We start from the raw sequence: 250,295 nt of genomic DNA on the forward strand, positions 1-250,295 counted from the left end.
GTGTCCCCTGCATTGGCAGGCGGACTCTCAACCACTGCGCCACCAGGGAAGGCTGGGGATGTGCCCTTTTTCCTTCTAGATCACCCCCTGATACCTAGGACCCCACAATTCCCTGCCAAGCCCACTTTCTAGCCCCTCTTCCCTGGGTAATAGTAATAGATAATAGATTGTGCTGTTGGTGTATACACTCCTGGCCCAAGATGTGACCGAGAGGCAGCTGTTTGTCAGAAAGCTGGGTGGATGGAGCTTGGCTGTGCAGACTGAATGCTGATACGTATACACAAAGCCCTTTTAAATGTGAGGGGGTGCTGCGAGGGGGAAGAGAAGGCAGGCTGCAGGCTGGGGGCCAGGACTGGGTCACATTCTAGCACAGAACATCAAGGAGTCTTAGAAGTCCAAATTCAAACCTGGCCTTCCCGGTCATTATGAAGGTATGCTTATCATGATAGGAGGCGAGAACAGTCACAATTAGGTTGATTATGCTTTATAAAAATTTAGATATATGGTAAGTGGGTCTTCCTTTGTGCTTTTCCCCAGGCCTGCAAATGTTATGGGCAGGCCTGCCACCTGAGCTCAGGGCTGGGAGAGCATGGCTGTAAAAAGGGTCTCTCCCTCCTAGGAGTAGGGTTCATGCCATGCTCCCCTGCAACCCTCCCTCCTCTCCCCTCCACCTCCTTGGTACTGATGAGGTCTGGGCTACATAATCTAAACTGGTGATGACAAGGCATCACCTTTGATTCCACCCAACCGGCATTCCTGGGCCAGGCACTGTGCTGGGCTCTAGATCATGCTCCGCCCCCCTCCCCAACCCAAGGGACAAGAGATGCCTAAGACGCTGACATCAGGCTTGGGGATCAGAGGGGCTTTACAGCACTCGACATAATGAGGCCCAAAATGACACAGAAGCCAGCACTCACCTCTGCATAGATCTCACAACCCTAATATTGGCTGTCCACACTAGACTGCAACCCCTCAGGACCGAGGCCAAGGGCACAGAGCAGGTGCTTGATAAATATCAGATAGATGACTGAATGCATTTGTACCCTCCCTTTCAAGGAAACAACAGGAGCTGAGTCCCTGACTTCAAGCTACTGGGAGAAAGCAGGTACAGAGGCTTCAGCATCAGCGCTGCAAGGTTTGGACTGTGATGTGTGGGAGTGAATGGAATCTGGGCCGCAACTGGCCCTGAATGGAGAGAGGCATCTCCCAACAGCTCCCAGCAGAAGAGTCAGTGGAAGCTGTTACCACTGGCTCAGACCAGTTTGAGTGTGGTTCTTGGCAAACTGGCCCAGGAAATCTTTAAAGGAAGAGGGGTGGGTTTGTGGAGGGACTGTAGTTTCTATTCCCAAATCTGGGATGTTCCTCTGGGCTCCTGAACCCAACTCCAATGGATGTGTGTGCAGGCTTCCCCACACCAAAAAGCATTTCTCAGGCACTAGCAGTGTGTCTGAGAGCTCAGTTCAATTCTGACATTACCTACCCAGAGATGGCATCAGATTCCACAGGTAAAGGGCTCAGTCCCAAAAGACTGCCTTATACTTCAGATGCCTTTTCTCTTAACTGCAGGGTCCATCAAAAAAGCCAGACTGGGCCTCAAAGGCTTGCTGTCTGGAGTGTAGGAAGATGTGAAGAGTTAAAACTAGATAGTCACACATGAAAAGATGCTTAACATCACTAATTATTAGAGAAATGCACATTAAAACTACAGTAAGGTATCACCTGACACCGGTCACAATGGCCATCACCAAAAAATCTACAAACAATAAATACTGGAGAGGGTGTGGAGAAAAGGAAACCCTCCTACACTGTTGGTGGGAATGTAAATTGGTACAACCATTATGGAGAACAGTATGGAGTTTCCTTAAAAAACTAAAAATGGAACTACCATATGATCCAGCAATCCCACTCCTGGGCATATACCTGGAGAAAACCGTAATTTGAAAAGATGCATCCACCCCAATGTTCATTGCAGCACTATTTACAATAGCCAGGACATGGAAGCAACCTAAATGTCCATCAACAGAGGAATGGATAAATAAGATGTGATACAGGGATTCCCTGGTGGCACAGTGGTTGAGAGACCGCCTGCCGGTGCAGGGGACACGGATTCGTGCCCCGGTCCGGGAGTCTCCCACATGCCGCGGAGCGGCTGGGCCCGTGAGCCATGGCCGCTGAGCCTGCGCGTCCGGAGACCGTGCTCCGCAACGGGAGAGGCCACAACAGTGAGACGCCCGCGTACCTAAAAAAAAAAAAAAGAAAGACTATCCAGGGAAGTGGGACTGAAGCAGTCTTGACCCCGTTAAGAGGTGAGTTTTATGAGACAGTATTCCACGAGCAAACAAACGCTTGTTAGGAGCGTTTAGGTAAGTCAGCCAGGGTGTGGGTGTGGGTTCAATAAGACTAGAGCCAAAGCTCCACCCACGCCGTAGGGTGCTGACTCGCTTACTTAGCGGACGCCAGAACTCAGGTAGCCCCAAGGAGGGACGTTTGAACGCACGCCGTTTCCTCTGCCAGATCCCCCCGCCCATCTCCCGCGGGCAGAGAGCCGTGGCGTAGCTAGCCTATCATCACTGCCGAGGCCGGCGAAGTCGCTTCTTCATTGGCTAGCGTCAGGGTGATACACGTTCTTCGGACCCGAGAAGGAAGAGGGCGCCATGATTGGCTGGCGCTGGGGCGGTGGGCGGTGGAGGAACCTGGCGAGTCTGGGATTCAAGCCGGTGCTGAGCTTTCTCCACCCATGCTTTGAGGCCGTGGGGGGCTGCAGAGGGCTGGGAGTCGACTCAGCGGAAACCTGGATTTGGTTCTAAGAGCCGTGGGATTGAGAAGGGGTGACCGGAAGTGATTTTGGGACTGACCGGAAGCGAGGCCTGGAGGGGAAAGGGAGACTGGTTCCCGGGAGGGAGGGGGGGTTTCCCGCAGAAAGGGGCGGGGGGAAAAGGTGGGAAAGCGGCGTGGGCGCGCAGGGTAGGTAGCGGGTCGCTGCTGCTGGTCTGTTTAGAAAGCAGCGAGTGACCACCACGAGTTCAAGGAGAGAGCCCAAAGAGTGGGAGTGCGAGGAGTCCAGGGTTGCCTTTGGGCAGTCGGGAAGAGTGAAGCCAAAGGACCCTCGCGCGGCTCCGGAGAGCTGGGCGGGGGTGGAGGTGAGGGTGGGGGTGGGGGTAGGGATTTTTGGAAGTCAGGGCAGCCAAGAGCGAGGAGACAAGGGTGCGGGAGATTAGTTGTGTGGGCAGTGCGGGTGGGGCTTGGGGGCGGCTGGTGAGTACTGCGGGGGAGTTCTTGGTTTGGAGTTTTCTACAGTCTTGCAGTCTTGCCCCCGTTGGGTAGAATCACACTCCTCGCCTTTGTACGAGAAACGGTGTCTCCTGAGGCAAGGAAGGAGCCAGGATGGCCTGGGCTCTGAAGCTGCCTCTGGCCGATGAGGTGATTGAATCCGGGCTGGTGCAGGACTTTGATGCTAGTCTTTCCGGGATCGGCCAGGAACTGGGTGCTGGTGCCTATAGCATGAGGTGAGTGAGATTTTCCCAGACCCTGCACCTTCTGAATAACAAAGGCAGGATAGAGAATAAGGGGGGAAAAGAGAGAGAGGTGTATAGAGTTAGAGAAGCTCTCAGTGGTTAGAGAAAACGAACTTGTTTCTTTTGTTGTTTTGAGTAGTGAGTATTGCGGTAGAAAGGGAAAAAGAGATAACAGGCAGTGTCAAGAATAGCCCTTGATTAGCAACCAGATGAATGTTGAGAGGCTTTTGTGCCAGTGTGGGTGACTTGGAGACTGTTGGTGTGTGTGCGCGTGTGGATAGGTTGCACTGGACTTGTGTGAAGAAGAGGCCACGTTGAACATGTGAGAGGTGTTCAGGGAGTTGGGGCTTAATGATGAATGTTGGTTGACTGCTTATTGGGAGGAAATGTGAAACCTTTAATGAAGACGTCCACACATCTGTATCTTAACCTGCTTTGAGGCTTTACTCAATTCTAGGGTTTCTGACTTTTGAAACATAAGCTGTGAAATGAAAAAGTGTCAAAAAGAGCTCTTAGATGCTTCTAGACCTTCATGTATCAAGCCAAATGTTGATAAGAAATAAAAATCTCCTTTGAAAGCAACATAACCTCCCATGTAATATATTTTCATGTGTTACCTACTTCATTCCCCCAGTATAGTTTGTTTCATTTACAAGGTGTGTAAGAGCCATGTCTGGAAATGTTGAAACATCTGCTTCTTAATGTTTGATGGAATATAATTGGGTTTCCAGATACACTGTAAGGCTTAATCTAAATGAGTCAAAGAGACTTTAGAATTTAGCACTTTAATTAGGTTTATGAATTTATAGTGGGAGGATGCCTTTTATGGGGAAAATGGACAAATTTTGCATTCTGTTAGTAAGCTCCTTTGAGTTATAAAAGTGAACTTCCTTTCTTTAACTCTGCTAAGCCAAAGTGGAATTTCCTCACTGAAGTAAAATTATGAATTAGAACTTAATACTTCATCTTCAGGAATCTTTGCTTACAGTTAAAATAATAAAGGCTATCCTTGAATGCATATTTTAGTGATTTTCAGGGAAATTTGAGTTCTATCATGCAGTGCTCTTAGCCTTGAGAAATTTAACTCTAATTTTGTCTGTCCTTGTTTACATAAGTCTTACCATAAAAACAGAGATTAACTTGGTCTGAAAGTAAATGTCTTGACCCTGAACTTGCACGTCAGTATGTGACATAATAGTTGACAATTTATGCTGTTGTTCGTGTAAAGATTACTGCTGCAAAAAGTTTAGTTTTGTCTAGGTTATCAGAGTTAAGAATGGAGATAATTAAATGTAACAGTACTTGCTATAAAAATAGTCTGACATCAACAAACATTTGGGTATCAACTATGTGCTCTCTCTGCCATGCAACTTTACATTTATGAGTGCCTTCCTATTCATATCCTGAGTGGTCCTCACAAGTATTAGTAGAATGGCTTGCATATTTACACATTTGGAATTTTTTTCCAAGATCAAATCAACAAGAGTTTTCAAACATCACTTTACGTTTTCTCAACAGCGCAATGTGCAAAAATTTTTTTTCTTTGCTCTCTTTCACCTTGCTCTTTTTCATGCACTTTACTGCTGTCATGATTCTCTTGTCTCTTACACACATTTAATTATTTGCATTAATTTGTGTTAATTAGATATTAAGTTAGTTCTCAAACTTTAGTGTTTATGAGAGTCATCTGGAAACTTATAAAAAATAGTTTACAGCGTCCCATCTTTGGTGATTGTCTGGGGCACAGACCAGAAATATAATTTCTTTTTAAAATAAATTATTTTTGGCTGCATTGGCTCTTCGTTGCTGCACGTGGGCTTTTCTCTAGTTGTGGCGAGCGGGGGCTACTCTTCGCTGCGGTGTGCAGGCTTCTCATTGAGGTGGCTTCTCTTGTTGTGGAGCGTGGGCTGTAGGTGCACGGACTTCAGGAGTTGTGGTTCGCGGGCTCAGTAGTTGTGGCTTGAGGGCTCTAGAATGCAGGCTCAGTAGTTGTGGTGCACGGGTTTAGTTGTTCCGCGGCAAGTAGGATCTTCCCGGACCAGGGCTCAAACCCACGTCCCTTGCATTGGCAGGCGGATTCCCAGCCACTGCGCCACAAGGGAACCCCTGATATTTTAAAAACAAGTTCTTAGATGATTTTGATGCACATAGTCCAGGGACCACATTTTGAGAAACACTGATTGGAGGAGTTTTTATACTCAAAGACAATGATTCTTTGCTCTCCCTGTTTCTTTTTTTAGCTAAACCTGTGATTACTTTTCCTAAACCTTTTTTAGGGAAAATTTTCTCTTTTGGACAGCAATTTGTTTTGTAAAATATTTTCCCTAATGTATTTGTTTTACCTTGATTTGCTTCTACTGCATCTTATAATGGTTTTGCTTCACATCTGTTGGTTTATATTTTATAAAAATTCATCTTAGCTGGATTCCTGTTTTTGATTCTTGATCTGCCATTGCATTCAGTGATTGTATTCTTTTCATAAGTGGTCCTTTAATAGTCTCCTTACTTTTATCCTTACGTTTTAATACATGGCACAAACTTTATATTTAAAATAAAGCAAATTCCATGAAAATATGCTGAGTGAAAGAAGCCAGTCGCGAAAGACTACATATGATTCTGTTTCTTAGAAGTGTACAAAATAGGCAAATCTATAGAGACAGAAAGTAGATTAGTGGTTGACTGTAGGAGAGGAGGGAATGGGGAGTGACTGCTAATAGGTACCGGGGTTTTTTTTGTGGGGGGGGGGGCTGATAAAAATTTTTTAAATTTAAAGATTGCATAACTCTGACTACAGTAAAGACAATTAAATTGTACACTATAAATGGGTGAATTGTATGGTATATGAATTGTATCTCAATAAAGCTATTATTGAAAGAGTAAACATTAAAATTTTCTTAAAACTTTTTTCTTTCATTTTTTTAAGGTTGAGGCGGAATTCATATTACAAAAAGTTAACCATTTTAAAGCGAACAATTCAGTGGCATTTAGTATGTTCACAGTGTTGCACAACCACCACCTCTGTCTAGTTCCAAAACATTTTCATCACCCCAGAAGAAAGCCGTATACCTGTTAAACAATTGCTCCCCATTTCTCCCTCCCTCCTCTCCTTGGTGCCCAGTAACATGCGTTCTGTCTCTATGCGTTTACCTATTCTGGATTTCACATAAATGGAATCATATAATGTGTGACTTTTTGTGTCTGGCTTCTTTCACTGAGCCTAATGTTTCCAGGGTTCATCCGTGTTGTAGCATGTATCAATACTTCAGTAATTTGTTCCTCTTTGTGGCTGAATAATATGCCATCGTATGTATATATCACAATTTGTTTAACCATTCATCCACTGATGGACGACTATTACAAATAATGCTAACATAGCACTATGTTTATAAAGAAAATGTTTATAAACATTTGTGTTCAAGTTTCTGTGTAGACATTTTTTAATCTAAGTATAATTGACACATAGCATTGTATTAGTTTCAGGTGTGCAACATAATGATTCCACGTTTGTATATGTTGCGAAATGATCACCACAATAAGTCTAGTTAACATTCATTACCATACATAGTTATAAAATTTTTTTTTCTTACGATGTGAACTTTTAAGGTTTAGTCTCTTAGCAGCTTTAAAATATGCAATACAATATTGTTTTTGTTTGTTTGTTTTGTTTGTTTGTTTTTGCGATATGCGGGCCTCTCACTGCTGTGGCCTCTCCCGCTGCGGAGCACAGGCTCCGGATGCGCAGGCTCAGCGGCCATGGCTCACGGGCCCAGCCGCTCCGTGGCATGTGGGATCCTCCCGGACCGGGGCACGAACCCGTGTCCCCTGCATCGGCAGGCGGACTCTCAACCACTGTGCCACCAGGGAAGCCCAATATTGTTAACTATATTCACCATGCTGTACTAGACGTATGTTTTCATTTCTTTTGGGTATATACCTAGGATTGGAATTTTTGAGCCATATGATAATGCTACACTTAACTTTTTAAATTTTATGTAACTTAAAGAGGTTTTTTTTTGTTTGTTTGTTTGTTTTTAAAGAGCAGTTTTCGGATCATAGCAATATTGAAAGGAAGGTATAGAAATTTCCTATATACCCCCAGCCTCTACACATGCATAGCCTCCCCTATTATCAACATCTTCCACCAGAGTGGTACACACTCTGTACCTACATTGGCACAGCATAATCACCCAAAATCCGTAGTTTATCTTAGGGTTCACTCTTGGTATTGAATGTTCTGTAGCTTTGGACAAATATATGATGACATGTATCCATCAATGCAGTATCATCCAAAGTATTTTCACTGCCCTAAGAATCCTCTGTGCTCTGCTGATTCATTCACCCACCACTACCCCAACCCCTTGCTACCATTGATCTTTTTATTGTCTCCATAGTTTTGCCTGTCTGGAATGTCATATAACTGAAATCATACAGTATGTAGCCCTTTTCATATCTGCTTCTTTCACTTAGTAATATGCATTTGACGTTCCTTCATGTCTTTTTCATGGCTTGATAGCTCATTTCTTCTTTTTTTTTTTAGCACTGAATAATATATCATTGTCTGTATGTATCAGTTTATTTATCCATTCACCACTGAAGGACATCTTTTTTTCTTTTAATAAATTTCTTTCTTTATTTTTGGCTGCATCAGGTCTTTGTTGCTGTGTGTGGGATTCCTCTAGTTGCGGCGAGTGGGGGCTACTCTTCGTTGCAGTGTGCGGGCTTCTCATTGCAGTGGCTTCTCTTGTTGCGGAGCATGGGCTCTAGGAGCATGGGCTTCAGTAGTTGTGGAGCACGGGCTTAGTTGCTCCGTGGCATGTGGCATCTTCCCGGACCAGGGCTTGAAGCCATGTCCCCTGCATTGGCAGGTGGATTCTTAACCACTGTACCACCAGGGAAACCCTGAAGGACATCTTGGTTGCTTCCAAGTTTTGGCATTATAAATAAAGCTGTTATAAACATCTCTGTGCAGATTTTTGTGTGCAGATACTTTTCATCTTCTTTGGGTAAATACCAAGAAATGGCATTGCTGGATCATATGGTATGAGTATGTTTAGTTTTGTAGAAAACTGCCAAACTGTCCTCCAAAGTGGCTGTACCATTTTGCATTCCTACCAGCAATGAGTGAGAGTTCCTATGTTACTCCACATCTTCTCAGGATGTGGTGGTGTCACTGTTCTGGATTTTGGCCATTGTAAAAGGTGTGTAGTGTATGCTTAACTTTTTCAAGAACTGCCAAGCAGTTTTGCACAGCAGCTGAGCCATGTTACATTCTCACCAGCAATGTACAAGGGTTCATACTTCTCTACATCCTTACCAACATTTGTTGTTTTCTGTTTTTTATTAAAGTCATCCTAGTGAGTGTGAAGTAGTATCTGTTATTATTTGTTCTACATTTCCTTGATGACCATGATGTTGACATCTTTTCATCTGCTTGTTGGCCATTTGTATATCTTCTTTGGAGAAGTGTCTCTTCAAGTCCTTTGCCCGGTTTTAAATTGGGTTGTTGTCCTTTTGTTGTTGAGCTGTAAGGGTTTTTTATATATTCTGGTTACTAGATCATTATCAGATATATGGTTTGTAGATACTTTCTCCCATTCTGCAGGTTGTCTTTTCACATTCTTGATAATGTCCTTTGTTTGATTCACAAAAGTTTAATTTTGATGAAGTCCAATTTATCTATTCTTTTTGTTGCTTGTGCTTTTGATGTCAAATTCAAGAATCTGTTGCCAAATTCAAGTCATGGTGATTGACCCTGTGGTTTCTTCTAAGAGTTTATAGTGTAAGCTCTTATGTTTAGGTCATTGATCCATTTTGAGTTAATTTTTGTATCTAAAATGAGGTAGAGTTCCAACATCATTTGTATGTGGATATCCAGTTGTCCCAGCCGTATGTTCGTTTCTCATTGAATGTTCTTTGTAGCCTCATTGAAAATCAATTGGCCATACATGTAAAGATTTATTTGTGGACTCTGTTCTGTTCCATTGGTTGATATGTCTATTTTGCCAGTACCACACTGTTTTGATTACCATAGCTTTGTAATAAGCTCTGAAATTGGGAAATGTGATTCCTCTTATTTTGTTTTTCTTTTCCAACATTGTTTTTTGCTATTTAGGGCCTCTTGTAGTTCCATACAAATTTGAGGGTAAGCTTTTCTGTTTCTGCAAAACATATCATTGGAATTTTGATAGGGATTTCATTGAATCTGTAAATAGCTTTGGGAGTATTGCCATCTTAACAATATCGAGTTTATCAATCCATGAACGTGGGATGTCTTTCCATTTATTTAGGTCATCTTTAATTTCTTTAAGCAGTGTTTTGTAGTTTTTAATGTACAAGTCTTTCACATCCTTGGTTAAATTTATTCCTACATATTTTATTCTTTTGGATGTTACTGGGACTGCTTTTTTCACTTAGCATAGTGTCTTCAAGGTTTTGCTCAGTGTTTGTTTCATAAAATGGTGTTAAATTTTGTCCAGTGCCTTTTCTATTGAGATGATTGTGTGGGGTATTGCATTGAGTGATTTCCTTATCTGAACTACCCTTACATTCCTGGGATAAATCCCACTTGGTCATAGTTTAGAGTCATTTTAATGTGCTGTTGGATTCAGTTTGCCAGTATTTTGTTGAGGATTTTGTTTCTTTATTCATAAGGGATATTGGTCTGTAGTGTTCTTTTCTTGTATCTTTTTCTGGCTTTGGTATTAGGATAATGTGGCTTCATAGAATCTTAGGAAGTGTTCCTCCTCTTACCTCTTTCTCTTTTTTTGGAAGAGCTTGAGTAAGAATGGTGTTAAGCCTTTATTTACTTATTATTTTTTTTAAAGTTTATTTATTTATTTATTTGGCTGTGTTGGGTGTTTTGTTGCTGTGTGTGGGCTTTCTGTAGTTGTGGCGAGCGGGGGCTACTCTTTGTTGTGCGCAGCCTTCTCATTGCGGTGGCTTCTCTTGTTGTGGAGCACGGGCTCTAGGCACGCAGGCCTCAGTAGTTGTGGCATGCAGGCTCACTAGTTGTGGCTCGCAGGGTCTAGAGTGCAGGCTCAGTAGTTGTGGTGCATGAGCTTCATTGCTCTGTAGCATGTGGGATCTTCCTGGACCAGGGCTTGAACCTGTGTCCCTTGCAATGACAGACAGATTCTTAACTACTGTGCCACCAGGGAAGTCCGTTGTTAATTCTTTAAATGTTTGGTAGAATTTACCAATGAAGTCATCTGGTCCTAGACTTTTCTTTGTTGAGAGGTTTTTTATTATTGATTCCATTGCTTGTTAACAGGTCTATTGAGATTTTTAAATTTCTTCTTGAGTCAGTTTTGGTACTTTGTGTGTTTCTAGAAATCTGTTTTATCTAGATTATCTAATTTGTGTGTATATAATTATTGTGTTTTCTTATAATCCTTTAATCTCTACAAGGTTGGTAGTAATATCCCACTTTCATTTCTGATTTTATTTATGTGTGTCTTCTCTCTTTTTTTCATTGGACAGTGTAGCTAAAAGTTTTTCAATTTTGTTTATCTTTTTAAGGAACTGACTTTTGGTTTTGATCCTCTGCTATTTAAAAAACAATATTTATTTACTTATTTGGCTGTGTTAGGTCTTAGTTGTGGCACATGGGATCCTCGTTGAGGCATGCGGCATCTTTTGTTGTGGTGTGTGGGTTCCAGAGCACACAGGCTCAGTAGTTGCAGCGCGTGGGCTCTCTGGTTGTGGTGTGCAGGCTCTAGAGTGTGCAGGCTCAGTAGTTGTGACACATGGGCTTAGTTGCCCTGCAGCATGTGGGATCTTAGTGCCCCAACCAGGGATCAAACCCGTGTTCCCTGCATTGGAAGGTGGATTCTCAACCACTGGACCACCAGGGAAGTCCCCTCTACTATCTTTTAAATTCTCTATTTTTTCCTGCTTATCTTTGTTACTTCCTTCTTTCTGCTAGTTTTGGATTTAGTTTGCTCTTTTTCTAGTCCCTTAAGATGTAAAGTTAGTTTATTTGATTTGAGTCTTTCTTCCTTTTTTATGTGGGCATTTACAGCTATAAAATTCCCCTTAAGTACTGCTTTCACTGTGTCCCATAAGTTTTAGTATGTTGTGATTTCATTTTCATTTGTCTCAAAGTATTTTTAAATTTCCCTAGTGATTTCTTCTTTCATCCATTAGTTGTTTAAGAGTGATCTTAAAAAAAAAAAAAAACTGAGCTAATTTCCATGTATTTGCAAAATTTCCAGCTTTCCTTATTTTACTGATTTCTAGCTTTCTTCCATTATGTTCAGAGAAGATAGTTTGTATGATTTTGATCTTTTTAAACTTACTGAAAAGTGGTTTATGGCCTAACGTGGTCTCTCCTGGAGAATGTTTTATGTGTCCTTGAGAAGATAATATATTCTGCTATTGTTGGGTGGAGTGTTCTGTATATGTCTGTTAGGCCTGATTGGTTTATAGTGTTGTTCAAATCTTTTGTTACCTTATTGATATTCTGTCCAGATGTCCCACTCATTATTTAAAGTAGGGTATTGAAGTCCTCAATGATAGAAATGTCTATTTATCTCTTCAATTCTATCAGTGTTTTAGATTCTTATTTTGGGGGGCTCTGTTGTTTGGGTGTGTACATGTTTATAGTTATTCTGTCTTCTTGATAAATTGGCCTTTTAAATCAATATAAAATGTCTTTTTTGTGTGTCTCTCTTTTTTTTTCTTTGTGTGTCTTGTAACAATTTATGACTTAAGTTCTATTTTGTCTGATACTTGTATAGTCACTCCAGCTCTCTTTTGTTTACTATTTGCATGGAATATTTTCATTTTTTTTTCATTTTCACCCTATTGTGTGTTGTATCTAAAGTGAGTCTTTATAAGCAGCATGTGGTTGGCCTTTTTTTCTTACATCTTTTCTGCCAATCTGTGTCTTTAATTGGTCAGTTAATCCATTTGTACTTAAAGTGATTAGTGATAATGAAGGACTTATTTCTGCCATTGATAGTTTTCTATATGTCATATCTTTTTTTGTTTCTCAATTCCTCCAATATGGCCTTCTTTTGTGTTCGATTTTTTTCTATTGTACCATTTTGTTTCCCTCTTCATTTTCTTTTTTGTATATTTTTAAAGTTACTTTCTTAGTGATTACTCTGGGAATTACAGTTAATATCTTGAGTTTATAGCAATCTAATTTGAAATGATGTCAACTTAGCTTCATGAGCATACATTAAACTACATTTATTGTGGTGATCATTTTGCAGTATATATGAATATCAAATCATTATGTTGTATACCTGAAACTAATATAATGTTGTATATCAGTTATATCTCAATTAGTAAAAAAGAGCATACATTAATTCCATTTCCCCCTTTATGTTGTTATTGTCACAAATTACATCTTTATGCATCATGTACCTGTTACTGTAGATTTATAATTATTATTTTATGCATTTGTCTTTTAAATCATATAAGAAACAAATAGAGGAGTTACATACCGAAAATACGGTATACTATCTTGTGTATTTATCTATATAAACTTTGTAATGATCTTTTTAAAAATATGAAATCATTAAATTTAATTTTATTTTATATTGGGGTACGGTTGACTTACAGTGTTGTGTTTCAGGTGTACAGCAAAGTAGTTCAGTTATACATATACATATATCCATTCTTTTTCAGATTCTTTTCCCATAGAAGTTATTACAGAATATCGAATAGAGTTCTCTGTGCTATACAGTAGGTCCTTGCTGATTATCTGTTTTATATATAGTAGTATATATATGTTAATCTGAAACTCCTAATTTATCCCTCCCCCCACCTTTCCCCTTTGGTCACCATAAGTTTGTTTTTGAAGTCTGGGAGTCTGTTTCTGTTTTGTAAATAAGTTCATTTGTGTCATCTTTCTAGATATCATATGATATTTGTCTTTCTCTGTCTGACTTACTTTGCTTAGTATGGTAATCTCTAGGTCCATTCATGTTGCTGCAGATGGCATTATTTCATTCTTTATTATGGCTGAGTAATATTCCATTGTGTATATGTACCACATCTTCTTTAACTATTCCTCTGTTGCTTCCATGTTCTGGCTATTGTAAATAGTGCTGCAGTGAACATTAGGGTGCATGTGTCTTTTTGAATTATGGTTTCCTCTGGATATATGCCCAGGAGTGGGATTGCTGGATCACATGATAGTTCTATTTTTAGTTTGTTCAGGAACCTCCATAGTATTCTCCATAGTGATTGTACCAATTTACATTCCCACCAACAGTGTAGGAGGGTTCCCTTTTCTCCACACCCTCTCTAGCATTTATTGTTTGTATACTTTTGATGATATAATGATCTTTATTTTTTTGTATGACTTTGAGTTACCACTTAGTATTCTTTCATTTTAGCCTTTCCCTTTCGTTTCCCTTTAGTATTTCTTATAGGGCAGGTGAACTGGTGATGAATTCCCTTAGCTTTTGTTGAGGAATGTCTTGATTTCTCTTTTATTTTAGAATTCTTTTTTTTTTTTAAACATTTCCCACGTATGGCTATTTATTTATTGGGTCTTTATTGCTGCATTGGGTCTTTGTTGCTGTGTGCGGGCTTTCTCTAGTTGCAGCGAGCGGGGGCTACTCTTCTTTGTAGTGCACGGGCTTCTCATTGTGGGCTGACTTCTCTTGTTGCGGAGCACGGGCTCTAGATGCACGGGCTTTAGGCACATGGGCTTCAGGTGCATGGGCTTCAGGCACACGGGCTTCAGTAGTTGTGGCATGTGGGCTCAGTAGTTGTGGCTCGCAGTTTGTAGAGTGCAGGCTCAGCAGCTGTGGTGCACAGGCTTAGTTGGTCTGCAGCATGTGGGATCTTCCCAGACCAGGGCTCAAACCTGTGTCCCCTGCACAGGTGGATTGGCAAGTGGATTCTTAACCACTGCACCACCAGGTAAGTCCTATTTTAGAATTTTCGGTTGATAGTTTTTACCTTCAGCACTTTAAATGTATCATCCCCGGCCTTCTGGCCTCTATGGTTTCTGATGAGATATTGGCTGTTAATCTCATTGAGGGTCCCTCATATATGATGAGTTACTTCCTTTCTGTTGGTTTGAATATTCTCTTTGTTTTTCACCAGTTTGAATATAATGCACTCGGTGTGGAATTCTTTAGATTTATCCTGTTGAAGTTTGTTGAGCTTCTTGGATGTGTAGATTCATGTCTTTCATCTATTTGGACTGTTTTTGATGATTTTTTTCTTTAAATTTTTTTTTTCCTCTTTTCTTCCTGGGACTCCCAGAATATGTGTGTTCATACATATGATGGTGTACCATAGGCCCTTTACACTCTGTTCATTTTTCTTTTTCTTTGTTTCTTTTTTGGTCATGCCACATGGCATACAAGATCCTAGTTCCCCAACCAGGGATTGAACCTGCACCCGCTGCCTTGGGAGCATGGAGTCTTAACCACTGGACTGCCAGGGAAGGCCCTCTTCATTCTTTTTTTAAAAATTTATTTAATTTTATTTAATTTTAATTATTTAAAAAATATTTATATATTTATTTATTTTGGCTGCACTGGGTCTTAGTTGTGGCATGTGGGATCTTTTAGTTGCAACATGCAGACTTCTTAGCTGCAGCATGCAGACTCTTAGTTGCTGTGCGTGGGCTTCTTAGTTGCAGCATGCGGACTTCTTAGTTGTGGCATGGGAACTCTTAGTTGCAGCATGCATGCGGGATCTAGTTCCCCAACCAGGGATCAAACCTGGGTCCCCTGCATTGGGAGCGTGGAGTCTTACCCACTGGGCCACCAGGGAAGTCCCTTCATTTTTCTTTGTGCTCCTCAGCCTGAGTAATTTCTTTCTTTCTTTTTTTTTTTTAAACAGAGTCTCAAAGAGATATTTATACACCCATGTTCATGACAGCACTATTCGCAATAGCCAAATATCAGAAGTTACCCAAGGCTCCATGGACAGATGAATGGATAAACAAAATGTGATATATACACACTACTATATATAAAATAGATAACTAATAAGGACCTATGGTATAGCACAGGGAACTCTGCTCAATACTCTATAATTCAGTCTGAGTAATTTCAATTTTCCTGTCTTCAAGTTCACTAACTCTTTCTTTTGCCTGGTTGAATCTGATATTGAACCCCTCTAATGAATTTTTAATTCCAGCTATTGTACTTTTTTGTACAGAATTTCTGTTTGGTTCCTTTTTATACTTCCTGTCTTTCTGTTGCTATTTTGTACTTATTCATACATTGTTCTCCTGGTTTCCTTTAGTTATTTGTCCATGGTTTCCTTCAGCTCTTTGAACATATTAAAGACAGTTAACTTAAATCTTTGTCTAGTAAGTCTAGTATCTGGGCTTGCTAGAGGATGGTTTCAGTCAATTTCTTTTTACCTGTGAATAGGCTGTATTTTCCTTTGTCTTTGTATGCTTCGTAATTTTTCTTAATTGAAGTATAGTTAAGTCCCTGTGTTACGCAGTAAATCCTTGTTGCTTATCTATTTTATTTATAGTAGTTTGTATCTGTTAATTGCATACTCCTAATTTATCCCTCCTTACTCCCTTTACCTTTTGCAAACTGTGAGTTTGTTTTCTATGTCTGAGTCTGTTTCTGTTTTGCCTATAGATTCATTTGTATTATTTTTTTAGATTCCACGTATAAGTGATATCATATAATATTTGTCTTTCTCTGTCTGATTTACTTCACTTAGTATAATTTTCTCCAGGTCCATTCATGTAGCTGCAAATGGCAATATTTAATTCTTTTTTATGACTGAGTAGTATTCCATTGTGTGTGTGTGTGTGTGTGTGTGTGTGTGTGTGTGTGTGTATCTACATATATCACATCTTCTTAAACCAATCATTTGTTGATGAGTACTTGGGTCCTTTCCATGTCTTGACTATTGTAAATAGTGCTGCATGTATCTTTTCGAATAATAGTTTTTGTCTTTTCTGGATATATGCCCAGGAGCAGGATTGCTGGATCTTATGGTAGCTCTATTTTTAGTTTTTTGAGGAAGCTCCATAATTTTTTCCACAGTGGCTGCACCATTTACATTCCCACCAACAGTGTAGGAGGGTTCCTTTTTCTCCATACCCTCTCCAGCATTTATTGTTTGTAGACTTTTTGATGATAGCCATTTTTACTGGTGTGAGGTGATACCTCATTGTGGTTTTGATTTTCATATCTCTAATAATTGGCAACATTGAGTATTTTTTCATGTGCTTGTATGCTTTGTAATTTTTTGTTGAGAACTGGACATTTTGAGTATTGTAATGTGGTAACTCTGGAAATCAGATTCTACTCCCTTCTTAGAGATTACTGTCATTACTGGATGAAAGCTGCAGTTGTCTCTAAGTTTAGTGACTCTTCCAAACTAGTTTTGCAAAGACTATATTCCTTGCTGTATATGGTCACTAAAGTCGCTTCTGTTATCTCCACCCCATCAGTGACTTGAAAGAGATTTCCTTAAATGCCTGGATCCAATAAGAAAAGACAAGGAAAAAAGAGAGTGTTCTCTTTTTTTGAATCTCTTCATCTCACTTTGTTAGGGAAGCCACTTCAGCCATGGGGGTTGAAACAATGGTGAGCCTCTTTGCCAGCTCCTCAGCAGTCAAAAGCAGTGATCAAGACACATAACCTTGGGAGTTCCCTGGTGGCCTAGTGGTTAGGATTCTGGGCTTTCACTGCTGTAGCCTGGGTTCAGTTCCTGGTTGGGGAACTGAGATCCTTCAAGCTGTGTAGTGTGGCCAAAAAAAAAAAGAAGGAAAGAAAGAAAGACACATAACCTTTATTTTTGGAGGACAAGATCCCTATTGCCCACCCTAGCACCAGCAAGCTGCAACAGGATCTTGGGCTGTTGTTCCCACTGCTGCCTCCCATGGGACTGGGAGCTGGAGGATGATAGGTGCTATGCCAAATGCTGAAATTAAATAAAATTTACCAGCCTCTTTCTTCATCAGGCACTCCCTTGGATGCTGAAAGTGTTGGACTGGATTCCAGAGTTTCAAAGTAATTAAGCATTTCTTGCCAGCTCAATAGTTCTTTTGGTGAAAGGACCAATTCCTAGAGCTTCCTACTCTGCTATCTTCCATGACCTCTGTCCTTAATCTACAATAGCTTTTTAAATGGTCCAACCTTGCTTTTAACTCTGCACGCACCCCCCCCCCACCCAGTCTATTGTCTACACTGAAACCTTTGTGTGTGGATATTTTGTTCATTTAAATAAAAAATAATTTCAGACTTGTGGAAGATTTGCAAAAATAATCTGAAGAATTTCTGCATACCCTTCATCCGGATTCCTTAAATGTTAACTTTTACTAAGTTTGCTTTAGCTTTCTGCCTATCTCTTTTCAGACACCTAGAATTATTCTTTTTCTGAACTATTAAAGAGTAAGTTGCAGATATGATGCCCCTTAACACCTAAATACTTCAATGTGCCTTTTTTTGAAACAAGAAATTCTCTTAATGCAACCACAGTACGATGATCAAAATCAGGAACTCGACACTGACACAATACCATTATCGAGCTATGGAACTTATCCACATTTCGCTAGTCATTCATGTCAGTCATCTGACATGTCTTTCTTGTCCTTTAATCTAGAATAGTTCCTGAGTCTTTCTTTGTATTTTCATGGCATTGACAGTTCGATGAATACAGGGCAGTTATTTTGTAGAATATCTCTCACTTTGGGTTTGTTGTTTTCTCATGATTAAATTCAGTTGATGCACTTTGGGTAGTAATACCTAAGAAGTGATACTGAATTCTTCTCTGTGTATCATATTAGGATGCACATGCTATTGATTGGTTCCATTACTGGCAATGTTAACTTTGGCCATTTAGTGAAAGTGGCATATGCCAGTTTTCTCCCTTGTAAGTTTGTCTTTTGTAATTGATAAGTATCTTGTGGGGAGATACTTCAAGACTATGTAAATATCCTATTACTTTTCAAACTTTTACCTATCAGTTTTAGTGTTTATTGATGATTCTTGCCCTAATCAGTTATCATTATGATGGTTGCTAACAGATGATTTTCTAATTATATCCTTCCTTCTAAATTGGTTAGTTGGCTTTATACTGTATGAAAGAGCTTTTCCAAATACGTGCATCCCTATCTTCATAGCAGCCCTATTTACAATAGCCAAGACTTGGAAACAACCTAAATGTCCATCAACAAAGGAATGGATAAAGAAGATGTCGTATACATATACAATGGAATATTACTCAGCAATAAAAAAAGAATGAAATAATGCCATTTGCAGCAACATGGATGGACCTAGAGATTATCATACTAAGCAAAGTAAGTCAGAAAGAGAAAGACAAATATCACAAATAAGTGATATCACTTATATGTAGAATCTAAAATACAACATAAGTGAACATATCTACGAAACTGAAATAGACTCACAGACATAGAGAACAGACTTGTGGTTGCCAAGGGGGAGAGGGAGGTGGGGGAGGGAAGTATTGGGAGTTTGGGGTTAGCAGATGCAAACTATTATATATAGGATGGGGGAACTGTATTCAATATCCTGTGATAAACCATAATGGAAAAGAGTATGACAAAAAATTTTATATATATATGTGTGTGTGTATATATATATATAACTGAATCACTTTTTTAAAAAAAGAGCTTTTCCTTCTTATTTATTTTTATCAGTGTAGCCTCATAGATTCTTACTTTATTCAATAGATTGCAGTCTTTTACTATCACTGTATATTTTGATCAATTGTTCCAGATTTGGCCAGAGGAACCCCTTCAGGCTGGCTCCACACAGCAGCCTGTAAAAATTAAAGTCTTCTTAATGCCTTTTGTCCTAACATAACTATCAATAGCACCCTCCTTCACTCACCAGTGTCCCTGTTTGAGTGATAAATTATATGATTATCTTACTTAAAATGTAAACCAGATCATGTTACTTTTCTCTTGGAAACGCTCCAGTGATTTTGCATCTCACTTTGAATAAAAGCTTCAGTTCTGGCATTGCTCCACATGTGGTGGTGCCTCTGTGACCATCTTGTCCATGTCTACCCTTCTCCTTGCTGCTGACCCCAGCCACATCTAGCCTTCTTTTGGTTCCTCAAATGCTATGCACACTCCCACCTCAGGGCCTTTGTATTTGCTGTAACTCTTCCTGAGATAGTCTTCTACATTCCTCACTTCCTTTAGGTTTCTGCCTAAATGTCACTTTATCAGAGAGGCCTTCTCTAACTACCTTCACATAAAATAGCAAGCATGTCCTTCCGCTCACACCAGCACTCTGCCTTCTCTGTTCTTTTATCTTTTCTGCAATATTTGATGTGTTATTCATTTGTTTGCCTCTTTCCCCAACTAGAATAAATGTTCCTTGAAGGCAGAGACTTTGTTCTGTTCTCTGCTATATCCCTAGTACCTTAGAAGAGTGTCTAGTAAATAGTTTGTGCTGATTTGTTGAGTGAATGAACTGAACTCACTCTCACTCTGTTTTGTTTCAAAGGCAAGTACAATAGTATAGCATTTTCTGAGGCAGCTGTTTCTCTCCATTCACACTGATTTTTGTTCTTTTTTGGTGTTTCTTTTTTGCTGTGCTACTTTTTCAGTACTGTTTACTTTCCTTTTTTGCCCCTTCAGCTGTCACCTATCCATCTTCCAAAGCTTCATCTTTTTGTCCTGAGTTAATCAGTCGTTACTAACTGTTCCTTTTCTTTCCCTTTCATTCAGAGTCTCTTATGATGGACAGATGAAATTCCTCCCTTTGTCACAAAATTTATCCACTACTTTTAAAAAAAATGGCACTGCTGTAAAAATATAAAGAAGTGAATAAGAATGTTTAACTCCAAATTCAGGATACTGTTGCCTCTGAGAGTTGAAGGGGGCTATAACTGAGGAAGTATACAGAGGGCTTTAACTGTTAATGCTCTATTTCTTAAGCTGAGTGGAGTATACACAGGTATTTGTTATACTTTTTTTTTTTAAACCTTTTTATATGTCTGAAATACTGCATAATAAATTTAAGTAAAAAAGTTTCTACTGCATGATCTATTGCTGGCTAGCTTTCCTCATCTTTAAAATCATCCTATCCCATTTGTTGTTTTGTTACTAAAGGTCTATAAATGTTTCTTTTTATATATATATATAAATTTATTTTATTTATTTATTTTTGGCCGTGTTGGGTCTTCGTTGCTGCGCATGGGCCTTCTCTAGTTGCGGGAGTGGGAGCTACTCTTCGTTGCAGTGTGCGGGTTTCTCATTGCGGTGGCTTCTCTTGTTGTGGAGCAGAGGCTCTAGGAGTGAGGGCTTCAGTAGTTGTGGCACACAGGCGCAGTAGTTGTGGTGCACGGGCTTAGTTGGTCCGCGGCATGTGGGATCTTCCCGGACCAGGGCTTGAACCCGTGTCCCCTGCACTGGCAGGCGGATTCTCAACCACTGTGCCACCAGGGAAGCCCCTATAAATATTTCTTTGCTTTCTTAGTTTTCTTGCCCTCTTATAATTCTTATGGAAGATGACCTACAATCCAATAATGTTGCCATTCCTTACTTATTCTACTTTATTACCTTCTTTTTCTTTTTTCCACCTCCTCCTATCCTGCCCTCATTCTTTATCTGCCTTGTTGGCAGTAGTTTCCAGTTGTAGCTGGTAGTTGACTCTCACTATGCATCATCAGGCTAGAATCTGGGAGAAAAATTCATTTGGGACTTTGGATACACGAATCAGCGTTCTCATTTTTATTTCACCACTAGTTCATGTTTGGTATGCACAGCAATTCCTGGTTGATTCAGTTAGTCACTAAGCAAATTTTTATTCACCCATTTAACAAATATCTGAGTGCCTTCTATGTGCTAGATTTTGTACAGCTTGATTCTGTAGCTTTGAGTCTTTATCATATGCTCCCTTATGCAGGTGCTGTGTCTAGTGCTATGGTGATTAAAAGACAAATCAAGCAGGTTCTTGTTCTCTATTTGCTTACAATTTGGTAGAGAAGATAAGCCTTGAATATAAATATGTATGATGCAGGCTAGAAATTGGTATGCCAGAAACACTTATAAAATGCTATAGGAGTTCAGAACATAGAAATACTACTTCTACCTTCTGAAGGTGGTATCTCAAGAGTAAGATTTGGTCATGCAAAGTTAGAGAATCTATTCCAGGCAGAGGGATTGTAGGAATAATGGAATTGCTGGATTATGAAGTTTGTGCCTCTTCATAAAAAATAATACTAAATTGTTTTTCCTGGTATACTTTAAGTGTTTTGGTTGTTCCGTATCCTAGCCAATACTTTATTTAGTCAGAATTTTAATTTTTGTCAATCTAGTGGGTGTGGATTTTATTGTGGTTTTAATTTCTATTCTCCTGATTTCCTGTGAGTCTGATCACCTTTTCATATGTTATGTTATTTATGTTGTCTCCTGAGAAGTAAATATTCAAGTTTTTATTTGTGGGGAGCAGAGGGGTTGGTCTTTTGTATATTAATTTATAGGAATTTAAAATATATTTTGGATCCTCATCTTTTATCATTTATGTGTATAGCTGGTATCTTCTGGTTTATGGCTTATCATTTCATTTTATGTGTCACTGGTTCCAAAGTTATTAATTTAGTGTATTATAATTTATCAGTCTTCTCTTTTATGGTATATGACATTAATGTCTAAGAAATTCTTGCCTACTCTAAGGCCATAGAATTATTCCTTTTTTTTTTTGTGGTACGCGGGCCTCTCACTGTTGTGGCCTGTCCCGTTGTGGAGCACAAGCTCCGGACGCACAGGCTCAGCGGCCATGGCTCATGGGCCCAGCCGCTTCGCGGCATGTGGGATCTTCCCGGACCGGGGCACGAACCTGCGTCCCCTGCATCGGCAGGCGGACTCTCAACCACTGCGCCACCAGGGAAGCCCCCAGAATTATTCTTTTATATTGTCTTCTAAAAGTTTTACAGTTTTGCTTTTCACACTTAAATCTTTAATCCACTTAGTTTTTTTGTTTTTGTTTTTGTTTTGAGTGCACCATGCAGCTTGTGGGATCTTATTTCCCCAACCAGGGATTGAGTCCGGGTCATGGCAGTGAAAGAGCCAAGTCCTAACCACTGGACCTCTAGGGAACTCCCAGAATTGTTTTTTTTTTTTGGCTGTGTTGGGACTTTGTTGCTGCGCGGGGGCTTTTCTCTAGTTGCGGAAAGCGGGGGCTACTCTTCATTGCGGTGCGCGGGCCTCTTATTGAGTGGCTTCTCTTGTTGCAGAGCACGGGCTCTAGGTGCAGGCTTCAGTAGCTGTGGCTTGTGGGCTCTAGAGCCCGGGCTCAGTAGTTGTGGCGCACGGGCTTAGTTGCTCCGTGGCATGTGGAATCTTCCCAGACCAGGGCTCAAACCCGTGTCCCCTGCATTGGCAGGCGGACTCTTAACCACTGCACCACCAGGGAAGCCCCCAGAATTGTTTTTTTTACTTGAATTTTGTATTGGGTATTGTTAAGGATCCAGTTTCATGTTTCCCCATATAGATATCCAGTTTTTCCAACATTGTTAATTAAAAAGTCAGTCCTTTTTTCACTGACCAGTGATAATCAGCTCTGTCATAAATCAAATTTTTGTATATGTGGGGTCAGTTTATGGGTTCTGTATTCGTGAAATAGTTTAATTTGTCTATCTGAGTCAATACCATTCTGTCTTAATTACTAAAAACTTCGAAATAATATTTGATATCTGACAGGGTAAATTTCTTATGTTTTTTCTTCTTAAGGAGTATCTTGGCTATTCTTGGTTTTGTTAATTGATAAAATTTTAGAATCAACTTGTCAAGTTGAATCTGTTGGGATATTGAGTGGGATAGAATCTGCAGATCAGTTTGGGAAAAATTGACATCTTTATAATATTCAGTCTTTCAGTCCTTGAACATGATATAACTCTCTATTTAAGACTTACCTGAATATTTCATAAATTTGTCCCTACTTTCATTACTCATTCAGATTCTCATTATTTCTTACCCAGACTGTTGCCTTAGCTTTAAACTGATCTCCCCCTATCTTTTGTCTCCTTTTTCCAAGAGGCAACCTAGCATAGTGAGATCTGGAGCTAGATTTAGGAGTATGAATTCTGGTTCTATCGGGATTAGACAAGTTCCTTAACCTCTGCTGCTTTAATTTAAAATAGAAATAATAATAATAGTACCCACCTCATGAGGTTCTTATGAAAATTAAATGAGTTAATATACGTATTATAAAACAATTAGGACAGTGTTAGGCAAAGAGTAAATGCTCAGTAAATGCTAGCTGTTATTATTGCTGTGATTTAAATTCTAGTAGTCTAACTCCAGTGCCTACACTCTTAATTCCTATACTTTACTGAAAGGAAGATGAGTTCAAGATACATTTTTCAGATATAAATTCATAGGACTTGTTAATGGGCATGAGATAAGGGAAAAGTATCAATCTAGGATTCCTTCAAGGGTTCTAGTTTGAGCATTCTGATGAATCGTTTGGCATCCAGTACAAGGGTGGGAGGACTAGGGGGAGGGGAGTTAGGCTGAGCAGGTTTGGAGGAAGATTGAGAGTTCTCTTTTGGACCTGGCCCATTTGATATCCTTGAGAGACATCAAAGAGGCAATGTTAGATAGGTATTTAAATATGGAATTTGGAGTTCAAAATAGAAGTCTGGACCTAGTAGATATGTTTGGGAGTCATCAGAATAAGGTATTATTTAAGTGTATGGGAATTAATGAGATCATCTGGGAGTGTAGAAAGAGAAGAGCCAAAATCAACTCCTGAGGTTTTATGGAGGAAGAGGGGTTGCCACAAGGGAGTTGAGGAGGCATTGCTGGCGAGGTAGGAAGAAAATTAGGAGAGGATATTCAGGAGGCCAGAGAGGAGAATAGCCAGTGTAGGAGTTACAGCTATGGTTTTTGGTTTTGTTTTTTAATATTTATTTAGGCTGCACCGGGTCTTAGTTGGGCACGCGGGATCTTCGTCGTGGCATGCGGGATCTTTAGTTGTGGCATGCGGACTTCTTAGTTGCGGCATGCGACCAGGGATCGAATCTGGGCCCCCTGCTTTGGGAGCTCGGAATCTTACCCACTGGACCACCGGGGAAGTCCCAGTTATAGCTCTGTTGAATGCTGCTGAGAGTCGAAGTAAGATGAGCCCAGAGAAGTGACTTTTAGTTTGGCTACATGGAAGTCATTGGTGACCAAGACAAGCCTTTCCATGGGGAGTGAAAGCCTGTCATGGTTTGAGGAATGAATCAGAGATGAGGAAATGGACACTCAATACATATAGATAATTTTAGTTATGAAAGATACAAAGTGTAGTAGTAGTTGAAGGGAGATGTGAGAAGAGTTTTTTTTGTTAAAGATGGGAGATACTCAAACGTGAATATATGCTAATGGGTATAATCCAATAAAGGGAGATTGATGGTACATGCATGGAGACAAACAAGGGAATAAAGTTCTTGGGAATTGAGAATGCATGGATTGTAAGTCTGTGGGTAAGGATTAGCCTTTCCTAGGAGGAGGAATTTTGCGTTCATTGTATCAGGAGCAAAAGAAAAGATGCTTTCAAGGCTTGTAGGTTTGGTAGTGAAAGATGCTTAGAAATATCGTATGAAAGATTTAATTAGTAAAATTGTATGTGGGGAGGCAGTTGTAAGTAACATGCAAATACTCAGAAGCTCTTCACAGGGGTGGTAGACAGCCAAGTGCTCACTAGAGATTTGATAATAAATGATAGCAGCATTTTCTGGACTATTCATCCACAAGTATAACCCAGTCATTGCTGAGTAACCTAATTATGATGACCTGGATTTTCTAATGGGATTATTACTATTCCTATTATTACTGTTGTTGTAATTATTTAAACAGTATTTATTGAGTGCCTACTACGGCCAGGCTTTGTTAATACTAGGATGACAAGACAGATGAGGTCCTTGCACTCTTTGGAGTTTGCATTCTTATGGAGGGAGGAGTAGTAAATAGATAGGTAGGTAGATAGATAGATAGACGGATATATAGACAAGGAAATTTCAGAAAAAAGTACCCTGATGAAAATGCGTACAATCTGCTTTAGGTAGAGTGACCAGGAATGTCTCTGTGTAGACCTGACAGTATAGCAGAGACCTGAAGGATGAAAATGAACCAGGCAGGCAGAATTCTGGAAGTTCAGCTTCTGGACAGAGGAATCAACCATTGCAAAAGCTTTGAGCCCTTTTTGTGAAATCAGTTAATTGACACTATCGTTCTGTTAGTGTGAATTGCACAGATAGCCATGTGCGGAGTATTAGCGTGCCTCACCTTTAGAAGTATCTTCGGAGCGTTGCACAGGAGCTCTTGATCACATTTTTTCCTCAGGAATGTTTTGAACAGGTGCTGCTTTACTTTATGCCAGGCATTGAGTGATAATAAAGAAGGATAAAACTTGGATAAAATTTGTTTACTGTTTCCTCTCTGCCTAAAACAGTGCCAGGCCCATAAGTGCACACAAAATATTGAGTGAATGGATAAATAAACTTGGATTTATATTTGCTATTTACTAGCCGTTTAACCATGGGCAAATTATTTAACATCTCAAATTACTAGATCCTCAGTTTCTTCAACTGGCAAATAAGGAGGGGAGACAGTTGCTCCTACCCCACAGTGTTATAGTGTGGATTAAGTGCTAGTTTACATGTAAAAAATCAATGGTAGTAGTTGAGTGGGAGTGGAGGGGAGCAAGGGAAGAGAGCTACAGTTTGTCAGCTGAAACTTTTAAAGAGGGAAAAGAGAGGTGGGGAGTATAATGAGAGATGAGACTGAACAAGTAACCTGGGTCGTTTGGAAGGGCCTTGAGTGCTGTGTTGAGCTAGTGCTTTATCACGATTTCATTGGGAAGCCACTGAAGCATTGTAAACAGAGTAGGGACATTTTAGATTTACATTTTTAAAGGTTACTCTGGCTGTAGATTGGAGGATAATGATAAAAAGCTAGTTATCATTCCTGAGAAGGGTTGAAGCTTAGTGAACTGGGTGTCTTTTGCTCTGCATATCCTTAGAAATGCAAATCAATTCTCTATCATCTGTTTATTCATCTATCTACCTACCTACCTATCTGCCTTCTGTCTACAAGAGGAGGGGAGCAAATAACAGATCTGCTTTGACTGCATCATCTCCAGGGAATATGTTGGCCATTTTAGAAGAAAGGACCTTCCTCAAAGATGTGGTCTGAAGGAGGAGAAATTTTCATAAGCCCTGCCACTGTGAGCATAAAGGGGAGAGGGATAGCTAAAGTCTTTTTACCATTTCATGGGACTGGTATTCTGATACTTTTAGGATTTCCCCAAAAGTCATTAGTGGTTAAAGCGTTAACAAACAGAAAAATGTCTGTGTTTGTCTTTCACTGCAGGGAGGAATGGGGGACTAGGGAGATTGTCCAGCTTTGAAGCTAGCTAGCTGGGCTTGGTAGCGGGGATGGAATGAGCGAGGCAGAAGAACCTCAAAGGTGGTGAGTGATTCTTGCTAGTGAAGAGGGAGGGAAGCTTAACTGCAAAACAAAGACAAAAACACAAACAAAAACAAAAGAACTGGTAGACATTTTGGACCTGAAAAGAAGCTTTGAAGTTCGGCAATATAGGGGCTAAGCGTGGTTTCCCTTAGTCACAGGAAAACAAGAACAAAAAACTATTGTTGTTTTCCCAGGTAGGTCATAATATGATGCTGGATATCAGATCTTTGAATACTGAAATGGGAGCTCTATTTTTTTTATCTCAAAACTGCCAGATTCCCTGGAATATAGAACCCATGGTTGTCATCCATCACCTAAATGGGAAGAGTCGGTGATTTCAGAAATTTAATGAAAGAGCCTGGTACTAATGATGCCACAGGTGATGTTTTCAATTAGCAGTGTTTTAATGAGATTTGTAGGCTGTAGGAGCTAATCCTGTAATGTTGGAAAAAAACAGAAAGCAGGCCTATATCTGGCAAATCTCCTGAGGTCGGGCTTTGCTGATTCAGGTTGCTTTGACTAAACTTTTAATATCTCACAAGCTCTCTGGAAGTAAATTTGTATCTGATATTGGTCAGATACTTTTCAGCTTCCAAAGTAAGTAAGGCTTCTTCACAGATTTGAAATGAGAAGTTTTTAGTGACTTTCTAAGTTAAAGGAAAATAAAAAACATTGCTTATAGAAGGAAATAAGTGGTAATTGGCAAATAATTCAGCATGGTAGAAATGAGGGAGATTCAAGAACTTGGAGGGGGACTCCACACTCCCAATGCAGGGGGCCCGGGTTCGATCCCTGGTCAGGGGACTAGATCCCACATTCTGCAACTACAGATCCCGCGTGCTGCAACTAAAAAGATCCCGTGTGCCGCAACCAAGACCCAGTGCAGCCAAATAAATAAATATTTAAAACGACAACAACAACAACAAAGACTTGGAGGGAAAAAAGAAATTAGCTTCATTTTTGGGTAAACTTTGAGATGTACATAATAAATGACAACAATTCAAATTTCTGGTCTCCTAACTGCTGAAGAATGGTTTATACCTAGAAGCATTTCTTAAAGTGTTTAAAGAACATTAAGCCCAGTATTGAGATCTGGGAAAAAGTGCCAGAAACAGTATTCATAAAGAAAGACTGTCAGATGACCAATATCTCTTTAAAGGACATCATCAGCATAAAATCCAGATGTGTTGTTTTATCTACTGCTTCCTTGTGTTTGGAGGTCATACCGAACAGTCCCTTTTCCAGGTTTGAAGTTGAAGTTTGAAGTTCCAGGGGAGTAGAGTTAAGCTACTCAGGGTAGAGTTGTATAAAGCACCTACCATAAACGTAGTAGGCCCTGTTGAGTTACGTAATCTTTACTATTTTTAAATAATTCATTTATGCTTCCTCAAGTATGAGTAATACTGTAAGGACAATGAACTGGAATGTAGGAAAACACTAGGTGTTTGTAGAATAATTTAATAAGATTTGTTGCTGTGCAGAGATAGAAATTTAGATGACAGTGATGCTCTGTGCTCTGTAAGGGGATCTTATCTATAACTTTTTTTTTTTGCGGTACGCGGGCCTCTCACTGTTGTGGCCTCTCCCGTTGCAGAGCACAGGCTCCGGACGCGCAGGCTCAGCGGCCATGGCTCATGGGCCCAGCCGCATCGCGGCATGTGGGATCTTCCCGGACCGGGGCACGAACCCGTGTCGCCTGCATTGGCAGGCAGACTCTCAACCACTGCGCCACCAGGGAAGCCCTATAACTTTTTTATTTAAATTAATTAATTAATTTATGTTTGGCTACATTGGGCTTTGTTGCTGTGCATGGGCTTCTCTCTAGTTGTGGTGAGTGGGGGCTACTCTTTGTTGCGGTGCGTGGGCTTTTCATTGCGGTGGCTTCTCTTGTGGAGCACGGGCTCTAGATGCATGGTCTTCAGTAGTTGTGTCATGCAGGCTCAGTAATTGTGGCTCACGGGCTCTAGAACGCAGACTCATAGTCGTGGTGCACGGGCTTAGTTGCTCCACGGCATGTGGCATCTTCCCGGAGCAGGGCTCGAACCTGTGTCCCCTGCATTGGCAGGCGGATTCTTAACCACTGTGCCACCAGGAAAGCCCCTCAGACTTCACTTTTGATGAAACCTGGTATCAGCATTTTTGGCAGCCATGTTACATTGCTTGTCTCACAGATAATTTTTTTTTTTTAAGTCCTGGTCTTTCTCACATATATTGGGCCATTTTGTTGTTGCTGTTGTTAGTACCAAGTGCATGACTTTATATTTATCCTTATTACATTTTATCCTGTTAGATTTAGCCTCCTATTCCAGCCAATTAGAATTACTTTAAAAGTTGATCCTATCATATATGAAATTGCTTTCCCTTCCCAGATTCCTGTCATTTGCATATTTGATCATCGTCCTCTTTAGTGTCCTCATCGAAGTCATTTATTTCTAAAACATGTTGCAGGGGACAGGTTTCTCTGGGGTCCTGTGGCGTATCACTAAACCTTCTTCTAGACTTACCTGCACTCTAGGTGCAGTTGTGTAGTTATCTTAAAGCCACTTAACTTATAGAATTCATATTTTTCACCTTCAACAAGGATATCAAGAGAGACTGGTTTATGCATTGCTGAAATCCAGATATATTTATGCTTATAGCATTCCCTGGTCAAACCATATTCAAAAAGGAAAATGAGATAGTTTGGTTATGGCTTCCAGTGATTCTTGGTGCCCTGCCTAAATAACTCATAAACTATTCTTTGAATAACCTTTTCTGCAGTCTTGCCTTGGACTTCATATCAGATCGCTCTGGTATAAGGTAGGAAGAATATACTCTTTTTTCATTTTGAAAATTGCTACTACAGACATAAAAAGCTAATATGATATTTGGCATTATCAGAATCATGAGATTTGTCTGAGTTTACACACAGAGTGTCACCAATGGATCTCATCTGCACATTCTTTGATTCTCCTGGTATATAATTTCATCCAGGTATATAATTTCATTCCAGGTACTTTTTGATAGTCTTATGTATCATGATCTATTAATCCCATATTTGGTGGTCTTTTTCTACTCTCAAGATGGTTTTTCTTTACAGAAAAGATAGAAGAAAAAAAAGGAATTGAGATGTTCTTCTGTCTCTGCTTTATATTAATTAGTAATATGCCATTTACATCAAAGAGTGTACCTGTGCCTTCTCTGATTTGCAAGCCTCAGCACATTCTGGGCTTCAGCTCCAGCTTGCTTCTTATATATATTGTTGCCACTTTCTAAAAAATGGTTTCTTTCCTTTTATATATTTAGTTTTCTTGTGCATGTCCTTCTAAGTCTGAGTTGATTGGTGACCTTTCCATCCAGTCTCTTGAGATACCTCCCTTCTTTTCTCCCTCTATCTCAGATAATGTGGGATTGGCAGATTTCATTTTTGAGAACTTTTTCCCATCTCAGACCTTGAGCTTGAGTCCTGTCTTCTTCACTGTTTGAAGCCTGCTCTCACTGTGTTCCTTCTTCTTCCAGCCTACCTGGTTTGGTTGCTTTCTTTTGAGGCTCTCACCACTTCCTCTTTTCCGATCAGTTTCTCTTTCTGAACCTAAGTTGATTGGTCAAACTTAGGTTCAGAATTATAATTCTACTTATTCTGCCATCTGGGTGATAGAACAATTAGCAAGGCAAATTTTTTACTATATATGCTGCTTCCTAGTTGAATGAGATTTTTCACCAGATGTTCAGGTAGCAAAAATCTTTTACCACTTTGTGACAGAGGGCTCCTACCAAGAAAGTCAGTTTAATTTCACCATTACTCGGTAGTTAGGGCATCTCACTGGCTTCATGTTAAAACTTGCAGGGCTATCTTTCCTGGCCAGGTGTCCTCCCTGATCTGCCCTTCCATCCTTCCCACAAATCCAAGGAAATCAGTCTACTGTCCTCTCCTCTTTAAAAGTGTTATTACCAATTATTTACTGGATGTTTTTTTCTTTTGAAGCTGACCCCAGTGTAGGGTGTAGTCTTTTCAGTTCTTGCCTTTTCATTCTGTAACTAACATAGGGATATTGACATGTTTTATTTCATGTTTTATTTTCATAGTGGTGGAGTCTAAATAAGTGTTATAAATAGGGAAGTTAGAAGTTCATGGCATTTTTTTAAAAAATAAATTTATTTATTTATTTTTGGCTGAATTGGGTCTTTGTTGCTGCGCGTGGGCTTTCTCTAGTTGCAGTGAGCAGGGGCTACTCTTCATTGTGGGGCTACTTCTCATTGCTGTGGCTTTGCTGTAGAGCACGGGCTCTAGGTGTGCAGGCTTCAGTAGCTGTGGCTTGCAGGCTCTAGAGCACAGGCTCATGGCACACGGGTTTAGTTACTCTGCGGCACGTGGGATCTTCCCAGACCAGGTCTCGAACCCGTGTCCCCGGCATTGGCAGACGGATTCTTAACCACTGCGCCATCAGGGAAGCCCAGAAGTTCATGGCATCTTATTGTCCCAAGTTAGTTTCTAATTTCCTTAGGTGCTGTGGACATCTGTCTGTTTGCCTCTTACTCAAGGTAAAGTTCATCAAACCTCACCCTCTCTTTACTCCAGGCTCTCTAGAAGAGGGTTTCAAGAAATGGTAAGCCTGAGGGAGAAGGTTAAACCATAGCTGTGCATTAGTAGAGACCATTAAGAGGCTGTCTTATGTCACAGGGTAACTTATACCTCAGAGGACCCTGAAGCAGCTCTTCATGGAATCCCAGTTACATACAGGAAAGATCATACCTGATACTGTTTCTGTTCCTCAGTTACTTCCACTCAAATGCTTTCTGCTAGGCCTCTACTCTCAGGTGTGGATTTCTGCTTAGCAGTGCACATTTTTAACATATACTTATCTTTAACAGGTAAGATTTCTATATCCTTATATTTGATCAGAGATACTGTGAGATGTTGAAAATTCGAAAATGATCAAAATGTATTAGGGCTGGACTTCCCTGGTGGTGCAGTGGTTGGGAATCCGCCTGCCAATGCAGGGGGCACGGTTTTGAGCCCTGGTCCGGGAAGATCCCACATGCCGTGGAGCAGCTAAGCCCGTGTGCCACAACTACTGAACCTGCGCTCTAGAGCCTGCGAGCCACAACTACTGAGCCCGTGTGCCTAGAGCCCATGCTCCGCAACGAGAAGCCACTGCAATGAGAAGTCCACGCATGCAACAAAGAGCAGCCCCCGCTCACTGCAACTAGAGAAAGCCTGTGTGCAGCAATGAAGACCCAATGCAGCCAAAAATAAATAAATAAAGTTATTTTTAAAAAATGTATTAGGGCTGAATATTCTGGAGAAACAAATAAAAATATAAATCATGTCAACATGTGTTTACTAAACACACAAAAGAGAAGTTACTCCCTTTAAATAGCTCATGTTTCATTGGAATGAATAAGTATATGAGGCAATCAAAGAATATAATAAAATGCTGAATTATACATGGGTAGCAACTACTTAGAGTCCACTAGAGTTGGTTTTCCAAATCTGTACTCAATTTATGTCTGAGAAGGAGCAGCCTTCTGTATTTCTAAAATTGTTTCTTGCTGAATTTGTTTGTTATAGTTTTGGTGTAAACAGGGGCCTAGAGCTGGGTTTGCCAGTGACCTTTAGCCCCCACCTCTGGGAATGTGGAACTGAGTGGTATTCTTGCTCCTGCAGCAGAGTGAAAGCAACACAGTGTGGTGGGAACATGAGTAATTCAAATATATTTGAGCATTTTAGATTTTAAAATCTCTCATGAGATAACACAGTTTTGTGTATTTCGGTTGGCTGTGCTGTTTTGAGGTAATTTTAGGGGTAGCTTTTAGAATCAATTTTAGAATTCCAGCCTCAAGTGACAGTCCTTTGCTTAGTCGTGAGGGGTTAGGTGTAATGCCATATTATATTGAGAAGACTAGGAACTGTTGTTATATATTAACTTTACTAGGCACTGATACTTGAGAAGAAAAAAACCCCCTACACTCATAATGTTTCAGCTGTTGCTATGTTGCAAAATCCAGTTTGCCTTGATTCCTGGTAATAGCCACTAATCTTTCAAGGAATTATCAGCTATGATGCATTTGAGGATGATAAGGCAACAAAGTCTCCTAAAGACTAATCTCATGTTTCTTAATTTTGTAGTGTTTTGCTTTATTTTCTATACTGTTTGCTGTGGGAACAGTGGTAGCTTCCTGATTTTGAGAAGAGGAAGAACTGGGACAGTACTTTTTTAGAAACCCCAGTGCTTCTGCAGTTTTGTATAATCTCAAGGGAACAATAGTATGTTTTGCCTGACAAATTAATATGGACAGAAAGAATTCCCCACCTTCTCCACTCTTAACCCCACCCCTGTAAGCAAAACACACACACCTTCAGGCCTAAGGAAGAGGAAAAGCACCCTTTGTTTTTCTTGCCTTTGAAATACTTTTTAGCAACAAGAAACCTGTGTTTCATAAACACTGGTTTATATCTCTGCTGACTGGATTCAACTCATAACATGTCTTTGCTATTTAGACATCAGCAGAAAGAGAAATTTCTTTTTTTCTAGCCCTCCCTTTTTTTTTTTTTTAACATTCATGCCATTAAATTTTTATTGTACCTATGTGTATTCTTAGGTCAATAATGAGAACATTTGCTGCTTGTTTTATATTCCAGTAAGAATTTATAATCTTATATATATGATTCATATGATTGCAGTCACTTTTCTATTAATTGTTGTTTTTGCCTGAATGTAATAACCTTATAATCTAATGTTTGGGGATAATGTAGACTGCTGAGGGATATAGGTGCATATAAGGAATGCCTTTCCATCTCTAGATAGTAAAATTGATTTTGATCTCTTTGTTTTACAGTATAAGCATAATATTTAAATTACAGGTAAAGGTTTGAGTGTATTTCATTTTGAATGTGGGGAATGTTGACAGGAATCACTGGATCCCTGACCTCTAACCCTTTAGAATCTCAGTTGGTTTTTTTATGTTATGTATCTGTTGCCTTTCTTTTATACCTGGAAGTACTCTGTGGCCTATACATATTTTTTCTATTTAAAAAAAAAACTTCATTGTAGAAAATTTCAAACATATATAAACAAAACAGTGTAATGAACCCTCTTGTACCTATCCCCCAGCTTTAAAAATTACAACGTTACTACTCTTTTATCATTTATACCATTTCCCATCCTCCAGTCAATAATTTATTTTTTTCTTTTAGGTAAAATTTATATGGATTGAAATGCACAAATTTCAGCTGTACAGTTACGACCGTGTAACCCACACACATCTAAACATAATATAGAACACTTTTCTCTCCCCAGGAAGTTCCCTGTATACCTTCCAAGTCAGTCCCTGCCCTGCTAGCAAGCCACTGTTCTCTTTAATTTTGCCTGTTTTAGAACATCACATAAATGGGATCATGCATGATATATTCTTTTTTTCTGGCTGCTTTTCTTCAGTATCATGTCTGTGAGCTTCATCCATTTTGTTGCATTCCTTGTTTTGCTGAGTAGTATTCCATTGTATGAGTATACCATAGTTTGTAATCCATTTTCTTAATTATGAACATTTGGACTCTTTCCAGTTTTTGCTTTTATGCTATGGACATTCATGTATAAGTCTGTGGTTGGTCTTATATTTTCATTTCTCTTGGATAAATACATATGAGTAGAATTGCTGGATCAACGGACGGATGCGTGTTTACTCTTGTAAGAGACTGCCTAACCTTTTTCTAAAGTGGTTGTATCATTTTACATTCCTACTGGCAAAGTATGAGAGTCCTAGTTAGTCTACAGCCTTGCCAATATTTGGGTTGTCATTCTTTTTCATTTTAACTGTTCTAGTGAGTATATGTACATATTTTTTAAATTAAAATACATTTTATTTTGAGAATTTCATGGCATGTCTTGAGATAATTTGAAATACTCTTTAATTTGGTACAGCTCTTAAGATCCTTTTAAAGTTTGATCTGGACTGAATGCTGATCACAACAGTTGGTCTCCAAGGCCCAGAATATTCTTTCTCACTAACCATGGCTAGGACTTCTGAGGGGAAAAAAAATTTTTTTTTTAACATCTTTATTGCAGTATAATTGCTTTACAATGGTGTGTTAGTTTCTGCTGTATAACAAAGTGAATCAGTTATACATATACATATATCCCCATATCTCCTCCCTCTTGCCTCTCCCTCCCACCCTCCCTATCCCACCCCTCTAGGTGGTCACAAAGCACCGAGCTGATCTCCCTGTGCTATGCAGCTGCTTCCCACTAGCTATCTATTTTACATTTGGTAGTATATATAAGTCCATGCCACTCTCTCACTTCGTTCCAGCTTACCCTTCCTCCTCCCCGTGTCCTCAAGTCCATTCTCTACATCTGCGTCTTTATTCCTGTCCTGCCCCTAGGTTCTTCATAACCTTTTTTTTTTTTAGATTCCATATATATGTGTTAGCATACGGTATTTGTTTTTCTCTTTCTGAATTACCTAACTCTGTATGATAGACTCTAGGTCCATCCACCTCACTACAAATCTCAATTTTGTTTCTTTTTATGGCTGAGTAATATTCCATTGTATATATATGCCACATCTTATTTATCCATTCATCTGTCGATGGACACTTAGGTTGCTTCCATGTCCTGGCCACTGTAAATAGAGCTGCAGTGAACATTGTGGTACATGACTCTTTTTGAATTATGGTTTTCTCAGGGTATATGCCCAGCAGTGGGACTGCTGGGTCATATGGTAGTTCTATTTTTAGTTTTTAAAGGAACCTCCATACTGTTCTCCATAGTGGCTGTATCAGTTTACCTTCCCACCAACAGTGCAAGAGGGTTCCCTTTTCTTCACACCCTCTCCAGCATTTACTGTTTGTAGATTTTTTGATGATGGCCATTCTGACTGGTGTGAGGTGATACCTTATTGTAGTTTTGATTTGCATTTCTCTAATGATTAGTGATGTTGAGCATTCTTTCATGTGTTTAGTGGCTATCTGTATATCTTCTTTGGAGAAATGTCTGTTCAGGTCTTCTGCTCATTTTTGGATTGGGTTGTTTGGTTTTTTGATATTGAGCTGCATGAGCTGCTTGTAAATTTGGGAGATTAATCCTTTGTCAGTTGCTTCATTTGCAAATATCTTCTCCCATTCTGAGGGTTGTCTTTTCGTCTTGTTTATGGTTTCCTTTGCTGTGCAAAAGCTTTTAAGTTTCATTAGGTCCCATTTGTTGTTTTTGTTTTTATTTCCATTTCTCTAGAAGGTGGGTCAAAAAGGATCTTGCTGTGATTTCTGTCATAGAGTGTTCTGCCTATGTTTTCCTCTAAGAGTTTGATAGTGTCTGGCCTTACGTTTAGGCCTTTAATCCATTTTGAGTTTATTTTTGTGTATGGTGTTAGGGAGTGTTCTAATTTCATTCTTTTACATGTAGGTGTCCAGTTTTCCCAGCACCACTTATTGAAGAGGCTGTTTTTTCTCCATTGTATATTCTTGCCTCCTTTATCAAAAATAAGGTGACCAGGGCTTCTCTGGTGGCGCAGTGGTTGATAGTCCGTCTGCCGATGCAGGTGACACGGGTTCGTGCCCCAGTCCGGGAAGATCCCAGATGCTGTGGAGCGGCTGGGTCCGTGAGCCATGGCCGCTGAGCCTGCGCATCCAGAGCCTGTGCTCCACAACGGGAGAGGCCACAGCAGTGAGAGGCCCACGTACTGCAAAAAAAAATAATAATAATAAGGTGACCATATGTGTGTGGGTTTATCTCTGGGCTTTCTATCCTGTTCCACTGATCTATATTTCTGTTTTTGTGCCAGTACCATACTGTCTTGATTACTGTAGCTTTGTAGTGTAGTCTGAAGTCAGGGAGCCTGATTTCTCCAGCTCCATTTTTCTTTCGCAAGATTGCTTTGGCTATTCGGGGTCTTTTGTGTTTCCGTACAAATTGTGAAATTTTTTGTTCTAGTTCTGTGAAAAATGCCATTGGTAGTTTGATAGGGATTGCATTGAATCTGTAGATTGCTTTGGGTAGTATAGTCATTTTCACAATGTTGATTCTTCCAGTCCAAGAACATGGTATATCTCTCCCTGAGGGGAAATTATTTCTAATCTTTTCCATCCATTTTAGCCCCTATTGTTTCTGAAATATTTTCTCATATATTTACTCTTTGCAGCGAATGTGGTTCCCATTTTATAGATGAAGGAATGAAGACTCAAGAGAGCTTGCCCAAGATTTGCCCAAAGGTTCTAGAGACTGAAAGCTAGGATTTCAAACTTGGTCCAGTACTCTTTAGCACATAAAAATGAGCAACATATTAGAACTCATTGGATGTGTCTCTTTGGTTTGCAAGTTTAGATAAACTGTGAAGTATAAGAAGCTTTTTCTTGGAGGAGATAGCTGGTAGGGATATATCAATATTAGTTGTATTCCACAGAATGTAAACTGACCTTGAAATATATACTGGTCATTGATTTGTGCTTTTCATGTGGTTTCTTGGAATTTTGGTTATTGTTTTAATCCTTAGAGTAGATGAGCTGATGTGGTTATAAAGATTCTGCAGTTGGTACCTTTCTGGGAACAAATACATTACTGAGTGTCCTAAATTGACATTTGGGAACTCTGCATACAATTTTCAGAGCCCTTTTAGGAGTCCCTGTCTATGATTCCTAGAAACACTCTCTTTGGACACTTAAGTGGTTTTAATAGTGAATGTCTGTCATTGCCCACATTGTTGTGGTCAGAGGGATATTACAGCAGGTAATCTGAACTGAATGGTTAGGAAGAAACTTCTCCAAGGTGTGTCATGTTTATGGTTTTCCAAAGCGAATTGCAGTTAAATGGTTTCATTAATAAATCGGCTCTTACACCATTGTCAGATGTTAAAGTAAGTCATTTGTTTGTTTTATTTCAGTGATGTCCTAGCATTGCCCATTTTTAAGCAAGAAGAGTCAAGTTTGCCTCCAGATAATGAGAATAAAATCCTCCCTTTTCAATACGTGCTTTGTGCTGCCACCTCTCCAGCAGTGAAACTCCATGATGAAACCCTGACATATCTCAATCAAGGTTAGATATGGTGTTATTCATTAGTATTATTGCAGACCTGCTGGATTCATGATATTTAATTAGGTACACTTATATGTAAAAAGTACATCTTTCTAGTGTGACCTGTTAAAGTCAAAGCCTCAGTGTCGTATTTGATATATATTACTGGTTTCTTTTGTCTACCTGTCCATTTTTAGTTCCAGTCTCCCTCTTTCTAATCCATGTTCCCTGGACATCCCCAGTGGTCACTGTCTGAGAAGTATTACTGTATCCAGCTCTATTATTTACCAGTTGTGTGGCCTTGGACAAGTTGATTAAATTCTGTGTTTCAATTTCCTCATATGTGAAACTGGAATTGATAATACCTTAGAGAATTGTATCAATTAAATGACATAATTTATGAAAACACTTAGCACTGTGCCTAGCATACAGTAAAGGATTATGGTTGTTACTAATACTAATAATGTTATATACTCTTGTATATTCAACCAACTGAATTTCATTCTTTCTGAATCTTGGGAAGTTAATTTATGATGAATATAATATGTAGTTACTTTTTGTTCTAGGCCAGTCTTATGAAATCCGAATGCTAGACAATAGGAAACTTGGAGAACTTCCAGAAATTAATGGCAAGTTGGTGAAGGTAAAAGAAAACAAGTAAATCATTCCTCTCCATAATATCCTTTTACTGACCCTTTTTGGATTAATATTTTTTCTTTCATAAAGGGCTTGGTGGTGTCTCTTACCTGCTACAGTTTGCTAGCAGAGTGGTAAACTGTTGTGTTACTTCTTTGGGGTCAGAGTGAGCCCACCTATTCACATGGATTTTTCAGAGCTGCAGAAACGAAAGCTTAGCACTCCATGTCAGGAGAGTCTCATGGCTCATTGAAGTTCTTTTTGGGTGGAATAAATTAACCTCTTCGAGATCTTTAGAGAAGTTCCAGTGTCTCTTTGGATACGTGGTCTAGTAGCAAAGAAACCAGAAGCTACTGTTGATGAATAGCAGTTTTCTTAATCTGGACTGACAGTAATGAATTCACAGTATAATTGAGACAGAGGAGTTTGGTCAGCTGCTGTAGAAGATGATGAGAGGGATATTAATAGGCACTTCCACAAAAGGAAGGTTGATGGAAACAGCCCCTACCTACCCTCAGTGTTTACAGGTTGTATGGTGGGTTAGCAAGCAGGGGACTTGGTGAGATTTTCACATGTATCTGAAGAGCTGAGCCAGATGTCACACGGTAACAGTAGAGGCATGTAGAAATGCTTCCAGTGGAGTCCTTTATGCCTAGTTACCAATCAGGGCTGATGTTTAAGCCAAGTTTTAAATATGGTACTAGTTAACTATAATATAGATTATATTTGAGCAATTATAAAGTTTGCCTTGAAATACAGTATGGTATGGGTTTTAGAGTAAAACAGGTCTCAAGAAAAATAATTTTAAGTTGTGTCTGGAAACCAACTGGGGGTGACTCCTGCTAGTTTTCCTTTGTCAGCACTGATTTTTAAGGGATCCTGTTAACATTTGATTTTGTTGCTTCCTTTTAGAGTATATTCCGTGTCGTGTTCCATGACAGACGGCTACAATACACTGAACATCAGCAGCTGGAGGGCTGGAGGTGGAACCGACCTGGAGATAGAATTCTTGACATAGGTAAGTTAAGAGAATCTGTTGCCCAGGAAATGCCTATAACTATGGTCTGAGAATTGGTTTTCTTTCCTTGATGTTTACTTTGATTCAAAATGCTTCAGGGGCTCAATTAACGTGAACCTAGAAGTGGTTATTGATTAAGCATAAGAAATTACTGATATAATGATTCCAAAACTGAAGTTGAAAGTGTAGACACTTCAGTTCTGTAACAGTTGCATCCATAACTTGAGGGTGAGTTTTTGTTTTTTAAATTTAGTTGTGGTAAAATATACATAACATAAAATTTACCATTTTAACCATTTTTTTTTTTTGCGGTACGCGGGCCTCTCACTGTTGTGGCCTCTCCCCTTGCGGAGCACAGGCTCCGGACGCGCAGGCTCAGCGGCCATGGCTCACGGGCCCAGCCGCTCCGCGGCATGGGGGATCTTCCCGGACCGGGGCACGAACCTGTGTCCCCTGCATCGGCAGGCAGACTCTCAACCACTGCGCCACCAGGGAAGCCCCCTTAACCATTTTTAAGTGTACATTTCAGTTGCATTAAGTACATTCACATTGTTGTGCAACCGTCACTACCATCCATCTCTAGAACTTTTTTCATCTTGCAAAACTGAAACTCTGTACTCATGAAACAATAACTTCCCATTCCCTCCGCTCCCCAGTCCCTGGTAACCACCATTCTACTTTTTGTCTGTATCAATGTGACTACTGTAGGTGCCTCAGATAAGTGAAATCATTCAGTGTTTGTCTTTTTTGTGATTGGGTTATTTCAGTTACCATAATCCTCAAGATTCATACATATAGTAGCATGTGCCACAACTTCCTTCTTTTTGGGAACCCTTGTGCACTGTTGTGGGAATGTAAGTTGGTACGGTCACTATGGAAAACAGTATGGAGGTTTCTCAAAAAACTAAAAATAGAACTACCATATGACCCAGCAATTCCACTCCTGGGTATATATCCAAAAGAAACAAAAACAATTCAAAAAGATACATGCAGGGGCTTCCCTGGTGGCGCAGTGGTTGAAAGTCCGCCTGCTAATGCAGGGGATACGGGTTCGTGCCCCAGTCCAGGAAGATCCCACATGCCGCGGAGTGGCTGGGCCTGTGAGCCATGGCCGCTGAGCCTGTGCGTCCGGAGCCTGTGCTCCGCAATGGAAGAGGCCACAATAGTGAGAGGCCCGCGTACCGCAACAAAAAAGATACATGCACCCCAGTGTTCATAGCAGCATTATTTACAGTTGCCAAGATATGGAAGCAACCTAAGTGTCCATCAACAGATAAATGTATAAAAAAGATGTGAGATATATATACACACATACACACACACTTACATACATATATATATTTATACACACATATACACACAATGGAATATTAGCCATAAAAAAAACGAAATTTTACCATTTGCAGCGACATGGATGTCATTATGCTAAGTGAAATAAGTCAGATAGGGAAAGACAAATGCTGTATGATATCACTTATATGTGGAATCTAAAAAATACAACAAACTAGTGAATGAAACAAAAAAGAGTTTTTTTTTTCTTAAATCCTAAAGGGAAGGATCTTTACAAACACACATGCAGCCTCTCTTTGTGAATGTACTTTTAATTCTGGCATCTGTGTCTTTGATCTCTTATTGGTTGTCATCTCCTATTGGTAAGCATAGTTGTTAAACAAATCTAAGTACTACTATTTTTATCTGAGAAAACACTGGTTCTCCTACAGATATCTTGATATATATTTGATAAACTGGCTTTAGGATAAATCCAACGTAGCTAATGCTGTGGAGTGGAACCCACTTAATGCTTTCTTGTTTGAATCATTGATACTAAAACAGTAGAAAACTTATAGCATAGTTATGATAATAAATATCAGCCTGGCCTTATCCCCCAGTTTGAATATTAATAGAAGTCAGGGAATGATATTTAAATATATGCCATATGGACTGGAAAGCAAAGTTCTAAAGCCCATTCATTTTTCTTCCCTCCTGAGAATAAGATGTGTCACTCTGTTATAGGATTCTTTGATGACTTCATAAGTCAGCATCAATTGTTACGTTAAATTTTCCCCACTTAATATTTGTGATAACAACACTTTCTGCCTTTATTCAGACACTCTGCTTTATCCTTCTATGACAATCCTCTTAGTTTACTTCTAGCAGTAATACTAACCTTAAAACTGTAAGTGAAGCAGATTGTAAATTAAATTTTTCATGACACTAGAGCCAGTGTGTAGACTAAATCTATCTTTAAATAGAATTTTGGCACATTAAAAGGAAACTACTTTTAAATTGTCTTATTGTAAAAACTTTTTTAAATGGAAAAAAGATACTCAAAAGGAAAGTATTTAGGTCAATTTTAGGTCAAATCAAACTCTTTTTATTGGCAAAAAAAAGGTTTAAGGTATGATACACAAAAATCTTGGTAATTAGGGACCAATAATATAAGAATCAGTGCTTTCTTATTTAAACCCAGTAGCACTCAGAATTGTTCAATGATAACCATTTGTTTCTCAGATATCCCAATGTCTGTGGGTATAATCGATCCTAGGGCTAATCCAAACCAACTAAATACAGTGGAGTTCCTGTGGGACCCTGCAAAGAGGACATCTGTGTTCATTCAGGTAAGACACTGCAGATAGGGCTCCAGTTTTGAAGAGGATCTCTTACTACCAGTTTGGTTCTTAAAGGATAAAACATGTTGAATTTGAAATCTTTACAGGGTTGAATCTCTCAACAAGTGCAGACTTACTCAACATGTGCCTGAAAGCAATGAGGAGTTTCTGAATTGCTCTTCTAATTTCCCCAATTTATTTATTTGTTTCTCTCAAAAATACTTGCTAGTGGTTGCATAATATTTTATTCTTTGGCTGTACTTACCTAACAATTATTTAGCTTTGAGAATGTTCTAATTTTTCACTATTATCCAAGAAGTTATTTTGAACATCTTTATACTTAGAATTTGATTTGCATATCTGATTATGTCCTTTGGGTAGATTGCTTGAAAAGTCTTATTTGTTAGAGTTTATTTGTATGATAACCAATAGTTTGAGCACTTCTCATCAGGTAGTCACTGTGTTAAGTAAATACTTTTTATACATGATTTTACTTAAGACTTTCAAAAATAATCCTGTGTTGTAAGAATAGTCCTTGAGGCTTAGAGAAAATAACTTACCCAAGCTAGTATTTGGTCAACCAAGATTCCACTATTAAGATTACCAAGATCTTGGACTTTATGCAGTAGCCTAGCAAACCTTTTTCTTCCTATTGCTTGTGAGCTTTCATATTTACTGTGTTCCCAGCATGGATGGTGCCTGTGCTTTCTAAAATCTACCTTAAAGTTCAGGAAAGTTTTACTAACAGAAACCATTTCTCTTTTATGTTAGCTCTGTCTTTTCTGAAACGATTAATGAATGCCTCACAGTAGCTTTTTGTTAACATTAGATCTGTACATTTACTTTGTTTGCATTTGTAAATCGTTTAAGTTTTCCTCATTTCCTCATGAGAGTGTGAATTCTTCATGATCAAAAAGAGAGGAAAAGTTTCTTTGTAGGTGTTTAAAGGTTTTGCTGTTAGTAGTTGCCCCAAAAATGTTGCTGACTGGTTTGGCTAGCTAACAGTACTGAAACCTGGCTGGATGTTGCATTCTTTTCAGGTGCATTGTATTAGCACAGAGTTCACTATGAGGAAACATGGTGGAGAGAAGGGAGTGCCATTTCGAGTACAAATCGATACCTTCAAGGAGAATGAGAACGGGGAATATACTGAGCACTTACACTCAGCCAGCTGCCAGATCAAAGTCTTCAAGGTACTCCTGGGCGCTGTGCTGGCCCTTGGAACTTTCCCTCTCGTCCTTCATTTGCAACATTAGTCACCAAGTGAGAACGTCAGCTTGTCCCATCTTCAAAAACTATGAAAGCTCAGCCTAAATTAGAGTTATTGAAATAATTACTGATATGCCCGGTAAAGAAATTTAAATAGGGATGGTCATGGGAGAAGGGGAACTTGGAAAAGGGATCATATGGATATCATATGGATAGATACCTTCTCATTGCGAAAGATTCATTAATACAGCAGTATTCAGAGCACGACACTGAAGTCCCCCTTTACCACTCTTACCCTGACTCCCCAACCTCTCCCCAGAGGTGACCACTGTCAATAATTTCATATGTATCTTTCTAGTTCCCTTCTGTGCTCTTATATACACAGGTACCTAGATATACACATATTTTCTTTTCTTTGAAACATAAATGGGATTTTATGAGTTGTTTTGAAGCTTGTTTTTTTCAGTTACTATGTGCTTTAGAGATGTTTCCACGTCTGTAGCTATAGATCTCTCATTCTTTTTCAACTCCATCACACATTTAAATATCCTATTTTCAGACTTAGATGTAATGATGGATCTTGTCTTTACCTCATTGTACATACCTTTTTGTTTCACATGTGACTATTTTAAGTTCGTAGAAGTAATATTGTTGAGTCGAAGGGTGAGTATGTGAGTTTGAAACAAAATATTTCTCATTTTAGCCCAAAGGTGCAGACAGAAAACAAAAAACAGATAGGGAGAAAATGGAGAAACGAACGCCTCATGAGAAGGAGAAATATCAACCTTCCTATGAGACAACTATACTCACAGAGGTAAAAGGATTTCTTTTGGTGACAATTTCAATCAGTACTTTTTACTCTTAAAAGAAAAATACAATTTTTTTGCGATATACAGTTGACCCTTGAACAACACAGGTTTGAACTGCATGGGTTCATTTATACATAGATTTTTTTTCCCACTAAATATGTACTACCGTACTACATGGTTTGCAGTTCATTGAATCCAAGGATGCAGATACAAAGGGCTGACTGTCAAGTTATACCCGGATTTTTGACTGTGGAGGGGGAGACGGTGCTCCTAATACCTGCGTTGTTCAAGGGTCAACTGTATACATATATCATTATGTTGTATACCTAAAACTAATATGATGTTCATGTCAATTATATTTCAATTTAAAAAAAAAGAAACATCACTTCCAGTCTGGTCAAAACTTACTTGTCCTCTTAGTTGTGAGGGCCTCTGAGGAATTAAGATTTACTAATCAAGATGTGCTATTCGACAAATGAACTTATCTACAAAACAGAAATAGAGTTACAAATGTAGAAAACAAACTTACGGTTACCAGGGGGTAAGCTGGGGGAAGGATAAATTGGGAGACTGGGATCGACATATACACACTACTGTGTAAAAAACAGATAACTAATAAGGACATACTGTATAGCACAGGGAACTCTACTCAGTATTCTGTAATGGCCTATATGGGAAAAGAATCTTAAAAAGAGTGGATATATGTATATGTATAACCGATTCACTTTGCTGTATACCTGAAACTAATGCAACATTGTAAATCAACTATACTCCAATAAAATTAAAAAAAAAAAAAGATGTGCCATTTGAGTAACAGTAGTACATCTTTGTGGAATTTTGACACAGAAAGAGTCAAATGTACTTTCTCTGTCTAAGTTGTCCTTTGTTTTTAGTGTTCTCCATGGCCCGAGATCACATATGTCAATAATTCCCCATCACCTGGCTTCAACAGTTCCCATAACAGTTTTTCTCTTGGGGAAGGGTAAGTCTGGGAAATTGGCTTGTGTTTGTCCTAAATATGTATTCTTTCGTTATGTCTCCATAAACAAAATCTTTCCAAATCAATAAGACCTTCTACTTGGTCAGTCTTTGATGGACTTATATATTAACTGAGGTTTGGGTTATCTTCAAAAGAGACTGAAAGAGTTTTTATGTAGCCTTTTTCCCCCTCTATTATTTATTTATTTTATTTTATTTCATTTGTTTTGGCCACGCCACAAGGCTTATGGGATTTAGTTTTTCATTGCCCTTACGGCCCTCGGCAGTGAGAGCGCAGAGTCCTAACCTCTGGACCTGCAGGGAATTCCCTTTTCCCCACTATTAGGAAACAGCATTTATGGTCAGTTTTTAGTGATTCAGGGAATGAATTTTCTGTGTTTTTCCCTTCTCCCTCTTACTGCTTCTCTTAAAGTTATTTCACTTCCTGATCAGAGTGGTCGTTGGGAATTGAAACACAGTTGTGCAAACAGTAAAATCTGTTTGGTTACTTATTAAGAATGATCCCAACACCTAATTATTATGAATCTTTGATAATTGGGGGAAGAAGGTGAAGATGAGCTAAAATAATAGATAATAGAAGTATTGGATCCAAGAGTAAGAATGTTTTATGAGATAGCACAGATTCCCTTAAATCTCTAGCTTAAGACTTATGATGATGAAGAATGAGGCGATGAACCCTAGTATGTGTCATGAACTCATCCTTTCATTTTAAATGTTTCTTTAGAAATGGTTCACCAAACCACCAGCCAGAGCCACCCCCTCCAGTCACAGATGTAAGTCTAAAGTTATATAAATGTCAGTTATTATAGTCTAATAGTCTGATGTCTAATAATACTTTGGTGACTGTGTAATTCAGTAGAAATGCCCAACTTTTAGGGAGTATTATTCATTCACTAAGCAAACATTTATTGAATTTTGGCCTGAACCAGATACTGTGCTGTATTTAAGGAACTTTCAGTCTAGTGGGGAAGATAAGGATGGAATTCCATGGATATCTTGCATGGTTAGAGAAAGAAGACTGATGTATAAACAACTTCCAAGCAAACTCAGCCTGTCTGAATGTGGGTGTATTTGGCTGTTGTTACCTAATGATGTAACATTTACCTTTTTAAAGTTGAGTCTATTTAGTTACCAAAAAAAATGCTTTCCCTCTTTCAGAACCTCTTGCCAACAACCACACCTCAGGAGGCTCAGCAGTGGTTGCATCGAAACCGTTTTTCCACATTCACAAGGCTTTTTACAAACTTCTCAGGTTAAATTTGCTTGTCCTTTTGTTTTCCCCAGCATGGGATTTCCTTTACATTCCAGGGCCTCCTGGTATCCCTGTGTTGTTTTGTGTGTAGAGGGGGGAGATCTTAATGCATTTTTCTGATTAAATGAATTTCATTGAACCCTTCAGACTTTCTCACCAGCTGCAACTGTGCTGTGAAATGCTCAAAAAAGAAAGACCTCTTAGTTTAAACTCATTTTAATTTTAAAATATTTATTCTATACAATACTTCAAAATATATTATCCATAAAATATTTTATCAAGGAGCATTGCAGGTAGTCGGAAATTTTCCCCTTGCTATCACTATATTATGTTTTCTTTGCACATTCCACTCTTATTTAGCACCTTCTGTGTACCAGGTATGGTAGGAATACACAAATGGATAAGGCATATTTCCTGATCAGTCACGATCTAGTATCAAAGAAAACCCAAATCAAAATAAAACCCTGAAAAAGGTAAACAAATAGTTGTAATGCAATAGATAAGTGTAAGGCTCTGGAGTTTGGGAACATGTGTGATGTGTGATGCGTGAGGTAAATCTTGAGGGCTGAGGAAGAGTCTGGTGGTCAGACAGTGGAAGGAACATGTGTGATGTGTGATGTGTGAGGTAAATCTTGAGGGCTGAGGAAGAGTCTGGTGGTCAGACAGTGGAAGGATATTTCAGGCAGGAGGAACAACTTGCTCATTAGGCGTGATCAGCATGATGAAAGCATAGGGTTAAATGAATAAGTTAATTGGGTGGGAATTGAGGTGAGAGAGGATGCAGGGGCCAGGTCATGGAGGGCCTTATATGCCATGCAAGAGATTATGACTGTAGCATACTAGTAATGAGGTGTCGTTGTAACACAGTCCATTTTAAATCATTAACAAGGAGAATCTTTGCCGTTATCACCCATTTTCTTATATTTATTCCAGGGGCAGATTTATTGAAGCTAACTAGAGATGATGTGATTCAAATCTGTGGCCCTGCAGATGGAATCAGACTTTTTAATGCATTGAAAGGCCGGTATGTAATTAGTGGTAAAATATCAGTGGGGCTGGATTTCAAATGGATTTGGATTCAGGGACTCTTCGCAATACTTTTTGTACAGCTAAATACATCTTGTCGAAACATTCTTTTTGAATGCCAGCGATGTGCCAAATAAAGATGAAAAATATCTTTTCCTGTACTTGATCCAAGGAGGTCCTCATGATATTCCATTTTTCATTCAGTTAAATATCCGTTGTCCCTGTTATGAGCCATTCGGCTTTGGTGATACATTGATGAGCTTTCTGATGGGGAGAGAGAGAAAGATTATAAACTATAAGTATTTTGAATAGTGATAAGTATTTTGAAGGAAAACAAAACAAACAAACAAAAATAAGGTGGTTTCCTACAGAGTACAGAATATAGTCAGGAAAGACCTCTCTGAGGAGGGGGCATTTAAACTGAGTTATGAGAAGGATGGAAGCTTTGGAGTCATGAGGGAAGAACATTCTATGCAGAAGAAACAGTGGGTGCAAAGGTCCTGAACTCAGTTTTACTAAAGAAGAGATTATTCTTAAGTTTGGGTAGGAATTGCTTAAGTGTCTGCTTACAAATATTACATGTAATACAGAGGAACTTCTAGTCTCTGTTTGGGATTTACAGTTTACAATAGGAAGTAGTAATATTGATGGAAAAAACATACAGGTCAGTGCCATAGAACCAAATCAGTGACTAAATAATGAAACAGATTGTGAAGTATTTGTGTTTGTGTATATTACAAGAGATAATTGAATCAAGTTGGAAACTTTTTTTAAAAAATAAATTTATTTATTAATTTTGGCTGTGTTGGGTCTTCGTTTCTGTGCGAGGGCTTTCTCTAGTTGCGGCGAGCAGGGGCCACTCTTCATCGCGGTGCGCGGGCCTCTCACTGTCACGGCCTTCTCTTGTTGCGGAGCACAGGCTCCAGACGCGCAGGCTCAGCAGTTGTGGCTCACGGGCCTAGTTGCTCCGTGGCATGTGGGATCTTCCCAGACCAGGGCTCGAACCCGTGTTCCCTGCATTGGCAGGCAGATTCTCAACCACTGTGCCACCAGGGAAGCCCAAGTTGGAAACTTTTAAGGAAAGAGGTGAAATTCAAAGGGTTGATGACTGGGAGGAAAAGAATGGATCTTTCATTTTTAAAAGTATTACCTACAGAGGAGCTTCCCTGGTGGTGCAGTGGTTGAGAATCAGCCTGCCAATGCAGGGGACACGGGTTTGAGCCCTGGTCTGGGAAGATCCCACATGCTGCGGAGCAGCTAAGCTCGTGTGCCACAATTACTGAGCCTGTGCTCTAGAGCCCGTGAGCCACAACTACTGAGCCCGCGTGCCGCAACTACTGAAGCCCGCGTGCCTAGAGCCCATGCTCCGCAATGAGAAGCCACCACAATGAGAAACCCGCACACTGCAACGAAGAGTAGCCCATGCTCACCGCAACTGGAGAAAGCCCGCGCGCAGCAGTGAAAACCCAACACAGCCAAAAATAAATAAATTTATTTAAAAAAAAAAGTATTACCTACAGAGCATTTAGAAATAGGAAGGAATAAGATGATCAGAGCAAGAGGTAATTCAATATTGTTGTCTAAGAAGAAAGAACAGAAAGAAGGCTAAAGACGCTTAGGAGAAGATAATGAGGGAAAGAAGATTTTCTAGTTTATCCTGTTGGTACTTTTAAGTATCAATAGAAGGTATGTCTTGAACTGACCCACAAAACAGTGGCTCACACATTTTGAATCTTTCTAACCTTTACATCAAAGGTTACAAACTCAAATGACTACAGAGACCACATGTAAATGAGTGACAGTCAAGTCTGGGGGGTACTGAAGAATGCATGCACCACGCAAGTAGAACAGCTGATTGGGTGTTTTGTAAGAATGGGGGCCTTGGATCACCAGATCTGATTTTTCAAGGAAAACCAGAGGTTTATATGAGGGCTTCTGTTGGAATGAATTCAGTTAAAACGCGCGCATGCACGCGCGCGCGCGCACACACACACACACACACACACATACACACACACACACATACACACACACACACACACACGCCAGTGGGGAGCTAAAATGTAGACACACAAGTTCTTCCTTAAAATGTGCTCACCATGAAAGAGTAACAGCTTTCTTTTTTCCTCCTTAGGATGGTGCGCCCAAGGCTAACCATTTACGTTTGTCAGGAATCCTTGCAGCTGAGGGAGCAGCAGCAACAGCAGCAGCAACAGCAGCAGAAGCATGAGGATGGAGACTCAAATGGTACTTTCTTCGGTAGGTCGTTCTGCACAGGCCAGGACAGATATGAAGAAAAATGAAGAGATGACTTATGAGCATGTGTGATGGGAATTTATCAAACAGCAGATTCAGCATTTGCTAGAAGGAATGGTAATTGCTAATGTTTATTGAGTTCCTAATATATTATGCCAGGCACTATTCTCAGCACGTTTACATGTTTTAATTTTTACAACCGGTGTTTCCTCTTTGCAGTAGATTTTATTGTTCTTGCCAACATTTCGATGAGGAAGATGAGGCTTAGGGATGTTAAGTAACTTGCCCCAGGTCACACACAGCTAGCGAGTGGTTGAGCTGGCATTTCAATTCAGGCAGTCTGCCTCTGAGTCCTTCAGGAAAGTGGGCATTCCTAGTGATCAGATTACATTTAAGACCAGAGACACTCTGTACTGACTGCCTTTGCTTTCTCCTTTTTACAGTTTACCATGCCATCTACCTAGAAGAACTGACAGCTGTTGAACTGACAGAAAAAATCGCTCAGCTTTTCAGCATTTCCCCTTGCCAGATCAGCCAGATCTACAAGCAGGGGCCCACAGGAATCCATGTGCTCATTAGTGACGAGGTAGATTTTCAGCACAGCTGAATCACCAGACGACAGTGATTTGTCTGGGCAGATGACAGGAGCAGGAACCGTTCTACTGGGGCAGAGTGCTCTGTTTTCTAAGACGAGGTTTTCAAATGTTTTTGTTTGCTTACCTCCTACAATGATGTTTTAAAACTGTGTATCCCCTTGCACGTTTTTAGGTTGACTTAAAATTTTTTGTTTTAAGTTTAAATAGTTGCAAAAGATGTCATTTCTGGGCATATTATATGACATTTAAAAATGAAGTGATTACTTCACTACTCTAGCTATATTCCGTGTAACCTAAATACAAGAGTAATTTAATACTGTCATCTGTTTAAAAAAATACATGAATATACTTTTTTAACAGAATTTTTATATCATTTCTCTGCTTCGTTAAACTCATATTTTCATTCACTTCCCCCACAGAATTTCATCTTACCATAACCTACCTTTATGCTTGAATATCTTTTATTAATTATCCTACCATATTTCTTTAAAACAAAAATTTGCTTCAATAAAAGTAAAAAAATCTCTTCTGAATAGAATTATCACCATAATTATACAATGGATTAAAATAACATAAATGTATTATATGTTTTGATAAGTAATTATTAAACATTAAGAAAAAATTTATTAATGCATTAGTGCATCTAGGGAGTTCCCTGGTAGCCTAGTGGTTAGGATTCTCAGCTTTCAGTGCCAGGGCCTGGGGGTTCAATCCCCGGTCAGGGAACTGAGATCCTGCAAGCCGTACGGTGTGGCCAAAAATAAATAAATAAAATAAAATACAATAAAAGTGCGTCTATTAATGAGATGGATGAGATTACTCGATTCCTTACCCTCCCTCCCACAGACAATTAATTCATCGATAGATACATACTGCCTATTGATTGCTAGAATGAAATAGAGTTCAGCATCAATTCCATCCGTTTTTTTTCCCCTAGATATAAGTGCTGTGGAATCTGTTCCATATAAATTGATAGACAGGAATGGATGGAGTTTGCTGTAACAGCATTGCTGGATTTTTTTTTTTTTTAACTTCTGAGTTATGTGCCAAAAATTGCATAGTGATATTATCAAAAATTATTTTGAATCATCTGTCATTTGACAATTTGTGATTAGATCACTTCAATTCTGGTGAAAGGAAAGAATTGAAAATAAGACTTTATTACCCAGTCATTTGAGTTTCCGTTTGCAATTACACTTCTGCATCCTGGGGGCTTTTATACTCCAGGGCAGTGCATCTTCATAGGATTTCAGGAAGGTGAAACTCTTGCCTTTATTTTATAAAATGGGAAAAGGTAGTTTGAGAAGGGAAGTGGGAAAGGAAAACTGAAGAGGTTCTCAGATGGTTTTAGGAAAGAACAGATATGGAAGTTTAATTCCTCCCATATGGGCCTATCTGTATCTGTGTGCCCCTTGGAAAGTCTTGGGTTTAGCCCAAGAAAATGCACACTCGAATTTTAAGAAAGCAGTTTTAGAATGCTTAGCTTTGAAAGCTTTTGAAAACTAAATAGGAGAGAAAACAAAACAAAGGATTATTCTTCACTTATATCTAGTATAATAAACACACAGGCAAAATAAATATAGCAGAGCTTCCCTGGTGGCGCGGTGGTTGGGAGTCCGCCTGCCGATGCAGGGGACGCGGGTTCGTGCCCCGGTCCGGGAGGGTCCCACATGCCGCGGAGCGGCTGGGCCCGTGAGCCATGGCCGCTGGGCCTGCGCGTCCGGAGCCTGTGCTCCGCAACCGGAGAGGCCACAGCAGTGAGAGGCCCGCATACCGCAAAAAAAAAAAAAAAATAAATAAATATAGCAAACCAAGGTTTTAATAATCAGCAAAACTTCTTGCTTTTTTCAGATGATACAGAACTTTCAGGAAGAAGCCTGTTTTATTCTGGACACAATGAAAGGTAATGAAGTAGTAAGGCAAATGCCTTTCTCGAAGGAGTTTGAGGGTTTTTTTTATAGTACTTTGAGGAGAGAGGGAAAGTATTAACTGCCGTATTTGAGGTAAAGAAAGTGACATTATTAGAGATTGTTCCTTTTTATGAATTGGCTTCTTGCCATTATTAGAGTAGACAGTGTAACTGATGACTTCCTGCCATCTTCTTCCACCTTCCATGGACAAAGGATGAAACGGAGGCATGCTGTTCTTATAATGCATGTTTATTACAAGTATTCTGTGATAATTAAGTATACTGCCCTCTGTCCTTCTGTTTTTTCTTTCTCTAAAGAACCTTACCACATATATTTTTCTCCTGCTGTGTTTTAGAGGTAACTAAAGATTATTCTTTTTTCTTTTTTCTTTTTTTTTTTTTTACAGCAGAAACCAATGATAGCTATCATATCATACTGAAGTAGGTGTGGGGCATTCCGTCCTCAGTGGCTGCTGCTGCTTTCGCCTATGGGAACTCCCCTCTCGAAGGGGGTCTTGCAAATGGAGCTCTGAAGGGCTGCAAGAACCTGACCCATCTGACTGTGTCCAGGCCTTGGAGGCAGAATCCCAGGCATCCGTTGGCCCAGGCTCTTAGGGCACCCACAGATTACTGCCCAACATGCATTTCTGCAACGATTTCTTATTTAAAATTTCTGGACCCTATTGTTGTTGAATATCAATAGAAAACTCCACATCATTTAGGGTGTGTGTAGGGCATAATGATGATGAGAATTGTATGATGTTTAATGGAAAGATGTTAAATTTTGTGATATGGAGCCATGTAATTTTTTTTTCTAACATAAAAGCAAACATCTATATTCATAAGACTAGATCCTCAACCTTTTTTGCCCCTGAAAAACCTCATTAAAGAGAAATATGGAGAAAGAAGAAAATTCTTCTTTTGATTCCCCTGTAATTCTATGACTAATAGTAATTTTAGGTAACATTTATTGCACATTTAGTTGTGTGAGGCAGTGTGATAAATTCTTTAAATAGATTACCTTGTTTAAATCCTCTTAATAGCCCTATATGAAGTAGGTAATAATGATCCCTAATTGAAGATGAGGAAATGGAGACAGAGTGGCCGAGGAGCTTGCTGAGTAACAGGCAGCTAGCAGCTAGTGACACTGAAATGCAAACCCAGGCCGTCTGGCTCTTATTAACAGCCATCCGTGACTGCCACCCTTGCAGTCCTCTGTGCTTGCCACCGTTTCCTACTGTGGCTCTTCTGGTGAATTGGATCTAACACTGAGCGAGAACTGAGGAATTAACACCAAAAGGGACAAACCACACCTAAATAATGATGAACAAATCAAGACCTACAAAAAAATGAAAACATAGACACTTTCAAAGCATCATCAGTTACCAGATTCACAGAATTTGAGGTGGTGAAAACTAGGGATTATCTGTAACTCCCCAAATTCACTGTTCTTGAATGACCTTCTCAAACTATTAATGAGTTAGACTAACCTCTGCTTTCTCTTTCCCCTCTCTGCATCTTCTCTTGGTATAGAAAGTTCTTTTACTCATGTAGCGTTCTTTTATATAAGCTTTACAAGAAATTCATTCCCATCCTGTTTGCATTCTTACCATATACTTTAGTTCTTCCTGATTGTGATTGTGTGCTCTTGTGTGTGTGCATGTGTAAGACTATGGGTCTTTTTTCACATGTAAAGTTTTATCCAGAAATCCCTCTACGTGTTATGCTGAGGTGAAAAATGATAATGTTCAAAAGATTCTGTATTGGATTTGAATCTGTGTGTGTGTATTTTTAAAGCATTTGATAAAGTTTAAATGTTTTTATACAGAGATTTTCGTTCATTAAAATCCACCTTCAACATGGTCTGTTTTCTTTTGGTTTGAAAGAAATTGAAAATTTTGAAACCAGAAAATTAAGTCAAATGACTTGTTTAAAATCGACCTGGACAACTTGACATATGAGGCCAAAATACTTTTTTAGTGACTGATTACCAGATGTCCCCATTCTGGGGGGACATTTCTAATTGTATTATGTTCATAGGACTGGTTCTCAGCTCGGGGAAGTCAGCTCTCTCCCCAGCAGGCTGCTGTTTTTTATTTTTATTTATTTATTTATTCCAGTTCTTTCTGAATGTTAGGCTGGGAGGGTTGGACTTTTACGGTCCCTTCTAAATCTGCATCTGTGACTCTTGTTTACTGTAAATGATACACAGAATTCTATTAATATATTTACTATAAATTTACACTTACTAATTTTTACTTGGAGATAGAGGGTTTTTTAAGAGTAGTTTTCAAATTTATATAGAAATGAATTTATGTAAGTTTGTAATCATAGATCCTCAGATTAACTAGAAAATCTCTTGGGCTTTCTTTAGCTTCAAACAAATATTTATAGTGCTAATGCCATATAATTGGTAAGAACTGGTGTAGTGATAGAACACTGTAATTATTCAACTTGCTTTAAAAAATTGCATTTGTTCACTATTGATCCTTGCAGTTAAATGAAAATTTTAAACTAGCTTTTTCATGATGAAAGTAATACACAAAGTGATAAATTCAAATAAAGAAAGGTATAACTTATCTCCTTGTCCCACTCTATAGAGGTAGCCATTGCAAAAAAGTTTCTCTCTTTCACACACACACACACACACACACACACACACACACACACACACACAGATGGGCTCATGTAGTACTAATGATCTGCAGTTTTCTTTTTATGTTTAATATATCCTGAACGTCTTTCTATGTTAGGATTTATAGTTTGACATCATTCTTTTGGGGAAAAAAATGGCCATTCCTTACGGATGCCATTTAGGTTAAGCCCATTTAAACATGTATTCTCCTAAGTTTTTTGCCTGTATCTCTAAGATATATTCCTAAAAGTAAAATTTGCTGGATTTTACCTCTTTAACCATGTGATGGTTGATACTTAAAATAAAGGAGATGGTTTAATGTTTCCATTAGGGTGAGGGTATATGAGAAGGAGAATGGTTAGATTTTAGGCCCTCCTGAGAAGTGGAGTAGCATCCTGTTTAACTTAGTATTGTCTGTACTGTTTCCTTGAAGTATAATAGGTTCCATCTAGAAGAATCTATTGTGTAAAGACTTGATAGTTAAAAGGGAGTCATTGGGAAGTAAAAGGGTCACTGCAGAACTCTTAAGGACTGAATACCAGTCACTACGTAAAATGTGGCTATTAAGTAATAAGATTGTCCAATATTATGCCCCAATAATAAGAATGTTTGCCCAAATATATGATTTATTTAAGACGCCACTTAAAGGGAGGGGAAATGGGGGTGGTCATCTTGTCTGGAAAGAGATTACAGTACGACAGATATAAGACAAGTAAGTAGAGTCTGAAAGACCTGAGGTGGTGAGGTTCTCTTGAGGGGACAGACGTGATTCCTGGAAGTCAGGCACTGTCAGGCACTGGGTACGCTGTGAGGGGCAGGGCATGATCTCACCACTGTGAGTTGGAGGAGCATGGCAAGTGAAGAAGGCTTGACATAATGAGCCTCGCCATTTCTCATTTAGGCCTAATGAAAGAGTGTTCTGAAAACCCTTTGTATCTCCAAGTCTCCTGAGAAAGTCTTTCATATAGGGTTGCTGCAGACATTTGGGCTATCTTCAAACTACCGTGAAGGATTGACTGAAGCTTCAGCATTCAGTTTTGAAAGTAACACAAATTTCAGGTGCAAATATTTGAAAACAAGACCGAGTTTCTCCTCCTTCGCTGAAGCTTTTTTCTCTGGCCAATACCTAACAATTCCAGATAACTTGGAACCAGAGAGCTGCAGTTGAGCCTTTTTATCATTTTTCTGAATCTTTAGTTGTCTTACTTGGCCATGGATGGTTCCCCTATGGGAATTTGATCTGTTATGGCCTCTGCTGCTCTGTTATGAGAACTCCCAAGTCTCAGCAGGAATGGCACAAATGCCCCACCTAGCTGCATCTTTTTATATACTAGTTTGTATAAAGTAATCCTGCTTCATTCTTCTGCTTCTCCTAAAAATGCTCTGTTTTCTTAGTCATGAGCTAAGGCTTTTCCTGCTAGAATATTTATTTTTAGTTTGTGATTAAATTATTGTTTCATTATACAAACTCCAAGACTTAAATAAGGAAGAAAGATGCCCTATGTGATGTGAGGTTAATGCCATCAGCACTTGTTTTCCGTTTTGTTAATACTTTATTTCTCCTCTATGCTTCTTTAATGACTTTGTATTTTGCCTTTGACCTTGAACTTCCATCTATTTCTACTTCCTTCTTTTTTCCGCATCTTTCCTCTTCACTTCCAGATCTCCTCTGTATTGTTCCTTATGAATTCTGGCCTGTTCAACAAATTAATTTGGAAATTGCAACGAAGTCTAGCATTTGCATTCTCAAATTCAGAGATTTAAAAGTTGTATATGAATTAAATTTTTCAGTTGGATTAAAGTCAATTTTATAAAGGAACTTGCTATTTAAAAAACTATTGTATTATTGTATTGTACTATTTTGTATTATATGGGATCTTTTGGGACATGAGTAATAACCAGTTTATCTTGTAAATCTGTGTTTTCATATATTTGCATAAGATGAGATACACATTCCTCATTTTAATCACTACAGATTCCTGTTTTCTTCCTTTTTTTTTGGCTGTGCTGTGTGGCTTGTGGGATCTTAGTTCCCCGACCAGGAATTGAACCCAGCCCCTTGGCAGTGAGAGCACGGAGTCCTAACCACTGGACCGCCAGGGAATCCCCTCTTTCTGAGTTCTAATGTCTAATTTTTCATTTAAGGGTTTAGTTAATATCTTTCCCTAGACATCTTTATAACTTTACTTCAGACTTTCATTCACCTTTTTTAAGCTTATTAAGCTTGACCTCTCTAAACTCACCCTTGCACTCTACCTCCTCAAACCTGTTTGTTATTTTGCTTTTCTAATAGGGTTTTTGTGTGTGTTATGCACATATATAGATAAATTTGTGTGTCTTTTTTTGAAACCTTCCTTGATAAAACACACAGCTTCTTCGATTTTTTGTGCTCTTAAATTGCTGTGGCCCCGTCTTTTTCCCAGATTTGCTCTATTGATCTCTTTCGGTTAGTGTGGAATTAGTCACAAAGAGGTGCCTGTCTCTCTAGATCTGGATTCTAATTAAATGTAAATTAGTAAAGTAACATACAACTTCAGGGCTAAATCTATGAATTCCCTATCAGAAAAACAAATACAATGGCTTAGATTTTAAAAAAAAAATTTTTTTAATATTTATTTATTTTTTGGCTGCATCGGGTCTTAGTTGTGGCAGGTGGGATCTTTCATTGCAGCGTGTGGGCTCTTCCTTGCAGTGCACGGGCTTCTCTCTAGTTGTGGCATGCAGGCTCATTAGTTGTGGCATGCAGGTTTAGCTGCCCCACGGCACGAGGGATCTTAGTTCCCTGACCAGGGATCGAACCCATGTCCCCTGCATTGGCAGGGGGATTCTTAACCACTGGACCACCAGGGAAGTACATGCAATGGCTTAGATTTTACTTAACTCTTTTTCTCTAAGAAGTTCAGCACATAGTATCCTCTGATCTATTCATTTTCAACCTCCCTGGAGAGTGTACTCTTTATCTTTTGTTTGGTAAAGAGTAGTTGATGCAGTACATACTTTGGTGTCAGATAAGCCACTGTTCAAATCCCAGATGTTGCTCTTCCTGGATGTGACCTTGGACAATATAATCTCTTAAACCTTAACTTTCTCATCTTAAAAAGGAGATAATGCTTAATTCATAGGGTTGTTAGGGAGATTACAAAGGATAATGAGTATAAAGCAGTTTTATTTTGTACGTAATATACTTATTCAGTTGCTTAATAAGTTTAGGATACTATTGACTACAAGATCACCTTTACATGTAGACAAGACTGCAAGACAGACGTATAAACACTGCCCAGGACATAAAATCTGACCTTTGGTTTTCATCTTCATCTGTTCTTGATCATCTGTCTTTTCTTCCTACTTGACTTTTTTGTCCCTAAAACACACCCATGCATGAATTATGCACGGTCTGGAACAAAGCAGTCACATTTAGAATTAGATGTCCATTGTTATAATTTACATATTAATAATATTAGCATTTCTTTTCACTTTTCCTTGTATCTTCTGTTCTACTGCACTTAAGCTTAACTTACCTAGTGATTCTATCAAGACAATGAAATATGGTGAATAAGTGACTCTGTGATAAGTAGTTGGGATGTTTGTAAGTCCAGATGATCTTTTTGACTGATCTAGAGATTACTGCCAAATTGGATTCTGCTGTCTCCTCAAAGGATGTGCCTAACTTTGCTTTGGCTGTCTTCTAGTTTGGTGTCATTAACCAACAAAGCTTGGGCATTGAGGCTGATGGTACTCTGACAGATTTCTATGACTGCTCAAATTCTAGATGTGTAGGCATATGAAACACTTTTAGCCTACCCAGCATGGCCTTTAGGCTGCTTTTATTGTTACTCAGCCCGCTGATTCTACAGAGTCTGGGGTCTTCTCTTCCTTTTTGATTTCTGTGTGGCCAGGAAAAACACATTGCACTGTGTTGCAAACATTTTATACTACTAACTATTTAATCTCCACAAAACCCTATGAGATACATACTTTTATCCCCATTTTGCAGATGAGGAAGCCAAGGCACGGGGAAGTAAGGGGCGAACTGGCACCATTGTAATAACTTACCTAGTGATGCTATCAAGACAATGAAATATGGTGAATAAGCGACTCTAGACGTAACAACTTCTGATTTCTGAGTCTTTTTCCCGTTTTGAAAATGGATTGCACAGTTGTGAAGATCAGAAGTCATGTAAGAAATTTCTGGAAGGAAAACAATCCATCAATACATACTGAGATTACTCTGCATTGCTTGTATTTTCTTTATACCTTGGGCAGGCTGCAGCACGTCATGCTGCTTAAGACTTAGATCCCCTGAGCAAGGATAAGGGGGATTAAGTTCCTTAGGCATGGGAGTGTGGGCCTGGCGAAAGGAAAAGGGGAGTTATAGAAGACAATTTGTTTAGTCACCGAAGATCTGTAGCTGAGGGTCTCCGCTTTTCCTCTTCAAAAGGCTGCTGTGGCGTCAACTCGCTTGCTTTCCCAGGATCCGCTGCTGCGGACTCACAGCCTCCTGAGCCTGTTTGCGGGCGAGTTTCGGCTTTGCGCTGGTAACCTCCTCCAACTCCCGGCATGCCGCTGGGCGTGGGGCCGGCACGTAGACTCCATTTCCCAGCCTGCCCCGGGGCTCGGTCCGGACGTGCCGGCGCCTATAAGACCCTGAGCGCTGCGGCCAAAGCCTATTGTTAGCCGGAGCCGGGGCGGTTCTGGGCGGCTGCTGCCGGGGGCGCCCGAGTTGCCGGCGCCGCCCGCCCTCCGCCGCCTGCCGGCCGACCTGCCCACCCACCGTCTCTCCCCGCCCTGCCGCCTTGGGAACTCCCAGACCGTCTCCGCGGCCCCGGGACTCGCTCTCTCCTCCCTCCTTCCCACTCGGGCTAGGGCGGCGACGGCGGCGGCAGCGGGGGCGGCAGAGACCATCACAGGAGGAGGCAGCTGCGGCGGAGCCGGTAATGGGCCTGGGGGTGCGGGGCGGAGGGTGCCGCCTTGTCCTTTCTCGGGATCGGCCTCCCGGCAGCTGTGGAGGAGTGGTCAACCCAGAGCCGCGGGGATGGAGGGGTCAGAAATGAGGGAGCCACGAACGGGAGCGGTCGGCGCGGGGGGCGGGGAGCTAGGGCGCCGCTGGGAAGGGAAGGAGTCGGGAGAGGCGTGGGAGCGAGGGGCACGGAGGACGCGGGCCCGGACTGCGGGGGCAGCTTGAGTGAGACCGACGGGCGGGCTTAGAAGCCGGCAGGAATTCGGATGCGGGTTGAGTTCGGAATGGAGTGGAGATGATGTACGATGGAGGGAAGTGAAGGAAGGGGAGGGGGGAAATAGAGGAAAATGTGGGAGGAGTGGTTGGGAATTTGTGAGTAGCAGGCAGGAAGGGATGGGAAACCGGGTAGGGGCTGCAGACGATTGGAATGAGCGGGAAGGTTAGCAGGAATCAGGAAAGGTGCCCCGGAGCTGAAGGGTTCAGCGGGGGTGTCCGTTAAGGGGAACTGGTGACTTGACATGTCCTTTCAACCCAGGTTCCTGATGTCTCCCATTTTTTCTGGCGTTGTGTGGGAAAACGAAAGCATCACTTTCCCTGGTTGCTAGCTTGATCTTTTTTCACAGGCCCAAACACGCAGCTGACTGCCATCCATTCCTTTTAGTGCCATGGTCTTGATTCATCCTTTTAAAGGGGTTTAGAGTGGCAGTGTGACACACAAACCGTTCTTCAGTATGAAACGTTAGAAGTTATCCCTAAGAGACACAGTGTCCCCTTGTCCTGCAGTTTTCAGTTCAAGGTAAATCCATAGTTGATTCAGATTTTCCTTTTCTTTACTGACTTTCCATTTTGCAAATGTCCAAAGCCAGGAGGATGTTGGTGTGTGCCAGATTTATAAATGACTGGATATCCTTGAGAGTTAATGGCTCCTGCAGCATCATGTTCCATTTCTACCACAAAGATCTCATGTCCTTCATACGATGGGAGGTTAAACATGGAAAGCCAAATTCTAACCTTGTGTCAGTGAAGGGATAAAAACCAGGGAGTGACGGATGGAGGGGGGCTTCCCTGAAATACCTAGTTTAAACAAGATGTTTTCACTTGAGCACTTTGTAAGTTCACGATCCTGGTAATCACACGGACACATGGATCCACGAAATTCATAGTATTTGAGAAGCAACTCACAGTGTTTTGTAAAAGGAGAAACAGGACCTGTCATCTTATTTAGGTTGATCCTGACACTTAGCAGCAAGCCTGCCTTCCTCTAACCCTACAGCTGGTAGCACTGACGATCTTACTAGAGATTTTTGGCCCTTGACCTTTAGCAGGTTGGGTTTCACTTGAGTAGAGAGACCTTCCCCTGTGAGATGTACCTTGTCTTATTTTGGACTCATTTATGAGAGAGGCTTTCATTACCTAAACTTTGTCAATACATTCTGCATCCACAAAATTGGGGGGAGGGGCAGTTCCTTTTCTGCTAGTCTCACGTATTTGGGCTTTTGTTTTTGGGGGTGGTTATAGGAATCCACATAGGCCTGAAAAGGCTTAAGTCTAATACTAAAGTACAGATATGATATAGATCTATATTATTTGGTGCTAGCCTAAAAACTTCTATATACTATGGATCTAAATTATTTCATGTACCTTTGGGAAATGTTCAACTAGTAGAAACACTTGAGAAAAGACAGAAAGACATGTAGCTAGAAAGGGTCAGTTGACCTTTCATTTTACTGGCATAAAAGCTTTTATAGAGGTTTGCATTATTTTCTCCAAAAGCATTTGTTGTTTGAGTTCGTCATTTTGACAGTTAACTGTCAGTTATGACCTGCATTTCCAGTCTCATCGTGTTTATTTCTGTATGGGTTTAAGTGCTTGGAGTATAACTTAGAAGTGTTTTTCTCGAACATAAGCACTGATCCTCTGCCAATGAATAAATAGTTGAGAGAAGTGGGAATGACTGACTTCTAATTGTGGTTTGAAAGGAAGTTGAATTGATGAACTGGAAAGTGGAACCCATTCTTGTTGTTGCTATTTCAGAGAAAGATTTCTTCAGGCCACAGTGGAAGTGGGTGGGAGGTTTCTTGGTGCCCAGTGGACATCTTTATCTAACAAGTCAAGTTCACACCAGAGAGTTGGATGAGGAGAGCTGGGTTGAAATTTAAACTTATATTGGTTGTCAGGACAGAATCGTCGGATTTTTTTTTTTTTTTTTTTTAAGAATGGGTTAATGGCAGAAAAAATGATGCTAACATCCTGGATAGGGTAAAGAGAGCTCAGTCAATATGGACATTATTTACATATATAGCCATTCAGACATTTTAAGGAAAATACTTTTTTTCTAGGTTTCACATCTTTTTTCTACTTTCTTACCTGCCTCTTGTCATTGCCCAGAAACCTTTACTCCAGAAGTGGAAGTGAGGAAGACGTAGAAAAAAGAGAGAAAGAGAATAGAACAAGCAGCCTGCAATCCTGGCTGCAAGAGAGTGCACAAAAAGTGACCTGAAGAGAAGGGATACCCTGAGGGTACCTGGGTTAAGACAGTGGAGAATCCTCATAGTAAAAGATGATCTTGGACCAGACCCAGCCTCCTGCAGGAAATACTCAAAGGCAACCACACTACCAGAAGCAAAGGGACACCTGAACAAAGGACAGGGTGCACATTTGCTTCCAGTTGTCAATCCCCGAGTGCTTCCAGGCTGAGGAAAAAGGCACTTCCTAGTAGCAACACTAACTGGATCTTAGTTAAAACTGAAGCCAGACTTACGTCCTTTCTGAGAAGGATTTTGAGCTCAGTCTGCTTTTTCATGTGGTCGATAAGATTTTTAAGTGGGGAGGAAATATTAAATTCAGTGGTCAACATTCTTTTATTTTTTTTATTCCACCCACATATGTACTCAATAGCAAAGGTCTCCCCTCCCCCAGTAATAGAATGGAATGAGAAATTTGTTAGTTAATAGGTATCTTTAAGCCCAGCTGAAATCTTAACCCATAAAAGTCCTTGGCTGTCTCCATTCTTACCCATGTCCTAGGAATGTGACCTCTGATGGTAAGATCAGTAACCTGAAGAACAAAATTGATACTTTGGTTTCATTTTTAAATTTAATTACAATTCTTATCTAGTGCTTGATTATTTTCTTTCTGGCCAGTTTATTTCAGGAATGTGCTTTTCTGAGACCTATGATGACAGGTTTCTTAGGTGCATCTTGTGACTTGAATGCAGAATTTTGATGAGATTTGGCTAGATAAATTAGGAAGTTCCTAAAGTACTTATTAGGTCTGGTTGACTGTGTAGAGCTGACCCAAGAGCAGGCAAATCGCTTCCAAGAGACAGTCCAGAAAAACAGCTCTGTAGCAGGCATCTCTTGACACCACAGTATATTCTGGGTAGCTGCTCTGCAGTAATGCAGCCCTGGCTTTCTGGGCAGTGTTGTTATTCCTGCTGCATAATTAGCAACTAGTGAGATCATAGTCTGGGGAGATTCTGGCATTACTGAGGCAAAAGCAGGGAGGTTTCAGATCATCACTTGTGGCTCCAGCTTTGACAGCGTTTCTGCTGAGCAGATTCATATCCTTGGGAATTTAAGTCCAAAGATGGAGGAGAAAGATTTGTACCTGGGAAATGGAATATCCCAGATTCCTTGGTTGTGTGGCAGCATGTTGAAAACACTGCCTGCCATGTCAATGTAACCAGAATAAATTGTCACTCCTTCTGCTGTTTGTTGTGCCCTTGCTGGTTTCTTTATTAGAGGGCAAAGATTGTAAAGCTACGTCTTCCTTGCACAGAGGATGATGGTAGGTCAGCTGAGCCCTATTTTATGGAGCAGTAGGCGATTGGGAAAGAGTCTGGGTTTTGAAGCCAGTGCAGATTCTAATCTTCAGTCCATTCTTTAGAACCCAATTTGACCTTTTTAGGAGGCTGGTGAGACACTTTACATTTGTGAAGATCTGGGTAAAGCATTTCCCTGACTGCCAATGTACTTTGAAATTGAAAGCCTAGAGCAGTATTTCCCGAAGTGTGTTCCCAGGATCATTTGCCCCCCACCAAGATGCTCTAGAAACAAAGGGTTCCTTAATCATGGGTGCAAAACGCTGCATTCTATTTCCTCCCACCCTTCACCAGGTTCATTAGCATATTAAAAGCCTCTAAAAGGTCTTCCATAAGCAGTTTTCTAAAGTATTTTGACACAGCGGTTCCATTTCCATGTAAAAGCTATTAATATCTATGGAACTAGTTTATTTAATGGATACGCTTTAGGAAATGCCAGGCTATATTTCCACTAGGAATAATAATTGGATCTAGTCTAGGTTTAGGCACAGCCTAATTCTGCCTTTGATCCCCAGTCCCTCCTGCTGACCCCGTGGAGAGCTCTCCTGGGTGAGCAGAAGAGCAGCTACTGTTACCCCAGGGCTAATGAAGCCTAGAGGCCAGCCGGCTTGGAAGCAAAGGCCTTCACTCCACTGGGAAGGTGCTGCTGCTAGTCATCTCATTATCCTAAGAGTGACTGAGACTGGAGGGCTGGGGAGAGACAAAAGTAGGAGAGTGCTGGCTGGAGAGAGATGACGTTGTTTCTAGAGAGCAGACATCAGTGCTAGCTCGGGTGCTTTCTTCAGTTGGAGAGCCGTGTGTATAGACTTGGGAGGGGTCTGTCTTAGGACAGGAGTGCTGATTCCTCTTTTCCCCTGGGCAGAATCCTAATGCACCTGGCTGACTGGTGGTGAGCAGGGGCTTTGGGGCCAACGTGGTGGGTTCCCCAAGGAAACCCCTTTGAAACCAATGGATGCATTCACGGGCTCGGGTCTCAAGAGGAAGTTTGATGATGTGGATGTGGGTTCATCAGTTTCCAACTCCGATGATGAGATCTCCAGCAGTGACAGCGCTGACAGCTGCGACAGCCTCAATCCTCCCACAACTGCCAGCTTCACACGTGAGTGAGCTGCTCCCTCCCTGCCTACCTCCATGTACCCCAAGCACTGGAGCCCGTTGCAGCTCTTTGAGACACCCTTTGTCCAGCTTGGGGATTTGCCCTTATTCGTAATCTCTCCCACACGTAGCTCAGCCTTGCTCTTTGGAGGACCTCATTGCTCTAATATCATAGACTTATATTAAATGTGAATTATTCTAGCTGATTTTACTTGTGCTGTGCTTTGTGAGTCCCCAGAATGGGTTGGATTAAACTGAAGAAGGAGTTGTCTAGGAGTCTACGCTTCCCCACTAGAGTCCTATAGAGTTCCACAAAATTGTAGCTCTAGCAGGACATAAATGCTTACTGCCTGGACAACTGGGGCATCTCCACACTTCTTAATTCTTATGGTTCAATTAGTTTCTTGGAAAGAACTTCGGATTCTGTAGATCGGGGGTTGTCTGTGGGCTAAATCTGGCTCACTGCCTGTTTTTGTAAATAAAGTTTTATTGGAACACAGCCACACCCAGTGTCTACGATGGCTTTTCATGCTACAGTGGCAGAATTGAGTGGTAGTTGGCAACAGAGACCTCATGGCTTGCAAAGCCTAAAATATTTACTACCTGGACCTTTACAGAAGAAGTTTGCCATCTCCTGCTATAGAGCAGCACTATCCAGGGGGTGTTGCCTGGTCGTCTAGTGGTTAGGATTCGGCATTTTCACTGCTGTGGCCCGGGTTCAGTCCCTGGTCAGGGAACTGAGATCCCGCAAGCCATGTGGTGCGGCCAAAACAACAACAAAACACCATCCAAAAGAATGTTCTGTTATAAAAATGTTCTATATCTGCACTGTCCAGTATGACAGCCATTAGCCACATGTGGCCATTGAGCACTTGAGTTGTGATTAGTGTAACGGAGGAGCTAAATTTTAAGGTTTATTTCACTTTAATTAATTTAAATTGCCCACATGTGGCTAGTAGCTGCTGTATTGGACAGTGAAGCTATGTAGATTGTTACATCCTGAAAAGATTACCTAGAGATTCTCTTCCCAGCTGATGTCTAAAAATAGATTTTGTGATCATCTGTTTGGGTGAAGTCAGTCTGGAGGCAGTGGTATGGACCAGCAGATGGTCAAGGTCCCTTCCCACTGTGCTTTTAAGATTTGAAAATTAGGAAGGTCTCTAGACCTTCTAAAAGTGCTCCTACAGGGAGCACTTTTGGAGAAGAGTTGAGAGCCTAGATGAATGAGAAAGAATGAGGTCCCCAAACAGGCCATCTCTGGGTTAAAAGTTTTCTTTCTGTGCTCCCTTCTCAGCCACATCCATCCTGAAGCGGCAGAAGCAGCTGCGGAGGAAGAATGTGCGCTTTGACCAGGTGACTGTGTACTACTTTGCCCGGCGCCAGGGTTTCACCAGCGTGCCCAGCCAGGGCGGCAGCTCTCTGGGCATGGCCCAGCGCCATAACTCTGTACGCAGCTACACGCTCTGTGAGTTTGCTCAGGAGCAGGAGGTGAACCATCGGGAGATTCTCCGTGAACACCTGAAGGAGGAGAAGCTCCACGCCAAGAAGATGAAGGTGCCTAAGGGGTCTAGGGTCTGGTACTTCCCATGTGCCAAGATAAAGCAGGAAACCGTCTAGGTCAATCATGTGGTATTTTTGTTTTGTTTCGGTTTTGGACTGTTGCCTTTGGTACATAGAGATTCCGTATCTTTCTAGTGAGAAATCTCAGATTTGGATTCAAATGTCAGTCTGAGATGCCATTCTTTTTGTCTCTGGTAGGGAGTCTAGCAGAGATAGCAAAATGGCTTCCCTAGAATTCTCTATTCTCACCCGCTCTGCAAGTGTTTTTAAAGTTTAAGGTGTGAATACCTGAAGGTATTCAAGTCTGCCACCCCTGGACCCTGAGGAAGCAGTGTTTCAGTTTCTCGTCAGATGATTGTCCATTGGCCTGATGCACAGAACAGGTTTGGGGTCTTTTACATCCTCTGAAAGGATCCTGCTGATTCTGTAACTCCCATTGCTAGATGATAGTTTTTCGGGTATAAACAATAGCATTACCAAATAGTTATTTCGATCTGTTTAGTACTGGGCCTGCAGTCTGATGCCGCACCAGCTCTTCAAGTTTAGGAGGAGAACAGGGCTGGAAGACCCATCTCAGATGGCTCTTTATAGCTACACGTTTGCTCTCGGCACTGCTTGGCACTCCACAGCCATAGTTGCCACCAGTCTGCAAAAATTGCCCCCAGAGTTCCTAGTTCCAAATTTGGAGAACACTGCTTCAGGCCTGGCCAAGTTCTTCTGGGCTCAAAGTATGCGGACCCACATTAAAACAGGTGGCTGCATTATTTCCAGGGTTGTGGGTGAAATCCTAATGAGACACACCAGAATGTGGTAGGGTTGGAGAACTGGTGGCAGAGGATGTATGTGAACCAGATCTCGCTGCTCTCTCCCTTTGAGAGCTCTATGTCTGCTGCCCGAAGTCTACGCCTAAAGACTTAACACCTGTTTTTCTAACTAGAAGGACATTCAGGCTTCCCTTTCTTCTGTCTGAGGAATTCCGTCACTGACCCTATCACCTTCCTGCTGCTATAGCAACAGGTGGGCAGATAAACACTCTTGTTACCATTTGTAATGAAGGTTTTCTTCCTATTCCCTAAGAAGAAACATCTCCCCTAAATCTGGTAGAGGGATGACATGTCAAAGCAGACACCCTGTTCTGTGTCCTCCCTTGTAGGAGGTCTAGGGACAAAGCCAGGCAAACTTGAGACTGAGAAACAGGACTGCTACTTATTAAGCAGATTTAGTGAGCAGCACAATGGTGGCATCTAATACATCTTCTGTGTCGAGAGAACACCCTTACTTTGCTCCACTTTACTCTTTTCTTAGAAATTTTTCCTTCCTTAGCACTCTATAGGGGAGGCAGTTGGTCTCAAAAAATATACATTTTGCCTCTCCCATATGCCATCTAATATTTGTTTTCCCTTTGGACTTCCACCCCCTCCAAAAAAAAAGCTGCTGCTGCTTTGCATCAGTATTAGTACCTATCATTTTTCTAATATTTTATTACTTTTTTTGGCCTTTTATCCATATGGAATTCATTATTATGAATAGTATGAATTGGGAATCTAACTTACTTTTTTTTCAAAAGAATATACAGTTGTCCCAATACCGTTTAATGACTAGAAGAGTCTTTTCCTTACTGATTTGAAATGCCACCTCTGTTAGAATATATTAAATTCTCATATCTACATGGGTTTCTTTCTATTGCATGTCTCATCTCTTTCCTTTGAGAGGATAGCAAGGAGGGAGGGTGCTTCGGAGGAGGCCAACCCTGGTGAAACAGGCAGGAGCAATGCTAAAGTCTGTGGAAAGGCCCCTCGTAGTTGGCCTGCCTGGGACAGAAATAATAGTCTAGGGGATCCCCAGAAGCACCACTTTATTTCTCTCATTTCTCTTATCATCTCCCCCCAAACAAACAAACAAACAAAACAGGTGTATGCCTTACTAGCCAGGTCTCTTGCATCACGTCTCTCCCAGGAGTTGTTCCTTTACCAGCACTTTTTTGGCTGGCTGATGAAAAAGCCAAACCTGCCAAAAGCTTGGCTTTTATCCTGCTAGTACCTTCCAGAGCCCTGGGGATTGTGAGGCCTCGTTTTCTTTACCTGAATTCTCTAGTGAGTTTTCAAAACTCATTCAGCCACAGATTGTCTTCAGCCTGTCCTTCCACTAAGATCCCCTTTCCTGGCTCTCTGTCCTTCTTATCCAGAGAACCCAGATTTCTGCCTGCAGAGAGTACACTCGATATCATGTATGCCACCCTGCCTCACACACAGACTTTTTGAAACCAAATAAAAAAGGATTAGGAAGGAGAAAGAGGGAATTCCCTGGTGGTTAGGACTTGGTGCTTTGACTGCCGAGGGCCCAGGTTCAGTCCCTGGTTGGGGAACTAAGATCCCACAAGCCACGCGGCACGGCCAAAAAAAAAGAAAGGAGAAAGAATATATTTCTTCTAGGCGTGGCTTGGAAGTGAGGGCTTTCTTGACAGCCATTAATAACTTCCTCATTTTTTTTCTCCTCCACATAAAATGAAGCTCTTCTGTGTATGCACAGATAATTATTCACACTGTGGGGATTCAGGTTCATTGACAAAGACTGGTAGGTAGTCTTGTGCTATACTTTAATGTACTCTTCTTCCCACAGTGTGGTTTGGGGTCCTTTAGGGTGCAAACTGAAGGGTGTTTTGCAAGGTTGTTTACATCCAAGGAACATACAGCCATTGAAATACCTTCTCTTCTTCCGTGTATGAGAAGGCAGGTTAGCCGAAGCTAAGGGACACAAGCCTGGGAATGGAGGGTATATTTGTGGGAAAAGATCATCTTCTGGGAGGGAAGGTGAGACAGAGGTTTTACGAAGCGTTGATCCAGAAAGGTGATGTCCCTTGTGTTGACGGGCTGGTGTTAGAGCTGCACAGGCTTCCTGTCTTCCTGCTCTAGAACTGTTCTCTTCACCGACTCTATCCTGTACGGTAGCCACCAGCCATACTAGTGGCTGTTTATACGTAATTAAAATTAAATAAAGGTAAAAGTTCAGTTTCTCAGTTGCACTAGCCCCATTTATAGTGCTCGGTAGCCACACGTGCGTCGGGATGGGCGGCACGGATATCTCCGTCACGGCAGAAAGTTCCCTTGGCCCAAGCTGCTCTAGGTGCACCCGGTGGGAAGGCTCCTGCTGATAGTGCTCTGTCTCTTGGCAGCTGACCAAGAATGGGACAGTGGAGTCGGTGGAGGCCGACTGCCTGACATTGGATGATGTTTCAGATGAAGATATTGACGTGGAAAACGTGGAGGTGGATGATTACTTCTTCCTGCAGCCTCTGCCCACCAAACGGCGACGGGCCCTGCTGAGGGCTTCTGGGGTCCACCGCATCGATGCTGAAGAGAAGCAAGAACTTCGAGCCATCCGACTGTCACGGGAAGAGTGTGGTTGTGACTGTCGACTGTATTGTGACCCGGAAGCGTGTGCCTGTAGCCAGGCTGGGATTAAATGCCAGGTCGGTCCACATTTTGCTGTGATAGTATATCCACCCTAGAGTCAGGGGTGTCTAGTGTGGGTGCCAGTGAATGTGGGAGATTCCCATGCACAGGTGAACACTTCAGTTCTACAGCCCTCCTCCACCAACAAAGAAAACAAGTATGACGGGATTCTTAGGCTGTGGAGATAGCAATGATCTTTTTTTTTCTGTGTATCTCACTTCAGAGGTGATAAGCAGCAGTTGCTGGCACATGGAGGAACGGGGGTTAGTGAGTTTAATATTTAATAGCTGTCCTTGAATGTGGACTGATTCCTTGAGGTAAGTGGAAGCAGAGAACTGAGGTAGGCCTTTAGATTTTATCCTACAAACACTTATTCACAGTACCTCTACTCCAATTTTGTAAAAATCAGAATAGTCCTCAGAATCTAATTCAGGATCAGATTTGGGCTTAAATCCATAGTGCCCTAAGAGATAGAAAGCGTCATCCCCCAGAGGGCCTTCTGACAAGGGACAGTTTGGAAGACACATCTCAACTGAAAATGGCAGTACCATCCCAAAGAATGACATTTATCTGGAACCTGTATACTGAGGCTGTGGTGCTGAGTCCTTGTGGTTGGAGTTATCTTAACCTTTTCTTTCTTATTTTCAGGTTGGTATCAGATAGCTATAGCAGGTCCGACCAGATAATGCTTTTCAGACTGAGTCCTGTAATGAATCACTCTGTTACACACAGACCTGAGGACAGTCCTAAGAAATGGATTGTTCCTAAGAACTGGAAGGGAGAGTTCTAGAAGCTGATTTCATAGGAAGACACTGTATTTGTACAGAAGACTTATTTGTCTTCTCACATTTTAAATTTTATTTTTGATACGTATGGGGTGTTTTCATTTGGGGGATTCAAAAGGGAGATAAGGAGGTAGAAAGCATCTCCTTTCCAGATATCCCTGGTGTAGAAGTTAATTATCTTGATAACTACTTCCACACCAAGCTGGCCAACCATCAAGGGAAAATGAAGCAGGTAGTGAAAAGCTGGTCATTATTTTGTTCAAACCTTCAGTATAGCACCTTGGCAAAGGCACCTTTGCCTAGTTTCCCCATTATGTATTGCTTTGGACTAGCGAGATCTTCTACCTCCTTTCCCATCCCTGTCATCAAAGAACACAGTAGGCTTGGGCCCTGGCCTTTTGTTTTCCTAATAAAGTAGGTAGGTTCTGGAGAAGTCTCTGAGGCATACCCATTTCTTTTCTCTGTGAACTGTCAGCTTTCAGAGAGGTATCCCTGGTCTTTTGACTGGAAGGGCCCTTTCACGTGATCTTTGTCTTCTTTTTATTTAGAAGAGGAAACAAAGCCCTAGAGAGAGAAATGACTTTCTTGAGGTCACACTACTAATTAGTGGCTGTGCTAGAATGGAAAGGCAGGTGGTCTGATAACTCCCATCTAGTGCTCTGGTAGCTCACGCTGCAGCTTGTGTTTTGAATTGGTTGTTTCTCTTGTAAGAGGACCTCAAACCCTGACTCCCTGTGTTCGCCAGCTAACGTCTCGTATCTCATCTGGCCTCAACCTCCTTGTCCCCTCCTCAGGTGGATCGCATGTCCTTTCCATGTGGCTGCTCCCGGGACGGCTGTGGGAACATGGCTGGGCGCATTGAATTCAACCCAATCCGGGTCCGGACTCATTACCTCCACACCATCATGAAGCTGGAGCTGGAGAGCAAGCGGCAGGTGAGCCGCCTGCCAGCCCCAGACGAGGAGCCCTCCCCCGCTGCCAGCTGCAGCCTGGCGGCAGCACAGGGCTCAGAGACACAGGACTTCCAGGAGTTCATCGCTGAGAATGAGACGGCGGTGCTGCACCTGCAGAGTGCGGAGGAGCTGGAGCGGCTCCAGGCGGAGGAGGACCCGAGCGGCTCCAGTGCCAGCCTGGACTCCAGCATGGAGAGCCTGGGCGTGTGCATCCTGGAGGAGCCCCTGGCTGTTCCCGAAGAGCTGTGCCCGGGCCTGACAGCCCCCATCCTCATCCAGGCTCAGCTGCCCCCAGGCTCCTCCGTGCTGTGTTTTGCCGAGAACTCAGACCAGCCAACTGCCTCAGCCGTGAACAACCCATCCTACTTGAACAGTGGGCCCCTGGTCTACTACCAGGTGGAGCAGAGGCCAGTCCTGGGGGTGAAAGGAGAGCCTGGTACGGAAGAAGTCCCGCCCTCGTTCCCCAAGGAGAAGGATCTGAGTGTCTTCTCTCTCCCGGTTACCTCACTGGTGGCTTGTGGCCCCACAGACCCGGCTGCCCTCTGTAAGTCAGAGGTGGGGAAAACATCCACTCTAGAAGCTCTAGTGCCCGAAGATCGTAACCCCGAGGAGCCTGAGGATGAAGACTTCCGCCCCTCTTGGTGCCCCTCAAACCTCCCCTTGCGCACGGACAACGAAGAGGGCTGTGTGGTGGAGACCGCACGGCAGAACGAGGACCGGCCCCCTGAAGAGCCTTCCCTGGAGCTCCCTCTGGCAGTGTGACACAGGGATGGAGATTATGCCTCTTACCCATTCTCTATTTATTCCCTTATTTTATCTAACACCATTTCAAAAACAAAACTGTAGAAGCAGCTGCTGCTCCCATGTTATTTTATTGGGGTCTTTGGGGAACGGGTAGGAAAGGATTGTCTGTACAAGTATTTTTTACAGGGCCAACAGAACCAAGGAGACCAGCCTCAGCTCGATCTGGGGATAGAGTCTTGGGGCAGAGGAGGCTGCATACTGAGCTTTCTGGGCCGTTGGAACCGCACTACGATCTCACAGGAGAAGCTGGGTAATTCAAACAGCTGTTCACGTAGGGACCAGAACACAACAATTGGAACAGCATGACAGAGCCCCTTCCCTCTCCTGAGCTCCAGGCGGGGAACAAGCTCATTTTCCTCAGTGGTTACTCTGATATCCCACTTTGGTGTATCATAATAATACAGTTGGAATCAGCTGGTTGAGTCTAGAGAGGAGGGGGTGAAAGGGTCTCTGCTTCTGTACAAAACATCCAGGATCTATATAAATTTAACCTGCGTTCCCTGGGCCCCTATTTGGTAAATAAGTTAATATTTGACATGTTTGGTGTTCTCTGACCTGTTCCCCACACTGGGGATTCCTGGTCTTAACTTGAATTGTTTCTTTCACATGTTCTTAGGTACTAGAGTTAAACTGGTCTTGTTTTTTTTACCCCTCTGTCCTTTTTCCTTTGCAGGGAAAGAGCTAGGTTGGCTGGGGATGTGGCATCGAGAGCCTGAGTCCTCTGTGTACGTCTAACCCCAGCTCCATCGGGCAGCTTTAGTCTGGGGCTCACACGTCCCACGGGAGGCCTATGTAGAGCATTAACCTGTGCCCAAAGGAGGCAGCAGGAACAGGCTGCTGTCTAGAAAGATGACTTTTTGCCATGCTTGCTTTTTCACCCAGGTTGTCCCCCCTACCCCAATTTGAGCTTTAAAGGAATGTAGAATGTGGCAAGTTCACCAACTAGTTTTTGTTTCCTTTTTGTATCTGCCCTCATGGTCCCTCTTGGATATACAGGGTTAGAGTTCTTATACTGTATTCTTATACTGTTCACCCCCAATAACTGCAAATGCTTATTGGATCCCTCCCATCTCGATATATAAAGATTGGAGGCCAAACCAGTTCTTAAATGCTACATACAACTTCCAGGTTCTGAAGAAGTCAGGTTCTGACTGTAACCTTTGAGGTCTAGAGTGGGACTCACATTCAGTTTGTACCTGAATTAGGGGGGATACGGTTCCTGTTCTCTTATGTCCTGCTTACGTTCCTGGATGTCCTCCATTGACCACCACTGAATTCTTTTTACTAGCAAAGTTACCTTTGCCTGTTTTATTTCATTCTCTTTTTTATGGCCTCTGTTTGAAGAGGGAGGCAGTAGGGAGCAAAACACTCTTTAGCATCCTTTACACCATGCTTCATTACTGCTATGGTTTATTAACCAGAAAAAAAAAAAAGTAAAAAACTTTTTTTTTTTTGCTGGAGGAGCTAACTGTTCCTACTTCTCTTGCTCATAAAGCCTTTTCTTGTGGGATCTTAAGGCCCTGGTGTCTGAAAGCAACCTTCACATACATTGCAGCAGCATTTCACCTATCAAACCTAAACTGAGCCTGAAAGACCTTGTATTTAACACAGTTACATCTTTTAACGCATTCTGCCTCTCCTGTTCATTCCTGTTTTTGTTGGGTTTTACATTTGCAGGGGAGTTAATAAGTCATAGGCCCTTATCTCTCCCCATTCTCTAGTCTCGAAATGGAGTTGAGAGTCTGAAGTACCTGAGATCTAGGTGCTATCCCGAACTGAGCTACACTCTGCCACCTTAGACTGGTCCCCTCAGATATAAGACTGAAGTTTAATTGGGAATTTGGAGAAAAATCTTTCTAGAAGTTTGTGTTGGAAGGTGAAGGTGAGCGTTGTACATTCCCTCCTTAGGAAGGCTCCAGCCTAAGCTAGGGAGTGGATTTCACCTGTTCAGTAAGACACACATTTGGGTTCAAACCAAGAATTTGCATCTAACTAGACTCATTGCCAACCTCCAAGATAATTTGATTTTTCTGAAAAACTAGTTTAATATAAGTCCATCCCTTCATTAACTCTGCAATTCTGACTCACCTATCCCAAGCTTTTAAATGCTAAATATTAACGTTTAGCATTAACTGTCTTGTCAAGCAAAGGGCCTCTTCTACAAACCTGATCCATCTCGTTTCTGGTGCTACCTGAGTTGGACAGAATTATAGTTCATGGTTGCTAGAAAGGCTAGGCCTCTGATCACAGAGGCAGAGAGCTGCAGTCCTGCTTAGTCTAGGCCTAGATAAAAAAATTATTACAACGCTTAATTATTTTCCAATTTCCTTTCTCACATACTGTACGCAGGTAGTATTTCAATGTGAATCCAAAGCTTGTCTGGTTCTCTGAAAACAAAATTTTTTTTTTTTTTTTGCCTTTTAGGTCCTTTACATTGTGATAATGCTGTATTTAAAGAGAATATTTAAATGTAATATTAAAGAAATATCCAAAAGAATGGTGTGTTATTCTTTATCTTGGCAGACCACAAGTCAGTTACTTGTTAGAGAAAAGATGCTTCTCTAGCATTGTATATAAAACCAATTAGGTCAGTTAAGGATTAATGTTAACAATAGGAATGTTTTATGGTGGAAAAATAGAACATTCTTTGGAGCATCAAGAGCTTGACTTGCATCATATGCCCTAACATACCTTTTCAGCTGAAGCAGGCCTTGATCTGTGCCCTGCTGGAGCTTTTCCCTCCTCAGTCCCTACTCTTGGGGCCCACTTTGTAATTCCATTACTTTACACACACACACACACATATATATATATATATATGAAATTCTCTATTCCTGGTTACCATCTTAAAATCCAGCAAGAGGATCAACTTCAAATTAGCTCCTTTGTCATTTCCATCCCATCAAAAGGTTCTATTCCAACCAGTTATCTTGCCATTAGTTAGCTTATGTCAGTCAGTCTTGTAAAAGGAGCCTTAGTAAAATGATTAGGGTATGCATAAGTAATTTCCAGCAACTGGTTGCAGGCAGTCTTTACTTGAGCTTAAAAACAGTGCTTCATGCGTTTACAATAAGTTACTACAGGTCACTGATGCACACAGACAAAAGCTGAACCCAACTTACTATCTCAAAGTAGACCTCTCCTGGTCTCTGGGGCTGGGCAGTAATTAGTACCTTACAGGATTGATCCACGGCCCAAAGGCGGCCCCTGTCAGCTGCAGTTGGATCGCTGCAACACAGTGGAAGTAGCAAAGCGTTTAAGATCCACAGGGGCTGTAGCCCAGTCTAGAAGTTAAGAGAGGGAGGGGAAGGCTGTAAACACTTGATTCAAGAAGAGCTTGTATTTTCTTTTATCTTTCCATTAGAATGTTCCCATAAGTTATTTACTTAAAAAAAAAAAAAAAAGTTAAGGTGCTCAAAGGATTTGAAAAAAAGGGAAGTGGTTAGCCCTGTGAGGGAAACAAAAAATAAAAATCCCTATTTTTGGTCATATCAAAGTGCTGACGGAGGCATCAAAGTACATGCATGGATATAAAGGCTCCAGTTTAAGTAGTGCTGTTCCCCTCATCAGCCAGAAACTGTCTTGAACAAAAACAGCTGTAACGGGGCTTCCCTGGTGGCGCAGTGGTTGAGAGTCCACCTGCTGACGCAGGGGACACAGGTTCGTGCCCCGGTCCGGGAAGATCCCACATGCCGCGGAGCAGCTGGACCCGTGAGCCATGGCCGCTGAGCCTGCGCGTCCGGAGCCTGTGCTCCGCAACGGGAGAGGCCACAGCAGTGAGAGTACGGCAAAAACAAAAAAAAAGCTGTAACGAATGTGGCAGTGGGTAAGTCCTAAGCCAAATGAGGATTCCCACCTGGGGCAAAAGCTCACTTCCTGGGACCCGAACTTAAAACACCATAGTAAAAGCCCAGTACAAAGCCTGCAGCCAGCTCCAGCAAATTCTGAGGAAGTTGGGATGACACCTCTTGTGGGCCGCCCCAGCAGGAGGGTTTCTTTCAGTTCCAGCTGCCACACGGGCACCTGCTCCTCTGCCTTGCACACGCCTAACAGGGCACACACTCTTTGCTGACAAGTGCTGTTTGGTCCCACGCTGCTGGACTATGTGACTGCATGCAGGACAATGCCACCTGCTCCTTGTCGGCTCAGCGCCTTGTCCCAATGTAGTTGATGGAAAGCAGGACCACATTGTGTAGCAAGAGGGACAGCTCAGCTTCTGAAAACAACATCAACGTTAATGGTTTGGCCAGGGAAGAGCCTGCCTTCCAGCTACCTTGTTATGTGGGGCTTGACACCAGAGGCAGAAAGCCAAGTACAGGGAGGTGTGACATTAAGAGGCCACTGTTCTCAAAGTTCCCCTGCTTCATTCCAGTCCCTGCATGCACACTTTCTTTCCTTCCACCGAATATCTGTATCTACTTGATTCTCATGTGATGGCAGTAGAAAATTCAGAGATGGTAATGGTACTAAACCCCACTGTCACCCTTCGGAATTTTCCGGTAGAAGCTGGTCCTCCAGGGACATTTCTCAGCCCCAAGGAGATTAGTAGGCCTACCCTGATGTTCAGAGGCTTAGAAGATATCGAGGCCTAGCCAAAGGTTCCAAACAGGAGACCCATAGGTCTAATACCCACTCGCAGATACTTTCTGTTTAGGCAACTGAGTGTTTTCATTCTGAATTTGAACGCCTTGGGGCTGGTGCTTCTCCCAGAGTTACATGGCGAGGTCTGGAGACATTGCTGGTTGTCAGAACTGGGTGAGGGGGTGCTACTGTCATCTAGTGGATAGAGGCCAGGGATGCCTGCTGTATCGTCTTATAATGCACATGACAGCCTCCACAGCAAAGCATCAGTAGTGCCAAGGTTGGGCAACCCTGCTTCACACTCGGGTTCCCATAATCCGTAGTCCTCCCTCTTGTCTTGCACAGTCTACTTCATTACCTGCCTAGCCCCTGTAGGCAAGTGAGTCTGCGCCCTTTCAATTAGACATATATATTAGATAAGGGTCTCACACTACTTAATAATTAACTCCCAAATAAAACCTCAGAATAAAATACAAAAATGACTTGGATCTTAGTGGCATAACCACAGGCATTTGTCTCACCTTTCAGGCTGCAGGAAAGCTGCAGCCATTCTCCCAGCCAAGTTCGACACCTCTCTTCAGCAATATGGGTGGAATTCAGGCCACGAAGATAACAAGCCTAGATCGCTCAGAAGAGAAACAATCCTTAATGATCACAGAGCAAGTATGCCAAGGAAGTATAAACCCACAGAGAATCCCAAATCCCCTTTAAATAAGTTAAAACCTCATCCCCACAAGAAACCTTTCACCATGGCTATATGAACTCTGATGGACAGGATGAGAAGCAAAAAGCCCTATACAATCTAAAACAATAGATGTAAAGTGTAGTGTCCTTGCTTTTTGAAGGGCCAGAAGAAAACATACATAAACCAAAATTATTGTGGGCAACTCCTTCCCACTAGTTAAGTTCACTCAGAAAAAAAGACATAGCAATGAGGTGAGAGAATAAAGAGCCTGGGTTCTGCTGTAACAAGCAAGACAAGGAGCTCCCTGGAAGCTCCCAGCCCCGTGAGCTCAAAAGCCCAAGGACTGCAGGTTGATATTGCAATCAAGCACTTACCGACTTCACCTCCTGCGCAGTCAGCTGACCAATCCCCAGCTTTGCCAAAGCCTTGTCCAGTTGGTGAATCACAGTGGTATGAGTCTTTAAACGGTATCTCAACAAGACAGGAGGCAGATAAGGTGTGAGAAGCATTGCTCGACTCAAGGCTTTCTGTGACACAATATAGGGGGAGAAAGTCAACTCGGTGTTACTGCAAGTAAGACCTGAAGCGAGGTGACGCCATGGAATAGAGAAAGCCTGAGTGCTCACCATCTGCAAAGCATGGAGCTGGTTCATGCCCAGAGGACGGTTAGAGAAACACTCTCTCAGAGCCAGGATATCATGTATTGCTGGGTGGGTACCACGTTGCATCTTGGGAGAGGTAAGAGATGGGCAGATGTTAGGAAGGTCCAGACTAGCCTTCTTACCCAGTTTTAGTGCACGCTGGATCTAACAAGATTCCTGGTTTGCAAGAAGGGTTAATTGGAGGAATACCTTGGTGCACAATTCTGTCATATGCCACCGGAGTCCTGAATCAGAAATGAGAGGGATAACCTTTTCTAAATAACAAAGAATTTCTGGGTGGGACTGCTTCCGGAGAGCATGATAGATATCTAAGAAATCAATTTGTTGCTTTGGGGTCCAGAAATGTTGGATCAGCAGTTGCCTAGGAAACAGGTACCTGAAAAGAAAAGGAATCACAAAGTCACTTGCTGAAACGGGCATCTTTCAAAGTGAGCTAAGAAAGCATTTAGCAGACATGAATGCTTGGAGGAAGAGATGGAAACACTACTTCCCTACCTTACTGTTCTTTCCTGTAAATGAGTGTCAGACCAAGGTTTAAAGATACACTGAAGCCCAATTTCAAGCAACGTTACTGAGGTTATGTAAAAGGAAGCAGTAAGGGAACAGCCTTGTATGCAGCAATCAGATAAATGACTCCTTTTGAATCAAAGCATGTGATGAACATATTTTGGACAAAGCTGCAGACAGAGCTGGACTTTGTATGTGATGTTGACAACCTCAAACTGTTCACAGTCCCTATGTGTATACAAAATGGAATTCCTCTAATTCATTTCTCTATACGGGCGGTGGTTTTAAAACATGGTTACAAATTCCCTGGCACTCCTCTTATTGAGAAGTGAGGTCTGTGCCTCTGGTTTTTAAAATCTGGGTGAGTGCATCAACCAACAGAATAGAGCAGAAGTCTTTGTGACTTCCAAGGCTAGGTTATAAAAGGCCATGCAGGGCTTCCCTGGTGGCGCCAGGGAAGCCCCATGCAGATTCTTATTTGCTGGAACACTCATTCTTGGAGCCCTAAGCTGCCATGTAAGGAGTCCCGCTGCCCTGAAGCCACCACATTACAGAGGCCATATGCAGGCACCCTAGTTGACAGTTCCAGTCTTCCAAAGCCATCCTGGCTAAGGCACCAGACCTAAGAGTGACCTTAGACTGTCCAGACTAGTCCATTCACCAGTTTTAACTATCACTGAGAGACACGGGAGAAAAATCTTTCCACCACCTGAGTCCTGCCCAAATTCCTGCCCCATAAAATCATGAAAATGGTGGTTGTTTTAAGCTATTAAGCTTTGAGGTTGTTTGTTATACAATAGATAACTAGAAAAACATGCAAGGTCATAGTTTAAAACTGTCATCTTCAGATATAAGGTAAAGTAATAAAGATTGGTATTATCAGAATATGAAATGCATTTTTCTCCTGAAGAAAAAAATTTGTCCCAAGTTGCTATGCCTCTAAGAGAGTGGGTTGCTGCCTCTAGGGATGATGGAAAAGATCATTATCTTATTTCACATCACACAGGAGCAGCTAAGAGACAGGGAGAAGCCAGGCCACCTACTCCTACAGCCGTCGCAGTAACCCAGGTGGCTTTTATGAACCTTGGGCTAATGAGAAAATTGGAGCAGAAGTTTGATAACCTCTGCCTAACTTCTGAAATGGAAAGTTCTTAATTTGTAATTTAAAAAAAATCTACATATCTTCAGTATGCCGGAGAGACAGAACTCTGTACTCACATTAGCAAGAAGACCAGGTAGTTGGCAAAGGGTGGAATGGAAAGAATACCTAGGAAAAGACACTTGGCGACGTCTCGACGGAACTAAGCAGAAATAAACACAGATGCAGTTTTAACCCAAGTAAGTTTTTAGGACAATGGACAATCCCTCCACCCCACTGTGCAGTAAACTTCTATTAGAGCCCAGGTAAGGATCAAGGTTATTTCTATCTACCTCTAGTTGGTAAGTTCCTTAAGGACAGGAGCCCTGATCTGTTTACTTTTGTATCCCAAACAATGTCTAGTACAGGGCCTGACAGTATACCAAATCCCTAAGTAAATTCTTCCTGATCTGCAGAATGGTCCTAGATTCTTACTCTCAGCTTCAAAACTACCATCAAGTTATCACCAAATACTACTTTCCTGCTGCCTTTGGATCCTTCCTTGCAGATTTTTATATGTTCAGAAATGAACTGGACTTTACTGTTCACTTTTATTCAGAAAGTGTTCCAGAAACTCTACGGAGCTCTGCTATGGAGGCTCACAACTCTGAATGAACTGATTCTGACAAATGATCTGATCTCATGGCAAGGGGCAACAGCTTAGTCAGTGGTGAAGAAAATAGGAACGAAAAGACTTGAGCTCTGGGTTAACTTTAATTATATCACCGTGAACTTCTGGACATCTGCCCTTGGCGCATACCTGTCTCAAATGCTCCATCTCCCGGTATGAAAGTTGATGAAACTTTATATTGTGCTTCCACATATTTGTCTTTATTCTTCTAGCCTTTTTGGCATCAGCCCATAACATCTGCAATCCTACCTCATTAAAGTAGAGGACAGAGTGTGATGTTATCCCAATCTGATTACCACAGCCTTTTGTTCCATGTTCACCCACAACACACACTTGTCCCTCCCTCCCCAATGCTACTCTAAATCAAAGCTTTAAACTAGGTCACTTGAAACTCTTGTGAAGCTGACCTATATTTCGTTTCTTATCCTTCTCCCCTCTGCCCCCTTCCACCCCCCTGCCCCCTTCCACCCCCCTGCCCCCAGCATATCACCTCTCTTCCTGCCAAGCTGGCGTTCTGTGATCTACCAGGGAATGGTCTCCCTCTTCTGGTTCATTACTCACTCCCTTTTTAAAATAAAAATTCAAAGCTCTTTAACCTCAGGAAGTCTTGCTCAATTAACCCTTTGTATATCTCAACCAGATATTAACTTTTCTCCTTTCTAGAACACTTTTATAATTACTGGAATTCAACATATTTCTAAGATTGCATTTTCACTTCATTCCAAGATAATCCTTACACTGACCTAGAACTTTAGTTCATAAAAATGTTTTCCTATTTATGAATGAAATGGTATAATGTCTAGGTTGGCTTCAAAATAATACAGGAGAAAGCCAATGTATAATTGATATAAGACTGGTGGCCGTGAGTCAATAATTGTTGAAGTGAGGTTGAGAATATGGAAGTTCATTGTATTACTCTACTTCTGTGTTATGTTTGAAGTTTTCTGTAATAAAAGGCTTAAACACAAACAACCAAAATGCTTTCAGACTCTTTTTTTCATTTGATTTTAGTTATAAATTGGGGAGCAGACAAAGCAGTCATTCTTATCTCCACTTTACAGCTTTTGCAAGTACATGAAGCTAGTAATAATTATAATATTCAGAGCTGACAATGTGGGAGTTTACTATAACTGGTGTTATGATAAAAAAAGTAGAGTGGGCTTCCCTGGTGGCGCAGTGGTTGAGAGTCCGCCTGCCGATGCAGGGGACACGGGTTCGTGCCCCAGTCCAGGAAGATCCCACATGCCGCGGAGCGGCTGGACCCGTGAGCCACGGCCGCTGAGCCTGCGCGTCCGGAGCCTGTGCTCCGCAACGGGAGGGGCCACATCAGTGAGAGGCCCGCGTACCGCAAAAAAAAAAAAAAAAAAAAAATTAGAGTATAATAGTTATAGCTAGCTACACTTACTGAGCAGTCACTATGAATCTGGTCCTAAGGACTTTACATGTATGGATTTATTTCATCTTCATAGCCATGCAGACAATAGGCAGGTTCTATTACTACCCTCATTTTACAGATGAGAAAACCAAAGAACAGAGAGGTTAAGTAACAAGTCCAATCACACAGCTAGTGACTAGTTGGGATTTGAACCCAGGCAGTCTGGCTCCAGAGTGGACACGTGACACTCTACCATCTCCTAGTAACTAGCAGAGCTCTGATCTGAACCGAAACATTCACAAACCAAGTACGTGTAGTGCTATTTCCACAACGTGCTACCCAAGAGAGATCTGTGACAAACATTAGACTACATTTTCTTACAAGCCAAGTCAACTGGTAAATCACAGGGCAGGTCTGTGCAGCTATAGATCTCTGCCCTTGTGCACGACAAATAATTTCTACTATAGTCAGATGTGTGGTTAGGAAAAGTGCAAAAATACCTATAATCCTCCTGGGTGTTGTCAGAAGTTGTTTCTCAACATACCTTTCTAGAAACATCAAGAAGGGCTAACTTACAAGAAATAGTTTAATGCTCAAGCATTTATGAAACAGAAGACATACCAGCTTACACCCCCATCGCAGAGCCTGCAAGCGATCTTACTTATTCTAACTCTCTGACACTGCCCAAGAGCTGATTCAATGGATTTTTATTTTAGTTTTGTCTTTACCTTTCATGAAGATTGTATACAGGACATAGAAGCGGGGGAAATGACGACCCAAGAAACGATGGTATTTCCCATTAATCACTTTTGTCTTGGTCACCACATAAGAGATCAAGCTCTTCACATCTGCCTTTGGAGAAAGGTGAAGCTTTGAAGACCTACAAGGAAGATGAAAGAGACTATCTGGGAACCAGCCTGGAAGCCCCTTCACGCCTGGGGTCCATAATGTAAAACATCTGCTTCAGAGAATGTATGCTAAGACCTGAAACTTCTGAAATCCAAAGATCTTGAGATCATGGAGAGATAAGCAGTCAGACTGAGAAAAACAGATAAGGCAGACGAGAGGCCAGGCAAGAATGGATGTCGGGGAAGCGGTGAGTCTGGAGAGAGCGGAAGGCCTGAGGGGCAATCTGAGCAGCAGGCTAAAGCCAGAGAGGTGAGATCCGGATAAGCAGTAGTAAAATCTGAGCCGAAAAAGGGAGGCTCAGGACACGCGGGGAATTCAGACAACATGGGGCACTGAGAATTGAGAGGGTCACGAAGCCAGCTCTCTAGCAGGGATCCCGGTGCGAATTCTGCGCGGCACAATAAAAATCCAGGGGCCGGGGCGTGGAGCCCTGAGAATTAAGACACAGCATGCAAACAAAACTGAGACACTGGAAGAGCCTGAACGTCAAAAATGCTTTTCTCTCTCCAAATCCCTCACCGAGGGGCCCCCCAGGCCATGCCAGAGCGAACAAACTGCAGCCTCCGGGCGACATAAGGTCCAGGGGGCCCCGCCGAACCCCACAAAGCAGCCCGCGCCCAGCACATTCTGGAGACCGCCATCTTCGCAGTGAGGGAGGGGCACACGAGAGTAAGTCGTCTTCAGGTCAAAGTTCCCGTACGTTGCGTTCTTTTGACGACGCATGCGCCTTTCCTGAGAGCTGATTGGTAACCATAGACCGTTCGCCTCGCGCTGCCCGGGCGAGGAGCGTACGCTAAGGCTAAGTTCGGAAGGAGGGCCAGGATTGGACGCCGCCGGCACTTCCTGGTTTAGAGGCGCCGGAAACCGGCTGTCCTGGAGGAAGCGAGAGAGTATCTGCTCTTGGTTGGGTTGTGATCCTGAGAATGTCCTCTCTTTGAGGGCCTCATGACCCCTCGCGATGCTCTAGGGCCTTCGGGCTTCCTAGCGCCGCCGCCCTTGCTCGCTGTCCATTTGCGGACTTCGGGGCCTTGGCGCGGCAGCTGCCAGAGGTCAGTTAGGCAGGGCCTGTGTCTACGGTGCCTCCTGGGGGTTGGGAGGACCCGCGGCGCCCTCTAGTGCCGGTCAAAGTTTTCAGCTAAGGTTGGATGCCTGGAAGCCGCCCCTCTGTGGACCAAGTCCGCTCTTTCCTTTTGTAGGCGTTTTTCAAAGTAGGTCTGTGGGAATAATGTCTTAAGGTAAGTGCCTCCTGAAGACCAAGTTCGGGTCTCAACCTTAATGCCACTTTTCTGAGAGGTTCTCTCCGACCAGAGGGACATATATTTTCTCCCATCACCCTGTGTATTTTTTTTTATAGCACTTACCGCATCATTTATACATTTGTTTCCTTTGACCGGCTCCCTGAATCACACTGAGGGCAAGCACCTTCTTGCCTTGTTCACTGCTGTACCTTATCCCCACCGCTAGGTGTCATGCCTGGCACCTAGTAGTTGCTCAATAAGCTTTTTTTTTTTTTTTTTTTTTTTTGCTTGCGGTACGCGGGCCTCTCACTGTTGTGGCCTCTCCCGTTGCGGAGCACAGGCTCCAGATGCGCAGGCTCAGCGGCCATGGCTCACGGGCCCAGCCGCTCCGCGGCATGTGGGATCTTCCTGGACCGGGGCACGAACCCGTGTCCCCTGCATCGGCAGGCGGAGTCTCAACCACTGCGTCACCAGGGAAGCCCAATAAATATGTTTGACTACATTAATTAATACCTGAAACTGGGAAGGTGTCCCAGAAGTGGTATTGCAGGAAGGGGGAGAGTGGGCTCTTGTCTAACACTCGGAAATTAATTGTCCAAGGAGACACACCGTGCTGACAAAGCAAGAGACTTTATTGGGAAGGAGCACCCCGGTGGAGAGCAGCAGGGTCAGGGAACTCAAGAGAACTGCTCTGCCACGTGGTGGCTCACAGCCTCAGGTTTTATGGTGATGGGGTTAGTTTCCGGGTTGTCTCTGGCCAATTGCTCTGACTCAGGGTCCTTCCCGGTGGTGCAGGCATTGCTCATCCAGCGAGATTCCAGCGAGAAGGATTCTGGGAGGTTGGTAAGACATATGGACTGGCGTCTCCTCTCTTCTTTTGATCTTTCCTGAATTCTAGCTCATTAGTTCCACGTTCGTTACCAGGACCTCCTGTTGTAAGATAACTCATGCACGTGGTTACTATCTTGCCCAGCCAGGGAGGGTGGTTTCAGTCAGTGGTTCCCCTAACAACTCCCCCCTGAGAGACTTCATAGTCAAGATACTGCTTGGGAATTGGGGCGGAGGTCTCTTTCTTCTGTAACTACTTTCTGCTGAGGGTGGGCGTAGTCCTGCCTAGTAGAGTAGAGGTGTCTCGCCACCTGATGTAAATTGATCTAAATTCTGTGCCCGAAATTAGCGTTTACCCTCATAGTAACAAATTTAGCTTGACACTGTTGGACCCTGTTGGAGACGAACCTTGTAAACAGTTGAAACACATGGGCCAAACAGGAGGCCTAACAGGATGGTCATCGCTGGGCCCAGAAAAGGAAGGCAAAATTTGGGGTGAGGGCTACAGGGTTCTTCTCATTGGTTGGAGGTGAGGTAACAGGATGGTGCTCTAGGAATCTTGCACTCAGCCTGAAGTTACCATCCTCCACCTGGGTGGGGTCCCGGTTCTGCAGAAGAACTCAAAGATACAGTTATGCACACTCCTTGAGGAGGAACCAGGTGCCTGCCCAAGGCTGAACCACCATTTGACTGTTTCTCCCCTGTTTTTGCATCCCCTCCCTTTCCTGATTAGCAACTGTTTGAATCTGCGCTTTGGAATTCCAGGAAGGTCAAGGAGGTTGAATGAAGTCTGTATCCTATAAACAAGAAGCAGGGGACACAGAAAGGATTTGTATTCTTGAGCCCCTCAAAGTCCTGTTCAGTTTTAATTCAGGAAACTGGGCGACGATGGCTCTTGCCACTTCCTGCTAAAATGGGACATAGTCCTGCCTCAATTTGGAGAATAGACACTGAATTGGAAATATTTCTGAGTTCTGAGCCACTCTCTCACTTCGTCCCAGCTTACTCTTCTGCCTCCTTGTGTCCTCAAGTCCATTCTCTATGTCTGTGTCTTTATTCCTGTCCTTGGCAGGCGGATTTTAAACTACTGCACCACCAGGGAAGCCCTGGACATGTCACTTTAGTTATGAGCTTATTTCCTCTATAGTAGTACCTATTTTATAAGAGTTCTGTGAAGACCCGAGAAGAAAATGGTTGTGAAAGCTCCCACATCTGTATAATGCTTTATGGGTCACAGAGCTTTATGTTAGCATAGGCTGTTTATGCTTGAACCACTCATGTATTCAGAGGAAAAGTTCTATAAATGGGTGGATTTCTATAAGTATTAGGTATATGGGAGTGGGTGGGATAGAAAGTTGACTAAAACATCATCTCCATCTTCAGACAATTTCTAAGTTCTCTCAACAGCCCTCAATGTATTTCTCAAGAATGTTCAGTTCTAAGACTTCCCTGGTGGTCCAGTGGCTAAGACTCCGCACTTCCAATGCAGGGTGCACGGGTTCAATCCCTCCTTATGGAAGTTCCACATGCCGCTTCTTAAGGCCAAAAAGAAGTTCAGTTCCAAAATTCTAGAACACTCCCAGAAAGAAGGGGCTAAGATCATTCAGACAGTTTTGTGGAGGAAACGAGAAGGAATTTTGCCTGGAAGGATGGAGTAGAAGGAAGACGTTTCATGTGGTAAAACAATATGGCAGGAACACAGAAATTCATTCATTTCTTCCTCAAATATTTATATACTGTTCAGGGCCTCTCCCTCCATGCCTTCTCACCCTACCATACATACACTAAGCCTTGTTGGTTCTGTCTTCTGTTTCTTCAATCATCCAGCTTCCTTCTCTCTTCTGTGCCACTTCCCTAGTCTAAGCGACAAGCCTCTAATCTAGATTACCAGAGTAGGCTCCTTACTGGTTTTCCTTTCATCTATTTTGGCCTCCCTCCAACCAGTTCTCTATGCTGTAGCCAGAGACCGCCTTTGAAGTTGCAAATCTAAGCTTGTTACTCCCTTTTGTAAAACCTTTCAACTTTCCTCTGACTTGGAGGATAAAGTTCAGACTCCTTATCCTGGCCTACAAGGCCTTGAATAATTGATCTCAGCCTACCTTCCCAGCCTCGCCTCACATCTCATGGTATCTCTTTCCCCTTAGCTTTCTTTTTTTTTTTTATTTAATATATTTATTGGAGTGTAATTGCTTTACAATGGTGTGTTAGTTTCTGCTTTATAACAAAGTGAATCCCCCTTAGCTTCCTATGCTAAGAAACATTGGCCTTTCAGTTCTAGAATAGGCCAGGCAACCTTATGCCTCTGGACTTTTGCACATGTCGCTCTGCTTAGAGTTTCTTCCTTCTTCCCTTCCTCTTGGCTTGTCTTTCAGGTTTCAGCTGAAATGGCAACAATAGCTAACATTTATTGAGCAGGTACTGAGTGCCATCATTGTTAAAAGTATTAACTCATTTAATCATCACTATAACTTCATAAGGTAGATACTGTTGTTAGTTCCACTTTATAAATGAGGAAAATGAGGTTAAATAACCTACTTAAGGTTTGAGTCAAGATTTAAACCCAGACTGACTGGGCACGTGAATTACTGCTGCACTGTACATAAACAGCATGGTATAGGAGACTTTTAACCCCACAGACCTAGGTTCCCCAGTTACTCATCTTGTAGCTATCTAAACTTATCCCTTATAGTACTTAAATGATCATAATTAATTAACTGTGGCATTATACATTTAATGACTGTCTTCCCTGTGAGATTCTAAGCTCACTGTATTTCCAGTTCCTAGCACAGTGCCTAGCACACAAGCAGTGCTCATTAAATATTTATTAAATTAATAAATACCTTATATACCTGAATATAAGGTACTGTTTTTCCTCTCAAAATAATTCCTCAGAAAGGAAGTTGCCTTATATTTTGTGTTCTTATAAAGTCTCCTATTATAGTCCACAATGTCTGATTTTTTTTATATATGATATTTTGTTTTGAATCAAGGTATTGCTTGGGAGGATGCAGCCTGAGATAACTTCAGTCAATGCTAGTTCTGCAAGCGTATAGAGGTCACTGGATGGAATCACTTAAAAAAACAAAAGAGGGAATTTCCTAGTGGTCCATTGGTTAGGACTTGGCACTTTCACTGCTGTAGTCTGGGTTAAATCCCTGGTCAGGTAACTAAGATCTCTGCACGCTACAAGCCGAGCCGTGTGGCAAAAAGAAAAAAAGAAAAGGAAAAAAATTTAACACAGATTTAATTAATTATTCTGGGGTTAGGACCTCACAGTTTTTTTTTTTTTTTAATTTAATTTTATTTATTTATTTTTTTAGGACCTCACAGTTTTGAGTGTTAGATATTGTTACTAATAAGCGTTTTAAAAGCAACAGAGGGACTTCCCTGGTGGCGGAGTGGATAAGACTCCGTGCTCCCAATGCAGGGGGCCGGGGTTCAACCGCTGGTCAGGGAGCTAGATCCCACATGCATGCCACAACTAAGAGTGAGCATGCCACAACTAAGGAGCCCGCCTGCCGCAACTAAGGAGCCGTGGAGCCGCGACTAAGACCCGGTGCAACCAAATAAATAAATAAATATTAAAAGCAACAGAAAAAAAGCAACAGAAAGAGGTTATATTTTGGATATCAGGAATATGCAAGCATAGCATGAATTAAAAAGGAAAAAACAACTGTCCTCAAACAATTCAGATGTACGTAGGATGACATGATCTGCAAATTGAGCAAGTTGACAATAAAAGTGACTTGAATGATGATGAAGGCACTGATAATTTGAATTAAATTGTTATGAAATTTGAGTGAAAAAGCATTATATCTAAATATTTTATAAATGATTTAAAATATATGTTGCTAAATAGTATTAGACTTAAATTTTCACTAAATTAGTAACTATTTAAAGTAGACATATGACTATTTCATGTATATCAGGTTGACCAAAAACTATTTTTTTAGTTCTTCTCTTTGGGGAAACAAGGATTGCCTTATATTTGGGCACATATATTAAAATGTGCAGTACATTTTATTAGGTGTTGTTTATTATGTATTAGCAGACACAAAGATGGGCTGATAGGAGCTTGCAGAGAACAAAAAGAAAACTAGCTTGGCTGAAACAAATGGTTATATTTTAGAAATAGTCTGTTTATTCATTAATTCCACAATTATTGAGCATCTCCCCCAGGCCAGTCATTGTTCTTATTGATTGGAATAAATCAGAGGTCAGACAGATAGATTCCAGCCCCAGTATATTTCACACTATAAAATGATTGGGAGAGGGGGTGGGAGGGAGGCTCGAGAGGGAGGGGATATATATATATATATATATATACACACATACATATATATATACACACATACAGCTCTTTCACGTTGTTCTACAGCAAAAACTAACACAACATTGTAAAGCAATTATACTCCAATTAAAAAAAGATACAGTATCAATTGATAAGGAACATATTAAAATAAAATGATTGGGAGATACGTTTGGAATACTAGAGCAAGGGAGGATGCTTGGGCAGACTTATGTGTGAAGATTAGGGATTTGGATTTGATTTGAAAGGTATTAGGGAATCATAATGCATTTTGCCCAAGGGAGTGACAAGATGAAAGGGATGTTTTGTAAAAACTAGCCTGGAGAAGTGTCCTCCAGGTTGTATAAGAGTGGGAAAAGATGGGAGGTTAAGGATACCAGTAAGGTTATTACAAGGGTCTGGAGAAGAGATAGTGAGAAACCATCAGACTGCCCCCAAATGATGACCATCTTTAAGTGGTTCCAGTTTTGTGGTACAATAAGTGGGAACCAATTTGAGCTCCCCAAACCTGTGCGTCATTTAGCTTGTCATCAGCATTTGCTATTAATTCAGCAAACACTGAGGGCCTGCTCTGCAGCCATTCTACTAGGTTCCAGGAAAATAAAGGCAAATACGAGGCAGGCCTTTCCTTCAAAAAACTCAGAGGATTAGTAGAGATGATCGACATTCAAAAATAATTGAGCTCTAATGTGATAGATGCTATAACAGAGAAATGTCAAGGTACAGTGAAAGTTAAAGGAAGGAGTAGTAAATTGCTAAATTCTGGTGGTGGTGGGGTCATCCATGAAGACTTTCTTTTTTGAGGAAGAGGAGGAGAAGCTCATCCCCAGGAGTTGATGAAGGGAAGGGAGAGAAAAGAAGGTCATCTACTTAATTTTGTCTGCATGTATATTTATAGAGCTCATATGTTGAAAACCATATGCAGTGAATAGGGTTAGCCTCTGGCCCATCCCTTTCATTTTAGATGTTAATCTCCATGTCCCAAACTGCTTAACCCCTGCTGCGCAAGGATATCCAATTCAGTGTCGACCTCAGACTTTCCTGTGGGGGGAGGGAAACTGCGAGAGTATCTGGGAGAGGCCTGGGGAGGTGTGTGGCCTTGTACCCACAGCCAGATAGGTCTCAGCCTCTGGCTTCACCATGAAAAGTCAGGTCTGAACTAGATGATGGAGGAGATGACTGGCAGATTGGGAGATTGACTGGCAGACAATAGAGGAAGGGCTTTCTGAGAAGAGGGAACAGCATGTGTGAAGAGCAAAGACTGAAGCTTCAGGGAAAGATAAATCTCTTTTGCTAGTACAGATAATAAACATAGTGATTTGCCACCTCTAGATACTAATTTATTGAGTTTGACAGGCTGATGTGGGGCAGATTATTCTTCTTAAGGCACTGAAAAAAAATCGCGGGATGAAAGAGTTCTTTGTTTGTTTTGTTTGTTTTGGCCACACCTCGCGGCATGCAGGCTCTTAGTTCCCAGACCCAGGGATCTAACCCATGCCCCCTGCAGTGGAAGCACAGAGTCCTAACCAGTGGACCACCAGGGAATTCCCCAAAGGGTTTTAATAACCAATGGTTAATGCAATTTTTATTTTATTGCATCTCAGAGCAAGATTAAAAACTTTATAATTCCATTTATTTTTTATGTGTTAAAAAAATTTTTTAAAGGAAAAGAACAAAGAATATTATTACATTCATCTATGTGTCCACCACCCAAAATGAATAAATAACATCATACCTATTTTCTCCTCCCAAGTTCCATTTCCCTTCCTTCCTTTAGGCATCCCTTTTATACCAGTCCACTTTTAATACTTTAAAAAAATATGTGTACCATATACTACTTGTGGTATATATATATATATATAGGATATAGTATTTTTATATGTTTTAAAAATTCATATAATTGGTTTAGTGTGACATTTTTCTGTTTTGTTTCCCCTCAAACTTCTTTTCAGAATTCATCCATATAGAACAAGTTCATTAATTGTAGCTTCTGTGTGGTGTTCCATCACATGAATACACTCCAATTTGTTTATCTATTTGCTGCTAATAGACACGTACTTTGTTTTCAGTGTTTCATTATTACAAACTCTACATCACAGGGAACATCCTCAAACATGCCTTCTTGTCCTTATTAAGGAGAGTTTCTCTTAGACAGTGTTTTTATTTCTTTTTAAGTGTAACACACAATAAGAAATGCATTTTATATCAAGACCCAGTTCATTTATGAAATAAAAGTTTAACAAAATAATACCTATTTTTGCTAAATGCACTCTATTTCCTATTCTATTTCATTTTTGTAAAATGATGGATGTGACCCAATAAATTTATTTCATGACCTACTAATGGATTGAAAAACACTGCTGTAAGGCAGTAGAGTTTCTGGGTCAAAAGATATGTGCATTTTCAACCTCAGTAAATATGTATTGTCAAGTTGCTCTCCAAAGTGATTGTGTCAGTTACAGGTTATGAGAGTCCTAGTTTCTCCACATCCTCACCAATGCTTAAAATGGTCAGACTTTCAGGTTATTACTAATCCAGTAGAGGTGAAGTGAATCTCATTGTCAGTTTATTTTGCATTTCTCTGATTACTAGAGAGGTAGAGTAGGTTTTTCTATGTATTATCGGTTATTTGGATTTCTTCTTCTGGAAATTGACTATTCCTGCCTTTTGTCCATTTTTTTATAGAGTTGCTTCTCTTCTTCTTCTTCTTTATTATTATTATTGTTGTTGGTTTGTAGGAGTCCTTTACAGATACCCATCTTTTTCTGATATACATGTATGTTGCAGATACCTTCTCCCCATCTCCCTGTCTGTCACTTGTATTTTAACCTTGTTTGAGATGTCTTTTATGTAGGAGATTTTAATATTTGTTATAGTAAATTTTATCAAAATTGTCCATTTTTCATACTTCTGCTTTTTCTTAATTTAAGAAATTAGATCATGAGGATATTCTATTTTTTTTTCAGATAATTTTGAAGGTTTTGTTTTGTTTTGTTTTGTTTTACAACTTGAGGTCTTTCATTCACCTGGAGTTTATTTTTGCCTGTTCCTTTTCTGTCTTCTGAAACTTCTGGGGCTCACCATTTGATTCTTCATCACATTTCTCTCTAGTGAGAAATCTTAGGCACTCTAGGCATCTTACCTCCTCCTTCTGAGTTTTTCTCCTAGAAATAACAGAATGGGAATATAAATGAAGCTCCAGGCTTAGAAAACTAGCTCTTTGAAGGCCTGTAAAGAAGAAGCAAGTGGCAGAGATGCGGTAAAAGGAGTCATTGGGAGGAATCTCTGCAAAAGATGATACACAAGCGGTTCTTCCTACTTTACACAAAGAACCTAAGGCTCCTGAAGAAGAATTATGCCTGTGGGGAGAAAGAAGAGTTTCTGAGAGGGCTGGCCCTGAAAGAAAGGAGGTGTGGACTTGAGGCAGGATCCTTATGTCCTACTTTTTTTTAAAAAATATTTTTATTTATTTATTTGCTTGCGCTGGGTCTTAGTTGCGGCACACAGGATCTTCATTGCGGCATGCGGGATCTTTTAAGTTGCGGCATGTGGGCTCTTAGTTGTAGCATGTGGGATCCAGCTCCCCAACCAGGGATCGAACCCAGGTGCCCCACGTTGGGAGCACAGAGTCTCAACCACTGGACCACCAGGGAAGTCCCCTTATGTCCTACTTTTAAAGTCCTTCCACATCTACTTTCTTATTTTACCTCTCTCCCCTACCTTCAAGCCCTGTGAGCCTTTTTTTTTTGTCTTGCACTAGCAGATTGTGAAACGGAGGCACATAGAGTCACATAGAATTTGTTGGTGAATTTAATGGAGAACCCAGGTCTCCTGATCATCACACTGGAAGGTTTCAGGCAAGCTCAGCTTGAAACCAATTTATGAGAGAAGATTTGTAAGAGAGGAGGCTAGCATTTCCAGAGGAGCAGAATCCCCAAGTACGAGAAGTAGTCTTTGATTTCTAGTGTAATCATTGCAGTCTTATTCATCATCAAAAAGCCTTTATCAGTGCCAGCTTGCAATGAGCAATTAAGGTAGACACTGAACTAAATTTAGAATGTATTGCTCATGAACATGGTCTAAGAATTCATACTCTGAGATTAATATAAGCAGATAACAAAAGACATATCTTTATGACAATAAAGAAGAGGTAGACCAATCTAGCTACTGTGGACAGTAAAGAATTAACGTCAAGCATGTCAGAAGTCACTGCAATTCAAGGAAAAGAGCATCGCTGGGTGAAGAGCAGTGCCTAGTAGGGATAGGTTATAGGGGTTCCAAGTTCAGGGAAACTGTTACCAACCAGTTAGGGAGGGCAGGTCTCTTGCCTTCTGACTTCTTCCACTCCCTTCCACCTGCCACACACATGCCCCACCCCAAGCTTTTCCTCTTCTAGGCAACATAACCCTTGCTGAGGCTGAAGATCAGAGGAATTTTTACTTCGCGTTAGTCTTTGAATGAGGGGACCTTTACCCAGCATCAGTAGGAACCACCCTCAGGAGCTACTTTGCGCTGCCGGGCACGTCCACAGCACTTAGACCAAAAGGACAGAGGTGAGGACACTCCTGGAGAGAGGGTCTCCCCACCCAGCTTTGGCAGGGTCACCCACGATCTCTGCCATCAGCCTTGATGTTTCTTGTGGCACATGGCTCGTTATTCCACCTGCACCATTCACTAAGCTTCTCCTGGGTTCAGATTCTGTGGGAAAAAGGAAGCCCCTGCTTCAAGGTACTCTCAGTCCAGGCACATCTGCATATTCAGCAAGATTCCTAAATGTCTTACCTAGCTGAGTCAATATTAGAAAGACTCCATGGATTTTGGAGTTTAATATCACTCTCATAATATCACTATGAAATGTTCTAATGTAGGAAAATAAAGGATTAATATGTTCACACACACATGCAAATGTGTATGTTGCTAAATGCACACGTATTGCTCAGGGGGAACTCATTGGCCCTGTCTCAGGGTCTTTATACTTGCTTTTCCCTCTGCCTGGAAGTTCTCCTCCAGATAGCTATTCATGAGACTTGCTCTCTCACTTCGGTCAGATTTATCCTTCAAGGTGAGGTCTCCCCTAACCAGCCCCTCTGAAATAGTCCTTACCTCCCACGGCTGGCTCTTGCTGCTCCTTACCTTGCTCTTTAAATTTATTTTTTAAATAGAATTTATCACTGCCTGACATATGCTTACTGACTTGTTCATTATTTGCCCCCCTGTCCCCAGAAAGTAAGTTCCTTGAGCAGGAACTTTGTATGTCTTGATCACTGCTATTTTCCCATGTCCAAACAGTACCTGGCACATAGTAGATCCTCAACGCTGTATGAAATGAATGCAATCAAATGAAATGGAACAAACATATGTGTTCGTGTGTCCTTTTTCTAATGTTGTATGGTGACATTAAATAGAAGAGACCGAGATGTCTTCCTAAACTAACCCTATTCAGCTTTGGAAACTTGGTCATTCTGAATCTCTGACCCCACCTCTTGAGAAGACTCCTCACCAATCTCTTTTTCAGTCCAGGTGACTCACCCTCTAACTCCAAGGGTCAGCTCGTGTCCCAGGCACCCCTGGCCACTATTTTTGGTTTGAGACTCGGCTCGTAACCCAAACTAGGTGTCAGACAGAGCCCTGAGATTTTTGCTGCAACAATAGGGGAAAAGATACTCTGCCTGCTGGTGGGGAGGATTCCATCAAGCCCAGAGCAGATGGTGGCCATCATCCCACCATGCAGGCGGAACCTGTCTGAGAATAAAACCGCCCTGGAACTGAAGTAGAGCCCAGAGTGAGAGGGAGGTAGAAAGAAAGAGACAAGTGGACAGCAGCTTGGTTGATATTATCTGAGTCCCCAGATGAAGCCCTGCCCAAAGCTAGCTATACCATTGGGTTACGTGAGTGATTCAGTTTGCTTTGAACACAATCATTCTGAATTGGGTTTCTATCACTAGTAATCAAAAAACGAAACAAAGGAATTCCCTGCGATCCAGTGGTTAGGACTCGGCACTCTCACTACCAGGCCCGGGTTTGATCCCTAGTCAGGGAACTAATATCCCGCAAGCTGTGAGGAGTGGCCAAAAAAAAAAAAATTATGGGACTTACCTGGTGGCGCAGTGGTTAAGAATCGTCCTGCCAATGCAGGGGACACGGGTTCGATCCCTGGTCTGGGAAGATCCCACATGCTGTGGAGCAATTAAGCTCGAGTGTCACAACTACTGAGCCTGCGCTCTAGAGCCCACGAGCCACAACTACTGAAGCCCGCATGCCTAGAGCCCGTGCTCCGCAACAAGAGAAGCTACCACAATGAGAAGCCCGCACACCACACCAAAGAGTAGCCCCCACTTGCTGCAACTAGAGAAGGCCCGTGCGCAGCAATGAAGACCCAATGCAGCCAAAAAAAAAAAGGAAAGAAAATCATGTCTAATGCACATTTAGCTGTACTACATCAATTTTCACTTGTTTACTAAATGACACATGCAGGTTTTTACTTAAAACTTTTGAACATTTATATAGCTTACAAAATAATCTTGTATATATGTATCACATATATTTTAAAATTTTTATTTATTTATTTTAACATGTTTATTGGAGTATAATTGCTTTACAATGGTGTGTTAGTTTCTGCTGTATAACAAAGTGAGTCAGCTATACGTATACATATATCCCCATATCCCCTCCCTCTTGCGTCTCCCTCCCACCCTCCCTATCCCACCCCTCTAGGTGGTTGTATCACTTAATTTTAATATGAGTATGTGAGGTACGGTATATTCTTTTAGTAGGCTAAACTGAAGCTCAGAGAAATCAAGCAATTTATCCAACAACACACAGCTAATAAATAGCAGAGCAAGAACTCTAAGTAGTTATTTGGCTCTAAGTTCAAAGCCTAGTCTGTGGCTCTTCAGCTGCTTTCTTAAGTATCTGTGGAGTTTCTTCCTGATTTTTTTTTCTTTCTCTTAATAGAAGAGAAACTCTCTTAAAGACAGGACATTGCTCCTTGCCTTGAGTCTTAATCCCTAGGGCAGCTCCCTGGAATGAGCGGGGTTCAGTGTGGAGGGTTGGCTCTCACAGATTGCAAGGGTAGAGTTTGCCAGGTCTGTTCTCTCATCAAGGAGCTTGTAATCAGCTGGCTGAAATAATGCATATGTATTACAGTGGTGTTTTTCCACCTTTTTTAGACTACTACAGTAAGAAATTTTACATCAACCCAGTATACACACACACACATTATTAAAATAAAGATTCACAAAATAATACCTACCTTAGTACTTGTGACAGTCTCTGATACTTCCTATTCCATTTTTTAAAAATTCTGATTGTGATGCACTAAATTGATTTCATAATCCAATCATGTATTGAGACCCAGTTTGAAAAGCACTGTTATAGATCACATATATATATAAAGTCAAATCCAAGCCAAAGTTCAATATTTCAAATGCTTGTTAAGTACTAATGATGTGATAGGTGCAGTAAATGATATAAAATTAATGTACAACTGTCTTTATGAGGCTCACAACTTAGTGGCAGAAATTAGAGAATAAACAAATAATTAGCAAAAGAAAAAATATGAGCCAAAAAAAGCACAAAGATTCAGGAGCAGAAGAGGTCACATCCCATGAGAATCAGGAAAGGCTTTAAGGGGTGGGTCGCATTTGAGTTAGGTCTTGAAAAATGGACAGGATTTCAATACTCGAAGTGTGGGTGGAGGTAACAGTAGGAGCCAAGGCACAGGGTCAGGCAAGCCCAGGTTGTGTTCAGGAAAGGCTTGAGAGAATCAGGAAAGGCTTTAAGGGGTGGGTCGCATTTGAGTTAGGTCTTGAAAAATGGACAGGATTTCAATACTCGAAGTGTGGGTGGAGGTAACAGTAGGAGCCAAGGCACAGGGTCAGGCAAGCCCAGGTTGTGTTCAGGAAAGGCTTGAGAGAATCAGGAAAGGCTTTAAGGGGTGGGTCGCATTTGAGTTAGGTCTTGAAAAATGGACAGGATTTCAATACTCGAAGTGTGGGTGGAGGTAACAGTAGGAGCCAAGGCACAGGGTCAGGCAAGCCCAGGTTGTGTTCAGGATGGAGAGAATATGAAATTCAGCTGTAATGAAGGGTTTACATGGTGGAGAGATGGTGAGGTGGAAAGAAGGCTGGAACCATGGTGTGGGGAAACTTGAATGTCAGACGAAAAATCTATTCTGTATTTAAATTTGATAATGTGGGCATTAACACTCAGTTAATGTGTGCTCTCTTCCCCTTCCTTCTCCTCTTCTCTGTAGGCAATAGGGAGCCTTTGGAAGTTTCTAAGTGGGGAAGAGAAAAGATCAGATTGATCAGGAGGACCTTGAGGTTGTTGAGGTCAGAGGAGTGGAAGCCTAAGCAGGAAGGTGACAGCTGACCTTGTGCAGATACGCTATAGTCATGGCATCGTTTGATGAGAGGGAGGATGAGGAATCCATGAGAACTTTCCATTTTCAAGCCCCAGAAACTGCAAATATAGGCAGATTGTAAGAACAAGATGGTCTGAGTAGAGAGGAGGATAGTTTGGGATACAGCAATGTTGACTTTCCAGCTGGATATCCGGGAAGAGAGACAAAGTGGCAGCTGTAGCTCGGGGAAAGAGGCTACAGAGAGTAGCCCTCAAGACTCATCCTCAGGAAGGTGAAATGGTGCTGGGGCTGTGAAGGGATGCTGCCAGCCTTGGAGTCCTCCCTGAGGATACAGGAGTGAACAGGACAAAGTCCTGGCCCTCAAAGAGGATTAGAGACAAACAGGCAAAGCAATTCCATGGGATAGTGCTACGGGAAAGGGAAGAATACACTATAGGGTGTCACAGAAGACATACCTCACTCAGATATTGGGATCACAGAGGTCTTTCTGGAGGAAGGAACATCTAAAGTGAGACATCAATGGTGAGTAGGAGTTAGCTAGATGAAGGATGGACAGAGCAAGAATGTTGCAGCATAGGCACAATATGTGAAAAGACAGGAAGGGAAAAGAGAACATTGGTGCATTTGGGGAATAAAAAATATGGCGAGCATCCTTATGAGGCTGGTATTGTACCCAGTTCAGATAAAGAAATGGAACACAAAGATTTAATAATTTACCCATGGTTTCTCAGTTGGCTTGACCTGGAATCCAGGTCTATTTTACCCTTAAGAGGCTGTTCTTTTTACTCTAACCTGTCCCATGAATGTCTCTAATGCTGAGTGGGTCCCCAGTATTATTACGTTGAAACTGCAGACAGATTGTTTCGAATTAGAAGACGACAAAGGAGTGAACCTAAGGAATGCCTACATGTAAGGAGTAGGAGGAAGAAAAGTCCCAGTTGAAGGTAGTAGGGAAAGAGCAATTCAAACGACCCAAAGAGCAGAGTGTGATGGAAGCCGAAGAAAGAGTTGTAAGTGGAATGGTAGCACCTTTCAAATATGGAGAAAGTTGAAGAGTTCGTGGGTTCTGACTCTACTTGGCAATGATGATCTCAATTAGCTAACGAGAAAGTAATTTCTAGGGTGGATCACAAAATGGTGGAAAAATGAGTGTTAAGGAAGTAGAGGAGTGCAGATCACTTTTTCAGACACATTAATTTCCGGATACAGAAAGTAGTAGGATGGGAAGCCAACTCCAAGATGGAGGCAGTATGTTTATTAGGAAGTGATCTTGGGATAGACACTAAGGGAAGGGAAGGAAGCAGTCTGCACAGGAGAAGTTGAGCTGTGATACAGGATAAAGGCTTAGCCAACCTTCAGAGCTGTCCCGGTTGGGATGAGAGGGATGAATCTTTACATTCCCACATAGATCAGTCATTTGATGTGGGCTGCCTGAGAAAGGGGCCTGACGTGAGGCCTGAGGCCAGCAGCATCCCCACTCCAAACAGGGGTAATAAGTCCTTCTTTCTCAAAGGGGATCCTTCCTGTGCATTCCAGCATTATCACAGGGAAGAATATTTTCAGGATAGAGGAAGACTCAATTTTGGAAACAGAAACATAAATATAAACAGATATAGCCTAGTTATTTGTCTTCATTGCCTGACAGCCATAACATATTAAAAAATGGGGTAATATATTTATGGAACACCTCCTATGTATCTGGCTTTTGTTAGCACCTGGTGTACAAAGATAAGATAATCGCCCCTATTGAGAAGTTCACATTTTAGTGGGAGAAGAAAGCACACAAATATTAACCCACTAAGGGGCTGTGCTTATCTTATTTGTGTTGTATCTGTACCACCCATCCTCTGCCTGGTGTGTAGTTATTTTCAATAAATATATTCAGAATGAGTTGGGGCTAGAGTAGAGTAAGGAGTGTTTGGGTAGCAGACAGAATGTAGAGCTAATGCTGCCTGGAGGAGTCAGGGAATGCTCCAACACGGGGATATTTTAGTGGAAGCTATAACAATAGCAGTAACTACAACAATAATGAGTTTTCCAGGTAAGGAAGGTATATGGCTGTTAGCGTAACTGACGCCATCTTGACCCTTACAGTTCCTCTTGTCCTTCCCCTGACCCAACCCAGGACTGTACTGTGCCGTGAATCACTTCCCTGTTACCAAGTGGTTTGTAGTTAATAGATATTTTTTTATAATCATTAGGAGCAGGTGGCCCCGATGCTCTGTTGGTCCCCAAACAATGACGACAACCTTCGCTGATGTATTCCCTTGAGACTTGTTACCCATTCATAAATCTTGGCTTAGGAATGCACATCCTGTTTCGAGCACCTACCCCCACACCCTAGGTTAACTGTAAAATTGTCCCAATGGCCCTTTGGTGGTGTGGAGCGCAGTTGCGAATGCCTCTGGATCGTTATTTGCCCAATCCCACCCTGTGAGTAAGTTACCATATAATAAACTGATCCATTGATTATATGGAGCTGCCTGCCTTGCTTTTCTGTCTCGAGGTGCTTTCTCAGTTTGATGGGCACTTTTTGTTGCCTGCGTCCTCCGACAGAAAGGGAGGGTTGGAAGGAGTGAATTTCAGACAGTTGTTTCAGGGAAAACAAAACCATGAAAAAGAATACTTGGAGAATGGATGGGAGGTGACTATGGGAGGAAAAGTCTCCTATTTAAATAAAGAGCACACATGATGCAGATACATATTCACATCTATTTAGAAATCAGTTGGCTATCGTGGTAATGTGGAATGCTCAGTGAATTTACATTAATAGGATTTTATAAAAGAGATCATTTCCGAGCTAGAGATTTGAATGGAAGGGAATTGTTTTAGGTGTGTAAGATGGAGGCATTATGGTATGGTAGTTGGAGTGCTGGCTCTTGCATCTAACCAATTTGTGTTCAAAGCCTGGCTCTGTCACTAACTTGCTGTGTGTCTTTAGGCAAGTTACTTAACCTCCCTTAGACTCAGGCTCCTAATATGCAAAATAAAGATTACAGTTCTTGCCTCACAAATTTATTGCGAGGATTAATTCCTGTTTATAACGTGTTAAATATGGGGTTTGATACATAATAAGAATTCCATTAATGTTGCCAGTTACTATAAGTGAACAGTGGGGATCTAGTAGGAAAGAGTGGAGTGTGTACGTTGGGAGCAATTCCTGAGGCAATAGAGGGGGCTATGGTAGAGTCTCATTGTAAAATGCATTCCTATTTTGGAAGTCCTAAACCAAAATAGGGCCTTTTCCTGCAACAGGTTAGTTCATGGGTGATTTCATATTTCTTTTTTTCTTCTACTTTCCCATGAAGGGGAACAAATTGAGCCCCAATCTAAGGCGTTTTTTTTTGTTTTTATTTTTTGCAATACGTGGGCCTCTCACTGTTGTGGCCTCTCACTGTTGTGGCCTCTCCCGTTGCGGAGCACAGGCTCCGGACGCGCAGGCTCAGTGGCCATGGCTCATGGGCCCCGCCGCTCTGCGGCATGTGGGATCCTCCCGGACCAGGGCACGAACCCGTGTCCCCTGCATCGGCAGGCGGACACTCAACCACTGAGCCACCAGGGAAGCCCTCTAAGGCAGTTTTGCCTTAGGGAACTTGTCTGCTGTAGAACAAGGACAAAGAGATAGGTCAAGTTGTAATGAGATGACTTTTAGTACTTGAATGAAGAGATCTTCATCTTGGGTCGAGGACAGAAGATCCATAGTTCCTTCTACTGACTCTATGGCTGTTCTGTGTAGGCACTAGAGCCTCTTGCTAGAAGATGGATATGAATTGATTGCTGCTTTTCTTTCTTTTCTATTCTAACGTAATTTTTTCTATCACATTTATTGCATATGTTTTTTAAGCAGATTTTCCTTAAAACTACCAGAAAACTTCCTGAAGCCAGCAAGGTCCTCCTTCCAGTATCCTACCCATTCTCCTCACCCCACTCCAATGCCTCTCCTTTCCAGCTTTGCCTCCAGCTGGCGTACTAAACTATATTTGTCTGAGGCAAATTCCACGCCCCCCCCCCTTTTTTTTTCCAGCTCCTCTCTTCCTGGATTGAGAAATCCTGGCTTGCTCTGGATTTTTTTTTTTTTTTTTGTCAGTCTCAGGTGTTTTTTCTTTTTCCCTTTGACATCAGGAACAGAGTCCTGGGTTTGTGTGGCTTTGTTGTCCACCTGTGGATCACTGATTGACCAGGCTGATGCCAGCGGGTCCTTCCGATCCCAAGGGATGGACTGGTTGGCATTTTCACCCATACTCTGAGACTGCCTATAATTGCATTGGTGCTGCACATACCTATGTGGAAAATATCTGGACTGTCAGGCTTGGGGTTAATTGGTTTCAGCTTACGTCTCAGGGGAGCAGAGTCCTAGTGCACATGCAGCCCTGGTTCAAGTGCCCAAACCAGCTTCCCTCCAAGGGGAGTAGCGTCCTGAAGGAAAGCAATTCCTTTTTCTCCACCCGTTTCAACCACTGGCACACACAGGCCTGCCTCTAGCTCCTGTGAAATGAGACAGAGATGAAATCTTAGAATAAAAGTTTTCAAATGCAATTCATTGTTCATCAATACCCAGGAGTGGCAGGTATATATGCTTCCCTTTTCATGAGAGGTCAAAGATGAAATTTATGCTTTGAAGGGTGTGGTTTGCTTCTTGAAATTCCATGCGGTGTCTTTAACAATGTGCTGCCCAGAGCAGCCTAAAGTGCCCTTATCTAACCAAGGGAGGCACATTTGTCTGCATATATAGAGGCAGGAGACAGGAGCCGGCACTGGGAAAAGTTAAACCCAGCCTGCACAATGAAGAAACAGCTTAAGAAGGAGGCAGCTCCACACATAGAGCTAAGTAAGTAGCCAGCAAGTAAGTATGCAACAGCCCAGGGAAGTTGCCCACCTGAGCAGACCTGGAACGAGAGAAGGATGGCTCCAGCCATGTTATTTTCTAGTTGCAGTAAAAGTCCCCAAAGGAAAGGTTCTGGTCTGGAGGGACTTCATCAAGCCTTTCTGAAACTCCCCATATGTGCTGTAGAGAGATTCTCAGAACTAATTTGTGCATTTTCTTTTCTCTCTAGGAGAAATTCTGTATGGAAACTAGCCTGTACCAGATAACTGATGAAGCTCAGCCCAGTTTTTTTGGGTCCTTGAATTTGTTTTTACTTTGTACTTTATTTGGATTTTCCTTTTTGCAGTTTACTCTCCTTTCCTCTTGTCTTGGACTCTTTTACCAACTAATAAAAATTTCTCCTAGCAGTTTTTACAGGAAGAAAGATGTTGGAGGGGTTTATGCTTTTCCTCTCTAGGCCTATGACTTGGTTAGATAAGCTTGGTTACCTTTAATGAAAGCAGTTATGGGGGCGATGGGGGGCGCGGGGAGAGGGGTGTCTAAGAATGTTTCTGTTAGCTCTAAACGACATTGTAGAAAATTAGGGTGGTTAGTCAGACTATTTTCTCCACTCTAAAGCACCACAAGTCTGGTCATCATCTTCAGAGAAAGACTCTGGTATGTGAGATTGAAACTGCGGATGGAGTGGGACTACTTTTGGGTAGATGGAGAATAAAGTTTGGGGGAAGAAGTGAGGCAGCTGCGTAGGAGAGCGGAAAACAATTCATTACCGAAGCTTGGGAATAGGGCAACTGATGCAGCCGAAATGGCTGCACTAGCTTATGTTTCGCGGTTCCTCCCAGGTGTGGGGTGCTGTTGGTGGGGCAGCAGATACTATGATGTGGCTCTGGGGCCGAGAGGAAATGGTCCTGCCAGGTGGCTATACTTTGTAGGATGGAGCTGTATCTCTCACAGAGCCGCGTCTCAGAAGAAATGATCTTGATTTCCAGGACCTAACGTGAGGCCGCGGCGAATTACAGCCGGAAACTTACGTGTCTGCAGGTTGCCAGCGGGGTGGAAGACTCCAACCCACACTGTGGGTTGGACCAGCGCGAGCCCTAGCTCTGCAGGAGACAGCTCCCGCCCGGGCCGCCGTGGCCCCGCCTCCAGCCTGACCTGGGGAGGGCGGAGCCCCGGAATTTGCCGTCGGCCCGCCTTGCTCGCCGGCAGCCGAGGGGAATACGGAGAATCCAGCCAATAGGAAGGTGCAGCTGCGGTCCTGTCGGCCAATCGCGGGGCGTGTAGGGGGTAGGCTGGCGTGGCACTGGTTCCAGGGGTATGGAGCCTCTGGCGCGGGGACAGACTGTCAGGTGGTTGCTGAGCCGGTAAGGTGGGGTGCAGGGCAGGTCAGAGGTCACGCGGACGCCCGGCTTTCCCCGGGTTCCCCGGATGGAGGGCTGCCCTGGGAGCTGGCGCCGGGGCCAGAATGGGGCGTGCGGGGCGCCGAGCGGGGCTGCGAGGGGCGGCACGGGCTTTGAGGGCCTGGGCGCGGGGTCCAGATGGAGCCGCATTATTCGAAGGAAGACCGAGAGGAGGGAGCGGGGGGGGCGGGAAGAAAACGCCAGAGGTTGCAGCGGCCTCACCCCTTTCCCTTCGCGGCCTAAGAGAAATGGCCGAACCCCCGGCCGGACCAGCCGCGGGGCCGGGACCCGTGATCGACGGTGCGCTGACCCCGTTTCACGCCGCGGAAGAGGCCGACGGCCACGGGGCAAGGTCCCCGCGGCCGCCTTCTTATCTGCGGAGACCTGGCGCCCGTCTGCTCCCTGGGCTTCCCTTCGCCCCACTTCAACAAAAGAATTCATTTTACTTCAGCCGACATCCAGGGAGCGCCTTCGTGTGAGGGGCCTGGGCAGGCCGCTGAGTACTTGTGTGTAGATTGGTTTTAGGGCTGTTTGTGCAGCCTCCAGGCTCCAGGCACCTTTGTAGGGGGCATTATTGTGCACGGTATGTGAGTGGGGTGGCAGCTCTCCATTTGTTTGGTTTCATATGTCCCTGCTTTTAAAGCTATGCTAATTTTTTTGATGTTACGCCTTTGGGTTCATTTTCACTTGGTTTCCCCAAATTCCCTTCATATATCAGATTATTTCAAAGAGCATCATTGGGGGAGAAGTTGGGGAACCTGGGCTTGGAATTTCCTGTGTGTCAAGTGATGATACTCTCATATCGTGCACTGCTTTCAAAGGAGCGTTATGAAGTTAAGGGAATGTGACATCTCTTTAAAGTGAAAAGCAAAAGCAAAAATTATATGGAAGGGGAGGCAAGAGGAGACGGGTTTCCAGAGGTCATAATTCTAGTGAATATTGGTGAAACCAGGGGACACTGTGTTTCTACCTTGACTCCAGTGGAATCTGAACCCCGACTAGTTTGCAGCACTTCTTGGCTCTGTAAACCTTTGAGCAAGGTGCTTCTTTGTTCTTTTGTTTCCACATACTTAAAATGGGGGTTGATAATATCAATCTTAAAGAGTTGGTGGTGAGTATTAAATGTGTTAATATTCTTAAAGTGCTTAGAACAATTCCTGGCATTTAAGAGTTTTATTATTACCTACAAGTACCTTCTTCCCCCTAAAAGATTCCACACTAAAAGAATTCTGACCTTATTACTTATCCTTCTTCAAAATCCTGTGAGCCTATTGCCAATGAACCCTTAGGCCTGTTTTCCATCCACGTCATTCATGATCTGAGGCTATAGTATAGTTAACGTGTGACTAGAGGTTTTCTGCTGGGTGTTTATCATTAAATAAGGTTGGAAACTTCCTCTATACAGTACTGGGTCTGTCCATGATAGCTGTGTTGGGTAAATGAAAACTTCTTTGACTGTTTAGTTTTTCATTGGATGATATTTCATTTACAGTCTTGGCCTAGACACAGTTTTTTTTGGACCCAATACCAAAAAGGCCATGATTACAGCATTCTTGGTTTCTCATGTTTCCCGGATGGCTGGGACTTGGGCGGGGAATTTCTGGGCAGCCTGGCAGCACTTCTGGTAGTGAATGGGGAAGCTTCTAATCTTCCCCATTCTAATTCTAATTCTAATCTAATCTTCCTCTACTGTTAGGAAATCAGCGGTGATCCCTTGGAATACTCCACAGAGCTCCTAAGCAGCTTTGGTTCAGTTTTGACTCAGTGAAGTGAAGGTTAGAGGTTAGAGAGTCGTATCTATTGATACAAAGCAGCATCTTTTCTACTTGACCTATAGTGCTAAGAGCTTGGGTGGGCGCTGTGGAATCAAAGACATCTTTATTCCCTGTTTCCTTACTGTGTATATCTGCTGCCATACTTATGCCCTTTCTGTGAGCTTAAAAGTCCCTCTCAGATTCTCTTGGTACTGTCCGGAAGGTTCTAATGGAAGACTTTTTTGTCTTCCAAGAAAGCTGCTGTTTATATAGGTAGCATTACTGGGAACTAATCACAAAATGAGAAACTTTGAGTTTACTAAAAAGAACATCGCTTACTGCACAGTCTTGCTGGCCTAGTTTGACTGAAGTACACATAGTGTGAGTTTAGTTATTTAGCTTTGGAGTAAGATAGTTTAGTACTTGTATAAGGTTGAAAGTTGGATGTTGGCTTGGTGAGAGTGGAGGACAGTGTCTTTGTGAAACCTCTGTGCTTTAATAAGGACAGGGAGTGACACCTTTAAAGAGTTGAGTGTTTGAGGCAGAAAGGGAAGACCTTTTGCCTTAATATTGTTGTCATCTTTATCATGTGAGTCCCTCTGGTTTTAATAAAATATTTTGGAAAAGAAGAGGCAGGGAGTATTTGACTGTACCAAATGTAAGGAGTTAGAAGTCCTAGATCCTTGTTGTCTCACCCATCCGATGCCATTTATTCTTTTGATAATTTAACAGACATGTATTGAACAATTAACATTTATTGGCCCCTGGAGACACAAAGACAAGGCCTCCGGGTATCATCAGGAATATCATGGATATAATAAAACAACAATGTATTATGAACTATAATAACATCAGAATGGAATATAAAACAGTTGGCCAGGGATGATAAAAATATATTTATTGTCTAATTCCTCTTCCACTTTTTAAAAAATTAATTTATTTATGGCTGCGTTGGGTCTTTGTTGCTATGCGCAGGCTTTCTCTAGTTGTGGTGAGCGGGGGCTAGGCTTCGTGTGGTGCGCAGGCTTGTCATTGCGGTGGCTTCTCGTTGTGGAGCATGGGCTCTAGGTGCGCGGGCTTCATTAGTAGTGGCACGTGGGCTCAGTAGTTGTGTCTTGCGGGCTCTAGAGCTCAGGCTCAGTAGTGGTGGCGCATGGGCTTAGGTGCTCCGAGGCATGTGGGATCTTCCCAGACCATGGCTTGAACCTGGGTCTCCTGCATTGGCAGGCAGATTTTTTAACCACTGCGCCACCAGGGAAGTCTTCCACTTTTAATTTAAGGTCAGAGTAACTTACATTTTTTAGTGTAAGGACCAGTTCCCAGTAAAGACTTAAATTAGGAAATTAGGGTTCTCAGGCTTGTCTTTGTGCTTATTGCTAGTAGGTCATCTTGTGTGGGTTATTTTTGTTTGTTTTGGTCCCATTTATCACTAACAATCAAGCGTCTATTAAAATTCCTAGGTAATGAAAGGAGGCTACACGTTAACTATTGAACTTGTAGCAGGTTCCAAAGAGCAGAAGGAGGCATGTATGAGGCTGGAGAATCTTATATGTATTGTCTGTCTTTACAGACAGTTTTTCTTTGCTTTAAGCAAAGAAACATTGAGGAAGATATGTACTTAAAATTGTTAGGGTCAGTCTGCATTGGGGGGACAGTATCTGTCATTGGAATAAATAAGTTGAATGTAATCTAATAATAATCTTTCTTCACATTTGCCAGAGAACAGCTACTTAAGCAAGTATAAGGGCAAAGCACTTTTTTTCTGAGGCAAGAAGTGGGTATAGACTGATTTAATAGACTTTCTTACTTCATTGTAAAGAGGTCTTTGAAATTTTCACAGAGCTCGGAGTTGTGTTCCGGGGTAGATGTGTCACGCCAGGAGGCCAGGTTGGGCCGCGAAAGGGAAATGCAGTGCTGTAAACTTCAGGTTGGGAGGAAATCGGGGGAAGCCTCACACTGTGAGAGTCGGGAGGAACAAAGACCAAGATATAGTTTCTGGAAGTAAGATATTAGTGACCCTGGTGTGTGAGCAGTCAAGGAGATTTGAAGCTGGCTAAGCCTCAGAGCTCTGAGCAGAGAAAGTGAAGAGCTCTATTTAACGGGTATTAATTGGGCCCTTGTAATTCTGAAGTCTCTGGTTGATGGGTGATATTTTTGTCTAAAAGTTCAGTACTTCTTGACAGCCTGGCCACGTTTCTCCCCACCGTTATCATCTTTGACACCCAGGCAGCCGGTTTTATTATCAACTGTACTCTTCCTCCCCTTATCTTACCCCCTCTCTCCTCTTCTTGCTGCTTAAGATTTTCTCTTTCTCTTCTTTCTTTATCATTAGATGTTCTCCATGTCAGGTTTTCCTTTCAACCGTCAAACAGATTTTCAAAAGTCTAACTCAGGTGGAAGTAGCAAACTTGATGCTGAGCTGAAAATTGTAGTTCTCTGGTAGACTAAGGGAGGTGTCTCCAATTTTGAGATTACTACTATGGAATACAAAGTCAGTAACATGAACAGTCTGTCTCAGTGGCCATTGTGCCAGAGAGAGAGAGAGAGAGAGGATCTGATGTGTGTTAAGCACATTGTACAATAGCAACACTGTTTGTACTTTATGAACTGGGTGTGCTTGTGTGACTTTCAGCTTACCGAAATATTACTCACTTAGGTAGAGGGGATTAGAGTTTCCAGGCCTTTTTCTTAAACTAAAGGGTATTAGAGTTTCCAGGCCTTTTTCTTATACTAACACCAGAGGGGCTTTTCGCTTTGTTCTTGTCAGGAAGTAGATGTAATCTGTCTCCAACCTTTTTTTCATTTTGTCATTTTATATCAAATTCATTTTAATGAGAGAAAAATAGGATTATTTTTTATTCAAATTGAAAAAATAATTCCAAACTTCACATCCTCAATTATAATTTAGAAATTCACATGGCTTTTCTAAGCTGTTTCTCTCCCATCATCCCCAGTGGGGGCAAATTGAGTTTTGGAATTAATTAGATGTATATCCTGATGGAAAGACTCGGAAATTGGTGCTTCTTTATTGACCTGGAATGGAAAAACAGAGGAAGTAATAATTTCTCATTTTAAAAAATGGCTAGTAATATTCCTTATTAAAATACGTAGGGTTCAGACAGCAGTTAGATCTGTTTGAACCACTGAATATTTCAGTTTTGTTGACTCCCAGTCATCAGGGGCAGGAGCTCACCTTCATGAAGAACATCTTGCACAGCATAGATGTTAGATGAACAGTCATGATTTAGTAGGAATATCAAGTGCTTTAGCCTTAAAAGTAGACCTTTAGAGAAAAGGGAATTTTAGAAGGATCTGGAAATCTTTACATTTTCTTCAAAACAAATGGAATTGTTTTTTTTATCACAGCTCCTTTTTATTCTCTAATAAACAACTTGGGGATCACTTTTTAAAGCCTGTACATCTGGCAGTTTCCACTTTGTCACCAGCATGGCACTGAACGTTGGCTGAGGAAACATCAACAGGGAGAAGAGATGGCTTTGGCAGCAACTTTAAACATTCCTGTTCACATTTTTTTTTTTTTTTTGCGGTACACGGGCCTCTCACTGTTGCGGCCTCTCCCGTTAAGGAGCACAGGCTCCGGACGCGCAGGCTCAGCGGCCATGGCTCACGGGCCCAGCCGCTCCGTGGCATGTGGGATCTTCCCGGACCGGGGCACGAACCCGTGTCCCCTGCATCGGCAGGCGGACTCTCAACCACTGCACCACCAGGGAAGCCCTTCCTGTTCACATTAATCAATTGATTCCATGCACACTTCTCTAGTTGCCTCTATGAAACTTCTTTTCCTACTTAATGTTGTCTCTGATTTTATTTATACAAGGTGGGGGGAGGAAAAAAGGGGAGAGGAATTAGAGGACTGTTCAAAGACATTTCTCTCCGAAACTTAAAATTAATTTTAGGGAGACCTTTACAACAATGAACGCAGTTCTAAAATCAGTGAAATGGTTTGTGGTGCCTTTGCTCTCTGTAGAAGAATTTTATAAGAAAAAAATTAATTTAAATTCAAACTTCTTTTTAACCATAGGGGGAAAACGTTTAAGTTGAAGTTATATATGTGCTTTAATACTCAGTATTTCATACTTCCTTGGTGGCAATTTTTTTTTTTTTTTTTTTGCCGGCACGCGGGCCTCTCACTGCTGTGGCCTCTCCCGTTGCGGAGCACAGGCTCCGGACGCGCAGGCTCAGTGGCCATGGCTCACGGGCCCAGCCGCTCCGCGGCATGTGGGATCTTCCCGGACCGGGGCACGAACCCGTGTCCCCTGCATCGGCAGGCGGACTCTTAACCACTGCGCCACCGGGGAAGTCCTCTTGGTGGCAATTTTAAAAACTGATTTGGGCTATCCAAATTGTTCTTCTAGAGTTCTTGTAAATGATAAGAGAACACATGGAATTATTATTAATTAAATGTTCGGCATTTATTATAGCTAGTATGTGTTTGGGGTGGTATAATTGTTTATTTTGATATAATTTCAGACTTACAGACGAGTTGCAAGAATAGTATTAGGGAATAAATGCTTTCAGGATAGGGTGATATGATAGTAGTAAGCAGCAGGTGCTTTGGGGGAACATGAAAGAGGGCCGTTTAACCCAAATTAGGGAGTCAGGAAACACTTTCCTGAGGAGAATTTTTCTAATTCTTTGCATTCAGGTGAAACTTCCAAATCACAATTTCAGAGCTTGGTTGTTTGCACACTGAGTCAAAGTATAGTAAGTTAAGCTTGAGGCCATATATGCCTGCTAACCAGACGGCTTCAGATCTCTGATTGTGCATTGTGAAGCTTTATCAGAGAGAACTGGTAAGTCCCTGAAGTGTTCATTGAGAAACTGAACGTCCCTGAGGTGTTCGTTGAGAAACTGAGTAAACCTATGTGACCTTTATGTTTTAAAAAAATAAACAATACAGGTACATGGTAAAAAAAATTTTTTTAAGTGCAAAACCGTATACAGTGTATATTCAGTGAGAGGTCTTCCTTTTCTCCTGACCTCTTTTGTGCTCCCCCACTGCTTCCTCTTAGGGACGGCAATACCAGTTTTTGGCATGTCCTTTGGATATCGTCTGTACATGTATGTGTGTATTCTCTCTCTCTCTCTCTCTTTCTCTCTTTTTTGCTACATAAATGATAGCATGCTGTTCTATAAACTGGGTTTTTAACTTCACAGTATATCTTGGAGATTGTTTCCTATTAATCCATATAGATCTGCCTTATTTATGGCATTCCATCCTATAAATGTACTAGGTTGTTTCAGTCTTTTTACACTACAAACAGTGCTGTGGGAAATATTCTTGCACATACTTCCTGTGGGACTGTTTCTTTAGTATGCATTCTTAGAAATGGAATTGCTGCGTCAAAGGATATGTAGGCTTTTGACATTTAGACAGAAAATGTAATTAGCATTCTTATCTTTTAAATAGTCTTACAACTTTTGAGAAGGAATCAGATAAAATAGTTATTACATTGAACCATGAGTGCCATGTTTTTCCTGCTGTCGATTGCTGTTCGAGAGGAGGAAACTTACTGGCTTTAAGAAAAGGTGACACTTAGTGATTGGGGGTGAGCTAGAATATCAAAGCAGTGTTAATCATAGTTATCAGAGTACTGCTGGATTGATTCTTGTTGCTTGTATCTCCACTTGATCTTTTTCTTTTTTTTTAATTTTCTTTTTATTTATTTATTTTTGGCTGATTTATTGGGTCTTTGTTGCTGCGTGCGGGCTTTCTCTAGTTGCGGCAAGCAGGGGCTACTCTTCGTTGCTGTGTGCGGGCTTCTCATTGTGGTGGCTTCTGTTGCGGAGCATGGGCTCTAGGCGTGCGGGCTTCAGTAGTTGTGGCACTCAAGCTCAGTAGCTGTGGCTTGAGGGCTCAAGAGCGCAGCCTCAGTAGTTGTGGCACACGGGCTTAGCTGCTCCGTAGCATGTGGGATCTTCCCGGACCAGGGCTCGAACCCGTGTCCCCTGCACTGGCAGGTGGATTCTTAACCACTGCTCCACCGGGTCAGCCCGATCTTTTTCTTAGCGTAATTAAATGACTGAAATGACCTGGTGGTATGGTCCTAGAGAGCAAAACTGTCTTACTCTTAACTTACTGCTTCCTTATGGGTGTTAAATTTTCATGGAGACTTAAATACTGTGCAGCACACCAAGCATACTGACCCTCTATTCCCTGCCCTAGTTATATTCTCTAGACACTATAAACAGTGGAGTTTATAGTTTGTTGACTCAATGTTTTGATGAGAAAGTTGGAATCTAGGGAATTCCCTGGCGGCCTAGTGGTTAGGACTCGGTGCTTTCAGTGCCGGGGCCCTGGTTTGATCACTGGTCAGGGAACTAAGATCCCGCAAACCGAGAGGTGCTGCCAAAAAAAAAAAAAAATGTTGGAATCTAGAATCATTTCCTCTCTTGGAATAATATATTTCTGAGACTTCACAGAGAAAACCAGACTTCTTGTATTTTATCGGCTCTATAAGTAATTATGGGAGTAATCACTTAAAATACTAATAGTAATTATTAAAAATTTTATCTTGAGATATTTCTGTTTAAAATTATTTAACACCTTTTCACATTTCAGACTTGGGGAAAAACACACTACTATCTCAATTTGTTTTTTTAAAAAAAGAAATTATTTATTTATTTATTTATGGCTGCGTTGGGTCTTCATTGCTGCACGCGGGCGTTCTCCAGTTGTGGCGAGCGGGGGCTACACTTTGTTGCAGCGCGCAGGCTTCTCATTGCGGTGGCATCTCTTGTTGTGGAGCACGGGCTCTAGGCATGTGGGCTTCAGTAGTTGTGGCATGTGGGCTCAGTAGCTGTGGCTCGCGGGCTCTAGAGTGCGGGCTCATTAGTTGTGGCACATGGGCTTAGTTGCTCTGCGGCACGTGGGATCTTCCCGGACCGGGGCACGAACCGTGTCCCCTGCATTGGCAGGCGGACTCTCAACCACTGTGCCACCAGGGAAGCCCCTTGCTTTTTAAATATAAGTTTTAAAGGCCTGTTTTGGATAGGAATCTTACTCACATGTGTTAAACACTTCTGTGCCTTCTGAAACAGGATATCAGTCATCAGTACAAAAGTAATCTAATTGAATCGGTTCTTCGTGAGTAGGGCTGCAATTAGAAACTTGAGTTATTCTTAATAATAATATAATGTTAGTATTCTTTTAAAAAATAACCACTGTTAATGCTTTTTTGCACTTCTTCCTATTTTAATTAATTAATTAATTTATTGGCTGCAATGTGCAGCTTACAGGATCTCAGTTCCCCAACCAGGGGTTGAACCCGGGCCACAGCAGTGAGAGCCTAGAATCCTAACCACTAGGCCACCAGAGAACTCCCAATAATAATATTCTTTTTTTTGGTGGGGACCGGGGGAGGATGGTGCTCTGTGTGGCTTGTGGGATCTTAGTTCCCTGACCAGGGATCGAACTTGTACCCTTGGCAGTGAAAGCACGGAGTCCTAACCATTGGACCACCAGGGAATTCCCAATAATATATATATATTTTAAAATATTTATTTATTTATTTGGCTATGCCGGGTCTTAGTTGCAGCACGCGGGATCTTCATTGCAGCATGTGGGATCTTTTAGTTGCGGCATGCGAGATCTAGTTCCCTGACCAGGGATCGAACACAGGCCCGCTGCGTTGGGAGCGTGTAGTCTTAACCATTGGACCACCAGGGAAGTCCTCCCAGTAATATTCTTCATAATAATGTTCTCAGAGCTGATTGAAGTATAAGGAAGTTGCCTCATATCAAATAGCCCAAGACTTTCCCTGTAAGAGCCATAGTCCCAGATCTGATTTGTGGTTTCCAGTTTATTGTGTGTTATCCTGGCTTCTTAGAATGATATGTAAAATAAAAGTAAAAAGGCTCTGAGTGGGGCCTAGGAGCCGTGCTGTGATTGGAATCCAAGTGGCACCGCTACTGAGTGGTCGGATGTGTAAATCCCATTTAGGTGAGGTGCTATTGTAACTGGCTGAAAGAGGGGTTGGATTTAGTCAGTAGTTTTGGGATCTGTTGGCGAAACCATCTGGTGGCTCAAACTCTGATAGGAAGGACGTTACTATTGTTCATTATAACAAGATACTTGATATTGGTGACTATAGACATGAAAGATTATGTTTTCCAAATTAGCAAGTGGTGATATGTTTTACATTCCAGAAGATAGATGAAACCTAAAACCCCCTTCAGGTCTTAATTCTGTAATTTTGCAAAATATGTATAGAATATGTCGATAGACTATCAAAGAAAGTAGAGCACTGTTCAAATAGGGGCAATAAAGGTACAATAGTGGGAAAAGATTATTTAATTAGTAAAAGTTAGCTAAGGGGAGGCTTCATCACTTTTTCAGTAGGATAGTTGTTATTGGAATCTAAGGGGGGGCAGTTAACAATTAATACTGCTTACCTTTCCCTTTCTAAATTTGGAATCAACTGAGAAATAGATTCCTTAATCAGTAGATCAAAATTTTACAAAATCAGCCTTATTGGTGGGGTTGACTGGAGAATATGCCATAGATCTGTGGCCCAATGGGCTTACTAATATCCCCCTGCCCCCCAGTTAAACTTAACCCAATAGGATGCTGGACATCTGGGATACCCCCTTACGCCAGCCCCGCCTCAGGCTGCTTATTGCTGAGGGAGAGAAGTGCAGGCATGCTGCCTTGTCCTCCTGGTGCCTCAGCTCTCATTAGTTTCTTCTCCCAGTTGTTGAAGTGTTGGGGAATGAGACCTGAAACCTTACAGCTGAAGTCTCCCTTCAGGGAAATGTGAGGCTGGGAAATAGTGACCCTCTACTTGTACTACCAGTGTGCTGGTGAGGTGCTTCCCCTTTCCCTGTTCCAGAAAATTGAAACATGAGCTTAAATTGTTAGTTAGATCAAAGAGAGTTATAGATCTCTGTCCTTAAAAACTCATCAAAATGCGGGGGGGGGGTCAGTCTTTTAAATATTTGGGTTAATCTGGAGGCAGAGACTGGGTAATTGCCTAGCAGCCTCTCTGTAGATGCTTATTAAAAACTATTTGCCCACTTCCCTGAAATACCTTTTGCTTCAGTTTGGTTTTGAAGTCTTGCCAGCAAAAACATGATTAAGACTTTTACATTTTTTATTAAATATTTCTTAATCATATTCTGAAAACTGTAATTATTTTCAAGGTTATCTAATTCAATAGAACAATTACTCTTTTAACATTGTAAGGGTTCAGTCATACAGAGTAACAGAATGCTGGTTCTGAACTTGTTGGTTTTAGTTTGTTCTTGCTAATTCCTCTCCCTCTCTTTTCTCCTTTCCAGAATCTTATTCTAAGAACTCAGACACTCAGGTATCCACCATGGTGTTGGGTCCTGAGCAGAAGACGCCAGATGGTAATTTACAGCTTTGTGTTATTGTCTAATTTTTATTTGGAATTAGGCTTAAGCCAGTAACAGAAATTTACCATATTGTCCTTCTTGTCTTCCGTTCCAACAAAAATTGTCCCCACCTCCTCTCCCCCAGCCAACAATATCATCATGGAGACCTGCTCCATTCAGAGGTCACCACCTGGTAACTTAGGCTGTAAATGAAAATGGATTTATAACCACAGAGACTTGCCTCATATCTTACTTCCAGTTTTGAGATGAGCCAAGATTAGCTACAAGTTTGGTTTCTATAGCAGTAATGCTTGTAAAGGCAGTATTATTTGCAGACCTGGCATAAAACCTCTAGAGTGCTTTGTCTGCTCATGGCGCTTCAGATATGCATGGAACAGTAAAATACTGAGCCAGCACCTAATAGTGTATTTAATGAGACTTCTTACGTGCTTTGACTAATTCTTCCTGATTCTAAATTTCTCCTTTAGAATTTCCATTCCTTTTCTGTACATTTCCTCCTCAGATCAGGGCCACTTAAGGTGAAGTGGATCAGTTCCCTATAGAAAGAAAGCTTTTGTTTTTCTGATTGGATGTTGCAAAGGTTTCTTGGAAACCTTGAGATTAGAGCTTTGTGGTTAAAAATAGCCATTTGAAGGCTACAGCAAACTGGGCTTTGTATTAGCCCTTTTCTCCCAGACCCTCCCCCTCCCTGCTTTTAAAATTAACTGCAAAGTGTAGGATTTAAGGAAACACTGACGATTAATCTGAGATGAGCCCTCCTATCAGGAGGGTGATACCTCCCTCCCAAGCTCTTCGCTGCAGGCCTTAGTCAGGAGGGTTCCTGTTTGGTGGTTTCCCTGCAGCTTCAGATTTTAGCCTGAAATGTGGCAGGAGTTTGCAATTTACACATTTTTGGAGAAGCCTGATGGAGGTATAATGGCCAAGGATGATTCTTTGAGTAAGTCCTAACCAAATAATGGGGGGCAGGGAGGAGGAGAGAGGGGAGGGTCCCACTAGACTGACCTATTTCCTTCTAAAAGTTAGGATTTTAGGTTACCAGTGGGACTAGTCTGGGGATGTTATTCAATACATTGAGCCCTAGACATCACTGTTTTTAGAAGAAAATGAAATGGTTCTAAAAATTGGCAAATGGGGATAGAAGTGTGAAAGTAGGGGGAAACCATTGTGGGATTCATGCTGAAAACTGATGTAGAGCTGAGTGACGGGCACAGGGGTGAGAGGGAGCTTTTTATCATAAGCGTTTTTGTACTTCTCAAATTTTCAGCCATGTGAACATATTGCCTATTCAAAAATTAATTTATTAAAAATACAAATAAAAATAAAGTACTAGAAATTGAGAGAGTCAGGTTCATCTTGTGCATTTAGGTATTAAAAAGATTTAATATCAGCATTTCTAAGGATGAGCTGTTAGTGTATTTTGTTCACTTTAATTCATTTCTTCTCAAACCTGTTAATTCAGAAGATGCTTCTGGAGACCACGGGGATTCTGCCAGTCTTGGGGCCATCAACCCTGCCTACAGTAACTCCTCTCTTCCACAGTCCCCCGGGGGGCACTCAGAGGACGCTTTCACCACGTACTTTGATGAGAAGATCGCCATTCCTCAGGAGGAGGTTAGTGACAGGTCCTTGGAGGAAAACATTATTATCTAGGGACAACCTATGAGTGGCAAGTCTGCTGGACAACTCCAGACCAACAGCTTCAGGTCTAATTCTGGCACGCAGTCTCTGAAGACTGAATTTTTGTAATCAGGGTAAACAGAAACTGATAAGGAAACTGAGGGCCTTGAAAAACCCGTTGCCAAGTTGGACTAGTGAGCATTTTTTCACCAAGAAAGTATGAATTCCATGTTCCCTTTTTTACAGTGCCTTTTGTCCTATTTGGGTAGTGGTTGTGCACAGAGGTACTGATATTATTGCTTGGGTTTTAGAATGAAAGGCTGTTGGAAAGAGCAGGTAAGAGAAGGCCTCTTACTTGGACAGAGAGGTGGCCAGCTTATTGATGAGAAGTGGATAAGATGGACGTGAAACTTGGGCACACCCAGTATCCAACTTCCTAAATGTTCTTACGAAGCTAATATTGCTGCTTTATATGTGACAAAATAATAGATAAAATAGATCAGCAGTTTGGAGGTGATAATCATTTTGACCTGTTTTCCTCTCTTGTACAGTACTCTTGTTTTAGCTTTCGTAAACTCTGGGCTTTCACGGGACCGGGATTTCTTATGAGCATTGCCTACCTGGATCCAGGAAACATTGAATCTGATTTGCAGTCTGGAGCAGTGGCTGGATTTAAGGTGAACATCGAGTCCTACCCCTTTCCCGTTTAAACACACATAGCACACCACATCCTTTTCCTCTACTCTTTCTGTTGGATATGAACCTCAGCGGCTACATGCTGATACTTGATTGGCTGTGACACTTCAGCGAAAAGTACTTTTCCATCTGTTTTTAAATTTTATTTTATCCACATAGATGGTTTTTTATTTTATTTTACCCACATAGTTTCCTTGAACACAGGAGAAACTGCAGATGGGAGAAACTAAGGCTCAGAAAGGTGCAAGGTGACCTAGCAGGTTCTGTGCAGAACATGATGCAGAACTCAGGTCATTTGATTCCTGACCGGGGCTCTTTCCTGAACGTAGTGTTTCCCATTCACATTGCCAAACAACCAAACAAAAAAATCCCAGTTATCTAATGAGTGTAATGGTGGGATTTTGTTCTTCTCTAGTTGCTCTGGGTTCTTCTGATGGCCACCATCGTGGGGCTCCTGCTCCAGCGCCTTGCAGCTAGACTGGGAGTGGTCACTGGCCTGCATCTTGCTGAAATGTGTCACCGTCAGTATCCCAGGGTGAGCAGTGTTTGTCTGTTACTCATATCATAGGTGACTCTGTGTCTGGCAACCTGTGCTGGCCCCCTTGTATACTGAAATAGTGGAGGATGTAGGGATCCGTGGCCCTGAGGACTGGGAATCCCAAGGGAAATTCTATAGCCCCTCTCGCGGCTGACCCATGTTTCTGTGCTCCTTCAAAATCTAACATGAGATTCACATTTCCCAGAAAGTTTCCTTAGAAAAATTCTGTTTGAGTAAACATTTACCTTGCACTCTGCCTTTTGGTACCTAGCAGTGCCCAGTTCACAAAGGGGCAGGGGTATTCTGTCTAAGCACTTTCATTCATACATCCATAGTACTCCATCGCTTTGCATTATGCATATTTTCTTTTTTGTTTGTCTTTGCCATAAATTTGAAGAAAGTGAGTTTTTTCCTTTTGCTGCAAATTATATTACGCAGGATCTTTGGATTTGTTAATAATGATTTTTCAGTTACCTTGACCCTGGAGTTTACACTGTCCTCTGTAGTTTCCTTCTGGATATTTTGAACCTTTCTTGCTGCTACCTAAGGCAGGAATGGATGGACCCAATGTCTGGAAGACAGCTTTAAACTGGCCTGATCTTTAGATAAGTACTCATCTACCTGTTTGTCCTAAATGTTTAATCTCCTTTCCTGGCTGTGAGAAAGTATCCTTACCTGGTTTTTTTTTTTTTCTTTCTTTTTCTTTTTCTTATATGCTTCTCAAAAAAACAAAACAAAACAAAAAAACCCCTTGATAATTTATAATTTCTTTTAGCTTCTCTTTCTTCATGTATCTTAGCAGTTGTTTTTTGTGACATATTTTTTGGGTAGTAGGTACCTGGAGGTGTTTTTTTTTTTTTTCCCTGGCCTCAGTGAGCCAGCACTACTTAATTGCTTTCTGCTGGATTATTTGACCAGATTAATTCCCAGATTTTGTTATAGGACACCCAATTCCAACCACTTTGCCCCGAGTCCCTTTGCATATTTGTCTTTTTTACTTGCTTGTGCATTACTACATTAAGGATGACTCTAACCTTTTCATGCTTGTTTTGTCTCTTCAGCTATGGTCAGGATAGATATTTTCTTCTGCAGCATTTCTGTTCTCTCCTGAACAATATTTTGACCATCTTAGCATCCTCATTTTCCCCTAAGACTTTTAGGATTGTTTTCAGGCAAAAAATTAAGTGGAAATAATGGATGGAAATTCCATTCTTCTGTCAAGTGGAAAGGAATGAGAAAAAAATTGGAGTCAGCCGCTGCCCTGACCTTGACTCACAGGCTCTGCCACATAGAAGCAGTCTGGTCTTCTCCAGCAAGGGGCCAAGTGGAGCTGAGTTCTGGTACTTTATCTCTAGACCGAAAGCTTTTAAAGGACTCTTTATGGATCAGTGCCAAAATGTGAATTCCAAACTATGGGGGAAAGTTCTTAGAAATGATTAATTAGAACCATATCTTTCTGCTGTTTGGTGTTTAGGTTCCACGAATTATCCTGTGGCTGATGGTGGAGTTGGCTATCGTTGGCTCAGATATGCAAGAAGTTATTGGCGCCGCCATTGCCATCAATCTCCTCTCTGCAGGAAGGTGAGGGGGTTTTTCTCTAGAAAGTAATCAATGTTTTGCTAGACTTCCAAGCAAGTGTAAAAACAAAAACCCAACTCATTTTCAATTTTCAAGATTCAACTCAAGTATCAATACTTTTTCTGTGGAACCTTTCTGGAACCACCTTCTTCTCTCTTGGCAAATGTAGGTTCTGTATCTTCCATGTTCTTATGTTGGGTCATGAGACCCAACACACCCTTTATTATCCAGGGTGTGGCAGTGGGTATTACAATTAATTTGTATGTCAGTTTATCCCACTAGACAAGTGAGCTTGAGAGATAAGACCCATACTTTTCAGCTTTGTATCCTGGTTGTCTGAAATAGTAGACAAAGTTGAATGAATGAGTTTACTTGGTGCTGTGCCTGGCCTCCTGCCACTGTTCCCTTTTCCCTAAGTCCTTGCTCCTCCAAGTGTTGTATAGCTGGAGAGCTGTTGGGAAGAGAGTGTTTCTCAATGTTTCTTTTCTTTCCTTTAATCTCCGTTTCTTATCTCTGACCTAGGGTCCCGCTATGGGGTGGAGTTCTTATCACCATTGCAGATACCTTTGTATTTCTCTTTTTGGACAAATATGGTAAGCAGAGTGGGAAGGGAGGGGTCAGTCAAAGGAGCTGCTTTCCATCACATGGCTGATGGGGGAGTCTGCCTTCTGTGAGCTCACTGCTGCATTTTCTCCCTTAGGCTTGCGGAAGCTAGAAGCATTTTTTGGTTTTCTCATCACTGTTATGGCCCTCACATTTGGATACGAGGCAAGTGTTACAGGCTGTTCATTAGCTTTTTAAAACAATTTTTTTTCCTTTTATTATAAAAGACAGTATTTGTTAACAAAAAGCCAAATTCAGTCCTGAGCAAATTTGGAAGGAATAAAAGGTAGCAAAGACCAGTGTCCAGGAAGGCCTGCAGGGACTCCTAGGTCAAAAATGATTAGAATTTCCAGGACTTTCCAGACTAGACTCCCTGTTTCCAAGTTGGCCATCCCAACAACAGAACAGCCTTGGAGAGGGTTAAGGAAGGGATTGCAGGGTTATTCTTGGCTGTTACCTTAGAGGGATTCTGTTTTTGTTCATCCTGGTTGATAATAACTGCAGCTTGGACTTTCTCTGTAATGCAGCAGTTAATGAACTGTAGGGGATATAGTGCATGTTTCCCGGTTTGTCCCCCAATCCAGATACTCCATTGGGTTAACCCTAACCCTACTGTTATATGCACCTACAGTAATAGCACCTTTCTATATCCAATTGTTATAAACTGATTTCTGCTTATTGACCTAGCTAAACTTTTTTTTTTTTAATTAATTTATTTATGGCTGCGTTGGATCTTCGTTGCTGCACATGGGCTTTCTCTAGTTGCGGCGAGCAGGGGCTACTCTTCATTGCGGTGCGCGGGCTTCTTACTGTGGTGGCTTCTCTTGTTGCAGAGCACGGGCTCTAGGCACATGGGCTTCAGTAGTCGTGGCATGCAGGCTCAGTAGTTGTGGCGCATAGGCTTAGTTGCTCCACGGCAGGTAGGATCTTCCTGGACCAGTGCTCGCACCCGTGTCCCCTGCATTGGCAGGCGGATTCTTAACCACTGTGCCACCAGGGAAGTTCCTGGCTTAGCAAACTTTTAAAAATGCATCTACTCTGAGTAGATGATACAGCTTGGTCTAAGGCTTCCAAGAGAAATGCCAAACCAGGAAAAAGTGTGTATGAGAAGTGTCTCTGAATGAGTCTCAGCAGACGCTAGTGGCAAACATAAGTGATTTTTACATACATAGGTGAACACAGGAGCACGATTAGTGTGGGTAATCAAGAATTGACTCTATTCTTGGGTGTGTCTCACAGGAGTTACTGTGAAGCTAATATCAGTAAGGCCCTTAGTAGCCATTTTATTTCTTTAGAGTATTAATTACATTCTCTACACATCTGTTTTGTTTATCTAAAATATGATGGGAAATATCTGGATACCCCAGTCCTAAATTCTCTGACCTTGTACTGCTTGGTTTTTTTGGATGGTTCTGTATTCCTCATTTCCTATGTAGCTGTTGATGAAGGAGTTTAAGGAGTAAAGGTTGCAGAGTGTTCCCTAGCACTGTGTTACTCCCCTGGTCTCATATTCCAGTAAAGGCTAATAGCTGTTCGGTTGGTATGTAGTATGTTACAGTGAAACCCAGCCAGATCCAGGTCCTCAAAGGCATGTTCCTGCCATCCTGCTCAGGCTGTCGTACCCCACAGATCGAGCAGGCTGTGGGCACCGTGGGTGCTGTTATCATGCCACACAACATGTACCTGCATTCTGCTTTAGTCAAGGTAAGCAAAACCCATATCTCAGTGGCCCGTGTAGTTCATGGGATCTTTTCCTTTGGTTGCAAGGGACACACACTTAGTTTACAACTGTTAGAGCCCTGAAGGAGCAAGATGTTTTTCCACAGTTGGACTCCACACACTTGGACTCTGTTTTAATCACCAAGGTGACCAGAGATAACTGACCCCATAAAGAAGGGACTAAAGTCCTTCTTAAAAGGTCTGAAGGTGCACCGGTCTCTTGTGTTTAAATCTCAAAAGCCTGAGTGGCCTCGTGGAGGTCAGGAGGAAAGAGCCCAACCTGGCTTTTACCAGTCAGTCCAACACCATAGTTTGCTGGGAGATTTCAGAGACCTTTGTAATTAAGGTTATCTGCCCCTTAGGTCTGAAATCAGGTTGTTTTTGTAGGTCAGTGTTTTTTTGTTTTTTGTTTTTTTTTTGCGGTACGCGGGCCTCTCACTGTTGTGGCCTCTCCCGTTGTGGAGCACAGGCTCCGGACTCGCAGGCTCAGCGGCCATGGCTCACGGGCCCAGCCGCTCCGCGGCATGTGGGATCTTCCCGGACCAGGGCACGAACCCGCGTCCCCTGCATCGGCAGGCAGACTCTCAACCACTGTGCCACCAGGGAAGCCCAGATCAGTGGCTCTTGCAGCCACAGTAACTGAGAGCTCAGCAGTCACTCGGTCACTTTTCCGTTTGGGGATGTGTGGTATCATCAAAGGGTCATGGAGTTCTTACTCAGTGAACCAGGATGTAGGCGGAGTCTCACATTTCATGTGGTTAGTTGTTTGCCCTCTAGGTCTTTCAGCTGACTCCAAACTCATGAAATATTACAAGGAAACTTGTTCCAACTAGTCAAAAAAATGACCGTTGCTGTTATCTCTCTAGTCCAGACAGGTAGACCGAGCCAATAAGGAGGAAGTTCGGGAAGCCAATAAGTACTTTTTCATTGAATCCTGCATTGCTCTTTTTGTTTCCTTTATCATCAACGTCTTTGTCGTCTCAGTCTTTGCTGAAGCATTTTTTGAGAAAACCAACGAGCAGGTGGTGAGTAAGCCAGGGCCCTGGGTGGTAGTGAATGTGAGGGTAAAGAGGAGGCTGGATTGGGGTAGGAAAAGGTGACAGTGACTTAGAGCTCAGGGGAAATAGATCTCAAGCCTCAATGCTGCTCCCTAAATCACTGCACTAGTCGTGGGTTACAGTCTGGGGGCTGTGACCAAGCCTAGACCCATCTTCCCAAGCTTTTGACAGGGAAGGGAGCTTGCCTCAGACAAAGATTGCCTCATGCTATTATTAGTGGCTTCACGCCTGTTTGACTCTTTGTCATCCCCTTTTGTTTCCTGCTACCCAACTACTAGCCACTTGCCAGTTCTGCCATTTGGTGGTGACAGGTTGGGCGGAGCCAACAAACAGAAAACAGAAACTGTGGCTACATAGACTGTCTTGTCCTTTCGAATTCTCTGTCATCTTGATTCCTGATTGCCTATCTAGTTTTGATCACTACTTTCTTATCTATAGGACCTCTGACTCCTGGCTCTGCTTTGACTAAGGACTCCCTATTCTGGGTGTCCTATCATATCTGAAGCCCCCTTAAGGGCCCTCGCCTCCTGTCATCATTTAAAATGACCCCGCATTCGTGTATTACCATGCACACTCTAACTCAGTAAATGTTTTTGATGGCATGGGGGTGTAGAAAGATTACGGAGGAAGACCTCAAGTGACACTGCAGCTCGTCTCTGCCCTTATCACAACCTGTGTCCAGTGTCTTGCCTCCAGCATCCATCTCTTGGGTGACCTGTGTATAATCTGTAGGAGAGGGCTTCTTGTCTGGGTGCTGGCCTCAGAAGTAAAAGTTGTTCCTCAACTGCTTTGGTTCCAGGTTGAAGCCTGTAGAAGTATCAGCAGCCCCCATACTCACCTTTTTCCTGACGATAACTCAACACTGGCTGTGGACATCTACAAAGGGGTAAACCTATTCAGATTTCTGATCTTCGCTCCTGAATCAATATCCTTAGCATAGTATCTGGTCTTTTCTGTGGGTTCACTTCAGAGCTCAGCATATCTTCTCCGGAGTGTGTTTTTTTCAGAGGTCCAGATGCTGGACAAGCCTTTTGGGTTACGTGGAAGGGAATAGAGTATCAGCTGAAAAGATGAATTGTATCAGCAATTCCCAAACTTGTGTTCATAGTATATTGTTCTATAGGACGTTAATTGGGGTGACTAAAGAAAGTGTTCCTGGGAATTCCCTGGTGGTCCTGGTGGTCCAGTGGTCAGGACTCCGTGCTCTCACTGCCGAGGGCCTGGCTTCAATCCCTGTTCAGGGAACTAAGATCCCGTAAGCCGCATGGGGCGGCCAAAAGAAGAAAAGAAAGTGTTCCAAGTAAAGTGGTGGTCTTTACTGGGGCCTCTCTGTCCCTTTTATGCTGGTTACATTGTGAACCTCCACGAGTAGAATATATAGGATGTAGCATTTGCAAAATTTATTTGAGCTCTCTCTTCATTCCTGTTACCATCTTGCAGAATAGGGTGTTAAGGAATTTAATTTGGGAAGTGTTGTGGACTTTTTTTTTTTTAATAGTTAAGATATAGGTTGAGGATAAAGGCTTTAGGAGCCTAGAGAAGAGAAGGGACTAGGCTGAGGAGAAATAAAGGTCCCTCCAGCAGAATTTAGGTTGAAAGCCTCTAGAATGAGGTCAGGACCTAAGTCTAGCTTCTGTTACAGTGCCCAGCACAGCACTTGGCATAGGTAGGTGCGTAGCCAGGAAGAGGGAGAAATGTCGCAGAGGAGTGCTGTTTGGAGTGTTGTCTCAGGTGGTCTTTGACACAAACATCTCTTTCTCCCTTGCCTCCCCCAGGGTGTTGTGCTGGGGTGTTACTTCGGGCCTGCTGCACTCTACATCTGGGCAGTGGGGATCCTGGCTGCAGGACAGAGCTCCACCATGACAGGAACCTACTCTGGCCAGTTTGTCATGGAGGTACCTGCTGTTTGGACTGGGATAGACTAGAGGAAGAGGACATTGCCCTTTTGTTACTTCTTAATCCCACGTATCTAAGGTCTTCCTGAACCTCCCCAGACCTTTTCCTGTGTCCTATTCCAGACATTCATCCTGCTTCTGTGTTTCCTTCTAGGGATTCCTGAACCTAAAGTGGTCACGCTTTGCCCGAGTGATTCTGACCCGCTCCATTGCCATCATCCCCACTCTGCTTGTTGCCGTCTTCCAAGATGTAGAGCATCTGACAGGGATGAATGACTTCCTGAATGTTCTTCAGAGCTTACAAGTGAGGAGGGAGCTGGGGAAACTCACATCGCATTGAGTCAGGCAGCATTTTGTATTGCCCTTAGTTACCAAGCCTAGTGCTGCGTGCTGGGGAAAATTCAGAGGAAGAAAGAGGCAGAGTCTTGGTCTATAGCAAATGCATATGAAATCCCTGGCATCTAAAAGGCTTTTAGAAAGGGCTGGGTTTTTAAGCTTGGTTTTTTTTTTGAATGGGAATTATAAACTATAATCACACATAGAACACAAAACTCTTGTTCATTAATCCAAGCAAACGTTAAGTAACGTATAGGACACTGCTAGATTTTGTGGAGATTAAGAAGACAAGGCAGATACAAATTTTGTATCTGACACTGTGTACAAGACACTATGATCATAATTGATGCTAGGTTAATGACACCTCTACAGATTTCCACATAATGCTCCAGCATGTTGGAATGATAGGAATAATTTCTCATGGAATAGATGAGACAGGGTCTATGGTTCCCTTTTGCTAACAGTGCTGCTCTCTGGGGTGATACAAGGACCCCCAGTGGCCCTATCTGATCTTAGGTTTTTCTTTTCCAGCTTCCCTTTGCTCTCATACCCATCCTCACGTTTACGAGCTTGCGGCCGGTAATGAGTGAATTTGCCAATGGACTGTGAGTGTACTTCTTTTAGTTCCCCAAATATATATGGGGGAAGGGTATCTTCATCAAACAGGCCAGTCAGAAAATAAGTCATAGGGGAACTATATGCTTTGAGAGGTGATTGCTAAAGCTGCCCCCTCGGTCTTTGACTTAGAAAATGGAGACTGTGAATGTAACGAAGGAGGGCAAGCACAGTTTTCATTTCTGGGGGAAATTTTTCAGCTTTTAGGGCTTTAACTCTTTAGCTTCAGCCACTTAAGTTTAAAGCCCCTTAATTCCGTGTTAAATGATCTTGATGCGAAGGGCATAAGCTAATACCTTTTATATACATCTTTAAAGGACATGGTTTATTTGAAATGACTTGTTACATCTCTAGGGACTCATGACTTTTTGCATTTTCAGGGACTTTAATAATAGGGATTATTTGATAGTGTTTTTTTTTTTTTGGTACGCGGGCCTCTCACTGTTGTGGCCTCTCCCGTTGCGGAGCACAGGCTCCGGATGCGCAGGCTCAGTGGCCATGGCTCACGGGCCCAGCCGCTCCGCGGCACGTGGGATCCTCCTGGACCGGGGCACGAACCCGTGTCTCCTGCATCGGCAGGTGGACTCTCAACCACTGCACCACCAGGGAAGCCCTGATAGTGTTTTTTTCCCCTCTTTCTCCCTATCATTATGTAACTATCATTATGTAACAGATTAGGCTCATTTAACCTAAGAACCACTTTTCAGTTCATTTTGAAATGCCTCTTAACTCCTGTCCTGTGTACCCCAAAAGACACAGTGTCTTTTTATGTTTGTGGACAGGTTGGGCTATTCCACCAATAATTATGCTGTTTCTTTCTACAGAGGCTGGAGGATCGCAGGCGGTATCTTGGTCCTTATCGTCTGTTCCATCAACATGTACTTTGTCGTGGTTTATGTCCAGGACCTAGGGCATGTGACATTGTATGTGGTGGCTGCTGTGGTCAGCATAGCTTATCTGAGCTTTGTGTTTTACTTGGTAAGTCCATTTGGGAGGGGGCAGGGGCATATAGGTATCAGGGTGGTCGAGGTGTGGCTAGCACTCAGAAATGAAAGGACCTGAAAGAGTCGTTAAACCAGCTGTGATTAAACAATATTTTTAACCATAAAATCTACCTTGGTTCCTAAGAGCTATCATTTTTCTATTTCTGTCACTTCTGTCTGGTTTCCATTCTTAATAATTCCTAACAAGAGAGTGTAGTATGTTTGAAGAACTAAAAGAAGATCAGCAGTGTAGAAAGTAGAGAGTGGTACGAGATGGGATTGGAGAAGGGAGCTGTGGAGTGTGATTTCAAATCTTTGGAGAGCAGCACATGTGGGTTCACAGCCCTGCCCAGCTCTACTACTTAATAGCTATCCAATAAGGACATAATTAAATAGTGATATTCTCTCATTGAGTTATTCTAGAGTTATTTTAAAGTGATGGTTATAAAATATAGCTACATAGAAAAGGAATGCAAAATTGTGTATACCTAGGTAATCAAAAAAATTTTCAAAAGTCCAGAGTAAATTATGTAAAAATCGTAATAGTTGTTGTCTTAGGCTGGTGGGATTATGGATATATTCTTTTCTCTATTTTCCACATCTTCTGTAACATTACTTATATTAATGAAAAGCAGCTATAGCAACAACAAATCCACCTCCCTATTCTATACAGGTTTCTCTGAAAAACACAGGAGTTGAGGATTAGGGACAGCAGACTTCATACCATGTCTGCTACAGAGAATAGCAGGGATGGAGGGTGGAAACCCACTGCTCATCTTTATAACACTTACCTAGTCCCCATGCCAATGTCTGCTACAGGTTATGTACTTGATTGAGAAAATCATTTTAGTGAATATTGAAAAATTATGCCCTGGATGGATATATCCCTTCTTTTTTCCTCCCCAGTAAACCATGGGCACTCTAAGATTATGCTGACCATAATATAGGGACTTATTCCAAGGAAACCCAAGTAACTGAGTATGTCCTTGACAGAAACTGTTTTAAAAATTTGCTATAGAACTTAAGGGAATCCTTCCTTCGTGCAAATTGGTTATGAAGGTGCCGAGTTCTCAGTCAGCCTGAGACTATTGAGATTGTTGAAGACCCATTTTTAAAAATAAATTTATTTATTTGTTTGTTTGTTTATGGCTGCATTGGGTCTTCGTTGCTATGCGCGGGCTTTCTCTAGTTGTGGCGAGCGGTGGCTACTCTCCGTCGTGGTGCGCGGGCTTCTCATTGTGGTGGCTTCTCTTGTTGTGGAGCACGGGCTCTAGGTGTGCAGGCTTCAGTAGCTGTGGTATGAGGGCTCAGTAGTTGTGGCTCCTGGGCTCTAGAGCGCAGACTCAGTAGTTGTGGTGCACGGGCTTAGTTGCTCCACGACATGTGGGATCTTCCCGGACCAGGGATCGAACCCGTGTCCCCTGCATTTGCAGGCAGATTCTCAACCACTGTACCACCAGGGAAGTCCCTGAAGACCCATTTTTAAGGCTTAGGGCTGATTCTAGAGTGAATTACTACTGTTTAGCTCAAAAACGTATACTTATAGAGCAGCTCAGGAGACTATAGCAGTTGTATTAGGCAATCAGTCATTCCCCCTATCGTGAGGAATGGGGTAGGACTGAAGAAAAGTGGTCTTCAGGGAACTCTCCCAGTCAGCTAAAAGAAACAAACCAAACACAAAGCAGTAGGAACAGAGGGAACTCAGTATTGAAAATAGTATGGCAAAAGAGGTTTGTATCTGAGCAGTGCAATGTGGGCAGTCATGGGTAAGAGGCTCTTCAGAGAGGTCGGTGAATGATGACTGTATTTTCTCTTTCAGGGTTGGCAATGTTTGATTGCACTGGGCATGTCCTTCCTGGACTGTGGGCACACGGTAAGCACCTCTAAAGTCCTGCTGACCGAAGGAGCCACCAGTGGCTGTACTAAGTAAACACTGGGTCAGTCTGTCTGTCTTCCGCAGGTAGCCATCAGAGCCAGTGTGTTGCTATGGTTTACTGTGTGAACATAGCCAAAAGTATGTGCTGTTGCACAGACTGCATTTCGGACTCAACTGTTTGTTGGGAAAGGCTTTTGCATATGTGTTTGAAAGAAGCCATTATTTTTCTTCCTGACCTCCTAACCTGGGAACTGGATTAGGTAGGGTCCTTGAAAAGCTGACATCTGCTGCTCTCAAACAACACTAAACTCTTTAACTGCCCAAGGGCCAGCTTGTTTTATCGTTTTGAGAGATTATCATCTATGCATGATTCTTTTTTTTTTTTTTTGCGGTACGCGGGCCTATCACTATTGTAGCCTCTCCCATTGCGGAGCACAGCCTCCGGACGCGCAGGCTCAGCAGCCGTGGCTCACGGGCCTAGCCGCTCCGCGGCATGTGGTATCTTCCCGGACCGGGGCATGAACCCGTGTCCCCTGCATCGGCAGGCGGACTCTCAACCTCTGCGCCGCCAGGGAAGCCCTATGCATGATTCTTAACAAGACTGACTATATGTTAAAAAAACATATTTGGAAAATGCAGTAAATTTTTCATGATACAAATTACAGAATGGGTATGCAAGTTTTGTTTATCAAAAGATAATGGATTTTAAAAGGCTGAGAAATACTTTCCTTATGCATACCCTTTGAATTGTTTTAATTATAAAAAAATAAAATCTCAACTAGAGTGGTTTGATCCATTTGAAATATAAAATTACGAGATATCTACCTCTATCAGGTTCAGGATTCTCTTAACTTATTTTCACTTTAAATTTCTCTGGATGTTAAGAGGGGTGAGAAAGCATAAAGAAGATGGTAAATGGACAGATAGCAAAACTCACCTGTAGGTGGTGGTTACTCATCTCATTTGAAAATCACTTCGATGATTTTCCTCAGAGACTGAAAGCTTATCGAAATTTTCTTGGGAGTCCTAATTTTAATAACTTTCATGTTAGTACCAAGCTTTCCTGACGGTATTTCTTCTTGAGCACTTAGAGTCATGAAACCTTCACCTTCCTCCTTCAGGAGGGTAGTGATAGAAAGAGATGGTAGCGCTTATGCACTGATGTTCTCATGAGACTTTGGGGTGAGGAGAAAAACTTGAAAGAAGAAGAGCCATCTGTTTTATTCCTAAAAGCCACCTTCTACCAGAATCGTCACCTTTTTCTGAAGCATGCCCAAGACGACTTGCAAGGCAATCTCGGGAGCTCTGGATCTAACGGTTGCAAAGCTCGCTTGCTCTCAGCAAGTCCTTAGGTATCACTATGGTTACAAAGTTCTCTCAGCAGGGTTGTGCTGGGCTACCTCTCTTCAGCCATTCCCTCAGAGGGAAAAACTTTGAGACCAGATGGTGGAGCTCTGGAATCAGAGGAGATGGGTCCCTTCAGCATGCAGCTGCTGCTCTTCAGCCACTTCTGACATTTTTACATGTGGAGCCTGAGACTATGTGATTATCTCAAACAAAATCACATTTGTCTGATGGAGATAAATAATCAAGTCTTTTATAGCCACTGACTTGGAGAGAACAGTAATGGGAATGGCATTGAAGGACTTTTCATTTTTGGTGTTTTTCTTCTGGAGTCCTTGTTGATTGATGTTCTCTGTTCACCTGAGCCCCTAAAGGCATTATTGCCGATACTTTGTACACAGTTAAAAGCATAGACTGAATGAACTGTCTTTTATATGGCATTAAGGGTAAACTACTATGTTTCACTGACCTTACCTTTATCTCAGCCCCTCCAGTGATAGAGCACAGGATCATGAGAGACAAATTTCCCTAACTGTCCCTCCTCATATCCCTCCCTCTCCCCTACCATCATTCCCCAAACTGACATAAGACCATACTGAAGATATCGGGGACTGACATCTTAAGCTCTCGTCTGGCAGCTGTAGGTGAGGGCCACATTGACAAAATTCTTCGTAAAGACACTACAGTAACATTTACCTTTGACCCCAGTCTGGGTGAGTCCAGTCAGTCTCAGATTCACAAATATTTAGAAGCCCAGGTAAAAGCTGCTAGTTTTCTTTGAAAAGTTATATATATGACTTGCAATGATGGAAAATTTCTTCCCAGTTAAATGGCATTTTATATCTGTGTGTGTGTAGTAGTATTCAGTGTTAAAAACACTCCCATACTGTATTCCATTTGATCCTTTCAGATAGAAAGTGTACTTTCTAGTCAGCCAGTACTTTGGGTACAATAAACAATGTTTAGGACTGAAGTCTTCCAGTGCCAGCATGTGCAGTAGGTTTGTGTGGAATGTTTAAGGATATACAATTGTATTTTATGTAAACTGGTCCTTGTTCTCCATAAATGTGGCATGAAATAATTGTGCTGCTACAGCATACTGGGAATTAACAGGGATGGGAAAGAGCTGCAGTTTGGCTCCTGTGAGGTCCTGCAAGTGGTTTTAGGAGTGATTGCAGCAAGTTTTTAGTGATCATTCAACAATATGTAAACTTGGTTTGTAATTAAAAAGTTTCTTTTCCTTTTTCCAATTTGGTTTCATGGGTATTTTTTTAACTTTGAAAATACTTTATTAATGGGGCGTCAACCACTTTGAAATACTGAAACATCAACTACCACCTGGAATGACATACTAAACTCACACTGTTAGTGATTTTTCTCTTTAGAAGAGAGAGAGAAATACAGTTGATCTCTGGACAACCCGGGATTGGGGCACTGACCCTCCATGGAATAAAAAATCTGTGTAAAATTTATGGTTGGGCTTTCATGTTTATAGTCGGCCCTTCATGTCCAGTGTTCCTCCGAATCTGCGGTTCCGCGTTCTCAGATTCAACCTGCCTGGGGTCATGTAGTACTGTAGTATTTACCACTGGGGAAAAAATCCATGTATGAGTGGACTCACGCAGTTCAAATTTATGTCGTTCAAGGCTCAACATAGGTTTAGTTCCCAGAAGACTTGATGAATTGCAGACACCAAACACTAATTTCTATTACCCATTTAGTCAGATAGTTTTGCCATTGCTAAAGGTTACATCATTACCATATTTAAAGTTGAAAAAACATTGTCATCTGGCCTTTTTCTGCTCTAAGCTGAACATTTTTCTATCTGTAGTCTTGTTTCACCATTGAGGTCTTTTATATTCTGTATATGCTACCAAAAAAAAAGTATGAGTATTTGAAAAGAGAAACCAAAATTGTTTAGGTTAAAAATGAAAGCATTTTGGCAGACCTGATATAAATGGAAATATTGGCACCGTTTAATAGAAACAAAGACAGAGCCCAGACACAGTAAACTACTAGCCTTGTCACCAAACACATGGCAGGAAAATCTAAGTCAGCACTTAATTTGTTTCAAGGGTGTCACTAGAACTTCATTTTCCCTTTCTCTGTTGCAAGCTTTCCCTGTCTGTCTTACAGGAGCTGAATACTGTAAGTAACACCATAGAAGTTATCTGGCAGTTTTGTTCTCCATGTTGTCCTTCCTCATTTAGCTCTCCCTTCTAACTTTGTTTTTGTTTAAATCTTATTATTTTTTTTTGCCTTGCTGCGTGGCTTACGGGGTCTCAGTTCCACTCGGGCCCATGGCAATGAAAGCCCTGAATCCTAACCACTAGGCCACCAGGGAACTCCTTACTTTGGATTTAATTTCAGAACTAAAATCGGATGCATAACAATTTGAAGATCCTGATCTGAGATATTTCCTTTAGCTCTGCCCTCTGGAGTGCTTTCTGTTCCTTCCTTGGATAGGACCAATGCATCCAAATGTGTCACCTTCTCTTGGCACCTTGGCTTTTGAATGTTAAAAATGACTAACACACTGTTATGTGCTAGCTGGGGTCTTTGCACTCATATGATCTCATGTAATTCTTATAACAAGAGGATCAGCCTCTATATAGATAAGGCAACTGAAGGACCAAAAAGTAAAATAATACATCACTAAAAAGTGGGCAATTGGCATTTGAACTTGAGTAGCTTAATTCCAGAGCCCACATCATCATTACCAGTCATGCTATGTAATATATAGTATACACTTCATGCGCAGTTAAGACACCAAGCTTTGGTGTTTAGCAGCTCCAAGAACAGCAACATATCAAAGATACTTTGCTTGATACTCTGATGAGTGCTAGAATATGGTTTAGATCAAAAGCTGCCAGCTGGTAGGCTAATTTTGTTTGGCCTGTGCTAAATTTTAAAAAGTACCTGAATGCTTTTCCAGGTAGGTGTGGAAAATGGGCAGGGCCCTCTATGATCCTACCCCAGCAATAACTAAGGACTAATAGTTTATTCATTTGCATACCTCTCTGCCCTTGAAAGGTTTAGCCAATTCCTGTGCAATTTACCCCATTTCTTAGTGCCTCCGAGCAATATGACAAACTTCTCCAATGAAGGAGTGCTCTGTGCTAAGTCATCTAAGTGATACAACCTGGAGGTCATGGGACTAAAAATGCAACCCTTGCTTTCTACATAATGAAGAAGCCCACCACCTTAGCTCACTTGAGAAAAGACTGCAGTGAATTGTCAGTGTATCTGACAATCGCTCTTGGTTACTAAAGCTTGAGTCATAAGACCTTAAAGTGAGTAAGCAAGCTGAAGTCTGAAGTCCCGTTGTTCTGCCCTAAGGCCAGTGTGACTCAGTAATTTCCTAGCCCACTAGTTGAGAATAGTTTTATCTTGGGCTCCATTTGGTTTCATCTTCACACAGTCATCACAAGCTTGTGAGGTATACAGGGCAATTTGTAATGTGTTAAAAAATTATTGAAGACTGGAACTTCCCTGGTGGTCCAGTGGTTAAGACTCCGCACTTCCACTGCAGGGGGCGCAGGTTCGATCCCTGGTTGGGGAACTAAGATCCCGCATGCTGTGTGGCACAGCAATTACTGAAGACTAACATGAGATAGCTTATTAACGTACTTGACATTTTCAAATGTAGCGTTTATTCCCATTTTACAAATAAGTAGGATAAGGCTCCAGAAAGATAAATGACTTGCTCAAGGTCATAGGAAGGGGCAGAGTTGGAGCTTGACCCCAACTCCAGTTCCTTTTCCACTATATAATAGAAACATTTTCTTTCTATGAATTCATAGTGTGCATTCGGCATCCTGAGCACTCATGATTTCATTTAATTCTTATAACAAAAGGATCAGCCTTTATGCAGGTGAGGCAACTGATAGGCCAAAAAGAGTTTGTTGTTGACAAGGGGCAACAACATTCCTAACACCCCAAGTAATAACAGTAGCGCTAAAAGGAGACTCAGTGATTGTCCCATGGTGAATTCGGAGGAGAGAAAAAGTAAGATACAACTTCACAGATGCCAACACAAACCATCTGGATTCAGGTCTCCAGGGGTGGGTCTGACAACGTGTTTTAAAAGCAGCTGAAGTGATTCTAATTCAGCCTGATAAACGGTTGGGACCCGTAGCTCATCTCTTCTCTTAGTACATGCCATTTTGTTTTTTTTAATGAAAGGCTTTGCTTTGCTCATGTGCCAAAGGATAATAGGGCCCAGATAATAGGGTCAGGATTTAGATTATTTGCAATTTTATTTCTTTTGTTTTGGCTGTGCTGGGCAGCTTGTGGGATCTTAGTTCCCCGACCAGGGGTTGAACCTGCGCTCTCAGCAGTAAAAGCCTGGAGTCCTAACCATTGGGCAGCCAGAAAATTCCCTGAATTTTATTTCTAACACACTTGGTATTAAAGTACAAAAGCTCGCAGTGCGTTTGCTCTTAATATCCTGATCAGAAACAATCATCCTGAGGCAGAGTGTGTCGCGAGGATAGTCAAAGTGCAAATTTTCCTGAGGGCATTCGGTACCATCTCAATCTTTAACTATTTCGGCTCCTAGCAATTATTTTATATACAATAAACCATTCATGTATCTGTAAGCCATTTCTTTTCTGAAATGAAAGTCTATATAGAACTGAAAAAAGACCTACATTGACATGCTGATTATAGGTACTTAAATGCCAAATTCAATATTTAAATACTTGCAAATCAGTCTAACCCTTTTCCATCTTTTTGTCCTCAGTACCTACGTCTGGGATTGACAGTTCAGCCTGAACTCTACCTTCTGAACACCGTGGATGCTGACTCACTTGTGTCTAGATGACTGACAGCCTGAGAGACTCTATAAGACCCACTTTCTCTTAGTCCTTTTGTGCCAAGTGTCCTGTTAACGTATCTCTGTTAGTTCAGTGGTGAGTTTTGTTCAACCATTTTGAGCAGAAGGCAAAGATTTCCTTATGGGACGGGTGTTAAAAGCTGACAGCTTTAAGTGTAGGTCAGAGACCCGGAGAGTCCTGCAACTGCCAGAGTTAAATTTTTAGCCCGTGATGGTCACACACCCCTATGGGCTTGTGTCTCGACTTCTGGAATTTAAAATATATATATGTGTGTATGTTTAGGTAAACCTGAACATATCAGTTTGGGTAGAGTTTTAAGGTTATATAAAAATGATAGATCTTTTGTATTTTTTTAACAAATGTTGCTCAGATAAATCAGGTATTTATTTTGTCTGGATCGCAAGTGACAAAGGAAAAGGAGCATTGTTCTTTTTCAGAGTGAACTGGTCAAGCTGACTTACTTTTAAAGTGATACTTGACTATAGCCAGTTAAATTTCACTTTGATTTTTATTGACCGAACCTTGGTGACTACTGATTCTAGCACATCATTTCCAAAGAAAACACTTCTTCTATTTGGCATGTTTAATCCTGGTTGTCGGTGTGCTTTGTGATTGTTATTTTCTTTGTTGCTTTTCTTGAGTTTTTTTCAGAGATATGATGGTATTTTCCAAAGAGCTTAACGCCTACGAACAGGAGCCAGAAATCACACTGAAACCAATGATCAGTTTTCCCTGCTGCATTGTAACTCAGCCCATTCTAGCATTTAAGTTGTAGGTATAAAAAGAATTCTAACATTTAACTTTGTAAGTCCCAACAGAAGATAATGGAGGTATTAGTTTTCTTTCTGATGTGTGTATAGTCCCACCATGTCTTTTCTTCCCACTTTTCCCATTAACACTCCAAACACCATTTCTAGGTCCAAAGTCTATTTCCCGGAGTGGCTAATATTTCTAACGCTGACTCTCCTAGGGAATGCTAAGCGTTTTAAGTTATATATACCAAGTATAATAGTATGAGATGAGAACTAGACTGGGACTTGGAAGATTTGTCCACATGTCACAAGCTGCCTGCCTACATGTGGCTTATAGATATTTTTTGATCCCCCTGTTCCTAACCAGGATTTTTTTTTTCCATAAAATTTTTATAATAAAACATTTAGTATTTAAAACTTGAAAGTTTCTACATAACGATCTGATTGAAAAGTCAGAAGATTTTCAACATTGGGCCCACACGTTCCTTCATGGAAGTGCAGTTGGCTTAAACTGAGTGGCAGCTATCCATTTTTTTTACATCTTTATTGGAGTATAATTGCTTTACAATGGTGTGTTAGTTTTTACTGTATAACAAAGTGAATCAGCTATACATATACATATATCCCCATATCTCCTCCCTCTTGCGTCTCCCTCCCACCCTCCCTATCCCACCCCTCTAGGTGGTCACAAAGCACCGAGCTGATCTCCCTGTGCTATGCAGTTGCTTCACACTAGCTGTCTATTTTACACTCGGTAGTATATATAAGTTCATGCCCAGCTATCCATTTTTAATGGAATATACTCCAGGGTGGCATCCATGCCTTCTTTCATTTCCTTCCAGCCCCAAAGGCATTGAGTTTGCAAACCCTGCAGCCTTTGTGTGTTTGAGCATCACTTTTCTCTTTCAGCGTAAAAATTGAATATCCAACCCCTCTGCCTTATTTTATTTTATTTTTTTCTGCCTTATTTTAAAACTTAGCACCTTTCAATAAGACTTAAAAAAATTCAGACATTGCCTATGTTCATTTATAATGATTTGATCCTCTAAGTGGCAGGGATTTTTTTCCAAGATGATACTTTCAAATACCCTCATTTCTACTTCATGGCCCTTGAAACTTCTGATAAGAGCGGCATCCTTGCAACCTAGGTTAGAGACCTTCTGATCTCAAAAATGAAACTGAGTTAACGCCACTTATCAGCTTTTACTTGAAAAAGCGACTTAAAAAATGAGTTTCAGCGTTTTGGTTTCTTTATACAGAGACAGCAATCTAGATGAATCAGTTTGTTGGATTTTCCTCCCTCCATGGGCAATTTCATTTCTCAGTAGTTTCACTACCAGAGAATATTTGGAGAAAGAAAAAAAAAGCAAAAAAGAAAATCCTGTTTTGCAACTCATAAAAAGATAAGGTGGTTGGTTAAACAGAGATTAAGTACTTGAGGAATTTCTGTAGCTTTTCTCCATTCTTTAACTGTATGTTACTAGGAACAGACTAGAGTTTACAAAAATTTATAAGTATACCCCTCAGGTCATATAGCTCCTGTAATCAGAAAATTTGATAATAAAGCAAACTGAATCATGCTAAAACCAGTAGAGAAGATTGATGTCTAAAGGGTGAGTCTTGGGTAAAGTTTTATGCTAAGTCAAGAATATTTAATTATTCTTTAATTTATGATTTACAAATCTGGATTTCTATGTTATGTGCTTATATAGATATTAATATATTCAATCTTTTTTTTTGGCCGTGCTGTGCAGCATGTGGGATCTTAGCTCCCCAACCAGGGATTGAACCCTCACCCCCTGCAGTGGAAGTGTGGAGTCTTAACCTCTGGATCGCCAGGGAAATCCCAATATATTCAATCTTAAGATTAACCTAGATGCATATACTCACTCAGTTCCTGGGGTTTAACACTGTGGAGTCAATTTTTTAAAAGGATGCTCTGACAGTGTATACCCAGAATGTTAGAAAAATGCAATTAAATAATTGTTACTGAGCAGCTGCTGCTACCTACCTGTGTGTTGGCTTAATATAAAAGGCAGTCAGAGCATATCCAGGCACATGCAATAGTTTAATTAGTCAGTGAGGCAGAGGTTACAGCAGATGATGAAAATAGCCTTCTCAGTTTTAAACATTATGATATTAAGCCACCAAACCTTTGCCCCAGAAGTATTGTGCAAATTCAGGTGCTGTATTTTATCTATTTATAAGGTCCTCCTGCAACGGCCTCCCCTCTTTACCCAGGCTAATGTGGGTAAATGGGCATCCTGCATACTTAACTTTTCTCCATACAAGATTTTACATTTTAATTTAAACATAATTTGTGAGCTCTCATGCATAATACTTTTTTTTTTCTTTTTTTTGCGGTACACGGGCCTCTCATTGTTGTGGCCTCTCCCGTTGTGGAGCACAGGCTCTGGACGCGCAGGCTCAGTGGTCATGGCTCACGGGCCCAGCCGCTCCACGGCATGTGGGATCTTCCCAGACTGGGGCACGAACCTATGTTCCATGCATCGGCAGGCGGACTCTCAACCACTGCGCCACCAGGGAAGTCCCATAATACTCTTAATAAATATTTTTCATTGCTTTTTTCAAGCAATAAATATTTTACTTTAGTACTTTCAGAGTAAGATTATGACAAAATTCTGGAATCTCTTGGGTTTTGTGAGAAAAGCCCATTTCTGATTAAACACTTCAGTTAATCTATTTTTACTGCTGAGCATATATTGAGAGAGTGGGATCTTTCTGGTAGCCTGATTAGAAGTATCTTTTCATTGTGTAATCAACATGAAGGATGACATTTCTATTCCAGCCATCTTAAATTTTTCTGACTTTCATGGAACATATTAGAGCCAACTGCTGGAATATTTACCCTAGTAGAATAAAGTAGTTGGATTCTTTCCTTGCCTATTTTTTTAAATTAATTAATTTATTTTTGGTTGCACTGGGTCTTTGTTGCTACACGCGGGCTTTCTCTAGCTGCAGCGAGCGGGGGCTACTCTTCGTTGCAGTGTGCGGGCTTCACATTGTGGTGTTTTCTCTTGTTGCAGAGCACCGGCTCTAGGCGCGTGGGCTTCAGTAGTTGTGGCTCACAGGCTCAGTAGTTGTGGCTTGCAGGCTCTAGAGCAGAGGTTCAGTAGCTGTGGCACACGGGCCTAGTTGCTCCACAGCATGTGGGATCTTCCCGGACTAGGGCTCGAACCCATGTTCCCTGCAATGGCAGGCGGATTCTTAACCACTGCACCACCAGGGAAGTCCCTCCTTGCCTATTTTCTATGGAGGACAGTGTTGACTGAAACGTGTACTTGTTGGTGGCACTAGAAGAGCCTCATGATAGGTACAGATGGCAACTTTTAAAATAATTACCCTGTGCCAGTAGAGAAAAGTGTATATAATACACAGAACAGTGGGTAATGTCTAGAATGCGGATATATTTTCAGATCTTCCTGTGTCTTTCCCTTCCCAAACACTAGACTTCACCTTCCTGTCAGAGTATTCCTCCACTACAGGCATCAAGGAAGGGGAAATCAGCACCACAGATAATATTACAGTGTATTCTTGATTTTATCTTAGTGGGTATTTTTTTGTTTTGTTTTGTTTTCTTTCCCAGGCCTGGAGTCCGGGAATAAATCTGAGCGATGGCAGTTATGACTTCCACAAGGTCTAGCTTAGTTTTTAGAACCCTAGGGCAATTGCAGAGGAGTTTGATGCCACAGGTATACTTAACATTTAATATCTTCCTTGTTTCTTGTGTTTTCTACAGTGTCATACCAGATTAGCAGTAGCACTTCTGGACTAAATCCTTTTTTCCCTCAATACTGCCATCTGAGGGAAAAGGGATTTTTTTTAGCAATTTACCTTCGTACTCCTAGAAATACTTTCAACAAGTATAAAACTGAATACACAAATATTTAAATGTTAAGACCTTTACGTTTGTGGTAAAATAGTCGTTTTTATGTAAGAGTGAGGTGCACAGTGGTGAACCAGATTTAAATAACAACATGGCCATTCTCCTCTGATGTAATTTTTGCCCATTCTAGAAAGGAGTTTATGAAAGCCTTAATTACCTTGCCCTGTTTGTGGAGAATTAAGCTGTGAATAGAGCATCACATTTAATAGGGATAGAGAAAATTTTTCTGTAGCCACTATATAACTCCTAATTTTCAGATTGATTTGGCGTAATATAGATTATTTTCTGCCACTAACTAGAAAATAAAAATTTTAAAAGTCAGAAAATCATGGCCTAGCCTTTGAAAGACATCAAGAAGGATATTTTTGAGCTGACTCTGTTTGTTGATTTGGAAATCAACTTCTTAAACAGCTGAAGTCTATGAGAATTCTGGCTGAAACTTCTGCAGTATAATTTGCTACATATTAAAAATTCTTCATAATAAATAGGTTTCAGAAGGCTTCTTGTTTTTCTTGTCTGAAGCTTCATTTTTTGGACACATTGAAGGATCGAGGTCTAATATAATCCTTATACATAGAATAGAGAACACCTAGAAACCAAAAGATGTATATCAATAGTGTATCCATGGGAAAAAACACTGAATTTCTTCACTTGTATTTTTTCTAAAACCAACCTACAATTAAAAAACAAACAAACGCCCTCTATCTTATTAATTTTTGGCTTGGATCATATGAGTGACTCCAGGAAAAAAAACCAAAAAACAAATCTAAGAGCCCTTTGGGATCAGTATAAATCTGAATTTATGACATTACAATGACACCCTAAAGTTTGAATTTTAAAATATTGGTGAGAAAGGAAAGTGGGAAGATTTGGCTAGATCTTGAGATAAAAACAATAGGCACTTCAACTTAGAAAACATCTATTCAGTGTCTGCTAGTACTCAGTATTCTGAAGAAAAGCAAGGTGAATGGATCGAATCCCTGCTTCTAGGGACTTACAGTCCAGTGGATGAATTAGCTATGTTTAGGCAGATGAGGTAAATGTACATCTTCCCCAAGGATGAGGTCCTAGGGCCATGCAGAAAGGGGGAGGTGGCCAGGGAAAATATCCTGAGGAAGAGAGGAGCTGCTTCAGTGAATTCCAGGGATATCAGCAAATGTTCATATCCAAAGCAAGTTAGGGGGCTTCCCTGGTGGCACAGAATCTGCCTGCCAATGCCAACGACACGGGTTCGAGCCCTGGTCTGGGAAGATCCTACATCACGGAGCAACTAAGCCCATGCGCCACAACTACTGAGCCTGTGCTCTAGAGCCTGCGCGACACAACTACTGAAACCCGCGTGCCACAACTACTGAAGCCCGCGCACCTAGATCCCATGCTTCGCAATGAGAAGCCACTGCAATGAGAAGCCCATGTGCCACAACAAAGAGCAGCCCCCACTCGCCGCAACTAGAGAAAGCCTGCACGCAACAACAAAGACCCAAGGCAGCCAAAAATAAATAAATAAATTTATAAAAACCAAACAAACAAATAAAGCAAGTTAGGGAGTCACAGATTTAAACTACAAGTCACCACTCTCCCCATCCATATCAATTGTCATGGCATCAGCTGTCTAGTAGATTGTCTGAACTAAACCTTTACTTCATTTTCCTTCAGCTTTATTTCTGACACCGCCTGTTAATACCTACAAAAAGCACACAGAGCCTAAAGGGTAAGTTAGTTCTCATCTCAGTTAGATAGCAAATTAGATATCTGCACAAATAATTATTAACCTCTTGCCTACCTCTTAAATGTTGGTGTTCCCTGGAGTTCTGATCCCAACCCTTTTCTCACCTCATTCACACCTGTTGCTTCACTGGTAAGCAAGTTAGATCTCTCTTCTGAATGTGAGACCCATGTTAGATTATATTATATGTGACATTTCCATATCCCATAGTTATGGCCTCCAAAACTCTAAAATTGTATATAAGTAAATATGTTGAGCATGTTCTTCAAAATGCACATTTATTTATAAACCATATAAATGTACTACGATCAGTCTGTATACTGGTAAAGCTTTTTTTGTTTCTGGGTTTTTTAGGCTACGCGGTGCAGCATGCATGCGGGATCTTAGTTCCTCGACCAGGGATTGAACCCGTGCCCCCTGCATTGGGAGTATGGAGTCTTAACCACTGGACTGCCAGGGAAGTCCCGCTTTTTTGTTTTTAAGATAAAAATATTTTCTTCCCATGTCCCCATGGACCTCCTTATACATCAACTAGGGTATGAGTACTGTAATTTAGAGACATCTTCCATAGGCATCTTAGTCAGTATAATATAAAATTAAGAGTTCAGGCTCTGGAATAGATTGCCCATGTTACTGTGAACAGGTAACCTTTCCTCTCTAAGCCTAAGTTTCCTTATCTGTAAAACAGATTATGACAGTACCTACCTCATTGAGTATTGTCCTTTAATAAAGACTTTGTCTGGTCATGAGCCCCTTGAGTCATACCTGAATTTATGCCAATTAGGTGACTCATGGTGGACTCCTAGGTAGCTTCAGGATGTGGCTAGTCATGCCAGAAGACCAGCCATGTGATTAGACTTTCAGGGAGGGGAGTAGGACTGGAGATTGAGTTCAGTCATGTGGCCAGTGATTCAGTCAATCATGCCTACATAATGAAGCCCCAGTAAAAACTCTGGACACTGAAGCTCAGTGGAGTTTCTTGGTTGGTAAACACACGGATGTGCTGGGAGGGTGACATGCACCAATTCCACAAGGCGATATATATATATATTTTTTCACAGGGCGAGATTTTGAGTTTGGGACCCTCCCAGACCTTACCCTATGTGTCTATTTGGTCCTGATTTGTATACTTTATAATGAAACTGTAATTGTGAGTATGGTGCTTCCCTAAGTTCTTCTAGTGAAATATCAAACCTGAGGAAGTCTTGGGAAACCTTGAATTTGTAGCCAGTTGGTCAGAAGTGCAGGTGGTCTGGGAAACCCCAATGGCAGTGTCTGAAAGAAGGGCGGTGCTTTCGGGAACCATGTCCTTAAACCTGGGGCATCTGATGTGAGCTCCACGTGGTTGACATCAGTATTGAGTTGTCCTGCAATACACCAGGTGGTGTCCAAGTAGGTATTAAGATTAAATGAGATAATGATATATAAAGCAGAGTGACTTATACATCATAAGCACTCATTGTATGTTGTTATTGTTTTATCCAATATGTGCTCATCCTCTCACCAAACCTGTTCTTTCTTCTTCATTCTTTTTTTTTTTTTTTTTGTGGTATGTGGGCCTCTCACTGTTGCGGCCTCTCCCGTTGTGGAGCACAGGCTCCGGATGCGCAGGCTCAGCGGCCATGGCTCACGGGCCCAGCTGCTCCGCGGCATGTGAGATCCTCCCGGACCAGGGCATGAGCCCGTGTCCCCTGCATTGGCAGGCGGACTCTCAGCCACTGCGCCACCAGGGAAGCCCCTTCTTCATTCTTTTTATGTGTGAAAGGCAAACCTTTCATCTGGTTGCCCAGACCAGAAACCTAGGAGTCATCCTTGATTCTTCCTTCCTTACTTTTCCCAATCACTTAGTTGCTGAGTCCTCAGTATTTCTAGAATCCATCTCCTCTCTGTTGCTATTGCCACTGCCTTAATTCATATCCAATTCATCATCTAATTGGCTTCTGCCTTTTTTCTCCCCTCTTTTGCAAATCGTCTCTAATCATTTTCCTTTTCCTCTTAACACTTTCTTCATGGTGATATAAATATGCATGGAAAATAGTTCATAAAACTTAAATGACCAGATTAACAGATAGTTGTAGAATGAACACCTGTAATTATGGGTCAAGAAGTAGAATATTACAGGCATCCTGGAAGCCTCCAGGTTTCCCTTTCTGATCATATTCCCCTCCCTTTTTCATAGGTAACCACTGTTCTGAATTTTATGATAAGAGGTTTCCTTGCCTTTATAGTGTGACAGTCTGTTTAGTATCCCTAAAACAAACAGTTTCATATTGCCTGTTTCTGATCTTTCTGTACAGCAGGCATCTTTTTTTTTTTTGGCTGAGTGGCATGTGGGACCTTAGTTCCCCAACCAGGGATCGAACCCACACCCCCTGGATTGGAGGCGTGGAGTCTTAACCACTGGACCGTCAGGGAAGTCTTCCAGCAGGCATCTTTTAGATGCTGTTCTGACTGTTACTCCCCTGTTTAAACCCTTCACTGGCTCACTTCATCTTTTTACTCCTCAACTAGCAACCATATACATCTATTGGGGGATTTGTTTTATATCTGTTTAACTAAGCTGTTACTGTGTTTTCCAGAATTCCCTTCCCTGCATAGTTCCAGGTTAGCTTGGCCATGAGAGACATTTTACTTGAGATTTGAAGGTGAAAGTTGAAGCAGGAGCTGCCAAATTCTTTTTGCACTTGGAAGGCTTGGTGCAGAGCACCAGGTGCTGTTACAGCTTGCGTATGTTGTTGTTTATCTGCTGGCTCACCTCGCTGTTGATGGGCAGCAGTCAGGCCCACAAATCCTTCAGCTCCTTCTGGATCTCCTCCATTAGCTTTTCTGGCTCCTGGGCCAGGTGTGGATTAGCTCCATGATAGAGCGTGCCAGCTTTTCCTAAAGGTCATGCCATGATCAAGGTTGGAGTCAGCAAGACTCGGACTCAAGTTTCCATTTGTCTTTGTGGGTTCCAGCTCACCCTTGCAGATTCTAGTTTAGTTTTCTTTCCCAGTTGCTGCCTTGTTACCTTCAGGTGCCAGCATTAGAAATATAACCAACAACCTAACATGGACTGTTTAGCCAGCTCCCCAAATTGCTTAAGGTCATATCTCTATAATAAATCCCTTTTTATATATCACTACTAGTAGTTTTCCTTCTCTGATTGAACCTGACGGATCCAGAATTTGGTATTGGAAGCTTCCAGAGGAACATAACTCTGAGCATTGGTTCTCTGAATTGGTTCTGGGTTATCTGGAGTTGGTTCTCTGATCTGATTATATTTAAAGGTATTAATGGGCTTTTTTTTTTTTCCCCTCCAGTGGCAAAGAGTATGCTAGCAGTCCATGGCATGTGGTAGCAAAACATTAAAAAAATTATCACCTTGCAGATACCCTTAATCAGGTGCCTATAGAAAGCAAGGCTTTGGGGGATCAAGTATTTATTGTCATAGAACATTTAGTGGAAATAAGGAGTATAATAAGGTTAGTAACTTTTAAGTGTGCTGGAGAACTTGGGAAAACTATATGATGGGCTCATGGCTTTAAATTCCTAGCTCAAGGTCTTGTGAGGGACCTGAAAGCTTTATGACTTTCTAAAAAGAAACTCTTAACTCCTGTAGCCTTGAGACTGGTATTTTCGAAAAATGTACACAGGGGCTAATCCTGTGAGTGACTAATCACAACACAAATTAAATTCCCAAACTCATAACACCTCTTAAGTTAAAGTTTAGGGCATTGGGGACTTCCCTGGTGGTCCAGTGGTTAAGACTCCACACTCCTAAAGCAGGGGGCAGGGGTTCGATCCCTTGTCAGGGAACTAGAGCCTGCATGCCGCAACTAAAAAAGACCCTGGATGTCGCAATGAAGATCCCTCGTGCTACAACTAAGACCTGGCGCAGCCAAATATATAAATAAATAAATATTAAAAAAGAAAAAAAGTTTAGAGCACTGCTTTGGCAGGCGTGGGACTCTGAAAATTGGAATGGGGACATATAAGCAGATTTCAGTGAAACTGGGTCCTTGAGCCCCTATGTCTTACTGAGACTCTTTTGCCAGTAGAAACAGTCCTTCCCTCTGTCTGAGAATGGCTGAAACTTGGACCAAAAAGTAGTCTCCACTAAATGAAGTTGAAATACCAGAACTTCCTTAGTATACTTCCATGGTACAGCAGTGATTCTTCTTTACTGGGGCAATTTTGTTCCCCAGGGAAATCTGGCAATGTCTGGAGACGTGTTTGGCTTTCACAGCGCGGGTGGGTACCATTGGCACCTAGTGGGTAGAAGCCAGGGCTGCTGCTGAACATTCTGTAATGCACAGGACAGTCCTCCGCAACAAAGAATAATCCAGTCCAAAATGTCAGTAGTGCTGAGATTGAGAAACTTTGCCATAAAGGAAGGTATCCAAAGGCTTAGGGAGATTGGAATGTTAGACTGGATTTATCCTGCTCACTCACCCCCTAAATATATCTCCTTCCTTCTGCAGAGCTGTGAGAAGTACATTTGTGAAGGCAGCCCTGCCCTCCTTGAAGAGGTCTATGGTAATGATTTCCTATAAGCCAGAAATGACAGTAGGAATTTCTGGGCTCCCTGAGTTCAGTAGGGATGATGGGATTGTGGGGTGGCAGGGGTCAAGCGGCAGCTTTTAATTGACAAAGACAAGGAAAGCATGATTACTGTAATGGGCAGCAAAGCCTAAGCAGTAATCAATGTAGTCTAAGCCACAAAGATCTTTGGCATTTTGGCTAATTGATCATGTTGTACCTAGAGTTGAAAGCGGTGAGCAGCATGTGAGAAGAAAAGCTCTAGGTCTGGTGAACAGAAATTTGACTTGAATCATCACAATAGAGAGCCATGGCCCCTCAACCAATTCCCAAATTTGAGTCAATTCGTAGACCCAAAGTCCCTGGAATTAACAAGAGGTCAGATCTCCTTAAGGAAAGACGCTGTTTCACAGCCAAAAATGCAAATACTATAAATCCTCCTTCTAGTCTTCCCCAAAGGCACCTATGACTATTCAGCAAGAGGAAGGGGAAATAATCACATTTGTGGGACATTGTTAAATATTGATTTTGAATTGATACTAATGCCTGGAGAATTAGTGTGTTCTACCAGTCGAACTAGGAGTTTATGGTCAGGTCAGTGGAGTTTTGCTGTGGGTCTATTTTACAGTTGGTCTGGTGGGTCCCTGAACCTACCTTATGTTATTTCCCCAGTTATGGAATGTGTAATTGGAGTAGACATACTCAGCAGCTATCAGAATCCTCACATTGGTTCCCTGACCTGGGGAGTAAGGGCTATTATGGTAGGGAAAGCCAAGTGTAAGCCATTGCTGGTTTTTTAAAAAATTAATTAACTTATTTTTGGCTGCGTTGGGTTTTCATTGCTGTGTGCAGGCTTTTCTCTAGTTGCAGTGAGTGGGCTTCTCATTGTGGTGGCTTCTCTTGTTGCCGAGCACAGGCTCTAGGCACGTGGGCTTCAGTAGTTGTGGCACGTGGGCTCAGTAGTTGTGGTATGTGGGCTCAGTAGGTTCGGCACACGGGCTCAGTAGTTGTGGCACATGGGCTCAGTTGCTCTGCAGCATGTGAGATCTTCCCGGACCAGGGCTCAAACCCGTGTCCCCTGCATTGGCAGGCGACTCTTAACACTGTGCCATCAGGGAAGTGCAGTGTAAGCCATTTTAAATGCTTCTATTACCAAAGCAATACTGCATTCCCAGAGGGATTGTAGAGACTAGTGTCATCATCAAGGACGTTAAAGATGCCAGGGTGGTGATTCCTACCATATCTCCATTCATTTTGCCTCTTTGGCCAGAAGACAGATGGATCTTGGAGAATGATAATGGATTTCTATAAACTTTGCTACAGCAAATCAACACAATTTTTGCTATTTGTTTTGCAGCTATTAATCTGATTGATTGCTTTTTTCTGTATACCTTTTAGTAAAGACCATCAGAAGCAGATTGCTTTCATCTGGCAGGGCCAGCAGTATACTTTCAGTGTTCAGTCTCATGGCTCTGTGAACTCTCCAGCCCTATGCCACAATCTAGTCTGCAGGACCTTGATCATCTCGCTATTCCACAAGACATCACATTAGTCCATTACATTGATTTGATCTATCAAGGGTAAATTGTTACTATACTGGTAGGGTAAGGAGGAGTGTGTCTGGAATGTATACCTTCTGGGGCCTTCCTTAGTAGTCCCATGTCATGTGATTAAAGAAGGTGGAAAATTATACCCAGTACAGGAAGGATCATTAATGACCCAGATCATTTCAGAATGTTTGGGTCCACAACCCAGTCAAATAACCATGAATAGCCAAGGTGCTTTCGGAAGGCAAAGGATGGATGAAATGGCCAGTGGAAAAACATAATATGAGCCATGATCATCCGACCAGCTGCAGAAACAAAGACTGTGATAGTTATGAATATTTCTTCCTTTTTTTTTTTTTTTTTGGCGGTATGCGGGCCTCTCACTGTTGTGGCCTCTCCCGTTGCGGAGCAACAGGCTCCAGACGTGCAGGCTCAGCGGCCATGGCTCACGGGCCCAGCCGCTCCGCGGCATGTGGGATCTTCCCGGACCGGGGCACGAACCCGTGTCCCCTGCATCGGCAGGCGGACTCTCAACCACTGCGCCACCAGGGAAGCCCCGTTATTTTGATATGAATACACGTGTATACAGTCACCAATTTCTTTTTCTATTTGCCATTTCCATTTACCTACCATCTAATATAAGAAGTGTTAATAGTAGTTAACTTTATATCTCAGGATTTAAGTCACAGGATATCAAAAGGGAATATGACTCAGCTCAAAGATGAATCAGCATCACCCAAAGATGGACAAAGGGATTTTGTATCCTCTTTTAGGAGAGAGTTAGCATGTTTTTGGTTATACAAGGGATGGTTGATTTTGCCATTGTCTTTATTTGAAGGTAAGTGTATTAAAAGAGGTGTATATGGATGCCAGGTTGACAAGGGATAGACAGTGACAGATTTGTAATGTATCAACTTAGCTAAACTATAACTAGATTTTCCAGAATTCCTTTCCTTTCATTCCCTGAAAAATTGCACGAGACATTTCGCGTGAGATTTAGAAGGTAGAAGTAAAGGAGCCAGCAAATTCTTTTGACCTGGGAAGGCACTGTTGCAGCATAGTTTTGCTTATCTGCTGGCCCACCTGGCTGGCATGGGGCAGCAGTCAGGAGAGCAGCTACCATGGCTCCTGCTGAATTTCCTCTTTCACCTTCTCTGACTCCTTGGCCAGGTCCATGTTTAGCTCCAGGATGAGGGGCATCGGCTTTTTCTATGTCACTCCATCATCACATTTGGAGGTTTAGAGATGGTGAGAAATCCATAAGGATTCCAGACCATCCTGTGTGTTTCAGCTCATCCTTGCAGGTTCCAGATTTTTCTTGCTTCTCTCACTTTTCATCTGCCTTTTCTAACTGCTTGCTCTGCCCACTTCAGGTCCCAGATCCTGATACATAAGAAAGAGCCTCACAATTACATAAGTCCAAATACCTAAAATAAATCTCTTACTATATGTTACTACTCCTAGTTCTGCAGTCTCATCAAACACTGATTGATTCACCTACCATACCAAACTGTGTCGAGTTCCACTAACATGCCATGCTTCTGTGCCTTTGTTTTCTTCCCTCTGCCTAGAATCCTGACCTCCTTCTCTGCTTGTTAATTCCTCTACATTCTTGGCTCATCACATGGTTTGCATCCTTAGAGAAGCCTCCCTGGACTCTCAGCCCTAGTTAAACGCCTCTCCTTTGTGCTTCCATAGCAACCTGTGTTAATCTTATTGTAGTACCTCTGACTTTATATTGTCTTCTCCTGCTCTTGATCTCTCTCCCTAAGGAGATTAAACTAGTTGAGGGTAGAGAGTTAGTTTCACTGCTGTATCTCTAGACCAGCACAGTGCCTTGCACATAGCTCATGCTCATAAGTGTTTTCTGAATGATGAAAATGAGGCCTGTTACTTCATAGTAAAGTTTCTTGTTGTATGTTGTTCAAGACTCATATCACAGTTCATAGTAAAAAGATAATTACCATATAACTCCCTACAGGCAAGCCCCACACCCATCATCCCATAATCCTAGACCTACTCAGGCTGATTCTACTTTGCACAGCATGAAGGGGAGCTAAGAACATTGTGACTTGTTCTCATTAATGTAGACAAAAATTTTAGGTAATTTAGGTCCCAAAGTAGACTCCTTGTTAGAACTAAATGATTTAGCTGTTGATATAACCTGAATCAACCAGATAATTTTATACCCACTCTTTGGATTTGACTGTGTAAATATTGCTTAATTTATAGACTAATAAAAAATTACCTATTGCTCAGGCTTGGAATAGCTGAGTTATACAGGGTATAAACTATTCACTGCTCCTTTCACTATAGAGGATAACAGAAACTATAACCTAGTTCTCCACTGGGTTTTTCTTTTTTTAGATTGAAGTATAATTCACATACAATTTGAATTTATGTTGTACAACATAATGATTCTATATTTGTATGTATTGTGAAATGGTCACAATAAGCCTAGTTAACATCTATTACCATATATACAGAATTTTTTTCTTGTGATGAGAACTTTTAAGATCTACCCTCGTAGCAACTTTCAAATATGCAATACAGTATTATTGACTATAGTCACCATGCTGTACATTACATCCCCATGACTCGTTTATTTTATAACTAGAAGTCTGTACCTTTTGCCTACTGAGTTTTTTTTTTTTCAGTACTTAAAATACCAAGAGATTAAGCCTATAACTGGGCAGCAACCTCAACCAAGTGAAGATCACTGTCTTTCTTATCCTTCCTCCTCCATTACATCATCTTGACCCAATATTCATGAATGAATATGAATGAATAAATAAAAATACTAATATGAATGGATGAATAAATCAAAATACTCTCAAAGACAGCTGAACACAAGATACAAATCAAGCAGGTTACCTAGAGTCACAGCTCTTACAACAAATCCTTGGGCAGCAACTCTCATGTGAATAAGATGATGGACATTTTCTGATCTCTTCTGTATTTTAACTTGTAAAGACCATAGGACCCCACAGTCATAAAGCCTGCTATCCCTGTGAATTAAAAAAGTAGGGATTATATAAATAGCAGGCTAAAATTCCCAAGAGCTTAGAGAATTGAATAAAAGACTGTGCAAGGGATCAGTACCTGGAAGATAAGCAGGCAAGATACCAAAGGATACTTCACTCATGGATTCAATATTTGCAGTTTTGACTCTTCCCGGAAAAACCTGAATTGTATACTATAGTAACTTGCCTAGTAATTTCTAATTTTCCTGAAGCATGGCATAGGCTGCAAGCCTTTTATTTGGGGCAAGTCACTTAACTAGTGAGTGAACCAACCAAAATCTCAGCATTCACAGCTTTTGGGTGTTTGGCTTTATTCCTCTCTACTTGTTATTAAATAAGGAGTAAATCTAGTAAAGTGAAAGAAACTTTACTCTTCTGTGAAAATGAGATATTAAATTTTAATGAGAGGTAAAAAGGTCTGAATAGTTGCATGAGAAGTATGTGACTCTGGGAAGAACTGTGATTCTAGAAAATTCCAGAAGCCCATACAAATATTTCTGTATTCACTACATATGTCAAGGGGTGAATATACTGCTGGGACAACCAAGATTCTGTGTAATTCACTCTAAAACAGAAAACTGAATAGGAATCAACTGAATAGGGAAAATTCTAGAAAGCAATTTGAAACACTGTGAGAACTTAACCCATGACAAATCAAGATAACCAAATAACAGATAAGGGAAAAACTATTGGAACTAATTTGGGTTTGTATCTTACACCAGACCCTACAAAAAAGGTCTGGATGGGTTAGAATTAAATATGAAAATAAAAATATCAACAAAATCTAGAAGAAAATAGAACAGCATATTTATAACATCTAAAAGGGGGTAAGGTAGATTTAAAAAAACTGACAAGGACAAAAATGCTATATTTTGACATAAGAGTAAAGGAAACTTTTGCATAATAAAAGTGTGGCTCTATTCTGGGAGATCTCTCTTCTCTCCTATTGATTTATGCATCTATCCCTTCATCAATACCACACTGTTGATTACTCTATATATTAAGCCTTAGTATCTGGTAGGAGTGATTCCTTCCACTTAATACTTTTTTTAAAAATTACTATTAAAGGTATCCATCCTTGAGATCAACTGCCTTTTTTTAAAAAAAATTTATTAAATTTGTTTATTTTTGGCTGCATTGGGTCTCCGTTGCTGTGTGCGGACTTTCTGTAGTTGTGGTGAGTGGGGACTACTCTTCGTTGTGGTGTGCAGGCTTCTCATTGCAGTGGCTTCTCTTGTTGTGGAGCATGGGCTCTAGGCGCCTGGGCTTCAGTAGTCGTAGCACGCCATCTCAGTAGTTGTGGCTCGCGGGCTCCAGAGCACAGTCTCAGTAGTTGTGGTGCACGGACTTAGTTGCTCCACGGCATGTGGGATCTTCCCGGACCAGGGCTCGAACCTGTGTCCCCTGCATCGGCAGGCGGATTCTTAACTACTGCACCACCAGGGAAGCCCTACTTGATACTTTTTCTTAAAAGAGGTAGTCTTAGCCATTCTAGAACTTTTGCCTTTATATAAATTTTAGAATAAGCTTGTTTCTGTCTACAAACAAACATTGCTGGGATTTTGATAGGAATTACAGTAAACCGATAGATGAGTTTGGGGAGAACTGACATCTTTATTGAGTCTTACAATCCACGAACACAATAGTCTCTACATTTATTTAGTTCTTCTTTGATTTCTTTCATTAGCATTTTGTATTTTTTCAGCATACAGATTCTGTACATGTTTTGTTAAGCTTATACCTAATCATTTCATTTCTTCAGAGCGATTGTAAATGGTCTTATGTCTTTAATTTCAGTTTCCATATGTTTGTTGTTAGTATATAGAAATGCAGTTGATGTTTATGGACGATAGCAAGTTTTGATTAACTATTGGCACATGTTTGTCTCTGTGGGTGGGTGAGGATATATTTATTCTCTCAGAGTATACTTAATAAGTGGAAATAAGAATCAGAGTAAATAATCACATTTATATGTATATTTTGTAGGCTGATTAGTAATAAGTGAAATTGAAATAAAAATGACAAACATAAAAACAGCAAAAAACAAATAACAGTTAAAACAACAATGGCAGGTACATTGAGAAACAGGTACAATGCTGAAAGCTCTGTAAGTTTAGCCAAATCTTTCTGGAAAGAACTCTGGAGACATATAATAAGTGACATTAAACTGAACATGCTTCCTGCCCTGGGAATTCTACTTTGGGGACATACTCCAAGGAAGTAAGCAAAAGAAAAGTCAAGAAGTTGACACAAAGATGTTTGTGGCTACATTATGTATGAGGAAAAACTAAACCCAAATGGCCCAAACAGAGGGAAAACTACCATAGCTATAAAAAAATTACAAGTATAGGAAGTACTAATATACAGAAATGTACTATGAAATGTTACGTGAAAGAAGCAAAAACAAATAATCTATCAACACAGAGTTTAAATACATATAATGTACACACAGACCTTAGCAGTATTCATAAGATTTTAAATAATATGAATAAATTATAATGACAGAAGTTAAGACAACAAATTAAAATGTTCTGTAAATTATTGACAGGATACTCTGTCCTGCAGCAGAAAATACTTAGGAGATATTCTTAATAAAACAATAGCTAACAAACTATTCAATAATACATATACAAATTTGATCAGATATTTTTCTAGCAAAAACTTGGCTCTCTTCCCTTATCAAATCAATACTCTGTTCTAACTGAAATTTGTTTTGTTTCTTTTAGAGATTAAAGTCAGCACCTTTACTGTTTTCCATACGATGTCTCTGTAGTTTGAATATAACTGAATTTAGCTGGAAACACTTTTCTCTTTCTACTTTAATCATGCTAAATGTCTCTGGAAAAACAATTTAATTTCCAACAGGCACAGTGATTAATCTCTGTTCATTACAGTGATCTGCTCAAGTGGCACTGAGTCCTTGAATTGTTTTGTTAGTTAAAAATGCTAAAGAAGAGGAATAAATCACTACAAAATTATTTGCCTCCATTTCTTGTGCCATTACAAGCCTTAATCAAATTAAGTGGAACTTTCAAACACAGAATATTACTATAAAGTAAAATTTTGATTCTTTTTGATATGTGAATAATGACACATAAAGTTGCTAGGTTTGTAGTGGTATTTAATGGAAACATATGACTTACACCTCTTTAGAGGCTTTTGTGGAATTAATCACAAAGTTACGTACGTCTGATTTGTATATATATTTTTAAAACAATTTTATTGAAGTATATTTGTTTTACAATGTTGTGTTAATTTCTGCTGTACAGCAAAGTGATTCAGTTATAATATATATATATTCTTTTTCATACTGTTTTCCATGATGGTTTACAACAGGATATTGAGTATAGTTCCCTGTATGTACATCTGATTTAAATAAGTTATTTTAATAGTTTCCAGACAAAGAAAGCACAAGGAAAGAGGCATGGCTGAAGTATTAAATAATAATGCCTAGGGCAGCTAAAGCATCCGAAAGAGAAAGAAGAGAAAGCTTAGATTTTAAAACATAATATTGGTGCTTAGATTTTGTGGGGGTTTTTTTAAGTCCACATACATATAGTATTTGTTTAAAATGTAAACATATCAAATATATGTTGGGAAAGGATAAAGAGGCTAAGACTCCAGGTATAATTAGAATAATACTTCTTTAACCTGGAGTTTACTTAACCATCAACCTCAGCATCTGGAACACATCAGGAAGCCAGCAACAAGCCACAGAGCATGCACACCACAAAGTTCATGCTCTCAAGTGTACAGGTAGGCCCAGGCTTTCATTCGGAGCTTCTTTACTCTGAATTGACTCATGGTTCTTTTAAGCGTGGGTATCTAGCTTCTGACACCACAGAACATTAGAAGCAGAAGTTTCTGATGGTACCCAACAGTAATGGAAGAAACAGAAAAGTCTATAAGCATCGACACAAGAACTTAAAGTTTGGAGTTGAGGGCTTCCCTGGTGGCGCAGTGGTTGAGAGTCCGCCTGCCGATGCAGGGGACACGGCTTTGTGCCCCGGTCCGGGAAGATCCCACATGCCGCGGAGCAGCTGAGCCCGTGAGCCGTGGCCGCTGAGCCTGCGCGTCCGGAGCCTGTGCTCCGCAACGGGAGTAGGCCACAACAGTGAGAGGCCTGCGTACCACACACACACACACAAAAAGTAAAGTTTGGAGTTGATTAGAGAACAAAGAGACATGTAAATCTTCCTCAACTCATGACAGGGTTACACCTTGAAAAACCCATCATAAGTTGAAAATACTGTAAGTCAAAAATTCATTTAATACACCTCACCTATTGAACATTATAGCTTAGCCTAGCCTACTTTAAATGTGCTTGGAATACTTACATTAGCCTGTAGTTAGGCAAAATCATCTAACACAAAGCCTATTTTATAATACAGTGCTGAATATCTCATGTAATTTATTGAATATTGTACTGAAAGTGAAAAACAGGATGGTTGGGTACAGAGTGGTTGTTAAGTGTATTAGTTGTTTACCTTCATGATGGCGAGGCTGACTGGGAGCTGCCACTGCCCAGCATCATAAGAGAGTATCATACTACATATTGCTAGGCCAGGAAAAGATCAAAGTTCAAAGTATGGTTTCTATTGAATGCGAATTGCTTTGTCATCATCTTAAAGTCAAAAAGTCGTAAGTTGAGGACCGTCTATATACATCTCAATAGTCTCTAATAGGCTCTGTGTAATAAACTGATACTGCAGCTGCTGATTCTGAGTCATTACAGAAAAGTTACAGTCCATTCAATCAATCCTATTTAGATTGGCTGGGAACTAGTAATTTTCGATAGACTGCTAATCAAAATGGATTAAACAGAATAAAAAAATTGATGCTTCATAATAGTAAGAGTTAATATTTACTGAGGATTTGCCATACACTAGAAACTGTGTTGAAAGTGTAACTCATTCATGCATAGAAAGGGTTAACTCCAAATATCTGAAAACATTTAATTATATAAACTATTTCAATACTCAAAGATACTGGGTAAGGCATTATTGTTTTATTAGAAACAGCTTCACAGTATCCAGTCAAGGCTTGTACTTACCTACAGGGACAAAGGGGGAATCTCTAGATTTCCTGATCAGTCGGGATAACAGGCCTTCGTCCTCATCTGCTGACCGCTGGTTATCTGAAGACATTTTTCTCTCTAGTAACAGTAGGGGATAATCAAAAAGAATCTGTTTCCGTCTCCCAATATACTCTTATGTGTTCTTCTGTCTTCATCTGCTTGACATGCTTGTCTTCTCAACTGAAATAAACAGTTATCTTTCCTTCACCCTTTGCATTGTGGAGTTCTTTCATTTTATTTAGGGGTGGAGGAAAGAAGAATATACGAAGAGGTAAATGATGATCAGATTCCATGAACACAGAGTAAAAACACAGATCATAAGTGTGTTATTCAGTCCCCTTTCACTGCTTGGCATTTGAAATCATTGGGAACCTCAGAACTTCCACAAACGGTAAGAACACAGAGTTTCTTTCACAAAATATAGTTTTAAAGAATGATGGCAGTGCCAACATAGGCAAAAATACCTCCAGATTTACAGGTGATGGGAGAATGATCACTCCAGTGCTGCAGAATGTGTAGGGCATTATAAAGCACCTACCATGTACCAGATGCTATGCTAGACAATGGAAATAATCTTCCTTGTCTGCACAGGATGAATGAGGAAACTAGCAAGAGCAACTATAATCACAATCAACATGGTCTGGCAGTACCTCAGTCTGTTATCCGTGCAACCCTCTATTTTCAACCCTCAAAATTCAAATATGGAGGCTTCATTCTACAAATCAGCTTTCATCAGAAAATGTAAGCCGGTAAGTGGAAGAAGCACAATACCTTTGGCGTACTCCACCACCTGCAGCCTGTTTCCTGGTGTTCGTTCAGCTGGAAGCCACAGATCAGAACAGGCTTTGTTAGGCCAGGACACGTTTACGTGCAATTTCCAGCTAATTGATAATGGGAAAGCCCAGAATCCTCCCCTCACCAAGGGGGCGTGGCCGGCTGGTATTGGCCATAGCCCAGGCTGGAAACTCACTGGTAGCGGCACCTGGACCACAAACAAGAGGCTTTCCAAGATAATATTCAAGGAAACATTAGGCTTTTGAAGAAGATGCCTTTCCTTCTCCCTTCACAAGGACGCTCCCAACATCCCTCTGTGGCTTTGAATCCCGCTACCCAACTCCTGGGCCCGAAATTGAAGGGAAAGTTGGTGCAGGGTTACAACACTGGGTTTGTAGGTGGGAGTGGGGGTTAGCCTTATGAGGCCAAGATTCTTGTGGTTTTTTAGTGCGCTTGCCAGAGGGGCGCCCACTGTGGCCGGGATCCGGGACTGAGACGCCGCGAGCCTGCACCAGCTCGCCTGATGGCCAGACCGTCGCACCTGGCGGCTCCACGGGAGCCTAGAGCTGCACGCGCGCCCTGCCGGGAAGGACGTGACGTCACTGCGTCCCCGGCCAATCCGAGGGCAGGGCGGGCCGGCACGGGAAGACGCCGAGCGAGCTGCTGCCCTGCGCCTGCGCGCGGAGATTGAGGCAAATCTGGCTTTCCCGGCGGGTGGTGGTGGACGACCTCTTCGCGGCTGTTGTGAAGGTGCACCCTTGAGCCCCTTGAGCCCTCGAAGAAGTTCGGACTCACCGCCTCCGTCTGACTGCAGCCACAGAGACCTCAGGATGAGGGCAGAGGACCAGGTAGCGTTCACGCTTTTTCCTTGTAACTTTTAATTATTAAATAATTTTAGATTTACAGAAAAGTTCCCAGAATAGTACCCCCAAAATGTGTATCTGACACTTAGATACCCCTTTGTTAACATTGCGCCACATTTGCTTTATCATTTCTCTCTAGATGCGATTTCTTCCTTCCTTCCTTCCTTTATATGAACCACCTGAGAGAAAGCTGCACCGATAGGCCTATACCCCTATGTACGTTGTGTGCATTTGGGGAATTCTCTTACATAACCATAGTACAATGAGCAAAATCAGGAAATTAACATTGCTATAATACTATAAGGTAAAGATTTTATTCATAGTTCACCAGTGGTCCCAATAATCCTTAATAGCAAAAAAGAATTTTTTTTCTGGTCTAGGATCCAATCAAGATTACATATTGCATTTGGTTGTCAAGTCTCTTTACTGTCCTTTAATCTGGAACATTTCCTTAGTCGGTGTATTACTCAAGGTTCTCCAGAGAAACAGAATTGATAGGATATATATATATATATATACACACATACATATATGTATATATGTATACCTGATCGAAGATATGCATGTATACATATGTATGAGGAGATTTATTGCAGGAATTGGTTCACGTGGTAATGGGGACAGAGAAGTCCCAGGATCTGCCACCTGCAAGCTGGCAATGGTCTAAGTCCCTGTCCAAGTCCAAAGGCCCGAGAAGTAGGAGCACTAATGTCTGAGGGCTGGAAAAGGTAAATGTCCCAGCAGCTCAGGCAGAGAGCAAATTCACCCTTATTCTGCCTTTTTGTTTTACTCAGGCCCTCCATGGGTTGGATGGTGCTAACCCGCATCAGTGAGGGTGATCTTTATTAAGCCTATCAATTCAAATGCTAATCATCTGAAAATACCCTCACAAACCCATCCAGAAAAAATGTTTTACCAGCTTTTTCGGCATCCCTTAGCCCAGCTAAGTTGTCGCACAAAATTAACCATCACAGTTGTCTTTTGTCTTTCATGACCTGATACGTTGCCAATGCAGGCCAGTTATTTTGTAGGATGTCTCTAACTTTAAGTTTTATCTGATGCTTTCTCATCATTAGGTTGAGGCTATGCATTTTTGGCAGAATATCACAGAAGTGATGTTGTGTCTTCTTGGCTTGTAATAGCAGGAGGCACATAAAGTCAGCTTGTGTGGTGGTAGTAACTTTTATTCGATATTCTGCTGATAGATGTCTAACAACTGGATCTGCAGGGAAAAAAACCCCTTGTTGGTAATATTTGCCGATTTCCATGGTATAAATACTCCCACCCTGGTCGATTTCAAGCTACTGTCGTATTGTCACTGCACGCAAAATTGGGAAGAGATGTGACTCTTCTGAGTTGGTGTGAAGTTGGCTCTAGCATACCACTGCTTTGATCAGTTGGTTTAAGGTGGTGTCTGCCTGTTTCCCCACTGTAACGTTACTATTTTTTCCCTTTATAATGAATAAATATTTTGTGAGGAGATACTTTTTTTTTTTTTTTTTTTTGTGATACGCGGGCCTCTCACTGCTGTGGCCTCTCCCGCTGCGGAGCACAGGCTCCGGATGCACAGGCCCAGCGGCCATGGCTCACGGGCCCAGCCGCTCCGCGGCATGTGGGATCCTCCCGGACCGGGGCACGAACCCACATCCCCTGCATCGGCAGGCGGACTCCCAACCACTGCGCCACCAGGGAAGCCCGAGATACTTTAATATTATATAAATATGCTGTTATTTATCAGATTTTTACCCATTAATTTCAGCACACAGTGATGATCCTTGCCTGGATCAATTAATATTATGTTTGCCAAATGGTAATTTCCGAAATCCATCATTCCTTTTATATTTTTCAATTGGTATTCTACTATAAGAAATCGCTTTCCCTCCTTCCGTGTTTAATTATTCATTTATTTATATCAGTTTGGACTCATGAATTTCCATTTTATTCAGTAGCTTATAATTCATACCATAATTAATTTATTTTGATGGCCAAATTGTCCTAGATTTGGCTAGTGGGAGCCCCTTCAAGCTGGCTCTCCTATGTCCTATTGACATGACACTGTCATTCTTCAAATGCTTCTTTAAATCCTGGTGTAGCAAGTTGTTCCAGGCTGAATGTGTAATTTTTCTCCCCTAGCCCTGAAATCAGCCATTTCTTCAAGGAGTCCTGATTCATTTTAGTGGAGAATGATACTTAGAAACCAAGTTTTGGGAACTAGAGGTTCTCTTTGTTACTGGAGTGTCATTACTTCTAGGTCCTCTTAGCAGAGTTAGGATTTATATCTCTCTATGTTTTTATTCCTATAAAGCTTTGTCAAAACCATGAATTCATAGTAATATCTTCAGTTTCAGTCCAGTTCCACAGTGTTGATTCCAGTCTTCCCCTTTTCATATTTGTGATTTCTTTTTCTGACTGTGAGAGACCTGACTCCCACTATCCTCAGTATATTCATCTGCTTTATTCTAGACAAAAAAAGTAGTTTCAGAATTCCTAACCCATACCTCTGTGAAAAACAAGCCTATGAAATATTTTTTATAGTTCTTTTTGTCAAAGGAATACAGTCAAAATACTGTCTTCAAAAATCACTTGGATTGAAAACATATGTCTACACAAAAACTTGTTCACAAATGTTCATAGCATCTTTATTCACAATAGCCAACAAGTGGAAACAACCCAAACATCCATCATTTGATGAATGGAGAAATAAAATGTGATATATGCATCAATGGAATATTATTTGGCCATAAAAAGAAATGAAGTACTGATACATGCTACATCATAGATAAACCTCAAAAACATGCTAAATGAAATAAGCCTGTCACAAAAGACCACATATTGTGTGATTCCATTTATGTGAAATGTCCAGAATAGGCAAATCTTTAGAGACAGAAGGTGGTTGCCTAGAGCTGCGAGACAGTGGGGGCGGGGAAATAGGGAGTGACTATTAATGGGTACAAAGTCTTTTTAGGGGGTGATGAAAAGTGCTTTAAAAATAGATTGTGGTCACACAACTCCGAATATACTGAAAACCACTGAATTGTATACTGTAGGTAAATGTTATGATATATGAACTATATCTCAAAACTGTTGTTAAAAAAATAAGTTACTTGGATTAATTTTTTCTTCCTCCATCAATGTGGTTAGCACTCATTTGAAATACATTTCGGCGTTTTTTTATTTTTCCATTTTAGAGGTCCCTCCAGTTTTCATTTTATTTTATGTAAGACATTCTTCTACCTATTTTATATAAAACATAAACATGATTCCAAAAATCAAAACTATACAAAGAGTGGGCTTCCCTCGTGGCGCAGTGGTTGAGAGTCCGCCTGCCTATGCAGGGGACACGGGTTCGTGCCCCGGTGCGGGAAGATCCCACATGCCACGGAGTGGCTGGGCCCGTGAGCCATGGCCGCTGAGCCTGCGTGTCCGGAGCCTGTGCTCCACAACGGGAGAGGCCACAACAGTGAGAGGCCCGCGTACCGCAAAAAAAAAAAAAATAATAAAATAAATATTAAAAAAATTGTGTAAAAAAAGAGAGTAAATCCTGAGAGTTCTCATCATAGGAAAAAGATGTTTTCTATTTCTTTAATTTTGTATCTATGACATATTGGATGTTCACTAAACTTATTGTGGTAGTCATTTCATGATATATGTAAGTCAAATTATTATGCTGTACCCCTTAAATTTATACATTGCTGTATGTCAGTTATATCTCAATAAAACTGGAAGGGAAAAAAAAAAGAGCCCAGGGCTAGCCTTGCAGAGCCTGGGAGGAGACCTCATCCTCACGTCAGTAGAGGGGATCTGTGAGGTTCTTAAATTTCTGATCCCACTCAGTGAGTTTTTTTTCCTTTCCTTTTGAGAAATGAGTTGTGAAGTTGTCTGGTGAGAGGAGCAGTATGGAAATGAGCGTGGTGAAGGTTTGTCCTTTGTGTCAGCTGAGGGTAAACTACAGCATTCCTGAGCAGCACTGAAAGTCTAACTCAGATTTTGTAGTTTCTCCTGAGAGCAGCAACAGAGGAAGCAAATGGCTGGGATCAATTGTTCATTTAACAAAGATTAATTGAGTGCTGCCGACAGAAAGATGAGTTAGGACAAGTGCCCTGTCCTCAGGAAGCTTAGAGTCAAGTTGGGGAGATGGATGAGTAAAGCAGCCTCGCATGAGAACACATTGAGATGGTGGGAGGAAAAGGCATGGGACCCAAAATCAAACTGGAGAGTTAAGAAAGTTCTTTTTGGAGAAAGTGACTTATGGGATGTTTTAGAGAACTGGTAGATTTTAGATGAAGGTAAAATTCATCTACATTCATGAGGTAGGGGTGTTCTGGGCAGAGGGGACAGCTTGTAGAAAGGCACAGAGGCAAACAGCCAGGCGGCTCAATGTGTAGAATCGGGTGGGAGTGGCTTGTAGAGGATGGAGCTATAGGGCTAGTGGGGCCAGATCATGAGAGCCTTGACTTGCATTTATTTATTTAAAATTTTTTTTATTGGAGTATAGTTGATTTACAATGTTGTGTTAGTTTCAGTTGTACAGCAAAGTGAATCAGGTATACATACATACATATATATAATATATATATCCATTCTTTTTCAGATTCTTTTCTCATATAGGTTATTACAGAATATTGAGTAGAGTTACCTGTGATATACAGTAGGTCCTTGTTAGTTATTTTTTTTAAAGATTTATTTTTAAAAATTTATTTATTTATTTTGGCTGTGCCGGGTCTTAGTTGTGGCACATGCGATCTTCGTTGCAACATGCGGGACCTTATAGGTGTAGCATGCAAACTCTTAGTTGCAGCATGCGTGTGGGATCTAGTTCCCTGACCAGGGATCGAACCTGGGCCCCCTGCATTGGGAGCCCAGAGTCTTACCCACTGGACCACCAGGAAAGTCCCAGTTATCTATTTTATATATCGTAGTGTGTATATGTTAATCCCACTCTCCTAATTTATCACTTCCTCTCACATTTCCCCTTTGGTAACCATATGTTTGATTTTGAGATCTGTGAGTCTGTTTCTGTTTTGTAAATAAGTTCATTTGTATCATTTTCTTAAGATTCCACATATAAGTGGTATCATATGTTGTCTTTCTGTATCTGACTTACTTCACTCAGTATGATAATCTCTGTGTCCATCCATGTTGCTGCAAATAGCATTATTTCATTCTTTTTCATGGCTGGCTAATATTCCATTGTATATATGTACCACATCTTCTTTATACATTCATCTGTCGATGGACATTTAGGTTGCTTCCATGTCTTGGCTATTGTAAATAGTGCTGCAGTGAGCATTGGGGTGTATGTGTCTTTTCGAATTATGGTTTTCTCTGGATATATGCCCAGGAGTGGGATTGCTGGATCATATGTTAGCTCTATATTTAGTTTTTTAAGGAACCTCCATACTGTTCTCCATTATGGTTGTACCAATTTACATTTCCACCAACAGTGTAGGAGGGTTCCCTTTTCTCCAAACCCTCTTCAGCATTAACTGTTTGTAGATTTTTTGATGATGGCCATTCTGCCCAGTGTGAGGTGATACCTCATTGTAGTTTTGATTTTCATTTCTCTAATAATTAGTGATGTTGAACAGCTTTTTTAAAAAAAATATTAATTAATTAGGTTGTACCAGGTCTTAGTTGAGGCAGGTGAGCTCCTTAGTTGTGGCTCATGGGCTCCTTACTTGCAGCCTATGGGCTCTTTGGTTGCAGCGGGTGGGCTCGTTAGTTGCGGCTCGCGGACTCCTTAGTTTCGGGGTGTTGAGCATCTTTTCATGTGCTTTTTGGCCATTTGTCTGTCTTCTTTAGAGAAATGTCTACTTAGATCTTCTGCCCATTTTTTGATTGGATTGTTTGTCTTTTTTTTTTGTGTGTGTGTGTGGTACGCAGGCCTCTCACTGTTGTGGCCTCCGCACAGGCTCCAGACGCCCAGGCTCAGCGGCCATGGCTCACGGGCCCAGCCGCTCCGCGGCATGTGGGATCTTCCCGGATCGGGGCACTAACCCGTGTCCCCTGCATCGGCAGGCGGACTCTCAACCACTGCGCCACCAGGGAAGCCCTGTTTGTCTTTTTGATATTGAGCTGCATAAGCTGTTTTTGTATTTTGGTGAGTAATCCCTTGTCAGTCACTTTGTATGCAAATATTTTTTCCCATTCTGTGGGTGGTCTTTTCATTTTCGTTTTGTTTATGGCTTCCTTTGCTGTGCAAAAGCATCTGTTTATTTTTGTTTTTATTTTCATTACTCTAGGAGGTAGATCAAAAAAGATCTGGCTGTGATTTATGTCAGAGAGTGTTCTGCCTATGTTTTCCTCTAAGAGTGTTATAGTATCAGCCTTACATATAGGTCTTTAACCCATTTTGAATTTATTTTTGTGTGTGATGTTAGAGAATGTTCTAATTTCATTCTTTTACATGTAGCTGTCCAGTTTTCCCAGGACCACTTATTGAAGAAATTGTCTTTTCTCCGTTGTATCTTCTTGCCTCCTTTGTCATAGATTAGTTGACCACAGGTGCATGGGTTTATCTGTGAACTTTCTATCCTGCTATTTTGATCTATACTCTGTTTTTGTGCCATTACAGTACCTGTACTCAGAAAGCTATAACATGCTGATGAAAGAAATCAAAGATGACACAAACAGATGGAAAGATATACCACGTTCTTGGATTGGAAGAATCAGTATTGTCAAAATGACTATATTACCCAAGGCAATCTATAGATTCAGTGCAATCCCTATCAAATTACCAATGGCATTTTTCACAGAACTAGAACAAAAAAATTGTAAATTTGTATGGAAACACGAAAGACCCCAAATAGCCAAAGCAATTTTGAGAAGGAAAAACAGAGCTGGGGGAATCAGGCTCCCTGACTTCAGACTACACTACAGAGCCTTGCATTTTAAGCTAAGGATTTTGAACTTTAACCTGAAAGCCATGAGAAGCCATTAAAGGATTTCAGGCAGGAGGTGACTTTTTATTTAGCTTCTAGAGGCATCATGGAGGACAGATTGAAGAGGGTGGGGCTGAGGTCACTTCATTGAAGTAAGGAGTGATGTGTACAGAAGCACTGGAGGGAGAAAGGAAGGGTTGGTGTCTTACTGGTTGTGAGAGGTAAGAGAGAGAGAAAGCTAGGATGATGTCTTGGTTCCCAGCTTGAGTGACAGCGACAAAAAGTGATTTTGCTATTCACTGAGATAAAAAAAAATACAGAATAAGGAGCAGATTGGCGTCAAGGAGAGCCATGGTCAGATATTGGCAGATTTTTATGGCAATAGGAACTGGAGGCATGAATGGAGAGTGGTGATGTATTGGTTTACAATGCAGTCCAGCCTGGTTAGAGAAGGGACTCAATGTTGGTTGGTAGCCCAAGCTAGATGAGACTCATTCGAGGTCTCCAAGTTGAAGAACAGGTGTAGTGGGAGAGGTGAAAGGCTGGAAGGCTGCGTTTCAAGAAGGAGACTTAAGAGTTTAAAATTTTCTACGTGGTGCTTTGGAGGCGATGACAGTATGCTTAGACAGGTGTTTGGCATGTCTGTTTCCCTCTAGAAATGGTGTGTTTATTTGTAGGAGCATTTTTTCCCAGGAGTGGATCTGTATCTTTCATCAGACTCTCAAGGAATCTCTTAGGACCCCATAAAAATTAAGAATTGGGGGGCTTCCCTGGTGGCACAGTGGTTGAGAGTCCGCCTGCCGATGCAGGGGACGCGGGTTTGTGCCCCGGTCGGGGAAGATCCCACGTGCCGCAGAGTGGCTGGGCCCGTGAGCCATGGCCGCTGAGCCTGCGCGTCCGGAGCCTGTGCTCCGCAGCGGGAGAGGCCATGGCAGTGAGAGGCCCGCGTACCACAAAAAAAAAAAAAAAAAAAAAAGAATTGGGATTAGTTAGCACCATCTTAAGCTAATTCTCACGTTTCAGACATACCTGTCACACAGGTGCTGTGTGAGCGGGAGGCAAATATTTCTTTATAAAATTTTACTCAGAAGGGCCCTACACTACATGAAGGGAAGAAAATAAAAGCACAGTGGAAAAATGTAGGCTGACAGGTTAACAGTTTATTAATATTGTCCATTTTCTCCTGTGTTTCCTCCCACTTTTATTAATAATATTTGGGCAGATGAGGTTGTATGCATTGGCAAGCAGTTTGGTATATGGCATCATTTATATTTATAAATAAATGTGTATTTATCTTACTGTTTCAACCTTTGCTTTTTTTTTTTTTTGGCCGTGCTGCATGGCCTGTGGGTGGAATCTTAGTTCCCCGATCAGGGATCAAACCCATGCCCCCTGTAGTGGAAGCGTGGAGTCTTAACCACTGGACTGCCAGGGAAGTCCAGCCTTTGATTTAAAAAAAAAAAAAAAAAAAAAAGTTTTTAGATTTCTTTGTTCCTAAGCTTTGGTGGACAATAAAATAGAAAAAAAGCTCTTCCTCTGGGATCAGAGTTAATAATCTGTTCCTGTAACCTAAGAGGTGACATAGAATTTGAACAGAGTGCTACTTCTTTTATAGTCTTAATACTACCTGCTTAGCTTGACAGGTAAGATGGGAGCCAAGATTAGAGGTACTTAGAAAATCTTGTCTGTATCTGTAACATTCCCTGTAGAAGTTATTTGCAGTAGCTGAAGCAAGTGCATCTCATCTCATCGCAGGTGCCAATGTTTTATTGTCAGGTACAAAAATGAGAGCTTTGCCAAGTTATTTTTTTATGGAAGATTTCTTTTTTTTTTTTTTGCGGTACGCGGGCCTCTCACTGCTGTGGCCTCTCCCATTGCGGAGCACAGGCTCCAGACGCGCAGGCTCAGCCGTCATGGCTCACGGGCCCAGCCGCTCCGCGGCATGTGGGATCTTCCCGGACCAGGGCATGAGCCCGTGTCCCCTGCATCGGCAGGCAGACTCTCAACCACTGCGCCACCAGGGGAGCCCCTGGAAGATTTCTTTTTAAAAATGCTGAATCTTCAGAAAACATTATAGTGTGTAATAATCCGGTCGATTGGAATTCCAGGATGACATTTATAGAAGTACAATATCTTTTCTGATAGGAAAATATACTTTATTCCTCTTGCAAATGCTTAAGGAGGCAGGGCCTTGACCAGAGTGAGGGGCCTTGTGGAGCGGTTTCAGTGCTTTTACTAACCATGTTACATCTCACTTCATCCTCACAAAAATCCTAGGAGATGTGGGTACTATTGTTCTCTTATGTTAAGTGAATAAAATATTAGTAAGATGCAATGATGAGGTTTGGATTCACATATTCTGACTTGAAACCCCATGCTTTTTCCACTGGACCACAAAGCTGGGAAAAGCGTTGAGGTGTCAGTTGACAGATGGCCCTAAATTCAAAGTTGAGCAGTTTAAATTCAGTCTTATGCTGAGTGGGAATTGTCAAATTAAAGTATTCTGGAAATTATGAGCTCATGCTCAGGAAGGGGTGATGAAGGCGTGGAGGCATGGAGACCAGTTTGAAGCATTTTCTGGTATGAGAGATTATGACTTGGGTGAGATATTGATGCGTGCCCAGGAAGCCACTTCTTTGTACCCCAGGAAAGTTGTTTGCTGAGCTCCTATTTTTCCATGGGGTGTATTGGGTGAAAGAGGGCAAAGAAGGTTAAGTCGGTTATAAAAGGAGTGTTTTTCTGCTACTGTATCCAGATGTAGTATCTCCTCCTCACCTTAGAGCTACTTCCCTGTCATACATTTGAATCAGGTGACACCTGGCAAGTTCCGACATAAATGGTTTATCACTTCAGCCATCCCCACTCAGTTTATACATAGGGTCATTCAGGCATTAGTTCTCATGCTAAGATGGTGGCTGTGGAAGTGCAGTAGAAGGGACCAGTTGAGAGGTATGTAGAAGAGGCAGGACCTGACAGTGAATCCACTGGCAAATACTTTCCGAGCACCTGCTGTGTAGTACACACTATATTTGGCATGTAGAAGAAAGGAAGAAGAGATTGGTGGATATTAGTGAGTGCTAAGTGATTTCTCAAAGAAGAAGCTTCTTGAAACAGCCAGAGAATGCTTTCTAGAAACATCACTTTACCTGGTCCTTGGGAAATAATCATAGATATTGAGGAAGTTGGAAAGTGTTGCTTACTTAGGGAAGCAGAGAGTGAATTCTTTTTTGATGTGTTAAATCTGAAGTATCAAAGGCATGGAAAGTGTGAGGTTTAGAAATCTTCTTCATGTAGGTGGTGGTTCACAGCCTAAGAGTATAAGAAACTCTTAAGGGACTGTATACAGACTGAATGAGTCTTAGGGGATCATTCAAGAGAAATGGTGGAGGAAGAAGGAAACAGTTACAGAGACTAGGATTCAGAAGACCTTGAGAAGCAGGGCAGCGCCGTGAGGAGCTCTGGGCTTTGGAGTCAGGTGAGCTACGTGGGAAAACCAGGGTGGCCACTCACTTATGTGGCCTTGGGCAAGTAACGGAACATCCACTGGTCTGGTCTGCTTTCTCCTTTGTCAGATGCAGATAATTATACCTGCCTGGTAAAGTTATGAGTACTATGTAAAATAATTGTGTAAACTTCCTAGTATAAAGATGGCATGTAATAAATGGAAATTTTTATTATTAGCTGTTAGACTCATAGAAAAAAAGGATCATTCCAAGGAGAAAGTTGACATCAGGGTCAGATACATTTTAATGATTGAGAAGGATGCAGCCTGAGTTGCACTATGGGATGTGAGAGATTTTTACCTTTAAGAACGGTGAATTCTGAATGGTGATTTTCCTTGTTCCCATGTAATTCTCTGCAGGTTTCCACATAGTTTCCTTTAGAAACAAATAATGCCTTACTTGATCTGCATATTACTATTTTTTCTTAACTGAACTAGAAATTGGGAACATTGGCCACTCTGTTCATTTCCTGTGTCCTTAGTTAACATAACTTCTGCCCCCAATTCTCTGGTGATTCCATGGTTCAGGGAATTCTGGTTTTTCTTTAATATAGCCTGAATGCTTTTGGTTTTAAATTTTTAGGTATTTAAAGTGAAGCTTATTGAATAGTTTCATTTTTTGCTTTTGTTGACATTAGTCTGCTATGATTCATTACACCCTCAATTGCCTCAACAGATAAATAAGAATTGAATTTCAGTTATGTTAAGCTCTGTGTTTTCTAAAGCAATACCAAAGAGAAAGGCTTACGTTAGGGTCAGGAGTACAAAAGGAACTATTATGTAATGTTTGCCTCACTTTCTATTCAAGTGTGAAATAGGTAGGAATTCAGGAGAAGCAATTGGAATATCAGAACAGTTAGGAACAGAATATAATACATATATATTATATAAATATAATAAAATTGAATTGTTTTGTTTGTTGTCGTTGTTAGCCATTAAAATAAGTGTTGAGCTCACGGACCCAGGGCCTTAACAAAATTAGGAACAAGCTGATGGAATAGTAGCCATCCCCAAATCTGCCCTTCAGGCTCTGGTGCCCAGCCCTGCCTACTTCCTTTCAGTTCCTTGAACATACTGTGTTTCTTCTTTTTATTTGTCTTTGGCACAAGCTGTTCCATGAGGCTGAAATACTCTTTATTCATCCTCCGGAATTCAGTTCACACGTCACTTCCTCAGGGAAGCCTCTGACCCTCCCCCCAGGAGGGTCAGATTCCATTCTCCTGTACCCTGCACTTCTCCCTCTTAGAGAGCACTGATCACAACTGTATGCTCCACCAGGGCAGGGAACAAGTCTAGTTTATTCAGGGCTCTAAGCCAGTCACTAAGAGCAGAGTACACAATAGGCACTCAGTAAATATTTGTCGAATGAAGTTCAGCATTTATTAAGCACCAAGTACCTCACTTCGTCAACTCCTCACAGTAACCCTTTTAGGTATTCTTATCCCCATTAACAGATGAGGAAAGTGACACTAGAAAAGTAACATGCCCCAGGTCACATAGTCAACGAATGGCACAGCCAGAACATGACCCACGTCACTTTGATGCCAAAGCCAGTGTCCTCTTTTTCTTTTATGTCTCTCATTGCGTGCTGTTATCCCACTGAAAAGCCAGTGTTCTAAGCGTGGCACTACGTGATGTTCCACAGAAAAGCCGGCAGAGGGTCTGATCAGAATGTAGCTTTGTACTTGTAATGCCCATTCGTAGTGTGCCTGCGTGCTTTCCCCAGTCGCAGGCTCTGCTTTCATTTGGAGGATATACAACTCTCCGTGTCTCAGTCCACATGGTCTGGGTGAGCTCAGCCCTAGGGATGAAGCCCTGTGCCAATCAGCATGACCCATCCCGTTGAAATATGATGATTGATTCAGGGGTGGGCTTGTGACCTAATATTGTCAATAAGAGCCAATTGAGACTCAATCTAGAACTTTGGTTGGAGTCCTTGCAAAAGTGGACTTGATCTTTCCAACTGGCCATGGGCCCTGGAAGCATGAAGATTGGCATTACTTCAGAGACTCACCACCTGAAACAGAGAGGAGGGCAGATGTGACCCTAGACACTGTCTGGCTCCTGATAACATTATCTGAGCCTTGCTCAAGCTGTGCCTGAGGTTTTCTGCCTGAATACTTTTCGTTAATTTGAGTCAGTGGAGTCCTTTTTGGATTGGAAGTTCTGTCACCTGCAGTCAAGGGAATCTAACCAACACAGGACCTAAAAGACACTGGACGTGTTTTGACTCTTTTCTGTTTCCATTTTGCACAGGCTTAGGTCACTTCCTTAGGCTCTTTGAATGATCATAAATGTGTGTTTTCTGGGCCTGGGGAAGAAAGCAGTGAGAAGGTAGTACGGCAGCGATGCTTGTCAAAACAGGTGTTGTGGCTTTAGGAATCGTGGCCCTAGGACTTGCTCAGTAACTTGTGGAATGTAAGAAATTTCACTTACTTATTTTTCTGCACCTATAAAGAGTGAGGATAATATTTGCTACACTGGGGCTTCCCTGGTGGTCCAGTGGCTAAGACTCCACGCTCCCAATGCGGGGGGCCCAGGCTTGATCCCTGGTCAGGGAACTAGATCCTGCATGCCGCAACTAAGATCCCACGTGCCAAAACTAAGACCCGGCGCAGCCAAATAAATAAATATTAAAAAAAAAATTTTGCTACCCTGTTTAAACGAGAGGGAGTTGATAAGAATGTGTCTAGTACTTTGTACTTTGGTACGACTCACCTTCCAATGTGGCAGTAACACTTCACCATGTCAACCTGTGGCTTTTCATATTTCTCAATCCCTAGACTGACCTAACCAGTAGTGAGGTGGCTAAATAAGGAGGCTCCTACTTTTGGACGACCATAGAGGGAGGATATTCATGTTCCATAGCCCAGGAGGCCATAGATGCATGTCCTAACCTCACTGAAACATTAACTGTTTTCACGCTCAAGAGAGAATAGTAAGCTTTCTTTCTGCTCTATGGATTTCACAAATGCTGTGGAGCAACTAAGCCCATGCGCCACAACTACTGAGCCCTGGCGCGGCAACTACTGACGTCCACGCACCTAGAGCCTATGCTCCGCAACAAGAGAAGCCACCACAATGAGAAGTCTGTGCACTGCAATGAAGAGTAGCCCCTGCTCGCCGCAACTAGAGAAAGCCCACACGCAGCAACGAAGATCCAACGCAGCCAAATAATAAATAAATAAATAAATACATAAATAATATCTGCTAGCTGTATTTAGAGTTACCTGGCTGTAGGAGGAAAAATCTGTGTGTTCAAATAGCTTAATTTTCCACAGTGAAGGAAAGCTCTCCCAGAGACACTAAGAAAAATGAAACCAGGCCAGCAAAGATATAAACCATTAATTTTATTTCCATTCCTAAAATGTAAGTGAATTTATTGATTTGATATTTAAAGTAGTCTCTTTGCAAAATCATCTCAGAAAATATTCTAAATTTATTAAAATGCATGCAAACTATTGCTGAAAATTCTAAGTCCTCTTATTGACCAACTTGTTTTCACAGCACTTGTGATGATTTCCCAAGGTTTCCATGGTTACAGGGAACAAAGAAATCATCTTGAGACCAGAGTGGAAATTTGATCAGACTAATCCGAACAGTATTTATCTACCTCTTTACAGACTCACAGCTTGACTATTTTGAGGCGGCTCTTACAAAGCGTATCTAGTTATTCAAGGTTTGTCTAATTACAGTGGGCCTTTTCTTTGCCTGCAATTTACTACATTCAGCAAAGTATACGTTAGATAATAAGGAAAATGAACCCAAGAACTCTAACTGCTTCATATAGTTTTATGGATATACTGAAGTGTCAAGTACAAACTTCATCTTAAGAATTGAAGACTGGAATGCAGGGAAACAAACTCTGGTGCAATACCAGAATAAAAAACATAACAAAGCTGGGCAGAACTAGGTGTGGCATCCTGGTACATTAATGTTGAAAGCCAGCCCAATGATACTAAGGACAACAAATAGATTCAGATTTCTTTTTTTTTTTTTGCGGTACGCGGGCCTCTCACTGTTGCGGCCTCTCCCGAAGCGGAGCACAGGCTCCGGACGCGCAGGCTCAGTGGCCACGGATCACGGGCCCAGCCGCTCCGCAGCATGTGGGATCTTCCCAGACCGGGGCACGAACCCACGTCCCCTGCATCGGCAGGCGGACTCTCAACCACTGCGCCACCAGGGAGGCCCCGATTCAGATTTCTTTAAAAAAAAAAATCTGTGCTGTTTAGGTTTGGAGTTTTCAACTAGTCAGTATTTCTTTATTTATTTTGTGAATTATTAAGATTTTTTTGGAATTTCCCTGCTGGCGCAGTGGTTAAGAATCCACCTGACAATGCAGGGGACATGGATTCGAGCCCTGGTCCAGGAATATCCCACATGCTGTGGAGCAACTAAGCCTGTGCGCCACAACTACTGAGCCTGTGCTCTAGAGCCTGTGAGCCACAACTACTGAAGCCTGTGTACCTAGAGCTTGTGCTCCGCAACAAGAGAAGGCACCACAATGAGAAGCCCGTGTGCTGCAACTAGAGAAAACCCACGCACAGCAACGAAGACCCAACGCAGCCAAAGATAAAAAAATGAATTAATTTTATAGAAAAAGATCTTTTCACGTCTCCCTCTTCAAAGTCTTCTTTTGAGTGATTAACTGCTAATTAGCATCAACCTCTCAAAGAGAAGGTAAAATTAAAATCTGTTGGGTAATAATTTAAATAAGACAGAAAAAATTTGAAGTTACTGAATAAAGTAAGGTTTGAGGATAATGGTGGACTTCAATTATGAAAGCCCATTGTTTCCTTTAAGGGAGAGTTCAAAGCTGTTTTGTTTTGTTTTTGATTCTTTGGCAGACAATAGAAAATAGCTAAATAGGTTATAACATAAACTTTTAGTGATGAAATTCAAATTTACCTTAAAAAGGGGGTTCCCTTCTCCCAATTAGTTGTGTGTGTGTGTGTGTGTGTGTGTGTGTGTGTGTGTGTGTGTATGGCTGTGTTGCATCTTCATTGCTGTGTGCAGGCCCTCTCTAGCTGTGGTGAGCAGGGGCTCTAGGTACACGGGCCTCAGCAGTTGTATCCATGGCCTCAGTAGTTGTGGCTCGTGGGCTCCAGAGCACAGGCTCAACAGCCGTGGCACATGGGCTTAGTTGCCCCACGGCACGCGGGATCCTCCGGACCAGGGATCGAACCTGTGTTCCCCACATTGACAGGCAGACTCTCAACCACTGCACCATGAGGGAAGTCCCCCAATTAGCATTTTAAGTGTAAAACCCAAACCTTAAATTATTCGAGCCCTTCAGGTTTCAACTTCTATTTCACAGCATATCCGTAGATGTGAGGGCGCAGGAGCTCCCAGGACAGGGGGGCCTGTAAGTGCTGCAGCTTCAGCTTGGAGAAGCGGGCCCACTCCAGGGCCTTCCAGCTCTCTCTGGTCAGGTTGCATCCATCAAACAGAAGGTACCAGACAGGAGTCAGGACCTGTTGCCAGAAGTAATTCCAGGTTGAAGGCTTAGCTGCTACATGCTCCATGAAATAAAAAGCTCCTCCCTGAGAAAGAAAAGAAAAGAAAAAAAAAAAAAACACATCAAGGATTTTAGTTTGGGGGAAAAAATTTATAAGATGATTTTTTAAAAATTAATTAATTTTTTTATGGCTGCACTGGGTCTTTGTTGCTGTGCGCAGGCTTCCTCTAGTTGTGGTGAGCGGGGGCTACTCTTTGTTGTGGTGCAGGGGCTTCTCATTGCGGTGGCTTCCTTTGTTGCGGAGCATGGGCTCTAGGCGCATGGGCTTCAATAGTTGTGGCTCACGGACTTTAGAGCACAGGCTCAGTAGTGGTGGCGCATGGGCTTACTTGCTCTGAGGCATGTGGGATCTTCCCGGACCAGGGCTCAAACTCGTGTCCCCTGCATTGGCAGGCAGATTCTTAACCACTGGACCACCAGGGAAGTCCTATAAGATGATTAAATGTCAGATTTCAGTGGCCCCAAAGGCCAACTTCACGAGAAGACATGGAGAAATTCAAACTTACTACGATACTATTCTGGTTAATAGTGTCATCTTCTGTCAGATTTTATACAGAGTTGCCAATCTATATTTTCTGTTCATAAAGGTAATACATAATAATAGTTAGAATTTGAAGCAGTTACTGCATGCAAGACCCTGTCTGTAAGGCCTATCACATGTTAACTCAATCCTTACAATGCACTTATTTGGTAAGCATTATTATTATCATTCCGATGTTCTACAGATGAGGAAACAGAGTCACATAGAAAATAAACAACTTGCCCAAGGTCATACAGCTTACAAATGTCAGAATCAGGTTTTTACCTTGGGTGGTCTGGCTCCAGAGGCTGGCAATACTGTCTCACCAATATTATTTTAGAAAATTCAGAAAATACAGAAAAGTTTAAAAAGAAAAACAGTCAATCATCTTTCATCACCTCGAGACAACTACTGTTAAGATTTTGTGGAAGATGGTGGAGTAGAAGGACATGCACTCATTCCTTCTCGTGAGAGCACTGGAATCCCAACTAACAGTCATCGACAGGAAGACACTGGAATGCACCAAAAAAGATACCCCACATCCAAAGACAAAGGAGAAGCTGCAGTGAGATGGTAGGAGGGGTGCAATCAGAATAAAAGCAAATCCCATAACCACTGGGTACGGGTGACTCACAAACTGAAGAACACTTATACCACAGAAGTCCACCCACTGGAGTGAAGATTCTGAGCCCCACGTCAGGCTTCCCAGCCTGGGGTGTCCGGCAATGGGAGGAGGAATTTCCAGAGAATCAGACTTTGAAGGCTAGTGGGATTTGATTGCAGAACTTCGACAGGACTGGGGGAAACAGATTCCCTCTTGGAGGGCACACACAAAGTAGTATGCACATCAGGACCCAGGGGGAAGGAGCAGTGACCCCATAGGAGACTGAACCAGACCTACCTGCTAGTGTTGGAGGGTCTCCTGCAGAGGCAGGGGGTGGCTGTGGCTCACCACGGGGACAAGGACACTAGCAGCAGAAGTTCTGGGAAGTACTACTTGGCATGAGCCACCCCCCCCCCCCCACAGTCTGCCATTAGCCCCACCAAAGAGCCTGTAGCCTCCAGTGCTGGGTTGCCTCAGTCCAAACAACCAACAGGGAGGGAACTCAGCCCCACCCATCAGCAGACAAGCGGATTAAAGTTTTACTGAGCTCTGCCCACCAGAGCAACACCCAGCTCTACCCACCACCAGTCCCTCCCATCAGGAAGCTTGCACAAGCCTCTGAGATAGCCTTATCCACCAGAGGGCAGACAGCAGAAGCAAGAAGAACTACAGTCCTGCAGCCTGTGGAACAGAAACCACATTCAAAGAAAGATAGACAAGATGAAAAGGCAGAGGGCTATGTCCCAGATGAAGGAACAAGATAAAACCCCAGAAAAACAACTAAGTGAAGTGGAGATAGGCAACCTTCCAGAAAAAGAATTCAGAATAATGATAGTGAAGATGATCCAGGACCTCGGAAAAAGAATGGAGGCAAAGATCGAGAAGATGCAAGAAATGTTTAACAAAGACCTAGAAGAATTAAAGAACAAAGACCTAGAAGAATTAAAGAACAAACAAACAGAGATGAACAATACAATAACTGAAATGAAAAATACCCTAGAGGAATCAACAGCAGAATAACTGAGGGAGAAGAACTGATAAGTGACATGGAAGACAGAGTGGTGGAATTCACTGCCACAGAACAGATTAAAGAAAAAAGAATGAAAAGAAATGAAGACAGCCTAAGAGACCTCTGGGACAGTATTAAATGCACCAATATTCACATTACAGGGGTCCCAGAAGGCAAAGAGAGAGAGAAAGGACCCAAGAAAATATTTGAAGAGATTATAGTCGAAAACTTCCCTAACATGGAAAAGAAATAGCAACCCAAGTCCAGGAAGTGCAGAGAGTCCCAGGCAGGATAAACCCAAGGAGAAACACGCCAAGACACATAGTAATCAAATTGACAAGAATTAAGGACAAAGAAAAATTATTAAAAGCAACAAGGGAAAAACAACGAATAACATACAAGGGAACTCCCATAAGATTAACGGCTGATTTCTCAAAAACTCTACAAGCCAGAAGGGAGTGGCATGATATACTTAAAGTGATGAAAGGGAAGAACCTATAACCAAGATTACTCTACCCAGCAAGGATCTCATTCGGATTCGACGGAGAAATCAAAAGCTTTACAGACAAGCAAAAGCTAAGAGAATTCAGCACCACCAAACCAGCTCTACAACAAATGCTAGAGGAACTTTTCTACATGGGAAACACAAGAGAAGAAAAGGACCTGCAAAAACAAACCCAAAATAATTAAGAAAATGGTAATAGGAAGATACATATCAATAATTACCTTAAATGTGAATGGATTAAATGCTCCAACCAAAAGACACAGGCTTGCTGAATGGATACAAAAACAAGACCCATATATATGCTGTCTACAAGAGACCCACTTCAGGACACATACAGACTGAAAGTGAGGGGATAGAAAAATATATTCCATGTAAAAGGAAATCAAAAGAAAGCTGGAGTAGCAATACTCATACCAGATAAAATAGACTTTAAGATAAAGACTGTTACATGAGATAAGGAAGGACACTACATAATGATCAAGGGATCAATCCAAGAAGAAGATACAACAATTATAAATATATATGCACCCAACATAGGAGCACCTCAATACGTAAGGCAAATGCTAACAGCTATAAAAGGGGAAATCAACAGGAAAACACAATAATAGTGGGGGCCTTTAACACCTCATTTACACCAATGGACAGATCATCCAGACAGAAAATTAGCAAGGAAGCACAAGCTTTAATTGACAATAGACCAGATAGATTTAATTGATATTTATAGGACATTCCATCCAAAAACAGCAGATTACACTTTATTCTCAAGTGCACACGGAACATTCTCCAGGATAGATCACATCTTGGGTCACAAATCAAGCCTTGGTAAATTTAAGAAAACTGAAATCATATCAAGCGTCTTTTCCAACCACAACACTATGAGATTAGAAATAAATTACAGGGAAAAAACGTAAAAAACACAAACACATGGAGACTAAACAGTACATTACTAAATAACCAACAGATCACTGAAGAAATCAAAGAGGAAACCAAAAAATACCTAGAGAAAAATGACAACGAAAACACGATGATCCCAAACCTATGGGATGCAGCAAAAGCAGTTCTAAGAGGGAAGTTTATAGCAATACAATCCTACCTCAAGAAACAAGAAAAACCTCAAATAGTCTAACTTTACACCTAAAGGAACTAGAGAAAGAAGAACAAACAAAACCCAAAGTTAGTAGAAGGAAACAAATCATAAAGATCAGAGAAGAAATAAATGAAATAGAAACAAAGAAAACAGTAGCAAAGACCAATACAACTAAAAGCTTGTTCTTTGAGAAGATAAACAAAATTGATAAACCTTTAGCCAGACTCATCAAGAAAAAGAAGGAGAGGACTCAAATCAATAAAATTAGAAATGAAAAAGGAGAAGTTACAATGGACACTGCAGAAATACAAAGCATCCTAAGAGACTACTACAAGCAACTCTATGCCAATAAAATGGACAACCTGGAAGAAATGGACAAATTCTTACAAAGGTATAACCCTCCAAGACTGAACCAGGAAGAAATAAAAAGTACGAACAGACCAATCACAAGTAATGAAATTGAAACTGTGATTAAAAATCTTCCAGCAAACAAAAGTCCAGGACTAGATGGCTTCACAGGTGAATTATATCAAATATTTAGAGAAGAGCTAACACCCATCCTTCTCAAACTCTTCCAAAAAGTTGTAGAGGAACACTCCCAGACTCATTCTACGAGGCCACCATCACCCTGATACCAAAACCAGACAAAGATACTACAAAAAGAGAAAATTACAGACCAATATCACTGATGAATATAGATGCAAAAATCCTCAACAAAATACTAGCAAAGAGAATCCAACAACACATTAAAAGGATCATACACCATGATCAAGTGGGATTTATCCCAGGGATGCAAGGATTCTTCAATATATGCAAATCAATAAATGTGACACACCACATTAACAAATTGAAGAATAAAAACCATATGATCATGTAAATAGATGCAGAAAAAGCTTTTGACAAAATTCAACACCGATTATGATAGAGACTCTCCAGAAAGTGGGCATAGAGGGAACCTACCTCAACATAACAGAGGCCATATACCCACAGCAAACATCATTCTCAATGGTGAAAAACTGCAAGCATTTCCTCTAAGATCAGGAAGAAGACAAGGATGTCCACTCTTGCCACTATTATTCAACATAGTGGCAAGGAACTCCTAGCCATGGCAATCAGAGAAGAAGAAATAAAAGGAATACAAATTTGAAAAGAAGTAAAACTGTCACTGTTTGCAGATGACATGATGCTATACATAGAGAATCCTAAAGATGCCACCAGAAAACTACTAGAGCTAATCAGTGCATTTGGAAAAGTTGCAGGATACAAAATTAATGCACAGAAATCTCTTGAATTCCTATACACTAACAACAAAAAAATCAGAAAGACAGATTAAGGAAACAATCCCATTTACCATTGCAACAAAAAGAATAAAATACATAGGAATAAACCTACCTAAGGAGGTAAAAAACCTGCACTCAGAAGACTGTAAGACACTGACGAAAGAAATGAAAGATGACACAAACAGATGGAGAGATATACCATGTTCTTGGCTTGGAAGAATCAATATTTTGAAAATGACTATACTACCCAAAGCAATATACAGATTCAATGCAATGCCTATCAAATTACCAATGGCACTTTTTACAGAGCTAGAACAAAAAATCTTAAAATTTGTATGGAGACACAAAAGACCCTGAATAGCCAAAGCAATCTTGAGGGAAAAAACCGGAGCTGGAGGAATCAGACTCCCTGACTTCAGACTATCCTACAAAGCTGCAGTAATCGAGACAATGTGGTACTGGCACAAAAACAGAAATATAGATCAATGGACCAAATAGAAAGCTCAGAGAGAAACCCACGCACCTATGGTCAACTAATCTATGACAAAGGAGGCAAGAATATACAATGGAGAAAAGACAGTCTCTTCAGTAAGTGGTGCTTGGAATACTGGGCAGCCACATGTAAAAGAATTAAATTAGAACACTCCCTAACACCATACACAAAAATAAACTCAAAATGGATTAAAGCCCTAAATGTAAGACCGGACACTATAAAACTCTTAGAGGAAAACGTAGGAAGAACACTCTTTGACATAAATCACAGCAAGAGCTTTTTTGACCCACCTCCTAGAGTAATGGAAATAAAAACAAAAATAAACAAATGGGACCTAATTAAACTTAAAAGCTTTTGCACAGCAAAGGAAACCATAAACAACATGAAAAGACAACCCTCAGAATGGGAGAAAATATTTGCAAATGAATCAACAAAGGATTAATCTCCAAAATATATAAACAGCACATGCAGCTCAATATTAAAAACACAAACAACCCAATCCAAAAATGGGCAGAAGACCTAAATAGACATTTCTCCAAAGATGACATACAGATGGCCAAGAAGCACATGAAAAGCTGCTCAACATCACTAATTAGTAGAGAAATGCAAATCAAAACTACAATGAGGTATCATCTCACGCTGGTTAGAATGGGCATCATCAGAAAATCTACAAACAAAAAATGCTGGAGAGGGTATGGAGAAAAGGGAACCCTCTTGCACTGTTGGTGGGAATGTAAATTGATACAGCCACTATGGAGAACAGTATGGAGGTTCCTTAAAAAGCTAAAAATAGAATTACCATATGACCCAGCAGTTCCACTACTGGGCATATACCCAGAGAAAACCATAATTCAAAAAGACACATGCACCCCAATGTTCGTTGCAGTACTGTTTACAATAGCCAGGTCATGGAAGCAACCTAAATGCCCATCGACAGACGAATGGATAAAGAAGATGTGGTTCATATATACAATGGAATATTACCCAGCCATAGAAAGGAATGAAATTGGGTCATTTGTGGAGACGTGGATGGAGCTAGAGACTGTCATACAGAGTGAAGTAAGTCAGAAAGAGAAAAAGAAATATTGTATATTACCGCATATATGTGGAATCTAGAAAAGTGATACAGATGAACCTGTTTGCAAGGCAGAAATAGAGACACAGATGTAGAGAACAAACGTATGGACACCAAGGGGGGGAAGTGGGGGTGGGGGCGGTAGGATGAACTGGGAGATTGGGATTGACATATATACACTAGTATGTATACAATAGATAACTAATAAGAACCTGCTGTGTAAAAAAAAAAATAAAAAGCAAAAAAGCAAAAAAAAAATAAAATTTTGTGTATACGTTTATATGAATATTTTTTTCCTAAAACTAGGATTGGAATATACACTCTGTTTTATAATCTGTTTTATTTTATTTATGTATTTGAGTATTATTCTAAAAGATGGTTTAAAAAACCTTTATGCAATATTTCACACCACTGAAGTTACCATCTCTTTTTTTTTTTTTTTGCGGTATGCGGGCCTCTCACTGTTGTGGCCTTTCCCATTGCGGAGCACAGGCTTCGGACGCGCAGGCTCAGCGGCCATGGCTCACGGGCCCAGCCGCTCCGCGGCATGTGGGATCTTCCCGGACCGGGGCAAGAACCTGTGTCCCCTGCATCGGCAGGCGGACTCTCAACCACTGTGCCACCAGGGAAGCCCTACCATCTCTTATTTAACCATTCTCATTTAGGCTATTTCCAATTTTACATTGTTATAAATACTGTTACAGTGAACATCCTTATCCATAAATCTTTGTGACCATCTATAATTATTTACAAATAAATAACTTGCTAAAAAGTGGAATTGCTGAATCAAACATCTGTGCCTTTTTAAAGCTTTTGGTACAGGTTGTCAAATTGCCCTTTGGAAAAGTTGTAGCAGTTTGCATTCATACTAGCAATAGATGTGAATGCCCATTTCCAATAAACTCTCATCAGTACTTTTTCTCCTATATCTTTGTCAATTTGATGTGTAATATGGTATTTTTGATAACATGCATAGCTTTAATATTCGTAATCGTAACATCTTTTACTAAACCTTATTGATTATTTGGATTTCTTGTTTTCTGATTTGTCCGTTAATGTCCATTATCAGTTTTCTTCTTTTTTCTTTTATTTATTTGGTTGTGCTGGGTCTTAGTTGTGGCAGGTGGGCTCCTTAGTTGTGGCTCGCCGGCTCCTTAACTGTGGCATGCTCACTCTTAGTTGCGGCATGCATGTGGGATCTAGTTCCCTGGTCCTAGTTCCCTGACCAGGGATTGAACCTGTGCCCCCTGCGTTGCGAGTCTTAACCACTGTGCCACAGGGCAAGTCCCCACTATCGGTTTTCTAATAGGCCATTGGTTTTTTTCTTACTGATTAGTAAGGGCTTTTAGTATAATTAGACTACATAGACTACAGATGTTTTCCCTTGTTTGTTGTTTGCCTTTTAATTACAATTTTTTAAACTTCCCCTTTTATTTAAAAAAAAGCTTTAAATTCATCTGAGTATTGTTCTTAGGCTCTGCTTTGCAAACTGTGGGCGTCTGAATCCATACCTAGTACTGCCTGGGACTAAATAACCATGTCTTATACTTTTTTTTTTTTTTTAGTTCATTAGTTCATGTCTTTTATTAACCAATATACAATAACCTGTCTTCTGGTTTGTTGAAACGATAGGTCAGACAACATTTGTCACAATAGTGTTTGTCAAAGTGGCTGGCCATAAAAACTCCACACCACATTTATCTGAAGGGCACTCCCGATGAAGGTGACTGCTTTTGGCATTCTGATCCACCTTACAGTATTTCAGGACAGCCAGCTTAACCTTCTTTCTCTCTCTCTCTCTGTCTCTCTTTTTTTTCTTTTGGCCGTGTGGCTTGTGGGATCTTAGTTTCCCAACCTTGGATCGACCCTGGGCCCTCCGCAGTGAGAGTGCAGAGTCCTAACCACTGGACCGCCAGGGAATTCCCAACCCTCTTTCTCTTATGCTTGTTCTTCTTGGGAGTGGTTAAGACCTCTTCCTTTTCTTAGTACCAGCACGAAGTCTCAACAGAAGATGAAGAGTAGACTCCTTTTGAATGTTGTAGTCAGACAAAGTATGTCCATCTTCCAGTTGCTTGCCAGCAAAGGTCAGTCTTCGCTGGTCAGAAGGAATTACTTCCTTATCTTGGATCTTGGCCTTTACATTTTCTATTGTACCCGAGGGTTCGACCTCGAGAGTGGTGGTCTTCCCTGTCCGGATCTTCACAAAAATCTGCATCCTGGTGGCGGCACCACCACAGATGGTGGATCCCAAAAGCCTATGTCTTATACTTTTGTGCCATTGTCACAGGATGTAAATGATAGGATTTATTTTATTAAAATACTGAATCATCTAAAAGTGTTACTAAATTCATGGTTATATTTTGTCATTAGGTATTTTATTTGGTCAGTGGATGCTGTGTGTAAATTACTGTCATATAGGAGTTAGTAACTGCTGCTTTCATCTAGGACGGTCCTATACATATGGGTCAAGTCTGGACACAGTAGAGGCTACACATTATTAAGGAGTCTTCAGAAGTTTTCTACTTATCTACCTCTGGGGTGAAGGGGGAAACGGACCAATGATTACCTCCCAGACCCAGGGTGACTGTCCCACTCCTTAGCCTCTTCTAGCCTCCCTAGTGTTGGCTATCCCAGGCAGGGTTTAGAGATGGAGTTCCTCCAAATCTATGGGTAAGTGTAAGACCTGTGTTCAGGAATGGAAAACTTGAAATTTCCTGATTGAAATATTTTTTTTCCATAGAAGAGGACAGGAGAGAAGAGGTGATCCAGGCCTGGGGAGGTTGCTGATGCCCTCTGGGTTACACAGGTTAAGCTAGAGATGCCTGTTACCCATCCAGGTGACTGTCGAGTAGACAGCTGGGTATGAAGATCTGGGGTTAGAAGAGAGATCTGAGCTTGAAACTTAGATTTGGAAGCCATTTGTGTATGCACGGTAATTGAAAACATTGGGGGTACATGAGATTGCACAGGGGGTGTATATAAGTGAAATGAGAGCTAAAAAAGAAACTCCAGCGTTTAGGGGATGGGCAGAGGAAGAAAAGCCAGCAAAAGTGGTAGAAATGTTGAAGTCAGATAAAAAGCCCCAGTGACAAGCACTGTGGTACAGTGATAAGAATATTTGCATTAAAGTCAGACATAGTGGCTGTGTAACTTGAGGCAAGTTTCTTAACTCTTCTGGGTCTGTTTCCCCAGTCCAACATGAAGGCAATACCTGCTTTAAAGGACTGTTTCCTACATGAGAATGTAGGAAAGCTCCTGGTTCTGTTCAGCAGAGAATGGGTGCTTCGGAGGAGCTAAGGAAGACCACCAAGAATATGATCCCCTATGGGCACTCTCAGGGCTTAAACCAGAGATGACCGTTACTTGCTTTGCAGAGGTGTTGTGAGATTAGTAACACTGTAAGCAAAACCTCTAACCATGCCCAGTCTTAGGACACAAGAACCCAGGATTTGAGTATCAGAATCAGACTTTTTTCAGTTACTACTTTGACGTTGGCCTATCCTTGAGCCAAAGACAGAATTACAGTTGGCCCTCAGTATCCACAAGTTCTGCATCCTTGGATTCAACCAAATGCAGATCAAAAATGTTTGGAAAAAATCCAGAAAGTTCCAAAAAAGCAAAACTTGAATTTGCCACATGCTGGCACCTGTTTACATAGCATTTACATCGTATTAGGTATTATAAGTAATCTAGAGATGATTTAAGGTATACGGGAGGATGTGCATAAGTTATATGCAGGTACTGCACCATTTTATATAAGGGACTTAAGCTTCTGTAGATTTTGGTATCTGTGGAGGGGACAGGGAGGGACCCCGAGGAAATTGAGGGACGACTGTATATTAATTGCCTCTAAACACTATCTTCAAGTCCTTTTCTTCCTGAGGAACTTCCTCTGTTAGAAAATAAAACTGGGGATTACAGAACATCCATTTCCTCTAGTATAGTAAATTCAAATGTTAAGATACCCATACTTGAGACTCCCCTGGTGGCACAGAGGTTAAGAATCCGCCTGACAATGCAGGGGACATGGGTTCGAGTTCTGGTCTGGGAAGATCCCACATGCCGCGGAGCAACTAAGCCCGAGTGCCACAACTACTGAGCCTGTGCTCTAGAGCCTGTGAGCTACAACTGCTGAGCCCGTATGCCACAACTACCAAAGCCCATGCGCCTAGAGTCTGTGCTCCACAACAAGAGGAGCCACCCCAATGAGAAGCCTTCACGCTGCAACTAGAGAAAGCCCGCACACAGCAACAAAGACCCAACGCAGCCAAAAATTAACAATAAATAAATAAATTAATTTTAAAAAGATATCCATACTTTATGTTCACCTATGTTTAGAATAAAACTATTTTAAACTAGTTTTTAAACAAACAATAAAGGTAATATGTGAAAATTACATATAGGTATAAAGAATTTCAAACTATACAGAGAGGTATAATATGAAAAGTAATTCCTTCCCCTCATCCAATTCCCTTCCCAAGAGGTAACCACTGTTAATAGTTTCTTGTGTATCATTCCCATTAACATAAATACTTATATAGGTATATTCTCCCACACACACACAAATGGACTTATACTGTATATAATATTCTATGCTGTCATTGCTTTTTAATTTAACACTGTCTCTTGAGGAGATAGTTTTTTCATATCAACATAGGTAACTCTTCCTTGTTCTTTTAACAGCTGCACAGAAATCCTTTATACGATGTGACAATTTACTTAACAGCCTCCTACCTCCTGTTGCTGGATGTTTAGGTTATTTCCAATTTGTGGTATTACAAATACTGTAATGAATATTTTCGCATATGAATGAGTTTTTGCACATTTGTGCAGTATAGCTATAGGATAAATTCCTGTTGGATGAAGGAGGAAGTGTCCTTGAAAGTTTGATATTATCAAATTGCCCTCCAAAGAGGGCACTTCCTCCAACTGGGGTAATCCAGTCCCCCAGACTCACCCCAACACCATATTGAACTTAAAAATCTCTGACAGTGTAGTAGGTAAAAATAGTATCTTGCTTTAATTTCTTCTTAATTGAAGTATAGTTGATTTATAATATTATATTAGTTTCAGGTGTATAACAGTGATTCAGAATTTTTATAGATTATACTTCATTTAAAGTTATTACAAAATAATGGCTATATTTCCCTGTGCTGTAGAATATATCCTTGTTGCTTATTTATTTTATACATAGTAGTTTGTATCTCTTAATCCCACACCACTACCTTGCCCCTCCCCACTTTCCTCTCCCCTCTGGTAACCACTAGTTTGTTCTCTATATCTGTGAGTCTATTTCTGTTTGTTATATACATTCGTTTGTTATATTTTTAAGATTCCACGTATAAGTGATATCTTGCTTTAATTTGTTCTTTTATTGCAAGACAACATTTATATCATATATTGGCTATTTTTATTTATATTTCTGTTCCTGTGCTTTGCTTACTTTTCTCTTTTTTAAAAAACTGATTTAAGAATTCTATTGATCTTGATTTGTAATGTCTTTTATTTTTTTATTAAAATTTTTTTTTATATTAATTTATTTAGTTTTGGCTGCCCTGGGTCTTTGTAGCTGCACGCAGGCTTTCTCTAGTTGCTGCGAGCGGGGGATACTCTTCGTTGCAGTGCAAGGGATTCTCATTGCAGTGGCTTCTCTTGTTGCAGAGCATGGGCTCTAGGCGCACGGGCTTCCGTAGTTGTGGCACGTGGGCTCAATAGTTGCGGCTTGCGGGCTCTAGAGCGCAGGCTCAGTAGTTGTGGCACACGGGCTTAGTCGCTCCGTGGCATGTGGGATCTTCCCGGACCAGGGATCGAACCCATGTCCTGCTTTGGCAGGCAGATTCTTAACCACTGGACCACCAGGGAAGTCCTGTAATGTCTTTTCATATGAAGTTAACGCATTATCTATCATCCTTGGCAAATACTTTTTACAAACTTTTTTGTACTTTAAGTTTTTTTACACTCCTTTTTTTTCTCTGCAGGAGTTCTAAAATTTTACATATTCATGTATTATCAATCTTTTCCTATATAGCTTCTTTTCCACTCTAAGATTTTTAAAAAAATTCGGCAGTGTCTTCTCTAGTAGTTGTACTTTTTATGTTAGGGTGTTTGATCTACCTGAAATTGATAGGGCTGCCCTTGGTGATAGTGGTTACTACTAACCAGCCCTCACACCCTGTACTCACCGGCCTCAGCACCCTGCACACTTCCTGGAGGATCCGCTCCTGGTTCTTCACGGAGCACAGGACCAGTGTGCAGACCACCACATCCATGGAGTCGTCGGCCACCTGGTGCAGGTCCTCCCCGGCAGCCACCAGGAAGGGCTCAAACTGCAGGTGTCGGTTCTCAGCAATGCTCTTGATCAACAACTTCTCAAAGTTGGGGTTGGGATCAATACAGGTCACCCGGCATCCAGGCGGGTAGAACTTGAAGTTGGGCCCTGTGCCGCAGCCCAGCTCCAGCAGGGAGAGCTTCCCGGAGGGGCCTGCGAACTCCTGTAGATTGCTGAAGAGCTCCTGCTTCTTGCTCGCCATCCGTTCGTTGTACATCACAGTAAACCTTGCCAAGATGTAGGGGAGCGATTTTTTGCATATCCAGTTCCACAGGCCCAGGAAGTCCAGCAGGTACACGGGAAATGCCAGGATGCAGACGGCCAGCCGGAGGATAAAAATGGTCAGCGCCATCACTCAGAAGAGAAGAAAACAGATCAGCAGTTAGAGGCCTGACTCCTTTAATTGCAGGAAGTAGGTTTCTGGCCACATTCCAGAGCCAATCAGCTGCAGAGGAAAGAGCTGGTTGTGCTGGAGAGACGCAGCTGCAGTAAAATCTCGGGCGAGAGGCCCATTTCACCCAGTTAATAGATGTTTGCCAAAAGTTGCCTCATAGCTTACTTTTCATGAGGTAAAATGAGAAGGTTCTCAGCTTTTCCTTAGAAGGAAGGCTGATTACAACCCATTATTACAAATCTATTCCTGCTTGGAGACTACTGCAAGTTTCCTGCTGAAGTTTTAAATGCACAACATACTTACAGCCTATCTGGTTCTCGCGTGACCTCTGCTAAGAAAACAGAATCCGTGGGTGGAGCCTGGTTAACCCACACCAGAAAGCCACTGCCAAAGCCCATTTATTACGTGACCCCTCCTACTTCCCTTCCATTCCGCCCTCATGTTTTTTTAAACAAATTTTTTTTTCTGCTGATTTTATTTATTTTTTGTCTCTTGTGGATGCCTTTTTTTTGGCTGCATTGGGTCTTTGTTGCTGCATGTGGGTTTCTCATTCCAGTGGCTTCTCTTGTTGCAGAGCACGGGCTCTAGGCGCGTGGGCTTCAGTAGTTGTGGCACACGGGTTCAGTAGTTGTTATAGCAGCCTATATTTTGAAAAGCATTTCCCTCACCCCCTTTTTTTCTTCAGTCTCTGTAGGCAGTATTTTCGTTTTCTCCTGGGGTGTTTACATTTCAAAGACATTGACAACTTCAGGGACAGAGAAAGAATGACGTTTTTCTCCTAGGAGTTTTGGGGTGTATTTCTCTATTATCAGAAGTCTAGGGTGACTACTATTTAGATTTTTTCTTTGTATTAGGGGTTGGGCAACATGAGGCACTCTGTTTCAATCACCACAACATCTTCCCCTTTGCTCTCCTCACTTTCCCAGGGATTCTACCTCTTAGCATCCTAATCAGGCTTTCTCACAAGTACTTGGACCTTAATCTGCAGTAGCTTGTGCCCTCCTAGCTTTGCAAAATGGCACATGAAGGTCTCCAACTTATTATTCTGCTCTTGTATCTTGTCTGCCAGCCCCGAAGCTAGCAGAGTAGTGGACAACTGCATGTTCTTCTCTAACTTCAGCTCTTCTTCCAACTGTCTAGCTCAAGCTTCAGCCTCTATTTGGGCATCAGTGGCCACAGAACTGCCCACAGTAGAGGACAGCCCACCGCAGCAGCCATTTGTTTCCCTTCTTTGCCACAGTGTGCTCTGCTCAGTTCCTCAAACAAATGCATCAACCCACCCGGCTTTTTCAGGGCGCCCCTGTACTCACACATTGGTCCACAAGCATCTAACATACAGGCCACCCCTCCTGACATAGAGGTCGATGTCTAACTCAGGATATTATCCTCAAATGCCTCTTGCCCAGGGCTTGTTTCTTCAGTCTCCTGGCTGCCTTATCAGTTGTTAGTTCACAACCTGGCTGCTGTACACACTGAGCAAGGAGAGACTGAAGAAAGAAGCAGACCACTCCAGATTGGTAGCTGGCAGGTTTAATAAGAAGGGGGCTTACTTATGAGGCTTGCCTTAGATGGCCACGAGATGAGTAGATCTCCACGCCCACCACCAGAATCATAAAAGTTTAGATAGAGGCCTTAACTGGGATCTGTCACCTCCACAGTCCAATGGTCTCAACACCTTACTCTCTCAAAGCTGTATCCTTGGAACAGCTCCCATTGTGGGGACAGTGGTAAGAATGGACATTTCAAGGGCAGTTGAGGGAATGAGGAACCTCTGATTGCCTGAGTCCAGCCCATCAGTCAATCACTGATTACGTCCTCTTGATGACCTCCTCCAATATACTTTGTGTCCTTTTTTTTTGACCACACCCCGGGGCATGCAGGATAATAGTTCCCCCACCAGGGATCGAACTTGGCCACCCCCACCCCCCGCCCCCCGCAGTGGAAGCACGGAGTCTTAACCACTGGACAGCCAGGGAAGTCCAGTTTGTGTCCCTTTTTTAGTCAGTTTATCTAGAGGTTTTTCACTTGTATTGATCTTTTCATAAAACTAGCTTTTAAGTTTTGTTAATTTTTCTCTAGTGTTTGTTTTCTATTTCATTATTTCTGGACTTTATTATGTTTTTTTCTACTTACATTGAATTTAATTTGATCATCTTTCACTTCTGAAGTTGAAAGCCTTAATAATTGATATAAGCCCCCCTTGCCTCTTCTAATGTAAGTATTTGAAGCTATAAGTTTTTCTTATAGCACTGTTTTAGGTGGATACACAAAGTCTGATGTACTGTGTTTTCATTTTCATTCAATTTAAAATGTTTTCTAATTTTCCTTGTGATTTTTTTCTTTGACCCCATGGATTATTTAGAAGTTGTTTAAATATTTGGGGCTTTCATAGGTATCTTTGTATATTGATTTCTAATTTAATTTTATTGTCACAGAACATACTATGTGGGCTTCAATCTTTTGAAGTCTATTTAAATTTGTTTTATGGCCCAGAATATATTTTTTCTCAGAAAGTGGTCCCTGTTCATTGAAAAGAATGTGTATTCTGAAGTTGTCAGGTATAATGTTCTATAAATGTCAATTAAGTTAAGGTAGCTGAAAGTGTCATTCAGATCTTCTGTATTCTTATTATTTAGTTGCTCTGTCAATTATAGTGAGAGATGTCTTACATCTACAATTATGATTGTGAATTTGTTTTTCCCTTTAGTTATTTCAGTTTTTGCTTCATGTATTTTGAGACTCCATTATTAGGCACAAATACATTTATAATAGTTGTAGCTGCCTGATACATTTCCTTTTCATCATTATGAAGTGTCCTTCTTTGTTTTTAGTGTTTATTTTTGTCCTGAAGTCTATTTTGTCTGGTATGTATTTAGCCACTCCGTATGCTTTCTAATGTTTCCTCTTTCCAACTTTATTTTTTATTGGAGTATAATTGCTTTACAATGTTGTGTTGGTTTCTGCTGTACAATGAAGTGAATCAGCTATATGTATACATATGTCCCCTCCCTCTTGGACCTCCCTCCCACCCATCTAGGTCATCACAGAGCACCGAGCTGAGCTTCCTGTACTCTATAGCAGGTTCCCACTAGCTATCTGTTTTACACATGGTAGTGTATATGTATCAATCTTAATCTCCCAGTTCGTCCCACCCTCCCCTTCCCCCACTGTATCCACATGTCTGTTCTCTACGTCTGTGTCTCTATTCCTGCCCTGGAAATAGGTTCATCTGTACCATTTTTCTAGATTCCACATATATGCGTTAGTATACGATATTTGTTTTTCTCTTTCTGACTTACTTCACTCTGTATGACAGTCTCTGGGTCCATCCACATCTCTACAAATGACCCAATTTTGTTCCTTTTTATGGCTGAGTAATATTCCATTGTATATATATACCACAGCTTCTTTATCCATTCATCTGTTGATGGACACTTAGGTTGTTTCCATGTGCTGGCTATTGTAAATAGAGCTGCAATGAACATTGGGGTACATGTGTCCTTTTGAATTATGGTTTTCTCAGGGTATATGCCCAGTAGTGGGATTGCTGGGTCATATGGTAGTTCTATTTTAGTTTTTTGAGGAACCTCCATACTGTTCTCCATAGTGGCTTTATCAGTTTACATTCCCACCAACAGTGCAAGAGGGTTCCCTTTTTTCCATGCTCTCTCCAGCGTTTATTGTTTGTAGATTGATTACGGCCATTCTGACCAGTGTGAGGTATTACCTCACTGTAGTTTTGTTTCGCATCTCTAATAATTAGTGACGTTGAGCATCTTTACATGTGCCTCTTGGCCACCTGTCTGTTTTCTTTGGAGAGATGTCTATTTAGGTCTTCCATCCATTTTTTGATTGGGTTGTTTGTTTTTTTGATATTGAGCTGCTTGTATATTTTGGAGATTAATTCTTTGTCCATTGATTTGTTTGCAAATATTTTCTCCCATTCTGAGAGTTGTCTTTTTGTCTTGTTTATAGTTTCCTTTGCTGTGCAAAAGCTTAAGTTTAATTAGGTCCCATTTGTTTATTTTTATTTTCATTACTCTAGGAGATGGGTCAGAAAAGATCTTGCTCTGGTTTATGTCACAGCGTGTTTTTCCTATGTTTTCATCTAAGAGTTTTATACTGTCTGGTCTTACATTTAGGCCTTTAATATATTTTGAGTTTATTTTTGTGTATGGTGTTAGGGAGTGTTCTAATTTAATTCTTTTACATGTAGCCGTCCAGTTTTCCCAGCACCATATATTGAAGAGGCTGTCCTTTCTCCATTTTATATTCTTGCCTCCTTTGTCATAGATTAGGTGACCATAGGTGTGTGGGTTTATCTCAGGGCTTTCTATCCTGTACCATTGATCTATATTTCTGTTTTTGTGCCAGTACCATATTGTCTTGATTACTGTAGCTTTGTAGTATAGTTTGAAGTTGGGGAGCCTCATTCCTCCAGCTTCATGTTTCTTTCTCAAGATTGCTTTGGCTATTCGGGGTCTTTTGTGTTTCCATACAAATTGTAAAATTTTTTCTTCTGATTCTGTGAAGAATGTCAGTGGTAATTTGATAGGGATTGCATTGAATCTGTAGATTGCTTTGGGTAGTTTAGTCATTTTCACAATGTCAATTCTTCCAATCCAAGAATATGGTATATTTCTCCATCTGTTTGTGTCACCTTTGATTTCTTTCATTAGTGTTTTATAGTTTTCTGAGTACAGGTCCTTTGCCTCCTTAGGTAGGTTTATTCCTATGTATTTTATTCTTTTTGTTGCAATAGTAAATGACATTTTTTCTTTAATTTCCCTTTCTGATCTTTCATTGTTATAGGAATGCAAGAGATTTCTGTGCATTAATTTTGTATCCTGAAACTTTACCAAATTAATTGATTAGATCTAGTAGTTTTCTGGTGGCATTTTTAGGATTTTCTGTGTATAGCATCATGTCATCTGCAGACAGTGACAGTTTTACTTCTTTTCCAATTTGGTTTCCTTTTATTTCTTTTTCTTCTCTGATTGCTGTGGCTAGAACTTCCAAAACTGTGTTGAATAATTGAGGCGAGAGTGGACATCCTTGTTTTGTTCCTGGTCTTTGTGGAAATGCTTTTAGTTTTTCACCATTGAGAATGATTCTTGCTGTAGGCTTGTCATCTATGGCCTCTATTATGTTGAGGTAGGTTCCCTCTATGCCCATTTTCTGGAGAGTTTTTATCATAAATGGGTGTTGAATTTTGTCAAAAGCTTTTTCTGCACCTATTGAGATGAACATATGGTTTTTATTCTTTAATTTGGTAAAATCGTGTATCACATTGATTTGCATATATTGAAGAATCCTTGCATTCCTGGGATAAATCCCACTTGATCAGGGCGTATGATCCTTTTAGTGTGGTGTTGATTCTATTTGCTAGTATTTTGTTGAGGATTTTTGTCTATGTTCATCAGTGATATTGGTCTGTAATTTACTTTTTTTGTGGTATCTTTGTCTGGTTTTTGGTATCAGGGTGATGGTGGCCTTGTAGAATGAATTTGGGAGGGTTCCTCCCTCTGCAGTTTTTTGGAAGAGTTTGGGAAGGATAGGGCAATACCAGCCCCCGCCAACTGGTAACCACTAGTTCTCTCTGTGACTCTGCTTCTTTTATGTTAAAAAATAATATAATTTAAAATTTGAGTTTATAAGTAGAATGAGTCCTTTGTTCTAGTAAGTTTTTCAGATGAAAGAAATAGGGTATTTATCTAATACATAATGATCTATATAATGAAAAGGGTCGTATGAATCATGGATGGGATAATAATAACAGTAAAAACAGTAACCAGTTATTGAACACCTTCAATATATCAAGAATTTCATATAATCAACTTATTTAATCATTCACAACAGTGGTGCCAAGGAGGTATTAATAATTGTCCAAACTCTTACAGTGACCAAGTTAACAGAAAGAAATTTGAAACAAAGTCTACCTTAGATTCCAAAGTCTTATCTCTTGTGGTGGAGAGAAATGTTACATAACTGAATTCTGGTTGGCTGAAATAAGTGAACTAAGCTGGGGAAAGAGGTAAGAGGTTACAGACAGTAGCTCCTGCCTGATTACAAAGGCAGACCCAAGCAGTAAGTAGGACGGACATACCTTTGAAGTGAAAAGCAAGGGTTTTTCCTCCAGTGCTGTCGATACATTTTAGAAGAGTTTCTTAATATCAACTAATATCCAGGGCTTATCAAGTGAATCTGAATGATAGGTAGAATAAACAGGAAATGACTAATGTATTATACTGATTGCTATGAAAGCATCACCAACTAATTCCTTATAAGACCTTGTTGGTGGATAAACTAGGGTCTCCTTCAAGAAAGAACAGTCAGTATCCCCTCAGTGTTGCTCATAAGTCTATAAAAATCAGTTTTCTAGGGCTTCCCTGGTGGCGCAGTGGTTGAGGGTCCGCCTGCCGATGCAGGGGACACAGGTTCGTGCCCCGTCCGGGAAGATCCCACATGCCGCGGAGCGGCTGGGCCCGTGAGCCATGGCCGCTGAGCCTGCGTGTCCGGAGCCAGTGCTCCGCAACGGGAGAGGCCACAGCAGTGAAAGGCCCGCGTACCGCAAAAAAAAAAAAAAAAAAAAAAATCAGTTTTCTACCCCTTGAATGTTAAACCAGTAATGATCCCCAAGGGAATTAATTGATGGAAAACTAATGGTTTCAGTTAAATCCTGAAATTAGGTTAAAGCCAAGCAAAACAAAACAAAACAACAAAAATACATGATCTTAGCTGGTTGAATGTAAAAAAGAAGGATGAGAAAATAATTATTTCTCCCTTACTACATGGGTTCTCCAAAGTTTAAGGGAGATGTGAGTTGATTAATAGTAGATACTAAACCAGTCAATTTTTTCTTTTGTTTTATATAATCCATATTAAAGATTAGTCATCATAAAGTTAATCCCAGGTTGGCATCCCTCCTTTCCCAGCATGCTCTTCTGTCACCTCTGCTCACAGTTAATTCCAGGGCCCAAGAAATACAGACCTTTCGCATGGGCTTCAAGAAAATAATGTTCAGAAAATAGGTTATAACGTTGCAAAAAAAAGTCACAGTATACATTTCTAAATAAAAAGTAAATTATTTGGGGATGTTTGCACCACAATTCTCTCTTGGCACAGGAAAGGAAGTATTAATATTAAATAGTTTTAATTAGAATTTGAAAAACAGGCAAATACTTACTTCTTCAAATAACCTTTGAGAACCAGAAACAAGATGATGATTCAAAAATATATATATCATACAAACAAATGTTTTTGAATAAAATAAAATCTAACTTAAAAATAAGGTTTGATTAATTTAACAAAAGAACATTTTTAAAATTATTAACTCTTTATTTTGATATTTATATACATAAAGTATATATTTAACTGAATATTTTACACAAACTCTAGGAAGGTATTCCAAATGAAAAAGTATGATTATAAAGTACAACAAGATACATCGAGGAAGCATGTGATTCAGTGCCAAATTTATAATCACTTATCTAATATGTCACAATCCTTTTATTCCAGAAAATGTCCACATGAGGACTCTAAAATGGGCAATTACTTGTCAAAAGAATAAATGATTTTCATTATGTAGAACATGGAAAGGGACACGAGGCAAAATAAAGATTCTTCAGAATTTCTTTATGGAGCTGCTAGTAAGACAACAGAACCTAAGGCTACAAGGACCTGTCCAAGCAGAATATTTATATTAAATACGCCTTCATTGCTTCCCTGGTAGAATTGATCTGTCAGCCACTTTTGGTAGAAGGATGGCCCACTATAGACACCAGGAAAATTTTTTCGCCCACAGCCATATCCGTAACTGGTAATTCCCATTACAAAATATCGTTCATGTTCTGGTAAGTAGCACATTAATGGTCCACCACTGTCACCCTATTAAAAAAGTCCCAAAATAGTATTAGTTACTTCCACTAGTCCTTAAACAACAGTAAAGCTGAAATAAATTAATCACATTAATCATACATTTATATATATATTTTCAAAATACCTCCAACTTACAAAGAACCATAGATTTTCAGTTTTACATTCTGACTAAAACAGGAGGTATTCAGTCTGGCCTGGTGTTTAGAGGCACCATATAGCTGGTGGATAAACTTCGCACCTGCATAGTTTTGAACCAGAATACTATAAATTGTTTGAACTTTTTAGTGCAGTTACTCAGGAGAAATGTAATTTAGGAAGTGTGAAAAATACTGCAAATATTGTCTATTAGAATACTTCTGTTAATGCTGTGTGGGAAAGGTAGAACTAAGATATATAAAGGATTCATTTAGGGATGTGTGTGTGTGTCGTTTGCTAACTAGAGGACAGGAGTAAATTGGCATCTTGCAAGAGATGGCATCTTTCTAAGTGTTGACATTGGCTGGTGCAGGATAACAGGAATCAATGGCTAGTCCTCTTAATAGTATTACAAATAACAAATCTCTATCATGGTTTATACAAGACTGTTAATGCACTGAAACACCTTTACTGAGGACTGTTAATCATTCAAAACAGTAAGGACGCTGAGATAACTGTTTCAGTGCCTAAAGTATAAGGACTGTGTTTCTAAGGTGTTTGCAAATTCTCTACATAAGGTAAGCATTGAATAATTATTTTTGAAGGTAAGAATGTTTCACTTAGGAATACAATTCATAAGTGAAAGTATGTAGATTGGATTCTTTCACTCAGCACGATTTTTAAGGAAAAGGACACAGGAAAGATAGACCCTGGATTGCAGAAATCAGAATGAGTAGGAAAAGATCAGAGCATGGGACACTGTTTGGGAGTGATGTGCTGGTAGATTTAGAAGCAGTGAAGAAAAGAGGAATAAAGAAAGATTCAAAAAGCACAAGGGACAAAACAAAAAATAGATAAATTGGACTCCATAAAAAATCAAAGACTTTTGTGCTACAAATGATAACATCAGGAAAGTGAAAAGACAGTCCACAGAATGGGAGGAAATATTTGCTAACCATACATGTGGTAAAGGACTTGTATCTGGAATATGCAAAGAATGTTTGTGACTCCATAATAAAAAGATAAATAACTCAATATAAAAATGGGCAAAGGATCCGAATAGACCTTTCTCCAAAGACGATATACAAAAGACTAATAAGCACATGCAGAGATGCTCAACATCATTAGTCATTAAGTAAATACAAATTAAAAGCACAGTGAGATACCTTGAGATACCCACAAGGATGGCTATAATCGAAACTCTAATTCAAAAAGATATATGCACCCCAATGTTCATAGCAGTACTATTTACAATAGACAAGACATGGAAACAACCCAAGTGTCCCTCAAGAGATGGTTGGTTTAAGAAGATGTGGTATATATATGTACTATGGAATATTACTCAGCCATAAAAAAGAATGAAATATTGCCATTTGCAGCAACATGGATGGACCTAGAGAATATCATACTAAGTGAAGTAACTCGATAGAGAAAGACAAATATATATGTTATCACTTATATGTGGAATCTAAAAAAATAATACAAATAAATCTATATACAAAACAGAAACACGACTCACAGACATAGAAAATATATATAACTGAAAAAATATATATATAACTGAATCAATTTACTGTATACCTGAAACTAATACAATATTGTAAATCAACTATATTTCAATTAAAAAAAGATAGATTGTAAGAAATGCTGTAAAGGATGTGGAGAAATTAGAACTCTCATACATTGTTGAGATGGCCAAAAAGCACATGAAAAGATGCTCAACATCACTAATTACTAGAGAAATGCAAATCAGAACTACAATGAGGTATCACCTCACACTGGTCAGAATGGCCATCGTCAAAAAAATCTACAAACAATACATTCTGGAGAGGGTGTAGAGAAAAAGGAACCCTCCTACACTGTTGGTGGGAATGTAATTGGTACAGCCACTATGCAGAACAGTATGGAGGTTCCTTAAAAAACTAAAAATAGAACTACCCTATGACCCACCAATCCCACTCCTGGGCATATATCCAGAGAAAACCATAATTTGAAAAGATACATGCACCCCAATATTCATTGATGCACTATTTACAATAGCCAGGACATGGAAGCAACCTAAGTGTCCATTGACAGATGAATGGATAAAGAAGATGTGGCACATACATACAACGGAATATTACTCAGCCATAAAAAAGAACAAAATAATGCCATTTGCAGCAACATGGATGGACCTAGAGATTGTCATGCTGAGTGAAGTAAGTCAGACACAGAAAGACAAATGTCATAGGATATCACTTATATGTGGAATCTAAAAAAAAAAGGGCACAAATGAACTTATTTACAAAACAGAAGTAGAGTCACAGATGTAGAAAACAAACTTATGGTTACCAGGGGATAAGGTGGGAAGAGATAAATTGGGAGATTGGGATTGACATATACACACTACTATATATAAAATAGGTAACTGATAAGAACCTGCTGTATAGCACTGTGAACTCTATACTCTGTAATGGCCTATATGGGAAAATAATCTAAAAAAAAAAAAGAGTGGATATATGTATATGTATACTGATTCACTTTGCTGTACACCTGAAACTAACACAGTATTGTAAATCAACTGTACTCCAAAAAAAACAAACAAAAAAAGAACTCTCATACATTGCTGGGTAAAAATGTAAAATGGTGCAGCCACTTGGGAATACAGTTTGGCAGTACTTCAAAATGTTAAACATTGACTCAGCAGTTCTACCCCTAGGTGAAATTTCCAAGAGAAATAAAAACATACCTACACATGGGCTTTCCTGGTGGCGCAGTGGTTGAGAGTCCGCCTGCCGATGCAGGGGACACGGGTTTGTGCCCCAGATGGGGAAGATCCCACATGCCACGGAGCGGCTGGGCCCGTGAGCCATGGCCGCTGAGCCTGCACGTCCGGAGCCTGTGCTCCGCAACAGGAGAGGCCACAACAGTGAGAGGCCCGCGTACCGCAAAAAACAAAAACAAAAACAAAAAAACCTACACATAAAAACATGTACACAAATGTTTATAGCCACGTTATTCATAAAAGCCAAAAAGTAGAAATAGCTCAAATGTCCATCAACGAATGAATGGATGAATAAAATGTGGCATATCCACACCATGGTATATTATTTGGCAATATATCAATGCATGCTGTAATAGAGATGAACCTTGAAAACATTATGCTAAGTAAAAGAAGCCAGTCACAAAAGACCACAAATTGAATGATTCCATTCATATGAGATTTCCGGAATAGGCAAATCTCTAGATATTAGTGGTTGCCTAGGGCTAGGGGTAGGTGAGAGGAGAATGGGGAGTGACTGCTAATGAGTAGAGTTTTTAGGGGCGGGGGGGTGACAAAAGTGATCTAAAAATTAGATTATGGTGATGGTTGCACTATTCTATAAATATACTAAAACCCCACTGGGTTGTACACTTTAAATGGGTGAATTGTATATATGTAAATTGTATCTCAATAAAAGTGGTAATGGAAAAAAAGATTCAAGGCAAATTTTGATTAAGGTTGACCATGATTGTAGAAACCAAGGAATCAGGCAAGCAAGACGATTTGGATTGTTGGAATAGTTAAAAAAGGAGAAAAACAATTTAGACTTGAGAATTAAGACTTCACCAGAAAGTGATCAAAGGACTTGTTCAAGTTCCGTTCTGTCTTTAGAAAGTATTTCTAAGGAAAATTATTTGGTCTTACCTTGCAAGTATCAACAACTCCATCTTCATCACCTGCACAAAATGAAGTGTAAGGGATTATATCCCCATAACTCTTGTCAGAATTACAAAAACTTGGAGAAATATAATGCACTTCTGCTTCATGTAATTTTTTTGTAATATTACCTATTAAAAAAATACCAATAAATTATTTTGGAGAGCAGACATTTTGACAGCAATATAAAGTATTCCTGATGAACAAGTTTTCTTTCCATAGTGCCTGATTGAACAATTATGTAAAATTGTATCCATGTATGTATGTATGTATGTATGCCTAGAAAGACTGTGAAAGAAAGTTCACCAAATCTTAATGACAGTTATCTCTAGATAGTAGGAATTTCAGGTTACTTTTGTTACCTTTGCTGTCTTGTATTTCCTGGAGGTCTCACAGCAGGATCTATAGCTTTTTTTTTTTTTTTTTAAGGGTATTTATTTATTTATATTTTATTTTGGGCTGCATTGGGTCTTTGTTCCTGCACACGGGCTGTCTCTAGTTGCAGCGAGTGGAGATGCTCTTCATTGTGGTGTGCAGGCTTCTCATTGTGGTGGCTTCTCTTGTTGCAGATCACGGTCCTAGGTGCGTGGGCTTCAGTAGTTGTGGCACGCGGGCTCAGTAGTTGTGGTTCGCAGATGCTAGAGTGCAGGCTCAGTAGTTGTGGCGAACAGGCTTAGTTGCTCCGCGGCATGTGGGATCTTCCTGGACCAGGGCTCGAACCCATGTCCCCTGCATTGGCAGGTGGATTCTTAACCACTGCGCCACCAGTATTTATAGCTTTTACAAAGTAAAACTATATAAAAATTGTCAAGGGCGAAAGAGGTAAATGCTGAGGTCTATCTTTCTTATGTTGTAAGCTGTGAATAATTTTAATTAAATTTTTAATGATGCTAAAGTCTTGAAGGATGTTGAATATGAAAATAAAACAGATTTTTAATTCATGCACTCCCCTAAATTCCCTGCTAATTCCTGAACATAAAGTGGTTCTTTGCTACAGAAAAGATAGGAAAATATAAGAACACTTCAGGTACTATTAAAGGACAGATCATTTTAAGGTTTATCCATAGAAAAGCTACTGTAACAGCAGCATCTCTTCTCATCAGCCTGTCTCAGAGTTACAGGTGTCACATGTGGTAGCTGAATATTTTGTGTGCCCCACATTCTTCCCTAGCTTTTCAAGTAATAGACATTTTACCCTTAGCTGCAAGTGGGTAAATGACCCAACTGTTCCATTCACAGAATTCCATTCTCCTGGTTGTGCTGATTGGTCTAGAGGTGACTATATTTGGTATAAAGCTAGCCAATTGGAATACTTATCCAGCATTTTAATTTTATTTTATTTTAGCAATATAGAAATACCTTTAATATCGTAAGTGAAAAATAAGTACATGAAATAGAATGCAGGCTGTTATGACAGCTATATACAATTATGTAGAGAAGACCGAAAGGAAGCATATAAAATCATTTGTAACTTATTTAATGATAGTGGGATTATATATTTCCCCATCTATTTTTCAAATATTCTGCACTATTGTTATAATGTTTTAATAAAAATGTTAAATCAAAGATTATTAATAATATTCTTCACTTATTTCCAGTATGGCTGTAATGTTGGCTGTAAATATGAAACTTTCTTCCACACACCAATATTTTCAAGAATGGCATATTCTCACGCAGTATGTTTATCCAGCATTTTTAAACTGGAGCTTCCAGAGAAGAATCTGTTTCACCCTAGTCACATGACTGTTTAGCTATAAATTCAAATCAGTCTGCAGCCATAGTTCCAGACTTATGAGGACAGGCAGCCTGAGAAAGTAAAGTCAACATACAGAGAGAATAGCAATAGGAAATAGAAATTAAATACGTCTAATGGCGTCCAGATTCCTGGATCAAGGCTCCTAGAGGCCAGCCTTTCTGCGCTTTATTTATTTATTTATTTATTTTGCGGTACACGGGCCTCTCACTGCTGTGGCCTCTCGCGTTGCGGAGCACAGGCTCCGGACGCGCAGGCCCAGCGGCCATGGCTCACGGGCCCAGCCGCTCCGCGGCATGTGGGATCTTCCTGGACCGGGGCACGAACCCGCGTCCCGTGCATCGGCAGGCGGACTCTCAACCACTGCGCCACCAGGGAAGCCCAATGCACTTTTTAAAAAAATAATTGAAGTAGTACTAGCTGTATATAAAAAAATATATATATAACATATAAGTTATAGAATACAATAATGAAATGAACACGTGTAAATCTACCACCCAGTTTATGAACAATACTAATCCAGTGTGGTATTGGTATAGGGCTATTCAAAATAACCAGAGATTTTCAAAGTGAATAGGAGAGAGAGCCCAGAAGTAGATGTCTGGGTTTTCCATTTTGTTCCACTGGTCACTTAGAATATTCTTGCACAAATACAACACTGATCAATTACCATAGCTTTAGAATAAACCTTGATTTCTGGATGGCAACTTCTCCAACATTGTTTTCTTCCATAGGAGTGTCTTGGCTATTCTTAGGTCTTTTAGGCTATTCATTGTCTTAACACTCATGTTAGGGTTTATCGTAACCTGGTGCTTTTCAGTTTTTCAGATAGAATTGACATCTTTCTTTTTTTTTTTAATAAATAAATAAATTTATTTTAAAAAAAGCCAACAACAGTAGAAACGCACCCTTGCATGGAAGGAAGTCCCTGATATCACATGAAATAGTAATTCAGAACAGTCTGTGTGATTCTGTTTATGGAAATGATGATAATATATGATCATTTTTATAGAGGAAAAATCTGGAAGACACATCCAAATTGATAGTTTTATCTCTGGAGGAACTTTTTTTTTTTTAGTATTTGTTGGTTTTTTTTTGTTTGTTTGTTTGTTTGTACTGCAGGTTCTTATCAGTCATCAGTTTTATACACATCAGTGTATACATGTCAATCCCAATCGCCCAATTCAGTACACCACCATCCCCACCCCACCGCGGTTTTCCCCCCTTGGTGTCCATACATTTGTTCTCTACATCTGTGTCTCAACTTCTGCCCTGCAGACCAGTTCATCTGTACCATTTTTCTAGGTTCCACATACATGCGTTAATATACGATGTTTGTTTTTCTCTTTCTGACTTACTTCACTCTGTATGACAGTCTCTAAATCCATCCACGTCTCAACAAATGACTCAATTTCGTTCCTTTTTATGGCTGAGTAATATTCCATTGTATATATGTTCCACAACTTCTTTATCCATTCGTCTGTTGATGGGCATTTAGGTTGCTTCCATGACCTGGCTATTGTAAACAGCACTGCAGTGAACATTGGGGTGCATGTGTCTTTCTGAATTACAGTTTTCTCTGGGTATATACCCAGTAGTGGGATTGCTAGGTCATATAGTAATTCTATTTTTAGTTTTTTAAGGAACCTCCATATTGTTCTTCATAGTGGCTGTATCAATTTACATTCCCACCAACAGTGCAAGAGGGTTCCCTTTTCTCCACATCCTCTCCAGCATTTGTTGTTTGTAGATTTTCTGCTGATGCCCATTGTAACTGGTGTGAGGTGATACCTCATTGTAGTTTTGATTTGCATTTCTCTAATTATTAGTGATGTTGAGGATCTTTTCATGTGCTTCTTGGCCATCTGTATGTCTTCTTTGGAGAAATGTCTATTTAGGTCTTCTGCCCATTTTTGGATTGGGTTGTTTGTTCCTTTAATATTGAGCTGCATGAGCTGTTTATATATTTTGGAGATTAATCCTTTGTCCGTTGATTCATTTGCAGTATTTTCTCCCATTCTGAGGGTTGTCTTTTCGTCTTGTTTATGGTTTCCTTTGCTGTGCAAAAGCTTTGAAGTTTTATTAGGTCCCATTTGTTTATTTTTGTTTTTATTTCCATTACTCTGGGAGGTGGATCAAAAAAGATCTTGCTGTGATTTATGTCAGAGTGTTCTTCCCATGTTTTCCTCTAAGAGTTTTATAGTGTCCAGTCTTACATTTAGGTCTCGAATCCATTTTGAGTTTATTTTTTGTATATGGTGTTAGGGAATATAGATTGACATCTTTCTGATAACTGAGTCCTCCTATTGTGGCATAAACTATACCATTTCGTTTACTTAGATATTCTTTAATGTCTTTTTTAAACGTTTCAGGATTTTTTTCTATAAAAGGCCTGCAATCTTTTGTTAGATTTGTTTTTAGCTACCTAATCATTTTGGTATTATTGTATTTGTTGACTTCCATTATCTTTTGTTACCAAGAATTGTCAAATACCCTTTATTCAGATTCACCAATTGTTTACTTTTTGTCACACTGCACTATCATTTTTATGTGTATGTGTATAAATTTTTCTGAATCATTTAAGAGTGAATGGCTGACATTGTGCCCCTATACCCTTAAATACTTCAGTGTGTACTGCTTAAGAACAAGGACATTCTTTTATATAACAACAGTACATTTATCAAGATCAGGAAATTTAACACTGGTCCAATACTATTATCCAGTTTAATCTCCATGTATTTTAAAATTTTCCAGCTATCTTTCTGTTATTGATTTATAGTTTAATTTCATTGTTTATAGTTTATTTCTAACCATTGCTTTGCTTTCTGTCTCTATGATTTGCCTATTCTGGACATGGCATCATATAAATGGAATTACACAATATGTGGGCTTTTGTGTCTGGCTTATTTCACTTAGCATAAGATTGTAGCAGGTATCAGTACTTCATTCCTTTTTATGGCTGGATGATATTTCATTGTATGAATATATCACATTTCATTTACCCATTTATCAGTTGATGGACATTTAGATAGTATTCTTTTTTTTGCTATTATGAATAATGCTACTGTGAACATTCAAATACAGGTTTTTGTGTGGACATATGTTTTCATTTCTCTTGGGTATCTACCTAGGAGTGGAATTGCTGAGTCATAAGGTAATTTACATGTTTAAATTTTTGAAAAACTGCCAAAATGTATTCCAAGGCAGCTGCACCATTTTATATTCTTACTAGCAATGTATGAGAGTTCTAATTTCTTCACAACCTCATCAACACTTGTCTAACTTTTTTTTTTTTTTTTGGTCTAACTTTTTGATAAGTCATCCTTGTGGGTGTGACATCTGTTACTTTTAAAATTACATTTTCTAACTACTGATAGTGTATAGAAATGAAATAGATTTTGGTATATTGCTTTTATATCTGGCCACTTTACTAGACTCTCTTAATTCCAGTGGATTATAAATTCTTTTTTAATATAATGACATCATCTGCGAATAATGAATGTTTTGTTATTACCTTTCTAAGTCATATGTCTTCTGCATCTTTTTCTCGTGTTTCTGTACCTGGTAGAAGCTCTACTAAATATGGAATAAAAGTGGTGATAGTGGGGGAAATCACTGCTGATTTTAAAGGAAATGTTTTTCTGTAGTAATGATGTTTGCTGTAGAGGTAGATAACCTTTATCAGGTTAAGAAAGTTTCCATGTCCAGACTTAAGAGTTTTTAACAGTGTTTCTTCAGCACTATTGAGATAATCATGGGGTATTTTTTAATCCTTTAATCAGTTAATATGGTGAATTACATTAAGAAACTTCTAATATTAAACCACCCTGAATTCCTTAGATCAGTGGTCCCCAAACTTTTTGGCACCAGGGACCACCGGTTTTGTGGAAGACAGTTTTTCCATGGACCGGAAGCAGTGGGGGGAATGGTTTCGGGATGATTCAAGTGCATTACATTTATTGTGCACTTTATTTCTATTATTATCACATTGTAATATATAATGAAATAATTATACAACTGACAATAATGCAGAATCAGTGGGAGCCCTACGCTTGTTTTCACTTGCCATTCATGATAGGGTTTTGATATGAGTCTGCAAGCAATTGATTTATTATGGTCTCTGTGCAGTTAAAACCTCTCTGCTAATCTGTATTTGCAGCCGCTCCCCAGCGCTAGCATCACCGCCTCAGCTCCACCTCAGATCATCAAACGTTAGATTCTCATAAGGAGCACGCAGCCTAGATCCCTCAGCATGCGCAGTTCACGGTAGGGTTTGCACTCCTATGAGAATCTAATGCCAGCGCTGATCTGACAGGAGGCGGAGCTCAGGTAGTAATGTGAGTGATGTGGAGCAGCTGTAAATACAGATGAAGCTTGGCTCGCTTACCCGCCGCTCACCTCCTGCTGTGCAGCCCGGTTCCTAACAGGCCACGGACCGGCACCAGCCTGTGGCCCAGGGGTAGGGGACCCCTGCCTTAGTTAAACTCACCTTGGTTATGTGGAATTCTGTTTATACTATTCTTTTTTAAAATTAATTAATTAATTAAATTTTTTGTTTATACTATTCTTGATAGATTTGGTGTGCTAATAATTTGGAATGTCCACATTTATGATACTGGCATTTCTTGTACTATACTTACTTAATTTGGGCATCAAGATGATTATTATCCTCATACACTGAGTCGGGGTATGTTCTCTTTTTTTGGATTCTTTATGAAGATATTTATATAATACTTAAATAATTGCTGGTAATTATGGTTGACTCACTTGTTCTGAGTTCTGGTGTTTTATTTTTGAAAAAAATTTAATTACGGATTAAGTTCTTTTACTGTTTAAAGGACTATTCTTATTTAGTTAGTCAGTTTGGGTTAGTTAGAATTTTCTAGGAATTTATCCATTTTGTTTAAGTATTAAAATTGAGAGCATAACATTGTTTAAAGTATTATTTTAAAAAATTATTTATTTATTTATTTAGGCTGTGCCAGGTCTTAGTTGTGGCGTGTGGGATCTTCCTTGCGGCATGTGGAATCTTTTAGTTGCAGCATGTGGACTTATTAGTTGTGGCATGTGGACTCTTAGTTGTGGCATGCGGGATCTAGTTGTCTGACCAGGGATCAAACCCAGGCCCCCTGCATTGGGAGTGTGGATTCTTACCCACTGGACCACCAGGGAAGTCCCTAAAGTATTATTTTTTAATTCATAATATTATTTATATTTGTGCCTTCTCTCCTTTTCTCATCAATCTTACCAGGGGTTTGTGGTTTTTTCAAAGATCTAGATTTTGGCCTTGTTGGTCCTCTTTTTTTCTGATTTTATTTTATTTTCATTAATTGTTGTGCTTATCTTTATTTCTTTTCTTCTGCTTTCTATGGGTCATGTAATATTCTTTTAACCTTTATAAAGGTGGACATTTAATGTATAACATTCAGCCTTTCTTCTTTATTAGGCTGAATATTCTAGGTCAAATATTTGCTCTTCCGTATGGCTGAACCTAAAAGTTTTAAAGCTTTATTATTTTTATTTTATTTATTTATTATTTTTGGCTGCATCAGGTCTTAGTTGTGGCATGCGGGATCTTTGTTGAGGCATGTGGGATTTTCCGTTGTGGCGCACAGGCTTCTCTCTAGTTGTGGTGTGCGTGTTTTCTCTCTCTAGCTGTGGCAGGTGGGCTCCAGAGCACGTGGGCTCTGTATTTGCAGCACGTGGGCTCTCTAGTTGAGGTGTACTGGCTCGGTAGTTGTGGCGCGTGGGCTTAGTTGCCCTGCGGCATGTGGGCTCTTAGTTCCCCAACCAGGTATCGAACCCGTGTCCCCTGCATTGGAAGGCGGATTCTTTACCACTGGACCACGAGGGAAGTCCCTAAAGCTTTAAGTGTCCCTTTATGTAGTACCTTACTTGCAGCACTGAAGTTTTGCTATGTGGTATATACATTACTATTCAGTTATAAGGATTTTAGATGATTATGATTTCTTCTTTGATATAGGAGTTATTTAGCAGTATATGTTGAATTTTCCAAATGTGTGGTTTGAAAAAGTTTTTTTCTCATTTTTTAAAAAGCTTTATTGATGTTTAATTTACATAGCGTAAAATTCTCACAGTGTAAGCACGCAGTTCAAAGATTTTTGTAAATTTATACAAGCCCCACATCTAATTTTAGGTTACTTCCTTCACTCCAAACAGTCCTCCTCCCGTGCCCATTTGCAGTCAGTTCTCACCTCCAGCCCCACACTCAGGAAATGATGGTTATGATTTCTGTCTGTGTAGGTTTGCCTTTTCTAGAAATTTTGTGTAAATAAATCAGTTGGTCATAAATATAAGTTGGGTTTTGTTTTGGACTCTGTATTGTGTTCCATTGATCTCTGTGCTATTTTTAAACAACCAGCACAGCAGAAATACAAAGGATCATAAGAGACTACTACAGGCAACTATACACCAATAAAATGGACAACGTAGAAGAAATGGACAAATTCTTAGAAAGGTACAATCTCCCAAGACTGAACCAAAAAGAAATAGAAAATCTGAATTACCGTACTGAAATTGAATCAGTAATTTTAAAACTCCCAACAAACCAAAGTACAGGACCAGATGGCTTCACAGGTGAATGCTACCAAACATTTAAAGAAGAGTTAACATCTGTCCTTCTGAAACTATTCCAGGAACTTGCAGAGGAAGGAACACTTCCAAACTCACTCTGTGAGGCTCCATCACCCTAATACCAAAACCAGATGAAGATATCACAAAAAAAGAAAATTACAGGCCAGTATCACTGATGAACATAGATACAAAAATCCTCAACAAAATACTAGCAAACAGAATCCAACAATACATTAAGAGGGTTATACACCATGACCAAGTGGGATTTATCCCAGGAATGCAAGGATTTTTCAGTATCCACAAATCAATGTGATACACCACAGTAACAAACTGAAGAATAAAAACAATGTGATCATCTCAATAGATGCAGAAAAAGCTTTTGATAAAATTCAACATCAATTTACAATAAGGACTCTCCAGAAAGTGGTCATAGAGGAAACATACCTCAATATAATAAAGACCATATATGACAAACCCACAACTAACATCATACTCAATGGTGAAATGCTAAAAGCATTCCCTCTAAGATCAAGAACAAGACAAGGATGCCCACTCTTGCCACTTTTATTCACCATAGTTTTGGAAATCCTAGCCACAGCAATTAAAGAAAAAATAAAAGGAATCCAAATTGGAAAGGAAGAAGTAAAACTGTCATTGTCTGCAGGTGGCATGATACTATATACAGAACATTCTAAAGATGCTACCAGAAAACAAACCAATACCATACAGTCTTGATGGCTATAGTTTTTAGTATATTTTGAAATTAGGTAGAGTAACTCTTTCAGCTTTGTTGTTCTTCAAAAATTTTTGGCTATTCTAGGTTCTTTGCCTTTCCATATACATTTTAGGATCAGCTTGTCAAATTGTATGAAAAACCTTGCTGGGATTTTGATAGAGAGTGCATTGAATATGTAGGTCAATCTGGGGATAATTGCCATATTAACAATATTGAGTCTTCGAATCCATGGATGTGGTATGTCTTTCCATTTATTAGGTCTTCTTTGATTTCTGTATGTAATGTTTTGTAGCTTTCAGTATACAGGTCTTGCACATCTTTTATTGACTACAATGAGTCTAGGTGTGGATCTCTTTTTTTAATCTTAACTGGGGTTTATTGAGCTTCTTTTATAAATTAAGGGTTTTTTCCATGAAATTTAGGCAGTTTGGGGCCATATTTTCTTCAAATATTTTTTCTTCCCCATTTTTCCTTTCCTCCCTTTCCAGAAATCTCATTATATGTATGTTGGTACATTTGGTGTTGTGCCACAGGTCTCTGAGTGTCTGTTTTTTTTTCAAAAATATTTTCTCTGTTTTCTCCAGATGAGATTATTTCTATTGCTGTAGTTTAAGTTCACAGATTCTTTCTTGTGCCATCTCAAATCTCTAGAATTTCCATTTGGTTCTTTTTAAAATTGTCTATTTCTCCACAGACATTCCCCATTTGGTAAGTCATTGTCATCACATTTTTCTTTAATTCCTTGAACAATAATTCCTTGAACAATAATTTCTTTTAACTTGTTGAACATATTTAAAGAGCTTCTTTGAAATCTTCGTCTGCTGTATGCAACATCTAAACCTATTCAGAGTCAGTTTCTATTGACTACTATTTTCCCCTGAGTATATGTCAGTGGGGTTTTTTTTGTTTGTTTGTTTTTTATGATGTCTTACAATATTTTTGTTAAACTGGACATTTTAGATTAATGTATTGCAACAACTCTGGGTTTTGATTCCCTTTTCAACAATATTGTTGTAATTTTTAAAATAACTTGCCTGGACCTAAATTGTGTAATCTGTCTCCCCCACATTGCATGATTGTTGATGTCTCTGCTCAGTTTTTTAATTCTGATTTTTTTTTTTTTTTAACTTCTTTTGGCCATGCCTTGCAGCATGTGGGATCTTAGTTCCCCGACCAGGGATCAAACCCATGTCCCCTGCATTGGAAGCGCAGAGTCTTAACCACTGGACTGCCAGGGAAGTCCCTTTTAATTCTGATTTTTACCTTTTAACCTGGCTTCATAGAGCTTTCCCATGTGTCTGCATAGTTTACTGGTCAGTTAATGATTTAAACTTTCATCCTCTGCTGATGGATCTGTGTGTGGGTTGGGGAGTGCATTCAAAGTTCAGTCAGATTGCAAATCTACCTTGGTTTTCACTTTATGGTAAGCTGTCTCAGATTTTTTCCCACACATGTATACATGTATGTTTCCCAGTAAGCCAAGGATGTTTGGAGAGCTTATCTAGCCATTCTATAGCTGTCTCATTTTCAGGTTCTTCCTGTCAGATTTCTGACTGTTCCACTCCTGGCTGCATCTAGGACCTCAATCCCAGAACAGCAGAGCTGTGGGTTTCCCCCATTCATCTCTTGCTGAGTCTAATACTTTTTTAAAAATTTATTTATTTATTTTTTCGATACCTGGGCCTCTTACTGCTGTGGCTTCTCCCGTTGCGGAGCACAGGCTCCGGACGTGCAGGCTCAGCGGCCATGGCTCACGGGCCCAGCCACTCCGCAGCATGTGGGATCTTCCCGCACTGGGGCACGAACCCATGTCCCCTGCATCGGCAGGTGGATTCTCAACCACTGCGCCACCAGGGAAGCCCTAAATTTATTTTTAAAAATTTTATTTAGTTTTTTGAGTCTACTACTTTTATTGACAGTGCTGCTAGACTGGATTATCAACTACTGCTCTAAATCAAGTCCATCTCCTCTGGTACCAAGATCCTTTTTCCTCATGATCCTGGTAAAACTGTTGCACTGATTGATCTGAGAGGGGAGTTAGGAGCAGCCACAAGCAAGAAAACTACAAATTCCTCTTTTTACCCAAATTTCTAGCTGCTTATAATAAACAAATACTCTTCAATTTATTGTGCATTTTGGTTGATTTCCAGGGCTCTGAAATGGTTGCTTTTGACAATTTTTGTCCATTTTATACTTACATTGGGGGAAGAGGATTTTCCAACTCCTTATTCCATCATAGCCAAAATTCCGATCTCTCTTATTGCTAAAATAATTGTAATCAGAGTATATAGTCTGTACATTACCTATTCTTTGAATTTTGAGATTTGCTATATGGCCTAGTAAGTGGTCAATTTTTATAAAGTTTCCACCTGTACTTGAAAGGATGAAATTCTCTGATTTTGGGATGCAGAATTTTCTGATTTGGCTATTAAATCAAGCCTCCTACTTCAAGCATTATAAATCTTTACTAATTTTTCATCTGCTTAATATGCCAATAATAAAAAAGAGAGTTGTGTTAAAATTCCCTCCTATCATAGGGAAGTTATAATGTTTGCCATACAGTTATATCTATTTCTCTTTACTGTTATCTGGGTCCTAGTTATTAGCCTCACAAGTCTAGAACTGTGCTATCTTCCTGGTGAGTTGAATCATTTCTAAACATATAATGACCTTCTTCACCCCTAATAATTCTTTTATCTTAAAGTCTATTTTGTCTGCTGTTTGTATAGCAATACCAGCTTTCTTTTAATTAGAATTTGCTTGGTATATTTCTTCCCTATTGTTTTACTTCAATCCTTCCATATTGTTACATTTTAAGTATGGCTTGCTAAAGTAAGCTGAATTTCCTGCTTCCTAATCTGATTATCTTTATTTTAACTAGTGATGTGGTCCATTAACATTTATTATGATTATGGATGTATTTGGGCTTGTTTCTAATGCCTTATATAGTTTTATTTTTCTTATGCTTCTTATTTCTCCTTTCTTGATTTTTTTATTGAGATTTTATTTGCCTTTATGTTCTTATTCCTTTTGTTTCTTTCTACTGGTTTACAAGCTGTATCCTCTATTTCTGTTATTGAAATTTGACCATTCATGCTTAAAATCTAATGTTAATCAGTATTTTAACACTTTTCCTGAATAATACAAGGACCTGAGACCACTTTAACTCTGGTTACCCATTCTGAAGTACATGCTTTTTTCCAATTATTTAAATATCTTTTTTAAAATTCCACAGAATATGCATTGTTTTTATTTTATTCCAAGGTTTCTCCGTTTTGGCACTATTGACAGTTTAGGCCAGATAACGCTTTGTTCTGGAAGGTACGAGTACTCTCCTGGGTATTGAAGGATGATGAGCAGCATCTCTGGCTTCTACCCACTAAGAACCAGTAGCATGCTTATCCCCTGCCCAACGGTAAAACCAGAATTTTCTACAGACATTACCAAATGTTCCCTGGGGGCAAAAGTGCCCTCAGTTGAGAACCAATGTTGTATACAGACAATGTTTACTTACAATTACCTATGATTTTAGCTATTTCTTTGCTCGCTTCTCTTTTTTAATTTTTATTTTAATTAATTAATTAATTAATTTGGCTGCACCATGCGGCTTGTGGGATCTCAGTTCCCTGACCAGGAATTGAACCCAGGCCACGGCAGTGAAAGCCCGGAATCCTTTTGCTCGCTTCTTTCATTTCATACCTCCCTTTTGGCAGCATTGGCATCGTTTTCTTTCTCTCTGATATATTTCTTATTTCCTCTGTGAAAAATTATTGGTAGTAAATAGTTTTGTTCACTCTTATTTTTGAATGATAATTTTATTAGATACACAATTGTAGGTTCATAGTTCTGTCCTCTCAGTAATTTGATCATGATATCTTATTGTAGTTTGACTGTCATTATTGCTATTGAGAAGTTTTCTGAAAGCCAATCTCTAGTTATTGTATAAGGATTTCTCTTTTATCTCTGGCTGTATTCAGCTCTTCTCTTTGTTTTTTCTCTTCTACAGTTTCATTACACTGTATGAAAAGGGATTACATTTTGTTTTGGCTCATGTTGTGCTTACTGTAGTATCTAGATTCATGTTGTCTTTCATCAGTGATAGAAAAATTTCAACCCAAATCCATTGAATATTGCCTCTCCTCTATTCTCTTCATTTGTTCTCTCTAGTGCTCTCATTAGGTGTATATTTGACTTTCTTTTACTTGACTTTCTCTCTCTCTCTCTTTTTATTTTTGGTTGTCAAATAACCCTTTATTAAATTATTTTTCTTTGCAGTTCTTAACTAGCTGGACATTCCATCACACCACTGTTGATGTCATCTGTGATGTCGTAAGGGTGGTGGCCATCAACATTGCAGCCCACAGACTGGGCAGTTCCCAGGATCTCTTGAATGGTTCCAGAGAGTTCTCTAGCTAAAGATCAATGCCTCATCTGTCAGGCATTGTTGACAATCTAATCAAAAGTGATGTTTCCACTATGCTTAATGTTTTTCTGCTTCTTTCTGTCTCTTGGCGGTTCCTCAAGGGCTTTGATGATCAGGGAAGAGGCAGAAGGTATCACCTCAATCTGGGCCTGTCTATTTTGAATGGTCAGTTTCATTGTAATCCTCAGACCCTTCCAATCACCAGTTGCCGTGGAGCAACTTGGATGCCTTGGATGTCATCACCAACCTTTTTTGGAGAGAGACCCAGGGGGCCGATCTTGGGGGCCAGGGCAGATGTGGCACCAATCTCCCCACTGGTGCACCTCAGGTATACGGCTTTGATCTCGCTGGGGTCGAACTTAGGCGGCATGGTGGAGGCCTCTGGTGTCGGATGAAACCAGATTCAGGATGACTGAAGAAAGTTGCACCTTGGCCTCCTGCGAGCCAAGAGCCAAAAGCTCTTTCTCTTTATTTTCTCTGTGCCACAGTCTAGGCACTTCTTCAGATACATCTCTGATTCACAGATTCTCTCTTCAGATGAGTCTAATAGGATGTTTATTTCATCCAGTGAGTTTTAAACTTAGGCAATTACGTTTTTCATTTATAAAGATTCTATTTGGTTCTCTTTTAAATCTGCCTGATCACTCTAGATCATCTATCGCTCATTTTTAATTCTACTCTTTTATTTCTTTAAACAATTCACATATACTAATTTTATATTCTATACCTAAAATATTAATATCTGAGATCTTTGGGGGGGCTTTATCAGTTATTTAATTTCTGTTGACTTTCATAATTATGATTTGTTTCCTTATGTGTTTAGTGATCTTTGACTGTGAACTGATATTTAGCTGATTTTAATCTGGGAATCCTAAGTTCCTTCTGACTTGGTACTACTTTAGCCATTGAATTTATTTCAATTATTGTATTTTTTAATTGTCACAGTTACGTGGTTCTTTTTCACATCTCTTTTCATTTTTTAAGCACATCTTTTATTCTTGTAATATCAATATATTAAACATTTAAAAAAATATTTATGTATTTATTTGGCTACACCAGGTCTTAGTTGCAGCATGTGGGATCTTTGCTGCTGCATGCAGGATCTTTAGTTGTGGCATTCTGGAACTTTAGTTGCAGCATGAGAACTCTTAGTTGCGGCATGTGGGATCTAGTTCCCTGGCCAGGGGTCAAACCTTGGCCCCCTGTATTGGGAGCACAGAGCCTTAGCCACTGGACCACGAGGGAAGTCCCATTAAACATTAAAATATATTATCTGATGATTCTGGTATCTGAAATCTTTGTAGGTCTTATTCTGATGTCTGTTGTGCCTTGTTTCCTTTGGTGTTTAGCAATTTAAAAAATTATAATCCATTTTCTTTGAAACTTTGGTGAAGTTCTTTGAGGTTTCAGGTGACATTGGGTTTCTACACAAATTATTGGCATTTGATTCTCTCAGGCACCTAGAGAACATTAACAGTCTAGGAACTACTTAAACTAAATTCTAACCTTGAGGCTTTCTAGTCTACTCAGAGTGATTTGGGGCATATGAGTGGTATTTGTAGTTACATATTTTCTGGGAAAATTTCTTCATTTTTTGCCTTCCATTAAGCAGTTTTCCTAGCAATCCTGGGGGTGGGGTGGGGGTTGAGGATGCTTCTGTTATATATGATTCATTTTTTAAAAAAACTTTATTTACTAATAATTATAGTTAACAGGAAGTTGCAAAGCAAGTACAGTGAGGGTCAGTGTAATCTTTACCCAGTTTCCTATAATGGTTCTATCTGTATTATTGAAGTACAATATCAAAACCAAGAAATTGACACTGGAACAATGTGTGTGTGTGTGTGTGTGTGTGTGTGTGTGTGTGTGTGTCGTTCTACACCATTTTATGGCATATGTAGATTCATGTAATCACCACCACAATCAAGATACAGAACTATTCCATCGTCACAAAGATCTCCATGCTATCTAACCTTCTTACCCCACAGCGATCAGTAATCTCTTCTCCATCTTTATAATTTTGTCCTTTTGTGAATGTTGTATAAATGGAATCACACAGTATGTGACCTTTTGAAAATTGCTTCTTTTCACTAAGCATAATGCACTTGTGACCCATCTAAGTTGTTGTGTATATCAATAGTAAATTCCTATTAACTGCTTAGTAATGTTTCATATTAAGGATATACTGCAGTGTATTTAATCATTCACTTATTGAAGGACGTTTAGGTTTTTCTAGTTTGGGGATATTACAAGTAAAGCTTTTATGAACATCTATGAACAGGTTTTTGTGTGGACTTATGTTTCATTTCTCTGGGATAAATGCCTAGGAGTGTGATTGCTGGGTTATATCGTAAGTGTATGTATGTTCACATATGTTTTTAAGAAACTGTATCTCTGCTGTTCCATGGTTACACACTTAGAATTGCTGTGTCTCCTTGGTGGATTTACCCTTATAATTATGTTATGTTCTTCACTGTCCCTGGTAATTTTCTTTGCTCTTAAGTCTACTTTATCTGATATTAATGTAGCCAGTTCTGCTTTCTTTTCCTTTTTCCCCCCCATTCCAGCTTTTCTTTTGATTAATGTTACCATGGTATGTCTTTTGCCATCCTTTTACTTACTTTTTTTTAAAAATATTTATTTATTTATTTGGTTGTGCCAGGTCTTAGTTGCAGCAGGTGTGCTCCTTAGTTGCGGCTCGCCAGCTCCTTAGTTCTGGCATTCGAACTCTTAGTTGTGGCATGCATGTGGGGTCAGTTCCCTGACCAGGGATTGAACCCAGGCCCCCTGCATTGGTAGCACAGAGTCTTAACCACTGTGCCACCAGGGAAGTCCCCATCCTTTTACTTTCAATCTACCTATATCATATTTGAAATGAACTATGTATATATGAACTATGCAGCTAGGTCTTGAGTCTGACTCAATTTTAGAGTACAGCCCTGAAGCTCCAGCTTTATGAGTGTCTCCCCACACACACTCAAGCAGGCTTTGTTCTTCAAGCCTCTGAAGGCCTATGAAACCACAGAAATCAATATTGAATGTTACCAATTTGACAAATACCCTTAAGATGAAAGGCAGCTTTTGTGCTCCAGTTATCTAAGTTCCTGTCTTCACACTCAGTCCTTGACCTATGCATTTTCTCTCTTTAATAATTTTCAGTGGGAAGGTTGGTGTATGCATGTAATCTGCCATGTTGCTGGAGAGCCAATATAATCCTCAAAACAACTCTCTGATAAGGTATTATTGCTCTCATCTTACAGATCATGAAAATGTATGACATTGTGAGACATGATATAATATAATGGAAACACATGAGTTTTGAGGCAGGCCGACCTAGGCTTGAATTTTTGACTCCTCAGTTAGCTGTGTAACTTTGGGCAATTTATTTAATCTCTTTAAAACTCAGTTTATTCACCCATATTATAATATTTCTTATAGTGTTGTTGGGGCATTAAATGAGAAATACATTAAAATGCTTAGTATTTTATTTAGTACCTAGCCCTGAATAAATAGTAGTTGCTCCTATCATCATTGTTCTAACTGTTGTAAAAGATTCAATAACCTGCCCGTGGTAATTCAGCTAGTACATGGCCAGGCTGAGATTCAGACTTAGGTCTGTGATTCTAAAGCCCATGCTCTTTTTCCTGCACCATGTCACTTTCCTTATCTTCCTTAGAAAATATTCACAGAGAAAAAAAGAAAAATAATAATTCACAGACTTTTCATACATTTATTTCTATCCTATCTAAATAATCCACAAATATTTAAATGGCTAGGTTTGGTAGAGAATAGAAAAAAAAGAGTCTCAGCACTTGATCTCATATATTGCTAAACAGACTTCAATTCCCTCAGGAGCAGATTGTATTTAATGTACTACTTAAATATTCAGGCTTTAGAATAAAGAAAAAACTTAAACTTGAGTCCCAGCTTCTCAACCTCTAAGATTCACAATTCCTGGTCTGTTAAATGGGAATAACAACATTAACTCCCTAATAGGAATATTGGGAGGATAAGATAAAATAAAGTAATATATTTAGAACAGGGCCTAAAACATGGTAAATGCTCCCAAATGGTAGCTGCTGTTATTACCAAAGGCAGAGACTGTTTTCTACATTTTTCATTCCTCCCATTAGTTCAGTCAGTCAACGATTTGTGCCTCTTTGTGCACTAAAGAAAATACATGGCAATCAACCTGTTTGATACTAAACAGTGCACTAAATAAAAAGTATACTAAATTTGATTCCTTATAGCCAGAAGCTTATTATTTAAGATAAGCAAATCTGCTACAGAGCTTGCTTCATCACCTCAGAGTCTCAGAAACTACAGAAATACTTGGAACCATCATTCTCTCTGAGAATGTCTAAAGGTTTAAGTATCTTGGCATGTATAACAAAAGAAGTCTCTATTTCTGCTTTGGAAGATAATTTTCTCTCTCCCACAAGCAAGAAAAAAAACACAGAAAATTTAAAAAGACATTTCCTTTTCACTGGTTTATAAAGACCTGTTGTTCAAACTCATGATATAAAGAGATAAAGACATACATATTCACCCTCTGCCAATCATCAGGAAAATCTGTATCAACAAAATTCAGATCATAATTACCTTTTTCTGTTGTTCTTCCCCATCCACTTATAAAACACTTCGTGTTTCGGTTCAGTCTTTGGAAAACACCAAAAGGTAGACAGATAGGCTGAATATAATCATTATATCTCACTGCTTTTTTTAAATGAAAAAGCGCAATATCATTTTCATAAGATTCCACATCGAAGTCTGGATGGATAATGATTGCTTTAACTTTCATCATCTTGGAGTGTGGCTGACGCCCACCTATATTATTAGTTCCAATCACAACTCTCCACATTACAGGATCTCTGAAAGAAAGTAAATGTTCTTATCTTAAACAGGTATTTAACTAAGTAAATATTCTTAATCTCCCACTAGTTTTTGTTTTTCTCATGTTAGATTAATAACAAAAAAATTAATCCTACTTTCATGTGACAAAGTCATAGCAAGTAAAAACCTAAATATTGTGATGTAGGAAAAGAGAAAAAGATCAATGGGACAGAAAGTCCCAAACGGATTCAAGTACATGAGAATTTAATATATGGTAGCAATTCTTACCAATGGACAAATGGATGAATTATTCAGTAAATGGTATTGGGACAACTAGCTAACTAACAAACTAGTTTGAAAAGTGAAATAAAATTAAATCCCTGAAAAATTATTAAACACTAAAATAAACTCCAAATGGATTAAATATTTAAATGCACGAATCTTTTAAATAAAGACTTCCTATCTTTTAGAGATACGTAAAGTGGTATGTCTGAGATTTCTTTCAAAATAATTAGAGGGGGAGTTGGCAAGAATAAAGATGAAACAAGATCAGCCATGAGTTGATAAACTGAAGCTGCATATTATGCATATGGGAATTCATTAAACTATTTACTTTTACAAATTTTTGAAATTTTAGAATGAAACATTTGGATATTAAATTAGGATGAGAAGTTTAAAAATTAAACCAGAAAGAAAATATAGATGAATACATAACATTGTTATGGAAAGGATGCCACCAGGGAAGCCCAAATTTGCCTTTTTGTAATTCTATTTGAGCAAGTTGGAACATTCCACTGGACTATATCTCAGTGAGAAAGGACTTTATAAAGCATGACACTAAATATAAAAGAAGCAACTAATGGATCTTGACGTCTTTAAAAGCAAAAAGCAAGCAGAAATCAAACCAAACCAAAAAAGTCTTCTGTAGGTCAAAAATCAACAGTTAAAACCCCAAGTGGTTAATACTTATTGCATGTGAAATTTACAAATGCCGAAATTCCTTTCACCCTTCAAATTGGCAGAGTGTGTGTATTTAATGATTATGCTCAGTGCAGACAAGAGTCAGAGGAACAAAGTTACTCTTATTCACTGAGGAATATATAAATAGATAGGCACTCTGGCAGCATGTACCAATAGCCTATAAAAGTTGCATTGATTTTGACACTGCAATTCTACTTCCTAGAATTTATTCCAAGGAAATAGAAGATAATTAGCTATCTTAAAATTGGACTAGGTAACCTCTAAAAAGTTTGTAAAAATGTTTATACAGTCCTAGTTCTATAGTGTTTAAAAAGAAATTGTAGCTTAAATGCTTTAAGCTGCTTTAAAAAAATGATGTTTGGGCTTCCCTGGTGGCGCAGTGGTTGGGAGTCCGCCTGCCGATGCAGGGGACGCGGATTCGTGCCCCGGTCCAGGAGGATCCCACGTGCCGCAGAGCGGCTGGGCCCGTGAGCCATGGCTGCTGAGCCTGTGCGTCCGGAGCCTGTGCTCCACAACGGGAGAGGCCACAACAGTGAGAGGCCCACGTACCGCAAAAAAAAAAAAAAAAAAAAAAAAAAAAGTTTCTTTTCCAAATGTATACAATTTATCTTTCTTGAATTAAAATTTTTTCCCGTTTTATTGAGAAATAATTGACATACATCACTAAGTTTAACGTGTACTGCATGTTGGTTTGATTTACATATATTGTAAAGCGATTACCACAATAGGTTTAGTTAACATCCATTATCTCATATAGATACAATAAAAAGGAAAGCTGGTGATGAAAACTCTTAGGATCTACTCTCTTAACAATTTTCCTATATCATACAGCAGTGTTAACTATAGTCATCATGTTGTACATTACATTCCTAGTCCTTATTTCTCTTATAAGGGAAGTTTATACCATTTGACCACCTTCCTCCAATATCCCCTCCCCCCACATCCTGCCTCTGGTAACCAACCACAAATCCCATCTCTTTCTCTAAATTTGGTGGGGAATTTTTGTTTGTTTATTTTTATTTGTTTCTACTTATAACTGAGATCCTGCAGTATTTATTTGTCTTTTTTTGTCTGACTTATTTCACTTAGCATGATGCCTTCACGGTCCATCCTCAATGTCACAGATGGTAGGATTTCCTCATTATTTATGGCTGAATTACACACACACACACACACACACACACACACACACACACACACCCCACGTCTTCTTTATCCATTCATCTATCAGTGGACACTTAGATTATTTCCGTGTCTTAGCTGTTGTAAATAATGCTGCTATGAAATGGGGTGCAGATATTTTTTCAAGTTAGTGTTTTCATTTCTTTTGGATATATTCCCAGAAGTAGAATTGCTGGATCTTGTGATAGTACTATTTTTAAGTTTTTGAGGAACCTCCATACTGTTTTCCATAGTGGATATACCAATTTACACACTCCCATCAGTGGTGCACAAGTGTTCCCTTTCCTCCACATCCTCCCCTTGATGATGGCCATTGTGAGGTGATATTTCATTGCAGTTTTAATTTGCATTTCCCTAATGACTAGTGAGTTGAGCATCTTTTCACTTACCTGTTGGCCATTCATATATCTTCTTTGGAAAAATGTCGATTCAGATCCTTTACCCATTTTTAAAATTGGATTATTTATTTTTTTTTGCTATTGAGTTGTATGAGTTCTTTATATATTTTGGATATTAACGCCTTATCAAATAGATGATGTGCAAATATTTTTCCCATAGGTTATCTTTTCACTTTGTTCATATTTTCTTTTTCTGTGTGGTTTTTTTAGTTTGATGTAGTCCCACTTGTTTATTTTTTATTTTGTTGCTTGTGCTTTAGGTGTGATTTCCAAAAAATCATTACCAAGACCTATGTCAAGGAGGTCTTTTTCCTGTGTTTTCTTCTAGGAATTTCATGGTTTCAGGTCCTACATTTAAGTCGTTAATCCATTTTGAGTTAATTTTTGTTAATGGGGTCAAGTTTCATTCTTTTCCATGTGAATATCCAATTTTCCCAGCACCATTTATTGAAGAGACATTCTTTTCTCCACTGAGTATGCTTGGCTCTCTTGTCAATTATTAGTTGACTGTATGTGCTTGGGGTTTTTTTCTGGGCTATCAATTCTGTTCCATGGTCTATTTGTTTTTATGCCAGCACCATACTGTTCTAATTACTATAGCTTTATAGTATATCTTGAAATCAGGAAGTGCGATGCCTCTGTTTTTTTTGTTCTTTGGATTCAGGATTTCTTTGGCTATTCAGGGTCTTTTTTGATTTCACATAATTTTTAAGGGTGTTTTGTCTATTTCTGCAAAAAGTGCCATTGGAATCTTGATAGGGATTGCACTGAACCTATAGATGGCTTTTGGTAGTACTGACAGTTGAATAATATTAATTCTTCCAATCCGTGAACATACCTTTCCATTTGCTAGTGTCTTCTTTATTCCTAAGTATTTTATTGTTTCTGATGCTGTTGTAAATGTAATCAATTCTTTTATTTCTTTTTCAGAGAATTCATTGTTAGTGTATAGAAATGCTATTGATTTTTGCGTGCTAATTTTGTACCCTGCAACTGAATTCTTGGATTAGTTCTAATGGTTTTTTGGTTGTGTCTTGGGATTTTCTATATATAAAATCATGTCACTTGCAAATAGAAACAATTTTACTTCTTTTCCAGTTCTCATACCTTTTATTTCTTTTACTTGCCTTATTATTATTATTTTTTTGTGGTACGCGGGCCTCTCACTGTTGTGGACTCTCCTGTTGCGGAGCACAGGCTCCGGACGCGCAGGCTCAGCGGCCATGGCTCATGGGCCCAGCTGCTCTGCGGAGTGTGGGATCTTCCTGGACCAGGGCATGAACCCGTGTCCCCTGCATCAGCAGGCGGACTCTCAACCACTGCGCCACCAGGGAAGCCCTACTTGCCTTATTTTTTAAAAAAATATTTATTTATTTATTTATTTTGGCTGTGCCAGGTCTTAAGTTGTGGCATGCGGGATCTTTAGTTGTGAAATGTGGGCTCTTAGTTGCGGCATGCCTGTGGGATCTAGTCCCCTGACCAGGGGTCGAACCCAGGCCCCCTGCATTGGGAGTGTGGAGTCTTACCCACTGGACCACCAGAGAAGTCCCTCTTTTACTTACCTTATTGCTCTAGCTAGGACTTCCAGTACTATGTTGAATGGGAGTGCGAGAGTGGGCAGCCTTGTCTTGTTCCTGATCTTAGAGGAAAAGCTTGCAACCTTTCAGCATTGAGTATGATGTTAGCTGTGGGCTTGTCATGTATGGTCTTTCTTATGTTGAGATATGTTCCTTCTATGCCTAATTTCCTAAGTATTTTATCATGAATGGATGTTGAATTTTGTCAAATGCTTTTTCTGTGGCTATTGAGATGATCATATGATTCTTTTCTTTCATTCTATTAATGTAATGTATCACATTGATTGATTTGCACATGTTGAACTATCCTTGCCTCCCAGGGAGAAATCCCACTTGATCATGGTGAACAATGCATCCTTTTAATGTGCTGCTGAATTTGGTTTGCTAGTGTTTTGTTGAGAATGCTGCATATATATTCATCAAGGATATTGTTCTGTAGTTTTCTTTTCTAGTAATGTCCTTATCTGTCTTTGGTATTTGTAATGCTGGACCTTGTAAAATGAGTTTTGGGAGATTCCTTCCTCTTCAATTTTTTGGAAGAGTTTGAGAAGGACTGGTGTTAATTCTTCTTTAAACATTTGATAAAATTCACCAATGAGCCGTCCGGTCCTGGGGTTTTCTTCTTTGGGAAATTTTTGATTACTGACTCAACTCCTTACTAGTAATTGGTCTATTTAGATTTTCTGTTTCTTTCTGATTCAGTCTTGGTAGGTTGTATGTTTCTAAGATTTTTTTCATTACTTCTAGGTTATCCAGTTTGTTGGCATCTGGTTGTTTACAGTAGCCTCTTACGACCCTTTGTATTTCTGTGGTATAAGTTGTAATGTCTCCTTTTTCATTTATAAGTTTGTTGATTTGGGTTCTCCCTCTTCTTTTCCTTGGTAAAGCTAGCTAAGGGTTTGTCAGTTTTGTCTATCTTTTCAAAGAACCAACTGTTATTTCGGTTAATCTTTTATTTTTATTATTATTTTATTTATTTTTGGCTGCATTGGGTCTTCGTTGCTGCGTGCGGGCTTTCTCTAGTTGTGGCGAGCGGGGGCTACTCTTCGTTGCAGTGCACAGGCTTCTCATTGCAGTGGCTTCTCTTGTGGAGCACAGGTTGTAGGCACACAGACTTCAGTAGTTGCAGCACGCGGGCTCAGTAGTTGCGGCACGCAGGCCCTAGAGCACGCAGGCTTCAGTAGTTGTGGCGTATGGGCTCAGTAGTTGCAGTGCACAGGCTCTAGGGTGTGTGGGCTCTGTAGTTGTGGCGCACAGGCTTAGTTGCTCTGTGGCATGTGGAATCTTCCCAGACCAGGGATCGAGCCCATGTCCCCTGCATTCGCAGGTGGATTCTCAACCACTGTGCCACCAGGGAAGTCCCTGGTTAATCTTTTATATTGTTTTTTTGTTATCTATTTAATTTATTACTGCTCTAATCTTTATTATTTCCTTCCTTCTAATTTTAGGGTCATCTTTTTCTAGTTCTTTAAGGTGTAGAGGTAGGTCGTTTATTTGGGATCGTCTTGCTTCTTTTTTTCTTTATTTTTTGCGGTACACGGGCCTCTCGCTGTTGTGGCCTCTCCCATTGCGGAGCACAGGCTCCGGATGTGCAGGCTCAGCGGCCATGGCTCACGGGCCCAGCTGCTCCGTGGCATGTGGGATCTTCCCAGACCAGGGCACGAACCCGCGTCCCCTGCATCGGCAGGAAGACTCTCAACCACTGCGCCACCAGGGAAGCCCTGTCTTGCTTCTTAATGTATGCATTTATTGCTCTGAACTTCCCTCTTAAAACTGCTTTTGCTGCATAAGTTGTGTTTCCATTTTTGTCTCAAGATACTTTTTAATTTCTTCTTTGATCCACTGGTTCTTTTTTTTTAGGAGAGAGTGTTGTTTAATTTCCATGTAGTCATGAATTTTCCAGTTTTCCTCTTTTATTGATTTCTACTTTCATGCCATTGTGGTCAGAGAAGATCCTTGGTATGGTTTCAATCTTCTTGAAGTTGCTAAGACTTGTTTTGTGGCCTAACATATGGTCTGTCCTCGAAAATGTTCTATGTGTACTTGAGAAATACTCTGCTGCTGTTGGTTGGAATGTTCTGTGTATGTCTCTTAAGTCCACCTTGGTCTACAGTGTTATTTAAATCTGCTATTTCCTTACTGATTCTCTATCTGGATGATCTGTCCGTTGTTGAGAGTGGGATATTAAAGTCCCCAACTATTATCAAATTGCTGTTTATTTCTCCCTTTAACTCTGTTAGTTTTTGCTTTATATATCTAGGTGCTCCAACGTTGGATGCATAAATATTTACAATTGTTATATCTTCTTGATGGATTGACCCCTTTACCGTTGTGTGGTGACCTTTTTTTGTTTCTTTTTACCATTTACATTTAAAGTCTATTTTGTCTAATATAAGTACAACTACCCCTGCTTTTTTGGGGTTACCATTTGCTTGAATGTCTTTTTCTATCCCTTCACTCTCAGTCTATGTGTGCCTTTAAAGCTAAAGTGAGTCCCTTGTAGGCAGCATATTGTTGGAGAAAGACTTTTCTGAACAGACAAAAGCTGAGAGAGTTCATTACCACTAGACTAGCCTTACAAGAAATGCTAAAGGAAGTTCTTTGACTGAAAGTAAAAGGACACTAATTAACATCATAAAGACATTAAAAGGTAGTGCAAAACTCACTGGTAATGGTAAATATATAGCCAAACTTAGATTCTGTAATTTGGTAATAGTGGTGCATAATTTACTTACAACTTTAAAAGTTAAAGGAATTAATATAGTAAAAATAACTATAATAACACTAATCTATTAGTTACACATTATAAAAAATATGTAAATCATAACAGCAATAACCTAAAATGTAAGGTAGAGGAGAAGCAAAAGTGTAAAGTTTAGGAATTCTATTGAAGTTAAGTTGCTAACAGCTTAAAATAGTGTGTTATAATTTTAAGATAGTTTATGTAAGCTTCTTGATAACCTCAAGGTAAAAACCTGTAGGAATTACACAAAAGGACTTGATAAAGAAATCAAAGCATACTGATACCAAAAGACATCAAAACACAAAAAAGACAGCAGGCTAAGAAACAGGGAACAGTGGATCTAGAAAACAACCAGAAAACAATTAATAAATGGTGATAGTAAGTCCTTACCTAGCAATAATTACTTTAAAATTAAACAGATTAAATTCTCCAATCAAAAGACATAGAATGGCTAAATCAACTTATATTACTTACCTATTTCAATTTATATTCAGACCGTGAGATTAAAAAACAGGTTATATACACTGAAAAGTACAAAACATTGCTGAAAGAAATTAAAGAAGACAAATAAATGGAAAGACATCCCTTGTTCATGTATTGGAAGACTTAATATTGTTAAAATGACAGTACTACCCAGAATGATCTATAGATTCAATGAAATACCTATAAAAATCCCAGTGATGCTTTTGCAGAAATAAGAAACCCATCCTAAGATTCATATGGAATATCAAAAGACCCCAAATAGCCAAAATAATCTTGAAAAAGAAGAATAAAGTTGGAGGACCATACTTCCTGATTTCAAAACTTACTGAAAAGCTACAATAACTGAAACAGTGTGATACTAGCATAAGGGCAGATATATATACCAATGGAAAATAGAGAGCCCAGAAATACACCCTTGCATATGTGGCCAATTGATTTTCAACAAGAGTGCCAAGATAATTCAATGGAGAAAGGAAAGGCTTTTCAACAAATGGTGCTGGGAGAATTGGATATCTACATACAAAAGAATGAAATTGGACCCTTATACCATATGCAAAAGTTAACTCAAAATAGATCAAAGACCAAAATATAAGAACAAAACTATAAAACTCTTAGAAGAAAACACAGAAAAGCTTCATGATATTGGATTTGGCAGTGATTCTTGGGTATGACACCAAAAGCACAGGCAACAAAAGAAAAAAATAGATAAATTGGACTTGATCAAAATTAAAAACTTGTGCATCAAAGGACACTTTCAAGAGAGTGAAAAGACAACCCACAGAATTGGAGAAAATATTTGTATATCATATATTTGACAAGGGATTAATATCTAGAATATATAAAGCACTCCTACAGCTCAACATCCACAAAAAATCCAGACAGCCGAGTTCAAAAATGGGCAAAGGACTTGAATAGACGTTTCTCCACAGAAGAAATATAGGACTGCCCTGTTGGTCCAGTAGTTAAGAATCCGTGCTTCCACTGCAGGGGGCACGGGTTCGATCCCTGGTCCAGGAGCTAAGATCCTGCATGCCACATGGTGTGGCCAAAAATAAAATAAACCTTAAAAAAACAGAAGAAATACAAATGGCCAGAAATCACATGGAAAGATGCTCAACATCACTAATCATTAGGGAAATGTGACTCAAAACCACAATGAGGGACTTCCCTGGTGGCGCAGTGGTTAAGAATCCACCTGCCAATGCAGGGGACCATGGGTTCAAGCCCTGGTCCGGGAAGATCCCACATGCTGTGGAGCACCTAAGACCATGCGCCACAACTACTGAGCCTGTGCTGTAGAGCCTGTGAGCCACAACTACTGAGCCGGAGCGCCTAGAGCCCATGCTCCGCAGCGAGAGAAGCACCGCAATGAGAAGCCCATGAACCGCAACGAAAAGTAGCCCCCACTCGCCGCAACTAGAGAAAGCCTGCGCGCAGCAATGAAGACCCAACGCAGCCAAAAATAAATAAATTAATTAATTAAAACAACAGAACCACAATGAGATACCACTTCATGCTCATTCAGATAGTTACCATAGTAATAGTGTAAGTAATGAACTAGGGATATGGAGACTGGTATTCTGAATCTACTTCTCATCAGTGGGGAGTATTGGGGGACAAAAAGAAGCAAATTTAAGAGATACCGCACAGAGAGAGTCAGCTAACTGTCGAGGTAATGGGACTGTTGGTGAGGCTGTTATCTGAGAAAATAGAGAAGGGATAGAATTAGAGGGAAGATTTTTTTTTTAATAAGATGGGAATTTAAACTTTATACCTGATTTTGACCACTTCCAGATTTAGCATGCCATAATAACACTTAGAACAGTTGATAGTCAGTTTTTAAAAATTAATTATTTTTGCCCGCGTTGGGTCTTCGTTCTGTGCGCAGGCTTTCTCTAGTTGCAGCGAGCAGGGGCTACTCTTTGTTGCGATGTGTGGGCTTCTCATTGCGATGGCTTCTCAATGGAGCACGGGCTCTAGGCAGGCTCAGTAGTTGTGGCTCTTAGGCTCTAGAGAACGGGATCGGTAGTTGTGGCACACGGGCTTAGTTGCTCTGCGGCATGTGGGATCTTCCTGGACCAGGGCTCGAACCCATGTCCCCTGCATTGGCAGGCGGATTCTTAACCTCTACGCCACCAGGGTAGTCCCAGTTGATAGTCATTTGACTAAAAACACAAGTTATTTATAAACCACTTAGTATGTATTCACTTTTGTATATAGATTGTAATCCAAGAAAAACAAAATGGTAAATTAAAAGTTCAGATGTCTTAGATAAGACTTGATTTCTGGGCTTCAGAAAGATGTGGAAACTTTTCCTGAAGAAAATTTTCTTTCTTGCTTGCTAAACTTGTCTTCCTTGCTTTGATGCAGGCTTGTTTCTCAATTCTCAATCTGACAAAACGTTTCACCTAGGGCACTGCAAAGAATCGTTTTCTATTGTTTCCTTTATTTAGGTACCAAGGTATAGGCCACTGCTTGAACTTGTGCCAGATGATTCTTCGAAAGATGTCTCTTCTCCAAGAACCAGGTCTAGCTTTTTCTTGACCAGTCTGAAGAATTCTGAGGGCATCTTCCGTTTCCTGGACAACTTTATCTAATGTATCCATGGAATCTACTACCTTTTCTAACTGCTTCAGACTTGGCATTGGCAATCTCTGCTGCTTAGCCTCCTGCTCTAGAGTTAGGAGCATGTTTCTTTCAGGAGAACATACCAAAGTTTATGTAAATCTTCATGACTTTTGTTCCTTAATTGCTGACAGGTCCATGAAGCTCCCTGTGCTAGCAGGGGCCTGAGGACTTATTAACAACCTGAAAGCCTTCAGGGCTGCTGAGACTGTTCTCTAGAGGAAAGAGTTTAAAAGTTCATGTTTGGACTTGTTGGGAATGTGACTCCAGTATATACGTATAGTAGGGAGCTGGAAATACGACTCAGCTGGAGAGACTTGGGAGTTGCCAGGACATGGTGACTCCTAAAACAGAAGTAGATGAGACATCTCTAGGGAAGAGTACAGATGATAAGGCAAGAGGATAGAAGGTGGAACTCTTGAAAATACTGCCACTTAAAAGAAGACAAAGACTCAAGGAATAAGGAAAAAAATTTTTTTAAGGTAGAGAATAGTGGTGTCTTAAAAATCAAGAAAAGAGATCAGAGGGAATTCCCTGGCAGTCCAGTGGCTAGGAATCCGAGCTTTCACTGCTGAGGGCCCGGGTTCAATTCCTGGTTGGCGAACTAAGATCCCACAAGCCGTGCGGCATGGCCAAAAAAAAAAAAAAAAAAAAGATGTAGAACAGCAGTCAACTTTGCCAAATGTTATACAGATGAAATAGGATGGGGATTGAGTAGAGGTCATTGGATTTGGCATAGAGGTGGGTCTTTAATAGTGTGTTCTGGCTACAAAAATCAGACTGCAATTGGGATTTTATGAGTCAATGCAGGTGAAGCAAAAGGGAGTCTTTCTTTCAAGGAGTCTAGTAGTGAAAGGAAGAATAGAAACAGGTAGGGTTTGTTTGTTTGCTAAATAACGATGAGGTGACCTAAACATGTTTGAAGGCTGTAGGGAAGAAGCAAGAGGAAAATACTGAAAAATACTAAAGAGACAATGAGGTGTAATGAAACAGCTATAGACTTGAGACTAGGTTTAAATCAATAGGTTGCCACTTTACAGCAATGTGGTCTTGGGAAAATTACCAAATATCTCTGATCTCTGACTCCTCAGGTGTGAAATGGAGATAACAGCTATCTCAGAGGGCTACTGGGAGGGCTTTTTTTAAATACAGAGTTATATGTAACATTCTTAAACAGTACCTAATCTCAGAGCAGGTCTTTCATGTTATAAGAAGGAATAAGGGATAACTGATGGTGCAAGGTTTAGGAAATGAGGGGGAACAGGAATAGAAGTGGCAGAGTCTTCTGAGACAGGAGGTACTCCTGAAAAATACAGACTATGCCTCAGTAATGTCGACTTCCTCAGCACCTAGCCCAGTCCCTAGCATATAATATACATTTAGTAAATGTTTGTTGAGTAAAGGGGTAAAAATATCAATAAGATTTAGCCTTGAGAATTGTTAAGTGGAATATTAATATTATCTTCAAATGCTTGGAAGAGTAATGAGGTTTAATATATATGGCTTCAGAAGGCAGAATGAAAATCAAGACACTTAGTTCAACATAAGGAAAGGCTTTCTAAGAAATAAAGCTGCACAAAACTTAAATGAAATTCTTTCCAAGGTAGCAGTTCATCATCACAAGAGGTGTTTCAAGTAGAGAGCCAAATGATATAGTTATGGTTATGTGTGTGGATTTTCATTATGACACACCTGGATTTGATCCCTGATTTCACTGTTTTCCAGTCAGGGTCTCCCTACAGTAAAGAGTGGTTGTGAAGAGTAGTGGAAATTGTGTCTGAAAATATGCCTGACTCAATGCATTAAAGCAATAGTTATTTCAGACTAGAGAACCCTTTACTTCAATATTTTAAGAAGGATTCATATACAGGACAGAGAATTGAACCACACCTTTATAATACCTCTTTGAACTCTAAGATTTTATGACAATATAACAAAGCTATATTATTTGACCAAGGTGGTATATCTAGTAGGTTCTGGAATCTTACTTAAAGCCACTGTACCACAAAGTGTCAGAGGAGGACTAGTATACAGGTCGCCCCTCTCCAAATGCATTGTTCTCCCCACGTGTCAAAGGAACAGACTAGGGCTTCCCTGGTGGCGCAGTGGTTGAGAGTCCGCCTGCCGATGCAGGGGACGTGGGTTCGTGCCCCGGTCCGGGAAGATCCCACATGCCGCGGAGCAGCTGCGCCCGTGAGCCATGGCCGCTGATCCTGCGTGTCCGGAGCCTGTGCTCCACAACGGGAGAAGCCACAGCAGTGAGAGGCCCGCGTACCGCAAAAAAAAAAAAAGGAACAGACTAGTAAAGGCCCAATATCAGGACTTAATAGGTGAGAAGAGCTTTTCCAAGAATCTTCAAATCATACCAAGCAGGCTTTTCCTTCCTTGGTTTAAGGTTTGAAAGCTGTTGAAAAGCAGTTTTTAAAGACAGCATTTTAGGAAAGAGTTGTAAGACACCCACACCTGAAAGACCAGAATTGATTTCTAACTCTGAAGCTGTTTTCTACATCTTTTTCTATACCCTTGGGTTTATACCTCAATAGCTTCCCATTTTTCTGATCTCTAGTCCTCAAGAGGCCAACTTGTGGAACTGAAATGCATGTTTTTTAAATGTGGTAAACAGATTAAAAGATTAAAACCTTAGGAACCCCATCAGGCCAGTTACCCTCAGTTGAATTTTGAAGTTGTTGTTAGTTTTTCTTAGAGACTTTTCATTCTTCTCCCAGATAGCTCATAAAAATTAGAGACTAAAGAGAGACTGTATGACAGGTACCACGGTTTTCCACAGTATTTATCTTAGAGCTTCATTTTAAATGTTAGGAGGGTCATAAAGTTCTATTACAACTGTGGTAAATCTATTTCTCCAAGACTGACATCATCCATAGACTCAATAAATATTTATTATGTCTCCTGTAAAGCAGGCCAACTCCTGTATTAGTACCAGAAATACAAAATAAAACATGTAGTCCTTGTCTTCATGGACTTGTCTCACCATGATCTAATGGTGAGAAAGACAAATACATGATTACAATACAGTAATTTTTAAAGCTAAAAGAAATGCTATTTATTATTTAAAGCAAGGTCCAACAAACTACAACCCACAGGCCAAATCTGGCCTGTCTCCTATTTTAATATAGCCCATAAACAAAGAATGTTTTTTACACTTTTAAATGGTTGGGGAAAACCCAAAATGACAAAATAGGATTTTGTTCAGATTTCAGTGTTCATAAATAGTTTTATTGCATCACAGCACACTCATTCAGTGATGTATCATCTACGACCACTTTGGTTCTACTGTGACAGAGTTGAGTCTGGCCTGCAAAGCCTAAAATATTTACTGTCTTTACAGAAAACGTTTGTTGACCTCTGACTTAAAGGATTTATTTCAACAAATATTCAGTGTACTATTCAGTGTAAGGCATTATGGCTACCTGGAAACATATCGCTTAACTGAACATGGCTGAAGTCAAGTGGTCCTTCGCCACTTCAAAATATCCCCCAAGAGCATAAAATAAGAGTTCTGTTCTGAATACATACCTAGTGTCCTTATTAGTGCAGTGGGCAGCCGTGAGGACCCATCTATTTTTCACTAAGCTTCCCGCACATACATGAGCACGATATCTGCCAGATTGAATCTGTAGGCTAACTAGCCATGGCCATGCGCCAATTTGAGCTTCTGTGCCCCCTACAATCCGAGACCCCTGGAACATACTTGCAAGTGGTGCTGTTCCACAATCTAAAAATAAAAATGATACATTATTTGGACTGAACATATTATTATATGTATTACTTTATAATCTTAACACGTTAATGTAATATTTGAAATCCTATTTAAAAAACGCATAAAGCAAGCTGGATACCTAAGCCATGCCCATATTTTGAAAAAAGATCTTAGAGAGCTAAGACAAACATGTCTTAATTGCTTACTCACAAATAGAAAGACATTAAATCAGCACAATTCATCCATTTTAAAACTCTTCTCCTGAGAAGTATAACCATGAGGCAAGTTTCTCTGGCCAGGTATCGTATTTTTCCCCTGTGTGAAACGGCCACTAAAAGAGCCTGGGACTGGTCAACCAAGAGCTACAAGTTCTAATACTTGCCATTTAACTTGTTGGGTTAATTCTTCTTAACTGTAGTATGAAAAAGTCACCTAACAGCCCTTTCATCTTTGAATTCCAATGAATTATTAGTCTGTAAAATGGGAATGACAAAGCCCAGAATGTTTTGAGGCGCATATACAGACGCAGAAGTGTATGGCATTTTTACTATTAGTACTACTACTCCAGTCATTAAAATCGGGCTGCTTGGATCCGTAAATTTTTAGTTAAAGGCAGCTGGAAAAACAGAAAAGGAGGGCCCCAAATTCAAATACTACTTAAGTGGGGAAAAGGCAAGGACGACTGTCCAAAGAGAAGAACGAACAGATACTGCCTTTTGCGTTCAACCCTTCCTCTTCCGGGGCCTGGGGCTCCTGCGCCCTGGGCCTCCCACTCATGGCTTCGGGCCACCTCCGACCTCCGGCCTGTTCCTGCGAGGAGCCATGCCCACTCCTTTCAGAGAGTGGGTAGTGTTCTGAGCATATGAGAGCGCCCCCCAGGAACAACAGCGCTGCGCTCAGGAGTCCCAGCCCCATGTCGGAACTCCTGGTGGGCAAGATGGCGGCAGGCATTTCCTGCCCGCCCCCCCTGCCCCCTTCCCCCAGCCCGCGAGCCTGTGGGCCCTCGGCCTGAGCAGCCCGGCAGAGGAGGTGGGCGAGGTGGGCGACGCGGGAGCTGTGCGGCTGGGTAGGTGCAGGGGCGGGGTGGGGGGCGACGTCACACAACCGAAGTAGGCGAGGGGTTTTGATGGGGGCTGAGGCCTGTGAGGCTGCGGAAGTGCCCGGATGAGTCAAGGCCTCAGCCGGTGTTCTGGTTACGCGACCAATGAAATGTCTCGCCCTCAGCCAGAATCTGGGGATTCGCTAACTGGCGAGACCTTCCTGAGCCAGATCTACACACTTAGATGGTACAGTAGGACTGTTGTGGTGAGAGGGGAGCTGCTGGAACCTCTGGAGCAGCTCAGACTTCAAGGCCAGGAAGGCTTCCTGAAGTAAGAGCACCTAAACTGAAGTGGGTAAGCTGGGGAAGGGAGACGTAAAGCAGAAGGCAAAGCAAGTGTAGAGGTTGGGATTTGAGACAATGTGGGCGTTGGGGGAGCCCAATTTCTGTAATGCACATTGATCTCATCATTAATTGTTCTGTAGTAGTTTACCTTCGACTGGTCACCTCAGGGTGAGCTGATTAAATCAAATGTAAGGACCTGCAGGGACATCCCTGGTGGTCCAGTGGTTAAGACTCCATGCTTCTGCTACAGGGGGCGCGGGTTCATGCCTCCAAGCGCACCCCCCAACCCCAGAATTTAAGAACCTGCCTGGAAGTTGAGGACAAAGCCTGACTAAACGTCACTGCACCCACCCCCACCCCAAACACACACACATACACACACACACACACACACACACACACACACACACACACACACACACACACACACACACACACACACACACACACACACACACACACACACACCAGTCCCCAGCCTGAGAGGTACATTATTCCTTGCACCATCAGAACCCCCAAGATGCCCCTTGACATTACAAACACTGTGGGAAAAGAGCACAGAGAAGTGGCTCCAGTTAATCGATCCACTGAACACGTAGGTATTAACCTCATACTACGTACCATACACCAAAATAAGTATCATATCATGGGAGGTGTGTTAAGACCTGGCCCTCTGACCCAGAGAACTTTATAACTTGGCTAGAAGAGAAAATCAGGGGTAATTCACTTGGAGAACAAAGAAGGAAGCCATGACACCCAAGCCTAATATGAATTCAGACACAAGGGATTGGTGTGGGCTGTGGCAGTCTGGGAAGGCTCCCTGCAGGAGGGGAATGTGAGCTGGACCTAGGTAGAGGGGGAAGATCAAGAAGAGGAAGGAGATGTAGTGAAGACAGACTAAGCAAAGGTATGGATATGTATTTGTGTTTCTCCAGAGAAACAGAACCGATAGGATATATAGAGATATATAAGAGGAGATTATTTATGGGAATTGGCTCTCCCAATTATGGAGGCCGAGAAGTCTCATGATATGCCCTCTGCAAGCTGGAAAACCAGTGGTATAAATCAGTCCCAAACGAAAGCCCGGAGAACCACGAGCTCTGATGTGGGAGGGCAGGAAAGATGGATGTCCCAACTCAAGAAGAAAGGAGAAATTGCCCTTGGTGCACCTTTTTGTTCTGTCTGGGCCCTCAGTGAATTGGAGTGAACGATACCCATCCAACATTGGTGACGGCAGGTCTTCTTTACTCAGTCTACTAGTTCAAATGGTAATCTCCTTCAGAAACACCCTCACAGACACACCCAGAAATAATATTTTACCAGTGATCTGGGCGTCCCTTAGCCCTATCAAATTGACACATAAAATTAACCACCGTAGTAATAATAATACAATGTATAATTTTAGTTTTTTGGGTTTTTTTTTTTTTTTTTTTTTTTTTTTACTGTTTTCTGTTATCTTTCAGAGACTGAAGAGAGAAACCATGCCTTAAAATTTTTGATCAGGATATATAAGAGAAAAAACTAAGTTTAAGGCTTCTTCCTGGTTTTGTATTTAATTTGATTCTTTTTGGAGTCCAGGATTGTGTATGACCCTTCTTCCCTTTAGCAGAACCATTTACTATGGTTTTGGATACGCAGTAGTAGGCTTGGACCCTGCTTTGTACTTAGGGGTATAAGTATGCTCAGCATAATGAAGAGAAATTTTTCAGTGTGCAAAGGAGGAGAGAGAGGAAAGAGGTAGGCCGCCCACCAACATGGCAGAAGGCCAGGCCCAAGCCAAAAAGGTATCTGTGAGAGTTTCACTGTGGTGGGTTGACCCATGGTTTTTAAGAACAATGATGTGTAATGTTTGGTTTTAAATTGTTTTATCATTGCTATCTTGAGCTGTGCTAAAGGTTTCCTCAGTTAACCTGACTCCTTCAGTAACAAGGGCACAGTGTGGGCTTGTGGTAGTCTGGGAGGCTGGTCACATGGTGGGGAATGAAAGTAGGGGTCAGCAAAAGGACAGCGCTGTGCTCATATCATCCTCCTAGTTTGTCATGGTTGGCTGCATTAAATCAAAGGAGCTCCTGGGCTGCGCTGAAATCAGTGGGAGGGAAGCAGGTGGTGTTGGATAAACAAGTTGCAGCATGAACTGACCTAACCCAGGAGCAGAACAGGAAACAAATTGACTTTTCCCCAAATAGTTGAGTGAAAGATGATACTTGAAAGGGGGGAGACACAGTTGGGGTGTGTTTCTGTGGGGGAGGGATGTGATCAGATTGGGGATGGCATTGTAAGCAGGGCAAGATGACTGGTCTTGCTGTGGCAGATGACAGACATTCAACAGATTTCTTTTCCACATCCTGATCAAAAACAGGTGCATGCAGCCAAATCATGAAAGAGCAATGAAAAATGCAGTGGACCGGTACATGCAAAGGTCCTAGGCCTGGATTTCCTCTGCGTTCTCTAGGTCTTCACTCTTCTCTCCTGCATTGCTACTTCCTTGTTTTGTGGGATCACTCCAGTCCGCAGACAGATGTTCTCTGGTGTGGTAGGCAGCCACCACGATGGCCTTTAATTAGCCTTGTCTTCTGGTATTCATACCCTTTGTTAGCCCCCTCCCCTAAGTTGGCAACTCTAAGTTGGCTAGATTTAGTGACATGCTTGTAGCAAACAGATGGTGGCAGAGGGGATGGGCTATCCCTTCCAAGACTAGATTATAAAAAGATTGTGACTTGTCTTGAACATTTTTTCTAGCTCTCTTGCTCTGAGGGAAGTCGGCTGCCATATTATGAGCTGCCCTATGGCCCTATGGAGTAGCTTGCAGTCATAGTAAATCTAACGGCCTATGAAGAAGCAAACCACACCACATGAGTGAGCTAGGAAGCAGACCTTTCCCAGGTCAGACCTTCAGATGAGACCACAGTTCTGGCTAAGATCCTAAATGCAACCTCATGAGAGGCCTGAAGCCAGAGACATCCCCCAAGCCACACTCAAAATTCTTGACCCACAGAAATTGTGAGATAACAAAATTTTGTTGTTTTAAGCTGCTAAGTTTTGGAATAATTTGTAACATAGCAGTAGATAATGCATCTTGTTTCTCTTATCTTTGAAGAAGGATGAGGGCATTAGTGCTGAGCCTGGGGCCTGGGGTAGGGTGTGGGGGGGGATGTAGGATGGTAGGGTTGATTGGGTCTGGAGTTAGGGGAGATTTTATTCTTCTTGGTTGTCCCTTGCTCCACTTGAGTTAGTGCTAGAAATCTTTTTTTTGGATAGTGGATGAACAATAAATTTACTGGATGTCTGATAAATATGTGGATAGTCAATAAATGTGCCCCCAAGTATTAGTGAATGCCAAACAAATATGTGCAAATATGGACGTCTAACAAATGAGTAAACAAAAATGAAAGAAGAGGTATGTGACTTGGTTTAACCTCTCTCAGGCTCTATTTTTTTCAGCTGAAAAGGGGGATCCGATACCTAACTCATGGGAGCAAACCTTAAGAGAGGAAAGAACCTAAGTAGATGGTAGAAATTACTATTTTTCAGAACTTGCGTCCTGATTTTTAGTTCAGGGTCTTGAGCTCAACGTCTCGCGATTTATATCTTAAGCCATGAGAGGACCCTTTTAGGGTTTTTTTGTTGTTGTTTTTTAACATCTTTTTGGGGTATAATTGCTTTACAATGGTGTGTTAGTTTCTGCTTTATAACAAAGTGAATCAGTTATACATATACATATGTTCCCATATCTCTTCCCTCTTGCGTCTCCCTCACTCCCACCCTCCCTATCCCACCCCTCCAGGCGGTCACAAAGCACCGAGCTGATCTCCCTGTGCTACGCAGCTGCTTCCCACTAGCTATCTACCTTACGTTTGGTTGTGTATATACGTCCATGCCTCTCTCTCGCTTTGTCACAGCTCACCCTTTCCCCTCCCCATATCCTCAAGTCCGTTCTCCAGTAGGTCTGTATCTTTATTCCTGTCTTACCTAGAAATCTTTTTAATAAAAATATTTTATTATGTAGACTTTAAATAATAACAACAAAATAAACTTCTGTGTACCCACAACCTCATTCACTATTTTTGTTTTGTTAAATATTTAATCCTTTTGAAGGAATGTTTATAGTACAGTTTATGTACAGTTTAAAGAATTAAAAACAATATAAGGATACCTATTTAAGAAAAAGAACATCATTGTTACTTTGGAAATCCCCCGTGTCCCTGTCCCTGTCCCTTTCCCTTTCCCTTAGAAAAAACCAATATTCTGAATTTTGTACTTAGTATTCCATTGATTCTCTTTATAAACCTGACTGTACAGTATGGTGGTCACTAGTGACAGGTGACAATTTAAGTTTAAATTTAAATTAAATTAAAATTTAGTTCCTCAGTCATGTTAGCCCTATAGCTAGTGGTTACCATATTGGACAGCATATTTAGTTTTGCGTGTTTTTAAACTTTATATCAGTTGAATCATGCAGTTTATTTTCTTTTGCAGCTAGTTTTGTTTCATTCAGTATTGCGTGCTCAGCATTCATTCATGTGGTTATTTATAACTGTAACTCATTTATTTTTACCATATGCATGGTGTGAATATGCCATGTTGTATTTATCTACATTGGAATCTATTACTGATGAACATTTGAACTGTTTCCAGAGTTTTGCTCTTACAACTGATACTGTTATGGATGTGAGCATGAGTTTCTCTGGACTATATAGGACTGCTGACTCTTACAGAATATACACCATCACCTTCTCTAAATAATGCCAAATAGTTTTCTGAAATGTTATAACAACATACTGTCCAACTAGCAGCACATAAACGTTCCCATTATTTATATTATCATCGATGCTTTTTAATTTTTTACGAATCTTGTTGGTATGAATTGAGAACTCATGGTTTCAATCTGCATTTTCCTGACTTTAAATGAGTTTGAGTATTTGAATATCTTTTCATATATTACCTACTTAGGTCTTTTATGGGTTTATCTTTGTCTTATGCATTTCATTAATGCAGCCACTCATCTTTTACTGTTTCCATAGTTTTGCCTTTTTCAGAATACCGTATAATACATACCTACAGTATGTAGCCTTTGCAGATTGGTTTCTTTTACTTAGTAATATGCATTTAACATTCTCCATGTCTTTTCTTGTTTTAATATTTATTTTATTTATTTACTTTATTTATTTTTTTGGCTGTGTCGGGTCTTAGTTGCGGCACGCGGGGTCTTCGTTGTGGCACTCGGGCTTTTCTCTAGTTGTGGCGTGGGTTTTTTTCTCTCTCTAGTTGTGGCGTGCGGGTTCCAGAGTGCCTGGGCTCTGTAGTTTGCAGCACGTGGGCTCTCTTGTTGAGGCACGTGAGCTCAGTAGTTGTGGTGTGCGGGCTTAGTTGCCCCGCAGCATGTGGGATCTTATTTTTTTTTATTATTATTATTATTTTTTGCGGTACGTGGGTCTCTCACTGTTGTGGCCTCTCCCGTTGTGGAGCACAGGCTCCGGACGCGCAGGCTCAGCGGCCATGGCTCACCGGCCCAGCTGCTCCGCGGCACGCTGGATCCTCCCGGACCTGGGCATGAACCCGCGTCCCCCGCATTGGCAGGCGGACCCCCAACCACTGCGCCACCAGGGAAGCCCTGGCCCATCTTTTAATCAGGTTCTTATTGTTGAGTTTTAAGAGCTCTTTGTATTTTTTGGATAACAGTCCTCTATTAGATATGTCTTTTGCAAATATTTTCTCCCAGTCTGTGGCTTGCCTTTTTCTTTGTCTTTCACAGAGCAGAAACTTTTAGTTTTAATGAAGTCCAATTTATCAATTCTTTTTTTTATGGATCATACTTTTGGAGTCATCGACAAACCCAAGGTCATTTAGATTTTCTCCTATGTTATCTTCTAAGAGTTTTATACTTTTGTGTTTTACATTTAGGTCTGTGGTCCATTTTGAGTTAATTTTTGTGGAGGATATAAAGTCTGTGTCTAGATTCTTTTTTTTTTTTTTAATGTGGATGTCCAGTTGTTCCAGCACCACTTATTTAAAATACTGTCTTTGCTCCATTGTATTGCCTTTGCTCCTTTGTTGAAGATCAGTTGACTGTATCCCTGTGGGTCTATTTCTGGGCTCTCTGTACTGTTCCATTGATCTATTTGTCTGTTCTTTTGCGAATATCACTCTGTCTTGATTACTGTAGCTCTGTGTTATGTCTTTTTTCTTAACTGTTTTTTTTCTTTTTGGCCACTCGGCATGTGGGATCGTAGTTCCCTGACCAGGGGTCGAACCTGTGGCCCCTGCAGTGGAAGTGTGGTGTCTTAACCACTGGACCACCAGGGAAGTCCCACTATGGTATGTCTTGAAGTCAGGTACTGTCAGCTCTCCAGGTTTGTTCTTCTCCTTCAATATTGTGTTGTCTATTCTGAGTCTTTTTTCACTGTGTATAACCTTTAGAAGCAGTTTGTTGATGTCCACAAAATAACTTGCTGGGATTTTGATTGGGCTTGTATTGAATCTGTAGAACAAGTTGGAAGAACTGCCATCCTGACAGTGTTGTCTTTCTATCCATTAACATGGAATACCTGTCCATTTATTTAGTTCTTGTTTGATTTCTTTTATCAGTTTTGTAATTTTCCTCATATAGATCTTGTACATATTTTGTTAGATTTATACCTAAGTATTTCATTTTGGGGGGTGCTAATGTAAAAAGTATTGTATTTTTAATTTCAAATTCCAGTTGTTCATTGCTGGTATATTCTAATGAGATTGACTCTTGTATATTAACCTTGTATCCTGCAACCCTGCTGTAATCACTTATTAGTTCCAGGAGTTTCTTTGTCAAATCTTTTGGATTTTCTAATAGAGTAACATATCATCTGTGAACAAAGACGATTTTATTTCTTCCTTCTCAATCTGTATACCTTTAATTCCTTTTCTTATCTTATTGCATTAGGACTTAACAGTATGATGTTGAAAAGCAGTGGTGGGAATTCCCTGGCAGTCCGTGGTTAGGACTTGGCTCTTTCACTGCCAGGGCCTGGGTTCAATCCCTGGTTGGGGAACTAAGATCCCACAAGCTGCACGGTGCAGCAAAGAAAAAAAAAGTCCACTCTTTCCAATTCTCTTTAACATTATACTAGAAATCCTAGGCAGTACAGTAAAGCAAGATAAAGGCATACAGGGCTTCCCTGGAGGCGCAGTGGTTAAGAATCCGCCTGCCGATGCAGGGGACACGGGTTCGAGCCCTGGTCCGGGAAGATCCCACATGCCACAGAGCAACTAAGCCCGTGCGCCACAGCTACTGAGTCTGTGCTCTAGAGCCCGCGAGCCACAACTACTGAGCCCATGCGCCACAACTACTGAAACCCATGTGCCTATATAGCCCATGCTCCGCAACAAGAGAAGACAATGAGAAGCCTGCACACCACAACGAAGAGTAGCCCCTGCTTGCTGCAACTAGAGAAAGCCCACGTGCAGCAATGAAGACCCAACACAGCCAAAAATAAATAAATAAAATAAATTTATTAAAAAACTAAAGGCATACAGACTTTAAAGAAAGATATAAAGCTGTCTCTATTCACAAATGCCACTATCTCAATAGAACCCCTCCCCCCCAAGAAAATCTATTTTAAAAACTCCTCAAACTTATAAGTCAATTTATAATGTTACAGGACAAAATTCCTCTTTTTATATATTAGCCAACAGTTGGAAACTGAAATTTAAACATTTAAAATACCTATAAGAAAAAAGAAAAAGAAGTAGTAATTAGGTATAAATCTAACAAAATATGTGCATGGTCTCTGCCAAAAACTACAAAACACTGAAGAAAAAAATCAAACACTAAATAAGTGGAAATATATTGTGTTTATGAATTGGATGAATATTGTTAAATGTCAGTTCTTCCCCAGTTGATCTGTGTATAGTTTTAACACAACCCCAGTCAAAATCCCAGCAGGATCTTCTTTTATAGATACAGACCAGCTGATTCTAAAATTCATATAGAAAAGCAAAGAAACTGGAATGGCCAAAACAATTTTAGGGGAAAAATAAAAAATAAAACTTGAAGAATTCATACCACCTGATTTCAAGACTTACTATGAAGCTACAGTAATCAAGACAGTGTGGTTTTGGTGAAAGGAGAGACACACATAGATCAATGGAACATAGTCCGGATAAAACCAGTCCTTTGAAAATTTGTTGAGACTTTACTGCCCAAATTATATGGTTCTATTTTCATAAATACTCTTATGTGTTATTTACAGTTGTATTTTCTACATCAAATTTCACTGATTAAAAGATGTCTGTTTTTCACATTTAAACATCTCTGAAATCAGTATGCATCTGGCCATCCATGGCATGGCGTAGTTTAACTGGCAGTGGCTTTTCTTTCTTAGTGGTACTTAAGATATAGCTTGCTTTACAATCAGCGGTGGCTTACAGTTGATGAAATTTAGTATGTTAGGTCAAGTTTTTTTATTGTTCAAGTCTTTGTACTGATGATTTTCCTGCTTTTTGTATCAATTATGAGAGAGGTATGCTAAATTCTACTAAGATTGTGAATTTTTCTTTCTCATTATATTTCTGCATTTTGCTTAACATCTTGATCCTGTATTATTGGGTGTATCCAAGTTTAGATGTGTTTTATCTTCCAAGTGAGTTAAATCTTTTTTCATTTTATAGTGACCATCTTTGTCCCAAGTAATAATTTTTTCCTTTAAAGTCTATTTTGTTCAATATAAATATAGCTATACCGATGCTTTCTTTTGGCTAATATTTGGCTGGTATAACTTCTTCCATGCCTTTACTTTCAACCTTGCTGTGTCCTTATATTTTAGATTTACCCCTTATATAAACAACATATAGCTGGATTTTGTTTTCTAATCCAATGTGACAATTTTTAATATTTAACTAATATCCAGTGCATTTTTATTTATTATCATTACTAATACACATAGATTTCTATAATTTTATTTTGGGCAATTTGTCCTGCCTGTTTCTTTTCTCTCCTTTCTTATCTTTTGGATTGATGAGTGTTTATTAATTAAAAAAAATTTTTTGGCAAGCATTTTTTCCAGATGTGATATTAAATTCTAAGAGTTGTCAGTTGGAAAAAATAATGCTCTGATGCTCAGGTTTTTTCCAAAACAAAGTATTGTTACCATAGCTAAAATCCTAAATTTTCTTTGGTCTGAATTAAGGTACCATTTATAAGCTTGTAAAAAAGGTACTACAGTCTGATATGTGTTATTTATGTATTCATACAATAAATATAAAAACATGGACTGGTTCCATCCTAAATTCATGATAGGGGTTTCCATCAGGGAGGGAAATTGGACTAGGGAAAGAAAGGTGAGGAATTTATCTGTACATCCTTCCTCTTCAGAAAATGATCTGAAGTAAAGGCAACAAAATGTTAACAGTTATTAATTATGGATTGTGCATGTACAGGATTTGATATGCTAACTTCTGTAGTTTTCTATATATTTATTTTAAAAAGTTTGTAAAACTTCCGTGATTTTGAAATGGAGGTTGCCATCTAGTGGACACATTTAAATAGGACTTTTTTTTTTTTTTTTTTTTTTTGCGGTACGCGGGCCTCTCACTGTTGTGGCCTCTCCCGCTGCGGCGCACAGGCTCCAGATGCGCAGGCTCAGCAGCCATGGCTCACGGGCCCAGCCGCTCCGCGGCATGTGGAATCTTCCCGGACTGGGGCACGAACCCGTGTCCCCTGCATCGGTAGGCGGACTCTCAACCACTGTGCCACCAGGGAAGCCCTAAATAGAACTTTTTAAACCTTTGATGTTGAGTGCAGAAGGATTCAATGAAAAAAGCTTTTCAGACTTTGTAACACATGCAAGACAGAAGGTACACTCTGGTGGCTAAGACCACAAACTTTGGAGTTGATCAGACCTAGGTCCGAACCCTAGTTTTGTTATTTACCATTTAACCTTAGGCAAAGTATCAAACCTCTCTGTGCCTTAGTGAGTTTGAACCCCAGACCCTCATTCATTTTAACAAACATTATAGAGCACTCCTTTAAACCAGGTGAGCACTGCCCTAGACTGTGGGGATACAGAAAAGCACGAAAGAGACAGAGTCTCCCCTTCACGTTTGATAAAGGAGTGTGTTGGGCGGGGATGTGCTACTATTTCATATTGAATGGTTAGGGGTTAGGTTTATATCTGAGATCCCTAGTTATTAATACTCATATAACTTTAGGTAAGTACCAATCTCACAGGATGACATTAATATCCAAGTTCCACAAGAGATATAACTCTGCCTTGTCACTCCTCCTAGTAATGCTTGGCATATAAAAGGCCTTCGATAAATATTTGCTGAATGAATGAATGTCATTACTTTTACAGTTTCTTATGCATAGTAGATACTCAATAAATAGTAGATATTAAGGAAACAGTAAGGCTGTGTATGTTATGTACATAGATAACCCTAGATTTTTCTTTTTCTGGCTGCACTGGGTCTTCATTGCTGAGTGCGGGCTTTCTCTAGTTGTGGTGAACAGGGGCTACTCTTTGTTGCGGTGCATGGGCTTCTCATTGCAGTGGCTTCTCTTGTTGCGGAGCACAGGCTCTAAGCTTGTGGGCTTCAGTAGTTGCAGCACGCGGGCTCAGTAGTTGCGGCACGTGAGCCCTAGAGCGCGTGGGCTTCAGTAGTTGCAGAACGTGGGCTTAGTAGTTGTGGCTCGCAGGCTCTAGAGCGCAGGCTTAGTAGCTGTGGCACACAGGCTTAGTTGCTCTGTGGCATGTGGACTGTTCCCGGACCAGGGCTCGAACCCATGTCCCCTGTATTGGCAGGTAGATTCTTAAACACTGTGCCACAAGGGAAGTCCAACCCTAGATTTTATAATAAATTAAATTGACAAATATTTACCTAAGTTAAAAACATATATACTTATTGAAGGCAGCAAACTATTAAATATATCCAGTCAATTTTGAGGAAAAGGATTTCAACCATGAAAGGGCAAAGACTTGGCCTCTAATGCCTATCTATGTTTGCTATAAAGAAATTTACACTGATAAAAGGGGATTGAGTTATCAGAATCTCTCTTAAAAAAAAAAAAAGTTAAATGGCCTAAACCTCCTCCAACTGACTCCCTCAAAGACTTCTGCCAGGGACTTCCCTGGCGGTCCAATGGTTAAGACTCCACCCTTCCACTGCAAGGGATGAGGGTTTGATTAAAAAAAAAAAAAAAGACTTGCCAAACACTCCCTAGAGTGGCCTCCTGAATTCTACAACCTTGATATAAGTGTTCCTTTACTTTGTTTTATAGCAAAAAAACAAGCAGTATTTAGTAAAAATAAAAACCTACTTTGTATAACAGAGTAAATAATGTTATATGATTACTGCAATTAGATTGTGGTATACTTTGACATTATTTCATTTCACTATAACCTGTGACTTTTCCTTTAACTTAGCTATCAAGTCCCTGGTCAAATTCACTCACTTTATATCATTTCAGCATCTTTTCTGGGAATTTGAACTGCATTTACGACAACTTTATATTCCAAAGCATAATACATTTTTTAAAATATCTGTTGTTACTTTATTTAATTATTTAATTTTTTTTTTTTTTGGTGGTACTCGGGCCTCTCACTGTTGCGGTCCCTCCCACTGCGGAGCACAGGCTCTGGACGCGCAGGCCCAGCGGCCATGGCTCATGGACACAGCCGCTCCGCGGCACGTGGGATCTTCCCGGACCGGGGCACGAACCCGTGTCCCCTGCATCAGCAGGCGGACTCTCAACCACTGCGCCACCAGGGAAGCCCTATAATACATATTTTTTTATTGGAGTATAATTACTTTACAATGTTGGGTTAGTTTCTGCTGTACAACAAAGTGAATCAGCTATATGGATACAATATCCCCTCCCTCTTGAGCCTCCCTCTCACCTCCTGCATCCCACCGCTCTAGGTCATCACAGAGCACCGAGCTGAGCTCCCTGTGCTATATATAGCACCTTCCCACTAGCTATTTTACACACAGTAGTGTATATATGTCACTGCTGCTCTCTCAGTTTGTCCCACCCTCCCCTTCCCCACACTCCCATGTCTGCAAGTCCATTCTCTACATCTGTGTCTCTTTTCCAGCCCTGCAAATAGGTTCATCAGTACCATTTTTCTAGATTCCATATATATGCGTTAATATACAGTATTTGTTTTTCTCTTTCTGACTTACTTCACTCCGTATGACTGATTCTAGGTTCATCCACATCACTACAAATGACCCAATTTTGTTACTTTTTATGGCTTAGTAATATTCCATTGTATATATGTACCACATCTTCTTCATCCATTCATCTGTTGATGGACATTTATGTTGTTTGCATGTCCTGACTATTGTAAATAGAGCTGCAGTGAACATTGGGGTACATGTATCTTTTTGAATAATGGTTTTCTCAGGGTATATGCCCAGTAGTGGGATTGCTGGGTCATATGGTAGTTCTGTTTTTAGTTTTTTAAGGAAGGAACCTCCATACTGTTCTCCATAGTGGCTGTATCAATTTACATTCCCACAAACGGTGCCAGAGGGTTCCCTTTTCTCCACACCCTCTCCAGCATTTATTGTTTTCTTTTTAAATTTTTATTTATTTATTTATGGCTGCATTGGGTCTTTGTTGCTGCCTACAGGCTTTCTCTAGTTGGCTCCAGCAGGGGCTACTCTTGGTTGTGGTGTGTGGGCTTCTCATTGAGGTGGCTTCTCTTGTTGCAGAGCATGGGCTCTAGGCACACAGGCTTCAGTAGTTGTGGCACGGGGGCTCAGTAGTGTGGCTCGTGGGCTCTAGAGTGCAGGCTCAGTAGTTGTGACACACGGGCTTAGTTGCTCCGCGGCATGTGGGATCTTCCTGGACCAGGGGCCGAACCCATGTCCCCTGCATTGGCAGGTGAATTCTTAACTGCTGCGCCACCAGGGAAGTGCCCTCTCCAGCGTTTATTGTTTGTAGATTTTTTGATGATGGCCATTCTGACCGGTGTGAGGTGATACCTCATCGTGGTTCTGTTTTTTGTTTTTAATTGGGGTATAGTTGTTTTACAATGTTGTGTTAGTTTTTATTGTACAGCGAAGTGGAGTTCCCTATGCTATACAGCAGGTTCTCATTAGTTATCTATTTTATACATATCAGTGCATCAGTCCCCAACCTTTCTGGCACCAGGGACCGATTTCGTGGAAGACAATTTTTCCACAGGGCAGGGGGGATGGTTCAGGCGGTAATGTGCACAGTGGGGAGCGGCAGATGAAGGTTTGCTCGCTCACCGACTGCTCACCTCCTGCTGTGTGGCCCAGTTCCTAACAGGCTGCAGATCGGTACTGGTCCATGACCCAGGGGTTGGGGACCCCTGTATTAGTGTATAAATGTTAATCCCAATCTCCCAATTCACCACCCCCTTCCCCCCTTGGTGTCCATACATTTGTTCTCTACATCTGTGTCTCTATTTCTGCCTTGCAAACTGGTTCATCTGTACCATTTTTCTACATTCCACATATATGCATTAATATACGATATTTGTTTTTCTCTCTCTGACTTACTTCACTCTGTATGACAGTCTCTAGGTCTGTCCATGTCTCTGCAAATGACCCAATTTCATTCCTTCTTAGGGCCGAGTAATATTCCATTGTATGTATGTACCACTTTTTTTTAATCTATTCGTCTTTCGATGGACATTTAGGTTATTTCCATGTCCTGGCTATTGTAAATAGAGCTGCAATGAACATTGGGGTGCATGTGTCTTTTTGAATTTTGGTTTTCTCAGGGTATATGCCCTGAGGGATTGCTGGGTCATATGGTAATTGTTTTTAGATTTTTAAGCACCCTCTATACTGTTCTCCATAGTGGCTGTATCAATTTACATTCCCATCTACAGGGCCAGAGGATTCCCTTTTCTCCACACCCACTCCAGCATTTATTGTTTGTAGACTTACTGATGATGTGAGGTGATACCTAATTGTAGTTTTGTTTTGCATTTTTTTTAATAATCAGTGATGTTGAGCATCTTTTCATGTGCCTCTTGGCCATCTATGTGTCTTCTTTGGAGAAATGTCTATTTAGGTCTTCTGCCCATCTTTCGATTGGGTTGTTTGAGTTTTTGGTATTGAGCTGCATGAGCTGCTTGTATATTTTAGAGATTAATCCTTTGTCGTTTGATTCATTTGCAAATATTTTCGCCCTTTCTGAGAGTTGTCTTTTCATCTTGTTTATGGTTTCCTTTGCTGTGCAAAAGCTTTTAAGTTTAATTAGGTCCCATTTATTTATTTTTGTTTTTATTATCATTACTCTAGGTGGTGGGTCAAAAAGGATCTTGCTGCAATTTATGTCAAATAGTGTTCTATGTTTTCTTCTTTTTTAAAAAAAATAATTTATTTATTTTTGGCTGTGTTGGGTCTTCACTGCTGCGCGCAGGCTTTCTCTAGTTGTAGTGAGCAGGGGCTACTCTTTGCGGTGTTTGGCCTTCTCATTGCAGTGGCATCTCTTGTTGTGGAGCACGGGCTTTATGCGTGTGGGCTTCAGCAGTTGTGGCTTGTGGGCTCTAGAGCAGAGGCTCTGTAGTTTTGGCACATGGGCTTAGTTTCTCTGCAGCATGTGGGATCTTCCCGGACCAGGGCTCAAACCCGTGTCCCTTGCATTGGCAGGCGGATTCTTAACCGCTGTGCCACCAAGGAAGTCCCCATGTTTTCTTCTAAGAGTTTTATCGTGTCTGGCCTTACATTTAGGTCTTTTAATCCATTTTGAGTTTATTTTTGTGTATGGTGTTAGGGAGTGTTCTAATTTCATTCTTTTACATGTAGCTGTCCAGTTTTCCCAGCACCACTTATTGAAGAGATTGTCTTTTCTCCATTGTATATTCTTGCCTCCTTTTTCATATATTAGGTCACCGTAGATGCTTGGGTTTATCTCTCAGCTTTTCTATCCAGTTCCATTGATCTATATTTCTGTTTTTGTTTCAGTACCATACTGTCTTGATCACTGTAGCTTTGCAGTATAGTCTGAAGTCAGAGAGCCTGATTCCTTCAGCTCCATTTTTCTTTCTCAAGATTCCTTTGGCTATTCAGGGTCTTCTGTGTTTCCATACAAATTGTAAAAATTTTTGTTCTAGTTCTGTGAAAAATGCCATTGGTAATTCGATAGGGATTGCATTGAATCTGTAGATTGCTTTGGGTAGTATAGTCATTTTCACAGTGTTGATTCTTCCACTCCAAGAACATGATATATCTCTCCATCTGTTTGTGTCATCTTTGATATTTTTCATCAGTGTCTTACAGTTTTCTGCATACAGGTCCTTTGCCTCATTAGTTAGGTTTATTCCTATGTATTTTATTCTTTTTGTTGCAATGGTAAATGGGATTGTTTCCTTAATTTCTCTTTCTGATTTTTTTTGTTGTTAGTGTATAGGAATTCAAGAGATTTCTGTGTATTAATTTTGTATCCTGTGACTTTACTAAATTCATTGATTAGCTGTAGTAGTTTTCTGGTGGCATCTTTAGGATTTTCTGTGTATAGTATCATGTCATCTGCAAACAGTGACAGTTTTACTTCTTCTTTTCCAATTTGGATTCCTTTTATTTCTTCTTCTGATTTCTGTGGCTAGGAGTTCCAAAACTATGTTGAATAATAGCAGTGAGAGTGGACATCCTTGTCCTCTTCCTGATCTTAGATGACTTGCTTTCAGTTTTTTTACCATTGAGAATAATGTTTGCTGTTGGTTTGTCATATATGGCCTTTATTATGTTGAGGTAGGTTCCCTCTATGCCTACTTTCTGGAGTTTTTATCATAAATGCGTGTTGAATTTTGTTGAAAGCTTTTTCTGCATCTTTTGAGATTATCATATGGTTTTTCTCCTTCAATTTGTTAATATGGTGTATCACATTAATTGATTTGCATATATTGAAGAATCCTTACATCCCTGGGATAAATCCCACTTGATCATGGTGTATGATCCTTTTACTGTGTTGTTGGATTCTGTTTGCTAGTATTTTGTTGAGGATTTTTGCATCTGTGTTCATCAGTGATATTGGTCTGTAATTTTCTTTTTTTGTAGTATCTTTGTCTGGTTTTGGTATCAAGGTGATGGTGACCTCATAGAATGAGTTTGGGAGTTTTCCTGTCTGCAGTTTTTTGGAAGAGTTTGAGAAGCATCGGTGTTAGCTCTTCTCTAAATGTTTAACAGACTTCTCCTGTGAAGCCATCTGGCCCTGGGCTTTTGTTTGTTGGAAGATTTTTTTTTTTTTTTTTGCGGTATGTGGGCATCTCACTGTTGTGGCCTCTCCCGTTGCAGAGCACAGGGTCCGGATGCGCAGGCTTAGTGGTCATGGGCCTAGCTGCTCCGCGGCATGTGGGATCTTCCTGGACCGGGGCACGAACCCGTGTCCCCTGCATCGGCAGGTGGACTCTCAACCACTGCGCCACCAGGGAAGCCCCCTGTTGGAAAATTTTTAATTTTTTTTTTGCGGTACGCGGGCCTCTCACTGTTGTGGCCTCTCCCGTTGCGGAGCACAGGCTCCAGACGCGCAGGCTCAGTGGCCATGGCTCACGGGTGCAGCTGCTCCGTGGCATGTGGGATCTTCCCGGACCGGGGCACGAACCCCTGTCCCCTGCATCGGCAGGCGGACTCTCAACCACTGCGCCACCAGGGAAGCCCACGTTGGAAGATTTTTAATCACAGTTTCAGTTTCAGTGCTTGCGGTTGGTCTGTTCATATTTTCTATTTCTTCCTGGTTCAGTCTTGGAAGGTTGTACTTTTCTAAGAATTTGTCCATTTCTTCCATGTTGTCCATTTTATTGGCATATAGTTGCTTCTAGCAGTCTCTTATGATCCTTTGTATTTCTGTGATGTCCATTGTAACTTCTCATTTTTTTTTTTTTTGCGGTACACGGGCCTCTCACTGCTGTGGCCTCTCCTGTTGCGGAGCACAGGCTCCAGACGCACAGGCTCAGCGGCCATGGCTCATGGGCCCAGCTGCTCCGTGGCATGTGGGATCTTCCTGGACCGGGGCACGAACCCGTGTCCCCTGCATCGGCAGGTGGACTCTCAACCACTGCGCCACCAGGGAAGCCCTGTAACTTCTCCTTTTTCATTTCTAATTTTATTGATTTGAGTCTTCTCCCTTTTTTTCTTGATGATTCTGGCTAATGGTTTATCAACTTAGTTTATCTTCTCAAAGAATGAGCTTTTAGTTTTACTGATCTTTGCCGTTGTTTTCTACATTTCTTTTTCACTTATTTCTGCTCTCATCTTTTTGATTCCTTTCCTGCTATACTAACTGTGTGGGGTTTTTTTTTGTTTTGTTTTGGGGGTGTTTTTTTTTTTTGCTTTGTTTTTTGTTCTTTCTCTAATTGCTTTAGGTGTCAGGTTAGGTTGAGATTTTTCTTGTTTCTTGAGGTAGGATTGAATTGCTATAAACTTCCCTCTTAGAGCTGCTTTTGCTGCATCCTGTAGGTTTTGGGTCGTGTGTTTTCGTTGTCATTGGTTTCTAGGTATTTTTCGATTTCCTCTTTGATTTCTTCAGTGATCTCTTGGTTACTTAGTAGCGTATTGCTTAGCCTCTATGTGTTCGTGTTTTTTCACTTTATTTTCCTGTAGTTGATATTTAATCTCATAGTGTTGTGGTTGGAAACAATGCTTGATATTTCAATTTTCTTAAATTTACCAAGGCTTGATTTGTGACCCAAGATGTGATCTATCCTAGAGAATGTTTCGTGTGCACTTGAGAAGAAAATGTATTCTGCTACTTTTGGATATAATGTCCTGAAGATACCAGTTAAGTCCATCTGGTCTAGTGTGTCATTTAAGGCTGTGTTTCCTTATTAATTTTCTGTCTGGATGATCTGCCCATTGGTGTAAGTGGGCTGTTAAAGTCCCCCACTGTTATTGTGTTACTGTTGATTTCCCCTTTTATGGCTGTTAGCATTTCCCTTATGTATTGATGTGCTCCTATGTTGGGTGCATAAATATCTACAATTGTTATGTCTTAATCATTATGTAGTGTCCAAGGCATAATACATTTTAACTGGAGAAAAACACAGGTTTAACTAGTAACTTCAATATAATAACTGCTGAATGACTAAATGTATATGGTAAGATTTCCAAAGCTCTAAAACATGCCCATTCTTTATGCTCTATTCCAGTGGTCCCCAACCTTTCTGGCCTCAGGGACTGGTTTCGTGGAAGACAATTTTTCCACAGACCCTGGGGGGGATGGTTTTGGGATGATTCAAGCACATTACATTTATTGTGCACTGTATTTCTATTATTAATACATTGTAATACATGAAATAATTATACAACTCACCATAATGCAGAATCAGTGGGAGCCCTGAGCTTGTTTTCATTTGCCACTCACTGATACCGTTTTGATATGAGTCTGCAAGCAATTGATTATGGTCTGTGTGCAGTCAAACCTCTCTGCTAATGATAATCTGTATTTGCAGCCACTCCCCAGCGCTAGTATCTCCGCCTCAGCTCCACCTCAGATCATCAGGCATTAGATTCTCATAAGGAGCGTGCAAACTAGATCCCTCACATGTGCAGTTCACATTAGGGTTTGTGCTGTGAGAATCTAATGCTGCCACACTAGATTCTGACAGGAGGCGGAGCTCAGGAGGTAATGTGAGGATGGGGAGTGGCTGGAAATACGGATGAAGCTTCGCTGGCTGGCCTGCTCCTCACCTCCTGCTGTGTGGCCTGGTTCCCAACAGGCCATGGACCCATACTGGTCCATGGCCTGGGGGTTGGGGACCCCTGCTCTGTTCAATAAAATTAAAGGGTTATCATATTTTATATGCTCAAGATGTGTTCCTGGGCAATAATGTATTTCCGTTGATATAACAAATTAGTAAATTGATTATTTAAAATAGTAAATTGAACTAAGGAAATAATTTCTTTGGTCTGATGAATTTCTGAAGTCTAATAATTTCAGGTTTGTACCACAATCACCTTTAAAGTGTCATAAGCCCCACACTGAATTCAAATTAGAAAAACATCTAGGAAGATAATTTGGTATGCATTTATGGAATCCTCAGTGGCTTGCCCATGCCTGTTACATATAGCTAAACTAGTTAACATTATCTAGTGAGCAAGGCCCTATACCAGCAATGTGTAGGCTGTGGAGAATTTACATATATGTGTGGATGTCCAGTTGTTAAGGTACTAAGAGCTAGGCTACTGGAGCCAAACACAACACCTACCCAATATATTATCTTTTAAAACACTCTGGATATAATCCACTGACCCCATACCTCCTAATATTCTTTAGCCTAATGGG

The 250,295-nt window shown here is 40.8% G+C and overlaps 7 protein-coding genes, 1 long non-coding RNA gene and 3 pseudogenes across 23 annotated transcripts; 3 read left to right on the forward strand and 8 right to left on the reverse strand.

The window, feature by feature from the left end:
- Nucleotides 1-3,168: 3,168 nt before the first annotated feature.
- Nucleotides 3,169-54,065, forward strand: TFCP2 (transcription factor CP2). 3 transcript variants are annotated; one of them, XM_030835053.2, is made up of 15 exons: nt 3,169-3,506; nt 37,753-37,904; nt 38,450-38,526; nt 39,432-39,537; nt 42,049-42,155; nt 43,187-43,339; nt 44,059-44,169; nt 45,058-45,146; nt 45,888-45,936; nt 46,322-46,415; nt 47,349-47,439; nt 49,576-49,700; nt 50,141-50,283; nt 52,145-52,196; nt 52,613-54,065. In XM_030835053.2, the coding sequence occupies exons 1-15, from the start codon at nt 3,385-3,387 to the stop codon at nt 52,645-52,647; spliced, it is 1,506 nt and encodes a 501-aa protein (XP_030690913.1). In that variant the 5' UTR covers nt 3,169-3,384; the 3' UTR covers nt 52,648-54,065. The 3 variants fall into 3 exon arrangements, with proteins under 3 accessions (XP_030690913.1, XP_030690914.1, XP_030690912.1); XM_030835054.2 differs by having other exon boundaries at nt 49,576-49,688; nt 52,610-54,065; XM_030835052.3 differs by having other exon boundaries at nt 3,170-3,506; nt 52,610-54,065.
- Nucleotides 46,699-59,381, reverse strand: LOC115841313 (uncharacterized). The gene is made up of 5 exons (XR_004034777.2): nt 59,233-59,381; nt 58,891-59,025; nt 58,134-58,231; nt 49,540-49,710; nt 46,699-47,705 (listed from the first exon to the last, which is right to left on the reverse strand). It is a non-coding gene; the product is annotated as an uncharacterized lncRNA (long non-coding RNA).
- Nucleotides 59,382-59,504: 123 nt separating this feature from the next.
- CSRNP2 (cysteine and serine rich nuclear protein 2) lies at nt 59,505-74,752 on the forward strand. 2 transcript variants are annotated; one of them, XM_030835050.2, is made up of 5 exons: nt 59,505-59,768; nt 64,480-64,716; nt 66,007-66,266; nt 69,445-69,741; nt 71,304-74,752. In XM_030835050.2, exons 2-5 carry the CDS (start codon nt 64,566-64,568, stop codon nt 72,222-72,224), a joined length of 1,629 nt encoding a protein of 542 aa, XP_030690910.1. In that variant the 5' UTR covers nt 59,505-59,768; nt 64,480-64,565; the 3' UTR covers nt 72,225-74,752. The 2 variants fall into 2 exon arrangements, with proteins under 2 accessions (XP_030690910.1, XP_060161488.1); XM_060305505.2 differs by lacking the exon at nt 59,505-59,768 and adding an exon at nt 60,196-60,590.
- Nucleotides 74,753-75,644: 892 nt separating this feature from the next.
- On the reverse strand, nt 75,645-83,419 carry LETMD1 (LETM1 domain containing 1). 5 transcript variants are annotated; one of them, XM_030835058.2, is made up of 9 exons: nt 83,274-83,419; nt 82,574-82,725; nt 80,600-80,715; nt 79,920-80,002; nt 78,384-78,570; nt 78,159-78,260; nt 77,907-78,059; nt 77,369-77,465; nt 76,273-76,482 (listed from the first exon to the last, which is right to left on the reverse strand). In XM_030835058.2, the coding sequence occupies exons 1-9, from the start codon at nt 83,393-83,395 to the stop codon at nt 76,412-76,414; spliced, it is 1,083 nt and encodes a 360-aa protein (XP_030690918.1). In that variant the 5' UTR covers nt 83,396-83,419; the 3' UTR covers nt 76,273-76,411. The 5 variants fall into 5 exon arrangements, with proteins under 5 accessions (XP_060161491.1, XP_030690918.1, XP_060161489.1 ...); XM_060305506.1 differs by lacking the exon at nt 83,274-83,419 and adding an exon at nt 82,830-83,232; XM_060305508.1 differs by lacking the exon at nt 77,369-77,465 and having other exon boundaries at nt 75,645-76,482; nt 82,574-82,746.
- A 199-nt stretch (nt 83,420-83,618) lies between these two features.
- On the forward strand, nt 83,619-140,468 carry SLC11A2 (solute carrier family 11 member 2). 8 transcript variants are annotated; one of them, XM_060306741.1, is made up of 18 exons: nt 83,619-83,989; nt 114,774-114,845; nt 116,311-116,462; nt 117,020-117,145; nt 117,580-117,699; nt 119,177-119,283; nt 119,803-119,873; nt 119,981-120,048; nt 121,432-121,587; nt 122,469-122,627; nt 123,460-123,546; nt 124,436-124,555; nt 124,710-124,859; nt 125,423-125,496; nt 126,331-126,484; nt 128,309-128,362; nt 131,825-131,857; nt 134,454-140,468. In XM_060306741.1, exons 2-18 carry the CDS (start codon nt 114,812-114,814, stop codon nt 134,532-134,534), a joined length of 1,746 nt encoding a protein of 581 aa, XP_060162724.1. In that variant the 5' UTR covers nt 83,619-83,989; nt 114,774-114,811; the 3' UTR covers nt 134,535-140,468. The 8 variants fall into 8 exon arrangements, with proteins under 8 accessions (XP_060162724.1, XP_060162728.1, XP_060162723.1 ...); XM_060306745.1 differs by having other exon boundaries at nt 116,314-116,462; XM_060306740.1 differs by lacking the exon at nt 83,619-83,989 and adding an exon at nt 103,587-103,683.
- Nucleotides 139,731-155,295, reverse strand: HIGD1C (HIG1 hypoxia inducible domain family member 1C). Its single transcript, XM_030835069.2, is given in 4 exon segments — nt 139,731-139,795; nt 149,875-149,934; nt 149,937-150,008; nt 155,077-155,295. Coding segments are annotated over 4 exon segments (291 nt in total). The 5' UTR covers nt 155,171-155,295.
- Nucleotides 155,296-168,464: 13,169 nt separating this feature from the next.
- TMT1A (thiol methyltransferase 1A) lies at nt 168,465-186,258 on the reverse strand. 2 transcript variants are annotated; one of them, XM_060306409.2, is made up of 3 exons: nt 185,394-186,258; nt 172,394-172,663; nt 168,465-169,137 (listed from the first exon to the last, which is right to left on the reverse strand). In XM_060306409.2, exons 1-2 carry the CDS (start codon nt 185,889-185,891, stop codon nt 172,427-172,429), a joined length of 735 nt encoding a protein of 244 aa, XP_060162392.1. In that variant the 5' UTR covers nt 185,892-186,258; the 3' UTR covers nt 168,465-169,137; nt 172,394-172,426. The 2 variants fall into 2 exon arrangements, with proteins under 2 accessions (XP_060162392.1, XP_030690930.2); XM_030835070.2 differs by lacking the exon at nt 168,465-169,137 and having other exon boundaries at nt 171,103-172,663.
- On the reverse strand, nt 180,782-181,426 carry LOC132597974 (ubiquitin-ribosomal protein eS31 fusion protein-like; annotated as a pseudogene).
- A 7,310-nt stretch (nt 186,259-193,568) lies between the features above and the next one.
- On the reverse strand, nt 193,569-230,625 carry TMPRSS12 (transmembrane serine protease 12). Its single transcript, XM_060307119.1, has 5 exons — nt 230,388-230,625; nt 229,491-229,689; nt 215,734-216,002; nt 197,614-197,756; nt 193,569-193,820 (listed from the first exon to the last, which is right to left on the reverse strand). Exons 1-5 carry the CDS (start codon nt 230,623-230,625, stop codon nt 193,569-193,571), a joined length of 1,101 nt encoding a protein of 366 aa, XP_060163102.1.
- On the reverse strand, nt 210,987-211,570 carry LOC115841320 (large ribosomal subunit protein uL11-like; annotated as a pseudogene).
- On the reverse strand, nt 225,596-226,018 carry LOC115841321 (large ribosomal subunit protein uL29m pseudogene; annotated as a pseudogene).
- Nucleotides 230,626-250,295: the final 19,670 nt, after the last annotated feature.

The sequence above is a fragment of the Globicephala melas genome, chromosome 10 (assembly GCF_963455315.2).
Source record: "Globicephala melas chromosome 10, mGloMel1.2, whole genome shotgun sequence".
Classification (NCBI taxonomy): domain Eukaryota; kingdom Metazoa; phylum Chordata; class Mammalia; order Artiodactyla; family Delphinidae; genus Globicephala; species Globicephala melas.

What these genes read in the sequence shown, in the direction of transcription:
- TFCP2 (XM_030835052.3), top strand. Translation starts at nt 3,385, where the DNA reads ATGGCCTGGGCTCTGAAGCTGCCTCTGGCCGATGAGGTGATTGAATCC. An exon ending in CCTGACATATCTCAATCAAG is followed by an intron (nt 37,905 to 38,449) that starts GTTAGATATGGT and finishes TTTTTGTTCTAG; the next exon opens with GCCAGTCTTATGAAATCCGA. An exon ending in AGATAGAATTCTTGACATAG is followed by an intron (nt 39,538 to 42,048) that starts GTAAGTTAAGAG and finishes TTTGTTTCTCAG; the next exon opens with ATATCCCAATGTCTGTGGGT.
- CSRNP2 (XM_030835050.2), top strand. Translation starts at nt 64,566, where the DNA reads ATGGATGCATTCACGGGCTCGGGTCTCAAGAGGAAGTTTGATGATGTG. An exon ending in CACAACTGCCAGCTTCACAC is followed by an intron (nt 64,717 to 66,006) that starts GTGAGTGAGCTG and finishes CTCCCTTCTCAG; the next exon opens with CCACATCCATCCTGAAGCGG. An exon ending in TCCACGCCAAGAAGATGAAG is followed by an intron (nt 66,267 to 69,444) that starts GTGCCTAAGGGG and finishes GTCTCTTGGCAG; the next exon opens with CTGACCAAGAATGGGACAGT.
- LETMD1 (XM_060305508.1), bottom strand. Translation starts at nt 83,395, where the DNA reads ATGGCGGTCTCCAGAATGTGCTGGGCGCGGGCTGCTTTGTGGGGTTCG. An exon ending in ATGGCCTGGGGGGCCCCTCG is followed by an intron (nt 82,747 to 83,273) that starts GTGAGGGATTTG and finishes GTTCCCAGATAG; the next exon opens with TCTCTTTCATCTTCCTTGTA. An exon ending in GTATACAATCTTCATGAAAG is followed by an intron (nt 80,716 to 82,573) that starts GTAAAGACAAAA and finishes TTAATGAGGTAG; the next exon opens with GATTGCAGATGTTATGGGCT.
- SLC11A2 (XM_060306741.1), top strand. Translation starts at nt 114,812, where the DNA reads ATGGTGTTGGGTCCTGAGCAGAAGACGCCAGATG. An exon ending in CTGTGGACATCTACAAAGGG is followed by an intron (nt 123,547 to 124,435) that starts GTAAACCTATTC and finishes TGCCTCCCCCAG; the next exon opens with GGTGTTGTGCTGGGGTGTTA. An exon ending in TCCTGGACTGTGGGCACACG is followed by an intron (nt 128,363 to 131,824) that starts GTAAGCACCTCT and finishes CTCTGTTGCAAG; the next exon opens with CTTTCCCTGTCTGTCTTACA.
- TMT1A (XM_060306409.2), bottom strand. Translation starts at nt 185,891, where the DNA reads ATGGCGCTGACCATTTTTATCCTCCGGCTGGCCGTCTGCATCCTGGCA. An exon ending in TGTGCAGGGTGCTGAGGCCG is followed by an intron (nt 172,664 to 185,393) that starts GTGAGTACAGGG and finishes TTTCTTTCTCAG; the next exon opens with GGAGGAGCTTTTTATTTCAT.
- TMPRSS12 (XM_060307119.1), bottom strand. Translation starts at nt 230,625, where the DNA reads ATGCCTGCCGCCATCTTGCCCACCAGGAGTTCCGACATGGGGCTGGGA. An exon ending in TGCACTAATAAGGACACTAG is followed by an intron (nt 216,003 to 229,490) that starts GTATGTATTCAG and finishes ACTTTCTTTCAG; the next exon opens with AGATCCTGTAATGTGGAGAG. An exon ending in GAGTTGTTGATACTTGCAAG is followed by an intron (nt 193,821 to 197,613) that starts GTAAGACCAAAT and finishes CTTTTTTAATAG; the next exon opens with GGTGACAGTGGTGGACCATT.